A 284,294-nucleotide genomic window follows, 5' to 3' on the forward strand; every position below is an offset into this window, starting at 1 on the left:
ACTTGGGACCGCAGATATTGGTGCATGAAACATTCTTTTTTTCTTTTATGAATAGGGGTATGTTTGGAGAAATAACTTTGTCCACTGTGCCTCTTGTGTACTGTGGCTTGCCAGAATCATGTGACCCCTGAGGTAAACTTGGGGGAAACAAAGGTTTTGGGGAAGAGCCATTTTTATACAGCAGCTGGAACAAGGCAGGACAGGACCTTCAGGGTGAAATAGGGCTGCAGGGTCGAGATATGGCCCACAGGGTAGATCGAAGCATCATCCAGGGCTATAATTGGTTGTTGGGTTTGACTGTGTAACAATGACTGTGCTTTAAAAAGTAATTCACTGGAAGTTAAGGGCTTTTTGTCAAGTGACCCCAACCTCTGACTTTTTTGTGAAATGACTTCCTCCGCGGATTGTAGAAGCATCACAAAATGGTGTCCCGAAGGTTTGGAGCTTTATGGCAACTCTTGTGTTGAGATCAGGATTTGTTGGTGCTGGAGGAACAGACACCCAATACGCGAGGCAGCCATCGGCAACTGTAAACTAAAATAAAAGCAAAATACTGCCGATGCTGGAAATCTGAAACAACAATAGAAAATGCTGGCGAAACTTGACGGGTCTAGAAGCACCTGAGGAGAGAGAAGCAGAATTGATGTTGCAAATCTCGACGACTCTTCTTAAGAGCTGAAGAGAGGGAGAAATTTGATGGGTGTGAAGGATGCTACACAAGGAATGGGTGACCACTTTGCGGAACGCCTTCACTCAGTCCACAGTCACAACCCCGACCTTCCCGCCGCTTGCCATTTCAATGCAGCATCTTGCTCCCGCGCCCACATGTCCGTCCTTGGCCTACTGCAATGTTCCAGTGAAGTCCAACACAAATTGAAGGAACAGGACCAGCTCTTCTGACGAGGCACTTGACTGACATCTGGACGTAACATTGAGTTCAACAACTTCAGACCACGGCCTCTCCCTCTGAACGTTCGCAGAGCGCTGACCTCTGTTCTGCTATTAACACTTTCAGCTACCTCACCTTTTGCCACTATTAGCACCTTCTTTAGTCTTTAACACTACCATTAACACTCCCTTTGTGGTGGGCTGGTTTAGCTCAGTGGGCGAGACAGCTGGTTGTGATGCAGAACAAGGCCAGCAGCCCGGGTTCAATTCCCGTACCAGCGTATCGAACAGGCGCCGGAATGTGGCGACTAGGGGCTTTTCACAGTAACCGTACTTGTGACAATAATATATTATTATTGTGTCCATGCCATTTTAGTCAAATCTCTCCAGAGCTCCCACCTGTCCCTGACTTAGTTTCTTCCACCGGCTCCACCTCCTCTTAAGCAGCAAAAAATCCATCACATTCCTGCCTCTCTTCAGCTCGCAAGAGTCATACAGACTTGAAATGTTAACTCTGTTTCTCTCTCCACAGATGCTGGCAGACCGGCTGGGTTTTTCCAGCATTTCCTGTTTTCATAGCAACTGGAAGCATGCTGCATTCGCTATTGTCAGAAAGGGTTGTTTTTCTAGGTCGGCCCAGCACCAGCAAGTTTACTTGAAATTCGCTGCTTGCTGCAGAAAACCTGTACTCAGTACTGGTTGTCCTAGCAACCCGCTAAACCTAATATCAAAGCAGTGAACAGTTGGCAAGAAAGGCTGCTACTCTGGCTTGTAATCATTTGGATTCAGCAGAAAACCTAAAGAGAGAGGAGGAATTGGCTGTGAGGCAGTGGGTACTTTCTGGAGGAGTGGTGGCAGAGTTGGGGAAAGTGCTGGGTGGACATTGTCAGGGATTGACCTTGGGGACCCCAGCCTGCTTCGAACTTACACGACCGAGCACAGATTCAGAAGCTCAAATTCTCAGATGATGTTGATTGAATCGGAGGAGGCAGCCAGGGACTTGCAAAATGACAGTTGATAAGGAAAAATGTCAGAGGCAAGCAGAGGAAAGTTAACACAGACAGGTGTAATGGACTGCACATAGGGATGTTGAGTTCTACATTTTTCACTGTAGGAGAGGAGAATTCCAGATAGCCTTCCTGCCACCAGTCACCATCCAGTACACGAATGCCAATGCTGGGTGAGGACCAGTTTGGGCAGAGTTTGAAATGCCTCGCACAGTAGAAGAGCAGCAGCATTCAGTGTCTGGATCATATAACATAGAACAAAGAACATACAGTGCAGAAGGAGGCCATTCGGCCCATCGAGACTGCACCAACCCACTTAAGCCCTCACTTCCACCCTATCCCCGTAATCCCTACCTAACCTTTTTGGACACTAAGGGCAATTTAGAATGGCCAATCAACCTAACCTGCACGTCTTTAGACTGTGGGAGGAAACCGGAGCACCCAGAGGAAACCCACGCAGACACGGGGAGAGCGTGCAGACTCCGCACAGACAGTGACCCAAGCCGGGAATCGAACCTGGGACCCTGGCGCTGTGAAGCCACAGTGCTGACCACGTGTTTTACCGTGTGTGATGAACCACTGTAATAAGAAATGTAAGGTAGGACCTGCACTACAGGTTCGCCGGTAGCTCCTGCCGGCTGGCTCCGCCCACGGAGAACTGTATAAATATGCATGACCTCCAGTGCTCTGCCATTTTGCCAGCTGCAGCAGGAGGCCACGCATCTGACTGTAATAAAGCCACAGTTGTACCCAACTTTAGTCTTTGTGCAATTGATCGTGCATCAATTTATTAGTCAGATTTTCCACAGAATGGACAGCCGAATTTAGCCCGATCGCCTGCAGCTGGATCCGCACCCGCCCGACACCAGGAAAGACTTTACTCACTGGCTAGCATGTTTCGAGGCTTACATCAACGCGGCGGACCCTGCGCCAACGGAGGCTCAGAAGATAAACGTCCTGTACTCCAGACTGAGCTCCAGCGTGTTCCCGTTGATCCAAGACGCCACGACTTACACAAAAGCAATGGCACTCCTCAAAGAACACTACGCGCAGAAGGCGAACACGCTCTTCGCCAGGCATGTACTTGCCACCCGCTCGCAACTACCAGGTGAGTCCATCGAAGACTAATTCCACTCGTCCGGGACTGTGACTGTCAGGCCGTCACGGCCGCCGAACACGCGAATCTCCTCATCCGCGATGCCTTCGTGACGGGGATTGCGTCGGACCGCATCCGAGAACGATTGCTGGAAGGGGCCACACTCGAACTGGCGGAGACGAAAACCTTGGCGCTCTCCATGACGGTCGCTTCCCGTAACGTACAATCAGACCTCTCCCGCCGCGCTGCCCACCCTTCTGCCCCTTCGTACCCCTTCTGGACCCCGCCGCCGACCTCCTCAGCCAGGGCCCTGACTTCGCAATATGCCTGCGCCGCAAGCCGAACTGCGCACCCCGGGGGTCCCGCTGCTACTTCTGTGGTCAGCAGAAGCACCCCCGCCAACACTGCCCGGCCCGCACTGCCGTTTGTAAAGCCTGCAGTAAAAAGGGCCACTTCGCGGCTGTGTGCCAGGCCTGCGCAGTCGCTGCGATCGCACCCATTATCGCCCCCTCCCCCACGCCAGACGCACAATGGGTGCCGCCATCTTGTCCCCCTTCGGCCACGTGCGCCCCATGGGCGGCCGCCTTCTTGTCCCGTCCCCGCAATGGGCGCCGCCATCTTGTTCCCCACAGGGTCCCCGGACATCCCGACATCGGAACCGCACACGCTCGCAACCCGAAGCATCCGATGGCTACCCACAGCTCGCTTCGATGAGGCTGGACCAATCTCGCCCGCTCAACCTGGCCATCGCGTCGATGACCTCGTGCCTGCTGGACTCCGGGAGCACCGAAAGCTTCATTCACCCAGATACTGTAAGGCGCTGCTCCCTTGTGGTCCACCCTGCCAATCAAAGGATCTCCCGAGCATCCGGATCCCACTCCGTCCCGATCCGAGGCTTTTGTACAGTCACCCTCACGGTCCAGGTCGTAGAATTTAGTAACTTCCGCCTCTATGTCCTTCCTAATCTCTGCGCTGCACTCCTGTTGGCCCTGGACTTCCAGTGCAACCTCCAGAGCCTCACCCTCAAATTCGGCGGGCCCTTACCTCCCCTTACCGTTTGCAGCCTCGCGACCCTCAAGGTCGATCCCCCCTCCCTTTTTGCCAATCTAACTGCGGATTGCAAGCCCGTTGCCACTAGGAGCAGACGGTACAGCATCCAGGACAAGACCTTCATCAGGTCGGAAGTCCAGCGGCTGCTTAAGGAGGGTATTATCGAGGCCAGCAACAGCCCTGGAGAGCCCAAGTGGTAGTAGTTACAACTGGGGAGAAACACAGGATGGTCGTGGACTCCAGCCAGACCATCAATCGGTACACGCAGCTCGACGCGTACCCCGTCCCACGCATATCTGATATGGTCAATCAGATTGCGCCGTACCGGGTCTTCTCAACAATTGACCTGAAATCTGCCTACCACCAGTTCCCCATCTTGAAGTTCTACCGGCCATACATTGCATTCGAGGCGGTCGGTCGCCTCTACCACTTCCTTAGGGTCCCTTTCGGTGTCACAAATGGGGTCTCGGTCTTCCAAAGAGATGGACCGAATGGTCGACCTGTACGGTTTGCATACTTAGATAATGTCACCATCTGCGGCTATGACCAACAGGACCACAATTCCAACCTTGATAAATTCCTCTGCACTGCCACGCTTCTGAACCTGACCTACAACAAAGAGAAGTTGTGTTCAGCACGACCCGGTTAGCCATTCTTGGCTTTATAGTCCAAAATGGACTTCTCGGGCCTGACCCCGACCGCATGTGCCCCCTCATGGAACTTCCCCTCCCCCACTACCCCAAGGCCCTCAAACGCTGCCTGGGGTTCTTTTCCTACTACGCTCAGTGGGTCCCAAACTATGCGGTCAAGGCCCGCCCACTCATCCAGTCCACCCAATTCCCCCTTGCGGCTGAGGCACAACACGCTTTCGCCCGCATCAGAGCAGACATCGCCAAGGCCGGGATGCGCGCAGTGGACAAGTCACTGCCTTTCCAAGTAGAAAGCAACGCTTCAGACATCGCCCTTGCTGCCACTCTAAACCAGGCAGGCAGACCCGTGGCATTCTTTTCCCGCACCCTTCATGCCTCTGAAATTCGACACTCATCCGTCGAAAAGGAGGCCCAAGCTATCGTTGAAGCTGTGCGGCATTGGAGGCATTACCTGGCCGGTAAGAGATTCACTCTCCTTAGGGACCAACGGTCGGTAGCCATCATGTTCAATAGCACACAGCGGGGCAAGATCAAAAATGATAAAATCTTGCGGTGGAGAATCGAGTTCTCCACCTATAATTACGAGATCTTGTATCGCCCCGGTAAACTCAACGATCCCCCAGATGCCCTATCCCGAGGTACATGTGCCAGCGCACAAGTGGACCAACTCCGGGCCCTACACGACAGCCTTTGTCACCCAGGGGTCACTCGATTGTACCATCTGGCCAAAACCCGCAATCTGCCCTACTCCATTGAGGAAGTAAGGACAGTCACCAGGGACTGCCAGGTCTGTGCGGAGTGCAAGCCGCACTTCTACCGGCCAGACCGTGCATGCCTGATGAAGGCTTCCCGCCCCTTTGAACGCCTCAGCGTGGATTTCAAAGGGCCCCTACTCTCCACCGACCGTAACACATACATTCTCAGTGTGGTCGATGAGTACTCCAGATTCCCCTTCGCCATCCCATGCCCCGATATGACGTCTGCCACCGTCATCAAGGCCCTCAGCACCATCTTCGCTCTGTTCGGTTTCCCCGCCTACATCCACAGTGACAGGGGATCTTCATTCATGAGCGATGAGCTGCGTCGGTTCTTGCTCAGCAGGGGTATAGCCTCCAGGAGGACAACCAGCTACAACCCCCGGGGGAACGGGCAAGTAGAACAGGAGAATGGGACGGTTTGGAGGGCCGTCCAGCTGGCCCTACGGTCGAGGAACCTCTCAGCCTCTCGCTGGCAGGAAGTCCTCCCTGACGCTCTACACTCCACCCGGTCACTATTGTGCACCGCCACTAATAACACACCCCATGAACGTGTTTTTACCTCCCCAGGAAGTCCACATCCGGGATGTCGCTCCCAACTTGGCTCGCTGCTCCAGGACCGGTCCTTCTCCGTAGGCACGTCCGACTCCACAAGGCAGACCTCTTGGTGGACAGGGTTCACCTGCTCCACGCCAACCCTCAATATGCCTACGTTGAGTTCCCTGATGGCCGCCAAGATACTGTCTCACTCAGGGACCTGGCACCATCAGGTTCCACCCCAACACCCCCGCCCCCCCCCCCACCAATGCGCCCCCACCTCCCACCGCGCCGCCGATACTGACCCCACCAGAGCATCCCCCCCCCTTTTCCGCACAAGAGGACGAAGAGGACTTCTACACGCTCCCGGAGTTCTCCGATGACTGGCCAGCATCAGCACCGCCACCACTGCCATCAGTGCCACCTCCACCACCGCCAGCACCGACTTCGTCGCCACCGTTACGCCGCTCCCAACGAAGCACCAAAGCACTGGACCGGCTGACCTTTGACGGACTCCGGACCGTCAACATGGACTTTTCTTTCCCTACCACTGTACATAATTGCACTAATTGTATATAGTTTCACGTCACCCCGCCGAACTCATTTTTAATAGGGGGTGAATGTGGTGAACCACTGTAATAGGAGATGTAAGGTAGGACCTGCACTACAGGTTCGCCGGTAGCTCCTGCCGGCTGGCTCTGCCCACGGAGAACTGTATAAATATGCATGACCTCCAGTGCCCTGCCATTTCGCCAGCTGCAGCAGGAGGCCACGCATCTGACTGTAATAAAGCCACAGTTGTACCCAACTTTAGTCTTTGTGCAACCGTGCTGCCCTAGATGCTGTGTCATTGCAAAATGTTGAGTGTTTTGTTTTCCTTGTCGATTAGTAGCAGTTTAAATGAATGAAATGAAAAAATGAAATGAAAATCGCTTATTGTCACAAGTAGGCTTCAAATGAAGTTACTGTGAAAAGCCCCTAGTCGCCACATTCCGGCGCCTGTTCAGGGAGGCTGATATGGGAATTGAACCGTGCTGCTGGCCTGCTTTAAAAGCCAGCGATTTATCCCTGAGCTAAACCAGCCCCTAAAAATAATTGCTTATTATCACAAGTAGGTTTCAATGAAGTTACTGTGAAAAGCCCCTAGTCGCCACATCCCGGCGCCTGTTCGAGGAGGCCGGTACAGGAATTGATACCGCGCTGCTGCCTTGTTCTGCATTACAAGCCAGCTGTTTAGCCCAGTGTGCTAAACCAGCCCCTAAATGAAAATCGCTTATTGTCACAAGTAGGCTTCAAATGAAGTTACTGTGAAAAGCCCCTAGTCGCCACATTCCGCCGCCTGTTCGGGGAGGCTGTTACGGGAATGGAACCGTGCTGCTGGCCTGCCTTGGTCTGCTTTCAAAGCCAGCGATTTAGCCCTGTGCTAAACACCCGTGTACATCTTTCATATTCTGGCATATATTAGAAAAAATGACAGCGGCAGCAGCAGAGATTCCTATTGCTTTCGTTACAGATAAAGAACACTTTTAAATTCTCAAATCTTCTTACAATGTCAGCTGCCCCTGAAGAGGACGTGAACGTTGGGCTGAAGATTTGCTTGCGAGGGGGAATGCCGGGCTTTGCCTCAAGAGGGATTGGAGAAATACCTCTGTGGCCACTTTGTGAGTTTGGCCTGTTATCCTTACTCATCCAGGCCTCAGGCTCTGTCCTAGTAGGCCCTGCTGTTGCTCCTGGTCAGAATGGTGTAATCATTGTGCATTTACTGAATTTCTAATTGCCAGCTGTTTACCAGGAATATTGCATCATAACTATCAGAGTACATATTAAGCATTATAGATATCCATTATGTTGGAAAGAAAACGATTGGTTGCTAAGGGCTGTTGTCTAAACAAAGCTCTGAGCTGGTGTGTATCAAGATGACTCGGCAACAGGAACTTGACTGAAAAGAGGTTTGTGAATGTTTCCTATCACCACGTTGTGCAATGTCTGAATGTGCCCTGCCTCAATTTTATCATTAAAAAATTTGCTTCACACATTTCTTTTATCAATTTCATAGATTTCATAGAATTCACAGTGCAGAAGGAGGCCATTCAGCCCATCGAGTCCCTTCTGTGCCAAGTCTGATATTAAAGTCCATTGCACCCTGCCTAATTTCCAAGTGCAGATGTGACGTACTGGAGCCCCAAACCATGTAAAATCAGTTCCTACTAATGGCTCAAACCAAATTTAGTCTGGGCCAGGGAGCTGTTAGAAATTCCCATCTGACGGACAGCACGGTGGCGCAGTGGGTTAGCCCTGCAGACTCACGGCACCGAGGTCCCAGGTTTGATCCCGGCTCTGGGTCACTGTTCCGTGTGGAGTTTGCACATTCTCCCCGTGCCTGCGTGGGTTTCGCCCCCACAACCCAAAGATGTGCAGGCGAGGTGGATTGGCCACGCTAAATTGTCCCTTAATTGGAAAAAATGAATTGGGTACTGTAAATTTATATAAAAAAAAGAAATTCCCATCTGACGCAAGTGAGCATTTTGTGACTAAAGTCAAAAGATGGGGGGGCGGGATTCTCCATTGCCTGACACCTAAATCGTGTTCGGCGATCGGGCGGAGAATGGACTGCGACCCCAAAATCGGGGCTGGCGCCGGTTTGATGCCGGTCAGCAATGCTCCGCCCCCTCAGAAATGGCATCAGCGTGCCGCACGCCATTGGAACGGCGTTGGCGCGTCACCGGCCGGCCCACCCACGGTGCTCTGCCCCCTGATGGGCCGAGTTCCCGACGGTGTGGGACACGTGTGCTCTCAACTGTGCAAGAGCCCGGCATGACGGCTGCGGACTGTGTCCAGCACCGCCACACTCCGCAGGGATTCGTGCCGCTGCCCTGGGGGGCTCCTGCAAGGGCTGGGGGGATTGGTGGGGGGTGGCCAAGTTGTGTGCTGTAGCGTCACAGATGACGGGTTAGGTCCATGCAAGGCCAGCGCCATGTTGTACGGCGCTACCACTGCAGATCGTCGGCCGTGTGCATGCACGGCCCAGGACTCGGTCGTTTTCACCGCGGGAGGCTGAGGTTTCACTCGCCGCTGGTAAAAGCCCCTCACCGGTCCCAGAATTGGTGAGGGTTTCACGCCGATTTTGTGGGAAGAGTTGCATTCCATTTATGGTCTGCAGGATTTTTAAAAATCACCCAGGAAATAGCAGATACCTGAGAAGCGATGGTCCTGATTTTAAGCTGGGGTCTGAATTTGGGATTTGATATGACCTTTGTGGAGAGAGGCTGGGTAATTTTAACTCCAAAATCTCATGATCATGTAGGAGATACATCTGCGACAATCCCTGCGGAGACCAATATCTTTTAAAAAGATATTTGAATTGCTACTGACAGACATGGAAGAGGTCAGGTTTTAAGACATTTACTGCAACAAACTAACAAAATGCAAACATTAACTAAACACTCTTAGGAAAGTTATAAATTATACATTAAAGTACAGAAAAGATCTCCTGCGTGACCTTTAGACAAGCAAAAATCCCACGAAAGAGTGACCTTACACTGTCACTGAAGTAGATATTTATTCTCCCAGGACCAAAGTTATTCTGCACTCAAGATGACCAGCTTCTTTTTTCCTTTCACAGCCGGCTATCTTCCAATGCCAGAACTGACTTGCACTGTGAGAGCTTCATTGGAGATTCCTCTTGCTCGCCCAGGTAACTCTTCGAGCCTCCTTTCAGTCCTCAAAAACCTCTTCAAGCTGAGTATGTACTCCTACCTGTATTCTAAGGATCGGCAAGGATCATAAACCCTACTATACTCCTTATACACCTATGACTGTGTGGCCAAATTCCCCTCCAACACGATTTTCAAATTTGCTGATGACACCACAGTTGTGGGTCGGATTTCAAACAACGACGAGTCAGAATACAGGAGTGAGATAGGGCATCTGGTGAACTGGTGCAACGACAATAATCTCTCCCTCAATGTCAACAAAACGAAGGAGATTGTCATCGACTTCAGGAAGCATAGCGGAGAACATGCCCCTGTCTACATCAATGGGAACGAAGTAGAAAGGGTCGAGAGCTTCAAGTGTTTAGGTGTTCAGATCACCAACAACCTGTCCTGGTCCTCCCATGCCGACACTATAGTTAAGAAATCCCACCATCGACTCTACTTTCTCAGAAGACTAAGGAAATTTGGCATGTCACCTACGACTCTCACCAACATCTACAGATGCAGCATAGAAAGCATTCTTTCTGGTTGAATCACAGCTTGGTATGGATCCTGCTCTGCCCAAGATGGCAGGAAACTCCAAAAGGTCATGAATGTAGCCCAGTCCATCACGCAAACCAGCCTCCCATCCATTGACTCTGTCTACAATTCCCATTGCCTCAGAAAGGCAGCCGGCATAATTAAGGACCCCACCCACCCCGGACCTACTCTCTTCCACCTTCTTCCATCAGGAAAAAGATACCAAAGTTTGAGGTCACATACCAACCGACTCAAGAACAACTTCTTCCTTGCTGCCATCAGACTTTTGAATGGACCTACCTCGTATTAAGTTGATCTTTTCGCTACACCTTGCTATAACTGTAACATATTCTGCAGTCTCTCTTTCCTTCCCTATGTATGGTATGCATTGTTTGTACAGCATGCAAGAAACAATACTTTTCACTGTATACTAATACACTAATACATGTGACAATAATAAATCAAATCAAATCAAGCATTTCCTCTGCTTCAGGTGCAGGACTAGCTGCCTCTATCACTTGCTCTCTATCTTTCTCCCTCTATCTATCAGCTTCATGCAGACTCATTTGGGTCACTAAAGCCCCACTGATATCTCAAGAAACCTTGTAATCTGATACTTCAATGGCAATGAGAATCACATGAGCCTTGAATCCAGGTAGAAATGCTAATTTGCAATCCTGTAGACCTTCAGTTCCATTTAGTCTTGCAATTAGACAAACAGTTTGAAGTATAACCATTTATAAAACCTGACACTCCTAACACTTCCCGATAAGACATGGGCCAGAATTTTACATCAAAAGTGCAGGTACGCGCCTGACCCGGAAGCCCATGGGAAGATGTTGGGCATGCATCCTGGCATCATCTCACACCTGCGCGACATGTCGGTTGGCGAGAGCGGTCGGATGCGTGCCCGCCAACAATTAAGCAGCTAGTTAAAAGGATTAAAAGTCCTATTAACTTGAATTTTATGTTGCCTGTATGGTTTCAGGTCAGTGCACAGGCAAGATGGGCAGAGAGCCAATCCGGTTTTGCCGATTTGTCATCCAAGGGTGGGATAAAAGGAGGCAGGAACAAAGCAGCCTGAGTTGGCAGGTGAGAGTTTGATGTGGGGTTAAACTGGAGATTTGTGACTGTTTTCTGTGCTTTCTTGTGAAGTTTTTGCATATGCTCTGGACTTTTCAGGACATTTTAATCTGATAAGGTCTCTGAGACTTTTAGCCCATTGGCATATACAGTGCACAGGTCGGCTCCATTTGCATATCAGCAGACGGGTATTGTTTACTCAGCAGGGTGCACCTCCTCCTCTGACAAAGAGAGGGGCTGGGGAGAGAGGAGGCCAGGTGGATGCAGGAATTACTTCAGAGGAGAGCCGCAGGCACAGGGGACGGGATTCTCCACCCCCACGCCGAAGTGGCCGCGCCGTCGTGAACGCCGTCGAGGTTCACGCCGGCGCGGAACGGCCCCGGTCCCGACCGATTCAGGCCCTGACAATGGGCCAGTATCGGGGCGGCGTCATCTACCCGCGCGTGGCCTTGTCGCCCGCGTAAAAGCGGCGTCGCATAGATGACGCGGCCGGCGCCGCATAACGGACGTCATCTGCGCATGCGCGGGTTGGCCGGCGCCAACCCACGCATGCGTGGTTGCCGTCCTGTCCAAATCCGCCCCACAAGAAGATGGGGGACGGCTCTTGCGGGGCGGCGGAAGGAAGGAGGTCCTCCTTCAGAGAGGACGGCCCGACGATCGGTGGGTACCGATCGCGGGCCACCCCACATTTAAGGTACCCCCTGGTGCAGGATCCTCCCTCGCCCCCCCACAGGCCGCCCCCCCAGCGTTCACGCACCGCCCACGACTGTAGCGACCAGGTGTGGACGGCGCCGGGGGGAACCCGCCGTTTTGGCCTGGCCGCTCGGCCCATCCGGGCCTCAGAATCGCGGGGGTGCCAGATAATCGCCATTTTCGGTGTCTCCGGCCTGCGGCCCGCGAAACTCGACCGGGCCGTTCCTGCCGCTTGGGAGAATCGCGGGAGGGCGTCGGACCGGCGTCCCCTGAAATTTCGGCAGCCCAGGCGATTCTCCCAACCGGCGTGGGAGTGGAGAATCGCGCCCAGGGTGTCCAGAGCCAGCAGGAAGGGCCAGGAGAGTTGGCCAGCTGCAAAAGACGCAATTATCTATCTGCCAGGCAACAATTCAGCCACCTCGACATGGCAGAGGTCCAGTGCTGCAGGAAACTCCGCCTCTCAACATGTGATGATTGAGCCAGAGATAACTTCCAACTATGTGGGTGGACACCCAAAGCTTGTGGCTCTCAAGGTCACTGTAGCCCTTAAGTCTCAGTGATGATCTTTATGGAGTCTCCTAGTCAGATGTGTAAAGCTGCATCAAGCTGGTTACTGACTCTCTGTTCAGACGGGTAATGACCTTCATTAATTTCAGGATGGACTAAGCAAGCCAAGCTGATTGAATCAGGGGTCCCTCGCACCCAGCGTGTCATTGATTGCACCCAGGGTGGTACAGCGGCACAGTTATCAGCATTGCTGCCCCACAGCCCCAGCGACCCAGGTTCAATTCTGGCCTTAGGTGACTGACTATGGAGTTGGCATGCTCTCCCCGTGTGTCTGCGTGTGTTTCTTCCGGGTGCTCCGGTTTCCTCCCACAGTCCAACGATGTGCAGGTTAGGTGGATTGGCCATGCTAAATTGTCACTTAGTGTCCAACGGTTAGGTGGGGTTGGGGGATAGGGCGTGGTAGTGGGCCTGGGTTAGGCAGCACTATTGGAGGGTCAGTGCAGACTCAATGGGCTGAATGGCCTCTTTCAGCACTATAGGGATTCTATGTGGCCATGAAAGTGCCAGCTGACCATCCGGGCACCTTTGTCAATAGGAAGTGGTATTACTCCATGAATGTTCACTCAATGTGCGACTACAGGACCCAGATTCTGTACGTTTGTGCGACTTTCCCTGGCAGTTCCCACGATGCCTACATACTGCGCCACTCACAATTGCAAAGGCTGGTGGCAGTGCCAGCTCGCCTCGATGAACAGTTGCCGGGTGACAACGGGTATGCCTTGAAAAGGTGACTGATGATGCCACTCTGGCACCCAAGGTCAGAGATGGAGGAAAGATACAATCGCTGGCATGATTCTAAAGGCGCTGGTGGAGACCAGTTCTTGTAGCCTCTGGTAAAAGCAGGAGTCACCAGCATTCTTAAATGGGAAGGGTGGCATATAGGGATGGAATGGCTGGAGGTGATTATGATGATAGTGGGGCAGGAGAGGCCCATAGTTTCCATGTGGGAGCCAGAAATATATACTTCTTCCTCTCAGCGAAAGAAACTTGAAAGAAAATATTTTTAATGAAGTGGGCCTCTCTGACAAAGTTCTTGCCAACTGTTAGGTTTCACTGGCAGTCTGATACTGAGAATCACTGCTTGCAAACTGCAGGTAAAATTTATATTCATAAGGCCCCTGCCAGCCTGTACAATCCCACAGTTAAAATGGCAGAGGCCAGACTACCCCAGCAGGAGCCCAGAGCAGGTTTCTAGTCTCAAAAGACCCTGGGCGGGATTCTTTGACCCTGAGGCTAAGTGTTGACGCCGTCGTAAACGCCGTCGCGTTTTATGATGGCGTCAACAGGCCCCCAGGAGCAGCGATTCTGAGCGATTCGGGAGACCAGCACAGCATTGGAGCGACCCACGCCTCTCCAGCTGCCGATACCGGCGTCAAATGGGCGTTGCGGGTCTGGGCATGCACACCGCCACCAGCACGATTGCGCATGCACGGTGGCTTCGTTCTCCGCACCGGCCCTGACACAACATGGTGTAGGGCCGGCGCAGAGCAAAAGAGGCCCTCAGCCCAAGAGTCCAGCCCGCCGATTGGTAGGCCTCAATTGTGGGCCAGGCCACAGCGGAGACCCCCCTCCCCCCACACCAGGCTGCCCCCGAAAGGATGCACGGCCAGGTCCCGCCGGGTAAGACCACATGTGGACGGCGCCGGCGCACCTCGGATTTTTTTTCGGCCCCTCAGGCCATCCCGGGCAGATAATTGCCGGGTGGGGCCGCATAGAGCGGCCCCCAACTGATGCAGCGCCGGCGCCAATGGCGGCGATTCTCTGCTCACAAGAGAATCGGCGGACTGGCATTGGGGCGGTGTCGCGCGATTCGCGCCTGGCCCGGCGATTCTCGAACCCGGCATGGGCGGAGAGATTCCCGCCCCGGGCGGAGAGATTCCCGCCCCGGGCGGAGAGATTCCCACCCCATGAGCTGTAAATCACACTCAATTCAAAGCTACCCAAATGAGCAGCAGCCCATGAGAACCAGCCAATGAGTACTAGCCTGAGGGGCACCACTCATGGGTACAAGAGTGAGGAGCAGTGTTCAGTATGTTCAAATAGGTGGTTCACCAACACCTTCTCAAGAGCAATATGCCATGGCATGAGATGTCTCTCTCTCTCTTGGGCAGTCCCTCAGGATCGAGGATGATTTGCTTCCACTCCAGTAGGTGTGTTCTGCGGTGACTGAATAGTCCAGTCCTTGTTCCGCAGACTCTGCCACAAGTTTGGCAGGTGGTGCTTGAAGAGGTGGGTGGGTGGGATATTCTGGATTCTGCGCTCTCCTTCCGCTGTTTGTGCTTGGCCTCCACGTGCTCCACCCTGCAACGCTCGAGGTGATTGGCGCATTCGCGGATGCTTTTTCTCCAGTTTGTGTGTTCAAAGGCAAGCGATTCCCACGTGTCGGTAGGGATGTTGCATTTATTTAGGGAATCTTTCTGGGTGTCCTTGTAGCGTTTCAGAACATAGAACATACATAGAACATATAGTGCAAAAGGAGGCCATTCAACACATCGAGTCTGCACCGACCCAGTTAAGCCCTCACTTCCACCCTATCCCCGTAACCCAATAACCCCTCCTAACCCTTTTGGTCACGAAGGGCAATTTATCATGGCCAATCCACCTAACCTGCACGTCTTTGGACTGTGCGAGGAAACCGGAGCACCCGGAGGAAACTCACGCAGACACGGGGAGAACGTGCAGACTCCGCACCGACAGTGACCCAGCGGGGAATCGAACCTGGGACCCTGGCGCTTTGAAGCCACAGCTAGCCATTTGTGCTACCGTGCTGACCTTCTAGTGATCGCTTGCCATTTCTGAGCTCGGAGTTTTGGGAGTCTTGTGTTGGGCATGCGAGCAATGCGACCCGCCCATCACAGCTGTTTGAGCATGACCAGTGCCTCAGTACTGACGATATTGGCCTGGGAAAGGACACTCACATTGGTATGTCTATCCTGCCAGTGGATTTGCAGGATTTTACAGAGGCAGTATTGGTGATATCTCTCCAAGGGTTTGAGTTGTCTGCTGTACATTGTCCATGTTTCTGATGCATGCAGGAGGGCCGGGACCACGGCTGCTTTGTAGACCATGAGCTTGCTGCTGGGTTTGAGGTCTCGGTGTTCGAATACTCTATTCCTCAGGCATCCGAAGACTGCACTGGCGCATTGGAGCCGCTGTTCCCGCTTACGCCTGCTCACACCGAGAGGAGATTCCCGATAGAGGGGAAATTATCCACATTGTCCAAGGGTTCACCATAATCTTAATGGTTGGGGACAGTTTTGTGTGGCAGGAGCGGGCTGGTAGAGAACCTTTGTTTTCTGGATGTTTAGTCTGAGGGCCAATCTCTTATATGCCTCGGTGAATGTGTCGGCGATGGTTTGCAGCTCGGTCTCTGAGTGCACACACACAGGTGGGTTTGCTCGATGACAGAGTTTGGGTGGTCTTGGTTCTGGCCTGGAGGCATCGGAGGTTGAACAGTTTTCTCCTTGTCGGTAGGTTAGCTCCACTCCAGCTGGGAGCTTCAGGGTGACATAGAACATAGAACATTACAGCGCAGTACAGGCCCTTCGGCCCTCGATGTTGCGCCGACCTGTGAAACCACTCTAAAGCCCATCTACACTATTCCCTTATCGTTCATATGTCTATCCAATGACCATTTGAATGTCCTTCGTGTTGGCGAGCCAACTACTGTTGCAGGCAGGGCATTCCATGCCCTTACTATTCTCTGAGTAAAGAACCTACCTCTGACATCTGTCTTATATCTATCTCCCCTCAATTTAAAGCTATGTCCCCTCGTGCTAGACATCACCATCCGAGGAAAAAGGCTCTCACAACACGATGTGGAGTGTTGCTGCAAGGAAGATGGAAAACAGCATTGGTCCAATGGCACAGCCCTGTTTGACCCCAGTTTGCTCACGTACTGGGTCTGTGGTGGTTCCATTGGTGAGGATTACAACTTGCATGTCATCATGGAGCAGGCAGAGAATAGTGACAAATTTCTGCGGGCAGCTGAATTTAATAATAATAATCTTTATTATTGTCATAAGTAGGCTTACATTAACACTGCAATGAAGTTACTGTGAAAATCCCCTAGTCACCACACTGTAATCGCCTGTTCGGGTACACTGAGGCAGAATTCAGAATGTCCAATTCACCTCACAAGCACATCTTTTGGAACTTGTGGGAGGAAACCGGAGCACCCAGAGGAAGCCCACGCAGACACAGGGAGAACGTGCAGACTCTGCTCAGACAGTGACACAAGTGGGAATTGAACCTGGGACCCTGGCGCTGTGAAGCAACAGTGCTACCCACTGTGCTACCGTGTCGCCCATGACGTAAGGAGGATGCTCCACAATCCCTCACAGTTGACCGAGTCAAAGGCCTTTGGGAGATCGAAGAAGGCCATGAATAGAGATTGATGCTGCTCCCTGCACTTCTCCTGGAATTGTCATGCGCTGACGATCATGTCCATTGATCCTCTTGATGGGCAGAAGCCGCACTGAGACTCAGGGAGGAGCTCCTCAGCCACTGAGAGGATGGGGTTGAGGAGTATTCTCGCGATGACCTTTCCATTGGGGGCAAGTAGGAAATCCTTCTGCAATTCCACAGTTGGACCTGTCTCCTTTTTTGTAAATGGTTACAATTAAGGCATCTCTGAGATCATCCGCATGCCCTCTTCCTTCCAGACAGGGGTGATGAGGTTGTGGATTCTTGTCACGAGCGCATCTCCGCCACATTTTAGTTATTTTGCAAGGATTCCATCTGTCCCAGAGGCCTTGCTGTTCTTTAGCTGTCGGATGTTTTGTTCCACCTCATGGCGAGCTGGGGTTGTGCTGAGCTGGCGGCGGGTAGCGTGTTGCGGGATGATGTCGCGAATGCTTGTCTCGAAGGCTTTGTCTTGGTTGAGGAGGTCCTCAAAGTGCTCTTTGCAGTGGGCATTGACTGCCTCTCTGTTTTTGATGAGTGCCACTCGTTTCTGGCTCTCAATGGGGTGGGTCCCTGGGTACCAGGAATGGAGAGGGTTTTGATTGTGCTGAAGAAGCTGTGCATATTGTGGTTGTCGGCGAGTTGCTGACTCTCCTGCGCTCTTTCCACGCACCATCTGTTCTTTAAGTCGTGGATTCTTTGTGGCACTTTGGCCTTCAGTTGCCTCTAGGCTTGTTTCCTCTCATTCTAGTTTTGGTGGAGCTGCCAGTTCAGGAACGCTTTGCGCTTGTGGTGAAGAAGACTCTGGATCTCCTGATGATTCTTGTCGAACCAGTCTTGTTGTTTCCTAGTCGAGAGCCTGAGCGTCTCTCACAAGTGCTGACTATGGTGGCTTTTAAGGTGGATCAGGTGTTGTGGGCGTCCTATGGCTCTGGCTTGTTGGTCGTCGCCAGGTTAGCTGTGAGGCCCCGACTGACTTTCTTCTTGGGATCTTTGAGTCCAGCGATGTTGAGTCTCCTGCAGCAGAGTTTCTCTTGTCTGTGTCGGTTTGGGGCAGGGTGATGGAGATGGTGGAGAGGATTAGTCGGTGGTCGGTCTAGCAGTCGGCAACTCTGGTCATTGTGCGGGTGATGTTGACGGCTTTGCGGTCCCTTGCCCAGACGATGATATAGTCTATTAGTTGCCAGTGTTTGGAGCGGGGTTGTTGCCATGAGATCTTCTGCTTGTCTCTCTGGCAGAACAGAGCGTTTGTGATAACCAGGTCATGTTCTAAACATTTTGTCAGGAGGAAGACTCCGTTGCCATTTGTTTTCCCTACGTCTTTCCAAAGACTTGCATCCTTCCTGACTCCAGCATTGAAGTCGCTGAGGAGAATCAGCTTGTCTCCCTTTGGGATACAGGAGAGCAATTGATCAAGGCTGGGATACAATCATAGAATTACAGTGCAGAAGGAGGTCATTCAGACCATTGAGTCTTCACCAGCTCTTGGAAAGAGCACCCTACATAAGCCCACGCCTCCACCCTATCCCAGTAACACCAGCTAACCTTTTTGTTTTGGACACTATGGGCAATTTATCATGGCCAGTCCACCTAACCTGCACATCTTTGGACTGTGGGAGGAAACCGGAGCACCCGGAGGAAACCCACGTAGACACGGGGAGAACATGCAGACTCCTCACAGACAGTGACCCAGCGGGGAATCAAACCTGGGACCCTGGAGCTGTGAAGCAACTGTGCTAACCACTGTGCTGCCGTGCTGCCCGAATAGAATGCGTCTTTTGTCTCTCCATTTCATCTAAGATTGGGACGTAGACACTGCCGGCTGTGATGTGCTTTTTCTGGGTCAGGGTGAGCCGTAGGGTCATGAATCATTCACTCAACCCGCAGAGGGGTTCGTTGAGATGTCCGAACAGTTTGTTTTTTATGGCAAAGCCCATCCTGTAGAGACGGCGTTTTTCTTCTGGTTTGTCTTTCCAGAAGAAGGTATATCCACCACCTTGTTCTTTAAGCTGGCCGTCTCCTATCAGTCGTGTCATTCAGAGCAGTTATGTCAATGTTGTTGCGTCCGAGTTCCCGGGCTGTTGCTGTTGGGGTTGTCCATGAGAGTCCTGGCGTTCCAGGTCCTGAAATTAATTTGGGTGGGTGGGGTGGGGTTGGGGTAGCAGGAAAATCCGAGACAGCTGGAGACCAGGCTTTGCTGTAGGAGGGAGACTTACACACCCTCATCATCCTCCGCTCATCTGTGATCAGCAGTGATGTCACATCCTGTACGAATGGAGAAAAGGGAAACCTATTCAGAAAAGTACTATACGTTGAGCATTCGGACATCAAGAGATGTTCATTCAATCTTCAGTCTGTAAACTAATTCTTCAACTTTCTCACATGTGGGAAGTTGGTGTATGGTCTGTTTTCTTGGCAATTGATTAGTCTGTCTTGTCAGAATGTCATCAATATAGAGGTGAGCTGAAAAGGTGACTGTTCCTTAATGTAAAACAAAGGGGGTGTGAAGGGGGTAACAGGAATATTAATTCAGAGGGGCTTCTTGTCAGTTTTTGGGTGGGTTTATTGAGCAGGTCAACAAACGTGTTGAGACGTCAACTGCTTCCTGTCCTATCTGGGTAACAGACATTATACTGTGCTGCACCTCCTCCTTCTCACTCTCTCTCATCTTAACTCAATGCTTCCTTATTTGATGGCACATCTCTGTGCCTCCTGAACTCCAATCCTTATTGCAGAGCTGTGTATGTAGAACAAAGTATTCCATTATGATACTGCTGGAGCCTTCAATTCAAGATTCCAAAAGTATGTTCACTTATGTCCCTGGCGGTGCCATGGCTTGTAATGTACCAATTTTGCTCAAACCCTTTGCTTAGGTTTCTGAATAAAGAACTGAGAAATGCCACTATACCATCCCATTTATGCTCCTGCCGTTACCCTATTAATTTGGAATGATGATGCATTTTAGTGGCGGATGCTGATATCACAGCCTTATCTTTTATTCTGCTTTGCAGCATTCATAAATAATTATGACCTTGTTGAAAGCAAATGTTTTTTGTCAGCAGGAAGAGGGATTTTGAAACTCTACAAGCAGTCGAAGCCTCTAAGCACAGCTTGAACCTTGCCATACGCAAGATGATAAGAGCTCTTTAGTATTCATCAAGGCGAGAAGGTAGTTTTTTGTAATATTGCGTTCCTGGGTGAGCTAACCCCCATAGCCACTTGTGAATGGAGTTCCTCATTGCTGCAGCCTCTGCATAGCACATTAGCAGTTGCTGATAACTGAGACCTTCACTTAACCTCGAGCTTTGTGGACTGGGTTATCTGAGGTAGACTTGGTCAGCGAAGTGGAGGGGGGGTGGCATGGTTTTCTCATTTCAGGGACTGCACACCCGTATTTAAATGTTGAAAGAAAAACTGAATGTCTTTTGGGATTTAAATGGGGTTTCAACATTTCCTGGAATAATCAGGATGGCAGTAACCTTACAGCGTAACACAAGCGTTTTCTTTTTCTTAATTTACCCCTGCGTTTGTATTTCTTCCAACATCTGGCTTCCATCTTTGCAGTTCTTATTTTGCTTCTTCTGTTTGATTGAAATCCAACTCCACCTTATTATTCCTGAGCTGGTTACAAGAAATAGCCTTTTCCATATAAGCGGCCCCTGTCCTTACAGGTTGAGGTCATCATCGAGTTGGACCCTGGCCGTTCCTCTTGTAACTCATGCAAATGAGCCTCCATTATCAAGACAACAGGGCTCAAGGGCCTTTTCTGTGCTGTATCACTCTCTGACTCTATAACATCTACCCTTGGTGCTCACAGCCATGATCATGACTAAATAATGGATTTCTGGTTCAGACAAACATCTTGCATTAATATAGTAAATAAAAACGGAAAGTGCCGAAAAAACTCAGCAGGTTTGGCAGCATCTATGAAGACAGAAACAGAGTTAACACTTTGAGTCCAATATCTGTAGTATGACTAGTGTATGACATACAGAAGTAATGGATTCAGGCATTTTCTTTTTGTTCATTTATGGGATGTGGACGGTTCTGGCTGGGCCAGCATTTATTGTCTATCCCTAACGCTCTTGAATTGAGTGACTTGCAAGGTCATTTGAGAATGGCATTTAAGGGTCAACCACAATGCTGTGGATTTAGGTTCACATATAGGCTAGACCAGGCGAGGATGGCAGAGTCCTTCCCTTAATGAATGGGTTTTTATGGCAATCGACAATGGTCTTATAGTCATCATTAGGCTTTTAATTCCAGATGTTTAATGAATTCAAATTCCATCAGCCACAACGTTGGGATTTGAACATTACCCTGGGCCTCTAGATTACCAGCCCAGTGACAATATGATATGGGGCATCATGGTAGCACAATGGTTAGCACAGTTGCTTCACAGCTCCAGGGTCCCAGGTACGATTCCCGGCTTGGGTCACTGTCTGTGCAGAGTCTGCACGTTCTCCCCGTGTGTGCGTGGGTTTCCTCCGGGTGCTCCAGTTTCCCCCCACAGTCCAAAAATGTGCAGGTTAGGTGGATTGGCCCTGCTAAATTGCCTTTAGTATCAAAAAAGGTTAGGTGGGATTACTGGATTACGGGGATAGCGTGGAGGTGTGGGTTTAAGTAGGTTGCTCTTTTCAAGGGCCGGTGTAGACTCAATGGGCCGAATGGCCTCCTTCTGCACTGTAAATTCTATGATCTATGATCTATGATTGTGCCATCGCCTCCCCTAGTGACTAAATGCATGGCCTAAAACATGGGTCAACAGCAGGTTTATTGAGGCATTCAGAGAGTAGCAAAGACAAAGTGGTTTAATGAGAGAGTTCAGGAGGAGGTCTAATCTCAGAATGCTCTGCCAGTGAAAGAGTGAGTGGAGGGCTGGGGGTGTACAGGGCCAGGTGTTCCCTTGGGCATAAATCTGGAGAAGTTTACAAAGGCACGGGGAGGGGTTAGGCATTGGATGGGTTTGTAAACAAAGGTGAAGAATTTGAATACAGTCGATTAAGGAAAGGACAAGTTGATGACCGTGGGTGAGGATACCTATTACGGGATGTCGTTCAAGCAACAGAGTTCTGAATGAGTGTGAGTTTCTGTAAAGTGACATTTGGGAGGCTGACCAATGCAATGACAAATTGAAAGCAATGGCTTCCCTCCAGGAACATCAAATATTCTCAATCACGAATGGCCTCCTTCTGTACTGTAGGGATTCTATGATTCTATCTCCTTTCCTTACATTACAATTAAGTACTTTTAAAAGTACTTCATTGGCTACAAGGCAGCTTGCAACATCTTGAGGTCATGAAAGTGTTATGATCCCAATGGGGAAACCATAAACCATAGACCAAATATACCGAATGGCCTCCTGGTGAAGAAATTACTAACAGAAGATTTCACTTTTTGTAACTTTTACTTTAACACAAATCAGAGTCAATATAAATTAAATATAACTTAATAGACAAATGTTATTTCAAATAAAAAGGTAAATATCACTTTCTCTCCTTTGTGTCTGCCAGCCACAAGGCTTTCATATGTTAATTTCCTTCCATACAGAAGTGTTACGTTTTTCACAATCATAAGAATTCCCTTCAGCATGTATGGCATTACAGAGCTACACAATATACTGTTCCTTATTCATGCAGGATAGGTCTGGACTCCTATCCAGCAGCAGCTTTTACCTCTGAGTTTCATGGATGTGATTATCATCAGCAAGGTATACTCATACAAGCACTCTCTTCCTTGGGTCACAACAGTCCTGATGGTGTAACTCTCCAGAATTGCTTTTCAACTGTCCAATCAATTCGCACCCCTACGTGGTTTGGCTACCTCTGATAAAACACCCAGCTCTTTAGTATCTCCAAGCTATTTGTACAGCCTTCTACATTATAGGCCTTTTTAACCCACTGGCATAGTGCCTCAAAGAGCTTCCGCATCTGTGTGCTGATCACCTTCTGTCTTCATCTCTCCCAGTATAGGTACTGTATAGGTACTGTTTCCCAGTCAAGGGTCGCCAGGTAAATGAATCAGTATTTCTTATTAGCCAAGAAATCTACAATTTATCCCTTTACAATTGATGCAAAGTCAGTTTTGAAGTTACCCAGGTGTTAGACTAGGTTTTAATCTGTCCAACATTTCCTGGGTAACTATTCAAGTCAGTACATTGGAAATGTCCCAAGTGTCCAACTCTAACGCAGAGTCGGAGACATTTGAACAGGGTCCTGAGGAAAAGGGGATTGTTCGTTGGAATTTCAAACTTCCCGGGCCATCCCACGTAGGTCAGCATGCCAGAACTTCCATAGGGTCCTGACATGCATCTTTGGTCGTATGTCCAGCCTTTGATGATCTGGAGAGCGGGAGATTTGGCCCAATATTGGAAAAGAATGTATTCAGTTACGTGTGGCACTAAATTAAAATTAGGAGTGGTGTTAAGGGGTTCAAGTGGTCCTTTTAGTGCATCAGAGCTGCAAAAGAAAGTAGCAACTTTAAGAACAAGAGACAAATAGCCGGCTGTGAGAGGGGGTGAGGGGAGGGTTTGCATTGAGGCAGTAAATGTATGGGGTATTTTTTAAAAAGGAGTTTAATATGGAGGAGAAAGGTCAAAATTTAAAGTTGCTGAACTCAAAATTGAGTCCGGACGCCTATAATGTGTCCAACCGAAGGATGAGATGCTGCCCCTCCAGCTTGGGCTGGGCATCACTGGAACATTGAAGCAGGTCAAAGACAGATACGTGGGCATGAGAGCAACGCAAGTTAAAATGGCACGCAATACTCCCTCCACCACCGATGCATAGTAGTAGCAGTGTGTACCATTTTAAGATGCACTGCAGGGACCCACCTAAGCTTCTTTGGCAACACCTCCCAAACCCACAACTCCTACCATCTAGAAGGACAAGGACAGCAGCTACCTGGGATCCCCAACACCTGGAAGTTCCCCTTTCAAGTCACTCACCATCCTAACTTGGAAATAGATCACCGTTCCTTCAATGCCGCTGGGTTAAAATCCAGGAATTTCCTCCCTAACAGCACAGTGGGTGTGCCTGCACTACATGGACTGCAGCGGTTCAAGAAGGCGGCTCACCACCTTCTCAAGGGCAATTAGAGATGGGCAATAAATGTTGGCCGAGCCAGTGGTTTTCACACTTCTTGAATGAATAAAAAAGTTGGATTGAGATTCATTTTCTTCTCCTTTGTTCGATCTCCAGTTTTTAAAAAAGCAAGGTATTGTTAATGGGAGACAGATCTATTCCAAACCTTCATGCGGCAAGTGGATTAGCCGAATATAAAATAGAATTTTTAGCCCTATGGACTGCAGATTAGTAGCCCGGGATATAAAGTATTAGGGCTATTAGTTTTATTTTTCTGTAACCTTCTGCTTTGTTAAACTATTACCTGGATTGGGCAGGTTGTCTTATGAGGAAAGGTTGGACAGGTTAGGCTTTTATCCAGTAGGAGTTTAGAAGAGAAAAAGATGACTTGATTGAAACATATAAGATCCTGAGGGGTATTGACAGTCTGGATGAGGAGAGGATATTTGCAATTGTGGAAGAATCTAGATCTAGGGGGTCACTGTTTACAAATAAGGGGTCATCCATTTGGGACAGAGATGAGGAGAAGTGTTTTTCTCTCAGAGGGTTGAGAGTCTTTGCAACTCTCTTCCTCAGAATCTTTGACTATTTTTAGGGCAAAGCTAAATAAACTCTGGATAAGCAAAGAGGTGAAAATTTATCTGGGGTCAGTGAGAATGTGGAGTTGAAGTTACAATGAGATCAGCCAGAATCTTATTGGATGGGGGAGCAGGCTCGAAGGGCCGAGTTAACTACGTCTGGTCTTAATTTGTATATTTGTGAACTATTTGTAGTGGTTTGATTTGTGTGGATCCATACACACAGACTCATATTCCATCATTTCAGAGCGCAACCAGTTACTAGGGCCAGAACTATGAGAAGATGTTGGGTGCATTTCAGTTGGTAGTCGCGTGCAAGATTTGGAAGTCTAGGTGGGCAATGAGGCTCATGAAGGAGCCAATTGAACACAATTTCACGTTGCCATCTACTATCCTCGATCCAGGGTGGGACAAAATGTCAGGGCTGAAACAAAATTTTAAAAGGCTTCTGGAGACTGAGGTTTTCTGAGTTCTGCTGTCAGGTGTTTGAACGTGCTGCCTAGACACAGTTTGCTGGGTTTATTTCATCACATTTAACTTGTAAAGGTCTGCAGTTCCCCGGGACAGCGCCGCAGCAGCTGTCAGCTGTGAGGGAGCCCATTAGGAGCACTAGCCCGCCACCGCCCTTTTCTTGGCTCCCACCCTCTTCTCGCATTCCACCACCACCCCCCCCCCCCCCCCCCCACCTTCTCATTACGCATGTAATTGCGTCCCGGGGCCAACCGTGGGCGGAAGCTTTCGGGCCTGCAGAGGGCTCGCACCCGAGCGGGGTAAAATGCAGACCTTGAGTTCCAGGAAAGCAACTGGAGAATGCCTCTGTCTGATCTACAGTCTGATTCTGTGAGAACATGCATGGACTTAGATGGGTGGCTGCATGTAACAGGACAGCTGAAAATGGAAATTTGCAGAGGAAGGAAAGGGGCGGGGATGGGAGCTCAAAGGTATATTATTTATATTTTCAGCCATGAGTGATTATCTGATTTCCCATGGTATGTGGAAAGTACACTATTTTTGTACAAAGTTCCCCTGTTGTTGTCTCCAATGTGTTCGGCACCAAGCACCTCAACTTTTGAAATAAAACAGAAGCAGCTGCTGGAAAATAAATTCATCACTTACATGGAAACAGAAAACAGGAGCAGGAGGAGGCCATTCGGCCCTTCGGGCCTGCTCCGTCATTCATTATGATCATGGCTGATCATCCTACTCAATTGCCTAATCCCGCTTTCCCCCCATATCCTTTGATCCCCTTCACCCTAAATGCTACATCTAACTGCTTCTTGAAAACATGCAATGTTTTGGCCTCAACTATTTCCTGTGGCAACAAATGTCACAGGCCGACCATTCTCTGGGTGAGGAAATTTCTCCTCATCTCTGTCCTAAATGGTCTACCTTGTATACTCAGACTGTGACTCCCAATTCTGGACACACCCACTGTGGTAAACCACTGTGTTCTGATATTAGAGGTTGTATGGTAGAACCTGCACTACAGGTTCACCTGTGGCCCCTGCATGCTAGCTCCGCCCAGGAGGCGGGTTATAAATATGCATGGCCTCCAGCTCGCAGCCATTTCACCAGCTGCTGTGGGAGGCCACACATCTGATACTAATAAAGCCTCAGTTTGGATTCAACTTCGTCTCCAGTCAAATTGATCGTAGACTAAACACTTCCTTTCCAAGTAGAAAGCGACGCATCGGACGTCACCCTTGCAGCCACCCTCAACGCGGCAGCACGGTAGCATTGTGGATAGCACAATTGCTTCACAGCTCCAGGGTCCCAGGTTCGATTCCGGCTTGGGTCACTGTCTGTGCTGAGTCTGCACATCCTCCCCGTGTGTGCGTGGGTTTCCTCCGGGTGCTCCGGTTTCCTCCCACAGTCCAAAGATGTGCAGTTTAGGTGGATTGGCCATGATAAGTTGCCCTTAGTGTCCAAAAATTGCCCTTAGTGTTGGGTGGGGTTACTGGGTTATAGGGATAGGGTGTAGGTGTTGACCTTGGGTAGGGTGCTCTTTCCAAGAGCCGGTGCAGACTCGATGGGCCGAATGGCCTCCTTCTGCACTGTAAATTCTATGATAATCAACCAGGCAGGCAGGCCCATGGCATTCTTTTCCCACACCCTCCATGCCTCTGGCAAGAGGACCTCCCTGCTGTACTACATTCCATTCGCTCATTACTCTGCACTGCCACTAACAGTACACCACATGAACGTCTTTTTGCCTTCCCCAGGAAGTCCACATCTGGGGTATCGCTCCCAACGTAGCTTACAACTCCGGGAACCATGCTTCTCCGTAAACATGTGTGGCTCCACAAGGCTGATCCGTTGGTGGAGAGGATGCACCTGCTCCACGCAAACCCCCAGTACGCCTACGTGGCGTTCGTGGCACCAGCAGGTTCCACACCCGCACCACCCCCCGTTGCCCCCGGCGCCAACCTCTCCTCCCCCGCCGCCCCCATCACCCCCCCTAGGACTGTTCGTCCTCCCCCTGCCCACCCCCGTTGATGAAGAGGATTTTGGCACGCTCCCGGAGTCAACTTCAACCATGACAGCGCCAACATCGCCGTCACCGCCTCGTCGATCTCAAAGAACCATTAAAGCACCGGACCGGCTGAACATCTGACCGGCCCGCCGGATGACCAGAGACATTTTTTTACTGCTCTGTAAATATTAAAATTTCTAATTGTATATAGTTATCCACCACCCCCGCCGGACTCAATTTTAACAGGGGGTGAATGTGGTAAACCACTGTGTTCTGATATTAGAGGTTGTACGGTAGAACCTGCACTACAGGTTCACCTGTGGCCCCTGCATGCTAGCTCCGCCCAGGAGGTGGGTTATAAATATGCGTGGCCTCCAGCTCGCAGCCATTTCGCCAGCTGCTGTGGGAGGCCACACATCTGATACTAATAATGCCTCAGTTTGGATTCAACTTCGTTTCCAGTCAAATTGATCGTGCCTCACCCACCATCAGGAACATCCTTCCAAAATCTACCGTGTCTAGTCCTGTTAGAATTTTATAGATTTCTATGAGATCCGCCCTCATTCTTTTGGATGCCAGCGAATACAATCCTAACCGATTCAATCTCATAGGTCAGTCCCGCCATCCCAGGAATCAGTCTGGTAAACCTTCGCTGCACTCCCTCTACAGAAAGAACATCCTTCCTCAGATAAGGAGACCAAAACTGCTCACAATATTCCAGGTGTGGCCTCATCAAGGCCCTGCATAATTGCAGCAAGACATCCCTGCTCCTAGAGTCGAATCCTCTTGCTATGAAGGCCAACATAGCATTTGCCTTCTTTACCACATGCTGCATCTGCCTGCTTACCTTCAGTGACTGTTGTACAAGGTCACCCAGGTCTTGTTGCACATTCCCCTCCCCTAATTTATGGCCATTCAGATAATAGGCTGCCTTCTAATTTGCTGCTACCAAAGTGGATAACCTCGCATTTCTCCATATTATACTGCATCTGCCATTTATTTGCCACTCAACTTGTCCAAATCACACTGAAGGATCTCTGCATCCTCCTCACAGCTCACCCTCCCACCCAACTTGGTGTCATCTGCAAATTTGGAAATATTACATTTTGTTCCCTCATCTAAATCATTAATATATATTGTGAATAGCTGGGATCCTAGTACCGATTCCTGCAGTACCCCAATAGCCACTGCATGCCAATCTGAAAAAGACCCATTCATTGTATGTTCACTGTTTGTTTCCTGTCTGCCAACCAGTTTTCTTTCTATCTCAATACACTATCCCCAATTCCATGAGCTTTCATTTTACACAGCAATCTCTTATGCGGGACTTTGTCAAAAGCCTTCTGAATGTCCAAATATACCATATCCACTGGCTCCCCCTTGTCAACTCTACTAGTTACATCCTCGAAGAATTCCAGTAGATTTGTCAAGCATGATTTCCCCTTCATAAATCCATGCTGACTCTGTCCAGTACTGCTACTATTTCCTAAGTGCTCTGCTATCAAATCTTTGATAATGAATTCTAGAATTTTCCCCACTGCTGACGTCAGGCTATAAATCCCTGTTTTCTCTTGATCTCCCTTTTTAAATAGTAGAGTTACGTTATCTACCCTCCAATCTGCAGGAACTGTTCCTGAGTCTATTTTATCCTGGAAGAAGACCACTAATGTGTCTACTATTTATAGAGCCACTTCCTTAAGTATTCTTAGATGTAGATTATCAGGCCCTGAGGATTTATCAGCCTTCAGTCCCGTCAATTTCCCCATCACCATTTCATTACTAATATAGATCTCCTTCAGTTCTTCCCTCACACTAAACCCTGGATCCCCAACATTTCTGGTATCTGATTTGTGTCCTCATTTGTGAAGACAGAACCAAAGTGTGTGTTTAGTTGCTCAGAAATGTCTTTGTCCCCTATTATACATTCATCTGTTTCTGACTGTAAGGGACCTACATTTGTCTTCACCAATCTTTTTCTCTTCACGTACCTATAGAAACTTTTACAGTCAGTTTTTATGTTCCCTGCAAGCTTACTCCTGTACTCTATTTTCTCTTTCTTAATCAATCCCTTGGTTCTTTGCTGAATTCCAAACTGCTCCGAATCCTCAGATCTATGAGGTGGGATTCACCATTCCCTGACGCTGATATCATAATCGGCGATCGGGCAGAGAACCCCTTTTGACGCCCAAATCGGGGGCGGTGCCGGTTTGATGCCAGTTTTCTATTCTCTGCCCCCTTCGAAATGGCGTCATCGTGTCGTGTGGCGCATGCTGTTGGAACGGCGTTGGTGCGTCACCTGAAGTCCCTCCCCTGATGCTCCACGCCCGATGGGCCGAGTTCCCGACCGTGCAGGGGACATGTGGTCTCAGCGGCCAGGAACCCGGCATGGCGACAGCGCACTGTGTCCAGCGCCGCCACATTCGGCCGGGATCCTTGCTGCTGGCCAGGGGGTGGCTTCCGCGAGGCATGGGGGGAACTATTTGATAGGTCGGGTCATCGCACGGCCGGCGCCATGTTCTAAGGTGCGACCGCTGCAGTCATTTATATCGTGGGAGCTGGGAGTTTTATTCGGCATGGTGCCGATTTTGGCGTCATAAAACACCACAGTTACCACGCCGGCGGTGAATCCCATTGTTTTTCTTAGCGAATTTGTATGCTTCTTCCTTGGATCAAGTACTATCTCTAATTTCCCCTGTAAGCCAGGGATTGACCACCTTTTCCATTTTATTTTTGTTCCAGGCAGGATTAAAGAATTGTTGCAGTTCGCCATTGCGCTCTTTGAATGTTTGCTATTGCCTATCCCATTAAGTAACGTTCCCCAATCGATCAAAGCCAACTTACGCCTCATACCATTGTAGTTTCCTCTATTAAGGGGCGTCATTCTCCGACCCCCCAGCGGGGGCGGGAATTGGGCCGCGCCGGTTGGCGGGCCCCCCCCCGCTGGATTCTCCGGCCCGGATGGGCCGAAGTCCCGCTGATAAATTGGCTGTCCCACCGGCGTGGATTAAACCACCTTTTCAACGGCGGGACAAGGCGGCGTGGGCGGGCTCCGGGGTCGTGGGGGGGGTGCGCGGGGCGATCTGGCCCCGTGGGGTGCCCCCACGGTGGCCTGGCCCGCGATCGGGGCCCACCGATCCGCGGGCGGGCCTGTACCGTGGGGGCACTCTTTCCCTTCCGCCTCCGCCACGGTCTCCACCATGGCGGAGGCGGAAGAGACTCCCTCCACTGCGCATGCGCGGGAAACTGTCAGCGGCCGCTGACGCTCCCGCGCATGCACCGCCCCGAGATGTCATTTCCGCGCCAGCTGGCGGGGCAACAAAGGCCGTTTCCGCCAGCTGGCGGGGCGGAAATTCCTCCGGCGTCGGCCTAGCCTCTCAATGTTGGGGCTCGGCCCCCAAAGATGCGGAGCATTCCGCACCTTTGGGGCGGCGCGATGCCCGTCTGATTGGCACCGTTTTGGGCGCCAGTCGGGGGACATCGAGCCGTTTCGGGAGAATTTCGCCCAAGATTCAGGAACCTAGGGCAGGATTCTCCAACCCCCCGCCGGCTGCCGAATTCTCCGGCGCCGGGGTTTTGGCGGGGGCAGGAATCGCGCCGTGCCAGTAGGCGGTCGCTGGCGATTCTCTGGCCCGCGGGGCCGCCCGTTTTCGGCGGGACCGGCTGGCGTGAATCACAACAGGTCCTTACTGGCAGGACCTGGCTCCACGGGCAGCCTGCAGAGTCCTCGGGGAGGGGTATCTGGCCCTGGGGGGTGCCCCCACGGTGGCCTGGCCCGCGATCGGGGCCCACCGATCCGCGGGCGGGCCTGTGCCGTGGGGGCACTCTTTCCCTCCGCACCAGCCACTGTGAACCTCCGCCATGACCGGTGCGGAGAAGAACCCCCCTGCGCATGCTGCCAGCACACGCTGGTGCTCCTGCACATGCGCCAACTCGCGCCGGCCGGCGGAGGCCCTTCGGCGCTGGTTGGCGTGGCGTCAAGCCCTTCCGTGCCGGCCTAGTCCCAGAAGGTGGGAAGGATTCCGCACCTTCGGGGTGGCCCTATGCCGGAGTGGTTCACGCCACGTCTCGGCGCCGGAGGGGCCCCCCCCGCCGGTTCGCGGAGAATCCCGCCCCTAGTCTCAGAATCAACCACTTCCCTCGCCACCTTGATAAAAAATTCTTATCATATTTTGGTCGATCATCCTCAAGGGGTTTTGCGCAACTAGATTGCCAATAATTCCATTCTCATTGCACAGTACCCAGTCTAGAATGTCCCGCTCTTTAGTTGATTTCTCAATGTATTGATCCTGAAAACCATCCCGTATACACTCCAGGAATTCTTCCTCTACGGTATTGTGGCTAATTTGATTTACCCAATCTATATGCAGAATAAAATCACCCATAATTGCAGATGTTCCTTTATCGCATGTGTCTCTAATGTCCTCTTTAATGCCATTACCAACATCACCACTGCAGTTTGGGGGTCTATATACGACGTCCACTAATGTTTTTGCCCCACTATTGGGGCTCTACCCATACAGATTCCATATTGTCATAGCCAAAATCCTTCCTCACTATTGCGTTCATTTCCTCTTTAACCAGCAATGTCACTCCACCGCCTTTTCCTTTTTGTCTGACCTTCCTAATATTGAATACCCCTGGATGTTCAATTCCCATCCCCAGTCACCCTGCAGCCACGTCTCTGTAGTCCCAATTGTATCATACCCGTTTCTGTCTATTTGCGCGATTAGTTCATCCGCTTTATTGCGAATGCTCCACACATTAAGGCACACATCCTTTAATCTTGTCTTTTTAACGTTACTAGTCTTGCTCCCAATATTTTTCTGTGCCCTTGTTTGAATCTGGTTCTTGGTTTACCTGCCTGTCACTTTTCTTATTCCCCTTTCTGTCTTTTCTTTTTGTCCTTGTTCCTCCTCCTCTGACTCCTTGCATAGGCCCCCATCTCCCTGCCATTTTAGTTTCAACCCTCCCACCCACTCTAGCAAATACACCCCTGGGACATCAGTCCTGGTCCTGCCCAGGTGTAACCCGTCCAGCTAATACCTCCCCCAGAACCGGTCACAATGCCCCGGAATCTGAAACCCTCCCCCTCACACCATCTCTTCAGCCACGTATTTATCTGACTATTTCTGCTCTGACTAGAACATGGCACTGGTAGTAATTCTGAGATAACTACCTTTGAGGTCTGACTTCTCAACTTTCTCCCTAACTCCCTATATTCTGCTTTTAGGACCTCATCCCTTTTTTCACCTCTGTCGTTGGTACCAATGCCTACCACGACCACTGGGTGTTCACCCTCCCCCGCCAAAATGTCCTGTAACCGCTCCAAGACATCCTGGACCCTAGCACCAGGGAGACAACATACCATCCTGGAGTCTTGTTTGCTGCCACAGAAACGCCTATCAATTCCCCTTGCAATTGAACCCCCTATAGCTATTGCATTCGCATATGTTTTGCTCCACCCCTCTGCAGCAGAAACAACGGCGATGCAATGAATTTGGCTTTTGCTGCTTTCCCTGAGAGGTCATTCCTCTCAATAGTATCCAAAGCGGTACATCTGTTTTGCAGGGGAATGGCCACTACCTGCCTAGCCCTCGTGCTCTGCCTGGTGGTCACCCATTCCCTTCCTGCCTGTGGAGTTTGAGCCTGTGGTGTGACCACCTCTCTGTATGTGCTAACCACGACATTCTCCACTTTGTGGATACTCCACAGTGTCCCCAGCCGCTGCTCCAGCTCTGAAACCTGGGCTTCCAGGAGATTGTAGCTGGAGACATTTCCTGCACACATGCTGATCCTGGACATTGAGAATATTCCCGGCATCCCACATGGAGCAAGAGGAGCAAACCAGGGCTTTGAGCATGATTTGCCCCTTTGAATTAAACCTTTGAAAGATGCTTGCTATTAGATTAAATGCAATTCTCTATGGCTCTTCTTTTCTTGTCACTACCAATTATAGCCCTTACAGATTATTAACCACAAAACGATAAAAGTTGTAAAGACTTACTGACCTTACCCATTACTTACTACTGAGCTCTCCCCCTTATAGCCTCAGCTGCAGCAAGGGGCTGCTGGCAAGGAGTTGGCACAATATTGTCAAGTTGAATATTGGAATCAGTTATACTCTTTACATTCCAGAGCAGGGTTTCTGAGGAGAGTGTCACTGGAGATGATCACTACAGGGATTTTGGAAATAACTCTTGTTGAAAGCAAACTGAAAAATATGTCAGGACCAGTCAACCATGGTTACGCCTGCAAATAGCACCAGCTTCATTTTGGCTGCAGGTGAACACTTATAGACAAAGGTGGATAGTAAACCATAGGTTTAGCATGTCCTCTCAATCCACTCGACTCAGCTATAGAAAGCCTCACACTGTTTGGACATGGTAAGGTAGATTTATGCTCATTTATATTACACCCAACTGCTGAAAGAGGAGTAACACACTCACCCACGAACTGTTTGTCTTTGTATTTCCATATTAATTTCATTAGGTTTAGGTACAAATCTTGCAAATATTCTGGGAGCACACCAGGCAGAGAGAACTGGTGAAATTTAAAGGAACACGGGGTATTATAGGAAAGTATCATAGAATCAGAAGGACCAGTGAGTCTGCACCTACGTTCTGAAAGAGCACTCAAACCAAGCCCACTTCCCCGCCCCATCTCAATAAACCCAGAACCTAAGCTGCCAAATGCAGCAAGACCTGGACAATATCGAGGCTTGGGCTGACAAGTGGCAAGTTAAATTCGCACCACACAAGTGCCAGGCAATGACCATCTCCAACAAGAGAGAATCTAACCATCGCCCCAAGACATTCAATGGCATTACCAACGCTGAATCCCCCACAATCAACATCCTAGGCTTTACCATTGATCAGAAACTCTGGACTAGACTGGACTAGACATATTAATACTGTGGCTACCAGGGCGGTCAAAGACTAGGAAACCTCCAGCGAGTAACTCACCTCCTGACCCCCCTCAAAGCCAGTCCACCATCTACCAGGCACAAGTCAGGAGTGTAATGGAATACTCTCCACTTGCCTGGATGAGTGCAGTTCCAACAATACTCAAGAAGCTCGACACCATCCAGGACAAAGCAGCCCGCTTGATTGTTCCTTCTTCCACAAACATTCAAACCCTCCACCACCAACGAACAGTGGCAGCCGTGTGTACCATCTACAAGATGCACTGCAGTAACTCACCAAGGTTCCTTAGCCAGCACCTCCCAAACCCACAACGACGACCATCTAGAAGGATAAGAGTGGCAGATATCTGGGAACCCCACCATCTGGAGGTTCCCCTCTGATGTACCGTCAAATACCACGAGGCGAGAATGGTGAAACAATTGAAGCTTTATTGCACAAGATGTTGTGCCTCCTGCAGCTGGAACCAGAATGGGAGCAGCGCAGGAGAGCATACACTTTTATACGCCGCCTGCTGGGAGGAGCCAGCAGGCTGGGATTTACTGTGGTACCTGTAATACAGTGGCAGTACCGTAATACATGCAATGTGTTACCAGTGGTGTTTACCACATTCACCCCCTGTTTAAAAAAAGTCCGGCGGGGTTGAAGAAAACATTACAGATTAACTCTGTCCGGGACTCTGACCCTCCGCTGCGATCGCCTCAGTCCTGGTGGTGGTGTGGGCGCCGATGTGGTCACCTGCGACTCCGGGAGCGCGTTGTCCTCTCCTTCGTCACCCCTTAGTGGATCCAGCGGGGGGACGGATCTGCTGGGGTGGGGGGTGCGGTGAGGTTCGCTGGTGGGAGGGTGGGTGGCGCAGGGGTGAACGAGGCAACCGGGGGGGGGGGGAGCGGTATCAGGTCGGGGGATTGTGGGTGGGGACCCAGCGGGTGCCAGGTCCCGGAGGGAGACTGTGTCCTGTCGCCCGTCGGGGTGTGCCATGTAGGCGTACTGCGGGTTTGCATGGAGGAGGTGGACTTTTTCAACCAAGGGATCCGATTTATGGCTCCACACATGCTTCCGGAGGAGGATGGGTCCAGGAACAGTCAGCCATGTTGGGAGCGACATCCCGGAGGTGGACTCCCTCGGGAAGACAAACACACGTTCGTGAGGGGTCTCATTAGTAGCGGTGCATAGGAGCGACCGGATGGAGTGGAGCCCGTCAGGGAGGACCTCCTGCCAGCGGGAGACCAGGAGATTTCTAGACCAAAGGGCCAGCAGGACAGCCTTTCAGACCGTCCCATTCTCCCTCTCCACCTGCCCGTTTCCCCGGGGATTGTAGCTGGTCGTCCTGCTTGAGGCGATGCCCTTGCTGAGCAGGAACTGACGCAGCTCATCGCTCATGAAGGAGGATCCCCGATCGCTGTGGATGTAGGTGGGGAAACCGAACAGGGTGAAGATGCTGTGTAGGGCTTTGATGACCGTGGCAGAAGTCATGTCGGGGCATGGGATGGCGAATGGGAACCGGGCGTACTCATCAATTACGTTGAGGAAGTACACATTGCGGTCGGTGGAGGGGAGGGGCCCTTTGAAGTCCATGCTGAGGCGCACAAAGGGGCGGGAGGCCTTCACCAGGTGCGCTCTATCTGGCCGGTAGAAGTGCAGCTTGCACTCCACGCAGACCTGGCAGTCTCTGGTTACGGTCCTGACCTCCTCAATGGAGTAGGGCAGGTTGCAGGCCTTGACAAAATGGAAGAACCGGGTGACCCCCGGTGGCAGAGGTCATTGTGGAGAGCCCGGAGTCGGTCCACTTGTGCGCTGGCACGTGTACCGTGGGATAGGGCATCTGGGGGCTCATTGAGCTTCCCCAGGTGATACAAGATCTCATAGTTATAGGTGGAAAGCTCGATCCTCCACCTCAAGATCTTGTTGTTTTTGATCTTGCCGCGCTGTGTATTGTTAAACATGAAAGCAACCGACCGTTGGTCAGTGAGGAAAGTGAATCTCCTGCCGGCCAGGTAATGCCGCCAATGTCGCACAGCTTCCACAATGGCTTGGGCCTCCTTTCGATGGAGGAGTGCCGAATTTAGGAGGCATGGAGGGTGCGGGAAAAGAAAGCCACGGGTCTGCCCGCCTGATTGAGGGTGGTGACCAGAGCTACGTCTGATGCATCGCTCTCCACCTGAAAGGGGAGGGTCTCGCCGACTGCCTGCATCGTGGCCTTGGCGATGTCTGCTTTGATGTGGTTGAAGGCCTGGAGGGCCTCAGCCATCAGGGGAAAAACTGTGGACTGAATGAGTGGGCGGGCCTTGTCCACATAATTAGGGACCCACTGGGCGTAATGTGAGAAACACCCCAGGCATTGTTTCAGGGCCTTGGGGCAGTGGGGGAGAGTGTGTACCAGGAACATGCGGTCGGGGTCGGGCCCTAGGACTCCATTTTCCACTATGTAGCCAAGGATGGCTAAGCGGTAGGTGCGGAACACGCATTTCTCCTTATTGTAGGTGAGGTTAAGGAGTTTGGCGTTATGGAGGAATTTGCGTCGTGGTCCTGCTGGTCGTGGCCGCAGATGGTAACATTATCCAGGTACGGGAAGGTGGCCGCAGCCCGTACTGGTCAACCATTCGGTCCATCTCGCGCTGGAAGACCGAGACCCCATTGGTGACGCCGAAGGGAACTCTAAGGAAATGATAGAGGCGGCCATCTGCTTCGAACGCAGTGCCTTGGCAGTCCCCCGGGCGGTTGGGGAGCTGGTGGTAGGCGGACTTCATGTCTACTGTGGAGAAGACACAATACTGTACCAGTTGATGGTCTGACTGTAGTCAATGACCATCCTGTGCTTCTCCCCAGTCTTCACTACCACCACTTGAGCTCTCCAGGGGCTGTTGCTGGCCTCAATGACCCCCTCCCGCAGAAGCCGTTGGACCTCCGACCTGATGAAGATCCTGTCCTGGGCACTGTACCGTCTGCTCCTAGTGGCAACAGGCTTACAGTCCGGGGTGAGGTTTGCAAAAAGTGAAGGTGGATCGACCTTAAGAGGCATGAGGCCAAAGACGGTGAGGGGGGCAGGGGTCCTCCGAATTTCAAAGTAAGGCTTTGGAGGTGGCATTGGAAATCAAGGCCTAGTAACAGGGCCGCGCAGAGATGGGGGAGGACGTAGAGCCTGAAGTTGCTGTACCCTACGCCCCTGAACGGTGAAGGTCGCGACGCAGAACCCCTGGATTTGCACGGAATGGGATCCGGAGGCCAGGGAGATTTTCTTGGTGATGGGGAGTACCAGGAGGGAACAGCGCCTTATCTTAGCAGGGTGGATGAAACTCTCTGTGCTCCCGGAGTCAAAGAGGCAGGTCGTCTCGTGCCCGTTGATCTTTACCGTCGTCGTAGCGGTCGCAAGGTTGCGGGGCCGAGACTGATCCAGGGTGATGGAGGCGAGCTGCGGAAGATGTTGGGAGGTCCTGGGCTGATCAGCGGTGGCGGAGGTATCAGCGGGCAGTGAACGGCCAGACGAGCAGGGGTCCTGAGGCGCGGTCCAAAATGGCGCCGAAGTTGGCGCCCACGGGCCACACATGGCCTGTGGTGGAGAAGATGGTGGTGCCCCTGGATCACACGTGGGGGGTGGAGCAATGCCGGGCCTGGAAACAGCGGCGACCGACCGAGCCTGGCAAACGAAAATGAAGTGGCCCTTCTTCCCACACCCGTTGCAGGTCGCGCTCCGCGCCGGGCAGCGCTGTCTGGGATGTTTGCTCTGGCCACAAAAATAACATTTGGGCCCTCTGGAGTTGGCTGGCTGCCGCACGGCGCAGGCTTGCGGTGTACTTGAGTCGGCAGCAGGTGGGGCCCATGATGCCCACGAGGGTGCCGCGCAGTCGGGGGTGTAGGCCTCCAGATTACGGGAGGCCACTTTGAGGGAATTAGCAAGCTGCACAGTCCCTGCAAGATCGAGCGTCCCCCCTTCCAATAGTCGCTGGCAAACGTACGTAGACTTCATGCCCGTGACATGAGCGTCTCTGATTAGTAGTTCGGTGTGTTGGACTGCCGAAACTGCCTGGCAGTCACAGTTCCTACCAAGAATCTGTAGAGCCTGCAAGAAATTGTCCAGAGTCGCCCCCGGGAGTTGTCGTCTCGTGGCCAGGAGGTGCCTGGCGTACACTTGATTCACCGACTTAATGTAATGTCCCTTTAGTAGCGTCATCGCTTCTGTGTAGGTGGGCGCATCCCGGATGAGGGGAAAAACTTGAGGGCTCACCCGTGAGTAGAGGACTTGGAGCTTCTGTGGGTCTGAGAGTTCTTCAGTGGCTGCTCTGAGGTAGCCTTCAAAGCAGGCTAGCCAGTGGTCGAAGGTGGACGTGGCGTTGGCTGCGTGAGGGCTCAGCTCCAGGCGATCAGACTTGATTAAGACGTTCATCTTTTAAAATCTTGTGCAATAAATTGATGTACCGTCAATTACCACGAAACGAGAATGGTGAAACAATCGAGGCTTTATTGCACAAGATGTTGTGCCTCCTGTAGCTGGAACCAGAATGGGAGCAGCACAGGAGAGCATACACTTTTATAGGCCACCTGCTGGGACGAGCCAGCAGGCTGGGATTCACTGTGGTACCTGTAATACACGGGCAGTGCCGTAATACATACAATGTGTTACCAGTGGTGTTTACCGCACCCTCCAAATCACTCACCATCCTGACTTGGAAATATATCGTCGTTCCTTCACTTTCGCTGGGGCAAAATCCTGGAACTCCCCTTATAACAGCAGAGTGGGTGTACCTACACCTCAAGGACTGCAGCCTTTCAAGAAGGCAACTCACCACCACCTTCTGAAGGACAACTAGGGATCAGCAATAAATGCTGGCCGAACCAGCAGCGCCCACATCCTAGAACTTTTTTTTTTTAAACACATCTTCGGACACTAATGGGAATTTTAGCATGGCCAATCCACCTAATCTGAACATTTATGGACTTTGGGAGGGAACTGGAGCACCCGGAGGAAGCCCATGCAGACACGGGGAGAATGTACAAACTCCACACAGTGACCCAAGGCTGGAATTGAACCCCGGTCCCTGGCGTTGTGAGGCAGCAGCGCTAGCTATTGTGCCACCGTGCCACCATTTGTCAACCCGTGTCATGGCGGAAGGCAAAAAAGTTGAGAAGATGTGCTCACAAATAAAATGAAAGGAAATCTAATGTGTTGACATGTCCACATGTAAGTGGCACAGCAGCTAATCCTCACCATTTGTTGACTTGAAGACAGTGCTGCAAAAGACAGTGATGAAGAAGGTGACCATCACTTTTGCTCGATGTTAGCATTGTTTTGTTGGAGTGCTCCTGCGGGAAGGTGATGCTAGGTTTTAGGCAGCAATTGATGGACATTGTCAGTCAGGCACTAGGTCATTCCAGGTATCCTATCAGCAGATGGCACTGTTCTGCATTTGCTCGAGTGATGATCCAGACCCGGTGAAGTGATTGCCAGGTAGTTGTGACAATGCCGACACACACAGTCAGTGGCATTCGATGATTGCACACAATCGCAATGTGCTAGCCATTGATTACATTGGCATGTCTTTCCTCAAATACCACTGAATGCATTGCACTTCTCAATTCCTTATCCAGAACATCGCTTGCTCGACTGCATCACTGAGTCCAATAATCACCTGCGTTACATCAAGTGGCTCTGCCGCTAAATCACCGTGCTGTTCAAACTCCAAGATTACTGCACGACCTGGTCCCCACTGAACTGACCCATTTTTTTAACTTACCCCCTAACTTACATCATCCAGCCCCCTTGACACATTCGTTTTTTGAAAAATGCAAACCACAGAGGACACACTCAAACAAAATAATTATGTTTCCCATTTGTTATAAAAATCATCAAATGCTGAGTGCCTTTCATTTTAATCCATCACACAATTGCTCGATATCCCTGGGCTGATGTGCAAATTTCATGCATACATGCACAGTGCTTTTGTTCTGCCTGCTAATAATGCTTGAGGGTGCTTCATGGGGATTTTGCCGGCTGGCTGGTTAACAGGAATATTCGCTATGGATTAAGGAATAGAAGGTTGTTTACATGTCCCCAGCCAATGGCACTTCTCCATTACTCTTGTCCTGACTCAGCTATATCTCAGTCGCTACCACCACCCATAGGACACTAGAACTGTACATTTGTCAGTTGCCACATTGAATTAGTCACGTATTGAATATAAAATACCTCACCACATTTGAATGTTGCTGCAAGCTATTGCAGATATTCAAACCTAGCTATTTCCTCACTGAAGCAGTTTGAAACAGTCACGTTACCTGGATTTAAAGTTAAAATGCCCAGTAACAAAAAAATGAGAATACTCTCAGTGATATTTCTCACCCTTTCTCTCTTGGTCTTCCTGAACATCAAATATTCTATTCCACAGATGTTCCTCCAACAGCCTTGTTCAGTCGAAATTAAGATTAATTGCGCAGTTCTCTTCTCCCAACTCATGCTCGAAGATTTAGCTCCTTCGACCTTCCCTTGTTTCTACAATCCGCAGGCTTTTAAAACACAAGCTTGACCTCCGCTAACCACTGCTTTTAGAAACATCGGAACAAACCTGTTGGACTTTAACCTGGTGTTGTAAAACTTCTTACTGTGCTCACCCCAGTCCAACGCCGGCATCTCCACATCACTGCTTTTAGATTCACTTCACCCTCATTGCTTCGTTTTCAAGTTGGTCTTAGTCTTCATACGAAAGAGAAAATGCTGGAAAATCTCAGCAAGACTGACAACATCTGTAGGGAGAGAAAAGACCTAACGTTTTGAGTCTGATAACTCTTTGTCAAAGCTAGCAGACAGAGAAAGTGGGAAATATTTATACTGTGGAGTGAGAATGAAAGATGAGTCATAGCCACAGAAACCCAGGAAATGGGGTGTTAATGGCCACAGAAACCAAGGGGAAAGAGTGCGAATGGCAGTCCCCAGAGAGGACAAAAGATGTGAAAGGTCAAACAGCAGGGAAACTAACATCAAAGGATGAACTGTAGATGTGGGGGGAAGGGAAGGGGGAAGCAAAGAGGAGAAAGGTGAAGGAAAGGTGGATAAGATTGGGGGAGGGGAAATTAAATATATATTAAGAAAGAAAGCAATAGTAAAAGACAGTTAAAATGAAATGAAAACAAATGGGTCGAGGTGGGGTAGAGCTATTCATCTGAAGTTGTTGAATTCGATGTTGAGACCGGAAGGCTTTAGCGTGCCTAACCGGAAGATGAGATGTTGTTCCTCCAGTTTGCGTTGCGCAAACACGCTACAGCCTTCCGGCCTGAACATCGCATTCAACAACTTCGGATGATCAGCTCTACCCCACCTCGACCCATTTGTTTTCATTTCATTTTCACTGTCTTTTACCATTTCTTTCTTTCTCAATACACATTTAAATTCCCCCCTCCCCCAATCTTATCCACCATGGTTGCGTCTGGCGGGGTCCAGGGCGCTGGCGGGGACCAGGACGCTGTTTACGTATCTGGGGTTGCGTCTGGCAGGGTCCCGGGCGCTGGTTGAGGTAGAGGGATTGCTAGTGGGGCATGTTTGCGATCCGGATGGGTCCCGGCATTCTGCGGGAGCGGGAATACCTTGCAGCGCGTTCGGGTCCTCGCACGGGGTCTCTGCCATTTTGAGGGTCCTGGATCGTGGGCAGGGGCTTCTTGAGGCAGGTTGGGCTGGGTCCCGTGGTCTGTTCCCTACCTGGGCGCTCAGGGGGTCAGATCTTGAAGTAGGCCCAGTCGGGCCTCCACGTGGATTTTCCTTTCTTCCATCTCCAGGTAGGTCGGGTTGTTGGGTGGGCAAACAGGAAATAAAACAATTCTCAACTAGAGGCAGCGAGGATATGCCTCCCAAAGTGTATAAAATATTAAATGGTACAGATACGATAAACCTATATTCATATTTTAAAGTAACCTATGAAAGTAGGAACATATATTTAACAAATACAGGAAACAAATTGAATCCAACTTAGTTCACACATCTGGTGAGATCCTAATGTCTCCCTAACCTTTATATTCTTCTTCAGTTCAATGTCTGAAGGCAGAACCTCGGTGATTATTTGCCAATTGACAGTTAAGTGCTGAAATGATAATTCTACAGGTAAGGCAAGGAAGAGGGCGGTCTTGTGGTGCAGTGGTACTGACCCTATCTCTTGGAAAGAAACTCTGGGTTCAGTTCCCACTTCAGCATTTGATGGCCAAGGAAGGTAAGCTCGTATCGTGGCCAAATATGTTGATTATCAGTTTGTAAATCCTTTTAATATACCTGGTGGCAGGTGGTACGAGCAGGAAAGTTTCCTGGTCAGCCATACTGCAGAAGGCAATGGCAAATGCCTTGGACCAAGCCAATGGAAGCCCATGGTCACCAATGCCCTCTTAAGGCATGGCATCTGAAGGAGGAGGTCATGGAGCCAGGCCCAAAGTTTATCTCAGCCAGACTGGGGATCGGCAGGTTATTGGTGTTCATCTGATCCACCACATGCTGGCCAAACAGCCAAGTGAACTAACTAGCCCCCCCGCCACCATATTGTGGCACTAATTATTTCTCAAACGATTCTGGGTTTAAACCTCATGCTTCTGTCTGAGAAGTTTATTCCCCATGTTGATCACTTTTGGTTTGGAAAACAATTTCCTAATATCAATCCTAAATATCAATCCTAAATCTTTTTACTAGTTTAAAGCCATGGCAAGTGACTCAACCTGCAGTGTTCCACTTAACTTAATCGTCCTGATTACACAATGTTCAACACCATTCACAATTCCTCAGTTACTGCATCAGTCTATGCCCATATGCAGCAAGACATTGACAATATCCAGGCTTGAGCTGATAAGTGGCAAGTAACCTTCACACCGCACAAGTGCCAGGCAATAACATCTCCAAAAAGAGAGAATCTAACCATTCCCTCTTGACATTCAATGGCATTAATCACTGAATCCCCCACTACCCCCATCTTGGGGTTTGCATTGACAGAAGATTAACAGGATAACCATATAAATATTATGGCTACAAGAGCAGATCAGAAGTAACTCAGCATCTGATTCCCCAAAGCCTGTCCACCATCTACAAGGCATGAGTCATGAGTGTGATGGAATACTATCCACTTGCCTGGTTGAGTACAGCTCCAACAACATAAAGCTTGACACCATCCAGTACAAAGCTGCCCATTTGATCAGCACCCCATCCAGCACTTTCAGCACTAATTTCCTCCACCATCAACGCACAGTGGCAGCAATGTGTATCATCTACAAGATACACTGCAGCAACTCACCAAGGCTCCTTCTACAGCACCTTCCAAACCCCTACCACCTAGAAAGACAAGGGCAGGAGATGCATGGGAACACCACCACTTGCAAGTTCCTCTCCAAACCACACACCACCTACTCAAGGGCAATTAGGGATGGGCGACAAATGCTGGCCTCGCCAGTGACGATATTGCGGATGAACCTTTTTACACAAATCTTCTATAAGATCACTTCACAATATATGTTAAGTACGTAGAGTGGGATTTCAATTTATGAGTGGGAAGCCTGGGGGTGGGGCCAACAATTTTGCTGTATCCATGAGAGGGAGGCCTGAACCAGTTCTAAAGACTGAGGGCTGGAGTCTCCATCGGCGGGATCCTCCGCTTCGCCTGCAGTGGATTTCCCGGCGGCCTAGGGGTGCGCACAATGGAAAACCCCATTGGACGGCTGTCGGGAGAAAACAGGCGCAGCAGGATGGAGAATCCTGCCCAGAATCTCATTTACAGGTAGAAGCAGCTGCCTGACTTTGGGCAGGTCAAACTCACAGAGCCAAGAGGCTGTTCAGCAGCGCCAAGCTAAATTTCGAGTGAGGAATGTGCAGAACCTAGGGTCTCTTTCAAGATGGAAATGGTGGGTAGTGAGGAGGGGTGCACTGTTGGACAGTGAGCTAGTCCTCCTCCACAAAGCGGGTGGCGATGAGGGCAACACCAGCCCCCTTGCCTTTGTGCACCCTTGCCTCTGCTTGCTCACGCTCGTCACACTAATTGGCCGTCAAGAGTTAACTCTTACCAGATAAAAGCAAATTACTGCGGATGCTGGAATCTGAAATGATTCTCACTCCACAGTATAAATATTTCCCACTTTGTCTGTTAGCTTTGACAAAGAGTCATCGGACTCAAAACGTTAGCTCTTTTCTCTCCCTACAGATGCTGCCAGAGCTGCTGAGATTTCCCAGCATTATCTCAACTCTTACCAGAGTCAGCTACCCAGTCTCAAAGTCAAGGAATGGGAAGAATCCTCATGGTTCAGGATTTAAAGCTTGGTTGCATTGGATCAAGAGGAACTGGGATCTCTTCTCTGCCAGGACCCCAAAGCCTGCCAGTCAGGATCCATTAGCCCCAAGGTGGACATAACTGTCCAGTTGACCCAGGCCATTTGGGATGAGCGAGCATATAACCCTCCTGTCAGAACCCCCAGAGTATAAAGGAGGGAAGAACCAGGTGGGTGAGTCATGGCAAGTCTAAGTGGGTGAGGGCATAGGCCTGGGCCAGTTCTGTTCTGAGATGTGTGTGAGTGGTCACTATCGACTAAGGTCTGGGACTGGCTGCTTCCAGGTCACTAAAAACTGAGGTCTGGATCGCGTCACCAGGGTTTTGCCAAAATTGATACTTTGCCAGTTTTTGGGGAAAACCTGCCCCATGTTTTCTTTCTCCACTGGCTTCAGTTCCATTCCTTGTTGGGTGGTTATGAGCATTACATTAAACCTGCTCATATGAGTAACATTGCATTTGTCGAAGTTGAATATAATTTGCTAAAGGACTTAACTTGGGGTGGGGGGGGGGGGGGGGACTTCTTCATCCCCACTCTTTTCTGAGTGGGGCGCCCACAGCAGTTGCACATTCAGTAAACTGTTAAATGCCATCAGGATCCTCTGGACATCAGAGGACCCCTTCAATTATCATGAATGAATAAGGTTGCTGCCTGAATCAGCTCTGAAGAAGAATCAGCCGGACTCGAAACGTTAACTGTTTCTCTCTCCTCGGATGCTGTTGAACCTGCTGAGTTTTTCCAGAGTTTCCTGTTTTTATTTCGGATTTCCGGCCTCCACAGTATTTTGTGTTTATCGTTACGCTGCCTGAATAATTTAGGCCAGCGGAGCAGAACTGAGACGGAAAAGGGTGATAAATTGGTGTGCAGCTATTTCAACTGTGCACCAATCCTGGCCTGAATGTGTTAAAAGCCCATTCAATATTACCGTGCCTTTTTTCACAACAGAGATCCCTGCCACTGAGGGTTAGAATTGAGTCTCTCCTCAGCTTGAATGCAGGAAACCAAATTCAGAAAATCATTATGGAACTGCTTTTGTGAAACAAAACCTGTGAGAGGCATTTTCCCCAAAGCGTTTGGTTTTACGGTCCATACACGGCGTGCAGCCAATGGTTTATAATTATCCCTCCATTCATCACCCACCACCTCTACCAGCCCGCACTCCCCACTTGGCCTTTGCAAAAATTAATCCTTTCAGTCTTCATAAAAACGTGTCACCTCAGGGGTCACAAGACCCAGTGGAAAGGTGAGAATAAATAAAAAAGAACAATCAGCAAATGCGGGGACTCTAAAGAACCGAAAGTGCAGATTAATGTTTTTAGGAGGTCCCTTCATCAGAACTAAAAGTTAAAGATAATCAAGCACAGAATCAAAAAATAAACTAATACAGATCACAGCGAGGAGTTTGGGGTAAAATGACCTGCACGATGGGAAGCAGGAAACTAAGATGTGAGACAATGGAAAGATATTTTACAGACATGCAAATAGGCAAGGGGCTGGAAGGCCCACCTAGGGAATAGGATGCGAAAATTGGAGAAATTGTCATGAAATAGAGAAGGTTTGCAGATGCAGATTTTAATTTAAGGCCAGGATTTTACCAGCCCTCGGGAGACATGATAGGAGATGGGAGAGCTGTCAAAATGGCGGCAGAAGGCACCAGGAAGGATGCCCCGATGACTTCACTCTGTCACAAGATATTCCCAAAGGCGGGACGAGCAGCAGATGTCAGTGGCCAATTAATCCAGTTCACAGGCTACTCAATATTCATTTTATGAGCCTGTCAGCATTTTACAGTGTTGGGTCAGGAGACTGCCAGGAAAATGGAGGTGGCCTCCAAGGGGCTTCCCGAGGAGATTTTCATTTCTGGCCACTCCATGTCCCAGAGAGGGATGCACTGGCAGCAATGGCCGCCCTCTGTTGTAACATGCCTCACAAATGTATCAGCACGGCATCGTGAGAAGGGGAGTGTGTTTATAATCTGGTCTTAGTTTTACTTTCGTTTTGTGTAGAGCACACATGCACAGCTCTGAGGTCTTCAAGTTTTATGCCTAGGTGTAACTTTTCTAATGAGCATAGTCTTAATAGGTGAGTGAACAATGTGTTGACCAATCCCTTACGAGCGATTGGTGTCTATACCATTATAATAACACCGTTCCCCCAATGTTGCCACCATTGAAGTAGGGACCCCTCCAATTCCGGGGCCTGCCTGTGTGGTCCTGACACAGAAGTAGGAGTGTTAACGTACCTGCAAAGGTGCTGATTGGGCCAACAGTTTTGAGGGGAAAGGCTGCTGTCCAACCCTAAGTGGCAGTCCTGGTGATGGCCTCTTAATTGGCTGCCATTGATAAAACAGCTCCTGTGGTTCCACTAACGCCAGCATTTTCCGTGACGTATCTGGCTCCGATGATGAGGTCCACAATGTGCCAGCAAAATTCTGACCTTAAGTATTGGAAACATCCGGTGGATGTGACAGTCCCATAAACTATCCTACTGCTCCTACAAAGTGCAAAGTGTCTCCACAGTGCCTCCAACCTAAGAGGCCAAAGGTTACTGAACTTTCATTGAGGATACTTCAGGTGGCCATGGAGCAGTGGGTGACCACAAATGACTGAGTTTTGGATTGGGTTGGATTTGTTTATTGTCACGTGTACCGGCGTACAGTGAAAAGTATTGTTCTCCGTACAGTCCAGACCGATCCTTCCATATATGAAAAAAAATTGTGTAAATACAGAGACACAGGCATTGGGTGACGCATACAGGAGTGTAGTACTACCCAGTAGAGAAGGTGTGTGAAGAGATCAGTCCATAAGAGGGTCGTTTAGGAGTCTGGTAACAGCAGGGAAGAAGCTGTTTTTGAAACTGTTAGAGCATGTTCTCAGACTTTTGTATCTCTTGCCCGATGGAAGAAATGATGCAGCCAGATAGGATGCTTTCTATGGTGCATCTGTAAAAGTTGGTAAGAGTCAATTTGGGCAGCACGGTAGCACAAGTGGCTAACACTGTGGCTTCACAGCGCCAGGGTCCCAGGTTCGATTCCCCGCTGGGTCACTGTCTGTGCGGAGTTCTCCTCGTGTCTGCGTGGGTTTCCTCTGGGTGCTCCGGTTTCCTCCCACAGTCCAAAGACATGCAGGTTAGGTGGTTTGGCCATGCTAAATTGCCCTTAGTGTCCAAAAAGGTTAGGAGGGGTTATTGGGTTATGGGGATAGGGTGGAAGTGAGGGCTTAAGTGGGTCGGTGCAGACTTGATAGGCCGAATGGCCTCCTTCTGCACTGTATGTTCTATGTATGTTCTATGGACATGCCAAATTCCCTTAGTTTCCTGAGGAAGTCTCGGTGCTGTTGTGCTTTCTTGGTCGTAGCATCAACATGGGTGGACCAGGACAGATTGTTGGTGATGTGCAGACCTAGGAATTTGAAGCTGTTAACCATCTCCACCTCGGCTCCATTGATGCAGACAGGGGGTGTGCGATACTTTGCTTCCTGAAGTCAATGACCAGCTCTTTAGTTTTGCTGGCATTGACGGAGAGATTGTTGTCGTTACACCACTCCACTAGGTTCTCTATCTCTCTCCTGTATTCTGACTCATCGTTGTTCAAGATCCGACCCACTACGGTCGTGTCACCAGCAAACTTGGAGATGGAGTTGGAGCCAAATTTTGCCACATAGTCATGTGTGTACAGGGAGTCTAGTAGGGGGCTAAGTGAGCCTAGCTACTGGCTGCAACACCTCACCATGGGCCAGATTAATCTTGCTAAGGTAGTGTTGTAGTACTAATAAAGGCATTGCAGATTTCAGTAGGAGGCACAAAAATCAGTTTTATGGTGGCATAAATGTGCCATGGAATCCCGACATTGCAGAAGGAAGACATTCCACCCATCGAGTCTGCACCGACCGTCTGAAATACCTTGGCCCAATCCCCTGCCCTATCCCTGTAACCCCACCTAACCTGCGCATCTTTGGACTGCGGGGGGAACCAGAACATCTGGAGGAAACCCACACAGACCTGGGAAGAATGTGCAAACTCCACAGTCAGTCCCGGTCGGAATCAAACCCATGTCCCTGGTGCTTTGAGACAGCAGTGCTAACCACTGTGCCACCCTGCTGCCCCGTGAGATCTTTGGCTGGTGCCACCGTGGCGGATTGGGATAACCTGCTGGAGTCCGGTAAGAAACTCATCACATCCCGCTAATGGAATGCCGTGCCCGATTCTCGGCGGCAGCAGTGGGCGAAACACTTCTGGTAAGCGCGGCCTGCAGAATGTTCCTGGAGATTTCCCTTAATTCTCAGGAGGTCCATCTTCCAGCCTCAGAGTTCTCCCAGAGATCCATCTTCATTTTCAGGTTATCCACCTACTTTCTTCAATAGTGGGGCAGAGATAGAACATAGAAAATACAGCACAGAACAGGCCCTTCGGCCTACGATGTTGTGCCGAACTTTTGTCCCAGATTAAGAACAAATTAATCTACACCCCATCATTCTACCATAATCCATGTACCTATCCAATAGCCGCTTGAAGGTCCCTAATGTTTCCCACTCAACTACTTCCATAGGCAGTGCATTCCATGCCCCCGCTACTTTCTGGGTAAAGAACCTACATCTGACATCCCCTTATATCTTCCACCATCCACCTTAAATTTATGTCCCCTTGTAATGGTTTGTTCTACCCAGGGAAAAAGGCTCTGACTGTTTACTCTATCTATTCCCCCTGATCATCTCATAAACCTCTATTAAGTCTCCCCTCATCCTTCGCCGTTCTAATGAGAAAAGGCCTAGCACCCTCAACCTTTCCTCGTAAGACCTACTCTCCATTCCAGGCAACATCCTGGTAAATCTCCTTTGCACCTTTTCCAAAGCTTCCACATCCTTCCTAAAATGAGGCAACCAGAACTGCACACAGTAGTCCAAATGTGGCCTTACCAAGGTTTTGTACAGCTGCATCATCACCTCACGGCTCTTAAATTCAATCCCTCTGCTAATGAACGCTCGCACACCATAGGCCTTCTACACAGCTCTATCCACTTGAGTGGCAACTTTCAAAGATCTATGAACATAGAACCCAAGATCTCTCTGCTCCTCCACATTGCCAAGAACCCTACTGTTAACCCTGTATTCCGCATTCATATTTGTCCTTCCAAAATGGACAACCTCACACTTTTCAGGGTTAAACTCCATCTGCCACTTTTCAGCCCAGCTCTGCATCCTATCTATGTCTCTTTGCAGCCAACAACAGCCCTCCTTACTATCCACAACTCCACCAATCTTCGTATTGTCTGCAGATTTACTGACCCACCCTTCAACTCCCTCATCCAAGTCATTAATGAAAATCACAAACAGCAGAGGACCCAGAACTGATCCCTGCGGTACCCCACTGGTGACTGGGATCCAGGCTGAATATTTGCCATCCACCACCACTCTCTGACTTCTAGCGGTTAGCCAGTTCATTATCCAACTGGCCAAATTTCCCAGTTAAGGATGCAGTTAAGGATACTTGATCATGAAAGGATCATAAAAGATTCTTATGATATGAACTCCTGTGACTAAAAACCTGCCTGAGTTAAAAATACGTCATGTATTGACAGGGAATATTTTACCAAATGATACTGCCTTTGTCAGTCCAGTTTCTGTTACAGCGCTGTCTCTTTCATAATAAACAAGTGCATGCGTTCAGAGGCTCAGGACACCATCTTGGAGACAGAGTTGTTTCTTGCGTTTAGTTTGCATGCGTTGTCAAAGGTGTGCACAGCCATTTTGTTTCCAGAAAGTGAAAATTGATACTGAAAAAAAAATAGTTTTGCATTTCAAAGCTTAACCAGCATAGAAAAATACAAACCAAAAGGAAATAAAGGACAAATGCAAACGGCTTCATGTCCTGAGACTCCAGGGGCGAGATTCTCCACTCCCGCGCCGGTTGGGAGAATCGCCTGGGCCGCCAAAATTTCCCGGGACGCCGGTCCGACGCCCTCCCGCATTTCTCCCAAGCAGCGGGAATGGCCCGTCGAGTTCCGCGGGCCGCAGGCCGGAGAATCGCTGGAGACACCCAAAATGACGATTCTCCGGCACCCCCGTTATTCTCAGGCCCGGATGTGCCGAGCGGCCAGGCCAAAACGGCGGCTTCCCCCCGGTGCCGTCCACACCTGGTCGCTGCCGTCGGGAACAGCGCGGGAACGCTGGGGGGGCGGCCTGCGGGGGGGGAGGGGGGATCCTGCACCGGGGGGTACCTCAAATGTGGCATGGCCCGCGATCGGTGCCCTCCGATCATCGGGCCATCCTCTCTGAAGGAGGACCTCCTTCCTTCCGCAGCCCCGCAAGATCCGTCCGCCATCTTCTTGCGGGGCGGACTCAGAGAGGACGGCAACCACGTATGTTATGCGGCGCCGGCCGCGTCATCTATGTGGCGCCTCCTTTACGCGGCGACAAGGCCTGGCACGTGTAGATGACACGGCGACAAGGCCTGGCGCGTGTAGATGATACGGCGACAAGGCTTGGCGCGTGTAGATGACGCGGCCCCGATCCTAGCCCATTGTCGGGACCTGAATCGGTCGGGATAGGGGCCTCGACGGTGTTCACGACGGCGTGGGCACTTCGGCGCGGGAGTGGAGAATCCCGCCCCAGGTTTAAAATGGTCTGGCTTGTAGGGAGCACTTGCTGTGTCCTCTTCGCTGGGTTTGTGGCGATATATTTGCTGAGGGATCGCTCTCTGGAGTGGCAGCTGGAACGCGGGTGAATCCATTGGGTCAGTACTGGGGGGGTGACTGCGAGGTCCCTGGGTAGGGGGACCACGAGAGGTCAGGCTGCCTGGGCAGAGTGGGGGACACTGACAAGTGGTGTTTTGCAGCTTCAGGCAGCATTGCGAAGCCAGAGGACATGAGATGTATGGAAGTTCAAGGCCTCTGGTTATGGAAGCCAGGCTGTCAGGAATTAGTGCCTGGGTGGCTGGCTGTTCGTTTCTTCTGCAGCCCATGTGAGCTGGGGGAATGAGGGTGCCCTCTGAGGATGAAGTTCACATGCTAATTGCAGTCTTCACACAAATCAGATGTGCCATGTCTGCCACAAGGGGAAACCAGTTACCTAATTAGCTCCCTGACCCTTCCTTGTTGAGTCAATTGTGCCAATTAAGTCAGCATTGCAATGCATGAGTGTGCCAATGTTTGGCAACCAAATTTGTATCCCTTTGGAAGCATGGCACCAAGCATTGACCTCCAAGGCTCATAACAGAGAGGTGACACAGATGTGGCCCCCAATATATTATGGTGACGTCTCATATCAGTCACACCATGCAAGGGATGACGGGAACAGTGTCTTGTTCCCCCTTGAGGTTAGAACATGTAATGCTCTAACTTTCCTCATCCTCACCCTTGGGGAAGCACACGGACCACTGAGACTCCCAAGGGTGGAAGCTCTTCAATCATATGGAGTTGAGAGGGACAACTGTGGTTATTGTGTGACACAGTGAGGTTCAGTGGAAAGGCGCTCACAGAGGGGAGTGCACATGGGCGGGTGTCCCAGATCCTGAGAGGGCTGAGGTTTAGAGCACTGTCAGGACTCCTCAATGCTCACTTTGATGTTCTCTTCCTTTCAGTTTATGATTCTGGAGAATCACGGAGCCAGTCAACATGGCAATTCTTTTGATTGCAATCGACCACACGGCCAGGAACAGCGGCCTGCAGAGGAGGGCGAGATGGACCCCATTGCTCTTCCAGGAACAAGGCCACAGATGGTGGAGACACTACCAATCATGGGTATTCCGACATCAAACTACCTCCAGATGTCAGAGGTCCAGTGTGGGACAGTGGACCACCTGTGCCAGGCGATGCAAGAGTTGGCACCAAATGGACTGGGAGGTCATCCATTGCCTGTGGCCCTGAAAGTTTGAACTTCAATGCCAGTGGCTCATTTCAGGGCTGCACGGATGACTGTGACATATCCCAGTTTGGGGCACACAAGTGCACAAGGGAGATCGTATTGCACTATTTCTGAGGGTCCACATGTGCATCAACTTGGACCGGGACTAGGCGAGCCAGGACACCAGGGCCATGGGCTTTGCCTCACAGCAGGTATGCCCCAGGTGCAGGGTGTCATAGAATCATAGAATACCTACAGTACAGAAGGAGGCCATTTGGCCCATCAAGTCTGCACCGACTCTCTGAAAAAGCACCTTATCTAGCCACATGCCCCACCCTATCTCGTAACCCAGTAACCCCACCTAATCTTTTGGACACTAAGGGCAATTTAGCATGGGCAATCCACCAAACCTGTACATCTTTGAACTGTGGGAGGAAACTGGAACACCCGGAGGAAACCAATGCAGACACAGGGAGAATGTACAAACTCCACACAGACAGTCATCTAAGGTCGGAATTGGACCCGGGTCCCTGGCGCTGTGAGGCAGCCGTGCTAACTACTGTGCCACCGTGCCGGCCCAACCTGCACCCACATGGCTCTGCATTCCCCGTGGTTCCATGGGGCATCAATTGTGAGCCGCAAGGGGATATCACTTCCTCTATGTCCAGGTCGTCTGTGACCATGAGATGCGCATCATGTAGGTGTGTGCCTATTTTCCGGGGGTGCGTCTACGTGAATTACATCTTGGGCAATCAGCACTCCCAGCTGATTTTGAGGGGGAGCAGCACCCCGCTGATTACAGAGATTAACATCGGTATTTACCGAGTGACCCACTGCGTTTTTCGTGGCAGCGAGGGGTGGCCAGCCATTGGCCAGAGGCGGGACTTTCTGGTTCCGCTGTTGTCATGGGGTTTCCCTTTGAATGCATCCCTCATGCCGGAATGCACTGCTGGGGTCTGCAGTCGGCAGGAGCGGAAGATCCCACCGGCTGAATGGCCGGAAAATCTCAGCCTAAGCTTTCCTGGGGTGAGCGAATCAGAGGCAAGCCACGAGCACAACATTCTTTAGGTGGGGGAAACAACTGTTAAGGAGGCTCAATATTCAGTGAGTTTTCCTGCCGTTGGTGTCGGTGGGATTCTCACCGGTTTCCTTACTGGAACCAACACTTTGAAAAAGGATAGTAAGAAAATGTGTACATCATGTTAATAAAGTCATTTTGAAGTAACCTACTGGAGTCTGATCAGAAGTTAGTCATGGGGAGAGGGAAACCCTGTTAATAGATTAGGCATGAGACAAAATACATAACATGGTGGCAGCATGGGGCTGGTTTTAGCACACTGGGCTAAATCACTGGCTTTTAAAGCAGACCAAGCAGGCCAGCAGCACGGTTCAATTCCCGTACCAGCCTCCCCGAACAGGCGCCGGAATGTGGCGACTAGGGGCTTTTCACAGTAACTTCATTGAAGCCTACTTGTGACAATAAGCGATTTTCATTTTTCGTTTTCATTTTCATTTCAAAGGGATCTGAACCTACGCCCCCGAAGAGACTGGACAAATCATAAAGTAAATACTTCACACCAGGCCACACAAGACGTTTTTAGGGCAAATGGCCAAAAGCTGAATCAAAAAGGTAACTTTTAAGGAACAAATTAAAGGAGGAAAAAATGCAAAGGTTTTGCAATGGGAATTCCAAGCTTTGGGGCCTTGAAGCTAAAGGTACAGCCACCTATATGCAGCTATTAAAATCAGCGAGGGTTAAGAGGTCAAAGTTGGAGGAGAGCAGATTTCCTGGACGGTTGTGGGGCTGAAGGAGATGACAAAAATCAGGAGGAGCAAGCTCATTGGTGGGTTTGGAAACAAGGGTAGGAAATCTGTAATCCAGGCATTATTCAGCTGGAGGCCAACAAGTGCAGGAGTGATGTGTGAATAGGACTTGGTGTGAGTAAGAATATGGACAAAATAGTTCAAATATAGACACGGCAGAGCTTGAGCTGACCAGAGTAAGTAAAGGGAAGGGGAGGAATTTTCCCAGAATTTTCAGGCTCGGACTGAAAACCCAGGTGTTTCTCTCCAGAAACACAGCTGAGTTTTCAGATCAGATTTTCTGGCACTTAGTGAAGCCGCCAGGGACAAAGGCACCATCGTGGGATGGCGTTACAGCATCAGCCAGTTCAGTATATTAAATTTATTCAAATTATTGGAAATCAGGTACACACCGTTTTTGGGTGTGAACTTGATCACATCACTGGTGGGGGGGGGGGGGGGGGGGGAGGGGGGTGGGTTGAAGGGAAGATCTCAAACTAAGATCTTGCTGGTGCAAGTCCCGCTTTGGCCATTATGGGATTTGTGCCCGCAGCGATAAGGGCCGCTAGATCGCACCCAAGGTATATTCGCCACCCCTGCCTACCTCCAACCCACCCTCACTGACAAGAATGGAGGTGGGAGCATGGTGGGGTACTGAAAATATTGGCATCAGCTGACATGTTAGTCTCAAGACATAGGGGGCGATTCTGAGCGGGATTGGCGGCGCATGCGGAAAACCCCGCGAGAATTGGGAAATGCAGTTCTCGCCAGAGAGATTGCGTTTCCCGATTTTCTCCGTCCCTCGCTGGCTATGTCACACGGTTCATGCCCTCAAAGCACGTTGTAGTGATATGCCTATGGGCTGTATCATAGTTGAAAGGTGTACGACCTCCAGCCAGCAGGTGGCGGTACAGACACCCCATGCGGCCTCTAGATTAAGGTCATGAGACCTGTGACTCCAATATTCAGGGAGTCACATCCGGCCATCTTCAGAAGAAGTTTGAGAGGGTACTAAGACATACATGTAAATGGTCAGTGTTAGGTGCAAGTTCCAGAGGAGTATTTAGCAGACTCCATGATAATGTGCTTTGTATTAAATTGCTATCTTACAACACAAGACCCAATAAAAGATTCTGGTTTGGACAAGTCAAAGTGTTTGGTGAGTTACTTCGTGAAGTACAAAGACCCTAACACAACACACATGAACCTCATTTTAATAGATTTCCATGTATTTCAATCTTAACAAGTGCCCCACCATATGATCCTCCCCCTCACTAAATATTTATACCTTGCCGAGGTTTACAACATGTTTGGCCAGTTGAGACGCAGTGGAGGGGATCACTCTGGGTCGCACAGGTTAAACATGAGGTGGTAGAGGGACATGCCCGGGCAGTGTCTTGGCACTACCCCTGGCATGGGTCGCAGTATTAAGTTGGTGCTGCCAGGCTGGTACTTCCATGTTTGCACTGTGCCAACCTGTGCCGGAGGCAGTACCAGAGCAGGCCCAAGTGGGAGCCAAATTGGGGCGGGCAGGTTGCATTTATATGTGGTGGGGGGAGAGCGGTCACTGAGGAGGGTCGGGGTAGTGCTGGCAAGGATTGTCGGGAGGGTGCGATGAAATGCCAGTGAGGATTGTCAGGGGACAGCCCCTGATACCTCCGTGATGGGGGTTAGGGGTCATTAGTCTGCAGTGCTGATCAGGGTGCCTTTTAAGGATGGCATCCCCATCTCTGTGGAGCCAGTTGCCAACTCGCGGAGGCCCTGCCCTGTCAAGAGTGACAGCGTAATCACGCCCACTCATTTGTTTTTCTCTAAGAGTCTCAATATTTGGTGAGAAAACGGGATGGATTCCTCGTTTCAACGGCTAAATGACGGCTCAAATGGAGAATTCGCGGGCGTTTTACAACGGCAAAATCGGCGCCGAACTCTCACCAATTCCGGACTGGTGAGGGGCTAGTAGCCGAGCCACGCCCTGGCTTTATCAGCCGATGCGTACGAAGAATGGCCGGGTCCGTTGTCGCGCATGCGCACAGCGGCGTCTTGCAGCTGTTGCGATGTACAATATGGCACCGGCTGCCCGCAGACTTGGCCTGGCAAAAACTGCCTCCCTGTAACCTCCCTTGTCACCGTCGGAGCACCCCCCACTAGCCCGCCCAGCTCCCGCGGAAGCCCCCCCATCAGCAGAAAGGCACTCCCCCCCCCCCCCCTCCACTGACTTTGGCGCCGCTGGACACCGTCCGCACCCGCCACGCCAGGTTTACGAAAAGAGAGAGGACGTGTGTCCCACCCAGTCGGGAAGTCTGCCCATCAGGGGTGGTGCATCGGGGGAGGGCCTCAGGTGACGTCCTGAGGCGCTCCCGACAGCTTGTGGCGTACTCCTCGAGTATGCTGTTTTTGTGGGGGCGGAGCAATGGAAAAACGACACCACCCCAGATTTTGACATAAAAATGGTTTCTCGCCAATCGCAATTTTGCCGTTGGAGATCGGTGAATCCCGCCCCTGGTCTGTTACACTCCAGCTTTCAGTCTGAGCCTGAAACTTTGCCAAATCCAACCACAGGGCACTATTCTCCGGAATCGTTGCGCTCTCGCTCAAGTGTAATGAGGTCGGTGAATAGTGGGAAAGGACAAAAAGGAGAACCACGCCAGGCGCTAAACCGTTTGCGATGCAACCAGCCCGCTCCTGTAGGCTTAATCAGGATCTCGCCGTAGCGTGGCGAGAAACCAATTATCACCACTTAAGCTCCATTTCCATACAATTAACGAGAATGATCCCGTATCCAGCTACGTCCCGTCATTCAGCGGCCTCCCCTGCGAGTGCTCTAGTTGGCGCCGATTAGTACTCCTTTTGGAAAAGGTGAACCTGGCGGAAGAGTTCGCGGCACCACCATGCCAACCCTGGATCATATGTTCCCATTCCAGGGGCAGCCCTTGTCCCTCCCTGTCATCCCAACAACCAGCTATAACCCCCACTGACTGCTGAGGCCTCTGGCTGTATGGCTGAAGGCTATTGCTGATAGGGAATTGGCAATCGTGGTTAAGTGAGCCCTTCACAGATGCCAAATGGATTACCATGGGTGGGCGGGCCATGTAGTCATTGCCTAGTATCCCAATCAAACTTTGATGCCTGGACACGATGCCTGAACACTGCGGGAGGTTGCACCACACACGCAATATCCAAACACCCAGGGGATGGGACACAGCTCCGGGGAGATGTCCATGGCCGGAGGGTGGGTGAGTGCCATGGGGAGGGGGGTGGAGGGGCCGCCTGGAGAGAAGGGCAAAGGGCCCAGATTCAGCCCACATTGTGGAAGAAAGTGATAGAGGCATCATAAGGGATGGGCAAATTGGAGTTTAATGTGCTGTACAATACGCCACTCCTGGTGGTGCCGCCCAACATCCCCCCCTCTCCCTTCCCCGGTGTCCTCAGTGATTCTCAATGTGCTTGGCCCTCCTAGTTCTATCTGTATTACGTCTAGGTGTGTCCCCAGGATGCACATCTGAGGTGGAGGCAGCCAGCTGCCTATCTCATCCCGTGGTCCTCGATGCCCCTGGCGGGTGTCCTCTGGGTGCTCTGGGGCCAGAGGGACCCAGCGCACTTGTCGGTGGCACATGTACAGCCTTGCTGGCCTATCCTGACCCTGAGAAATGGCCTCGTTGGAGGGGTGGAACTCGGAGGAGCTGGTGCCCACCCTCGCCACTCCATGGGACAGGTCCAGGTTGGCACTCAGCGCCCCCTCCTCCCGGTCGGTGCCCATACGGCCTTGGGGTCCACCTTGGGGTGGAGGGGCAGCTGGTTCGAGCTCCGGCTGCCCCAGCATCATCTTCCCCAGTGTCTGCACCATGGTGTTGACGCCCTCAGCGATGCTCCTCAGTGAGTGAGGCATGCTGTGCAGCACCTCGGCAATGCCTACCTGCGACTGGGACAAGCTCTGCAGCGCCTTGCCCATACCCATCTGAGAGCGGGATATGTCCTGCAGAACCTCACCAAGGTCAGCCTGGTACTGGGTTACAGCCCCCAGCGAGGCAGGCATACTGCCGAGACCCTCAGCTATGGCCTTGACCGCGTGAAGCCTTGGACACCTTCACTCATGGTGCCGACGTCGTGCCCCAGGCTCTCCACTGTGGTCGGCACCCTGGCACCCTTGCACTGGGGCCTCGGTGTCACTCATCTCCTGCGTCCGTAGCCTCTGAGATTCCTTTAGTCGGCTATGGATCTTCTGGAGTGATGCTGACATCTCCCTCTGAATGTCCCGGCTGCACCCTATTGTCTCCATCAGCCCTGAGTACCTCTATAGCACAGGTTCAGAATCAGGCTGGGACCCAGCTGGGTGCAGGGATCCAGCAGACCTCCAACTGTTGTCTCGCCTGGGCATTCCTGCCTCCACCTGATGTTCATCGTCAGCAGTGTGGTGCTCACCAGATTGTGCCCCGGAAGCCTCACCGCTAACATCTTCCACCGAGGTGTGTGTGTCTGCGCTGGTGGAGGGTGGGGATGACAGCTGTGACACGACTATAACAATTGCATCCTCGGAGCTCTCTTCTGAGGTGTTCTCCTTGGAGTGAGGAGAGAGTGCCGCCAGGGATGGGCCAGCTCCGTCGGCTGGAGGACCTGCGGGAGAGTGGACATGTGGTCAGTGGGAGGAATGGGTCAATAAGACAATCAGTACTCATATTTGACAGGGTGGAGCCTGGTGGTTCCTCACCTCTGCAGCATCCGCCAGCCTCCACGTCGGTGACAGTCCTGTCCTCGGCCAGAACAGTCACCTACAGGGCCCGCTCCTCAAAGGAGGTGAGGATTCTAATGTCCGGCACCCCGTTGCCAGTCTGGGCCCTCTCCCGCCGATTGTAGGAGAGCCTTTCCTGAGGAGACACTATCGTTAGCCAGGTTCACAGTGGTTGGGGGGGGGGGGGGGTGAAAGAGGGGTTCGGGGGGGTGGAAGGGGGAGAGGGGGTGGATGTGCCATGGTGGGAGCGGAGAGAGAGGTCTGGGTGGGGGGTGGGGGGGGGGGGGGAAACGTTGGTGTCTACTCACTCGTGCTGCCCGCTGTAGGTCATTGACCTTCTTCCTGCACTGGTCACACTCCCAGCATTCACAGCTGCCGCCATCTCATCCCAGTCAGCTCTGGCTGCCCTGTGGCTCACCCTTGGGGGGACAGGACATCCCTTTTGGCCTCCATAGCGCCCTGAAGCCTCCCCAGGTCAGCATCCCCGAATCTTGGGGCTGGTCTCCTCGGCGCCATTGTTGCGAGCTGGCTGGGGTTGGCTGAGCAAGTGCAACTTAAGTGCTGCTCGACCGGCAAATCAGCTGGCGAGCCTTCATTTGCCGCGAAATGCCCGTGAGGGCTCGTTGAGTGGACCAAATAATGTTGACTAGCTTTACCGGCCTCGCTAAGCCGAGCGCCAGGAGGCCTGTGGTAATTCCCGCTCGCTGCCACACTTCGAACGTTTTCCAGAGAATTGTGCCCAAAGTTTCTGATCCTGGAAATCTTAACCAAGTTGTGGAGAGTAATCTTGCTCTCCTCCCTGTTGAGGTCAATTAAAGAGCTATGTGGGGGAGGACGGTACGGCTTTATGCAGGCATGCAGGTTTTTTGAGGTGTTGGTTGCAGATCTGTTGAGGGAGGCAGGTACCCTGGAGACAGGGTAACCAGTGATGCCTGCCCCAGGAAATTAACCCAGCCCCAGAAGAGGGTCAGTGGGAAAAGGGTGCTCAGCACTTGGTAACGGGCAGCCCTTGGTGCTGTGTAAGTGGTGAGAGAGCAGGCACTCCACACGGGCATCAACCCTTGGCGTCATGGGGGCAGACGATCAAGGGCAAGGCCGGCAAACTCAATAAGGTGGTCACCTTGCCAAAAGAGAAGCTGCAGCTGGCAAAAGGGCGCAACTGCCAGATTTTGGGACCAGGGAACACTCGTCACAGAAAAGGCAGGATCCGGAGCACCAGGACGGTACAGGAGAGGAAAGTTAGACAAGGAGGCAATGAAGCCAAACCCTCAACACAGAATTGACCGCCAAATATGAAGCCAGCTGGTAATAACCAAGAACCAGTGTAACAGGAGACCATAGAAAGTCACAGACATCTGTGCCCTCATCACCAAAGACCTCACACTGGTCACCATGGCCTATCAGTGGCCATCAAAGTCAGTGTAGCCTGGAACCTCTTCGCTTCTGCATTCTTCCAAAGATCAATTGCGGACCTGAATAACGTCTCAGCAACAGTTGCAGAACCCTGCATCTCACCAGTCACTGATGCCCTCTTTGCCAGAGCTGGGCCAACAGGAAGGGCTTCCACTCCCTCAATGTCCAACTGGTCCGTAACCACAGCAAGAGCCTCCTCCTCCGACTCCACACTCGTTTTCCTGGAACTTGCCACATCTCCTTCATCCTCTGCCAGTCTAGGCTGCCTCAGATCTTCATCGTGAACCCCATAGTGTGGATGGATCCTAGGATATAAGTGAAATCCCCTGAAGAGCTGACTACAGACCCCTCTTCAGGAGCCCCAGACAGTGACAAAGGAGTGATGTCATCAATGCCACTTGCTTGGTATGGTAACCAGGGAGCAAACCATCAAGTTTTTGAAGATGTGAATCCTGTGCCGAGACAGGACAATTGCTGCTCTCCCATACATTTCTGCTATGGTCTTGGTTATTGTGGTTGTCTGTTGTGCTCTCTGGAGAGGTATGAACCTGGAGGACATGGAAGCCCAAACAGGAGACAGTGCATCGGGGTAGGAGCAGGAACTTAAGGTGGGAGAGGAGAAGGAATTGGAAGCAGAGGAAGATGAAGCTGAACAGTCCCCACAATGAGGTGGCCTCTTCCTCCCAGATGTGGACCTCCTCTCCCACACGGCCTCTATACTCAGATCCAGGTCGGTATTGATGCAGTGAAGATTTACGTTGCAGTAGGTGCCAGGCGCCTGACTCCCCTGTGACTTCCCTCGCTTCCCTCTGGTGCAATCAGCAGATCTCTCCCTGTGGACACTCGGCATCCTCAATGATGGAGAGTCTAAATCAGTCCTGCACCAGCTGATCCGTCTCCATTTCCATTGTCTCTAAGTGCACAGGAAATTCATCTCTGCACCAAATAAGGTACCTTGTTAAATTCTGAACGATCATCAGTTTCCCATTGGAGGCAGGTTTCTGACCCCCAAAACACGATTATTTCCCCCAACCCCACCCATGAGACAAATTCAGCTTAAGGGTTGTCTGTGTATACACACATAGACACATATTACACCCATGTGGACACATACAGACACAAGTAGATGTACACATGCAGACTCATACAGGTACAGAGAAAGAGTAGCATGTGCATCTCAAGGCACAAATACACAGTGTGCAACAGGTGCACACCACAGAGGAATATGCAAGAACAAAAATACAAAGACATGCCTAGATGCAGGAAAAAAGAAAACTCACATTCACAGATAAAAAAGTGGGAGATATCGCCTTATTAAATAAAAACAGAGATAAAAAATTTGATAATTCAACAAATTGTACATACATTTTCGAAAACCATTCAAATTGTTTTCCGATATTTTATGTCTGACATATTTGACATGATTTCAAACCCTTATTTAAAAAGATGGCTTGAATCGGAGAAACAGAGTTTTAAAAACAGATTGACCTCTCGAGTAGAGTGGTTTTGCCGAGTTTTATTTGGAAACTCTGAACGGCTGCAGGTTCAGAGTGACAGGTCAGACAGCACACAGGAACCTCCTTCTTTACAAAGCAGATGCTGCAGGAACCCTTGCCACTTTAAGAGTGTGCCTCCTGGAAAGGTAAAGAGTACTCTCAATCAAAATAACGTCAGTGCTACGTGTTTATTTTTCACGGCACGTTCCAAATTCGTCCCTGGTAAATAAACATCTAAGGCTGGCATTGGACAAACATGGAAAATGTCAATGTGATGTCACCACTGGCTCAGGGGACCCTTCCTGCTCACAACTTCTTCCATTTCTCCTGAAGTGACTCAAATAACAAACAAAGTTCATTCCCATAGCGCAATTCTCTTGAACATTTTCCAAGTTAATCTGTGGTGGGTTTTCAGGGAGTTTCCTGCCGGCTCTGCCGGCGACTTCCCCGCCGCTATTCAAAGACACTTAGTCGTTTTTTGGGACCCTGGGGAGTTTCTCACTGGTTTAGCCGACACTTGGAATTTCCTTTAACGCTGGGGACCTGAACTCAGAGAGCACGATTCTCCGGAAAGTATTCTCAGGGCGGGATCTTCCCAAAAGGGAACAAAGTCCCCGAGAGGGCGCCTTTAGCCGCATATTTCCCGGCACTCGCAGTGTCGATAAGCACACGGGGCTATTCAACACAACTCGTTTTGAACAAGGGGCCTGAAGGGAGAACATATACCGAGGCTGCACATAGCCCCGCTTTTCACAATGGGGAACTCCAATCACCGCAGCTTCCCGTTGTAGCGAGCGATCAGGACGCCATTTAAAAATGGTGTTCCAATCTCCGAGGCACCAAAAAGAATCCCTGACATCCCCCCCAGCCCAAACACAACATGGGAGGGTCCCCCAGCAGCCCCCCCAACATCCACACCAGGCAACTCCAGTCCGATCACACACATAAAATTACAGCTTGGCACCACCACCTTGGCAGTGCCAGGCTGGCACACAGGTAGCACTGTCATGACAGGATGGCACTAACTTAGATGGGACCAGCAGTGCCAGGGCACCACTGCACCCAAAGGGCATGCAGTTGGGGGCCTCCAATCCCATTGGAGACACCCACAAGTGCCATTCCGTCTTGTCCCCATTTGTAGGAACCAGTATCAAACAGCACTCACTCAAGGTCCATACTGCAAAGGTTTGAATCCCAAAGCCTCAGGTACCTCAGGAGTCTGCACATGAGAGTAAAGCTAGCTGCCTCGCTCTAATATGCAGATTTGCTAAAAGGTGATCCCACCCATTGTGGGCGGGATTCTCCTGCAACATCTCACGGGATTACGTTGAATCTCGTGAGGCATTGCAAGCCAGGTAGATCTCCCGGCTTTCACCGGCCACGTTGCGCTGCTGCCAGATACCTTTCTGCCGCCGTGTGGATCGCGCCCTAAATCTTGTACTAAGCGGGAATTGCCGCGAGCTTCCCAGTGCTCGGCCCAGCGAGGCCAGCAATGCTATTCAACGTTAATTGGTCCACTGACCGAGGCCTCACGGGCTTCACGCTGCAAATGAAGGCTTGTCAGCTGATTCACCGGCACCGCGCTCGCCAGCCCCCCGCTAACAGGGTCGAACAGCACTTAAGCTGCATTTGTTCAGGCAACCCCAGCCAGCTCGCACCCGTGACGCTGAGGAGACCAGCCCCAAGATGTGGGGACGCTGACCTGGGGAGGTTGCAAGATACTGTGGAGGCCAGGAGGGATGTCCTGTTCCCCCGAGGGTCCAGGAGGGCTAGCCATATGGCAGCCTGTGCTGCCTGGGCCGAGGTGGCGGCCACAGTGAGCTCAGGGATTGTGACCAGGAGGGCTGGCCTCCAGTGCAGAAAGAAAGTCAATAACCTACACCGGGCGGCACAAGTGAGTAGGCCCCACCCCCTCCCCCGAGACCTCTTTCCCCCACGGAAGCATCTACCCCCCTTCCCTTCAAGCCCCCAACCCTCTGATCCCTCTCTCTTCAACCCCACCCCCCCCCGCAATCCCTCCTTCATATCCCTCCCCTACCACTGTGAACCTCGCATGTGACTAATGATGCCCTCTCCGTGCCGCCTCAGGAAAAGCTCTCCCACAATCGCCAGGAGAGGGCCCAGCGGTGGTGTGCCAGACATCAGGATCTTCACCTCCTTTGAGCAGTGTACCCTGGAGGTGATGGGTGTGGCTGAGGACTGAGCGGTCACTGACGCGGAGGTTGGTGGAAGCCACAGAGGTCAGGAACCACCAGGCCCTACATGGAGGACCTGTCAAACGTGAGTTATTATTGTCATACTGACTGACCCATCCCTCCCACTCACCGCATGTCCATTCTCCCACAGGTCCTCCAACCGACAGCGCCAGCCCATTTCTGGCAGCACCCTCTCCAGTCTCCCAGGAGATCACCCCGGACGAGAGCTCCGAGGATTCCACCGTAATAGTCGCGCCATAGCTGTCATCCACACCCTCCGACAATGCAGATACACACTTTGGTGGAAAATGTTAGTGGACAGGCTTCTGAGGCACAATCTGGTAAGCACCACGCTGTTGCTGATGCACATCAGGTGGAGGCAGGAACTCCCAGGAGAGACAGCAGTCGGAACCCTTGGCCCAGCTCTCCAGGCATCTCTCTCTCCGTGACACTCAACCACCCTCCGGCCGTAGACATGTCCCCGGAGCTGTGTCCCATCCACTGCGTGTTTGGATGTTGGCGGTTGCGCGTGTGATGTTGCCTCCCACAGTGTTCACGCGCAGTGTACAGGCATCAAGGTTTGATGCTGGGCAAGTACTCCCATATGCTTCATGGCCCGCCCATCTACAGGAATCCATTTGGGTTGCGTGAAGTGCTGACTGTGGTAGTCTGTGTAGAGGTATTACAGTACCTAGTAATGCTGGAACACCATTGGTAGATATTGTATGTTTCCTATTGGTCAAGCTGTATGGTAGCTCTGCACTGCAAGGTGGGGTATAAGAGCCCGTGCCGCCCAAGCAGCCTTCTTTCTGTACCTGAGCTGCTGGGGGAAACATTTAGCTTATTAAAGCCTTCAGTTGGACTACAACCTCGCATTAGTGGTCAATGATCGTGCATCACTGACTTAACCATGATTGCCATTTCCCTATTAGCAATAGCCTTCAGCCATACGGCCAGTGGCCTCGGCAGTCATGGTGATTATGGATGGTCGGTAGGGCACACAGGCAGGGACAAGGGTTTCCCCAGGAACAGGTACACACAATCCAGGGGTTGGCATTGTGATGACGTGAGCGGTTGCCCCCGGTTGCTCCCCCCAGCGCACCTCCCACCCTCTCTTGGCGGCCCACCCCTGTGGAGGGTCCCCCACCCCCACCGAGCACTGGGGTGGCAAGCCCATTATCCCTAGGCTCTTTCCCTGTGAGCAAAGATGGCTTCTCACCTCCTCGGCTCCCACAGAAGCCCTTCCACCAGGTTCACGCTTTTCAAAAGGAGTACTAATCAGCACCAATGTGAGCGCTTGCTGGGGAGGCCGCTGAATGATGGGAGGGCATTGGATATGGGGTGGCTCTCGCTAATTGTATGGAAATGGGGCTTAAGTGGTGATAATTGGTTTCTCACCAGACTCTGGCGAGATCCCGATTTCGCCTATTGGAGTGGGCCAGTTGTAGCGTAACCTGTTGGGCACCTGGCACGGTTCTTGTTTTGGCTTCTCCTGCTATTCACCGGCCTCATTTTGCTTGAGTGAGGGCGCAAAGGGGCTGGGAATTGGGCCCAGGGAACAGGCTGCCATTTTGAAAGGGTATCCTGATCTCTAAGTGAGGTTGTAGGTCCCTCACCCCCCCACCCATGGCCAATGTCATCCCCCACACCCCCCAAGTGAGACCCCCCAAGCCCCCTTACAGCACCCCTTCCCTTCCAGGACTCCCTGCACTTACCCTGACCACCCAAGGTCTCCGTAAGCCTGGGAGACCCACCGGGTGCCATGGTGAATCGAAGGTGGACCCCGGGCAGGTAGGTCGTAAGTAGGTTTAAGACCTACTTCCACGAGCGTCGTTTGGATCCGCCCCTTTTGGGCAGAGTTCTGACTCCGACGTCTTGCGGGACTTGGGTGAATCCCGCGAGGCACGGAGGCTGTCGGGAGACCCGCTGGAGGGCTCTCCCAAGATTCTCCGGCCACTTTGTGCTCCCACTTGAAAATCGGGCCTCAGTGTTAGAATGATGATCTTTGGGGTTTTTTTATTCGTCATGAGACGTGGGCGTCGCAGGCTGGGCCAGCATTTATTGCACATCCCTAATTGCCCTTGAGAGGCAGTTACGAGTCAACCACATTGATGTGGGTCTGGAGTCACATGTACGCCAGGCCATGTAAGGATGTCAGGTTTCCTTCCCTAAAGGACATTAGTGAACCAAATGGGTTTTTACGACAATGGACAATGGACAATGGGCAGTGGTTAGACGTTTAATCCCTGATTTTTACTGAATTCAAATTTCACCAACTGCGGTGGTGGGATTTGAACCTGTGCCCCCAGAGTATTGCTCTGGGTCTCTGATTAACTATTCCAGTGACAATAGCACTACGCCACCGCCTCCTCAGAATAGCTTGATAAACTATTGTCTCTAGAGTTTATAAAAGGGATATCCTAACGAAGGCCTTAAGTGAGACATTAAACAGGGGAGATGAAGTAAACCCGCAGTCGTACTTTCAGAAACAAAACGGCAACAGGGTTGTGAGTGGGCAGTTTAGGACGGCGTCAGGAGGTAACCTTTTATCCAGAGTTTGGGAAATAGATGGAAGAGGTTGCCATGAAGGATGGCTGAGAATTAGACACTCAGCTAGATGCTGTCATGGAGAAATGGTGGGATTGATAATCTGGAGAGGGATGAGTTCAAATGGGCCTAAGGCCTTTCTTCTTGCTTGCAAAGAACAATACGAAACAAACTGAAAAAACCTTCACTAACAGTTTAATGTGGAGAATGCAGGAGATCCTAATTTAGTGGTTCCAAAACATTAGATTTGAAATACAAATGCTCGTCAGAAGGCTCAGTTGCTAAATGCGCTGCCCAGTGTAGAAAGGGACTGTATGGATCAGGACATTTCCAGGCTCAGTTCTTTATGGGGGCTGATCACAGATGATGAAACAGCAATGATTACAACTCAACGTTCTTGGTGATGAAGGCCTGAAATGCAGGAAGCGAATGTACTGTAGCCAAATTTGCAGACAAAAATATGTGGAAAGGCAAGTTGCAAGAGGGATACGGATAATCTGTAAAAAGTAAGTGGGCAAAAAGTTGGCAAACGGAGTATAATGTGGGAAAATGTGAAGTTGTTCATTTTGGAAGGGAGAAAGAAACAGCAGAGTATTATTTAAATAGAGGAAAACTGCAGAAAGCTACAACACAAAAGGGACTTGTGGGTACTTGTGTACGAAACACAGAAATCTAGCACACAGGTGTAGCAAGTAATCAGGAAGGCTGGAATGTTGTCCCTTATTTCAAGGGGGTTGGAGAATAAGAGTGGGAAAGTCTTGCTGCAAATGTACAAGGTACTGGTGAGACCACATCTGGAGTACTGTGTGTCTGGAGTACTGGGTGTCATGAAATGCAAACATGCAGCTAATGAACACATAGAATAGGACACGACCAATGAGCATTCAGGGCACTCAGGGGTGGTATCTCACTATAAAAGGGATGAGGCACTCACACCCCGCCTCTTTCCACAGACCAACATCTACAGAGTGAGACAGGGTGTATCCTCAGCATCACACCCCAGCACGTGACTTAGAGCAAGGCCGGTTCAGTTAAACTGAGTTACTACATTTAGATTAGCAGAGAGTCGAACTCATTGAGAACTGTGCTAAAAGTTCAATAAAACACATTGAACTCACTTCAAAGTCTGGAGCATCTTTTACTCAAAACTGCATCAAGTGGCAGCTTGCGTTATTCCAAATTACATAACACAACACTGTGAGCAGTTTTGGTCCCCTTATTTACGGAAAGTTTAATAAGGACATAGGGGAGTCCTTATCGGGTAAGATAAGAAACAAAGTTTATTTACAAGAACGATATGTACACTACCTGATAGATCCCTACAGGGTTCTTCTCTGGTCGGTGCCTTACTTGCGATCTTTTATACAGTAATAAACAAAATACCCTACCCCTAGAACGGGGAAGACAAGCATTCCCTCCCCGTAGATCCCATGCGGGATATTCTAGGGGCCCTGGCTCCAAGCTCACATGCGCCATCCCTGAAATGACTTTGAAAACCTCCCTCCAATACTTCTCCAGCTTCAGGCAGGACCAAAACATGTGAACGTGGTTTGTGGGGCTCCACGCACAACGCTCACATACATGCTCCACTCCCTCAAACAGTCGGCTTATCCTCGCCCTCGTAAGGTGCACCCTATACACGACATTTAGCTGTATCAGACCCAGCCTCGTGCACGAGGTTGAGGCATTCACCCTCCGGAGCACCTCACACCACATATAGGATTCTTAAGGGGCTTCACAGGGTAAATATTGAGCAGATGTTTCCCCTCATAGGAGAGTCTAGGGTATAGTGCAAAAATAAAGGGGTGGCAATTTAAGACTGTGATGAGGAGAAATTTCTTCTCTCAGTGTTGTGAGTCTTTGGAACTCCTTGCCACAGAGAGCTGTGGGCTAGAGTCCTTGTGTATATTTAAGGCTGAGATTGATAGATTCTTGCCCAGTAAAAGAATCGAGGGTTACGGGGAAAGGGCAGAAAGTGGATGTGAGGAATATCCTATTGAATGGCAGAGCAGGCTCGAGGAGCCTAACGGCCTACTCCTGTTCCTATTTCATATGTTGTCACGGTCACTGCCTGAGTGTGGAGAAGGAAGATTCAATTGTGAATTTCCAGAAGGAATTAAATCATTATCTAAAGAGTAAAATGTGCAACACGATGGAGAAAAGAGTGAGAACAGCTTCTCTCTTACAGAGAGCTAACATGGACGCAATGTGCTGCAACCACTCTTTGGTTGGAACTTAATGCCCACTCCTGAGGCACGTTTGGTGGGAACGGGAGGGCATTTAATCAGGTGGGCGGGTGCAAGTTTGGACCCCCATATCGATGTCCCGCCTCTGCTTCTCTGTGTATTGAATTCTTAGTCCTAAAACATGTTTTTGAGCCTGTAAGAGTATGATCCACCCTAATGACCAGAAAATGTGCATCTTGGTATCGATGAAGGTGCCCACAAAGGTGCCTGTCTGGATAGGGCTCTCAATGCTCTGCCGGTCTTTATCATTTGAAATTGGAACAAAGGCAGGAAAATGAAGTTGAAATACAAATCAGTGACTATGTGATCAAATGTCAGAGCATCCTCAAGGAGCTGGGATCTACAGCTGTTCTCAATGTGCCTAACTTGCTATAATCTATTTTGATGACGCTACACTCTTTTAATGGTATAATGAAAAGAATGCATTCCTCATCACAGGTGTTCCCTTTAAACCATTTTAATTATGTTCCAATTTTATTGGTTTCCAGAACGTGCCGTACTTAACACCCCACTGGAGAGGCATGATCACCAAAGTCAAAGAGCTGGGAATCAAAGTCCAGCATGTTAAAGTAGTCAAACAATACTTTTGTAAAGGCTCAGAGCAATTTCAGTCAACAGAAAAACAGACATGTATTCAAGATGTATTGAGTTAATTAGAATGCTGTAACTGCCCAGGTACTACAAAGATATCCACAAACAAGACCAAAATCATGAAGCAGTTCATGTATTATTCAAGGATTTTCTTTATGCTCTGCTTCAATCATAATAGCTGGGGACCAATTTTGGAAGATAATCTCAGAACCTTAATAAACTTTCTCTGCTTCTGAAGCTACCAACAACAATTGTGCCATTAATATAGTAAAATGTTCCAAGGTACTTCACAAGAGTAATATGAAACAAAATATAAACTATAAGGATAGACAAGTGTTGATAATCAAATGCATAGGGAGGTTCAGGGAGGGAGTTCCACACTTTCGGGCCTAAGCACCTGAAGGCAGAGCTGCCAATGTTGAAACTATTAAAATTGAGGATGCTCCAGAGGGCACGGTAGCACAGTGGCTAGCACTGTTGCTTCACAGAACCAGGGTCCCAAGTTCGATTCCTGGCCTGGGTTACATTCTATGCGGAGTCTGCACGTTCTCCACGTGTCTGCATGGGTTTCCTTTGGGTGCTCTGGTTTCCTCCCACTAGTCCCAAAAAACGTGCTGTTAGGTAGTTTGGACATTCTGATTTCTCCATCAGTGTACCCAAATAGGTGACGGAATGTGGCGACTAGGGGATTTTCACAGTAACTTCGTTGCAGTGTTAATGTAAGCCTACTTGTGACACTAATAAAGATTATTATTAGGTGAGCTCAGATATCTCGGAGGGATGCTGGAGGAAATTAAAGAGATATATAGATACACGGGGGCCACAGAGATTTGAACACAAGGATAAGACTTTTAAAATCAAGGTTTTGATTGACTGGCAGTCAATTCAAGTTGCCAACTCTGCTTGGGCGTGTTCCTGGAGCTTTTATCACCAGACGCCCTACCTCCAAGTGCCCTGACTCTCACTCTTCTGGAAGGGAGGGAAAGAGCAGAGGCAGGTCTCAATGCTCTTTGTAGTATATATAAATGATTTGGAGGAAAATGTAACTGGTCTGATTAGTAAGTTTGCAGACAACACAAAGGTTGGTGGAATTGCGGATAGCGATGAGGACTGTCTGAGGATACAGCAGGATTTAGATTGTCTGGAGACTTGGGCGGAGAGATGGCAGATGGAGTTTAATCCGGACAAATGTGAGGTAATGCATTTTGGAAGGTCTAATGCAGGTAGGGAATATACGGTGAATGGTAGAACCCTCAAGAGTATTGAAAGTCAAAGAGAACTAGGAGTACAGGTCCACAGGTCATTGAAAGGGGCAACACAGGTGGAGAAGGTAGTCAAGAAGGCATACGGCATGCTTGCCTTCATTGGCCGGGGCATTGAGTATAAGAATTGGCAAGTCATGTTGCAGCTGTATAGAACCTTAGTTAGGCCACACTTGGAGTATAGTGTTCAATTCTGGTCGCCACACTACCAGAAGGGTGTGGAGGCTTTAGAGAGGGTGCAGAAGAGATTTACCAGAATGTTGCCTGGTATGGAGGGCATTAGCTATGAGGAGAGGTTGAATAAACTCAGTTTGTTCTCACTGGAACGAAGGAGGTTGAGGGGCGACCTGATAGAGGTATACAAAATTATGAGGGGCATAGACAGAGTGGATAGTCAGAGGCTTTTCCCCAGGGTAGAGGGGTCAATTACTAGGGGGCATAGGTTTAAGGTGAGAGGGGCAAGGTTTAGAGTAGATGTACGAGGCAAGTTTTTTACGCAGAGGGTAGTGGGTGCCTGGAACTCACTACCGGAGGAGGTAGTGGAAGCAGGGACGATAGGGACATTTAAGGGGCATCTTGACAAATATATGAATAGGATGGGAATAGAGGGATACGGACCCAGGAAGTGTAGAAGATTGTAGTTTAGTCGGGCAGTATGGTCGGCACGGGCTTGGAGGGCCGAAGGGCCTGTTCCTGTGCTGTACATTTCTTTGTTCTTTGTTCTTTGTTCAATCTTCGTGACAAAGTGATCAGTGGGTTACTCACACTTATTGGTGAAGATAAAAGTGGCAGAGGTTGGGAAGAGGGCTTTAAGGATACAGTCTACAGTTTAGAAAAGAAGCAGGGGGTGGGGGTGGGCATGGGAGTGGTGTTATCCTTGCATTGCAGGAAGTGAGCAGATTTACAGATGAAAGCAAGGACCCAATAAAGTGGTCCAATCAGATCCGTTGGTGATGTTTAAGAAGGGCAGCAAGGATAATCCAAGGAACTACAGGCCGGTGAGCCTTACGTCAGTGGTAGGGAAATCACTGGAAAGAATTCTTCGCGACAGGATCTACTCCCATTTGGAAGCAAATGGACGTATGTTTTGTGAAGGGGAGATCGTGTCTCACTAACTTGATAAGAGTTTTTCGAGGAGGTCACATAGATGATTGATGCAGGTCAGGCAGTGGATGTTGTCTATATGGACTTCAGTAAGGCCTTTGACAAGGTCCCTCATGGCAGACTGGTACAAAAGGTGAAGTCACACGGGATCAGGGGTGAGCTGGCAAGATGGATACAGAACTGGCTAGGTCATAGAAGGCAGAGAGTAGCAATGGAAGGGTGCTTTTCTGATTGGAGGGCTATGACGAGTGGTGTTCCGCAGGGATCAGTACTGGGATCTTTGCTGTCGTAATGTATATAAATGATTTGGAGGAAAATGTAACTGGTCTGATTAGTAAGTTTGCAGACGACACAAAGGTTGGTGGAATTGCGGATAGCGATGAGGACTGTCAGAGGATACAGCATGATTTAGATCGTTTGGAGACTTGGGCGGAGAGATAGCAGATGGAGTTTAATCTGGACAAATGTGAGCTAATGCATTTTGGAAGGTCTAATGCAGGTAGGGAATATACAGTGAATGGTAGAACCCCCAAGAGTATTGACAGTCAGAGAGATCTAGGTGTACAGGTCCACAGGTCACTGAAAGGGGCAACACAGGTGGAGAAGGTAGTCAAGAAGCCATACGGCATGCTTGCCTTCATTGGCCGGGGTATTGAGTATAAGAATTGGCAAGTCATGTTGCAGCTGTATAGAACCTTAGTTAGGCCACACTTGGAGTATTGTGTTCAATTCTGGTCGCCACACTACCAGAAGGATGTGGAGGCTTTAGAGAGGGTGCAGAAGAGATTTACCAGGATGTTGCCTGGTATGGAGGGCATTAGCTATGAGGAGCGGTTGAATAAACTCGGTTTGTTCTCACTGGAACGACGGAGGTTGAGGCGCGACCTGATAGAGGTCTACAAAATTATGAGGGGCATAGACAGAGTGGATAGTCAGAGGCTTTTCCCCAGGGTAGAGGGGTCAATTACTAGGGGGCATAGGTTTAAGGTGAGAGGGGCAAGGTTTAGAGGAGATATACGAGGCAAGTTTTTTGCACAGAGGGTAGTGGGTGCCTGGAGGTCGCTGCCGGAGGAGGTGGTGGAAGCAGGGACGATAGTGACGTTTAAGGGGCACCTTGACAAATACATGAATGGGATGGGAATAGAGGGATACGGACCCCGGAAGTGCAGAAGATTTTAGTTTAGACGGGCAGCATGGTCGGCACAGACTTGGAGGGCCGAAGGGCCTGTTCCTGTGCTGTACTTTTCTTTTTTCTTTGTTCTTTATTAGATAGGGAGCTCTTTCAGAGAGTCGGTGCAGACCCGATGGACCAACTGGCCTGCTTCTGCACTGTAGAGATTCTATGGTTCTATGTAGAACTGGGCCTTACAAAACTCAGTCCCTAGCCTCCTATCTGACCTTACCTGAGGTTGATGCTATAGTTGACTTCAGCATTGGTGGGCTAGGAAAGGGGAAATTCAGCCAGGGTTTCTACCGCTGATCATTATGCAATGACTCCTCTGGGAAAGTACATACATATGTGAATGTTAGGTGAGAATAGATTTGTGCTTAACTCTAGGGGTAGAGGTGAGATGGGGGTGGGGTTGCAAACCCTGCACTTATGTACATTTCTGCTCCTGGTCACCATTGGAAAGGTCATGTGTTTAGGACAATTAAGGTCAGTTGTTATGCTCCAGAGCATCAAAGGATTTTCAATGATCACTTACACACAAACAATAGCAAGAACAGATTCTGGTAAATGGTGGTGAGGACACATTAGTGCTTTCAGGAGAATAGGCAGGACTTTGTATCAGCAGCATGTTCCATCCAGTCCTCACATGGTGCTCAAACTCATGTACTTCTCAGTATAGATTATGAAATAACAATAACTCTGATTTCCACGGATATTGAAGGAAGTGAGAGGGGAAATTGCAGGGGTACTGGCCATAATATTTAAGTCTTCCCTAGTCTTAGGGAGGTGCCAGGACTCTGGAGAATTGCAAACACTATACCCTTGTTCAAAAAAGGTTGTACAGATAGCCCAGCAATTAGAGACCAGTCAGTCTAACCTCAGCGGTGGTAAAGCCTCCAGAAACAATTATTCACATTAGAATTAGTAGTCACATAGCAAAGTGTGGGTTGATCAGGAAGAATTAGGATTTCTAAAGGGTAAATCATGTTTAACAAACTTGTTTCGGTTTTTTGGAGAGGTAACAAAACGGGTTGATGAGGGTAATGTTGTTGACGTGGCATACATGGGGCGGGATTCTCCGGTCTCCGATGCCGAAACCGCATTCGGCGATCGGCAGGAGAATCCAGGGGCGGGATTCTCCTTTCCGGGGACTAACTCCCCATGGCAACGGGAGAACCGGCACCAACCACTCCGGCGTCAACAGCCCCCGAAAGTGCACTTCCGGGGGCTAGGTGGACGCCGGAGGGGTTGGCACCGCTCCAACGGCGTCGAAGGGACTGTGCAAGTTTGCACAGGAATCAGTTCTGGGTCCTCTGCTGTTTGTGATTTTCATTAATGACTTGGATGAGGGAGTTGAAGGGTGGGTCAGTAAATTTGCAGACGATACGAAGATTGGTGGAGTTGTGGATAGTAAAGAGGGCTGTTGTCGGCTGCAAAGAGACATAGATAGGATGCAGAGCTGGGCTGAGAAGTGGCAGATGGAGTTTAACCCTGAAAAGTGTGAGGTTGTCCATTTTGGAAGGACAAATATGAATGCGGAATACAGGGTTAACGGTAGAGTTCTTGGCAATGTGGAGGAGCAGAGAGATCTTGGGGTCTATGTTCATACATCTTTGAAAGTTGCCACTCAAGTGGATAGAGCTGTGAAGAAGGCCTATGGTGTGCTCGCGTTCATTAACAGAGGGATTGAATTTAAGAGCCGTGATGTGATGATGCAGCTGTACAAAACTTTGGTAAGGCCACATTTGGAGTACTGTGTACAGTTCTGGTCGCCTCATTTTAGGAAGGATGTGGAAGCTTTGGAAAAGGTGCAAAGAAGATTTACCAGGATGTTGCCTGGAATGGAGAGTAGGTCTTACGAGGAAAGGTTGAGGGTGCTAGGCCTTTTCTCATTAGAACGGAGAAGGATGAGGGGCGACTTGATAGAGGTTTATAAGATGATCAGGGGAATAGATAGAGTAGACAGTCAGAGACTTTTTCCCCGGGTGGAACAAACCATTACAAGGGGACATAAATTTAAGGTGAAAGGTGGAAGATATAGGAGGGATATCAGAGGTAGGTTCTTTACCCAGAGAGTAGTGGGGGCATGGAATGCACTGCCTGTGGAAGTAGTTGAGTCGGAAACATTAGGGACCTTCAAGCAGCTATTGGATAGGTACATGGATTACGGTAAAATGATATAGTGTAGATTTATTTGTTCTTAAGGGCAGCACGGTAGCATTGTGGATAGCACAATTGCTTCACAGCTCCAGGGTCCCAGGTTCGATTCCGGCTTGGGTCACTGTCTGTGCGGAGTCTGCACGTCCTCCCCGTGTGTGCGTGGGTTTCCTCCGGGTGCTCCGGTTTCCTCCCACAGTACAAAGATGTGCGGGTTAGGTGAATTGGCCAATGATGAATTGCCCTTAATGTCCAAATTGCCCTTGGTGTTGGGTGGAGTTGTTGAGTTTGGGTAGGGTGCTCTTTCCAAGAGCCGGTGCAGACTCAAAGGGCCGAATAGCCTCCTTCTGCACTGTAAATTCAATGATAATCTATGATTAATCTAGGACAAAGGTTCGGCACAACATCGTGGGCTGAAGGTCCTGTTCTGTGCTGTATTTTCTATGTTCTATGCGCCGAAGGACTGGCGTGATCTCACGCATGCGCGGAACCGCCGGCGTGGTTCCACGCATGCGCAGACGGGCCGACGTATTCTGGCGCATTCGCAGGGGGTTGTCTTATCCGCGCCGGCCATAGCGGAGCCCTACAGAGACCGGCGTGGAAGGAGTGCCCCCACTTACCTGCCAGGCCCCACCGTGTGGACCATACCAACACATGCCAGCGGTACTGGCCAAAAACGGACAGCTGCTCGGCCCATCGGGGCCCGGAGAATTGCCGGGGGGACGCTACCAACGGCCCCCAACCAGCGTGGCGTGAACCCCGCCCCCACCCAAAAACCGGCGACGGAGAATACGGCAGCCGGCGTCGGGGCGGGACGGCGGGGTTCGCGCCACCCCCCGGGATTCTCCGACCCGGTGTGGGGGGTCGGAGAATCCTGCTGCATGTTGGTGCCAAAATCGCCTCTGCGATGCTCCGCCCCATCCAATACAGCGTACTCCTCACGCCGTTTAGACGGCCTCAGGGCGTTACCTGAGGCCCTCCCCCTAATGCTCCGCCCCTATGGGCCGGGTTCCCGACGGTGTCGGTCACGTGTGGTATTTCTTTTCGGGAACTCGGCGTGGCGGCTGCGGACTGAGTCCAGCGCCCCCACAGACGTGGGAGCTGATCCGCGGGCAGGGGAGGGCTTTGACGGGGGCTGTGGGCACTGGTGTGTGTGGTCCGGGGGTGGCGAGTCTGGCCAAGGGGGTCACTATTTGGCAGGCCGGGTCAGCGTGCGGCCGACGCCCTGTTGCACGACACGGCCGCTGCAGGCTGCCACGGTGCACATGCGGGCCACGGACCCGGCAATTCTCCAGCCGTATCCGCAGCTAGAGCCGGGTGCTCTATGCTGCGTGCCTGCTAGCCCCCCACCAGACGGAGAATCGGTGGCCGTTTTGCACCGTTTTTTCGGTCATAAAAGGCCACTGTTCCCACGCCGGCGTCAGCACAGTCTTAAAATCGGAGAATCCAGCTCATGGACTTTGAAAAGGCTTTCGATACTGTACCACGCTATAGACTTGTGAGAAAAGTTATAGCCAATGGAATAAAAGGGATAGTGTAACATGGATACAAAATTGGCTGAATAATAGGAAGCAGAGAATAATGGACAATGGATATTTTTTGGATTGGAGGAAGGTTTGTAATGGAGTTCCCCAGGGTCTGGTATTGGCACCCTTGTTTTTCCTGATCTATTTTAATGATTTAGATCTTGGAAGTATTGTGAACTGTGAGGAAAGTGTGGAGCTTCAAAAGGAAGGAGACAAGTTGGTGGAGTGGGCAGATAAGTTGCAGATGAAGTTCAATGCAGATGAGTGTGAGGTGATGTATTTTGATTGGAAGGACGTGGAGAGACAAGTCTACATGTAGATTAAAATCTCCCATGATTATCACCATGCCTTTCAAACAAGCTCCCATAATTTATTCCATTATGCTCCACCCTACCAAGTGATGACCGTTAGGGGGCCTGAACACGATGCCCACATGTGACTTCTTTCATTTACTATTTACCATCTCGACCCAAAAGTTTCCACATCCTGGTTTCCTGAACTTAGATCATCCATCTCTATTTTGCGAATACTATCATTACCTAACAGAGCCACCCCTCCACATTTTCCTAATTTCCTGTCCTTCCTAAAAACCCTGTACCCTTCAATATTCAGATCCCAATCCATGTCCTCCTGCAGCCATATCGCTGTAAAGGCTCTCAGATCATTCACATTTATTTCTATGTGCCCTCTCAGTTCTTCTATTATGCTTTGAATATTCCATGTATTCAGTGACAGAGCTTTTAGTTTTATCCTTTATTCTTTTTATACCTTCTAGATCTCGATTTAACAGAAATCAAACAAAGAGTAGGATTTAGGGCAGCACGGTAGTGATTAGCACTGTGGCTTCACAGCGCCAGGGTCCCAGGTTCGATTCCCGGCTTGGTCACTGTCTGCGCGGAGTTTGCACGTTCTCCCCGTGTCCGCGTGGGTTTCCTCCGGGTGCTCCGGTTTCCTCCCACAGTCCAAAGACATGCAGGTTAGGTGGATCGGCCATGCTAAATTGCCCTTAGTGACCAAAAAAGGTTAGGAGGGATTATTGGGTTACGGGGATAGGGTTGAAGTGAGGGCTTAAGTGGGTCGGTGCAGACTTGGTGGGCCAAATGGCCTCATTCTGCACTGTATGTTCTATATCTATATAACCCGCCACGTGATTTTCGGTGGCGGAAACAGCCCGCCAGCGGGATTTACCAGCCCCGCTGTGGTCAACGGGATTTCCCGGTGAATGTCCCCCTCATCACCGGGAAACCTATGAGTCGGCATGGAACTGGAATGTCCCGCTGGTGTGCTCAGCCGCTAGATCATGCCCAAAGACTCGTGTTGAACGCATTTAGCTAGATGTTTCCCGACGATGGCAGAGCCGAGAAAGACCCCTCTATTAAACGGGACTCAGTTTCATTGCTGGACCTCAGCGAGGAACGCGCCCCGCCGAGGCCGTACGGAGTCCCGCTTCCTGCACTAACAAGCTCCGTACGCCAAGTTGGCATCCAAGAACTTCCACATGCTGCAGCTGTAACACTTCACCTGTCCTGCCAATCTTAATGTGTTCGAATTAACTATTTAATTATTTTATTCATTTATATATTTTCCTTTTGTTTTGATATATTTTATTAATCTTATCACTTATTGCTAGACTATTTTGAACCTTAGGAGTAGAATAAACCTTAGTCACTTACCAAATAACTAGTTTATTCCCCTGTAGCAGAGCAAGATGACTTCCTGAAGGCTAAGAGAGCTAGACAGCAAAAAAGTACCTAATTTCCTAACTCTCTTAATGACCCATCTCCCAGTATTCTATCCTAAGTCGCACTCAAGTGCTAAGTCGCACTAAGTTGGCTTTAGATGCTGCATAGACAAAGGCTACCAATTTGAGCTACCCTTAATTAGCCAAGCCCAATTGCTCTTCCAGTGCAGCCTTGTTAAAACCCTGCTTCAGGTTGCGAACATTAGAATTTGCAGCTGCAGCTCCTGTTAGACCGCTTGACGGCTCTGGAGCTGCGGATGGACTCACTTTGGAGCATCCGCGATGCTGAGGAAGTTGTGGAAAGCACATTCAGTGAGTTGGTCACACCGCAGATTAAAATTACTGAGGCAGATAGGGAAAGGGTGACCAACAGACAGAGGAAGAGTAGGAAGGCAGTGCAGGGATCCCCTGCGGTCATCTCCCTCCAAAACAGATTTACCGTTTTGGAAACTGTTGGGGGAGATGGCTCACCAGGGGAAGGTGGCAGCAGCCAGGTTCATGGCACCGTGGCTGGCTCTGCTGCACAGAAGGGCGGGAAAAAGAGTGGCAGAGCTATAGTGATAGGGGATTCAATCGTAAGGGGAATAGACAGGCGTTTCTGCGGACGCAAACGAGAATCCAGGTTGGTATATTGCCTCCCTGGTGCAAGGGTCAAGGATGTCTCGGAGCGGCTGCAGGGCATTCTGGAGGGGGAGGGTGAACAGCCAGCTGTCGTGGTGCATATAGGCACCAACGATATAGGTAAAAAACGGGATGAGGTCCTACAAGCTGAATTTAGGGAGTTAGGAGTTAAACTAAAAAGTAGGACCTCAAAGGTAGTAATCTCAGGATTGCTACCAGTGCCACGTGATAGTCAGAGTAGGAATGACAGGATAGCTAGGATGAATACGTGGCTTGAGAGATGGTGCAAGAGGGAGGGTTTCAAATTCCTGGGACATTGGGACCGGTTCTGGGGGAGGTGGGACCTGTACAAATCGGACGGTCTGCATCTGGGTGGGACCGGAACCAATGTTCTCGGGGGGGTGTTTGCTAGTGCAGTTGGGGAGGGTTTAAACTAATGTGCCAGGGGGATGGGAACCGATGTAGGAAGTCAGTGGGGACAGAAACAAAAGGCAGGAAGGGAGAGTGTGTAAAGCATGACCAGAGAAAGCAGGGCAGAGAGCAAGGAAGGTCTACATTAAACTGCATTTATTTCAATGCAAGGGGCCTGACGGGCAAAGCGGATGAACTCAGGGCATGGACGGGCACGTGGGACTGGGATATTATAGCTATGACTGAAACATGGCTAAGGGAGGGGCAGGACTGGCAGCTCAATGTTCCGGGCTACAGATGCTATAGAAAGGATAGAACAGGAGGTAAGAGAGGAGGAGGAGTGGCGTTTTTGATTAGGGAGAACATCACGGCAGTACTTAGAGGGGATATATCCGAGGGTTCACCCACTGAGTCTATATGGGTGGAACTGAAAAATAAGAAGGGAGAGATCACCTTGGTAGGACTGTACTACAGGCCCCCAAATAGTCAGCGGGAAATTGAGGAGCAAATATGTAAGGAGATTACAGATAGCTGCAAGAATAATAGGGTGGTAGTAGTAGGGGACTTTAACTTTCCCAACATTGACTGGGACAGTCATAGCATTAGGGGCTTGGATGGAGGGAAATTTGTTGAGTGTATTCAGGAGGAATTTCTCATTCAGTATGTGGATGGACCGACTAGAGAGGGGGCAAAACTTGACCTCGTCTTGGGAAATAAGGAAGGGCAAGTGATAGAAGTGCTAGTGAGGGATCACTTTGGGACAAGTGACCATAATTCCATTAGTTTTAAGATAGCTATGGAGAATGATAGGTCTGGCCCAAGAGTTAAAATTCTTAATTGGGCAAGGCCAATTTTGATGGTATCAGACAGGAACTTGCAGAGGTAGATTGGGGGAGACTATTGGCAGACAAAGGGACGGCTGGTAAATGGGAGGCTTTTAAAAATGTGTTAACCAGGGTGCAGGGTAAGCACATTCCCTTTAGAGTGAAGGGCAAGGCTGGTAGAAGTAGGGAACCCTGGATGACTCGAGATATTGAGACTCTGGTCAAAAAGAAGAAGGAGGCATATGACGTACATAAGCAACTGGGATCAAGTAGATCCCTTGAAGAGTATAGAGATTGTCGAAATAGAGTTAAGAGGGAAATCAGGAGGGCAAAAAGGGGACATGAAATTGCTTTGGCAAATAATGCAAGGGAGAATCCAAAGAGATTCTACAGATACATAAAGGGGAAAAGAGTAACTAGGGACAGAGTAGGGCCTCTTAAGGATCAACAAGGGCATTTATGTGCAGAGCCACAAGAGTTGGGTGAGATCCTGAATGAATATTTCTCATCGGTATTCACGGTGGAGAAAGGCATGGATGTTAGGAAACTAAGGGAAATAAATAGTGATGTCTTGAGAAGTGTGCATATTACAGAGGAGGAGGTGCTGGAAGTCTTAAAGCGCATCAAGGTAGATAAATCCCCGGGACCTGATGAAATGTATCCCAGGATGTTGTGGGAGGCTAGGGAGGAAATTGCGGGTCCCCTAACCGAGATATTTGAATCATCGGCAGCCACAGGTGAGGTGCCTGAAGATTGGAGAGTGGCGAATGTTGTGCCCTTGTTTAAGAAGGGCAGCAGGGAAAAGCCTGGGAACTACAGACCGGTGAGCCTAACGTCTGTAGTAGGTAAGTTGCTAGAAGGTATTCTGAGAGACAGGATCTACAAGCATTTAGAGAGGCAAGGACTGATTCGGGGCAGTCAGCATGGCTTTGTGCGTGGAAAATCATGTCTCACAAATTTGATTGAGTTTTTTGAGGGAGTGACCAAGAAGGTAGATGAGGGTAGTGCAGTAGACGTTGTCTACATGGACTTTAGCAAAGCCTTTGACAAGGTACCGCATGGTAGGTTGTTGCAGAAGGTTAAAGCTCACGGGATCCAGGGTGAGGTTGCCAATTGGATTCAAAATTGGCTGGACGACAGAAGGCAGAGGGTGGTTGTAGAGGGTTGTTTTTCAAACTGGAGGCCTGTGACCAGTGGTGTGCCTCAGGGATCGGTGCTGGGTCCACTGTTATTTGTGATTTATATTAATGATTTGGATGAGAATTTAGGAGGCATGGTTAGTAAGTTTGCAGATGACACCAAGATTGGTGGCATAGTGGATAGTGAAGAAGGTTATCTAGGATTGCAACGGGATCTTGATCAATTAGGCCAGTGGGCCGACGAATGGCAGATGGAGTTTAATTTAGATAAATGTGAGGTGATGCATTTTGGCAGATCGAATCAGGCCAGGACCTACTCAGTTAATGGTATGGCGTTGGGGAGAGTTATAGAACAAAGAGATCTAGGAGTACAGGTTCATAGCTCCTTGAAGGTGGAGTCGCAGGTGGACAGGGTGGTGAAGAAGGCATTCGGCATGCTTGGTTTCATTGGTCAGAACATTGAATATAGGAGTTGGGACGTCTTGTTGAAGTTGTACAGGACATTGGTACGGCCACACTTGGAATACTGTGTGCAGTTCTGGTCACCCTATTATAGAAAGGATATTATTAAACTAGAAAGAGTGCAGAAAAGATTTACTAGGATGTTGCCGGGACTTGATGGTTTGAGTTATAAGGAGAGGCTGGATAGACTGGGACTTTTTTCCCTGGAGCGTAGGAGGCTTAGGGGTGATCTTATAGAGGTCTATAAAATAATGAGGGGCATAGATAAGGTAGATAGTCAACATCTTTTCCCAAAGGTAGGGGAGTCTAAAACTAGAGGGCATAGGTTTAAGGTGAGAGGGGAGAGATTCAGAAGGGCCCAGAGGGGCAATTTCTTCACTCAGAGGGTAGTGAGTGTCTGGAATGGGCTGCCAGAGGTAGTAGTAGAAGCGGGTACAATTGTGTCTTTCAAAAAGCATTTAGATGGCTACATGGGTAAGATGGGTATAGAGGGTTATGGGCCAAATGCGGGCAACTGGGACTAGCTTAATGGTAAAAAACTGGGCGGCATGGACTGGTTGGGCCGAAGGGCCTGTTTCCATGCTGTAAACTTCTATGATTCTATGATTCTAATTTAGATTTCAATTGACTGCTAACTACAAACAAAATTTGATTTTTGAAAAGAATTTAAGAAGTTAAGACTCCTTACTCACCACCCACCAGCACCCAGTCCTAATTACTCCTGGAAATTTGTAGACATTGTACATTATAAGTTACTCAGCACCTTTTGTCAACAATGATTTTAGCAATGGTGTTAATGCAGCCAATTGAAGAATGGGGAATATAAACAATGAGACAAAAAGAAGAGCGAAGCAAATAGAAAGAAACAAGGGGGCAGACGCACACACGGGAAGGATGACAGGCAAGGGAAAGAGATAGATTGAAGCAGAGAGAAGAGAATGAGAAAAAGACACGCAAACATTTCACAAATCGGGTAAGGTAAAAAGGAAGGTGAAGTGTTGGGTACTCTGCTACACAGGCGAACCAACATGGTTGCGAATGGTACAACGCAGTTTTATTTCAAACATCTATTTACACTGGTAAACTGTTTACTGAGGTTCGATCATGACCCTTAATTCTGTGGACCTATTCCTAATTCTATCTTGTAGTGGCACTCAGCACATGGTGGATGTCTGAGTGGCTTGTAATGAGCTCTGTGCCCTGAGCCGTCTCCTGCTCGAGTGCCCAGGAAGTGTTGTGTTCCCTGTTTTGTACTGTGTATGCTCTTGCCTGTGATTGGCTGTCGTGTTGTGTGTGTTGATTGGTCCGTTGATCTGTCCATCAGTATGTATGTATGTATGTGCTATGATGTTTACCTGAATATCATGACAGCCCCCTTTTTTACAAGAACATGTGCCTACGTGGTCATAAATAGAGATGTGTACTGAGTGTAGCTAAATGTGTGTGTGTGCAATATTTACAGCATGTACATGGGGCTAAACTATATACAAGGGGCGATGTTGGGTGCGACATAACAACAAGGTTGTACCATAAACAAAGAACGGGGAAATGTTGAACGACAAAATGAATTCCTGTAACGATAAGAACAGAAACATATTAACACAGTGGTAGTATGAGTTCAATGTACAAACAGTCTCATAAGTCCAGTCTAGTAGGTGGGCGACAAATTCGGGTTGACCGCCTCAAGTGTGGGTCTGGAACCACCGGCTGAGGAACGGGCCTCGCCACGGGCGACGACGGAAGGGGCATGGTGGCAGGCAGCTCCACAAAGTCGATATCAGGAAAAACAGGAGGGCGCGGTGTCGGTGTAAGTTCCCGTAGCGAGCGTGGAAGTAGGCGAAGAGCCCGGCGATTGCGCCTACGAATGGATCCATCAGGCATGTGAACCAGGAACGAGCGGGGAGCCCCGCGTCGGAGAACTTCGGCAGGTGCTGACCAGTCCCCTTCTGGTAGGTGGATGCGGACTTCGTCTCCAGGAACCAGGGCGGGAAGATCAGTTGCCCGTGTGTCATATGCCCTCTTCTGGTGACCGCACTGCAGTTGCATTCTGTGTAGTACCGGAGCATGGTCGATTGTGGGTGCCAGAATGGAAGGCACAGTGGTCCTGAGGGCGCGACCCATCAACAGGTGGGCTGGTGAGAGGCCAGTGGCTAGTGGGGCCGAGCGATAGGCCAGCAGGGCCAGGCAGAAATCCGATCCGGCAGCAGCAGCCTTGCAGAGGAGCCGCTTGACGATGTGAACGCCCTTCACCGCCTTTACATTGGACTGAGGATGCAGAGGGCTGGACGTCACGTTTGTGAAACCATACGAGGCACCAAAAGATGACCATTCCTGGCTGGCGAAACAGGGCCCATTGTCCGACATGACAGTCATTGGAATGCCGTGGTGAGCGAAGGTGTCTTTGCAGGCCCTTATGACAGCGGACGATGTCAAATCGTGCAGGCGTATGACCTCTGGATAGTTGGAAAAGTAATCAATGATGATTACATAGTCCCTGCCGAGCGCGTGAAAAAGGTCCACACCCACCTTCGCCCAGGGGGACGTCACCAGCTCATGGGGCTGAAGCGTCTCAGGAGGTTGCGCCGGTTGAAACCTTTGGCAGGTGGGGCAGTTGAGCACCATATTGGCAATGTCATCACTGATGCCCGGCCAGTATACCGACTCTTGGGCCCTCCGTCTGCACTTCTCGACCCCCAGGTGGCCTTTGTGTAGTTGGTCGAGGACCAGCTTGTGCATGCTGTGCGGAATCACAATCCGGTCCAGCTTTAGAAGGACACCATCAATGACGCCCAAGTCGTCTCGGACATTGTAGAACTCCGGGCACTGCCCTTTGAGCCACTCTCCCATCATGTGGCACATCACACATTGTAGAAGTGGGTCAGCCGCAGTCTCTCGGCGAATACGGGCAGACTGGAGTCGTCAGCTGGCAGATTTGCTGATGTGAAAGCCACCTGCGCTTCGACCTGACAGGCGAACCCCTCCGAATCTGGCGGTGTGCTCACTGCTCTAGACAGGGCATCCGCAATGATAAGGTCCTTTCCCGGGGTGTAGACCAGTTGGAAGTCATACCTCCTAAGTTTAAGTAGGATGCGCTGGAGGCGAGGGGTCATCTCATTCAGGTCCTTATTTATGATGCTGACCAGGGGGCGGTGGTCAGTCTCAACGGTAAACCGGGGGAGACCATACACATAGTCATGGAACTTGTCTATCCCGGTTAGCAAGCCCAGGCACTCCTTTTCGATCTGCGCGTAGCGCTGTTCTGTGGGGGTCATGGCCCGCGAGGCATAGGTGACCGGGGCCCATGACGCAGTGTCATCCCGCTGTAGGAGCACCGCCCCAATGCCGGACTGGCTGGCATCAGTCGAGATTTTAGTGTCACGAGATGTGTTGAAAAACGCCAATACTGGTGCTGTGGTGAGCTTAAGTTTGAGCTCCTCCCATTCCTGCTGGTGTGTGTGCTGCCACTGGAATGCCGTGGACTTCTTGACAAGGTGGCGCAGAGCTGTCGTGTGGGAGGCAAGGTTGGGAATGAACTTCCCCAGGAAGTTGACCATGCCTAGGAAGCGTGGCACTGCTTTCTTGTCGGCTGGCTGTAATGGCGCTCACCTAGTCTGCATCCGGACGGACCCCTGACCGGGAAATGTGGTCCCCCAGGAACTTCAGCTCGGTTTGGTCGAAAGAACGCTTGGCTCGGTTGAGGCGCAGGCCGTTTTCCCGTATGCGCGCAAAGACGCGCTGGAGACGATAGATGTGCTCCTGTGGTGTGGTGGACCAGATGTGACGTCGTCCACGTATACGCGCACCCCTTCGATACCTTCCATCATCTGCTCCATGATCCTATGAAAGACCTCAGATGCAGAGATGATGCCAAATGGCATTCGGTTGTAGCAGAACCTGCCGAAATGGGTGTTGAAGGTGCACAGCTTTCGGCTGGACGGATCCAGTTGGATCTGCCAAAAACCCTTTGAGGCATCCAGTTTCGTGAAGATTTTAGCCCGGGCCATTTCGCTCGTGATCTCTTCCCTTTTGGGTATTGGGTAGTGGGGTTCCCTCATTATGTTGTTGTTGAGGACTTTTGGATCAATGCAGATCCGGAGCTCGCCGGAGGGCTTCTTAACACACACCATGGATCTGACCCATGGCATGGGCTCCATGACCCAGGATAGGACCCCTTGGTCCTGGAGATCCTGCAGCTACTGCTTGAGGCGGTCTTTGAGTGGCGCTGGGACCCTGCGAGGTGCGTAAATGACCGGGGTGGTGTCCGGTTTGAGGCAAATTCTGTAGGTGTAGGGCAGTGTTCCCATGCCCTCGAATGCCTCCTGGTTGTGGGCGAGGAGCGATTGGAGCCGTGCGCTGAACTCTGCATCCGGGAAGTCAGATGTGCCGTCTGGGGAGAGAGAGTGGACTCGTTGCACGAGGTGGAGAGCCTTGCATGCCTGTGCGCCTTGCAGCGAGTTCTTCGATGATCCGACTATCTCGAATGAGAGTGAGGCCGTGTGTGTGTTGTATGTCACCTGGAGCTGGCAGGACCCCATAGCCGGGATAACGTTCCCGTTGTAGTCGACCATCCTGCAACGGGACGGCCAAATTGATGGTCTGACCTTCATGGCGTAGAAGGCTGACCATGCTATGAGGTTGGCGGAGGCGCCAGTGTCCAGACGGAATGTTATCGGTGATTGGTTGACCGTTAGGGTGGCACACCATTCATCACCCGGATTGATCGTGTTAACTTGCACCGGCTGGTGGGTCCTGGCTGGAGACATTCGGTTCCCATCAATGACCGCAACACGGAAGGCGTCCCGGTCGTCTGTGTCACTGGTCTGGATATCGTCTGGGCACGACTCGTAATAAGGAGGCTGAATGGTCCGCACGTCCCTGCGAGGTTGTCGGAGTTGGGGAACATTGACAGGTTGAGCTGCTCGACAGTGAGCAGCGTAGTGGCCCATCTTGCCACAGCGAGGCATGGTCAGGTTCTTGCAGGACATTGCCGCTTTAAATGTGCGGCTCCACAGTTGCCACATGTCGTGATGTCATGGCATTCGTTGCGCCACTGCGCATGCGCAGTTCGGTCTTGCGTCGAGCGCTGCGCATCACATCCCTCAGTGTTGCCGTAGTTTTTGGCACGCACAAGCGCGGGAGGCCTCGAAAAGCGCGCGAAATGTCCGCCCTCGTCCGGGCCACGGGCCGGGAGGAACTTGATCGCCTGGACCCGTTCGGCCTCGTACGGCGCCTGCCTCGCCGATCCGGCTGCGTGGGACCCCTGCCGCGCCGATTCGGCCGCCTAAAATTGGGTATAGCGGCTAGTCACGTTTCCATGCAGGACACAGGCTTCGATTGCGGAGGCTAAGATGAGGCCTTTTATTTTTAAGGGCTGCTGGCATAGGGTGCCCGAGGTGACCCCAAAAACGCTCTGGTCCCGAATCATGGAATCGGAGGTGGTGTCGTAACCGCAGGACTGCGCGAGGATACGGAGATGCGTAAGGAATGACTGAAAGGGCTCATCCTTACCTTGCAGGCGCTGCCGGAAGAGATACCTCTCAAAGCTCTTGTTGACCTCGACGTTGAAGTGTTGGTCGAACTTGAGAAGGACCGTCTTGTATTTGGTCTTGTCCTCGCCTTCCGCGAACACCAGGGAGTTATAGACATGGATGGCGTGTTGACCTGCCGTGGTGAGGAGGAGGGCGATCTTTCTGGTGTCCGAGGCGCTTTCCTTTTCGTTGGCTTCCAGAAAGAGCTGGAAGCGCTGTTTGAACAGCTTCCAATTAACGCCGAGGTTTCCAGCGACTTGCAGCGGCTGCGGTGTGTTGACGGTGTCCATGGCGCAGGATGGCAGATTCCGGAGGATTTCTAGGTAGATACCACAGTTACACCTGGCACTATGAAGTGCTGGGTACTCTGCTACACAGGCGAACCAACACGGTCGCGAATGGTACAACGCAGTGTTATTTCAAACATCTATTTACACTGGTAAACTGTTTACTGAGGTTCGATCATGACCCTTGAATCTGTGGACCTATTCCTAATTCTATCTTGTAGTGGCACTCAGCACATGGTGGATGTCTGAGTGGCTTGTAATGAGCTCTGTGCCCTGAGCCATCTCCTGCTCGAGTGCCCAGGAAGTGTTGTGTTCCCTGTTTTGTACTGTGTATGCTCTTGCCTGTGATTGGCTGTCGAGTTGTGTGTGTTGATTGGTCCGTTGATCTGTCCATCAGTATGTATGTATGTACGTGCTATGATGTTTACCTGAATATCATGACAGAAGAGAGAGAAACACACATAAAAAGAGAGGAGAGGAACATAAACAGAAGAGAATAAAGATGCATTTAGTGCCCATTTACACCCCAAAGTGCTTTACAGCACTTGTTTAAATGTAGAGAAACACAGTAGCCAATTTATGCTCAGTGAGTTTTCATAAAAAGTAATGAAAAAAATGACCAGATTATGTTTTTTAATGTTAATGGAGCGAGAAATATTGGCTATACAGAGAAAAACTCTCGGGAGAACTCTGCTGTTTGTCTTTTCCTTCCACCAAAGAGGATGGGGCGTGAATTGATTTTATCTGAAAATAGCACCTCTGTCAGTGCAACATTCCCTCAGTATTGCACTAAAATGGCTGTGAAGACTGTGTGCTCTGGTCTGTGGAACAGGCCCTGAACCCACAGCTGCCAGACTCTGAGGCAAAAGTGCTACACCGAGCCAACCCTGAAATCTAGGAAGAATAGGATAAAGGGATCCAAGAACAGTCAGAGAACAAAGAGAAATAAAGAGGTGCGAGGACTTGCAAAGGGAGAAAGACAAAGAAAGCACAAGGATAAAGATTACATGAGCATTTTAAGTGCCTGATTCCAGAAGCCTTCAGAGCACCATGTATTATATCAGTAAAGAAAACACTGCCAAACTCAGACAACTTTGAGAAAGCTAAAGCATATTATGATTTATTGAGGACAAGTTTATTCTTTATTCTGGAGTAGGATGTTTGTGTGATGAGAGCCTATTTCAGTGCTGCCATGTGACCTTACTTGGGACTTTGGCAGAGGTACAAGCAGTACAGCTGGTAATCTGGATACAGAACTGCCACCCTATTAGCACTGCATCATTTAATTCATATAAGATTTCATCTTCACAGCTACAAATGATCTCTTGGTGAGAAATAACTGCAGGGATAGACTTACACATGCACCCTGCTTCTCCACAGTTATTTCCTGTTAAGTGCAGGAACTAAGCTGCAATTGCAGTCGCCTGGAGTGCTACAGGAATGACAGGTGACAGCTTGATCTTAAAGTCATGCAGGCTGAATGTGGAGTCTGCATTGAGCTGCTTCCCTCAATCGTGTGACAATTTGATCACAAACCTGACCCAAATGTCAGGGGCCAGGAATAATTCACTGGAGCGAAAGGGGTTAGGAAGCTTGATTTATTTTTGAGTGGCAAGAAAAGGAATTTAATTTGTGATTTTGATCAGGGCAGCTTCGATGTTTCAGCAGTGTTGGAAGCCTGACCGGATAGGTCGCACCCCATGTTCAGGGAAAACATGCATGGATTTGGGTGGCGGCAAGATCTTTGGAGGTCGAAAAGAGAGTGATAGTTTGCAAGGACAGAAGGGTCAAGTGTTTTTATTTCCAGAAGGGAGGTGATGGTAGCAGTTATGAGAGGAAGTAGCTGATGGAAGGGAACCATTTTAACACGGTCCAGGAAGGGAAGCATGCTTAATAGGGAAAGGGTCACGAGGGTTCAGGGACAGATGGGGTCAGACAATGGGAGATGGGAGAGAAACCAGAGAAGGATGAGGGTTCAAGGTCAAGGCGGGGAAATTCTGAAGAACTTCAGGCAGCTAGTAAGGAAGTCTTAGCTGCGAGAGGGTAAGTTTTGGGTTGCACTTCAGAAAGGAGTCACACCTTTTCCATTCCTCCTGTTCCCAAAATGGGATGTTTTCCACTTTGATAACTGTCAACCTTCTTTCATCTTGTGGGAACGTCACGGTGACTCGAACATCAATGGAGTGAGAGAAACAGTTTAAAGCTTGTTTTATTCATGTGAAAAAGCCTGCACGCTTTCAACTGGGAATCATTCCTGTAATTCAGTAGAATTGCGCATACTGTGTGGTGATTTATAGCACTATTGGCAGGTCAGTCCATCAAGCCTATCAAAATGAGATCAGCGAGTTTAAATTGTCTACAGTCTCAATCGAAATGTGCCATGGAGGTTTGGCATCACCCCTCACACCCCAGCCAATTACCCCTCGGTACACAAACTGACTTAAAATTGAGGAGTGGATAGCAACCGATGCGATTAGCAATGTGATTGCCAATTGTGTTGCACACTCCTCTGTACAAGAGCAGATCAAAGCACCTTCCAAATGACAACCCCAGCTCCCTCAAGGAGTTGGTGCAGACACCAGAAAAATAATAAATGCTATACTCCAGTGTGACAATGGATACAAATGATCTCCTGACCTCCAGTCACTCCTGCGCAAACCCTGCATTACAAATAAGGCTTTTGATTGACAGCTGGTTACCATACAGAAGAGAGCATGTAGATCTTACGCCAAAATCTGTCTTTTTCAGTGATAATTCAATTCAGCAGAGCACATGAATAAACACTAAAAAATTGGAGCATAGATGTTAACATCCATACTTAACTTCTGGAGATAATTCATTTATACTGGTATTTTACAAAGAAATAGATGCATAACCTCCTTTGTATAATGGTTACACGCACTGATATGTCAAGGACATTTTTCAGATTTGCCTGTTGAAACAATTCACAATCTCTGGCCGGAATTCTCCAGTCATCGGGATTCTCTTTTCTCGCTGGCAGCGCATCCCGCCCGCCAGCGAATTTCCCGGTGGGGTGGGGTGGTTACAATGGGAAATCCCATTGACAAGCGGTGGAAAGAGAGATTCCCGCCGCCAGAAAATGGCAGGCTGCCAAGAAACACGCAGCTGGGATACTGGAGAATACAGCCCTATTTCTTTTTAATTTATGCATGGGATGTGGGCGTCACGGGCTTGGCCAGCATTTATTCCCCTTCCTTAATTATCCTTGAGAGGAGTAGGCCATACAATAGATTTCCTTCCGTAAAGGGCATTAGTGAACCACCAACAGTCATCCATTCCAGAATTGTATTCAATATTGACCATCTGTCGTGATGTGATTTGAACCCATGTCCCCTGAGCAGGGTCACTGGATTACTAGTGGATTACACTGGATTACCTCCTCCCCTGGCTTGTGGAAAGAGTGATCCAATTATTTCCACTTACCTGCCTTCCCAATAGTTCCCCCAGAAGGAAAAAACGGTAAAGCAGGGAAATAAGAATACTGATCCGAACTGTTTTTTCCTTCTGGAATTCTCTTTTAGAGAAAGTGAATCTGCTTCCATCGCCTTTCGTTCAGGCAGTGCATTCCAGATCACAATTGCTGCACAAAAAAAAAAATCTATTCATACATCCTTGGTTCTTTTATCAAATCTTAAATCTACTCCTTTGCAAGTAAAGTTTCTCCTTATTCACTATCGAAACCCATCATAATTTTGAACATTTCTATTAAATCATATCTTATTTGAAAGATGGTCCCTCTGATAATGCTTCCCTCAGTTCTACACTGATGTGTCAGCCCAGATTTTGTGATTGAGACACTGGATTGGGACTTGAATGCTGAGACGAGAATGTAATTACCACCACTTGAGTCACAACTTTAAAGATTTAGCACAGCTTCCTTGTTGTTGTACTCTAATATTTTTACCTACTTTCTCTTGCGGCACTTCAGGTAACTGTGCAAAAGAGTTTGTTTCATCCACCATTTTGTTCAACTCGGGAACTATTTTCTTCAGCTTGGCAGCTATTTTGTTCATGTGCCCATGATGCTTGCATCAAGCTTTTTATTTAAGCATGCAACCTCAGTTAATAACACACTCAGGAAACCATGGCAACAAAAATTACATGTATTTGAAGCTGAGCAAAATCTGAAGGGGGTTGAGATATTAAGTGATTTACGTGTTTAATTGGTAATAGTACAGACTGGAAGCAGCTCTGGTTCGTCTGATAGGGTCATAGGCTCCTGGTCCTGGGGTTTTCTGTTAATACATAAAGAATAAATTAACCACTGATAGATGAAATCTTTCCTGCATCATCATTTCATAATTTATTTGAAAAAAAAAAGCCCTTTAAATAGATCTAATTCTTAAATGTTGTTCTTCAAATTTTCACCCCCCTCCTCTCCTAAAAGCTAATGGTATGATTTTATGGGTAGTGAAGGTCCTCTAGTACTACTTAAAAGTAAATGTTGGGCAGTTAAACCAATCATGAAAATATCACAGCCAAGCCTTATTCTTTGCTCATCTAATCATTACATTGCACGTTCCAACAAAGATCAGTGGCTGCTGATCCCTGCCGGAGCACAACTCTTAGATGATATTCCTCTCCTTATCATAGGGCCGCTGGTGGCAACTGAGAGAACAAATTAATGAGCTTCTGCTGTACAGGGCTCAGGAGCTCATCGTATATTGGACCAAATTCATTTTGTCATAGTTCATGTAACAGGGCAAAGCATTTATCCGTGAAAGAAACCAACAGTTTATAAGACAGAGGAGTTGAGCCAAATCTTACAGTCTCCAGAGTGTCAGAGACTGGATGTATCAGTGTCAGGAGCCTGCTGAAATTCTACATGGGGATTTCCCCAGAATTGCGATGGGCAATTTTCCTGTTCCCTGGGATCCTTCACAAGTGTCGGGGTGCGATCTTCCGGCCACACTGCGCCGAAAAAGCAGTTCAGGCAGCGCATCGTTGCTGGTGAAAGCAGGGAGATTCAACGCAATCTCGTGAGACATTGCAAGGTGAATCTTGCCCACAATGGGCGGAATCATATTTTGGCAAATCTGCATATTAGAGCGAGGCAGTAATCTAATGTGTAGATTCCCAAGGTACCTGAGACTTTGGGATTCAATCGCTTCACCGAGGGGACTTCGGGCGAGTGCCATTTGGTACTGGTCCCCACAAATGGGAACCAGATGGAAAGGCACTCAATGGGGTCTCCTTTGGGCAGGGTGGTGCCCTGGCACTGCTGGTGCAACTTGAGCACCCTGTCAGCGCCAGTCTGGCACCCTGTCAGTGTCACTTAGGTACCAGCCTGGCTCTGCCCAGGCGGCATTGCCAGCTTGCAGGGGCAGTGCCAGGTTGGCACTGTCACGGTCCTGAGCTGACATTTTTTGAGCACGTGGAAACTGGCTGGGATTGCCCAGCCTGAGTGCGGGGAGGGGGGGCCGGGGGACCCTCCCATGTTGCGTTCGGGTTGGGGGTTCTTTTGTGGGCCTCGGAGATCGGGATGCCATTTAAATATGGTGTTCCGATCTCTTGCTACACGGGGAGTTCCAGCGAGCGGAGCTACCCGTTGTACAAAATGGGGCTTTGTGAGGCCTTGGCCGCACCTTCCCCATTTAGGCCCCTTACACAAAGCAAGTCGCTTTGAATAGTCATGTGTTCTCGGCACTGCAAGTGCCAGGAAACACATGGCTAAACGTGCTCGCTCGGGAACTTTGCTCCCTTTTGGGATGATTGTGCCCACGGATGCTGAACTAGAGTCGAAGACTTTGGAAAGTAGCGACTTACTTACTTGGGTAGTTACCCAGGAAATGTTAGATGGAATAAAACATAATCTAACACCTGGGTAAGCCAACAGCTGATCCCCCCATCATCCCCCCTGACCCCATCTGCATCCCATTTCTCCTATCTCGTCGGCCACCTGACATACTCCTGACCTGACTATACTCCCCTCCTAACCAGACTAAACTTACCCCCCTGATCTTATGGGACTACCCCGTCGACCCTACTACCCTGCCGATCACCTGACTAATTCCCAACCTGACCCGGCTAATCTCCTTTACCCAATGTGACGACTAACCTCCCTGACCCAGCCCAACTACCTCCCCCGATAAAACTACCAACTTACATACTGATATACCTTCAATTCACCGAGAGGCAGAGAGAGCGAGTGAACATTAGGCTTTATTAGTCATGAACTTGCCTAGCCAGAGTCAGTAGTACAGATGAATGCCACCCACAGGTGGCCGGTTTATATATGGCCCCGGTGAGGGCAGAGCCAGAGGCGGAACCCTACCGGGGTCACAGTACAGTACCTGGAAGCAGCTCGTATCACCACTTCCAGGTCTCAGGTCATAGGTTACAGTATCATACAGGCATTAGGTGAATACATTCACCACACATACCTCATCCACCTACCCCTACCCACTTACCCATTTCACATTTGTACCTACCTACCTACCACCTCACACACTTACCTACTGATCCACTTACCATCTACCTCCTACCCATTTACCCACTCACCCACCTATCAATTTATCCAGTATCCACTTACCATCCCATCCACTTACCCATCTACCCACACCCACTTACCCACCTCACCTACGTCTTAAACCTTATCCACCTACTCATTAACTCACTTACTCAGCCATTCATTCACCCACACATTTACTAACATTCAGCCTGACCTTTAAACTTCCCATACGGCTGACAGTGCTGTACAAAATGGGGTGTGTCCTGATTCCTTCCTGATGCTACTCACTTCAACAGAATTCCCTGATAGACGCTGCACTGTGCATTTCTCTGAAAGCTGGGCTTGGAAAAACCTGGAAGAAATGTGCAGCAGCGTCGAGTTGGGGGAATTCTCGAGTGAGGCAGCAATCCGAGTTTCATTGTCGCTGCTCAGGAGATCCCGACCATTGTCTGATCGCAATAAGCAAGCAAATCAAACTTTTATTGCAGGTTAAGTCAGATCAGATAAATGTATGGCGCCAGAGTCAACAGGACATGTGGTTCAACCTCAGAAATCTGTAAAAATGATCCAGACAGGCAGCAGCCGAGCACTTCTCAAATGTTTGAATGTCTTATCTATGATGAGCACTTAGAAGGTGAAAAGCACTAGGTGGTAGAGTAGGCAAGAACACTGGCCATTTAGCCCTGGGAACATGATCTGGCAGAATGAAAATCTCCTTCTCTATTGACGGAAAGGGTTCTATATATGATGTGGTTGAGAACCTGAGTTCAGTTCCTAGTCAGAGAGATGGACCATGCTCTAACCCATCTCTAACCCATGCCCCACCCTATCTGGGAGTGGCCAATACAGACTGGTGACCTAAATGAGAAAGTGTTCATTTTCCTATCAATAATGCTTACTTCAAAGGGCCCAAAATTCACTGAAAAATTGGGAATAGTATGAGTGCTCAGATACCTGACTCAGATTGGAACAATTTAAAAGGTTAGTCTTCAGTTAAACACCTTTGATGATGAAACTCTGCTTTAGAACCATACAAAGATTTCATTTACATTCGGACCATAGTGTTTCTTTAATACTCTAAAATGGGCAATGATGAATGATTTTGCTACTTCCAATTAAGGAATTTCCCTCATCACCCAGGGCTTTAATAATTGACAGCACAAAGCTATTAATTTTGTCAACAGTTGGATGAATAGCTTGGTTAATTCACATGCTGTTTGAGACCTAACAACAGTAAATGATTGCTACAAACCAGCACACTCTATGCAGGAAAAGTTAGTTTCTGACTGTATTTTCAGCTGTCAGTGTTGGAGTAAGGGCGGCGCGGTAGCACAGTGGTTAGCACTGTTGCTCATAGCACCAGGGTCCCAGGTTTGATTCCCGGCTTGGGTCACTGTCTGTGCGGAGTCTGCACGTTCTCCCCGTGTTTGCGTGGGTTTCCTCCGGGTGCTCCGGTTTCCATCCACAAGTCTCGAAAAACATACTTGTTAGGTGAATTGGACATTCTGAATTCTCCCTCAGTGTACCCGAACAGGCGCTGAAGTGTGGCGACTAGGGGATTTTCAGAGCAGCAGAATTCCTCCCCCCCCCCCCTCCCCCACCACCACCCCCCCCCATCCCCGCCCTCCCGTCTGGAAGTAGTGTGAGCGATTGTGAAGTCAAGTCTTGCCCCTCTCCAGTTGAACACGTCTCTCTTAGACGGCATCTTGGAACTCTATAGTTTGCACGAGGCAGTTTCAAATTGACACTTTACCATCCAATGGCGAGGTTTTTGTATAGTTTCATTATTAGAGGAGTTTAATCTGAAGACTCACTTGTTATGTATTGTTCACCACCAATGATAATGTCAATACAATTGGAGGCGATATCTTAAAATATCAGCAGCCTTAAGAAAGTCTGTACAAATTTTGACAAGGTAGCGCATTAAGTGGCTACATCCCTTTGGCTGTTCCTACCAGCCCTTGAAAAACTGCCACCAAACCGCGAGCAAGCACCCAGCTCTTCAGCTGAATACTTAACTAAAGCTGAAATATCATTTCAGGTCAGTCCAGGGCCAGATGGGCAAGCATTTGCTGCTCCATTATAGCTCTTCCCTTCCCTTCATATTGCGAAATATGACTCAAAGTGTTGATATTTTGTAAATGCATCATTGCTCTTGGGATTACACATTGGATGGTATTTTATCATAATCTGTCAGAGTGTCAAGCTCTGACTGAAAACCGGCATGTATCTCTCCGGATGCACAGCCTGGTTTTTAGACCAGGTTTTCTGGCAGTTAGTGCAAAGGAAATCTGGGGATGTGGCTTACGCCGCCACTCCAGCGGGGCAGGGCCTGATAGAGCCGGCAAGGCCTGCTCCACAGAGATCGGGGTGCCATCTTTAAAGGGTGCCCCGATCTACGCTAAAAATAAATTTCAACCACCCTCCCATGGGCTTGAGGATCTCCCCACAAGCATCAGGGCGCAGGGCTCACTCATCAGCCCCTCCAACATCACATGGAGGTGTTGGGGCTCTCTTCCCACCCCATCCCCACATAACCACGCAAGTATTGGGGGCTCTCTTCCCCACCCCACCCCATAACCACACAGCTATCAGAGGATGTCTTCCCTTAACCCTCCGCAGCTGTCTCGTGGGCACTCTCCACCCCCTCACAGATGTCGCCCCCCCCCCCCCTTCACAGGCATTGGTTCTCCTCCCCCCCCCAACTGCACCTAAGGGTAATCCCCCCTCCCCCACTGGGACTTCCCAGAGGTCGGCACTGCCAGGTTGGCGCCACTAGGTTAGTGCACTGCGTATCCGTCTCCCCACCCCCAGGGGCTAAATGTAGCTGGCAGGATCCCCTTGACTGAATCCCATTCTTAGAAAGCTGTTGTAAACCTCCCCGACGTGAGGTATGAATATTCAGTGAGGGGGATAATGTGGCAGGGAAGCCCGTTACTCATATTTAAATGTAGTAAAATTAATTTAAATGAGGTTCCTGCTCGTTGCATCACCGGAGCGGGGGAGGGAAAATTGGCAAATCTTAGGCAAGAATCCCTGGCTGGATTCTCCGCCGGCTGATGCTCCATTTTGCCGGCAGCCCGGGGGTTTCCAGACGGCATGGGGCTGCCCCACAATACCACAATGGGAAACCCCATTGACCAGCTGGCGTAATGGAGTGTCCCGCCGGCGGGGTGAGACAGAAATGTGGCGCGGCGGGGCGGAGCATGCAGCTCCCCTTTTATGACTCTCACTGGATTTCGCATCCGCATCGCCAGTTACACTCGTGGCGGACACTGGCTCATAGTTCGGCCTATTGAAAAATCACATACCCTTTGGGCAAGCATCTACATGCTTCAAAAAGATTACTGCTTCTGAAGTTGTGTTGGTGAATTAGTGCTCACCATTCAAATGTCTAAAAAGAACAATATTTTATTTATGGAAGTGCTGGGCCTTCTATCTCTTCATACTCACATTGGGATGAGTTAAGAACCGAGGCACTTTTGATTGGAAGGAGGATGTTATCATCTGAGAAAAGGTTTCATGCTTCACATTGTATTGCCCCGGTGCTGGTCCTTCTTTCTGTGGGAGTAATGAAAACTCAGGAGCTATACCAGCCAAATCATCAACAAATACTTGCAAAATAATTATATTCTCTTCATGTCTCATGAAGATGTTGATCCCTGCTGGGATACAGTCCCATGGTTGTTAGCGAATCCACATTGTCACACTGGAGTGACCATTCTTCTATGGGCCTAGAATGCCAATTATTGGCAGCCTGTACCCACTGCTGTATTAACCAGATGCTCAAGCTAGCACGTTACCAGTGGAACTTAACACAGCAGTGAGTACAATTGGCTCCAGAAATCCAAAAATTAGGTTGGTGGTAACACATTCATGGATTCATTCAAACTATGTGAGGAGTGGACATGGAGAAGGTTTTTCACTATGAAGAGAGACTAGAACCCGAGGACACAGCCTCAGACTGAAGGGACGATCCTTTAAAACTGAGATGAGCAGGAATTTTGTCAGCCAGGCGGTGATGAATCATTACCGTAGAAGGCTGTGGAGGCCAAGTCACTGAGTGTCTTTAAGACAGAGATAGATACGTTATTGAATAATAAGGGGGTCAGGCGTTATGGGCAGAAGACAGGAGAATGTGGATAAGAAACATGTCAGCCATGATTGAATGGCAGAGCAGACTTAATGGGCCATATGGCCTAATTCTGCTCCTAAATCCTATGGTCTGATGATCAGATAGAGGAAAATGACCACCCATTGTTAATTATCCTGTGTTGCTCGCAGAAGCCTTTATTTTATGCTTAGAATTGTGTATCTAAAACAGTGAGCTGAAGAAACACGAAGGACCAGTATATAAACAAGGAAACAGAAATTCAGACTGATCACGATTTCATTGAGAGAAGATGCATTGAAGTGTCAATATTTAGTCAACGTACTTGCAGATCTCCAGACTCCGAACTTGATAAATAACCATTATATGCATAAAGATACCTGTTTTCAAAATTTTGGCAGGACGTTCCAGTCCCGCCAAATTTTCCTGTCCTGCCTGCGGAAAATACGGACCTTTATTTTGAAATGTAAATTTTGGCCAATCTACAAAGGCGCCTGGTGATGCCTTTTTGTTGGCAGCTTTTTTGTCAGTGGTGTTTTGCTATTGCCTTTCACTCTCAGGAACAGAGGAAGGAGACAAGTCTCAATTCGATTTCAGCCGGAATTGGAATTGAACCCCTACCGTTAGTACCATGTGCTAACCAACTAGCCAACTGTTACTCTCCCAATCAGAAATCCAAAATTAATGTGAGAGACTGAACATATACACACATGTCATTAAAGACAGTTAAGTAGGGCAGCACAGTGGCACAGTGGTTAGCATTGCTGCCTCACGGTGCCGAGGTCTCAGGTTCGATCCCGGCTCTGGGTCACTATCCGTGTGGAGTTTGCACATTCTCCCCATGTTTGCATAGGTTTCACCCTCACATCCTAAAGATGTGCAGGGTGGGTGGATTGGCCACATTAAATTGACCCTTAATTGGAAAAAATGAATTGGGCACTCTAAATTTTTTTTTAAAGATAGTAACAGCACTTAACTGGCTTTGATGTGGTCTAAGAGCTGTCAATCATCGCAAGCTGTTTATAAACATTGCGGTTAGTTTCCTTCCCATGTACTTAATGATCTGTTGAGCTGCTCGCAGAAAAATACTTTTCACTGTACCTCGGTACAAGTGACAATAAACAAATCCAATCCAATCCTAGTTTCACAGCTAAATACTTGAAATCTACTCAAGCATGAAGGGAGATGAATTTAAAAATCCAAACAGCTGGGTGTGGTGTGTGGAAGCTGTCAATCACCGCCTAGTAAAATCTATTTCACATGGATATAAATTAAAAGCTTTCAGAATATAGATCTGAGGGGGTTTAAACCAAGCCTACATGATTTTCTCTTTCTAGGAATCTACAGGTGCTGCTTCCTGTGTCTAAGCCAGCAGGTGAATTGCGCATGTGAGTTTTAAAGCAGTGATTTTTTAAAAAATCATTGCCTCTATCTGGACTGCTCTCTAGCTTCCAGGCAGGGATCTTTCTTATACGGTCTCCCAGGCAGGGAAGGTAACCAGGAGGTCTCTAGTGGGGCCTCTGCAATTGGGCAGTCTCTGGTGGGAGTCCCTAGTATTTGTGTGTCTCTGGTAGCGGGGTGGTGGGAGGTTCTGGTGGGGGTGGGTTGGCAGGATTTGCATTGTAGGGGGAGGGTGGCCCTCCGAGGGACTTTGGGCAAACCCCCTGAAAGAGTTACCCCCTTGGCCCATCGTGAGGTCCACCGCGTCAGGTCCACGCTGGTAAATACCTGCACCAATTCTCGTCCACGTGAATCCCGGCCCGGAGAAGTGGAGGTTCACACAGGCTTGGAGAATATGCTGCCCTGCTTGTTAATAAGATGCAAATCGATCAAATTGAACCATTTGCTTCCTCCTGCTGACGATGGGTGTGAACTTCGATGCCACAGCCAGCGAGAGACCCGGAGCATCGGGTACCAATCCCGTTTTTTGCCCAATGCTGTTTTGTCCACCACATCAGGAACTCTGCTATCGGTGGTGGGTGGCAGAGATTCCTGCCTGTTTTTTCCTCATGTTGCCATCGCTAGTTTTGCCAATTAACTTAAAGCTGTGCCATCTTGTTCTCAACCCTTCCACCATGGGAGCAGTTTGTCCCTATCTACTCTGTCCAGATCCGTCATGATTTTTAGTACCTCTGTCAAACCTCTATTCAACCTTCACTTCTCAAGGAAAACACTCTCCAATTTAGCTACGTAACTGAAGTTGCTCATCCCTCAGACCAGTCTTTTCTGCACATTCTCTAATGCCCTCACATCTTTTCTGAAGTATGGTGCCCAGAACTGGATGCAATCCTTCAGTTGAGGCCAAACCAGTGCTCTACACAAGTTTAATGCACATTGCAGAGCAAGGTTAGATGCCACCCCTTCCTCCCCCAGCGTCCTGGACAATACGTATACCTTAACCAACATCATTTTCTCATTATCATATTGTTGTTTGTGGGAGCTTGAAAATTGGCTGCTTGTTTACTATACAACAGTGACTGGTCTTGTGTACGGAGCCCAGTACTGAACAGCACTCGCCCGAGGTCTCCGAGACGAAGGGGACACATACCAATACCTTGGTACCTCAGGAAAATGCATATTAAAGTGAGACTAACTGTCACGCTTTAATATATAGATTTGCTAAAAAGTGATCCTGACAACAGTGGGCGGGATTTACGTCGCAACGTCTCGCGAGATTGCTTTTTGGGAGCAGTGTGACCAATCGATCAGGCCCATTGTCTCTCTATCTAATAGAGAAAGGTGTCCATGGAATTTGGTGGACTATGGCTAATTCTCTATTGAGTTCATTTTGCAATCTATACATTTTCTCCCTACTTTTCATCCAAAAATAACATTTATATCCACCTCCTTCCGCCCACCCTACCCCCCCCAACCCAACCAATTTTCATCTGTATTTGAGAAGTGCTGAAAAGTTGCTTACTTTTTGTGATTCAGTGAAAAAACGTTAAAGTCCACTTTTGGGCACATGTGGCAGAGCGCCGCCGAGATTCACCCTGTTATTCACCGACCAGTGGGGCGAGATTCTCCGACCCCCCGCCGAGTCGGAGAATCGCCGGGGGCTGGCGTGAATCCCGCCCCCGCCAGTTGCCGAATTCTCCGGCACCGGAGATTCGGTGGGGGCGGGAATCGCGCCACGCCGGTTGGCGCACCCCCCCGCGATTCTCTGGCCCAGATGGGCCGAAGTCCCGCTGCTAGGATGCCTGTCCCGCCAGAGCGTGGATTAAACCACCTCTCTTACCGGCGGGACAAGGCGGCGCGGGCAGGCTCCGGGGTCTTGGGGGGGGCGCGGGGCGATCTGGCCCCGGGGGGTGCCCCCACGGTGGCCTGGCCCGCGATCGGGGCCCACCGATCCGCGGGCCGGCCTGTGCCGTGGGGGCACTCTTTTCCTTCCGCCTTCGCCACGGTCTCCACCATGGCGGAGGCGGAAGAGACTCCCTCCACTGCGCATGCGCGGGAATGCCGTAAGCGGCCGCTAACGCTCCCGCACATGCGCCGCCCGGAGATGTCATTTCCACGCCAGCTGGCGGGGCACCAAATGCCTTTTCCGCCAGCTGGCAGGGCGGAAATTAGTCTGGCGCCGTCCTAGCCCCTCAATGTTAGGGCTGGGCCCCCCAAGATGCGGAGGATTCCGCTCCTTTGGGGCGGCGCGATGCCCGACTGATTTGCGCCGTTTTTGCCGCTGGTCGGCGGACATCGCGCCGATACCGGAGCATTTCGCCCCAGATCTTTGGGCCCCAGGGAGTTTCTCCCCGCCGAGACCACACTTTAGTTGATTTAAGCTCTCCAGCAGGAATGGCTCCTTGCTAATCGGGCGTTATTTTGAACAGCAGCTCTGATCTCTATAGACTCCCCCTTTCAGTCCCTTGCCAACTTTATTGACCACCCGTTCAACCCCCAAACTTCTCTGGACCCTTGGAAACCGCCCTTAACCTCACCCTCCTTTTGGATAGGCCCCCGCAGGCCATAACCCTGGCACCTGGGCACCCTGGCAATTCCAGCCTGGCAACTTGGCAGTACCCCTGGACACCCTGACTGTGCGAGATGGCCTGCGAGACCCCCCTCCCCCCACTGAGATGCTGTCATGCCTGGTCCACGTTTGTGGAAACCAGTGCTAAACGGCGCCCGGTTGAGATCTTGCAGGCGTGGCTGTTGACTCCCGGGCGCCGGGTGCATATGGTGTCCCGGTATTTAAATGAGCCTAATGGCGAGGGTATGACCCAGATCGCGCTGGATGGAGCGAGTCGGGTGACTTGTGATTGGCCCAGCGCAGATCCCGATTTGCGGCTCTCGCGCAATCCAACCGCTGCGCCTGGATCTGCGCCATGCGCAGCGCAGTTGCTGAATCGCACCCAAGACTAAAAATGAAGAATTTGAGTCCTAGAACAGTCACCGTTTTGTGACTGAACTAATTCCCAAGGACTTTTAGTTCTTATCTAGCTACACCGCAAATCAATGGGTAATTCATCTGCTCAAGTGTCAGGAGTAAAGTTCCTTGAAGGAATATTGCTGAAATGATATGTCATGCTCCTCTGTCTTGAACATCCACTGTAGCCCATCTGAAATAGTCCATCATCCACTACACCAAGGCTGACCCCTCTTTCTGCTGTCCTCCACTTTGCCCTCCAGCAGAGATCTCTGTAGCTGTTCTGCTCTGATCAATTAGCTGGAATACTAACATTTTCTTTTCTGAATGCCACTTTTTAAGAGTTATTTTTGTTCTTGCAATTTCATCTACCTCTTTATTGATCTTATGGCATGTTCATGGAATTTTAAGCAGTGTCCATTTTTCATAGGCCTCCACTTTCTTCCACAGATCCTTATTTATTGTCCAGGTTTCTGAGACAGACAGGAAAATAGATAGAATGTTTTTTTCCATGGTACAAGCTTGAGTTTTCTTGTTGTTAACACATCCTTCTTCTTCTCAAAATTACTTCTAACTACCTCTCTCCTTAGTTTCAGAATCACAGCTACCGTCATCTGATATCATTTGTCCTAAAAAAACAAACTCATCTATTTTTCCTAGCCAATGAAAACCATTCATCATGTTTATCACCAAAAGCGAATGAATGTGTTTCTGAAACCATCCACTTCAATCTTCACTCTTGTTCTTTCTAAGGTATTCCATCTGGTGACCATCATTTTTGTCTTTTTGGTGTTCATACTCAATCGTATTCTAAATTTATAGATTTTACTTGATCTATGATATTTTGTAGGACCTCTATGGAACCTGTAAGTAGCACTGTGTTGTCAGCATACTGCAAGTTTGTTATTTTCTTACCTCTGATTTTTAGCCCTAGAAAGACATCTCCAAACATTTGTTCTGTGTAGAGATTGAATAATTTTGGCCACAGTACACAGCTTTGTTGTATTCCTCTCTTCACTTAAAACCTATCTGATTGTCCATCTTCTAGCCTGATGCTCATTATTAGGGCCCAATATAGGCTCTGGATGAATGTAACATCTTTACTGTCAATTTCACATTTCAAAAACACATTTATTCGATTTTGGTGATAAACATGATGAATGGCTTTTCATTGGCTAGGAAGCAGATGTGAATGTTTGTGTTTACTCCTAGATTTTTTTTTAGATTGTTCTTAGGTTAAATATTAACTCTCTTATTCATAGAGACAGCACGGTGGTGCAGTGGTTAGCACTGCTGCCTCATGGCACCGAAAACCTGGGTTCGATCCCACCCCTAAGTCACTGTACATGTGGAGTTTGCACATTCTCCCTGTGTCTACATGGGCCTTACTCCTACAACCCAAAGATGTACAGGTTAGGTGGATTGGCCAAGCTAAATTGCTCCTTAATTGGAAAAAAAGAATTGGGTGCTCTAAATCTATTTTAAAAACTCTCTTATTCATATTCCAGATCTAAATCTAAACTTTATTCCACCAATTTCTGCTTCAAATGCATTATTATTTCTTTGTATTATGATTTTCAAGATCAATGTAATTAAATGACTCATTAAGCTTACAGATCTAAATTGAATGCCCTCCATCGCTTTAGGTTTCTTCGGTTACTTAACGAGTAACTAATGTCTCAAGTCACTTGGAATGTATCCTTTGCTACATATTTAATCACAAATGTCTGTAATCACTTCTAATTCAAGGGATTTTCGATTTTCTGTTGTTACTTTATCAATGCCTGGAGCTTTTCCTGTACTCATCAATTTTGAAGCATTCTTTACCTCTGATCTTAATTCATTTGCCTCTATATCTTGAGGACTCCCTTGATTAACACTTCAAACATTCACAGTTTAAATAATGCAGTAAAAGATTACAACCCTGAACTTCCACAGTCTGGATTTAGACTTGGAGGCAAACTGCTGGCAAAGACAGAAGAGGAATACTGGAACTCCTCGATTACAATTCATCTATAGCTTCGCTGGAAGACCAACGGGAACCCAAGGTAAACCGAGCAATTAAGACTCCGTGGATCTTTTGCTGAAATTGCTCAGAGCAACTGATGGGGAGGACCCCATCCGAATTGCACGTCAGAGGGTGCAGAGGAGATTTACACGGATATTTGCCAGGACTGGAAAAATATGCAGCTATGGGAAAAGATTGGTTCGGCTGGGGATAGTCTCCTTGGAACAGGGGAGGCTAAGGAGAGATTGAATTGAGATGTACAACATTGTGAGGGGCCTGGACAGAGTGGATGGGCAGGGCCTATTTACCTTCGGTCAGTGACTCTGGGGCATAGATTTGAAGTGATTAGTACAGGGGAGATGAGGAAAACATTCTCACTCAGAAGGCTGTGAGTGTCTGGAACTCACTATCTGAAAGGGTAGTGGAAGCAGAAACCCTCAACTCACATAAAAGATGCCTAGATAGGCAGCTCGAGCGCCGTAACCTGCAGGGCAATTTCCAAAAGATGTAAATTGGGATTAGGCTGGTTGGCTAAATTTTGGGCTGGCACAGACATGATGGGCCAGTGACCTCTTTCTGTGCCGTAAATGTTCTCTGTGCTACGATTCTAACCCTCATTGAAATTTTCAACATTTCAAAAATTTTGCTCTTGAGATTTGACAATACAGGCAGTATTTATTACCAATCTACAGTCACACTGAGAGCACCAAGGGTGAACCGCATAGGCTAGAAGTGGAACTACCGTAATGCACAATTTAATAGACACAGGCGTAAAATTTCCAGCCTCACCCACCACGGGGACGGAATATTTGACGTACCAGCAAAAGGTCCATTGACTTTGGGTGGGGGTTTCTGGTCCTGCAGTGAGTTGGACTTGAAAAGCCCACCCACAGAACCATAATTTGAATAAATTATTCTGCATTTAAAATGCTCCTGATGTTCCTGCATCTAACTTCCGAAATATTGCTCTTCCTCCCTACCGTATTGGGCGCACAGCAGGCAGTTTCTGGCCGCAATTTGTTCAGTATCATTATAAGCAGTCGGCTACCGCACCCAAATCTCTGTCCTGAAGATAAAATGGTGCAATTATCTCAGGGTGAAGGTAGGTCGTAATTGTGTCCACTTTCTAGATGCTTCATCTACTAAAAAGCAATGGGACCATTGGGATGGAGTCATCTGCTGGAATTCGACTTGTTTTATCACATGAGCCCCCGACATACTGTATGGTGGCACAATGCAGTTTTGTAGTATACTTGCATGGCTGAGGTGAGGCCCTCTAAATTGGCTTATTGGTCTGGAACATGGCAAGAAAAAGGTTCTGGACATTGTAAATCCATCTCTCTTACAAAGGGCCAATTTAATCTGTGTAGTTTTCTTTTACTGGGAACCTGCACAATGTAGATGCCCTGCATTTTGCTGCCCCCTCCCCTGAATGAATACTCAAATCTGTCAATATTAATGTGGTGGTCTGGGACTTCTATTGGAGTCAAACACTTAGAACACCAGTGGGTGTAACACATCCGGTCATAACCTCAGTATGACTGTGTTCTTCCAAATCCAATAGAATTTAAACACTTTCTGCCTTTCGTAGAAACATACAAAATAGAAGCAGGAGGAAGCCATTCGGCCCTTCGAGCCTGCTCCGCCATCCATTATGATCATGGCTGATCATCAAGTTCAATACCCTTATCCCACCTTCCCCATCATATCCCTTCATCCCTTTAGCCACAAGAACTATATCTAATTCCATTAGATTTCCTTCATTCTCTTCTCTTTTCCATTTTCTCTCAGCTTTTTTGAAAGATTTTTTAAATCATTATCGTTACCTTATTATCAATCAATCTATCCTAGCATTTCTGTAATCCTGGAAGTATCTTCAACAACTTTTATTTATTCTCTTCTCCTTCACCTCCTGGCTCAAGCCAACCATTTTGGTGGCGGGAGCTGCTTTCACCAATTGGATTTTTACTGGCTGAAGAATATCTTTGTTTAAGCCAACTGATAATAATAATCTTTATTAGTGTCACAAGTAGGCTTACATTAATAACGCTGTACTGAAATTACTGTGAAAATTCCCTACTCGCCACACTCCAGCGCCTGTTCGGGTACACTGAGGGAGAATTCAGAATTCACCTAAAAAGCACGTCTTTTGGGACTTGTGGGAGGAAACCAGAGCACCCGGAGGAAGCCCACGCAGATACGGGTGAGAACATGGAGACTCCGCATAGTCAGTGACCCAAGCCAGGAATTGAACCCGGATCCCTGGCGCTATGAAACAACAGTGCTAATCACTGTGCTACCATACCGCCCTAGGTCATGGGATTGATAGGCCATGGAACTGATTAGTTCACATCACAAAGACAGTGACCTTGAAAATCTTCAGTGATTCCAGCAGACTCCCACTGTATTGACTAGAAAATAGACCACGATATATTTAAGAGAGGGTGATGGCCTAAAGAACAAAGAACAAAGAAAAAGTACAGCACAGGAACAGGCCCTTCGGCCCTCCAGGCCAGCGCCGACCATGCTGCCCGTCTAAACTAAAATCTTCTACATTTCCGGGCTCCGTATCCCTCTATTCCCATCCTATTCACGTATTTGTCAAGATGCCCCTTAAATGTCACAATCGTCCCTGCTTCCACCACCTCCTCCGGCAGCGAGTTCCAGGCACCCACTACCCTCTGTGTAAAAAACTTGCCTTGTACATCTCCTTTAAAACTTGCCCTCCCCGCACCTTAAACCTATGCCCCCTAGTATTTGACCGCTCTAACCTGGGAAAAAGTCTCTGTCTATCCACTCTGTCTGTACCCCCTCATAATTTTGTAGACCTCTATCAGGTCGCCCCTCATCCTCCGTTGTTCCAGTGAGAACAAACCGAGTTTATTCAACCTCTCCTCATAGCCTAGTGACAAAGTGTTCAGGGGGTCTCATGGGGTTGAAACCCCCAACCACATACTTATACCCTCACAAGGTGATTGAAGTGAGAGGGACCAAATACTAGAGTTCTGTCCCAAGCCTTCTTTGATGTTCTGGCAAACACATTGACAGATGTCAGAGCCACTTGGAAATCCAGGCCGCGTTCAAGGCCTAAAATTATCCCAACTCTTTTTTTAAACATTTTTTAAAGCAATCCCCTTTAATAAAGGAGCTTTATGGCCACCTCCCAAAGGGACCAGCACCCCTCAGGCCCAATCCTCCGGCAGACCTTCCGGCAGTCTCTTTGGAGTGTTGAGGGCTATTCCACTATCCTGCCAAAGATGGCTTGATGACTTACAAAATGTGGCAGAGATCAAGTAGATGTAAAATGCACAGGTGAACTAGTTGGTAAATTTTGTGACTGTTCGCCTTAATCCATGTTCATTAAAAAAATCAAAGAAAATCATGTCATCCAAATAAACTCATCAGCTGTCCCAAAAACCCATACACGTAAACTCACAAGGGGTTCCCTGCTCTCCCTGCTCTACTATCTGTGGCTGCTCATCCACCCACCTTAGTCTCAGCCTTTGGGAATTCCTCCCTCAGCATCTCTACCTTGATATCTCATTCAGAAACCTCCTTAACATTCTTCTCATTTAAAGAATATTTATCCTCGCCTGGCCCTTATCCTCTTCCTCCCCTTGGCTCACTGTCCATTTGCTTTACATTTTGCAAATAAATGATTTAAATTTTAGAAGTTGCGAAGATTAATCAGTGTGATGGATTACTGCTCCTGTCCCAAGGCTCAGAGATATCTTCCAGTTTTTTTAAAGAATCTCAGTAACAGACAGTTCACAGTAGGAAGTTGCTCCCGGTTCAACTCACCTTTGCCTATTTATTCATGACTGACTTATCCCCTTAGCTCTAACAATGGTTACTGCACCTTACGACAAGTCTTAAATCTTGCTGCAGTGGAACTCTTCCCATACCACCATCACTACACCAGTATGAACTGCACCCAGGAACTGATAAATATGTAGAGCAGTTTCATGTGCAATTGTTGGCATTAAATGGACAGAAATCTAGCATGGTCAATCTCACAACCTGGTTTGATGGTTTTTTTGAGCTACTATGATGGCAGGGGTATGTGCTAACTGTGTGTACATGCAAAGCTCCTAGGACTGAAGATAGTCCTCGCCTCTCAATAGCCCAGTCCTGAAATGGACTTTCTGCAGATAGTGACACTTGCACTGATATATAGATCCTCTGGCGAGTGTGTTTTCTGACACCTGTACTGGCACGAGCAGGAGTTGGCAAGAGAGTCAACACCAGTGCATATTTCAGTAATACTCCTGGGCACTGCTCATTACTGTCAATAATAGCTGAGACAGCAGTCCTTCTGACACCACTGAAATCAGTAAAGCCTTACCTCTGGTTTTCTCCGACTAATTCCCAAGTCTTTCAATGCTGGAATGGAAAACCCATCGCATTCTCGAACTCTGGACCTCTATTGCTACAGTTTGAGCATCTGTGGGAGAGAAGCCCTAACTGCCTGTCTGGTATCACATCTGCAGATGTCCTGGAATTGCCATAAAGTTCATGTTTTATTTGCCGTAAAAAGCACCAAGTGGGGCTGCTTATATGCAACTAGTGGATCCGTCCAGCTGAGCCATCATCAGTAACACACGACTGGACAAGGTCTCCAATGCCTGCACCAACACTTGATACTCAGCTAGCCTCTATTTTTTTGTGTGGTCCAGGTTTTCAGAATTATCAGGAGGCCGACACAGCCGGTAGCAGGCTCCACCTCCTCCTCTGCCAACACCACCCATTCCTGTGTACTCATGACTTGTGCTTCATCTAATGTACTCCCCTCTAGCTGAATTATTACATTCCCAAGGATGAATATCTGATTAATGTTTTGGAGGGAAAGTGTGAGTGATGGCATGTCCTAGAACAGTCAAAGTTAATGGGGTCTTGCCTGACTTCCTCTGGCATAGCTAAAGAAAAAGGGGAAGAGAGATTGAATGGTGTCTGATGAACAATGTATACATTTCAGTAATTCGGTCGGAGTAGCATGATAAAGAGCTTAAGATGATGCTTTGCTGGCTGTTAGCAAATAAGAAAATAAGATGAGAGTGAAAGGCAGTAGACTTTTATAACACATCATAAGCTGGAGCCATCTTTTATTTCTCTATCACTTTACAGGGTTTTCCTCATATAGCGTTAAATAGCTAAAGTTAGACGGTTTCCCAACAAGTGATTGCTGAGAATTCTTCTGGGCTGTTTCCTGCAAACAGAATAAAAGTGAGATGTTCCAATTTGTAATATCCAAGTATCAACATGCTGCCCACATTTGGGTGCAAAGACAAGTACATGAAATGATAGAATTCTTGAGGACAATGCAGATGTAAAGATGTAAACAAAGGAACAAGTAAGAATGAAAGCTGAGGGGACTTTGTTGTCACTTTGGCATTTGTAATAAGGCAGTAAAGAATGTGAGGGAGACCTGCCATAGTACCTAGTGCATAGAGTATTGGAATGTCAGGACAGTTCCTGCACCACGGTTGACCTGGTAGTATCATTGAACTTTTTCCTGCAGTTTCTAGGTGCACAATGTTGTCGAAGAAGCACTTCCACTCATAGGACAATGAGTTTCCATTCAGGCTAAACCAGCAAGGGAGTGGAAATGGGCACAAAAAAGGCCTAAGAGGAGGCAGGACTACTCCATCGTCCCCCAAAAGGGAAGTTTAGGCCTCCAGGTTCTCTCCCATCTTGTGGATTGTGGGATACCATTCAGCACGGTAGCCTTGTGGATAGCACAATTGCTTCACAGCTCCAGGGTCCCAGGTTCGATTCCAGCTTGGGTCACTGTCTGTGCGGAGTCTGCACATCCTCCCCGTGTGTGCGTGGGTTTCCTCCGGGTGCTCCGGTTTCCTCCCACAGTCCAAAGATGTGCAGGTTAGGTGGATTGGCCATGATAGATTGCCCTTAGTGTCCAAAATTGCCCTTAGTGTTGGGTGGGGTTGCTGGGTTATGGGGATAGGGTGGCGGTGTTGACCTTGGGTAGGGTGCTCTTTCCAAGAGCCAGTGCAGACTCGATGGGCCGAATGGCCTCCTTCTGCACTGTAAATTCTAAATTCTATGAAATCACAGGGTGGCCCTGGGCTGCGATATTTTACGTAACTTCCTGAAGATGTCCTACCTGGAACAAGTGGGGAAGTTGTTCAGCTGGATTAACGTGAGGCCTAGCTGTTAAAATTGCTCTCATCGTACCACGGGTACTTGTGAAATGAAGCCGTCAACCCAGTTTTCCACAGGAAATCCACTGGTTATTAAAACCAGAGCCACAGAAACATTCCGACATTCAAATTCTTGAAATCACAATGAGTCTCTGATGTTTCTGCAGATCAGTAAATTGTGTCGCAGTGTGAGACTTCCCACCCAGTATTGAGCTCTTCCCAATTACAGGTGTTTCCTAGGCCTGGAGCTAATACATTAAAATCAAAATCAAATTGACTGTGAAGATTCATATGGGGTTGGATGGGCATGTTTCATGCATCACTCCACATCAAGATGAGCTTTAACATTAAGTATAATTCTACAAAATCTACGATTTGAAATCTCTGACCAATACTGTCATATTTTGCCTTTTTAAAATGTTATTCTCCTACTTTTAGATATTTAGTGCCCCTTACCAATCTTTGGGTGCCTGAGGGAGGGAAGGTGTTATAACCCTACAGGAGGCCAGGGATCTGCAATCTCAGTGGCCTCACCTGAGTACGATCTACAGCGCATCCCTTAAACCAGGGATTGCTGGGACATAAATACCCCGGCTCAAGTGTAGGTCGGGTGGAGGAGACCCTTCGGGGAGTAGGAGGTGTAAATACGTAAGGAAATAAATCTAACTTTTTTTCTACAGTTGTCGCTTCCGAGTGGCCGCTTGCCTGAGACTTTACAGAAAGGTAAAAGAAGAGGAAAATGGGGCGACTCTCTCGTACCCAGGACCTGTGTCCTGCAGTTTAATATCGTTCCCAGTTGAGTCTGAGGAAGTCCAATTGCCAACAGGCATCCTGCCGCACTGAAGGTTGCCAATTTGCCGCACCATTTCATATCAATTCAGCAACAGAACTAAGTTCTTCAATAAAGTAAAAGCACTGAAATAAAAGCTCTGAAGAAGAGACATACTGACTCGAAATGTAAATTCTGTTCCGCTCTCCGCAGGTGTTGCCAGACCTGCTGAGTTTTTCCAGCATTTTCCGTTTTTGAGTTCTCAAGTATTTGTTTCTGCGAGCCAGGGGCCTGAACTGTGAGATGTTTTAATGGATTGATGGGTATTTTGGGCTTTCGGTGGTGGTATTATCACTGCCTTTATGTAAATGGCTTCTAACAAACCATGTGCAATTGAGGCTGCATTTGTGTTATCCCGGCCCTTTAATAGAGCAGCACTTCTGTGTACAAAGCAAATTAATTACAAGAGGCTGCAGACATGGTGACCTCCTGAGTCTTAGCTTCAGCAGAAGACGCAATTAGTTTACTTCATGATTACCTCACATGCATTTAGGCCAGAGGATTATGGGATTCATCGGGAGTAGTTAAGTTATTTTTGTGGTGTTGGGCGTTCTGACACACAGATGAGCCAACACGGTTGTATATGGTACAACGCTATTTTATTTAAACTTTCTATGTACAGTTTTGTCTTGATACTCTGCACGTGGGGATTCCCTGTTTGTGATCTTGTAACAGGTCTTGTCCGTGTCTTTGTCCCCAGACCTACTGTCCACTAGGTGTCGTGCTCGTGCTTTTATGTGGTTGGTGTCCTTGTGTGTGATTGGTTGTGGTGTTGTGTGCTCTAATTTGTCTGTTGGTGTGTCCATCATGATGTGTGTGTTTGAATATCATGACATCCCCCCTTTTTACAAAGATATGTGCCTACGTGGTAATAAATATGATCGCGTCGTGAGTGCATCTAAGAGTGTGTGTGTGTTGTGTACAGCATGTGCATATGACGTAACTATTTACATGGGGCGACGTCGGGTGCGTCACATGAACAAGGTTGTACCATAACAGAACATGAATGCGAACGAGAAAAAAAACTTGAACAGTGGTCCAGTCAGACGATATCTGGAACGATAAACAACAACAGGTTATCATATAAAATTGTGTAACTTGTTAGACATATGAACGGTGTTATAAGTCCAGTCTAATGGGCTTGTGACGAGTTCGGGTTGACCGCCTCAAGGGTGGATCAAGAACCACCGGCTGATGTGCAAGCATGGCCATGGGTGGCGATGGAGAGGGCGTGATCTGCGGCAGCTCCACAAAGTCATCCTCGGAAGCCTGTTGAGGATCTGGCGTGTGCGTACTGTGTGGCTGCGAGCGTGGAAGTCGGCGAAGGGCGCGCCGAGTGCGGCGACGCACTGAACCATCTGGCATGCGAACCAGGAACGAGCGGGGAGCCACATGTCGGAGGACTTCGGCCGGTGCTGACCAGCCACCATACGGTTGATGGACGCGTACTTTGTCCCCAGAGGACAGGGGGGGCAGGTCCATCGCTCGTGTGTCGTACTGACTTTTCTGGCGATCACGCTGCATTTGCATGTTCCGAAGAACCGTCTCATGGTCTGTTGTTGGTGCCAGGATGGACGGTACCGTCGTCCTGAGGGAGCGACCCATTAGTAGTTGCGCTGGCGAGAGACCCGTGGATAGCGGGGTCGATCGATAGGCCAGCAAGGCGAGGTTAAAGTCCAATCCGGCAGCAGCCGCCTTGCACAGGAGCCGCTTGGCAATGTGGACGCCCTTTTCAGCCTTCCCGTTCGACTGTGGATGTAGAGGGCTGGATGTCACATGAGTGAAACCATATGCTGCGGCAAAGGACGACCATTCACGGCTGGCGAAGCAGGGTCCATTGTCTGACATGACAGTCCTTGGAATGCCATGGCGAGCAAATGTTTCCTTGCAGGCCCCAATGACTGCGGACGACGTCAGATCATGGAGAGGCATGACTTCCGGGTAGTTTGAGAACTAGTCTATAATAACGATGTGATCTCTGCCGAGCGCGTGAAATAGGTCAACACCCACCTTCGCCCAGGGGGACGTCACCAACTCGTGTGGTAGAAGCGTCTCCGGAGGTTGCGCCGGCTGAAACCTCTGACAGGTTGTGCCATTGAGCACCATGTTGGCTATGTCTTCATTAATACCCGGCCAATATACCGCCTCCCGGGCCCTTCGTCTGCATTTTTCGACGCCCAAGTGGCCTTCGTGTAGTTGATTAAGAATCATCTGGCGCATGCTGTGCGGAATAACGATCCTGTCTAATTTCATAAGGACCCCGTCTATGTTGGTGAGGTCATCTCGCACATTATAAAACTGGGGGCACTGCCCTTTGAGCCACCCTTCCGTCATGTGGCGCATCACTCGCTGCAGAAGGGGGTCAGTCGCCGTCTCTGCGCGTATGTGGGCCAGACTTAGATCATCAGCTGGCAGATTTGCTGCTGTCAGAGTCACGTGTGCCTCAATTTGACGCACGAACCCCTCCGCATCTGGTGGTGTGCTCACTGCTCGGGAGAGCGTGTCCGCCACGATGAGATCCTTCCCCGGAGTGTAGATCAGTTCGAAATCATACTTCCAGAGTTTAAGTAAGATGCGCTGAAGGCGAGGGGTCATGTCGTTCAGGTCTTTGTTAATGATGTTGACCAGGGGGCGGTGGTCAGTTTCAACCGTAAATCGTGGCAGGCCATACACATAGTCGTGGAACTTGTCCAGTCCAGTTAACAAGCCCAGGCATTCTTTTTCTATTTGCGCGTAGCGCTGTTCGGTAGGGGTCATGGCTCGTGAGGCATATGCAACCGGGGCCCATGACGACGTGCTGTCTTTTTGCAGGAGTACCGCTCCAATACCAGATTGGCTGGCGTCTGTTGAGATCTTTGTAGGGCGAGTCGTGTCAAAGAACGCCAGCACTGGTGCCGTGACCAGTTTGTGCTTGAGCTCCTCCCATTCCAGCTGATGCGATTGCTGCCAGTGGAATTCTGTTGATTTTTTTACGAGATGGCGCATATTCGTTGTATGAGAAGCCAGGTTGGGAATGAACTTCCCAAGGAAGTTGACCATGCCCAGGAATCTGAGGACAGCCTTCTTGTCAGCCGGCCGTGGCATGGCTGTGATGGCGCTAACTTTGTCTGCATCGGGACGGACCCCTGATCGTGAGATGTGGTCCCTGAGGAATTTCAGCTCCATCTGGCCGAAGGCACACTTGGCGCGGTTGAGACGCAGGCCATTTTGTCGTATGCGGGTGAAGACACGTCGTAGACGATGCATGTGTTCCTGCGGAGTGGTGGACCAAATGATGATATCGTCCACATATACACGTACCCCTTCGATGCCTTCCATCATCTGCTCCATAATGCGGTGGAAAACTTCAGATGCTGAAATGATGCCGAATGGCATCCGGTTGTAGCAGAATCTGCCAAAAGGGGTGTTGAATGTGCATAGTCTTCGGCTGGCCGGGTCCAGTTGGATCTGCCAAAATCCTTTGGACGCATCCAATTTGGTAAATATTTTGGCTTGCGCCATCTCGCTGGTGAGGTCCTCTCGTTTCGGGATGGGATAGTGTTCCCGCATGATGTTGTTATTCAGATCTTTAGGATCTATACATATGCGGAGCTCGCCAGAGGGCTTCTTTACACAGACCATGGAGCTGACCCATGACGTGGGCTCCGTGACCCTGGATAGGACCCCTTGGTCCTGAAGATCCTGCAGCTGCAACTTGAGGCGGTCTTTGAGTGGCGCAGGAACCCTGCGAGGTGCGTGAACGACAGGGATGGCGTCCGGTTTGAGTCGAATCTTGTACGTGTATGGCAATGTCCCCATATGCCTTCAAAAACCTCCTGGTTGTGAGCAAGGAGGGAATGGAGATTTGCGTGGAACTCAGCATCCGGGAAGTCGGATATCTCATCTGGAGAGAGAGACATAATGCGCTGTACCAGGTGAAGGACCTTGCACGCCTGTGCGCCCAGTAACAAGTCTTTTGATGAGCCGACAACTTCGAAGGGGAGTGTGGCCGTGTGCATCTTGTGAGTTATCTATAGCTGGCAAGATCCTATGGACGGGATGACGTTCCCGTTATAATCAACCATCTTGAGCCGGGATGGCGTTGTGGGTGGTTTGACCTTCATGGCCTGGAATGCAGAATATGCAATCAGGTTGGCGGATGCGCCGGTGTCCAGACGGAAGGTGACGCGCGATCGGTTGACCGTCAGGGTGGCACACCCCTCATCGGCTGGATTGATGGCATTGACCTTGTTGACATCGATGACGGAAACGCAGAAGGCATCCTGGTCATCTGCATCACTTAACTGGAAGTCTTGATGCGTGGGCTGGACGGTCCTGACTTGTCTGCGAGATTGTCAGGGATGTGCAGGATCCTGGGTTGAGCCGAACGACAGTGGGCAGCATAGTGGCTCTCTTGCCACATCTGAGGCACTGTCGGTTTTTAGCAGGACATTGCCCTTTTAAGTGTACATCTCCACAATTGCCGCACGTCATGACGTCACGGAGTTCGTTGCGCCACTGCGCATGCGCAGTGCGATCTTGCGGTGGGCGCGCCTGCGCAGTGCGTCCCTCGATGTGGCCGTTATTTTTGGCGCGCACCAGCGCGGGAGACCGCGAAAAGCGCGGGAAGCGGCCGCTGTCGTCCGGGCCGTGGGTCGGGAAGTAATCGACGGCCTGGATGCGTTCGGCGTCGTGGGCGGCCTGGCTTGCCGATTCGACGGCTGGGGACCCCCTCCGTGCCAACTCGGACGCCTGAAATCGGGCAAAACGGCAGGTTGCATTCTCGTGGAGGACACAGGCTTCCACAGCAGACGCTAAGGTGAGGCTTTTTATTTTAAGAAGCTGCTGGCGTAGGCCACTAGAGGCAACGCCAAAAACAATCTGGTCCCTGATCATGGACTCTGTGGTGCTGCCGTAACCGCAGGACTGCGCTAGAATTCGGAGGTGCGTCAAAAAGGGTTGAAAAAGCTCCTCCTTACCTTGCAGGCGTTGCTGAAAGAGGTATCTTTCAAAACTTTCATTCACTTCAACCTTAAAGTGCTGGTCCAGTTTGAGGATGACCGTGTCATATTTGGATTGGTTTTCGCCTTCTTTGAACACCAGTGAGTTGAAGACGTCGAGGGCGTGCTGACCTGCGTAGAAGAGGAGCATTGCAATCTTCGTTTCATCCGAGGCACTCTGTTTTTTGTTGGCTCGGATGTACAGGTCAAATCGCTGCCTGAAGAGCTTCCAATTGGTACCTAGGTTCCCCGCGACTTGCAACGGCTGCGGTTTGTCGGTGCGGTCCATGTCCAGAATGGCAGGTTAGTTGGCAGGTATCGATCCACTCCTGTACCATGTGGTGTTGGGCGTTCTGACACACAGATGAGCCAACACGGTTGTATATGGTACAACGCTATTTTATTTAAACTTTCTATGTACGGTTTTGTCTTGATACTCTGCATGTGGGGATTCCCTGTTTGTGATCTTGTAACAGGTCTTGTCTGTGTCTTTGTCCCCAGACCTACTGTCCACTAGGTGTCGTGCTCGTGCTTTTATGTGGTTGGTGTCCTTGTGTGTGATTGGTTGTGGTGCTTTGTGTGCTCTGATTTGTCTGTTGGTGTGTCCATCATGATGTGTGTGTTTGAATATCATGACAATTTTTACTTGATTTTATTTCAAATGTTCCCTCTGGGACTTACCCTCAGTGGCTCAGATGATAAATACAATACAATTCCATGGGGTAAAACTGAGCTTTACAGACAAGAAAGTCCCACAGCAAACCTGCGTGAAGGAGTGGTGGAGGCAGATTCGACAGCAAGTTTCGAAAGTGAACTGTGTATGTACGTGAAAGGAAAAAAATTGTAAGGTAATTGGCAGGGGAGAGGGGCTAACTACATAGCTCTCTATATCGGAGAGACCAAACGCAGACTGGGTGATCGCTTTGTTGAGCACCTTCGGTCTGTACGCATTCAGGACCCTGACCTTCCCGTTGCTTGCCATTTTAACACAAGACCCTGCTCCCATGCCCACATGTCTGTCCTTGGCCTGCTGCAATGTTCCAGTGAAGCTCGACGCAAACTGGAGGAACAACATCTCATCTTCCGGTTAGGCACGCTACAGCCTTCCGGTCTCAACATCAAATTCAACAACTTCAGATGATTAGCTCTACCCCATCTTGACCCATTTGTTTTCATCCCATTTCCTTTTAACTGTCTTTTACCATTTCTTTCTTTGTTGTCTTTCTGTATATATATTTACCCTCCCATTTTGTCCCCCTTTCCTTACCTTTTCTCCCCTTTGCTTCCCCTTCCCCTCCCCCACATCAACCTCTGTCACAGTTTACCCTCTGATGTTAGTTTCTCCGCAGTTTGGCCTTTCACACCTTTTGCTCTCTCTGGGGACTGCCATTAGCACTCTTTCCCCTTGGTTTCTGTGGCTATTAGCACCCTGTTCCCTTGGTTTCTGTGGCTATGACTCATCTTTCATTCTTTCACTCCACAGTATAAATATTTCCAACTTTCTCTGTCTTTTAGCTTTGACAAAGGGTCATCTGGCCTCAAACGTTAGCTCTTTTCTCTCCCTACAGATGCTGCCAGACCTGCTGGGTTTTTCCAGCATTTTCTCTTTGGTTGCTCTTTTAAAAGGGCCAGAAGAGGGGCCGAATGGGCCTCCTCATGTGCTGTAAAATCTACAACAAATAGTTTGTGGTGAGATAGTTAATCTCTGAAGTGGTGCTACGATTGACTTTGGTTCATGTGAGGTAGTGAGGTGCAAATCATGTCATGCTTATAATCACGCTTGAAGAAAAGATATGGGTAAGGAGATCAGATCCCAATGTATACCTCGAATGGTGAAATAACCTGCCAACATTCATTATCCATGATCTCTCATGAAAAATAGCCACTTTGTTAAGATACTGGAAAGCTTTCGCCACCTGTGGAACTGTATCCCAGCAAGAATAACGAGCAAGTGTTCTCTGGAGAGAAACGGAAAGGAAACTAGGGTAAACATTTTTTTTCATAGTCTGTACAGCTGCAAAATGTTTTGTTTGGTATGTGAGAAGGGAGGCATTTAGACATTGACGTTCATTTCCATTCTCTACACATTTCTTTCTCGGGTGACATAGAGAGAAAGCCTGACCAACAGTGAAATGATTCTTCGTGTGTGGCTAGACAGCAAATGTCAGCAGGTTCTTCAACCATGATTCACAATTGAGGCTCATCTTCTCTTCACATGACCCCCAGTTTGCACCAGGGACCAGTGCCTAGTGATCACGAGTGGGGAACTCAGCCCCAAGGGCACTGAAGCCAATTATAGCACTTCAGCTGCAGGCTTGGCTAAAACAGCAAGCTCAGCGGCTAGGAGGAATTGAACCCAAGATCGTCTGATCTATAATGTTAGCACTGCATTAGTGAGCCATCAGGGAGGTTAGGGATTAAAGTTACAATTGTAGGCATGTACAATGAATAAAATGATGGAGTTTATCTCGGCAGAGACTGGAAAGTCTTTTGTTCACTGTGTCATGTGTTTTCAGTGATTATATCATTTTTATAAAATATAGAAGCTTGTGGAGATGCTATCACCATCCCTCCCGTCCCTGCCTCCATAGGACTGGACTGCTTACCTCATCCATATCAGGCCCCCCCCCCCCACCATTACAATGTCCAACTGGCCAACATCACTCAATAACTTTATTCAACAATATAAATTAATCACTCCTTTGCATCCCCTTAGTCCTGTCTTATGAATCCCCTTGTCTGACCCAGAGCTCTTATGCAGTGCTGTCCCATTGGCTGTGATCCCGCCCTCTGAGATGTTTGCATATGAGCTAATCCAGTGTTTCTCAAACTTTTTTTCCGGGGTCCTATTTTTACCAACCGGCCAACCTTCAGGACCCAAACCAGCTGACCTTCGCAACCCACGGCGGCCGACCTTCGCGACACACGCCGGCCAAACTTTGCGACCCACGCCGGCCGACCTTTGCGGCCCACGACGGCCGACCTGCGCGACCCACCATTTTCTCTTACCTTGTTTGTTGCTGACAAAAATGGAGGAAATAGTTTTGGGTCCCTTTGGCCCCAATGGTCCCTTTGGCCCCCCGAACTTGTAAAAAAAAAGGCAGCGACCATATAAAACAAAATGCGGCCGCACTGCGCATGCGTGGCCAATCATCGGCGCATATGTGCATAGTTTTGCGCATGCGCACTGATGATCGGGGACGCATGCGCAGTGTGGCCGAATTTTTTAAATCTGTTCCTGGCTATTTTGAAGGCCGCTCGCAGCTGTCATTATTAAAAGCCGGCTGCTGCGGCTGTTGCGCGTGGATTTGCGCGATCGGGAGCACCGCGACGGACGGCTCCGCGACCCTCCCAACACCCGCCCGCGACCCATCCGTGGGTCACGCCCCCGAGTTTGACAATACCTGAGCTAACCTATCCTCCAATCACAGCCGCAGCCACTTGTGCACAACGTCTCATTACGTATAGATCCTGATCCTAAATTAGCCTCTAACATTTGTGCAGTATCAGAACTGGGGTCTGTGAATGTAAGGTCAAATGATAGTGCCTCTCCGAGGCATATTTCTCCTATCACTCTTCCATGTGAGGCTGCAGTGGCTGTGCAGTTGGCAGTTCTTCACCATCTGAAAGTGTTAAAGTGTAGTGGAGAGTAAGGGCGAGGAAAGGAGGTAGAGCTTAAAGCAGGAGGTTCGTACACTCTAATGGCAGATTGCACTTCATGGGGTTTTCAGGATGTGGGGAGATGTGAGTGAATATGATGCATAAGGCATCAATTTGTAGTCACCCAGGATGGCCTTTGCAGTGCTCGGTGCCACCGAGGCATTGTTGCCTATTATCCTGTGAGACAACTCCGTGAGAGCTTTTCGTCCACTGTCCTTTGCAGGTTCCTTCTGATGTGGGTGACCTTTCCTGCAAGGGAGAGGGCAGAATGTCAGTGACGATGGGCAGAGTTTTTCATCTGGAGACTAAGTCCAGTGGTGGGAAGGAAATTTGACGTGATTCCCGCTGGGAGGCATGGTGGCTGAACACTCCAGTGTTCAGCTCATTGATTATGCATCCACAAGGAGTTCGGCAAATCTCATGGCAGGGTGGGGCAGGAAGTTAGCTACTCTGCCGTTACCTCAGCAGGTCGAAGGTCCTGTCGCCATACTTAAACAGCACCCCGGACAGCCATTCACTCTTGCAGGTCGGGAGCTCTGCACTACCAGTCCTTGCAGCTCCAGTTCATACTGGACAAGCTGGCAGATATGAGCAACTGCAACCCGGAACATATGAAGGTATCTCCAGCATTACCTTCCTCTCATCTCTGGATAAGAACAGCACCTGTGCTACACCCACGGTCAGATCAATGCTCTCCATTACAGTGGACCCTATTCACCAACATAGTCATAGAAGTTTTAAAGCATGGAAACAGGCCCTTCAGCCCAATTTGTTCATGCTGTCCAGTTTTTACCACTAAGCGAGTCCCAATTGCCCACATTTGGCTTATATCCCTCTTTACCCATCTTATCCATATAACTATCTAAATGCTTTTTATTTTTTTTAATTTTATTTTTAAAAAATATATTTATGAAAATGTTTTACACAATTTTTCTCCCTTACAAACAATAACCCCCCCGTAACAAAAAAAACTGAGAAATCGCGCAGAGCAAGATATATACATGGCAAAATGATATATTTACACAGCTTTGTACACTGGCCCTCACGCATACGTGCCAGTTTCCCCAACCCTTCATGTTATCTCTTGCTCATCCACCCTCCCAGGCAGTCCCCCCTTCCCCCCCCCCCCCTCCTCCCAGGACGTCCCCTCCACCGCACCCCCCCCCCCCCCCCAAGGTTGCTGCTGCTGACTGACCTTCCCCTCTAACGCTCCGCGAGATAGTCTAGGAATGGATGCCACCGCCTGTAGAACCCCTGCGCAGACCCTCTCAAGGCGAACTTAATCCTCTCCAACTTTATGAACCCAGCCATATCATTTATCCAGGCCTCCAGGCTGGGGGGCTTCGCCTCCTTCCACATCAGCAAGATTCTTCACCAGGCTACTAGGGACGCAAAGGCCAGAATGCCGGCCTCTTTCGCCTCCTGCACTCCCGGTTCGTCCACTACTCCAAATATTGCTAGCCCCCAGCTTGGCTTGACCCGGACTTTCACCACCTGAGATATTGCTCCCGCCACTCCTCTCCAGAACCCCTCCAGTGCCGGGCATGACCAAAACATATGGACATGGTTCGCCGGGCTCCCTGAGCACCTTCCACATCTGTCCTCTACCCCAAAGAACCTACTCAACCTCGCCCCCGTCAAGTGAGCTCTGTGAACCACCTTAAATTGTATCAGGCTGAGCCTGGCACACGAGGAGGAGGAATTAACCCTACCTAGGGCATCAGCCCACAGACCTTCCTCGATCTCCTCCCCCAGCTCCTCCTCCCATTTACCCTTCAACTCTTCTACCAGCGCTTCCCCCTCTTCTTTCAACTCCTGGTGTATTTCCGACACCTTGCCCTCCCCGGCCCATACACCCGAGATCACCCTATCTTGAACTTCTTGTGCCGGGAGCAACGGGAATTCCCTCACCTGTCGCCTCACAAAAGCCCTCACCTGCATATATCTAAAGGCATTTCCCGGGGGTAACTCGAACTTCTCCTCCAGTGCCCCTAGGCTCGCAAACGTCCCGTCGATGAACAGGTCCCCCATTCTTCCAATCCCCGCCCGATGCCAGCTCTGGAACCCCCCGTCCATCTTCCCCGGGACAAACCGGTGGTTACCCCTGATAGGGGACCACACCGATGCTCCCATTGCACCCCGGTGCTGTCTCCACTGGCCCCAGATCCTTAGCGTTGTCGCCACCACCGGGCTCGTGGTATACTTTGTCGGCGAGAGCGGCAGCGGTGCCGTCACCAACGCCCCCAGGCTCGTTCCTTTACAGGACGCCATCTCCATCCTCTTCCATGCCGCCCCCTCTCCCTCCATAACCCACTTGCGGATCATCACCACATTTGCTGCCGAGTAGTAGCTCCCCAGGTTTGGCAGCGCCAACCCTCCTCGGTCCCGACTGCGTTCCAGGAACCCTCTCCTTACTCTCGGGGTCTTATTCGCCCACACAAACCCCATAATACTCCTGCCTACTCTCTTTAAAAAGGCCTCAGTGATCACAATGGGAAGGCACTGAAACAGAAACAGAAACCTCGGAAGGACCACCATTTTGACCTACTGCACTCTACCCGCCAGCGAGAGCGGTAACATGTCCCATCTTTTGAAATCCTCCTCCATTTGCTCCACCAACCTCGTCAGGTTCAGTTTATGTAGGGTCCCCCAACTCCTGGCTATCTGGATCCCCAGATACCGAAAGCTCCCCTCCGCCCTCCTCAGCGGTAGGTCCCCTATCCCTCTTTCTTGGTCCCCCGCCTGTAATACAATCTAAATGTTTTTTAAAAGACAAAATTGTACCCGCCTCTACTACTGCCTCTGGCAGCTCATTCCAGACACTCACCACCCTCTGTGTGAAAAAATTGCCCCTCTGGACCCTTTTGTATCTCTCCCCTCTCACCTTAAACCTACTTTTCCCTCTAGTTTAGACTCTCCTAACTTTGGGAGAAGATGTTGACTATCTACCTTATCTGTGCCCCTCATTATTTTATAGACCTCTATACGTTCACCGCTAAGCCTCCTAAACTCCAGGGGAAAAAGTCCCAGTCTATCCAGCCTCTCCTTATAACTTAAACCGTCAAGACCTGGTAGTATCCTAGTAAATCCTTTCTGCATTCTTTCTAGTTTAATAACATCCTTTCTATAATAGGGTGACCAGAACTGAACACAGTATTCCAAGTGTGGCTTTACTAATGTCTTGTACAACTTCAACAAGACGTCCCACTCCTGTATTCAATGTTTTGACCAATGACATCAAGCATGCCGAATGCCTTCTTCACCATCCTTTCCACCTGTGATTCCGCTTTCAAGGAGCTATGAACCTGTACTCCTTGATCTCTTTGATCTAAAACTGTCCCCAACACCCTACCATTAACTAACTGAGGTGAACCACTGTAATAGGAGATGTAAGGTAGGACCTGCACTACAGGTTCGCCGGTAGCTCCTGCCGGCTGGCTCCGCCCACGGAGAACTGTATAAATATGCATGACCTCCAGTGCCCTGCCATTTTGCCAGCTGCAGCAGGAGGCCTCGCATCTGACTGTAATAAAGCCACAGTTGTACCCAACTTTAGTCTTTGTGCAATTGATCGTGCATCAATTTGTAACAGTCAGATTTTCCACAGAATGGATATCCGAATTAAGCCCGATCGCCTGCAGCTGGATCCGCACTCGCCCGACACCAGGAAAGACTTTGCTCACTGGCTAGCATGTTTTGAGGCCTACATCAACGCGGCGGACCCCGCGCCAGCGGAGGCTCAGAAGATAAACGTCCTGTACTCCAGACTGAGCTCCAGCGTGTTCCCGTTGATCCAAGATGCCACGAATTACACAAAAGCAATGGAACTTAAGGAACACTACGCGCAGAAGGCGAACACGCTCTTCGCCAGGCATGTACTCGCCACCCTCTCGCAACTACCTGGTGAGTCCATCGAAGACTTCTGGCGGGCCCTAATTCCACTCGTCCGGGACTGTGACTGTCAGGCCGTTACGGCCGCCGAACACGCGAATCTCCTCATGCGCGATGCCTTCGTGACGGGGATTGCGTCGGACCGCATCGAAGAACGATTACTGGAAGGGGCCACGCTCGAACTGGCGGAGACGAAAACCTTGGCGCTCTCCATGACGGTCGCATCCCGTAACATACAATCGTACCACTCCCGCCGTGCTGCCCACCCTTCTACTCCTTCCTACCCCTCCTGGACCCGCCAACGACCTCCTCAGCAGGGGCCCTGCCTTCCCAATACGCCTGCGCTGCACACCGATCCCAGGGGTCCCGCTGCTACTTCTGCGGTCAGTAGAAGCACCCCCGCCAACACTGCCCGGCCCGCACTGCAGTTTGTAAGGCCTGCTGTAAAAAGGGCCACTTCGCGGCTGTGTGCCAGGCCCGCGCTGTCGCTGCGATCGCGCCCGCTATCGCCCCCTTCCCCACGCCAGACGCACAATGTGAGCCGCCATCCTGTCCCCCTTCGGCCATGTGCGCCCCATGGGCGCCGCCATCTTGTCCTGACCCCGCAATGTGCGCACCATGGGTGCCGCTATCTTGTCCTGACCCCGCAATGTGCGCACCATGGGCGCCGCCATCTTGTACCCCAAAGGGTCTCCGGACTTCCCGACATCGGAAACGCACACGCTCGCCACCAGAGGCATCCGATGGCTACTCGCAGCTCGCTTCGATGACGCTGGACCAATCTCGCCCGCACAACCTGGCCACCTCGTCGACGATGTTAACATCAACGGCCACGCGACCTCGTGCCTGCTGGACTCCGGGAGCACCAAAAGCTTCGTTCACCCAGATACGGTAAGGCGCTGCTCCCTCGCGGTCCACCCTGCCAATCAAAGGATCTCCCTAGCTTCCGGATCCCACTCCGTCCCGATCAGAGGCTTTTGGACAGTCACCCTCACGGTCCAGGGCGTAGAATTTAGTAACTTCCACCTCTATGTCCTTCCTAATCTCTGCGCTGCACTCCTGTTGGGCCTGGACTTCCAGTGCAACCTCCAGAGCCTCACCCTCAAATTCGGTGGGCCATTACCCCCCCTTACCGTTTGCGGCCTCGCGACCCTCAGGGTCGATCCCCCCTCCCTTTTTGCCAATCATATCTGATATGGTCAATCAGATTGCGCAGTACCGGGTCTCCTCAACAATTGACCTGAAATCCGCCTACCACCAGCTCCCCATCCGGAAGTCGGACCGGTCATACACTGCCTTCGAGGCGGACGGTCGCCTCTACCACTTCCTTAGGGTCCCTTTTGGTGTCACAAATGGGGTCTCGGTCTTCCAAAGAGAGATGGACCGAATGGTCGACCAGTACGGTTTGCGGGCCACCTTTCCGTACTTAGATAATGTCACCATCTGCGGCCATGACCAGCAGGACCACGATGTCAACCTCGAATAATTCCTCTGCACTGCCACTCTTCTCAACCTGACCTACAGCAAAGAGAAGTGTGTGGTCAGCACGAGAGGCCCGGTTAGCGATTCTCGGCTATATAGCCCAAAATGGACTTCTCGAGCCCGACCCCATGCGCCCCCTCATGGAACTTCCCCTCCCCCACTGCCCCAAGGCCTCAAACGCTGCCTGGGGTTCTTTTCCTACTACGCTCAGTGGGTCCCAAACTATGCGGACAAGGCCAGCCCACTCATTCAGTCCGCCCAATTCCCCCTCGCGGCCGAGGCACAACACGCTTTCGCACGCATCAGAGCAGACATCGCCAAGGCCGGGATGTGCACAGTGGACAAGTCACTGCCTTTCCAAGTAGAAAGCGACGCTTCAGACGTCGCCCTTGCCACCACTCTAAACCAGGCAGGCAGACCCGTGGCATTCTTTTCCTGCACCCTTCATGCCTCTGAAATTCGACACACATCCGTCGAAAAGGAGGCCCACCCTATCGTTGAAGCTGTGCGACATTGGAGGCATTATCTGGACGGTAAGAGATTCATTCTCCTTATGGACCAACGGTCAGTAGCCTTCATGTTCAATAACACACAGCGGGGCAAGATCAAAATTGATAAAATCTTGCGGTGGAGAATCGAGCTTTCCACCTATAATTACGAGATCTTGTATCGCCCCGGTAAACTCAACGAGCCCCCAGACGCCCTCTCCCGAGGTACATGTGCCAGCGCACAAGTGGACCAACTCCGGGCCCTACACGACAGCCTTTGTCACCCGGGGGTCACTCGATTGTACCATCTGGTCAAAGCTCGCAATCTGCCCTACTCCGTCGAGGAAGTAAGGACAGTTACCAGGGACTGCCAGGTTTGTGCGGAGTGCAAGCCGCACTTCTACCGGCCAGACCGTGCGCGCCTGGTGAAGGCTTCCTGCCCCTTTGAACGCCTCAGCGTGGATCTCAAAGGGCCCCTCCCCTCCACCGACCATAACACGTACATTCTCAGTGTAGTCGATGAGTACCTCAGATTTCCCTTCGCCATCCCACGCCCCGATATGACGTCTGCCACCGTCATCAAGGCCCTCAGCACCATCTTCGCCCTGTTCGGTTTCCCCGCCTACATCCACAGTGACAGGGGATCCTCATTCATGAGCGATGAGCTTCGTCAGTTCCTGCTCAGCAGGGGTATAGCCTCCAGCAGGACGACCAGCTACAACCCCCCGGGGAAACGGGCAAGTAGAACGGGAGAATGGGACGGTTTGGAGGGTCGTCCAGCTGGCCCTACGGTCCAGGAACCTCCCAGCCTTTCGCTGGCAGGAGGTCCTCCCTGACGCTCTAAACTCCATCCAGTCACTATTGTGCACCGCCACTAATAACACACCCCATGAACGTGTTTTTATCTTCCCCAGGAAGTCCACATCCGGGGTGTCGCTCCCGACTTGGCTCGCTGCTCCAGGACCGGTCCTTCTCCGTAGGCACGTCCGACTCCACAAGGCAGACCCCTTGGTGGACAGGGTTCACCTGCTCCACGCCAACCCTCAATATGCCTACGTTGAGTTCCCTGATAGCCGCCAAGATACTGTCTCACTCAGGGACCTGGCACGGTCAGGTTCCACCCCAACACACACCCCCACCAATGCGCTCCCCACCCCCACCTCCCACCGCACCACCAATATTGACCCCACCAGACCACCCCCCCCTCCCCTTTTCCACACAAGAGGACGAAGAGGACTTCAGCACGCTCCCGGAGTTTCCCGATGACTGGCCAGCATCAGCACCGCCACCACCGCCATCGGTGCCACCTCCACCACCGCCAGCACCGACTTCGCCACCACCGTTACGCCGCACCCAACGAAGCACCAAAGCACCGGACCGGCTGAACCTTTGACGGACTCCGGACCGTCAACATGGACTTTTCTTTCCCTACCACTGTACATAATTGCACTAATTGTATATAGTTTCACGGCACCCCCGCCGGACTCATTTTTAACAGGGGGTGAATGTGGTGAACCACTGTAATAGGAGATGTAAGGTAGGCCCTGCACTACAGGTTCACCGGTAGCTCCTGCCGGCTGGCTCCGCCCACGGAGACCTGTATAAATATGTATGACCTCCAGTACCCTGCCATTTCACCAAAAGCAGCAGGAGGCCACGCATCTGACTGTAATAAAGCCACAGTTGTACCCAACTTTAGTCTTTATGCAATTGATCGTGCATCACTAACTGAGTAGGTCCTGCCCCGATTTGATCTACCAAAATGCATCACCTCACACTTATTTTGACCTTCTTGAGGCCCCGGTGCCTCATGCCGCTCAGGTCCTTGCTCCTCTTGACCCAGTGCCAACCTGTGATGGGCACTCCTTCTCCTCATCTGGATGAGTCATTCGCAAGGCTGGGTTTCCTGCAACCTGCATCATTAATGCCTCAGTGGATCTGTGAATGTATTGCAGTGAAAAATTTAGTGAGCATGTCTTTAACCAGTTTCACCATCTCGAAGATAGAGGGCATGTGCTACGCCCTTCGCCTGGCCTCACTACCCCATCCCCTGTAGGTGAAGGACATCCCGGAGGACCAGCGGTGGGTGTTACTCCTGTTCATGCATGACTGTGCATGGAGACATTGCTTTGACCAGGCTGATGTGAACCATGTGCAAGAAGCTTCCCCCTGACACTATTCTGCCTACCTCCATTACTCTTGAATCTCTATAGAGAGACCACTGCCTTGGCAGCATAGAAAGACTAACCACATGAGCCCTTGTCAGCCATGAACATTCACCAGGGAGGGTGGAGGTTTGGAGTCGCGTGTTGGCGGATCCACCCTCCCTCTATCCCGGCCTCTGACTGTGGCTGGTAACAAATGGCACAGAACGAATGGCAACTCCACACCTGTTGGGATCTCAATGTTATGAGACCTATGGGTTCACCATAGAGGGCAGCACGGTAGCACAAGTGGATAGCACTGCGGCTTCACAGAGCCAGGGTCCCAGGTTCAATTCTCCGCTGGGTCACTGCCTGTGCGGAGTCTGCACGTTCTCCCCGTGTCTGCGTGGGTTTCCTCCGGGTGCTCCGGTTTCCTCCCACAGTGCAAAGACATGCAGATTAGGTGGATTGGCCATGATAAATTGCCCTTAGTAACCAAAATAAAGGTTAGCAGGGGTTATTGGGTTACGGGGATAGGGTGGAAGTGAGGGCTTGTGGGGTTGGTGCAGACTCGATGGGCCGAATGGTCTCCTTCTGCACTGTAAGTTCAATGTTCTAATGTTCATAGAGAGGAGAACATAACTGAGCATGGCTGACTTGCAGTTGCCTGATAATTATTAGGGTGTTCCTTTAGTTGGTCACTTGTGCTGACCTAGTCTCGATTATTCCACTGGACTCCTGGCTCGTCTCCTACATGCTGTCCCATGTAAACTTGAAATCATCCAAAACTCTGCTGTTGTTGTCATAACGCACACAGCAAACCTCGCTGACCTAGAATGGCCCCTGGCCAAGTAATATCTTGATTTTAAAATTCTTATCCTGTTTTCAAATCGTTCCACGGCCTCTATATCTATCACTACCTCTGTAATCCCCTCCATCCACATAACCTTCTGAGATATCTGTGCCTCGCTAATTCTGGCCTCTTGAGCAACACCAATTTTAATCACTCCACCATTGATGGCTGAGCCTTCAGCTGACTAGGCCACAAGCTCTGGCGTACCCTCCCTACTTCTCCATCGTCACACCTCGCTTTTCTTCTTTCAGACATTCTTTAAAAACCTACCTATTTGACCAGGCTTTTGGTGTATTTTTGGTGTCATACTTTGTTTCTAATGCTCCAGAAGCATCTTGGGACATATCATTTGTTACAGGCGCTAAATAAACACAAGTTGTTGTTGTGGCCATCTTAGTCACCTCATTTTCACTGAGGATGGGTAGCTCTTGTATCACTCGCACCCAAAAATTGGGATGAATGCATTTCACGCCCATAGGGTACAACATGCTCCTCATCTATTAAAGCAAATATCTTTCATTGGCTTCAATAGTAAAAAAACGAAACCATTTTTCCATTTAAATATATAGATTGTAAATATTTCCATTCTGCAATCTGAGCTTCCTGCTACCTTCTCAGCCAACAGTTTTCCTCATCACCCTTTTCATTGGCTCAGTAACACAAGAACGTTGGACTGAAATTTCATACTGTCGTGGTCTGGGCCCCAAATCTTTCTACCCTTCTCTTCAACCCAACTTCCAGCACGATAGCCACTGCCAGCCCCTCCCTACCTGCAGCATGTAACTGCTGGCAAGCAGGAAAGACTTGGCAAGCCACCAAGTTTTTTATAAATGGAATCTTACAGATATTACCAGTCATAAGATGTGCAGGATAGGTGGATTGGTCATGCAGAATAGCCACCAGAATAGTCCAATAGATTAGGTGATGTTACAGGGATAGGGTGGGGGTGGGGACATAGGCTTAGGTAGGATGCCCCTTCAGAGGGTCGGTGCAGACTCAATGGGCCGAATAGACCCTTCTGCATTGTAAGGATTCTATGAATTTGGCAAAGTGTCAGACTCAGAAAACTGTTGTGAAACTCTCCAGTTGCACAGCCCAGGGGCGAAATTCTCCGGAAATGGCGCGATGTCTGCCGACTGGCGCCCAAAACGGCGCAAATCAGTCAGGCATCGCGCCACCCCAAAGGTGCGGAATGCTCCGCATCTTTGGGGGCCGAGCCCCAACCTTGAGGGGCTAGGCCGGCGCCGGACGAATTTCCGCCCCGCCAGCTGGCGGAAAAGGCCTTTGGTGCCCCGCCAGCTGGCGCGGAAATGACATCTCCGGGCGGCGCATGCGCGGGAGCGTCAGCGGCCGGAGACCGTGGTGGAGGCGGAAGGAAAAGAGTGCCCCCACGGCACAGGCCCGCCCGCGGATCGGTGGGCCCCGATCGCGGGCCAGGCCACTGTGGGGGCATCCCCCGGGGCCACATCGCCCCGCGCGCCCCCCCCCAGGACCCCGGAGCCCGCCCGCGCCACCTTGTCCCGCCGGTAAGGTAGGTGGTTTAATCTACGCCGGCAGGACAGGCATTTTAGCGGCGGGACTTCGGCCCATCCGGGCCGGAGAATCGCGCGGGGGGACCCGCCAACCGGCGCGGCGCGATTCCCGCCCCCGCCGAATTTCTGGTGTTGGAGACTTCGGCAACTGGCGGGGGCTGGATTCACGCCAGCCCCCGGCGATTCTCTGACCCGGCGGGGGGTCGGAGAATCTCGCCCCAGTTTCCTCTCCAAATATTGAGCCTCTTAGAGAGAAGAAAATTAGTAGGTGTGGTTTATGGAGTCACTCTGGCAGAGCGAGATCTCATATAGCCGACAACAGGTTCCACAGAGATTGGGGTGTCATCTTTAAAGGAGCCCTGATCAGCGCTGCCAATGGCTCCCAGGCCCCCTCACAGAGCTTTTGGGAGCCCTCCCCCCCATAAACCTCAACAGCATAAACTCCAGCCCACCAACATTCAGTGTCGGCACTCTAACACCCCTCCCTCCACAACGCCACAAAACTTATAGCCAGCACTCCGACACTTCCCCCCCCCCTCCCCTCCCCTCAGAATTCACTCGACCCCCCCTCCCACCACCACCACACAAACCACTAGGATCCACCCCTGGCAGTTCTCTTTGGCACAGGTTGGCATTGTTTTAACCTGGCAGTGCCAACCTGTGCCAGGGAATAGTGTCAGGGCACTGCCCAAGGATGTCTCTCCCCCCCCACCCAACCCGGGGCCATACTTACCTCTGTACCCCCGGAGGGATGCCCTCGATCACCTTATGTCTGGACAGACCAGTTGTGAACCACGCCAATGTGATGTCACGTTGGTGAGATATGAATATTCTGTGAGGGGGAATATGTGGCGGGAAGGCTGCTAATAATATTTAAATAAATTTAAATCTATTAAAATGAAGTTCATGCCGGCCGGACGAGAATCGTGTTTCCCGATTCTTGCGAGAATTTCATCCGTGCCACCAATCCCGCGGACGGCTAGTGTGGGCTCAAAATCGTTCCCTCTATCTCAGGTATTCACTTTTCAAGATGAGGTTGAATAAAAGCTAATGTCTAAAGAAGCACCAAATCCTTACTCTCACTTATTCATTTTGTTTCCATTCTAATATTTTTCTTGCATTTTACGCTGAGGTGCTCTGTAAGAGAGAGCTTGTTTTCTGATAATCAATCTTCTCTTATTGCTGTCCTTATCTTTATTTTATAGGTAGTGTTATGGTCATTGCTGCTCTGAACTTTCCTCTTTTGTTCTTTCTGAGCTGCACACTTATCTACACACCTTTCCTTCACCTTTTTTCCCCAGAGTGAAACCAAACGTATTGTGCTGTCTCCTCAATTAAATCCTTCAAAAACTCTGAAATTCCTTACCTCTCTCTGTTTCCTTCCTTTTTCAATGTCCCAGTTATTTAAAATTAAAGTTTTGAACTCCTCAGCACAGCTTTGTGATTTAGCTAGTGTCACAAACTCAAGGTAAATGTTAATTAAAAAAGGACTTTGAACTGGATTGTCATGTTTACTATTGAAATTTCGAACATGCTGTTGTACCATTGTTGATTGCCTCAAATTTAGTTATGGGGCGTGATTCCCCCATTCGGCGGCAGAGTGTCCACGCCGTCGGAAACTCCGTTCACGCCGCTCCAGCCTCCCATCCCGGCGTGAACTGTGCGTCGCGGGATCCCCGCATGCGCAGTGGCGCCGGTGTCAACGAGGACATGCGCAGTGGTGCCAGCGCCAACCCACACGTGCGTGGTCGCCTCCCTCAACGTGCCGGCCCTGACGCAACATGGCGCGGGCATTCAGGGGCCGGCGCATACGAAAATAGGCCTGGGGAGCGAGAGGCCGACCCGCTGATTAGTGGGCCCCGATCGCGGGCCAAGCCCCATCGGAGGCCCCCCCGGAGTCGGAGCCCCTCCTCCCCACCAACAGGCCACCCCCCGACCCTGCGCGCAGAGTTCCCATCGGCTGCGACCGGCCGTGGACGGCGCCAGTGGGACTATGCCTTTTTAGAGCGGCCGCTCGGCCCATCCGGGCCGGAGAATCGGCGGCCCTGCCGTGTAGAGCGGCCCGCAACCAGCGCTGCGCCAAACGCGCCGCGCCAATGGTGCCGATTCTCCACTCTGCGGAGAATAGCGTGCCGGCATCAGGGCGGCGTGGCCCGGTTGTGGGGATTCTCCGGCCTAGCGTCGGGCTAGGAGAATTCCGCCGAACAGCTTTGTTAATTATTACATGAAAATATTCAAAATGTGATTCTCCTTCCCATCGTTCAGCATCACTATTACCTTTATGTTTTAAAAACTACTCCACAATTACAAAGACTTGCTTTTATAAAGTGCTTTTCATGATTTCTCAACGTCATGAAGCACTTTATGTCAATTAAGTATTTTTGAAGTGTAGTCACTATATGAAACATGGCATCCACTTTGCGCACAGCAAGCTCTCAGAAGCAGCTATGTGGAGGGCAGCACGGTGACGCGATGGTTAGCATTGCTGTCTCACGGCGCCGAGGGCCCGGGTTCGACCCTGGCCCCGGGTCACTGCCCGTGTGGAGTTTGCAGATTCTCCCCGTGTCTGCGTGGGTCTCACCCCCACAACCCAAAGATGTGCAGAGTAGGCGGATTGGCCATGCTAAATTGCCCCTTAATTTGGAAAAAAAAGTATTGGTACTCTAAATTTATTTTTTTAAAAGAAAGAAACAGCAATATGAGATGGAACAGAATATCTGATGTTGGCTCAGGGATAAACACTGGCCAGGCCACTGAGAAGAACTCCACTGCTGTTCTCCAAAAGAAAAATGGCAGGGAATCTTTTATGTTGACTTGAGAGTGCAGACTGGGCCCTCAGTTTTCATTTCTCAACTGGAAGACTTGGGGTTAAACTTTCTGGCCCTGCCTCTGCAGGAATCATCAATGGCAGGGTGGAAAATTCAGCGGACCATTTAAAGGTCCGTTGATCTCGGGCGGGAAATTCCAGTCTCTAACACTGCAGCACTCACTCAGTATCATTGAAGCATCAGCCTAGATTAAGTGGTCTGATCTCTGGGTGAAACTTGAACACGCAACTTCCTGACTCCAAGATAAGAGTGCCACCATCACAGAGTCTCGGCTGAAACTTTCAATTCATTTACTTTCGCTGTGCATGTGAAGATTGAAGAAGGCACATGGGGAGTTTTGTTCATATTGGCAGGGAATTGACACAAGACAGGCGATAATCAACCAGCAGCTTGATTTACTCTTTACTCCATTTTCTCTTCCTTGGCGATAATAGCAAAATGGAATAGTGATTCAGTGATCCCCATTTGGCAATACTTCCCAAAACAAATTTCAGTGCCAAAGAATGTGTTGGTGGAGAATCATGACCTGGTAGATCTTACTGAACTCTGGAAGAGGCTAGCTTCCAAATATTCAAAAAGCTCCATTTGATGCATTGTCCATGGTCCATGGAAAAGAAAGTGGAAGGGAGTGTAAAGCTATTGCCTATCGTTCGGTAGCACCCAAGATAAATATAACTCCCCACATGCTTTCTTTGACACATATGCAGCGAAAATTAATTAATTGATGGTCCACGTCTCAAACCTACAAATTCAGAGAATCATAGCAATTACAGCACAGAAAGGTGCTGTTGGCCTTAGTTCAATTGGAGCTGAGTCTTGGAGTGTGAATAAAGGAATAAAGCAAATCAGCCCAGATGACACTTAGTTTTATCACTGAGGGAGTGTTACACCATCGGAGGTTCCAACTTTCAGGTGAAACGTTAAACTGAGGTCCAGTCTTTTCTCGCAGGTGGATGTAAAAGACACCAGAGCACTCGTGGAAGAACAGCCAGGCTGTTTATGCAGTGTCCTGACCATTATTTATCCCTCAACTAACACAACTTAAACAAATGATCTGGTCACCTATCTCATTTGCGGTTTGCGATACCTAAATTAGCTGCTGTGTTTTGTTATATTACATCGGTGATTGTATTTCAACACATGTTTGGCTGAGCGTCACTTTGAGCCATTCTATGGTTGTAAAGATCCCGATATAAATTCAACTTCTTTCTTTCATCATCACACTTGCGCGGAAGCTAATTGTTTTTTTAAATAAATTTAGAGTACCCAATTCATTTTTTCTAATTAGGGGGCAATTTAGCGTGGCCAATCTATCTACCCTGCACATCTTTGGGTTGTGGGGGTGAAACCCACGCAAACACAGGGAGAATGTGCAAACTCCACAGTGACCCAGAGCTGGGATCAAACCTGGGACCTCGGCGACGTGAGGCAACAGTGCTAACCACTGCACCACCGAGCTGCCCCAGGAAGCCAATTGTTCAACTGGATCTATCTACTCTTGGGCTATAAAATTATTTAAATAATTAGTTGCGATTAATCTTTTGGCTTTATCACAAATTAATTGATACAGTTACTGGAGGCAGTGCAGAGGCCGGGGTGCAGTCAGGGGATTCTCTAAAAATGGGGCTATGTCCCCACACCGGCGGGAAAACCGGCGTCAATGGCCCCCCAAAGTGAGGACTTCTCACCTTTCTCGGGGGTTAGGTTGCCGCCGGAGTCATCCCAGCAGCTCCAGCCGGCGCGGGTTCGCACATACGCAGTATGGCTGGCGTGATCACGCGCATGCGCGGATCTGTGGCATATTTGCGCGCATGCGCTGGGGTTCCCTTCCCCGCGCCGGCCCCCGGGCAATATGGCGGAGACCTACAGGGGCCCGGCGCGGAGGAAGGAAAGCCCCACGGAACCAGCCTGCCTGCAGATCGGTCGGCCCCGATTGTGGGCCAGGCCACTGTGGGGGCCCCCTCCAGGGTCGGATCCCCCCCCCCCAGTACGGCACCCGCACACTTACCTGCCAGGTCCTGCCGTGTCTGAGGTGAGTAATTCACGCCGGCGGGACTGGGCAAAACTTGACGGCCACTCGGCCCATCGGGGTCCGGAGAATCGCCGGAGGGACTGCTGTCAACGGATCCTGACCGGCGTGTTGGGAATCCCGCCGGCGCCCGAAGAACGGCGCCGGAGAGTAGGGAAGCTGACTTCGGGGCGGGATTTGCGCCTCCCCCTGGGGATTCTCCAACCCGGCGCAGGGTCGGAGTGGGAGGACCAAAGTTTTTGTGATAAGATCGGGAGGGTATAATTGAGGAATATGTGGGTTTTATCTGCACAGGGGAGGTATCGCAGATGGCCGTGTGGGAGCCTCTGAAGGCGGTGTTGAGGGGGGAGGTGATATCGTTTAAGACCAAGGTGTTTAAAGAGGCAGGGTGGAGCGGAAAAGGTTGATAATGATAATAATCTTTTATTGTCACAAGTATGAAGTTACTGTGAAAAGGAGGGGAATACTGCGGGGGGGTGGAACATAGGAGGCGGGATTCTCCGACCCTCCCCCAGGTCGTAGACCCGCCGGGGGGACGGCGTGAATCCTGCCCCACCGCTCCGATGCCGGTTGCCGAATTCTCCGGCGCCGGTTTTTGGTTGGGGCGGAGATCGCACCGCGCCGGTTGGGGGCCGTTGGCAGTGTCCCCCCCGGCGATTCTCCGGGACCCGATGGGCCGCGTGGCCGTCAAATTTTGCCCAGTCCCGCCGGTGTGAATTACTCACCTCACAGTTTTCGGCTGGTCCCACCGGCGTGAAATGGACAAGGTCCATATCGGCGGGAGCTGGCTTTGAGGGCGGCCTGCGGAGACCTCAGGGGGCCGCAGGGGGATCCGGCCCCGGTGGGGGCCCCCACAGTGGCCTGGCCCGCGATTGGGGCACTCTTTCCCTCCGCGCCGGCCTGTGTAAGGCTCCGCGATGGCCGGCGCGGAGAAGAAAGCCCCTGCGCATGCGCAGGAATCACGACAGCAGTTCTGCGCATGCGCCAGAACACACTGGCGCTCCTGTGCATGCGCCAACTCGCGCCGGCCAGCGGAGGCATTTCGGCGCCGGTTGGCGGGGCGTCAACCACTCCAGCGCAGCCCTAGCCCCCGGAAGAGCGGAGGATTCCGCACCTTTCGGGCGGCCCGACGCCGGATGGTTCACGCCACTCTTTGGCGTGGGTACGGCCCGCCCCGCCGGTTGGGGGAGAATCCCGGCCAGGGTGGCTGTATACATGGATGATTTATTACTGTTTGTGTCAGAGCTGGGTGTGTTGATGGGGGGTATATTGGAGCTTCTCTAAAGGTTCGGGTCCTTTTCGGGGTATAAATTAAACCTGGAAAAAAGTGAATACTTTGTGGTGTCCCAGCCGGGGGTGGGAGCAGGGTTGGGGGTGCTGTTATTCCGCAGGGTGGTGACCCACTTTAAATATCTGGGGGTGCAGGAGGCACAGGACGTACGCAGAGGTGGGAAGGCTCAATAGGTTTAATCTCACTAGCTTTGTGGGGAGGGTGAAGGTAGATGTGGCGCTGCACAGGCTGGGTGCAGGCGATTAAAATTAATGCCCTGACGCATTTTTTGTTTGTATTTCAGTGCCTGACGATCTTTTTGCCGAAGGCATTTTTCAAGGAGGTGGATAAGTTGATCACCTCGTTGATTTGTGGTGGGGGTGGGGTTGGGGGGGGGGGGGGGGTGGGGGGGGGGGTGGAGGTAGCCAGGGTTAGGAAGGTAGTTTTGCAGAGCAGGCTTCCCAAATTTATTGTACTAATATTGGGCGGCGAATGCCTAAAAGGCAAGGAGTTGTGTTGGACGGGGGAGTCCCAGTGGGTCAGAATGGAGGAGAGTCTGTGCAGGGGGTCGGGGGCTGAGGACGTTGCCAACAACGTCCTCTGGATGGTCCCCGGGAAATATTCTGGGAGTCCGGTGGTGGTGGCAACGCTGAAGATTTGGAAGCAGTTGAGACAGCACTTTAGGTTGTGGGCGGGGTCAAGAGAGATGCCGACTTGTGGGGATCATAGGTTTAAGCCAGGAAAGTTAGGAGGTGGGAGAAGAGGGGAGTCAAGGCATTAAAAGACCTGCTACTGAGAGGTCGTTTTGCAAGGCTTGAGGAGTTGTGGGAGAAAAATGGACTGGGGCAGGGGGAAGAATTTAGGTACCTGCAGCTCCAGTGTAGCCATCTGGGATGGCCACGTCCCAATTACAAAATGGACACTTTGCAAAGAATGCAGGGAAAATGGACAATACTGAGAATGCAAGAGGGTGCAGGGTTTGTCTGTTGATTGGAGCCGCAGCTCCCAGACAAGACCAAAACTGCAAAACCATTACCATACTAATGAGCCATCCCCGGGGACAAAAGAGTAACATTTAAGTAAACCATACCAAGGCAGACACCCCGGCGCCAGAGGAGACCAGAACAAAGCAGGCCAACGGCCACCTAGGACATGCCCAGCCATCAGGGCACCCACCCCTTTATTGGAGGAAATCGATAGGAACGATTGGGAAACTTCCCAATTAATTATGGCCAAGTTCAAGGCCCGCCCAAGCACGCAAAGCCCCTTTTGGGTATAAGAAGGATCCCCCAAGAGAGAATCGCTCTCTTGGCTCCGGTTCTCATCAAGGAGAGACCTGCCAAAGCTGCATCAGAACAAGTAAGTCCAAGGTCAACGCACGCTACCAGACAGACGCTCTTAGCTGTTATTCCATACCAGTTCAACCCCAGCAGCCTCAGAACCGAACAACCATTGTTCCTCTGACTGAGTGGGCGTCTAAAGCTAAGTATAGGCTTTAGCAGTAGTGATAGTTTAGTCTGTAGAGTTTTGTGCATGAGTATATTCGACTGTGTGTGTAAATAAATGAGCATTGAGTTTGAACTTACTAACTGGTGTATCGAGTCTTTGATCAGTATTCGGTTTTGAACCTTGTGGCGGTATCGAGAGATACCTGGCGACTCTAGAGCAAAACGTAGTTAGAATTAAGGAAAGCGACCATATTGGCCACCATCTTCAGAGCCAAATTAAGAGAAACACAATTAGCAACATCAGGACTTTGTCTGGAAGGAGGTTCAGAGCTTCCCAGAGGTGCCGGCGTTATTGACGACAGGGGGAATGGAGAAGGCGGTGGTGTCGGCGTCCTATGGAAGGTTTTTGAGAGAGGATAAGATTTCCTTGGAGGGGATTAATGCCAAATGGGAGGAAGAGTAGGGGGAGGTTATGGAGGACAGTTTGTGGTGTGAAGTGCTCGGGAAGGTAAACGCCTCAATCTCGTGAGCGAGGTTGGGGCTGATACAGCTGAAGGTGGTGTACAGAGTGAGCCTCGCGGGGGCGAGGATGAGCTGACTCTTTGAGGAGTCGAGGATGCTCTGTGGGAGGAGTCTCGCAAACCATGTCACATGTTTTGTCCTGCATGAAGCTGGAGGGGTATTGTAGGGAGGTTTTCATGGTCATCTCGAGGGTGGTACATGTGAGATTGGAACCAAGGCCCCGAGAAGCCTTATCCGCGGTGTTGGACCGGCCCGGGCTGCAAGCGGGTGCGGGGTCAGATGTCTTAGCCTTCACCTCACTGATTGCCCGGGGGAGGGTCCTGTTGGGGTGGAGGTCAGCTTCTCCATCCTGTGCCTCGGCTTGGCAGGGGGACCTGTTGGAATTTTTGATGCTTGAGAAGGTGAAGTTTGAGATGAGGGGAAGGATGGAAGGGTTCTACAATTCATGGGAATTCATAGAATTTCATAGAATTTACAGTTCAGAAGGAGGCCATTCGGCCCGTCGAGTCTGCACTGGCTCTTGGAAAGAGCAGCCAAGGTCGACACCTCCACCCTATCCCCATAACCCAGCAACCCCACCCAACCCTAAGGGCAATTTTGGACACTAAGGGCAATTTATCATGGCCAATCTACCTAACCTGCACATCTTTGGACTGTGGGAGGAAACCGGAGCACCCGGAGGAAACCCACGCACACACGGGGAGGATGTGCAGACTCCGCACAGACAGTGACCCAAGCCAGAATCGAACCTGGGACCCTGGAACTGTGAAGCAATTGTGCTATCCACAATGCTACCGTGCTGCCCATTTATCATGCACGTTCAAGAATTGGATGCCATCGGACATTAGTGGAGGGCACTAATGGGGGGGTTGAGCACATTGTTTATGGGATGACCGTTGATTCTCTTTTGGTCTTTTTATTTTGTTGTATTTGTAATGTAGGGGCGATGTTTGGGTTTGTAATTTGAAGGGGTTGTTGGTGGGGGGATTGATACTATATTTATTATTGTTGGCTATCTTTCGTTGTGTATTTGATGAAAATGTGGAAAATGAGGAGAATAAAAAATGCAAGAAAAAACATTGATACAGTTACTGGATCTATCCTCTTCAAGTTAATTTCATTACCGATGATAGAATATCATTATCATTGCAAAGAAATGTACAGAGAAACTCATGAACTGAACTGTTCATGGTGAAGAGCACTTCCGTGATCCTGGAACCAGGTTTGAAAATGGATATAAGTGACCATCGTTCTATCCGATGAACTATCAGAAAGTTTTTCAAAGATAAACTTCCCATTCACAAATCTATCAGTTTTAGTGCTTCGTACCATGATGTTTTGGTTTATCTTTTTTTGTTTTTTTCTATTTTATTTCTGTTGCATATTGGATCCATTTTAACCACAATTGTATTCTCATTCACTTGATACCCCTATTTGCTGTGAGCTCTCTACCCGATTTAGCTCAGTTGGCTGATGCAGTATGAGGCCAACAGTGCAGGTTCAATTCCCATACTGTCTGAGGTTATTCTCAACCTTGCCCCTTGCCAGAAGTGTGGTGATCCTCAGGTTAAAAGGGGAAAGCAGCCTATGGTCATTTGGGACAGTGGTGGCTTTACTTACCCAATTTTAAAGTTGGCTCTCTGCTCTATCTGGGATTTATAGATTTTCAACAATTGAGCACTGCAACTACTGCTGTCCACGAGAGTTTTACCATCAATGAAGTCAGGTGAATGGTTGCTGTTCATGGCTCATGTGGCTTCTACAGTTATGAGCGGATAAGTGTTTGCAATTGCTGTGGGCCGAGATTCTCCGATCTCGATCGCCCCGCTACCCCTGCCAGCAAACCGGGGAATTTGGCGCTCAGCCAAAATTCCATTCGCAGCAGCGGGACTGGAGAATCCCAGCCATGGGCATGGTTTTCGGCTAATTGATTATTGAATAAGTCTTAAGGACACTTTTGATCACAGAGTTTAACACCCAGGTAGGTACAAGTTAACACTATTCCACGCTGAACTCTGTCAAAGTTTTTGGGTAGCGATATCCATTGTGTTTTTATTGTTTTTAAATCCATCCACTCATCAGCCTAAGGCTTTAAAACTGTTTCCCAATTATATCCTCCAATATGTACATTAGAGACTTTGAACCACAAAGCAGGTAATTGGGGACAAGGAGAACTGTATCGCTTGTCGCTTCAGATAAAGATCCTTCTCTAGATCTCCTCAATTATTGCATTCGGTGCTATGTGTGAGAGCTTGTGTGCCCTCTCACTCGATCACTGAGCCATCCTGAAACCTCCTCTGTCAGCCAGCATTATAGGCGGCCGGGGACTAGATCCGCGCAGTTTGATGCTCAGGCACGCGGCCGATCAGGGTGGGGAGGGGGTGTCTCATTTTTCCGTCTGGCTCCGCGGTCCAAGTCCGCCATGGAGCTCGGCGCGGCCGCTGGAGGCCGCCGCCATGCGCAAGCGCAGACTCCAAACCGGAAGTGCGGGGGGCCGTATTCGCAGCTAAAGCTGCGAGATTTACTCCGGGCCCCTGCTAGCCCCCTGCAGGGCTGAGAATTCGTTCATCTTTTAAATGGGAATTTTGGGAGTAAAACTCCATTTTGGGAGAATCGAGCCCATTGTGTCTAATCAGTGCTTCAGCACTAAATCTGCATGTTTGAGTTAGTGCCACGACAAATTCAAATTATGGCTCTTAGGGACAAAGTCATGTAAATTAAGATCAGAGTTGTGTGCAAGAGCTGACTTTCAAAATAGGCAGGTCTTATTAGACCACCTCAGTGCTGGTTCACCAAAATAACCATAATTTTATAGTCTGTTGGCATTTCCTTTACCCTTCCTTACATACGGGGTGTAATACCTGCTACTCTCCAAACTTTTGGCAGACTTTTATTTTCCCCTCACTAAGATCTTCGGAAAATTATGATTTGTGTCTCAGGTATATCCTCCCCCAACCGCATTCCATATTCTGGGCTGGATACAATCTGGCTCTGCTGGATATTCCTGCCCTACTTACATTTTTAGTACAATCGCCTCCTGAATATTTATCTTCAGAATGTATCCCGAGTCCCATGAACTAAACCCCTGTAATCTGTAGAAAGGATATTTGTGCTTGATGTTTGTATTTTGTTTATGGTTAATCTGAATTATTTTCACTCACTTAAAGTTATATTTTTTAGTTAGAAAATATTTTATTGAGGCATTTATAATTTTAACACTTTTCAACAATAACATCCAACAGAACCCACAACGAAATAGCCATTATTCCCCCCAAACACAAACCACAACCAACATGGGTTATAAAAGCACACCGCCAGCCCTTACCGGCCCGCCCGCCATTGGTTTTTCCTACCCTTCCATGCCTCCCCGTTTCCACGCCACCCCCCCAACCCCCGCTGACATTTCTAATTTTTCTCTAAGAAGTCGATGAACGTCTGCCATCTGCAAGCGAACCCCTGTAACGAACCCCTAAAGGCAAATTTAATTTTCTCAGGCCTGAGAAACACCGCCATGTCGCTAACCTAAATCCCCGGCTTTGGGGGCTACATGCCCCTCCATCCCAGTAAAATTCATCTCCGGGCCACCAGGGAAGCAAAGGCCAAAATGTCGGCCTCTCTCCCCCACTCTGCTCCCGGGTCTTCTGACACTCCAAAGATCGGCACCTCTGCATTTGGAGCCACCCTCCCTTGCAGGACCTCTGACATGACATCTGAATTTCCCTGCCAAAAGCCCCTCAGCCTCAGACACGCCCAGAACATGTGTACATGAATTGCAGGACTTCCCCCATATCGCCCACACATGTCCTCCACCTCCTCAAAGAAGCTCCTTATATGGGCCACAGTCATATGAGCCCTGTGGACCACCTAAGCCTGGCACACGACAAAGACGCGTTAACTTTCTGCAGGGCCTACTCCCATAACCCAGCCTCCAACTTCCCCCTCCAACTCTTGTTCCCACTTTCTCTTCACCTCCCCTATTGGGGCTCCCCTATTGGGGCTCTCTCCCACTATATCAGCTCGTTATAGATTTCCAAGACCTTCCCCTCCCCAACTCCTGTTCTCAACATCCTGTAACCCCCTTTGCAGGAGGCATGGAAAGCTCAAGACCTGCCTCTGTACAAAATCCCTCACTTGCAGGTACCGGAAGCCATTTCACCATGGCAACTCAAACTCCTCCTCCAGCTCCTCCAAACTCAGAAAACCCTCATCAAGAAAGAGATCCCCAAATCTCTCGATTCCTGCCCGCCGCCACCTCCGAAACCCCCCTCCAGCGAACCGATTGTTATCGCATATCGTTGCCAAACCGATCCCCCTCCAAACACTTGTGCTGCTGCCACTATCCCCACACCCTCAGAGCTGCCACTACTACCGGGCTTGTGGAGTACCGAGAACGGCAGAGGTGCTGTTAACAATGCCCTCAACCTCGTGCGCTTGCAGGATGCCGCCTCCACCTGCTCCCACACCGACCCCTCCCCCACTCCCCACTTCCTGACCATCGATATATTCACCGCCCAGTTATAGTTAATAAAGTTCGGAAGAGCCAGCCCCCGCTCCCAACACCCCCCCCCCCCCCCCAGCAGCACTTTCCTCACCCGCGGGGTTTTACTGGCCCAAATAAATTCCGAAATTACCGCATTCATCTTCCTAAAAAACGCCTTGGGGATAAAAATTGGGAGACACTGAAAAACAAACTGCAAGATTGGGAGCACTGTCATTTTCACAATATGTACCGTCCCCGCCAGAGACAGCTGGAGCGTGTCCCACCTCCGGAAGTCCCCCTTCATCTGCTCTACTAGCCTATCCAGATTCAATTTGTGGATCTGTCCCCATTCCTGTGTCACCTGGATACCTAAGTACCTAAAGCTCCCTCCCACCACCTTGAATGGCATCTCCCCCAATCAGCTCTCCTGCCCCCTTGCCTGGATCGCAAAATACTCACTTTTGATTCAATTTTTATACCCCGAGAACCGGCCGAATTCCTCTAGTATCCCCATTATCCCTCCAATCCCCCCCAACGGGTCTGATATATATAAGAGCAAATTGTCCGCATAGAGCGAGACCCTCTCCTGACAGACCTTTGAAGCTCGCAGCACCATTGCCAAAGGTTCTATGGCCAGGACAAACAGCAGTGGGGAGAGTGGACATCCTTGCCTCGTCCCCCGGTACAGCCTAAAATATTCCGACCTCATCCCAATTTGTGTGCACGTTTACCACCGGTGCCTGATAAAGCAACAGGACCCAGTGCACAAATCCCTGCCCAAAACCGAACCGTCCCAGGATCTCCCATAAGTACCCTCACTCCACCTGATCAAAGGCCTTCTCTGCATCCATAGCCGCCACCACCTCAACCTCGCGTCCTTTGAAGGCATCATGATAACATTCAAGAGCCTCCTAATATTGGTCGCCAGGTGCCGCCCCTTAACAAACTCCATCTGATCTTCCTCTATTATGGCACAGTAGAATAGTGGTTAGCACAGTGGCTTCACAGCTCCAGGGTCCCAGGTTCGATTCCCGGCTTAGGTCACTGTCTGTGCGGAGTCTGCACGTTCTCCCCGTGTCTGCTTGGGTTTCCTCCGGGTGCTCTGGTTTCCTCCCACAGTCCAAAGATGTGCAGGTTAGGTGGATTGGCCATGCTAAATTGCCCTTAGTGTCCAAAAAGGTTAGATGGGGTTACTGGGTTACGGGAATAGGAGTGGAGGTTTGGGCTTAGGTAGGGTGATCTTTCCACGGGCCGGTGCAGACTCGAAGGGCCGAATGGCCTTCTTCTGCACTGTAAATTCTATGATCTATTCTATGATTACCCCTGGAGCACGATCCTCGATCCGTGTGGCCAGGATCTTTGCCGGCTGTTTGGCATCCACATTGAATAAGGAGATTGGTCGATAAGGGCTGTTTAGCACAGGGCTAAATCGCTGGCTTTTAAAGCAGACCAAAGCAGGCCAGCAGCACGGTTCGATTCCCGTAACAGCCTCCCTGAACAGGCGCCGGAATGTGGCGACTTGGGGCTTTTCACAGTAACTTCATTTGAAGCCTACTTGTGACAATAAGCGATTTTCATTTTCAAGACCCACAGTTTTCCGGGTCCTTGCCCCGCTTCAAAATGAGAGAGATTGACGCCTGTGACAACATCGGGGGGAGTACTCCCAACTCCTTTGATTCATTGAAGGCCCTTACCAACAGCACCCCCGAAAACCTCTTATAAAATTCCACCGGGTATCCGTCCGCTCCCGGGGCCTTACCCAATTGCATCGCCTCCAGCCCCTCTATTACCTCCCCAAGCCCAATTGATGCCCTCTACCAGCTCGCTGTCCACCTTCGGGAACTCCAGCCCTCCCAAAAATCACCTCAACCCCTCTTCTCCGGCTGGGGGTTCTGACTTATACAGCTTGCTATAGAACTCGCGAAACAATTGTAACAACCTGGTTTCTGTCCTAGTCAATTCAATTTTGTTGGTCTCCTGCATTGCATTCCTAAATTTATACAGAGGATAACGTGTGAAATCCTAATTCATAATCCTTTGTTGTGACTTTGATAAAAATGGGATTGTGGGCGGGTAAAATTAGGCATGCTAGCAGCGTGAAATGTGCTTGTAACGAATAGGTCGGCAATCTTTCACCACATCTGTATTGAGGGGTTTGTTCTGTTTTTAGCCAGGTTTGAACCAGCACTGACTAGCAGTAAGGGAGTCCATAGTCTCTCATAGGCACTCAGTATCATTGATGGGCGCAAACAATGTCATAATAATGATCTTTATTATTGTCACAAGTAGGCTTACATTAAAACTGCAATTAAGTTACTGTGAAAAGCCCTTAATCGCCACACTCCGGCGCCTGTTCGGGTACACAGATGGAGAATTCAGCATGTCAAATTCACCTAACAAGCACATCTTTCGGGACTTGTGGGAGGAAACAGGAGCATACAACAAGATTAACAACTGCAATGTCATAGTTTTATCAGGAAAAGAATCTAGGTGTGTTTTGTATCTCGCTGCGTCTTTTTGGGATTGTGACATCTCGTTTCTGTTCAAAATGAGCTGACAAACCTGTTTCTGTGTATGAATTGCATTCCATTTTCATTTTGGTGCTTGATACTAGTAGTTTGTTTGCATTTGCAGATTTGTTCCAGATGCTTCATGATGTATTTAGATTCTGGGAGCAGGGACACTATATTGTAATTAGTTTTTGAGCAAATGTGAAAGTATATTGGAGTGTTACGATCCCAGTTGATGTTACAACTGGACGGGAAGATCTCAGACTGGAAACCTGGCTCAACAACTTTTATTTCTTTTTATAAAATGTAGAAGAACTGAGTCACAAGACCATTAATTAGTTTTAACAACTGGTAAAAAACCATGAAAAAATTGAATTTTGATACAATACATCTTTACTCTCCCCTTAGCTGAACAATTACACTAGGGTTTTAGGATTAACACGGATTACAGAGTACATCTTAATCTACAATAGTCACATTAAGGCGGCTAGCATTGCTGCCTCACAGCGCAGGGACCCAGGTTTAATTCCCGCCGTGGGTGACGGTCTGTGTGGAGTTTGCACGTTCTCCCCGTGTTTGCATGGGTTTCTTCCGGGTGCTCCAGTTTCTCTCACAGTCCAAAAATGTGTAGGTTCAGTGGATTGGCCATGTTAAATTGCCCTTAGTGTCCGAAGGTTAAGTAGGGTTACGGGGATAGGGCAGGGGAGTAGATTTAGGCAGGGTGCTCTTTCAGAGGGTAGGTGCAGGCTTGATAGGTCGTATGATCTCCTTTTGCACTGTCGGGATTCTATGAATTATTAACACAATGTCCCTTTTAAGCACATCAGATGACTGTGGACAAATACAGTCTCCACACTGAACCCAAAGTGAATGTTTGTGAATGCCTCCTCAGAATCCCCCCAGATGGTTGTCACGTGAGAGTTTCCAAACTCCACTCCCAAACCACGCATTAAAATCTTCTCTCATAATTATGCTTTCCCTTAGCTGTTTGTATTTTGAAATCTTCCAAATGACACTTTAGAACAAAGCTCTGCTCCATTTTTAACAGCGAATCAAGTCCAGGATTTCACACCAACCACTTTTAGGATTTCTTATCTTGGCTGCTATGCAAATTGATCACAATTGCTTTAATTTTCAATTCCCAGACAGCATTAAAATGGCATCAGACATTTGGTTTACCTTTGAAGGCTGCTGCCGCATTTTAAATCTGGTTACTGCAATTGTCTCTGTGACTTGGAACACTTTTTTGAATTCTTCTTAACAATACATTGGTCTCTGTTCACTTAACTCCAGTTGCCTAAACATTCTACTTATCCCAATTCCCTGGTTACCTGGACTGTAACTTGTACTTTAGTAAATCTGCCTCTTTGCAAATCCCATCCTATTCTGTCTTTCTTCTAGCAGAGTTGAGGGACGTCTACTCCACGAGGTACTGTCTTCAACTGCCAAAGAATTTAGCTAAAACTAAAAGTTTAAACCTTTTTTATCCTTACAAGGGTCTCCAGTTGCTAAGCAACCCCTGCTAGTTCTATTTATTCTTCATGCCATAGCCCTCTCTAAGCACAATAGAATCACAGTTGGAATTGAAACCAACCCTCAACATACAAACATTTCTGACCAGCATGAGTCTAACTATAGGCTTTACCCTTCCAGGCACAGAAACATCAAATTAAACCCACTTAAAACTATACCTTATTTCTAATGTTTACCAATATAAATGCAAATCCCTGAAACCTACCTTTGTTTTCCTAAGAGGAATATAATCAATACGGGCAGGCAACTGAAGTACTTTTCCCTTGCTTTTGAAAATTGAACATGCTTAAACCCAACATACACTTACTACACCTATTTCTCAGCCAGTGGAATGGGACAGTCTGTACTATGAATTGCTGCACTTCCCATATATATCCAACACCAGGTTGATCGACAGTCTCGGTGTTCAGAATCTTATCAGCTCTGCAAAGGAGGGATCGGAGGAGGAACTGGGAGCAAGATTTGCAAATAAAGGGTGAGGTCAGATCCGCAACCATTCCCACCACATTTTAAGCTTCCTGGAGGTCAGGGTCAATGCAGGATAATAGGCCAATTAAGGAACCAATTGGGGGAAAGTTGCTAATGCAACTTTTGGGATCTTCCCAATATTGGGGGCCAGAAGGGGGAATGGGTGAATGTGGGTGTGGTTGCCCCCCCCCCCCACATTGTGGCAGTAAGATTTGTCTTATCTCTCCTTCATAGATAAGTCAGTCCAGTTGAATAAATGCAAGCAAATTTTTATTTCTTAAAACACATTTTGGTACATTCACACGAAATTAACTCAAAAATGCTTTCTCCATGTTTCTCGAAGTGTCCTTGAATAAGTAGAAGCAAAAGCTTCAAGATAAAAGCGACCTCAGATTTTAAAAGTCATTTCAAAAGAGGCCTTCGATCCCATTCTTAAGGGAATCCTTATCTGGATTTAGCCCCTTACTTAGTTTCATTGGTTCTAATTCTCAGCTGAGACCCCCTTGATTCGTTCAGAAAAGTGTCAGTCACTTAACAGATGATTGGTTAATTAGACATTAATCAATTATCCCAAATTAATTAAGTGTCCCATGACATTTGTCCCATGTTCAAACTCCCTACGTCTGGTCTCAGCTAAGATATTGTTTCAATCTTGTTGAATGTACCTTCATATCAGAACATGTAATATATTATTTGTAACATTTGAGACAGCCATGGACAGTATTCATACAATTGTAATTTACTCATATTATTCTACAAATTCAGTAATTTTCAGGAATCATGTTAGCTAATATTTTAAAGGAATATAATTGCTGAATCTAACAGAGGCCAAAGCCCAGCAGGTACCTGGAGGCCCCAGTGTTGAATATATTTCAGAATAAGGCTGGCAGATCTTTTCTCTCTTGGGCAGTAGTCAAGGGATTTTGGGGGTTTGCTGGAAAGTGGAGTTCTGGCCAGGATTAGCTGTGGTTGTATTGAATCACAGAGCAGGCTGGACGGGCTGAATGGTCTATTTTTGTTCATGTTCCAATGTTTTTCCAGCAGCAGGCTGGAGGGTCATCAGTCCCTACTCAATCTGCCCCCATTATAAAGCCACTGTAGGCAAAGCTATTCTGTGCAGCTGTTCTCCCTGCATAATGGTGGCTTGTCAACTATGACCATTCTTTATTTTAAAATTCTCAAACTTGAGAGACGCTTCCATTCTGTGGCATCTTCATGGTCCCCTAAATACCTCAGCACGGTCTACCTCTCCCAATGGGGCTATCAGCCATCCAGAGCTATTGGTTCTCTGATTTGGGCGTCCCACCTCATGAGCCTACCCATCATCCTTAATTGGGATGCCGATTGCGGAGGCCGCCTTTTCAATGGCTGCCTCCTGTAAGATCAAGACACCAGTCTGGTTATGATCTACTTATGGTCCTGACAGCAGAAACATTTTAATGCTGTTAAGATTCCACCCGAAGAAAGTAATAAATGCCCCTGCGATCATTGTCATGTTAAGTGCATTTCAACCATTCATGCCTAATATAGAAGACCAGTGCCACATAACAATGCAAGAAATAAGAGCAGGAGTAGGCCCTTCAGCCCAGCGACCCTGCTCCTCCATCAATAAGATCATGGCTAATCTACCTGACCCATAACCCTTGATTCCATTGTCTATCAAACGTTGAACTCGCCCTTGAAGGTATTCAATGACCCAGCCTCCACTGCATTCTGAGAAAGAGAATTCTAAATTACAAATTACAACCAGACAAATCGACTCGAGGGAACAACAGACTGTTAGCCCAGCTTACAACCCATCTGTGGTAGTCACCACTGTTGTATTGTATATACTGCATACGAGGGTATTACGGTAAGGCCCCTGTACTACAGGTACGGGGGTAGATCCCTGCCTGCTGGCTCCGCCCAGTAGGCGGAGTATAAATGTGTGGGCTCTCCGACGTGCAGCCATTTCGGCAGCAGCTGCAGGAGGCTCCACATCTCTGCGTAACAAAGCCTCAATTACTCTCCACTCTCGTCTCATCGTAATTGATAGTGCATCGCCATCATTCTTACAATTTGCAGATAATGACTACTCGGTACTTACAGGCACAAAGTAAATGGTTGGAAACCTCTTCACAGAAGACCGAAAATTACCCTGGCTAAACGGTGAAAGAAAATCGACTTTACCAAGCCTGCAAGAAATGGACAGAATAATGAATAAACTGGAGGATGTTACACGGATATAATTTAGATCGGGAAGTTCGGGGGTATGGAAAGGGATAGTGCGGCGGAGGGGGCGGGGGGAGGGATGGAGCATAGGGTGTCCTTATATGCTGATGACTTGTTATTATACGTGTCGGGGGAGTGTGTCAATAGGGGGAATACAGGAGCTGCTTCGGGTGTTTGGGTCTTTCTCAGGATACAAATTAAATCTAGACAAGCATGAATATTTTGTGGTGTCTCGGCCAGGGGTTGGGCAGGGGTGAGGGGGCTGCCATTCCGTAAGGCAGGGACTCACTTTAGATACCTGGGGGTGCAGGTTGCTTGAGATTGGGGGGGCTCCGTAGGTACAACATTTCTAGTTTGGTAGGGAGGGTGAAAGCTGATCTGGCAAGGTGGGATGGTCTCCGTCTGTCACTGGCGGGTCAGGTACAGGCGGTTAAAATGAATGTGCTGCTGCGATTCCTGTTTATTTTTCAATGCCTGCTGATTTTCCTGCTGTAGCGCACAAAGACTCCGTGAGACGAATAGAGTGAAGTCGATGAGGCTTTATTAAGCGTGTCTGTTCCCCAGCAGCCCGATAGTAAACTGGCCTGCGGGGGAAGGCACCGGCTTCTTATACTTCGCCTTCAGGGCGGAGCTTGAGGTCAACGGCCAACCAGGACCCGGGATCTGTCAGCCAATGACATTAGGGCTTCCAGTCCCACATGACCCCCAATACATACTACCACATTCACCCCTTGTCAAAAATGAACCCGGCGGGGTGATGCTTCGTATGGTGGTAAGGGTTTACAGGGCTGGTCCTGGGAGGATAGAACAGTTACATGGTAGTACAGTATTGGACAGTATCGTCCTGTTACAACTATTTACAGAGGGTATAGGAAAAACAAAATGTTCATTGGACAGTCCATCTTTGTTTTACATCGACGCCACGAGTCGGTCGGGCGGTCTGGTCGTCCGTGTCGATCGCCTCGGCCCCGGCGGTGGTGGTGGTGCTTGTACCAGTGTTGTCGCCTCCGGGAGCCGCACGGTTTCAGCTGTCGGTGCAAAGGGGAGGGGGACTGATCCTCCTGGGAAGGGGGCGGTCGCGGGGTGCGGCGGTGGCAGGAAGGGGGGCGGTTGGGTTGATGGTGTCGGGGGGGTGTGCGTGGTGCCGGCGGGCGCCAGATCCCGCAGGGAGACCGTGTCCTGTCGGCCGTCGGGGTACTCCACGTAGGCGTACTGGGGGTTTGCGTGGAGGAGGTGAACCCTTTCGACCAACGGGTCCGCCTTATGTGCCCGCATGTGCTTTCGGAGCAGGATGGGTCCTGGAGCCGCCAGCCAGGTCGGCAGCGACGTTCCAGAGGAGGACCTCCTAGGGAAGACAAGGAGACGCTCGTGAGGCGTTTGATTAGTGCTTGTACATAATAACGACCGGATGGAATGGAGAGCGTCCGGGAGGACCTCCTGCCACCGTGAAACTGGGAGATCCCTGGACCGTAGGGCCAGTAGGACGGCCTTCCAGACCGTGCCGTTCTCCCTTTCTACTTGCCCGTTCCCCCGGGGGTTGTAGCTGGTCGTCCTGCTTGAGGCGATGCCCTTGCTGAGCAGGAACTGGCGCAGCTCGTCACTCATGAAAGAGGACCCCCTGTCGCTGTGGACGTATGCGGGGTAACCGAACAGCGTGAAGATGCTGTTCAGGGCTTTAATGACTGTGGCCGCGGTCATGTCGGAGCAGGGAATGGCAAAAGGGAAGCGGGAGTATTCGTCCACTACATTAAGGAAATACGCGTTGCGGTCGGTGGAGGGGAGGGGCCCTTTGAAATCGAGACTGAGGCGTTCAAAGGGGCGGGAAGCCTTAATCAGGTGCGCTCCATCTGGCCTGAAAAAATGCGGTTTGCATTCTGCGCAGATGTGGCAGTCCCTTGTGACTGTACGGACCTCCTCTAAAGAGTATGGGAGATTGCGGGACTTGATGAAGTGGTAAAACCGAGTGACCCCCGGGTGGCAGAGGTCCTCGTGGAGGGTTTGGAGGTGGTCAATTTGTGCGTTGGCACATGTGCCACGGGATAGGGCATCGGACGGCTCGTTCAGCTTTCCGGGCCGGTACAAGATCTCATAGTTGAAGGTGGAGAGCTCGATCCTCCACCTTAAGATCTTGTCATTTTTAATCTTGCCCCGCTGTGCATTATCGAACATGAAGGCTACCGACCGTTGGTCAGTGAGGAGAGTGAATCTCCTGCCGGCCAGGTAATGCCTCCAATGTCGCACAGCTTCCACTATGGCTTGGGCTTCCTTTTCCACTGAGGAGTGGCGGATTTCTGAGGCGTGGAGGGTTCGGGAGAAGAAGGCCACGGGTCTGCCCGCTTGGTTAAGGGTAGCCGCTAGAGCTACGTCGGAGGCGTCGCTCTCGACCTGGAAGGGGAGGGACTCGTCGATGGCGCGCATCGTGGCCTTTGCGATGTCCGCTTTGATGCGGCTGAAGGCCTGGCAAGCCTCTGTCGACAGAGGGAAGGTCGTGGTCTGTATTAGGGGGCGGGCCTTGTCTGCGTACTGGGGGACCCACTGGGCGTAGTACGAAAAGAACCCCAGGCAGCGTTTCAGGGCTTTTGGGCAGTGCGGGAGGGGAAATTCCATGAGTGCACGCATACGTTCGGGGTCGGGGCCTATTATCCTATTGCGCACTATGTAGCCCAGAATGGCTAGCCGATCGGTGCTAAAAACGCACTTATCCTCGTTGTACGTGAGGTTCAAGGCTTTGGCAGTCTGGAGGAATTTTTGGAGGTTGGCGTCGTGGTCCTGCTGATCGTGGCCGCAGATGGTTACATTGACGAGGTACGGGAACGTGGCCCGTAACCCATGTTGATCAACCATTCGGTCCATCTCCCGTTGGAAGACCGAGACCCCGTTTGTGACGCCAAAAGGGACCCGTAGGAAATGGTATAATCGCCCTTCTGCCTCGAAGGCTGTGTACTTGCGGTCACTTGGGCGGATGGGGAGCTGATGGTAGGCGGACTTGAGGTCCACGGTGGAGAAGACTTTATACTGGGCAATCCGATTGACCATGTCGGATATGCGGGGGAGAGGGTACGCGTCTAGTTGTGTGTACCTGTTGATGGTCTGGCTATAGTCAATGACCATCCTTTGTTTCTCCCCTGTCTTCACTACTACCACCTGCGCTCTCCAGGGACTATTGCTGGCCTGGATTATGCCCTCCTTTAGTAGCCGCTGGACTTCGGACCGAATGAAGGTCCGGTCCTGGGCGCTGTACCGTCTGCTCCTAGTGGCGACGGGTTTGCAATCCGGGGTGAGGTTCGCAAACAAGGACGGGGGTTGCACCTTGAGGGTGGCGAGGCCGCAGATAGTGAGTGGGGGTATGGGGCCGCCGAATTTAAACGTAAGGCTCTGTAGGTTACATTGGAAATCTAAGCCCAGCAAGGTGGGGGCACAGAGTTGGGGAAGGACGTTAAGTTTGTAGTTTTTGAATTCCCTCTCCTGTACCGTTAGGGTAACTATGCAGAATCCCTGGATCTGTACGGAGTGGGATCCTGCAGCTAGGCAAATCTTTTGTGCGCTGGGGTAGGTAGTTAAGGAACAGCGTCTTACCATGTCGGGATGTATAAAACTTTCCGTGCTCCCGGAGTCGACTAGGCATGGCGTCTCGTGGCCGTTAATTAGGACCGTTGTCGTCGTCGTCTGGAGAGTCCGGGGCCGAGCCTGATCGAGCGTAACCGAAGCGAGCCGTGGTTGTAGTAGTGGGGTGGGGTCCGTTGTTGCCGTCCAAGATGGCGTCGGGGATGGACAAAATGGCCGCCCCCATACATCGCACGTGGCTGAGGGGTCACAAGATGGCGTCGGGGGTGGACAAAATGGCCGCCCCCATGCGTCGTACAGGTCGGGGGCGGTCCAAGATGGCGGCGCCCCTCCTCCCCTCGTGGTGGTCGGGACCCAAAATGGCGGCATCTGCGGGTCGCACAACGGCGCCCCTCCTCCCCTCGTGGTGGTCGGGACCCAAAATGGCGGCGTCTGCGGGTCGCACATGGTGTGCTGGAGGGTCTGGGGAGCGCTAGGACCGCGCGGAGTTCCTTCACTGCGAGCGCCAGGGCCGCGGGCGCTAGGTCCGCGCGGAGTTCCTTCACTGCGAGCGCCAGGGCCGCGGGCGCTAGGACCGCGCGGAGCTCCCTCGCCGGGGACAGCGGTGGTCGGGGCCCAAGTCGGCGGCGCCGGCGGGTCAGGCGTGGGGCCGCGAGCGCAAGGAGCGCGAGGAGCTCCCTCACCGGGGACAACGGTGGTCGGGGTCCAGGTAGGTGGTGCCGGCGGGTCAGGCGTGGGGCGCGGGACGGGGGTGAGGGTGGCGTTCGGGACGCGAAAAACCCCTTCCTCTCCGTGGAGAGTGTTGGCCAGCACCCAAATCGGGAGCGCCGGCGGCGGGTCGTACATGGACTGCGGGGAGGGGGGTTGGGGAGCGTAGGCGGCGTGCAGGGCTCCCAGTTCTCCCGGGGCCGCGGTGGTCGGGACCCAGAGCGGCTGCGCCTGCGGGTCGCACATGGCGTGCTGGGGGGGTTGGGAGGCATAGGCTGCTTGTAGGGCTCCCTGTGGCCCCGGGACGGCGGCGACCTCGCGGGATCGGCACACCACCGCATAATGGCCCTTTTTCCCGCAGCTTTTTCAGATGGCTGCGCGGGCCGGACAGCGTTGTCGGGGGTGCTTCGCCTGGCCGCAGAAATAACAGCGGGCGCCCCCGGTGCGACTCGGCGTTTGGACTGCGCAAGCCTGTGGGGTGTTCGGGGGGGGGGGGGTAGGGGGTTTGCCGCGACGGGTACATACGGGGCCCAATGGCCTGCCGTGCGGTCAGGGCCGTAGGCGCGGGTATTACGCGCGGCGACGTCTAGGGAGGCTGCTACGGCCCGTGCCTCTGAGAGTCCTAGCGACTCTTTTTCTAGAAGTCTTTGGTGGATTTGGGAGGATTGCATACCTGCCACAAAAGCGTCGCACATTAACATGTCCGTATGTTCGTTTGCATTCACCGACGGGCAGCTGCAGGCTCGTCCCAAAATCAGCAGCGCGGCGTAGAACTCGTCCATCGATTCTCCGGGAGCTTGCCGTCTTGTCGCGAGCTGGTAGCGAGCGTAGATTTGGTTAACTGGGCGAACGTAGAGATTTCTCAGTGCTGTGAACGCCGTCTGGAAATCGTCGGTGTCTTCAATGAGGGTGAAAATCTCCGTGCTCACCCTCGAGTGCAGAACCTGCAGTTTTTGTTCGTCTGAGACTCGGCCTGTGGTCGATCTGATGTAGGCCTCAAAGCAAGTCTGCCATAGGGCTTCCAGTCCCACATGACCCCCAATACATACTACCACACCTGCCAAAGGCATTTTTTAGCGAGATTGAAGGGATGATTACCTCGTTCATATGGGGAGGTAAGGTGGCCAGAATTAAAAAGGTGCTACCACAGAGAGGAAGGCAGGCAGGGGGTTTGGGTCCACTGAACCTCATGTATTATTACTGGGCGTCAAATGTGGAGAAGGTACAGAGCTGGGTCAGAGGGGTTGACTCCCAATGGGTCAGAATGGAGGAGAGTTTGGGTAGGGGGTCGGGATTGAAGGCGCTAGCTACAGCGCCACTCCCGACAGCCCCGGGGAGATATTCAGGGAGTCCGGTAATAATAGCTTCGTTGAGAATTTGGAGGCAGTTTCGACAACACTTCGGGTTGGGGGCAGGGTCAAGGGAAATGCCGATTCGGGGGAACCATAGATTTGAGCCAGGGAAGTGGGATGGAAATTTTCAGAGATGGGCGGAGAAAGGAATTAGGCCACTAAAAGATTTGTTTCTTGGGGGTCGTTTTGCAGGATTGAAGGAGCTGGGAGCGAAGTATGGGCTGGAACAGGGGGAAATATTTAGATACATGCAGGTTCGAGACTTTGCCAGAAAGGAGATACAGAGCTTCCCAGTGGAGCCGGCTTCCACATTGCTGGAGGAGGTGCTGACGACAGGGGGACTGGAGAAGGAGGTAGTATCGGTGGTTTACGGAGCTATTTAGGAGGAGAAGGCGCCGTTAGAAGGGAATAAGGCAAAGTGGGAGGAAGAGTTGGGAGAGGGTATGGAGGAGGGGATCTGGTGTGAGGTACTGCGGAGAGTGAACGCCTCCACCTTGTGTGTGAGGTTGGGGCTGATACAGCTGAAGGTGGTGTATAGAGCGCACCTTACAAGGGCGAGGATGAGCCGGCTCTTTGAGGGGGTAGAAGATGTGTGTGAACATTGCGGGGGGGGGGGGGGGGCGCAAACCACGTTGATATGTTTTGGTCCTGTCCAAAGATGGAGGATTACTGGAAGGAGGTGTTGAGGGTAATCTCGAAAGTGGTGCACGTGAAACTGGACCCGAGCCCCCGGGAGGCCATATTCGGGGGGGGAGGGGGGGGGGGGGGGGGGGGGTGGAGACCAGCCAGGGTTGGAAACGGGCACGGAGGCAGATGTTGTTGCCTTTGCCTCGTTGATCGCCCAAAGGCGGATCCTGTTAGGGTGGAGATCAACCTCTCCACCCTGTGCCCCGGCGTGGCGGGGGGGACCTGCTGGAATTCTTGACGCTTGAAAAGGTCAAATCTGAACTGAGGGGAAGGATGGAGAGGTTCTACAATTCATGGCATTATTCATTATGCACTTTCGAGAATTGGATCACATCGAACATTAGAGGGGGGGGCGAGGGCTGGGAGGGTTGGGGGGAGGGGGACTGTATGTGATAATGGTGACTATGGGTGATTCCTGAATCCTTTTTGTCATTTGTTTATGTTAACATGCGGGATGCTGTTTGGGGTTTGGTGGGAGGATGGGATCGTTGTTATCGATATGGGGATTGACATTACATTCGTCACTGATTATTGTTTATTGTTGGGTGTAAATTTGGGAGAAAATGTGAAAAAGGAGAATAAAAAATATTTTTTTAAAAAATAATTCAGATCGGGAATCCTGATGACCCAGGCCGCAATGGTGGAGGACAAATTCTTTTTTTTTAATGAAGTATATTTATTAAGGTTTTGCAGAATTTTTCATAATAAAATAGTAGTAACAATAATAACAAAACAAACTAGAGAGAACATTAACGTGGTGCAAAAAGAGAATATACAATAACAATTAAATAGACATTACCCCACGTGACTCAGTCTTCCCACACCATCCCAATGAAGCACTCACCACCCCCCCCCCCCCCCCCCCACCCCCCCCCCCCTACGGATTGCTGCTGACATTTTAATTTTCTCCAAGAAAGTCGACGAACGGCTGCCACCTCCGAGAGAATCCTAGCGTAGAACCTGTGGTGAGCCACGTATGGCTACGTAAGGCTGTTGTATATATATTCACTGTTGTTCTACTGTTCTATTAGTATTGTTATCTCCACTATTGTATATACTTACTGTTATTACTGTTCTGTTATTGGTTGTTGCTGTTGTACTGTTGGAATGTTGTTATTGGTGCTGCTGTTGGCTCCGCCCCTTTGAGGAGATATAAAGCCCGTCGATCTGGGGCAGTCTTGCAGTGCGGGAGGAGCTACAGGTTGGCACACTTCTAGTCTATTAAAGCATCGGTTCACTACTACTCAGCGTCTCGACTGAATTGATGTCCATCAGACCCTCTTAAGGCAAACTTTATTTTCTCAAGGCTGAGAAACCCAGCCATGTCGTTAACCCAGGTCTCTACACTCGGGGCTTCGAGTCCCTCCACATTAATAAAATCCGTCTCCGGGCTACTAGGGAGGCAAAGGCCAAGACGTCAGCCTCTTTCGCCCCCTGAACGCCCAGGTCTTCTGACACTCCAAAGATCGCTATCTCTGGACTCGGCACCACCCGTGTGTTTAGCACCTTGGACAATGCCCTTGCGAACCCTTGCCAGAACTCTCTAAGCTCCAGACATACCCAAAACATGTGGACATGGTTTGCAGGGCTGCCCTTGCACCTCATACAACTGTCTTCTACCCTAAAAAACTTGCTCATTCTCGCTGCCGTCATGTGTGCCCGGTGGACCACCTTAAATTGAATTAGACTGAGCCTGGCACATGATGAGGAGAAATTAACCCTGCCCAGGACCTCTGCCCACAGACCCGCTTCCAACTCCTCACCTAGCTCCTCCTCCCACTTGCCCTTGAGCTCCTCCACCGGGGTTTCCTCCGCCTCCTGTAGTTCCCCCACCCAGGTGCCGGAGACCACCCTGTCCTGTATCCTCAGTGGCAGCAGCGTCGGAAAGGCCACTACCTGTTTTTTCAGGAAGGCTCGTACTTGCAGATATTTAAAGGCGGCAGATTAAATTTGTCCTCTAGCGCCTTCAAACTGGGAAAGCTTCCATCTATGAACAAATCTCCCATCCTTCTGATGCCTGCCCTCTGCCAGCTCTGGAACCCACCATCCATCCTACCTGGGACAAACCTGTGGTTGTTACATATCGGGGTCCAGACCGACGCTCCCTCCACCTTCTTGTACCTTCTCCACTGTCCCCGGGTCCGCAGTGTCGCCACCACCACTGGACCTGTGGAGTAATGGGGCGGCGAGAACGGCAAAGGAGCAGTTATCAAAGCTCCCAGACTAGTACCTTTACATGATGCCACCTCCAGCTGCTCCCACGCCGCTGCCCCCCCCCCCCCCCCCCCATTCGCCCACTTCCTAATCATAGCTATATTGGCCGTCCAGTAGTAGTTGCGAAAGTTCGGCAGCGCCAACCCCCCAACCCGATTGCGTTCCAACAGCAATCTCCTTACTCGCGGGGTCTTATTCCCCCACACAAAGCCCAAAATGATCCTACTCACCCGCTTAAAAAAGGCCTTCGGGATGAAGATGGGGAGGCACTGAAAGACAAACAGAAATCTGGGGAGGACCGTCATTTTCACGGTCTGCACCCTCCCTGCCAGTGACAGTGGGAGCATGTCCCACCTTTTAAAGTCCCCTTCCATTTGCTCCACCGACCGGGTCAGGTTGAGCCTGTGCAGGGCATCCCATTTCCTAGCCACCTGTATACCCAGGAAAAACTTTTCTCTACCATCCTGAGCTGCAGCTCTTTCAGTCTCTGCTCCTGCCCCTTGGCCTGGATCACAAACAACTCATTCTTTCCCATGTTCAGTTTGTACCCTGATAAACTACCAAAATCCCTCCGATCCGCAGAACCTCCCCCATCCCCTCCACAGGGCCCGAAATGTACAGGAGCAAATCATCCGCGTATAGCGAGACCCGATGTTCCACCCCCCGAACCAGTCCCCGCCAGTTCCTCGAGGCTCTCAGCGCCATAGCTAGCGGTTCTATAGCTAGGGCAAATAGTAACGGGGAGAGGGGACACCCCTGCCTCATTCCCCGGTGAAGCTCTAAGTACCTCAGCCGGTTTGTACATACACTTGCTACAGGCGCCTGGTGCAGCAATTTCACTCAGCCAATAAAGCCCTCACCAAACCCAAACCTCCCCAGCGTTTCCCACAGGTACTCCCACTCCACCCGGTCAAAGGTTTTCTCTGCGTCCATCGCTGTTACCACCTCCGTCTCCCCTCCCTCTGAGGGCATCATAATAATATTCAAAAGTCTCCGAACATTGGTATTGAGTTGTCTGCCTTTAACAAACCCAGTCTGGTCTTCCTCTGTCACCCCTGGGACGCAATCCTCAATTCTTGTGGCCAGAATCTTAGCTGGCAATTTGGCATCCACGTTTAAAAGCAAAATCGGCCTGTACGACCGGCAATGTTCCGGGTCCTTCCCTCGTTTAAGAATGAGTGAGATCAAGGCCTGTGACATTGTTGGGGGAGGGTTCCTTTCTCTCTAGCCACATTGAAGGTCCTCATCAGGAGTGGGCTCAGTATTTCCGAAAATTTCTTATAGAACTCTACCTGGTAAACGTCCGGCTCCGGGGCTTTACCCGATTGCATGCCCTCTATACCCTTGACAATCTCCTCCAATTAAATCGGGGCCCCCAGCCCCTCCACCAGGTCCTCTTCCACCTTTGGAAACCTCAACTGGTCCAAAAATTGCCTCATCCCTTCCACTCCCTCCGGGGACTCCGACTCGTATAGTTCACTATAGAACTCCTTAAAGACTCCGTTCACCCCCCCTGGATCCAAGACCATGTTACCCTCCTTAGTCTTTACTCCCCCGATTTCCCTGGCCGCCTCCCTCTTTCGCAGTTGGTGGTGCCAGCATTCTACTCGCTTTCTCCCCGTACTCATAGACTGCCCCCCTTGCCTTCCTCAGCTGTGCTACCGCTTTCCCTGTGGTCAGCAGTTAAAACTCCACCTGCAGACTCCACTGCTCCCTCAGTAGCTCCACCTCGGGGGCCGCCGCGTATCTCCTGTCCACTTGGAGTATCTCCTCCACCAGTCTCTCCCTCTCCGCTCTTTCTCTCTTTTCCCTATGGGATCGAATTGAGATGAGCTCCCCTCTGACAACTGCCTTCAGAGCCTCCCAGACCGTTGCCGCTGCTACCTCACCCGTATCGTTTGTTTCCAGGTAATCCTGGATGTTCCTGCTAATCCGCCCGCAAACCTCTTCGTCCGCCAGCAGCCCCACATCCAGTCTCCAGAGTGGGCGCTGCCCTCTCTCCTCACTAAGCCGCAGGTCCACCCAGTGCAGGGCATGGTCCGAGACTGTGATTGCTGAGTATTCTGTCCCCGCCACCTTTGGGATTAACGCCCTGCTCAAGACAAAGAAGTCTATGCGGGAATAAACCTTAGAAACATAGAAGAAAAAAGAGAACTCCTTTGCACTCGGCCGCGCGAACCTCCAGGGATCCACACCCCCCATCTTCTCCATAAAACCCTTCAGTTCCTTAGCCACTGCCGGTCGCTTCCCTGTCCTGGACTTCGACTGGTCCAGCTCGGGGTCAATGACTGTGTTAAAGTCTCCCCCCATGATCAGGTTGTGTGACTCTAAGTCTGGGATTTTGCCGAGCATGTGTCTCATAAATTCCACATCATCCCAATTCGGAGCGTAGACGTTCACAAACACCACACGGACCCCCTCCCACTTTCCACTCACCATTATATACCTGCCCCCCTTATCTGCCAAAATCCAGTCCTGAATGAAATACCTGGCCTACCCATCCCTTTCTCAATCTCATATGATCTGCGAGCTTTAAATGTGTCTCATGAAGCATTGCTACGTCTGCCTTTAACCCCTTTAGAAGCACGAACAAGTGCGCTCTTTTGACCGGCCCATTCAAATCCCTCAAATTCCACGTGATCAGCCTGGACGGGGGCCTACCCCGCCCCGCCGATTAGCCATCGCCCTTTTTTGGCCAACCTCGAGCCAACCCCTTCACTTCCTCGAGCGCCCCCACAGGGAGCCATCACCCCCGACCCTCAATTGGTACCCCAAAATTGATACCTCCTCTGTCAGCAAAGCAGCATTCCCCCCCTCCCCTCCCCCCCCAACAGCCCCATGACACCCAAACCCCCGCCAAGCACCAGCTGAGCACTTACTCACCCCCCACTACGCTCCCGAGAGTCAGCTGACCCATGCTGACCCCGGCAGCTCCCACCCCTGGCGCCGATCAGACTGTCGCCTCATTGTCCGGACCCCTCTCCCCACATGAATAAACCAATGTAGCTACCTCTCCAGCCCCAGTGAGTAAATAGTAATACGAAACGAAAAATAAACAGAAGACACAAACATAGCCCCGAGAGGAGACACTTGTTGAACCAAGGCTCTAACGTCCCGAAAAATCGCACTAAGTACAGGGCCCCCTCCCCCCTCTGTATCTCAACTTTGCCGAAAACACTGCACCCTCCAGCCACCACCTCAGCCCTTACACGCACCCAACATTGTACACAATCTTATATTGAAACGGTGCCGTGTTACCCAGCCCCACCACCGCATTCCACCAAAGCTTAACTGTCCTTTAATTCGAGCTTTTCTGTGTGACAAATGTCCACGCCTTGTCCGGCGTCTCAAAACAGTGATGCCGTTCCTTGTGCGTGACCCATAGCCTCACTGGGTGTAGCATCTCAAATTTCACCCCCTTGCTGAAGAGGGTCGCCTTCACCCTGTTGAATCCAGCGCGTCTCTTGGCCAGCTCCGCACCCAGGTCCTGGTCGATGCGTATCACGCTGTTCTCCCACCTGCTGCTCCGTTCTTTTTTTGCCCACTGCAAGACAAGTTCCTTGACCGAGAAGCGATGAAATCTCACCACCATGGCCCTCGGCGGTTCATTTGCCTTGGGCTTCCTTGCGAGGGCTCGGTGCGCCGCGTCCAGCTCCAGGGGTCGAGGGAATATCCCCGTCCCTATCAGCATCTCCAGCACCTTGGACACAAATGCTCCCACATCCGACCGACCCCCACACCTTCGGGGAGGCCCACAATTCTCAAGTTCTGTCTCCTGGACCTGTTTTCTAGGTCCTCCAGCCTCTTCTGCCACTTCTTGTGGAGGTCATCCTGAGCCTCCACCTTAAGTGCCAATACTACCAACTCATCCTCATGGTCGGATAGCTTTTTCTCCATCTCCTTAATCGCTTTTCCTTGTGTCGCCTGAGTTGCAATCATTTGGTCTATTGATGCCTTCATCTGGGCCAGCATGTCCTTTTTAAGATCAGCAAAGCAGCCCCTAAGGAACTCCTGTTGCTCCTGTGACCACTGCGCCCATGCATCTTGGCTATACCGGCCACCATGCCGTGCCTCGGCGCCCGCTCCACACGCTTCTGTCTGTTGGGACTGAAACGCTTCACCCGGCCACTCCTGTTCCAGCTATCCATACACAGAGAGGGAATCCTTTTGGCAGTGTTGTGGAGGACAAATTCTTCCACTATTCCACATCAGCATAATTCTATAACTGAATACAACAACATACATCCCAAATACATCTGAGGTTCTTTGTTAAAATAGTACGGTCTACAGTAAAGGAGACAGGAATATAGGGAATAGGGGCAGGAACAGGCCATTTGGCCCGTTGAGCCTGCTCCGCTTTTCAACTAAATCAAGTCTGATCTTCAACACCATTTTCCCGCCCTATCCCCATATCCCTTGATATTTTTAATATCTAGAAAATCATTGATCACTCTCTTGAATAGGGCAGCACGCTGGCGCAGTGGTTAGCACTGCGGCCTCACGGCGCTGAGGTCCCAGGTTCGATCCCAGCTCTGGGTCACTGTCCGTGTGGAGTTTGCACATTCTCCCCGTGCTTGCGTGGGTTTCGCCCTCACAAGCCAAAGATGTGCAGGGTAGGTGGATTGGCCACGCTGAATTGCCACTTAATTGGAAAAAAATGAATTGATTATTCTAAATTTTAAAAAGATCACTGACTTGAATGTACTCAACGGCTGGGATCTTCCGGTCCTGCCCCCACTGTGGGGTTGGCTCCCCATTGGCCGCCATTGAATCTTCCAGTCTCGCCATTTGCATTGTTCACTGGCCATGCTGTTGGGGAACCCACCACGAGAGACTGACTTCGGTGGGACCAGAAGATCCTGCCAGCAGGACCTGAAGAACCCAGCCAATGACCGAGCTTCCACAGTCCACTGGGTAGAGAATTCCAAAGATTCACCAGACTGTGGGTGAAGAAATTCCTCCTCATCTCAGTCCTAAATGGCCTACCTCTTATTATGAGATTGTGTACCCTGGGTCTAAATCCATGGCCACCTGCACCCACCCAGTTGAAACCTGTAAGGATTTTGTATGTTTGAGATCAGCTCACAACCTCCTAAACGGTAGAAAACAAAGGCCCAGCCTCCTTAATCTCTCCTCATTGGATAATCGCACCATTCCAAAAATCAATCTGGTGAACCCTTGTTGCAGTGACAGAGACAGAATGTTAGTGACAGGTTCAATAACCTCCACCAAAGAGTTGATAATATCCCATTATTTCCATTATTTGGTGATCTCCAATTTAGGGGCTGCATTTTAAGTGCCCCTGGCTGTGTTGTTGGCAGGTGGGCACATAAATTAGTGAGTGTGCCCACCCTGCCAACTTTCCCACCCACCCTCAAGCTCACTCCCATAATGTGGGAAGGGGGTGAGTGTGGATGGGCACTGAAATCAGCAGCCCGCCGACCATATTTAAATTGTTACCAAGCCATTTGACTCTGATAATACACTGCCGACACCATAGAATATTGAGCATGGACATACAGGCGGGAATGGGAAGCCTTCTTCAAAGGGCAAGAAGGAAGTGGGGGATTCGATCTCAAGGGTGCCCATCCAAATCAAGGAGTGGTCCACCTCAGATAAATCTCTCTTTGTCCTAACCTTCCCCTTAGCCTTAAAAACCAACCCCCCGCCCGTTCCCCTCCCTGACCATCTGTAACCCTCCCTGCCCAAGAACCCGGACTTACTTACATTGGGTTCCAAGGACTTTCTTACTCAGTTTCTTGCAGACCCAGCAGCAGCCACTAACACGCTCTTGGCACTGTTGGGACTGATGAAGGCAGAATCGGGGGCGGGATTCTCTGTTGGCTGGTGTCGAAATTGCAAAACGCGATTGGACGGAGAATAGGTTCCGATGCCAAAATCGCGGCGGCCGCCGATTTGAAGCCAAATTGCAATTCTCTGTCACCTCAACAGCACATCAATGTGGTCCGCGTAAAATAAACACTTTGCATATCATTAGCGGGCCTGACCCGGTATTCTCCGGGGCCTCCGTGATTCTCCACCTCCGATGGGCCGAGTTCCCGACGGCGTGGTTCACTTGTGCTTTTAAAATTCATGAAACCGGCGTCGTGGCTGCTGAGGGAGAGAGAGGGGGTACGGAAAGTGTCCAACATCGTCATAGTGTGCTGATAGTAGCGGAGGGTGGGGGGCAGGAAGTGGGTTGTGGGGTCGGGATGGGCGGGCGTGGAGCGTCATTGCCACAGGTTGCAAGGCAGCCATGCAGCTGCGCACGCCGCTGACAACTCATGGCGAATTTAGGGTCACGGGTCGTATAGGTGATCCCCCCCCCCATGGCACCCCCCTGGGTGCCCTGTTGCCCCAGCTGACCCATCAGCTGTATGGGCGTGCTCCAGCACAACCAGTGCTAATTTGTTGGCTGGGATGAGTGTGTGTGGGGAGTGAAGTGTGTATATGCAGCTGCAGCTTGTCAGCCTCCCGAGTGTCAATCACGGACCCGGCGAATCCCCCATCGTTTTCATTGGAATCGATTGTACTCCACGTGGCGCAGGTGCTAGTCCCTCAACAGTCGCTGAATCGGTCCAGGTCTGGTGCCAGTTTTGCTGTTGTGAAAGTCCACGAATCCAGCGCCAGTGTTAACACTTAGTCTCAGGAATAGAGAATCCCATCCCGGGACTTCCTCCCCATGAGAGGTGGATGTCTTAATCTGGCTTTATTAGGCCTGCCCGTAATGGACTTCAGGGCAGGCCAGAGTGGAGCGAGTTGGCTCCATGTTAATTTTGCTTCCAGGGAGGTGAGTCGTCAGCCCCCTGTAAAATCCCTCCCTATATTTTTTGATTTGGTATATCTATCAGTGAGTTTGCTTCGAAAATACAACTGGTGATGTTAACCCACTCTATACTGTCCATAACACAAAATTTCTGAAACAATTAGCAAGTACAACAGACAATATGGGTGGCATGGTTGCACATTGGTTAGCACTGTTGCTTCACAGTGCCAGGGACCCGGGGTCGATTCCCGCTTGGGTCACTGACCGTGCAGAGTCTGCATGTTCTCCCTGTGTTTGCGTGGGCTTCCTCCCGGTGCTCCGGTTTCCTCCCACAAGTCCCGGAAGACTGTTTGTTAGGTGAATTGGATATTCTGAATTCTCCCTCAGTGTACCCAAACAGGCTCCGGAATGTGGCAACTAGGGGATTTTCCAGATTTTTATTGAATTCAAATTTCACCATCTGCCATGGTGGGATTTGAACCCAGGACCTCAGGGCATTTCCCTGAGTCTCTGGATTATTAGTCAATTGCACTATACCGGTGCACCAAGGTCTGTGAGTTTTCCCCACGGCACCTGGAAGGACCCGGTGGGGTAAAGGTTCAGGATGACCATCACCTTGACAGCCACCGGAAATTTGTGTCCTTTCCCATACCCCTGCGATGCCAGGTGCACCATGGGCAGCATGGTCGCACAAGTGGAGGGCAGCACGGTAGCACAAGTGGATAGTGCTGTGGCTTCACAGCGCCAGGGTCCCCGGTTCGATTTCCTGCTGGGTCACTGACTGTGTGGAGTCTGCACATTCTCCCCGTGTCTGCATGGGTTTCCTCCGGGTGCTCCGGTTTCCTTCCACAGTCCAAAGACATGCAGGTTAGGTGGATTGGCCATGATAAATTGCCCCTTAGTGACCAAAAAGGTTAGTAGGGGTTATTGGGTTATGGGGATAGGATGGAAGTGCGAGCTTAAGTGGGTTGGTGCAGACTCGTTGGGCCGAATGGCCTCCTTCTGCACTGTATGTTCTATGTTCTCTGATCCAGCAGATATGTTGCACAGTCCCCCTGCTCTTCGACAGCACGCCCGGTACGGCTGGTACTCATAAGGCCTAATGCGGCGTCTCCTACCCACCTCCTCCTTGGCCTGTTGGCTCTCCATCCTCACTGGCTGCCTCCTATTCCGCTGTTGCTGCAGGGTTCTCCCCAAGCATATCCTGCTCGTAACGCCTCAGTGCATTCTTCAGGGCTGCAGCAGCCAGTATAAAGACCACCATTCCAGGTTGGATTCCGAAGTACATTGTCTGAAGGGGGTGAAAGGGAGGCATGTTAGCATGGTGCATACCCCTGTGCTCAATCAGGTCCAATGGGCTACATAGTGGGCCTGGCCTGCACTGCAGTCCCTGTTCCCGCATGACCCCCTTCCTCCCCCGGCTGTTCCCCCAGCACTCTGCCTTCCTCACCGCACCACTGGTCCCTTTGGTGTCCAGCACAGCAGAGATCTCTGACCCTGGCACCCGTCCCTGCTGGCAAGGTACCAGTGGCTAGCCTTACCCATGCCAGGGGTACGCTCTGCAGCCCCCACCCAGTGTCCTCCTGTAGATACTACTGTGGGTGACCCCCTTGGGTTAGCTGTGTGATGTCCCGCCGGCGGGTGTGCCCAGTTGTTTTGGGGGGGGGGGGGTTGTTGGTGGGGTGGGGGGGAGGATAGAGTGTGGGGGTAGTGGGGTGGGATACCATAAGGCTGGCTTCACTTTGCGTAACCATGAGACACGGTGGCCGGTCAGTGGGGAGTGCAGCAAGGCGGCGGCCTTACAGGCTGCGGTAATGGCGATCCATGATTGGACACACCGGTCCCGGGGTGGGGGGTTCACCCCAACCTCCCACTACCGCCCTCACCACTCCCTCTCCCCCCACCCCACCGCGGCCCTGGCAGACACCCCTCAGCCAGCCCTGCCAGCAGCAGGACCGGTAGCCCACGGTCACGCCTCTGGGAACATGTCCTACCTCCTCTCTCTCCCTCAGCGGCCACAGCGTCTGGTTCCCGATTTCTAAAACCACACGTGAACCTCGCCGTCGGTGGAGCATTGCGGGAGCCCCGGAGAATACCGGGTCGTGCCTGTTACAGATATGCCAACGCCGTTTACTGTACCGTGCGGAGTAGAATGCCTTCATGCCACTATCGAGGCACCAGAGCATGGTATTCCGTTAGGCACCCGGAGCTGACCACGAGTTTTGGCTCCTGTGTGATTCTCTGTCCAATCGTGTTTCGCGATTCCGGTGCCGCTGGACAGAGAATACCGCCCATTGATTTCTGAGATAGCTCTCGTGAGAAGCCAAGTTATAATTAGAATATACAATTATGTTTGAATTATTGGCAGTTGGAGAGAAATCACACACCAGTCCAAGGCCTTTGTCTAGTTGAAGCAAGTTATTCTGGGCAGAATTGGGCTATAAGCTGAACTAATTGGAACTTCTGCCTCTCTCTCTCTGTCCACTCATTTTGGATTCTGCCAACTAATTTGACTTTTATCTCCATTCTGCAGCTGATAAAGATTTTAAATAAAGAACTCAATACCACAGCTGTGTGCAACAGAACACCCAACATCTTTACATCTTTAAATTGGAAACATCAAGACCCTCAAATTCAACCTACAGCCAGTAGAGATTCCATGCTACAAACCGTTCACTTTTTTTATTTCTTAGGGACTCTAATTTGGTCAATCTATCCCTCCTGTAATTGCGTCAACAACCTGTATATGAGCTGTGATTTCATGAGCCTTCTATTTACTTCTGGCAAAGTCATCCTTCAAATCTCCTCCAACTATCCTATGGTTACAAACTCCCATTGAACGGAGGCACCTTTGGCATCTTAAGCATAAATACCTCAAGTCAGAACACTCCTATATCTAATATTCTTCCACTATGGAGTTTTATATCGAAAGCTCTCACTAATTCTCTCTCTCTCCTCAGCTTGTCTACACCAGAAATTCAACTCACTCTTACTTAGTCCTTCTGTTAACAGGGGAATTTGCTTTTTTCGCCAATGACCAGGATTTAAACAGAATTCTGCTGAAAGTGATGTTTCCTTCACTCCAAAACTCTCAAACTAAACTGCTTGAACAGGGAACCACCCCGAGGAACTTCCACACCTCTAATTAACAGGGTGATACTTTTTTTTCCCCATTGTTCACCTCCCAGGAAACCTGGTCATAGGATCATTTCCTGAAACCAAGTTTTTTTTAAACAGAAATCAAATCCTAGTTCTTAAAGGACCCATCACCCCAAGATAAGATGTAGGTTTCTTCGCCTAAAAGCACATGGACCACCAGAACAGCAACTTCTGCTATTCACATGCGCAGAGTTAAAAATGGAAACGTTGATTCAATGCCTCAATGACTACCATCCGGTGGCCTTGACTTCAGTGTAATGAAGTGCTTTGAGAGATTGGTCATGAAGCCCATCACCTCCGTACTCCCAGAACACCATGATCCACTGCAATCTGTACCGCCGCAACCAGTCTGCAGCAGATGCCATTTCCCTGGCCCTACACTCATCCCTAGAGCATCTCGACAACAAGAACTCCTACATCAGACTCCTATTCATTGACTACAGCTCTGCCTTCAATACCATAATCCTAGCCAAACTCATATCAAAGCTCCAAAACCTAGGACCAGGCTCCTCACTATGCAACTGGATCCTAGACTGCCTGACCCACAGACCACAATCAGTAAGAATAAACAACAACACCTCCTCCACAATAGTCCTTAATACCAGGGCCCCACAAGGCTGCATACTTAGCCCCCTACTCTACTCCCTATACACACATGACTGCGTGGCAAAATTTGGTTCCAACTCCATGTACAGGTTTGCTGACAATACGACCATAGTGGGCCGGATCTCGAATAATGACGAGTCAGAATACAGGAGGGAGATAGAGAACCTAGTGGAGTGGTGCAGCGACAACAATCTCACCCTCAATGCCAGCAAAACTAAAGAGCTGGTCATTGACTTCAGGAAGCAAAGTACTGTACACACCCCTGTCAGTATCAATGGGGCCGAGATGGAGATGGTTAGCAGTTTCAAATTCCTAGGGGTGCACATCTCCAAAAATCTGTCCTGGTCCACCCACGTCGACGCTACCACCAAGAAAGCACAACAGCGCCTATACTTCCTCAGGAAACTAAGGAAATTCAGCATGTCCACATTACCTCTCACCAACATTTACAGGTGCACCATAGAAAGCATCCTATCTGGCTGCATCACAGCCTGGTATGGCAACTGCTCGGCCCAGGACCGCAAGAAACTTCAGAGAGTCATGAACACTGCCCAGTCCATCACACAAATCTACCTCCCGTCCATTGACTCCATCTACACCTCCCGCTGCCTGGGGAAAGCAGGCAGCATAATAAAAGACCCCTTCCACCCGGCTTGCTCACTCTTCCACTTCTTCCAACGGGCAGGAGATATAGAAGTCTGAGAACACGCACAAATAGACTCAAAAACAGCTTTTTCCCCACTGTTACCAGGCTCCTAAATGACACTCTTATGGACTGACCTCATTAACACTACACTCCTGTATGCTTCATCTGATGCCGGTGCTTAATTAGTTACATTGTATACCTTGTGTTGTGTAGCCAGCTGAGTTGGCCAACTCCCGATGTAAAATGGAGAACAACAAAGGCTGCAGGGAAATTCAGCCAACACAGGCAGAAACCAGCAGGTGCAAGTTACTGTGTATTAAACTCTGCAAAAGCCCAGACAGCATCAATACAAGCAGCTATCTGCATAATAATGTAGCAGCCATCTACATACTGATGAGCGATCCCCGGGAACAATCGCAACATTTGGGACAAACAAAGCCAAGCCAGACTCCCCGGCGCCAGCAGGAGCCAACACAAAAGAGGTTAACGAACACCTCAAGACCGCCCATCGATCAGGGAACCGCTCCAGTATTGGAGAAAATCAAACCAAGCGATTGGAACAAAGTCCAATCACTTGGATCCAGGTACAGGGTCCGCCCCGAAAGGCGGGAAGGCCCTGGCGACTATAAAGCTAAGCCCCCAAGTTCAAATCGTTCTTCTTGACCGGGTCACTCAGCAACGCGAACCAACCTTGACTGTGACCGGTTCAACTGCCGCCGAAATCCAGTAAGTCTTAAGTCAACACTCGCTACGAGATAGGCGCTCCTAGCTACCAATCCGTACCAACTTCGAATCCCGCAGACTCAGAAACCGAATGAAAGGCCATTTGTTCCCCTGACCTGGTGGGCCAGTCCGAAGCTAAGTATAGGCCTGTTAGTTGTAGATGTAGCTTAGACGTAGAATATTTCCATGAGTAGCGATTACTGTGTATAATAAATGTGCTTTGATTTGAATCTTACTAATCGGTGTATCGAGTTATTGATCATTACTTGGACTTGAACCTCGTGGCGGTATCATAAAGATACCTGGTGACTCGAGAGCAAAGGTTATAAAACAGAGCCAATTGAACCAACCAAAAGTTTTTCCCAGGGTAGAGGGGTCAATTACTAGGGCGCATAGGTTTAAGGTGAGAGGGGCAAGGTTTAGAGTAGATGTACGAGGCAAGTTTTTTACGCAGAGGGTAGTGGGTGCCTGGAACTCTCTACCGGAGGAGGTGGTGGAAGCAAGGACGATAATGACATTTAAGGGGCATCTTGACAAATACATGAATAGGATGGGAATAGAGGGATACGGACCCAGGAAGTGTAGAAGATTGTAGTTTAGTCGGGCAGCATGGTCGGCACGGGCTTGGAGGGCCGAAGGGCCTGTTCCTGTGCTGTACAGTTCTTTGTCTTTGTTCTTAGCAACATATTACTGCCGACATCCTGACGGGATCCGAACTAGAAGTGGCTTAACCACTCCGGGAGAACCCAAAAATTTGAATTAGAGATCCAATTGGGAACAGAAAACCACAAATGTTCAAGCAGTTCTGATCAATCCTCATAATTCAGAAGTGTGTGTATGCATGCATAACTAACAGGGCTATAAGGTAAACTGATAGATATTTTTGTTGCGACAAAACTGTCGGGAGTTTGTATTTCGGAAATTAGCGAAAGCCGTACCCGTAATTACAGCACCGCCTTAGCTCCCCTGTTCCAAATTTAAAAGAAGCATTCGGATAGGAAAGATGGCAATGCAGGCAATGCAGCGCCTCATGAACCCAGAAGAATTTGGGTTTCAGCGACCAGCAGCAGTAGAGTAGAACAGTGTCCCGTATGGGAAGAAGAAATCAGGAAGTACCTCAAAGGGAAAGGATGGCCCCTTTGGAGCGAATTCTGTAGCAATGAGGAAACAGGTCCCGGGAGTATAGGACATACTTGGTAGGAGAACCTGAGCGAGATTCGCCAGAAAAGCTTAGGAAAAGCTCGCAAGCCGATGGCAATCGTGTCCTGCTTGGCACAATTGCGAGGCACAGAGGAGGTTATTAGGATGCTCCGGAAAGAGATAGAAGGCATACATCGAATGAGTAAGGTCGATGTAAGTGAGGTAGAAAGAGAGAACGTAGAGCTAAGGAGGAAGTTGGCAGCAAAAGATGGAGAGGTGGATGATGCCAAGTGGGCACACCAGTCTTGTCTGGCGCACTTAAGCAGCTTCCAGTCCAAGTATGAAAAGGCCGATCAGGACACGCAATGTGTAATCCTGGTACGAGAGGAAACCGAGAAGCAGGTAGAAGCATTGCAGTGGCAGTGTAGTGACCTGAAGGCAGCGTTAAGAGCACTCCATGCTGCCACAATAGAGCAAAGACAAAGCTCGTTAGACCACGCAAAGTGCCGGAAGCAGATTGCAGAACTGCAATCTCTGCTTTCAGTCCAAAAAGGATCCCAGGAAACCTCTGGAGCAAAATTAGATGAGGAAGACGGCACTGGTTGGGAAGAATTAAATGAGACAGCGCAGAGATATGTTCAGGGAACATGTGCGCAGGGAAAGCCTCAGAAGAGGAAAGCGCCCCAACCCCCCACAGAGCAGATAGTTCAGGCTCCAATAAACCCTGTAACCACCCACCGCACAGCCACATCAGACGATACGGAATTTCTGTACACCACCCCCTTAACAGTGACCCAATTACGGGATGCGTGCAAGAAAATCACACCGTTCCTCCCCACGTCAGACCCCCACCATTTCTTTGCCAGAGTAAAGCAGCAGGCGACCATATATGGCCTGGATGAGCGAGAGCATGTAAAACTCACAGTTTTGAGTTTAGACCCTTCGGTCGTAGCAGCCCTTCCCGACCCACAGAATGTAGGAGGAGGCACCCTTGCAGAAATGCATACTGCGGTCCTAGATGCAATCGGGTATAACCGGGGTGATCCCGTAGATGGCCTCAATAAATGCAGGCAAAAGAAAACCGAGCACCCCACAGCGTTTGGTGGACGCCTGTGGATCCACTTTGCAGCAGTTTTTGTAGACTTAGACCGCGCCCATTTGTCCCCAGACAACATGGCCAAATGGACCCGCACCCTTATCTCCCATGCCACAGAAACAGGACAAAAAGCTTGTGCGAATTATGATCCCTCAGAGGAGGCTCATAATGAGAAATGGGTCGTAAAAAGATTGTCCCGCACCTGGGAGCAGTCTGTACAAAACAAACCCGCAGTTAAAAATCCCAAAGAAAAGCAGGCCAACGCAGATATACAGGCAGTTAAAACACACCAGAACCCCGTATGGGTAAATGAAGGAAAGAACAGCCTCCCACAAAAGTCACAGGAGTGTTACAACTGTGGACAGTTGGGACGCTTTGCAAGGGAATGCAATGCCCCACGAAAGCCACAGAGAGCCCAGCAGACGGGCACTCTAAGTAAGAATAAGACAGAGCCCATACATAGTGTGAGCACCCATTCAGATCAGACGGACCTGAACGGAACGGACTGATGATGTTCGGGCTCCCCCAATTGGGTCTGCGACACCCTTTGGGATAGGTCCGGACGACCGGTAGTCGCAGCAAACATACGGGGACAGCCCATTGAGTTTCTCTGGGACACAGGAGGGTCCCGCACCACAATAAATTCCTCCACCATGATCCAAAAGGACACGTGGCCCACTACAGCCACCATCACACTCAGCGGCTTTACAGGCCACTCACAGCAGGGACACATCACAGCCCCTGTACCCATTCAAATCGGCAACATCACCACCAAGCACCCCGTAGTTTTAGTTGACCTGCCCCACACAGCAGAACACATTCTGGGGATAGACTTCATGACCTCCCACCAGCTTTCATTTGATCCAGTCAACCAGTGTGTCTGGAGAATGGCAAAATCCGCAAGAGCCCCCACAACGCTCACAATAGGAGAATACGCCAACAAAATCAGCGCAGTAGGCGAATTTTGGTTTATCCCGACGACACTTAGCACGGACAAGCAGGTTAGGGCAGTTTTACAGAAGAACAGGACAGCATTCGCGACGCACAAGCACGACTGTGGCCGGATGACTGGTTCAGTACAAATCACAGGACCTGACCCTAGACCCCAAAAACAGTATGGATTCCCCAAGAGGCAGAGGGAGAAATCTCAAAGGTAATCAAAAGCTTATTAGAGCAGGGCATACTCAGATCAGTAGCCTCCAGTAATAATGCCCTGATTTGGCCAGTGAGAAAGCCCGATGGATCATGGCGACTGACCATCGATTCCGAGGAACTCACCCCCGCAGCAGCCCCCACAGTAGCCACAAGTCCCGACACCATGCTCAAGCAGGGACTTAATTCCCGACACTTTACGGTTTTGGACATCAGTAATGGATTCTGGTCCATTCCATTGGCAAAGGCGTGCCAGTACAAATTTGCCTTCACCTTTAAAAATCAACAGTACATGTGGACATGCCTTCCACAAGGATTCCACAACTCCCCCTCCATTTTCCACCGACAGCTGGCAAATGGTTTAGCCAAATTTTCCCTCCCCGAATATCTGGTCCAGTACGTAGACGACCTACTACTTCAGACAGACACCAAGGAAGAGCACACTGAGCTTCTGTCCGAACTCCTACAAGCAATTGGATGTAAAGTTAACCCCAAAAAGGCCCAGATTTTGGAAGACAAGGTGATTATATTTGGGTACAATTATCACATATGGTAAATGCAAGATTGAGCACAAAAGGATTGACGCAATTGCTAAATTGCCCCTTCCCCAGAACGTTTCAGCCCTCTGGTCGTTTTTAGGACTGGTTGGCTACTGCCGAAACCACATTGACGGTTTCGCCAGCAAGGCAGCACCCCTCTCAGACCTCCTAAAGAAAGGAGCTCCCTGGGAATGGCTTCCGCAGCATACGGATGCTGTGGACTCGTTGAAACAAGCACTCATAGCAGCCCCCGCACTACAAGTTCCAGAACCGTTTTCCCCCTATGCGATAGAGGTAGCAAGCACAGACCGCACCCTTTCAGCCGTGCTCCTTCAGGAACAGCACGAACAGTTAAGGCCCGTGGCTTACGCCTCCAGAGTTTTAGATGCTGTGGAGCAGGGATTTTCAGCCTGTCAAAGGCACCTGCTCGCAGTATTCTGTGCGGTACAGTATTTTTCGTACATTACCGGACTAAACCCCATCACAATCCTCACAGAACACACCCCCACCCAACCTTTACTGGATGGACGCCTCAAGGACTGTACAGTTAGTCAGATTAGAGCAGCTAGAGGGACCCTTCTTTTGCAGGGACGGGACATCACTGTTAAAAGGACAAAGACCCACACTTTTTTAGCTGACAACCTACAGTACCCCGGAACCCCCCATGAATGTGACATTATCTCTCCACACCACAACACAGGCCCCTTTATTGCTAAAACACCCCCCAGAAAGATAGGTAGTTCACCCAGAGCCCCAAGCACACAGACATGTGCGAACCCATAAGGACATGTGTGGATGGATCTTCCACAATATTAGAAGGGAAGCGCGTAACAGGATGCGGTATTTATGTCGAGGACGCGCAGGGACGCGCCCTAGAAGAAATAGCAATAAAACTTCCAGGACACTTAGGCGCGCAGGCAGCAGAACCTGCGGCCATCGCATATATAGTGGAACACCCAGATTCCTTCCCCAGCCCAGCAGACATATACTCGGACAGCCTCTAAGTCTGCAACAGCCTTACGGAATTCCTACCCCTGTGGAAAGCAAGAGGATTTGTTTCCGCAGACGGAAAACCCCTCCCTTCAGCCCCATTGCTGCGTCACATCTTAGAGAGAGCACAGAACAGGACTTTTAGGATAGTCAAAGTTCGTAGTCACCATCGTTCCTCCCCCCCTGGAAATGTAAAAGCCGACGCACTGGCTAAAGCAGGTTCCAGGCACGGATATTTTTGGACACCCCCCGAAAGCGCACCAGTGAATGCAGTTCAGGTCTCGCAGACTAAGATCGAGGATTTAGTGCAGGCCCAGAAGCAGGACAGCAATCTCAGGGAGATTTTGAGAGGAAACTATCCAGCACCCTACGAGAGGTTTAAAAATGCTCTGACCACTGATGCACAATCAATTAGACTTGAAGACGAGGTTGTATCATAACTGAAGGCTTTAATAGACTAGATCTGTTCCCCAGCAGCTTCGGTACAGAATGAGGGCTGCTGGGAAGGCACCTGTTCTTATACCCCACATGTCAGGGCGGAGCCACATACCAAACAGCCAATGGTAAGCTGCTAGGCTTACCCAATGGTCTACAGCCTCTCGGGTACCGCAATACCTGATACTACCCCAACCACACATGACACCCTTTATGTGGTTCTTGAACAGTACAGGAAGCAACTGATTTGTTTATTCCATGACGGTCATGGACATCAGGGAATCGATCCCACTACAGCCCACCTCAGGCAGCTCTGCTGGTGGCCGAGTTTAAAGGACGATTTAAATCACTACATTGAGAATTGTCTTATCTGTGCCCAGAACAACCCAGACAGATATGCCAAAAAGGCTCAGCTCAGTCACACCCGACCCGTTAATGGCCCCTGGACTAACCTCCAGACTGATTATATAGGACCATTGCCCCATTGCAGGAATGGTTATAAATATGTACTCGTGGTGATAGACACGTTTACAAAATGGGTGGAAGCATTCCCATCCAGAACGAACACTGCAAAGGCCACAGCCAAGATTTTAACCCACCACATCTTTACGAGATGGGGACTCCCCCGCAGCATTGACTCCGACCAAGGTTCCCATTTTACGGGACGTGTCATGAAGAACGTCCTCACGATATTTGGCATTACCCAAAAATTCCCCATTGCATACCACCCCCAATCGAGTGTTATCGTGGAGCGCATGAGTCGGACCCTAAAATCAACCCTCAGAAAAATGGTCCAGCAAAACAACACCACGTGGGACTCAGTCCTCCCTTTTGCGCTGATGTTTTTGCAAAACACGGTTTCCACATCCACAGGTTACACCCCACACACTCTCATGACCGGACGCCCCATGAAAGGCACAGAGTTTTTATTAGGCTTAGACTTGACCAGCCCCGAAGTGACAGCCCTCACACACGAGAACGCAGTCAAACAATTAGTAGAGAATGTTAAAGGGGCTCAGCTAGCAGCCGCAGTGAAATTGGGCACCAGAAAGAAATAGAGCAAGGCCTGTTTCGATAAGACAGTGCATGTGACAGAGTTCAGTGTAGGACAGCAAGTCATGCTCTCCGTACACAACCCCAGCACATTCCTGTCACCAAAGTATTCGAGTCCGTACTCCATTGCGGACAAAGTAAGCCCTTCCGTCTACAAAATAAAGTACCCCAATGGAAAGACTGCATGGTTCCATATCAACCAGCTTAAGGCATATGGATCACAGTCTAACGACACACACCACGTCATGCTCGACGCAGCAGACCCCACCCCGCCCACAGCCACCGTAACCCTACCCTCCCCCAACACGTCCAGCCCAGCCACGGACTCAACCTCGACTCCACCCCCGAAATATACACTCCGCCCCAGAACGCCCACAGCCAGCAGCAGCAGTGACAGCGACTGTGACTCAGACAATAGCCACTGCACGCTTCCCTACTATCCCCATGCAACAGGACCGACACCCAGCGAATCTGACCACGATTCGAGTGATCCCTCCACGATCACGTTCCTAAACAAACCCCACCACCGACCACCGACCTACAATGACGACCCAGATTCCGTCCCCACAGAACTAGACACCACCTATTGGCACAGAGATAATTCGTACAGACTCGTCCGGAATGACGAGAGCGACTCCACCTCACACCATGCAGTCCTATTAGCCCTGATACACTCGAGAGTTTTGCATCCGGGAGAAGATGACGACTTGGAGTCTGACTCCCAAAACAACAACCCCTTTGCGACCCTGTTCGCAACCGATAACTGAGGTGTCCAGATGATGTTTTAAAAGGAACCGCTTGGGAGAAAACGGGGTCCTTTCTGATGGAACCTGCAGCATGTTTGATGTTGTTTGTAGTGTTTTGTTAAATGTTGTATGTCAGACCGGAATTTTTTTTATCCACGGCCCCACGCCACCACCCTTCTGACGCCCACTGGCAGTCAGAGGAACTAGTTTGGCCAAATGCTAGTTCAGCGGAACTAGTTTGTCCACAGAGACTTGTTAATGTCCCAGACGCCAGTTCAGAGGAACTCGTCTGTCGACGGAAACACAGACCCCCGTTCGTAACAGCTCTTCTGGTTCGAGGAAGGAACCAATACGGCAACCCCCCACGATGACTACATCTCTTGCCCATTCTTGTCGGTTGCTCAGGCAGTGGAGAAACGGCATTGGGACCCGCCCTGCCTGGGAGCCCCTCTGGTCAACTACGCTCGGGTAGAGCACACACGGCATTGGTCGCCGTCCTACCTGGGGACTCCATCCAAATTGTACCCGTCGTGGCCCATACGCACCTCATTTCGGCAAAGTTTTGTTCAAAAAGTTTCCTTTTGTTTTCAGGTAACCCTTAGGTTGCTAACCCTCTGCTATTTACATCCTCAAACATTTGGATGGTAAACCGCACAGTCTGCGAGACGGCTCGCACTGGTTCATTATTTGTAAGTGTGTCTTGTCCTGAAATTCGGTTTTTGAAAAAAAAACGAGGGAGTCACACATAGTGACCAATTATAAAGGGAGTAATTGGCACTAAAGGACAGACAGGCTATCGTACGAGATATTAAACCAAGAGAGTAACAGACACTATGCTTGATCACACAGAACTCCAGAAGCTCCAGGAGAAGAGAAGAGAAGAAAAGAAAGAGAAGAAGAACCATGAGGACATCCTCCGCATTGCTCATAACCCTAATGGACATTTGGTTGCGCGCGAACGCAAACCCCCTGACCTCAACTCCCCCAGCCGTTAATGATTCACTTCCCCACAGTACCCAGAGCCCAGTCGCGAGCGACACCACACCATCTTGGTGTGACAGGTTTATAACCTGGTACTCCCTGTCCTATGTGATAGAATCCCTATTGGTATTGGAGATACTCTGCTGCATCGTGCAGATTATTCGTCTAAGAAAATGGAGAAGGAGAGCCCGGTATATAGAATAAGATCCCCTATTTTCGGATACGACCAGACCCCCGACCCCCGCGATCTATAATAAAGAGCATTCATTTGCGATTTGTTGTAAATAAAGAAATGTTCATGAGCAATTGTATAATCCTGAGTTTGACTGCCAAGCCAGAAAATGTGTATAATACTGCTATGATTTTGTTTGTATCGTTTAGGAAGGTAGTGTGATGAAATGTTTGAGTGAGTGTAGTTTATTAAGGATAGTTAGAGGTTCCGATTTTCTTGTTTTGTAATGCATGCCCTGTTTGACATAGCGCCCCTCAGAATTGTTAGTTAAAATTTTTTTGCATAGTTATGGTCAGTGTAGAGGCCATAGAAGAGTGCTCGCCAGGTCAGGGAATGAAAACCAACGCAGCTATGTGATCCTTCACGCTTCGCGTTAGGATCACAAGGAGGAAGTGTAGCCACCTGAGTTGGCCAACTCCCGATGTAAAATGGAGAACAGCAAAGGCTGCAGGGAAATTCAGCCAACACAGGCAGAAACCAGCAGGTGCAAGTTACTGTGTATTAAACTCTGCAAAAGCCCAGACAGCATCAATACAAGCAGCTATCTGCATAATAATGTAGCAGCCATCTACATACTGATGAGCGATCCCCGGGAACATCGATCAGGGAACCGCTCCAGTATTGGAGAAATCAAACCAAGCGATTGGAACAAAGTCCAATCACTTGGATCCAGGTACAGGGTCCGCCCCGAAAGGCGGGAAGGCCCTGGCGACTATAAAGTTAAGCCCCCAAGTTCAAATCGTTCTTCTTGACCGGGTCACTCAGCAACGCGAACCAACCTTGACTGTGACCGGTTCAACTGCCGCCGAAATCCAGTAAGTCGTAAGTAAACGCTCGCTACGAGATAGGCGCTCCTAGCTACCAATCCGTACCAACTTCGAATCCCGCAGACTCAGAACCCGAACGAAAGGCCATTTGTTCCCCTGGCCTGGTGGGCCAGTCCGAAGCAAAGTATAGGCCTGTTAGTTGTAGAAGTAGCTTAGACGTAGAATTTGTGCATGAGTAGCGATTACTGTGTATAATAAATGTGCTTTGATTTGAATCTTACTAATCGGTGTATCGAGTTATTGATCATTACTTGGACTTGAACCTCGTGGCGGTATCATAAAGATACCTGGCGACTCGAGAGCAAAGGTTATAAAACAGAGCCAATTGAACCAACCAAAAGTTAGCAACGGTTGCCCCATGTACTTAATGATCTGTTGAGCTGTTCGCAGAAAAATTTTCACTGTACCTCAGTACACGTGACAATAAACAAATCCAATCCAATCCAATGATGTTAATGATTCTATGCTTTCCATTGGGTGCACTGTTGTGTCCTAGACTTCAGTTAGAAATCGCTGAACTGTTGAAAACATGCCCTTTTAAGCTATTAGCCTTATTAAAAGCTCTTGAAAAAGCTACCTCTTATTGAAGAGATATACATTTAACAGTATAACTAAGTTCATAATTACTGTTGAATACCCTCACTATACTTGAAAAATAATTTATTTGCTGAATCACAAATTCCTCCAATATGAACAATTCACGTATCAATTTGTTATTGAGATTTCAATATCTACATTAATCCCATATTCCAATGACTTCTTAACTTGCCGTAAAAGTTTAATTAGAAGTGTATATTTCAGTTCTTTTTACTTCCTTGTTTGCTGTCTGTCAGAATCATTCAATATGATTGGCTGCTTGATGGCATCACTATTGCTGGATGGTAGGAGAACCCCTTGACATGGTGGCAGATTCAAAGTGACATCTTAAAGAAGAAACCTACATGACAGTAATCGCAAGATCTTTGCGGGAAATTGTCTTCAACGTCAGCAAGGAGTGCGAGCACTTTTCAGCTGACTGCAAAATCTGAACCATAAGGTCAAGGTCAAAAAACTAGGAAATTCAACTCATATGACTGGGGTGTTTAATTGTGGACACACTATTTGATTTTGCTTTATGTATTCATTCATTGGATGTATGGATGTAGGTGTCACTGTCTAGGCAGCATTTATTGCTATTGGATAAAAAATAACCAATAATCAATTTTTAAAATATAACGTACAATAATAATGACATAAAAATTAAATGAAAACTTTATTTCACAAAGTGCTTGACCTCTGCACAGAGCAGCAGTTATATTTTTGATGAAGCCAGGAAGATAGTACTTAATAGTTACTGCCAACTGTCTGCCATGCTTAGAAACACTAATATAAGGAAAATTGTCATGTACTTGCAAGCAGCCAAAAATATTTCTCGGAAGTAATACAAGCAGAGCAGGCATATAATCACTGTCAATCATTAAGCTTATGTAAAACAAAATTTTATCACTAATATTTTAAAGGCCACATGTCACTACAGGTCAATGACACATTCTTTAAAAAATGAGACTAAGAAATGAAAAGTTCAGATTGTCTGAAAGGATGATCAAATTGGACACTTTTTTATTATCTTTTTGATGGTTCAATGCCAAAAATGGATTTATTGTTCCCTTACTAAGTTGTCTCAGTCTTTCAGGGTTAAAATGACAAATATCTTTCACATTATTAGTCTCTTTCAGTTATTATTTTGTTGAATTGCTGGTCATAGGTTGTCTATTGTATTGAACTCTCTACGTGTGACAATATTAAAGGTTTGCCCCTGTGGCACTGTGAAAGTTTGCTCCAATGCGCTCATGATATTCTGTCCCTGTGACATTCTGAAGTTCCAGTAATATAGTAAAAGTTTGATCCAGCGACACTGGGAAGTTATACGCTGATACCGGCTGAAAATGATGGGCGGGATTCTCCGGACCGCCAGCCGCGTGTTTCTCGGCCGCGCCATTTGCTGGCGGAGGAATTCTATCTTCCCGCCAATTGTCAATATGATTTCCCATTGTAACCACCCATGCGCCACAAAACCCGCAGCCACAAAATGGCCTGGTCCGTGGCCACACATGCGCATGGCAAACGTCTACGACAGCCGCGTTGTACAACTTTGGCCTACCACAAAACTGCTCCCCTGTAACCCCTCTCACCACCCCCGGACCATCCCCCACCAGTTCCCACAGACCCCGCCAAAGCCACCCCTGCCAGCGGAACTGCTCCACCTAACTGTGGTGGTGCTGGACTCAGTCCGCAGCCGCCTTGCGAGGTCTACATTAATCCGGGGACTCGGCCCATTGGGGCGGAGCATAGGGGGAGGGCCTCAGGTGACCTCCTGAAGCCGTTATGGCGTGAGACCTACTCCTCGAGTACACCGTTTTTGAGGGAGCGGATCATCGGAAAAACACCGCCGCCCCCGATTCCAGCGTAAAAACACATTCTCCTGCCCAAGTTAATTACTTATTTTTCCACTAACAATTTGACAACACTTACTTCAATGATCATTTAAAAGATATCTTATAAACATTTTTTTCAAGGATTCTAAGCGGCTCCTCTTCAACCTCCAGACTACACCACACTACCCCTGCAAAAACACAATCTCTTATACAGGCATGAAATGCCATGAAAGATCCACCACAAAGAAGTATTTACAATGAACTGGACATAGCTTAAATATATGTCTTAGGTGGTTATGCACCAATTTCAGTAATAATCTTTATTATTGTCACACATAGGCTTACATTAACACTGCAATGACGTTAATGTGAAAATCCCCTAATCGCCACATTCCGACGCCTGTTCGGGTACACAGAGGGAGAATTCAGAATGCCCAATTCACCTAACAAGATACCATTTGTGAAAGTGAGCCACATTGGTCTTAGAAGAACAGCATTGGTGGAGAGGGTTTGGAATAGGATCCACCAACATGAGTGAGGATTACATCCTGACTGGTGGCAACCTCAAGGAAAGATGCAGAGAGCTGAATAAAATATAAGCACCTTCTGAAAGATAAGAGCATCGGAATGAGAACGTATTAGATTAAAACAAAGTTTGATCAAACTAAAATCAGACTGCTGCTGCATTTTGTTTGTTTAGATGTATCATAAGACTGCCCTCACACTTACTTGGCTGTCGACTTTCCGAACAGAGGAGTTTTGAGGTTGTGAGATGTTGCAGTTAAGGTGCCCTGGAAAAGGTTTTTGATACATTTAGTAACATAGAATTCCATATTCATTTCTCTCACCTGTACACTTTCTTTTTTATGTATAGCATCTGTTATCGCACACTCCTGTAAAATCTGTAATGTTTCTGTGCCATTCTTAATCGTAGGCAAATTTACTTTAATCTAGACAAATTAATGAGTTAAAAGTTATTCGTCCCTAGTGTCTGACTCCCAACACAATCCTGCTTTCTGTTTTCTCAAGAGCTGCAGCAGAAATCAAACCACAAAATAAAACAATTATATTGCTTCAAGATAGCTGCTAATGTAGGATAGGTTAAACTTTTTAAATAGAGCTACTTACAGCTTGAATAATTTACCTCCTATTCTCACAGACGCAAAGCAATCTTGGCATGCTGTGCTTTTCAGCTCCCTCTTAAAAAGGACGTACAAGGTCCAGTGTCTCCACTTGTTAATTGACATGTTAATCAAACAAACAAGGGGTTTTCATCTTCAACCTGACTTGTAAGTGACCTAAACATTCAGAATGCAGAGCAATTACACTTAAAGGGAAAAACACATAAATTCTATTTTATGTGGTGCAATGTTCTGCATGGTGGCACAGTGGTTAACACTGCTACCTCACAGCTCCAGGGTCCCGGGTTCAAATCCGGCCTCGGGTGACTGTGTGGAGTTTGCACGTTCTCCCCTTGTCTGCGTGGGTTTCCTCCGGGTGCTCCGGTTTCCTCCCACAGTCCAAAGATGCACAGGTTTGGTGGATTGGCAATGCTAAATTGCCCGTGGCCAGGATGCCCAGGGTTCAGGGGGTGATCGATGGGATGCACGGCGCCGTGCGGCCACCTGCGGATAACAGGGCCGTGTTCACGAATAGGAAGGGGATCTATTCCATGAACGTGCAGGTGGTCTGTGACCACCGCATGAGGATCCTGCACGTCTGCGCCCCGTACGCGGGCAGTGTACATGACTCATCCGTATTGGCGCAATCATTCATCCCCACCATGTTTGAGGGACACACCCCCCCCCCCCCACACACACCGCCCCCCCCCCCCCCCCCCTCCGGCTGAGGGGCTGGTTGCTGGGCGACAGGGGTTATCCGTTGCGGTATTGGCTGATGACGCCTGTACGGAGGCCATAGACTGACGCGGAGAACTGCTACGATGCCCATGCAGCGACCAGGGGTGTGATAGAGAGGTGCTTTGGGTTGCTGAAGGTGCGCTTCAGGTGCCTGGACCGCTCTGGGGGGGCCCTCCTGTACCCGTCAGATAGGGTTGGCCGCATCGTTGCAGTCTGCTGCGTCCTGCACAACATAGCCCAGCAGAGGGGCGATGTGTTGCAGGCAGAGAAGGGGGATGGGGAGGAGTAGCAAGACGAGGCGCAGACCTCCCCAGATGAGGAGGATGGGGCAATGGTCAGGATAGATGGGCTGGACATGGACGGGAGGCTGCCCACCGTTACCGGCTGGGCCAGCAGGCACGGGACAGGCTGATAGCCGCCCGGTTCACGGGCTATCATGGGAACCGCCAAGTATGGGAACAGACTGCACACTACGGCACCAGCCTACCACTCTCACCCCACCCACCCAACACCAACCACCCTCACCCCACCCGCAGGCACACCACCCCTCCATTGCACATCCACCTGCGGCACAACGGGCCGGGCTCACACGGTCGCCGGTGGAAGCGTGTCTATTGGAGGCCATGGAGGATGATGACAACCTGCTCTGCGATGAGCGCTGGGCTCTACATCGTTGGACAATATCTGACCCATGGCCACAGTACCACCCTCCACCCGGACCGTCCCTGCATGCGGCCGTGACACTGCTTCGCACGGTCCCGTCATCTGCCCGGGGGGATGGCGAGGGCGACCCGGGGGACACGCTCACCTGAGGCCGACGTTCTATCACCCCTCACACACACACTAGCGCTCACCTCACACCACACCCCCGCACGCATCGGACAGAGCACAAAGGCAGCTTCTGGAGGTGTGAAAGCGATTTCAATAACAAACAGTTCATACACGTGCCCTAGCCCCTATAACTAATCTGTGCCCTGCACCCGTGCCAACTTACTCAGTGTCTAATTGTTTGGCCTTGCGGGCCCTATGACTACGTCTAGGTGGCTCCCCATATGGTACAGCAGGACTGGAGGTGGACTCCTGTGATTCCTGCCCTGTGACTAGGGACCCCTTTGGCGGCCGTTTCCTGGGGCGGCCCGGCCTAGATGGGCCAGGCTGCGGCTCGGGCGACTGGGATGGCGAGCCTGTTGCCCACCAGATGCACCTGGGACGGAAGGGGGGGGGAGTCCGAGGTGTGGCGGTGTTCCGGGACCTTCCCTATAGGGGTACCCGGAACGGGCCCCAACACCTCCTCCTCCCTTGGGGTGCCCGATGGCCCCCGGGCCTCTACATGGGTCGGGGATGCGAACTGACCGAGCACCCGACACCCCTCCGACACCTGGCGCTGCCAGTCTTGGAGGCCCGCCCCAGTATCAACAAGGGTCAGCAAGTTTACAGCCATGGAGCTCAGGGAGTTGGCCATCCCTGTCTGTGTCTGGGCGACACCGGCCAGAACCTGGGCAATGGCACCGATGCCCTCATCGATGGCCTGCTGAGACTGGGCCATTGCCTGCTGAGACTGGGCCACGGCATTGAGCGCCTCTGCGATCTGGTGCTGGCTCATGGCTGCCTGTGAGAGGGCAGCCATATCCTGGGCCACGGATGCCGCCTGCACGGAAAGCCCCACACCTTGCATACTGCGACCCATGTCTGACACCGTCGCACCCATTGCCTCCACCACGGACGCCACCCGTGCGGTGTCAGCCTGGGTGACACGCATGACCGGCACCGCTACCTGCTCCTGTACGCGGGTGGCCTCCTCCACCTTCGTCTGCAGCTGCCGCAAGCCGGCCGTCACCCCCTTCGGTCATCCCTTGGTCCGTGACTGCATCGGGTCTATGGGTGGGTGTGGTAACTCCAGGAACCCAGGGCCCGTCTGGGCGGCAGATGGTTGCTTGCGCCGGGCTGCCCTCCGACCGCCCGGCCCCTCGGCTGCTCCTGCCTCCACCTGCTGTACCGGGACGGCTGTGTTGTGCGCACCAGGTTAGTGTCCCAGATGCCTCATTGCTAAAGTGCCCAACCGAGGTGAGTGTCTCTGCGATGGTGGAGGGTGTAGGAGATAGCAGGGGCGTAATGGCGTGCTCCTCATCCGACCCGAAGTCCGGGGTCCCCTGGAGTGGTGATTCCTGTCCCCCCGTCCCCTGTGTGTGGGTGTCGTGTGCGTCAGTGTCCTGGGCATCGGTGTCCTGTGTGTTAGGGTCCTGTATGTTAGGGTCCTGTGTGTTAGGGCCCTGTGTGTCAGTGTTCTGTGCGTCAGTTTCCTGGGTCGACTGCGACGGGGGCCTGTTCCTGTGGCTGCCCTCCTCGTCACTGGGTGTGGCCCGCCGGCGTCACCGCACTCGCACTAGATGTGGGCGCCGTCCGCCTGGTGCTCCGGGTCTGTCCCTGGTTCGTGGCCACCCTGGAACGTCCTGGGGGCATTGTATGCCTGATGGGCCGGGTCTGTCCCCCCTTCCCCCATATCCTCCATATCCCATTCCCCCATATCCCCCCTCCCCATATCCCCTTCCCTCATATCCCCCCTTCCCAAATATCCCCCATATCCCCTTCCCCCAGATCCCCTTCCCCCATATCCCCCCTTCCCAAATATCCCCCATATCCCCTCCCCCATATCCCCTTCCCCCATATCCCACTTCCCCTATATCCCCCATGGGGGGATATGGGGGAAGGGGTAAATGGGGGAAGGGGGATATGGGGGAAGGGGGGATATGGGGGAAGGGGAGATAGGGGGAGCTATGGGGAAGGGGGATATGGGGGATATGGGAAATGTGGGAAGGGGGGATATGGGGGGACAGGGAAGGGGGATATGGGGGAAGGGAGGATATGGAGGGGATACGGGGGAAGGGAGGAAATGGGGGAAGGAGGGATATGGGGGAACAGGGATATGGGGAAGGGGGGGATATGGGGGAAGGGGGATATGGTGGAAGAGGGGGGTATGGGGGATATAGGGGATATGGGGAAGGGGGATATGGGGGAAGGGGGGATATGGGGGATATGGGGGAATGGGGGATATGGGGAAGGGGGGATGGCGGAAGGGGGAAAGGGGGGCAGGCAGTGGGGGTCTCACTTGGCGCTGCGCAGCGGGTGGCCATTTTGCCGGGTCTCCTGAGGGGGTTGTGCAGTGACGCAGCGCGGCGTGAATGACACCGTCGTGAATGGCGTCACGCCACTACCAGTCCATTCCCGGCCGGAGAATTCACAACATTTCGGGGGGCCCGACGCCAGAGTGATTCGTGCCATTTTTGGCGCCGGGTTCAGGCCATCGCGCTGATTCACGGAGACTCCCGCCCAATACTTCTAAGTTTCATATCATCCGCAAATTTTGAAATTGTTGCTGTAAAAGCCAGACACAGACAAGCTGGATCAGGTTTCGGCTGCAAAACAAATTTCTCAAACTTTAAACCTCCCTCACCCCCACCAATTTTGTTTCAGGTTAAAATTCAGCTCTTCATCTCAGAAGAACACTAGTGAGTTGGAGTTAAAGAATCATGTAAACAGGTGTGGGAAAATACAGGTTATGTTTAGACTGACACAATCGGGGAGTACTTGCATGGAGTGAGAGCTCAAGGGGAAGGAAGAAATTAACTGTCAGTCAAAGCTTTTGAGAGGTGCTGAAGCCTTCAGGCTGCGAGTCTCATTGTTATTCAGATTTTCAATTTTAGCTGCTGTCAGGGCAGCATTTTCATTGGGTTGTGGACTTGATGTACTCAAGAAGTTAAGTGCCTTCCCACCCATCTCCTGATCCATGTGCCTACATAAGAAACTTCCATTATCAGCCACGTCCTACCCACCTTACCCCAAGGCTTCCAATCCCATCACAAATCTTCCAATCTCTCCTATCCCCACCACCAGGTCTCTGATTCACCCCACATCCCCCTACTCTGAACTCTAATCCACCACCACCAAACCCAACCACTTTGTTATACCCCAGAAAGCAATGTTGGGAAGTATACAAGTATAGAAGGTGGAGGAAAGGGGGAGAATCCACGTGGAGGCCCAACCAGGCCTAGTCCAAGGCCCGATTCCAGGAGCGCCCGACTACGCCACCAACGTTGGAACCGAACATGGGACCCGGCCCAACCTGACCCAGGAAGACCCTGCCAGCTACCCAAACCCGGATTAAAGACCCCCAAAATGGCGGAGACCCCACGCGAGGAACCCGTGGAACCCCAGGGCCCGATCAGATCACGAATATGTTCCCCCTGCACATCCAAAATCGAACCCAGCTCCCCGGACCCTGCCAGACACAACCACTTTCCTTCCACAAGGTCAGTTTTCTCCCATCGGATCCCAGGACGACCCAGAAGCAGCCGCCGACTGAGAAAGCGAGGGAAACACGGCGGCCTGCAGATGGGAGTAAAACAACGCAGTTTCAAGTCTCCTCACCCCAGCATACCCCTGGCAAATGTCCAAATGATCGAAAACAAGCTGGACGAGCTTAACACTAGACTTACCTCTCAGAGGGAGGTAAGAGACTGCTGTGTGCTCTGTTTCGCAGAGAAACCCCTGCCTCACCGGACTGTGCCATACACCCTGACGGCTTCTCAATACACCGGGTGGACCGCACAGCGTCATCAGGCAAAGCAAAGGTGAAGGACTTTGCCTCCTTATCAACTCCTCCTGGTGCTCGGACCCTACTGCTTCCCGGACCCGGAATACCTGATTGTGAGGTGCTGCCTATATTACAATCCATAGGAGTTCACTTCTGCCATTATCACAGTGGTCTACATCTCACCCCAGACGGAAGCGGAGAAGGCGCTTGATGAATTGTACAGTTATAAACAACAATGAAACAGAATACCCGGAGGCCTTGTTCATCGTGGCCGGGGACTTCAACTAGTCCAACCACAAGAGTGTCCTGCCAAATCTCCAACAACACATCTCCTGTCTCACCAGGGGCTCCAACATCCTCAACCACTGCTACACAAAAACCAAGGGCACCTACTGATCCATCCCCCGACTCAATTTTGGAAAATCGGACCGTAAGAAGTTGCTCCTTTTCCCTGCACACAAGCTGAAACTTAAGTGAGAGAATCCGGTTAAGAAGGTCGTGCAATGCTGGTCCAGGGCAACAGAAGAGCTGCTACACGACTGCTTGGAGTCAGTGGCCTGGTCCATCTTCAAGAACTCAGCGGCCAACCTAAACGGGTATGCCACCACCGTCACAGACTTCATCAGCATGTGTGTAGAAGACTGCGTGCCAAAGAAGGTAGCACGTATGTTCTCCAACCTGAAACCATGGTTAAACTGGGAGATTCACTCGCTACTAAAGGCCAGATCTAAGGCGTTCAAGTCAGGCGACCCTGACTTATACAGGAAATCCAGTTTTGACCTCCGCAAAGCCATCAGGGATGCCAAGAGACAATACCAGATGAAGCTAGAGTCACAGACTAACATCATAGACTGTCGTAGGTTGTGCAAGGCTTAAAACAACTTAATGGGCTACAAAGCAAAGCTGAGTAGAATCTCCGGCAGCTGCGCATCCCTCCCCAATGAACTCAATGCATTCTTTGCTTGGTTTGAGCAGGAAACCATCAAACCATTGTCAACTGCCCCGGCGTCCTCGGTCACACCCATCCCCACCATCACAGCTTCTTAAACGTGAGCCCTTGGAAAGCGACGGGTCCTGACGCGGTCCCTGGCTCTACGCTAAGATCTTGCATGGCCAACTGGCGGATGTGTTAGCTGACATCTTCAACCTCTCCCTACTCTGTTCTGAGGTTCCCACCTGCTTCAAGAAGTCCACCATCATACCAGTGCCAAAGAAGAACCAGGCAATGTGCTGCAACGACTACCATCCTTGACATCTATCACTATGAAGTGCTTTGAGAGGTTGGTCATGAGACATGTCAACTCCATACTCCCAGAATGCTGTGATCCACTGCAATTCGCATACCGCCACAACCGGTCCACAGCAGATGCATCTCGCTGGCCGTACACTCATCCCTGGAGTATCTCGACAACAAGGACTCCTATGTCAGACTCTTATTCATTGACTACAGCACCACCTTCAACATGATAATACCACACAAGCTCATACAAAGCTCCAAAACCTAGGACTGGGCTCCTCACTCTGCAACTGGATCTTCGACTTTCTGATCCACAAACCACAATCAGTAAGGATAAACAACAACACCTCCTCCAAGATAGTCCTCAATACCGGGGCCCAGCCAGGCTGTGTACGTAGGTCCCTACTATGCTCCCTATACACACACGATGACGTGGCAAATTTTGGCTCCAACTTCATTTACAAGTTTGCTAATGTGTTATGGGCCAGGGTTTAGAGAACCCCAAAGTGTATCATGGAGGTCACCTGACCCACGACTTTTACTAGATTGTGGTATGGGGAGCACACGGCCCACTCTACAGGTGTGGTACAGCAGAAATGGAAAAGTATTTTTTAAAAGCAAAACCATGCTTATTCTGTGAATTCAAGTTAACCTTTTTAAAACATACAGTGAACATCTTAGCAACCATCAATTCAAGTACAACCCCCAAAGAATACAACACTAAGTAATCTTTAATAACTTCCCAAATAACATCCAGAAGACAAAAGAAACACCTTTTAACAGAAGGTCATTAGGTTTACATTCACTATTGAGAACATTTATAATTCTGAATTCACCAAATGATCAAGAGATAGTCTTTTCATGGCAGAGAGATCAACAGTACACCTGCTCTGTCTGGCTTCAGCTCCAACACTGAAAACGAAACCAAAAACACACTCTGCAGCAAGCAGCCTAAAACGTAAGTAAAAGGCTGACAGACAGCCCAGCTCCACCCACACTCTGACATCACTGGTAAACACCCATTTCTTAAAGGTACATTTCTTAAACACCCATTTCTTAAAGGTACTCCACATGACAAATGACACAACCGTAGTGGGTCGGATCTTGAACAATGGTAGTCAGAATACAGGAGGGAGATGGAGAACCGAGTGGAGTGGGGTAACTGCAACAATCTCTCCCTCAACGTCAGCAAAACTAAAGAGCTGGTCATTGACTTGAGGAAGCAAATTATTGTACACACTCCTGCCTGCATCAATGGTGCCGAGGTGGAGGTGGTTGACAGCTTCAAATTCCTAGGTGTGCACATCACCAACAATCCCTCCTGGTCCACCCAAGTCGACGCTACGACCAAGAAAGCACAACAGCGCCTAAACGTCCACAGGGAACTAAGGAAATTTGGCATGTCCACATTGACTCTCACCAATTTTTACAGATGCACCATAGAAAGTGTCATATCTAGCTGCATCACAGCCTGGTATGGCAGCTGCTCAGCCCAAGACCGTAAGAAACTACAAGAGTCGTGAACACAGCCCAGTCCATCACGCGAACCCACCTCCCATCCACTGACTCTGTCTACACCTCCTGCTGCCTTGGGAAAGCGAGCAGCATAATCAAAGAGCCCTCTCACCCAGGTTATTCACTCTTCCAACTTCTTCCACAGGGCAGGAGGTAAAAAGTCTGAGAACACGCACGAACAGACTCGAAAACAGCTTGTTCCCCGCTGTTGCCAGACTCCTGAATGACCCTCTTATGGACTGAACTGATCTCTTCACACATCTTCCCTACTGAGTAGTACTGCCCTCCGGTATGCATCACCCGATGTCTGTGCCTATGTATTTACATTGTATATTTATGTATGTCCTATGGTTTTTTTCACGGAAGGAATGATCTGTCTGGACTGTATGCAGAACAATATTTTTCACTGTACCTCGGTACATGTGAAAAGAAAACAAATCCAATCCAAGTGGAGCTAATTTTTACACTTTTTTCCAAGCTGTTATATACGGAGATACACAGTACAAATATGCACAGCCAACCAACCACTGTTTCAATATTTTCTTATGTACAGGAGCACAAGTGAATCCTCTGCTAAAGTCCATTGTCTGCAAACAATGAAATACAAATAATATGCAATTCCTAGATTCCCTTCTCTCTCTTTAAATAAAAATGAGAATTAACATGTACAACCAAAATTCCAAAACAAATTAAATCAAAGACTCCCATATTCTGTGTAAAGTATTACCTTACCCTCCTCTACCAATTTCTTTGTGTGTGCATTTCTCTTTGAAAAACTATTTGACAATTGATGATGTGTATCCACCTATTTAATTTTAGAGATTTCCTTTCCCTCCAGCATTTGTTTCAACCGACAGGGTCAATATGTAGCTTTTCCACTCAGGTTTTTAGTAGAGTGTACATTATACCAAAAGGAACAATTATCTATGTAATATTAAATGAGTATATTATCTTCAGCATGCCAACTGTATAGAATCCCACTTAAAAAACATTCTTTGGCTGCACAAGAGCCAATGTCCGTTTATATTTGCCTCAACTTCCCATTATAAACGATAATATTACCCACTCTCACCTTTCAGAAACATTATGAAACCGCTGCAGAGAAAGATGAGCATGCGAAGCATCACTAAAACATAATAGTTTCATGTTCCTTTTGTCACCTAAGGATGGGAACTTAAATATGCATTTATCTAAGTTTAACTTCCTTAATATTTTAATTTCCCTTAAAACATTCTCTAATTTAGGATGTTTAATCATAGTACTTAACCCCAACATATCAAACCCAGCATTTGGTCTGAGTGTGCAACCAATTTAATTGTCCAGACAAGCTTCACAATTAAGATCATCTTTATCTGATGGCCTGGCATGATTATTTGGGATGCGAATAATACTCTCAAAATAGGATTGTTGATTTAAAGTTATTCCAGGTCTACTTTGCTTAATATCGAAATATATTTAAAAGCCCCACAAGCCTAAAAGCCAATTTTAAATTCTACTCCAATCTAATAATAATAATAATAAAAATCTTTATTGTCACAAGTAGGCTTGCATTGACACTGCAATGAAGTTAAATTAAATTCGCCTTGAGGGGTTCGTTGCAGGGGTTTGCTCGGAAGTGGCAGCCGTTCATCGATTTCTTTAAGAAAAATTAAGCTGTCAGCAGGGGGGGAAAGGGGAGGCATGGAGGGGACGAGTAAGGGCAGGAAAACAACCGGGGGGGGTGGGGGGTTGGAGAAGATGGCACTGTATGTGTAAGTCATGTTGGCTGGGGTTTGTTACTGCGGGGTTTGTTGGTTATATTGTTGTGTTTTTGGTCTTGTTGAAACTTGATGTTTAAAATTGTTAAAGTTATAAATGCCTCAACAAATTATTTTCTAAAATAAAACACCATGCCGCCCAATCTTACTAATAACACATTTCTCAAGCACTGCCGTAAGAAATAATAAAGATGCATGAAAATTTTCCTTTATGATCGCAGGATCGTCTTTTGGTTGATCACAACGTATTTTCAGCAAAATAGATCTCACCAATAAATCCCTGATCCTGGTAATGATTCAGGCCTGAGATACAATTGTTTAGTTTCCACAGATTTCTATTTGCACCTGCTACCTATCTCTTTGGATGATTTCAGATACATTTCTCTCTGAAAAGTATCACTCTGCAGAAATGTGCCTTTTGTGTCGATTGACCTTTACTCCTTTTAATATGTGGCCAAAAGCTTAAAAAAATTTTCAAGATTACATTTCCATCTGTGGGAAAGTCCACTCAAGCATTCATGTAACCAAATCACTTTTCAAAGCCACTCACAACTAGTCTCACTCCAACTTTATAGTTTATGTAGAGAGATCAACTAAAGGTGCTTTCATTCTTATTCTGCCTGTCTTTAATCTTGTTGAATTGATGTTTGATTCTAGTATCTGGACTATTTTGAAATCTGAAAATCATTGGGCTGGATTCTCCGATTTTGCGGCTAAGTGCCGACGCTGTCGTGGAAACTATGGCGTTTTACGACGCCAAAATCGACACCGAACCCTCACCGATTCCGGGACCAGTGAGGGGCTAGCAGCGGGGCCGAGTAAAACCCCCGACCCAAAAGCGGACAGAGAGTGGCCGGGTCTGTAGCCGCGCCGTGCGCAGACCCGACCTGCCAGAGAGTGGCCCCCTAGCCACTCCCGGACCACCCCTCACCAGTCCCCCCAGCCCTCACTGAAGCCTCCCCGGCCAGCGGCACAGCTCCCCCCCACCCCAACTGTGGTGGCGCTGGACAGTCCGCAGGTTGATGAAAACTGAGAGCACAAGTGATCCACGTCATCATGAACTCGGCCCATCATGGGCGGAGCATCGAGGGAGGGCCTTCAGGTGACGTCCTGAGGCCGTCCCAATGGTGTACTCCCGATGATGCGTTTTGGAGGGGGTGTAGCATCTGAAAACAGGCGCCGCCTACGATTCGGTCGTAAAAAGGGATTCTCCGCCCGATCGCCGATTACGATATCGCCATCGGGCAACAGAGAATCCCACCCATTGAGTCTTCTATTCTTTGTGTCTTAATGGAATGTTGCCTCATTTATTCCCTGAAGGCTGAACAAAATGATTACTCTCCAAGATTTTTTAAAAAGGCAGCACAATTAAACACAACAGTCACCTTCTCCAAAATGTTAATTATTTGAAAGACTGCTAGAGTAAGGGAGGTGGTGGTGATGGTAATGATATTGGCACCAGAGACACGGGATAATGCTAAGGGGGCCCAGGGTCAAATCCCAACATGGCAGATGATGAAATTTGAATTCAGTCAGAATCTGGAATTTAAATTCTAATGATTGTGAATCAATTGTTTTATCTGATTCACTGATGTCCTTACGTGGGTGTGTCTCCAGACCCAAAGCAATTTGATTGACTTTTAACTGCTCAATTAGGGATGAGCAATAAATGCTGGCCCAGCCAGTGATGCCCATGAAAGAATAAACAAACAAAATTCACACGTAAGCTATTAGGTGTTCAGAGTGTTGGAGCTAAGCTGAGCTGACAAGGATATACAGATGGACTGACAGAGAGACAATTCATCACCTGAATTTCTGTTGCTTATATTTTGTTTGCATATCCCAGTGTCCCACCCAAAAACAGTCAAACCGTGTCTGCGTGGGTTTCCTCCAGGTGCTCCTGTTTCTTCCTACAGTCCAAAGATGTGCTGGTTAGGTGGATTGGCCATGATCAATGCGCGGGGTTACGGGGATAAGGCGGGGAGTGGGCCTATGCAGGGGGCTCTTTCGGAGGGTCAGTGCAGACTTGATGGGCCGAATGGCCTCCTTCTGCATTGCAGGGATTCTATGGATTTTATGGAACTCATGTACTGAGCTCTGTCAAATCCTAGCAATACCACCAATCCATGCTGCTAAACCAAGGGATTCCCGTAAGTGTTGCCATAGTCCAGTGTCATCCCTTGGGTACTAGCAAGTACTAGTAAAAATCTCAGAATACCATGTTGTTAATAGGATCCAAGCTGTTTGGTGAAGCCAACACTAAGACCCAGAGCTTTTCTTCATTGTGTGTTTATTGACTTGTTCAGTCTCACAGCCCTCCTCCCACACACCCAGTGTCCCAGCTATCCCTTATTTATATGAGTTCAAAGACAATTAACGCTATTTCTCTTAAGCTTGACAAAAATTGACAAAATATTAACACACACATGTAACAGGAGCACAATCTGCCTTATTCAGACAACTAAACCAAAAGCCCAAATGATACAGTGTACATTAGATAGAGTAGCGAACCTGTTGTTACAACACAAAGTACTAACCCAGTATTCACTATAATTCCCGGGGAGGCCATTCGGGAAGGCCAGTTGGCCTTAGCCCACTTTCTGTTAAGAATTGGGGAAAATTAAGATTTAAAAATGTAATTGGGATAAAATAAATAAAATAAAAAGGGGAATTGATAAGGGCAGCTAGTTGAAGGGGCGTTTTAATATGTGAGTTTGCATACCAGTGAGAAAAGCAAGTGTTCACCTCTGTGGTTAGGGGAGAGCAATGGGATATACAAGAGGTGAGAGATAAGGGAATTTATATGCTAAAAGCCAGGTCCATAGGATGGATATATTTGGAAAACAAAGATAGTTTTAAGGGATTTATGTTTGTATTGGTAGACATTAGAAATGATTTAAGTGGGTCAAATTTAATAGGCGGTATTTTCTTCCCCCTCCGCAGTGTGTTCTGCAGCGATAGAGGGCAGCTGGCCAGTGGCCAACAACTGGATATTCTGGTCCTGCCATTGTCAATGGGGTTTCCCGTTGAACGGACCTCTTGCCACTGCGGAGTCCCCAGCAGGGTGCACCATTGGCAGGATCATACGATCCCGCCAGCATGAACGGCCAGAAACCCCGACCACTGTTTCTATGCCGGAAAACCGATAGTTAGATTCATGCTGGACAATGCTGTTTGTATGTGTGGGGTTTGGTTAAGTTCCAACTGTGTTAGAGGGGGCTATGGCACGAAAAGTAAATATAAGCATAATAATAATAATCTTTAATAGTGATCTTTATTATTGTCATAAGTTGGCTTACATTAACACTGCAATAAAGTTACTGTGCAAAGCCCCTAGTCGCCACACTCCGGCGCCTGTTCGGATACACTGAGGGAGAACTCAGAATGTCCAAATTACCTAACAGCATGTCTTTCAGGACTTGTGGGAGGAAACCGGAGCACCCGGAGGAAACCCACGCAGACACAGGGAGAACGTGCAGACTCTGCACAGACAGTGACCCAAGCCAGGAATCGAACCTGGGACCCTGGCACTGTGAAGCAACAGTGCTAACCACTGTGCTACCATGCGCCCATAAGCATGTGAGTGTTGCTTAACAACTGGGGCCTTGTACGGTTGAGATACTTTTAAGTTTAGCTAATTTGATTATCACTGGAGATAGGTGGTGAGAGAGAAGGCACCTCTCAGCTCTCACACCTTTGCTAAAAGCAGTTTGTTTAGAAGGCTAAAGAGGGAACATCTCTCTCAGCTTTGCTTGAAGAAAAGCCATACCATGGAGCGATAGTTAAGTAAACAAGTGCAGAGATCTGAAGAATAGTTAGTTAAGGAAACTTGAGAAATGAAGAGCAGCTTCCAAGAAGCCTGAAGTTAAATGTACTAGAACAGGGAACTATCTAGTAAGGACAGACCAAGCTGAGAAGAAAGCTGAGTTGCCAGAAAGATATCGGAAGTGATTTCCAGGTTTCTGAGATTTTGCTACAGTCTGTGGAACATGAGATAAAATAACAATGGAAATTGGTGGCTGGATCTCGGAGTTTGTGTAAAAGCAGTTAAGACACTGGAAACCTAAATAGAGCTGGTGTAAAATCCTGGACAGGATCTGCTCTTAAATGCGGAGCGGAAGCTTTGCTTAAAAGTGTCATTTGGAAACCCTGGTATGGAATTGGGAATGCAAACCGCTAAGGGAAAGCACAATTATGAGAGAAGATTTTGGGAGTAGAGTTTGGAAACTCTCAAGTGACAATCATCTGGGGGGATTCTGAGGATATAGCCACAAACATTCACTTGGAGTTCAGAGTGGAGAGTATTTCCCCACCTCCATCTTGTGTGCTTCAAAGAGACTTCTGTGTTCACGGTGGTAAATGACAGAGCACATTGTAGTTTGTCATCTGTGTAAATCCTAAAACCTGTGTGCAATTGTTAAACTAAGCGGGGAGTGAAGGTTCATTGCATCGTATCCAATTTTTTCATGTTTAATAATTGTCTTTTTTCTTGCTGTTGAAACTAATTAGTGGTCATGTGACTCTGTTCCTCTATGTTTTATTTTACAAAGTAAAAGTTACTGTCTTAACATCATCTGGGATCATAACAGGTAACATCAAAGGGAAATAATTATATTCCATGGCACAATAAGTGGCAAAAGGGGACAGTAGTAGCAAACTACCATCACAGCCACACCTAGCTGCAGAAAACAAAGTTAGCACTGAAAGGACAGCAGGTTAAAATCCAAAACTCAAATCTAGAAGATATTAGTTGAGAGGTGGTAGATTCAGAACTGAGATGAGGAGGAACTACTTCTCGCAGAGGGTGGTGAATTTGTGGAACTCGCTGCCCCATCGTGCAGTGGAGTCTGAATCCTTAAATTGTTTCAAGAAGGAGATAGATATATTTCTGATTTTAAAAACTGGTTAAAGGGATATGGGGAACAGGCAGGGAGGTGGATTTGAGACCAGGAAGAGATCAGCCATGATCTGATTGAATGGTGGAGCAGGCTCGAAGGGCTGAATTGCCTACTCCTAATTCATATGTTCCTATGACGCCTTCCCTGAAACTGAAGGCATTTTTCCCAAACATGGACAAATAACCTGGGCGAGGTAACTATCTGCTGGATTTAGCTGATAGTTATACAATATTGAATGTTGTTTGAGAAAAGGGGCAACTCAAGAGTTCAGAACACGTAGGTAATTGGGAAGAAAGGGGTAACTTCATGAGACAATGTGTGTGTACAGCCATCAGTGCAGTTAGATGTACTGTTATATTGTGATATAGTCCTTTTAGTTATATGTTTTTCTTTTAAGTTGATAAATATTCTTTATTAATTGATCACAAAACAACTGGACTATTACTCCCTGGTTTGCATATCTTTTCTCACAGTATACCAAATTAAAATTGAACACCACTAAGAACTGGTGTTCCATGTTACCTTTCCGGGATTTGGGATACCCTCACATTTAACATCAGCGGGGTTCTTAACATTTCTTGTGGTGTTCCCAAATACTATGAAGCCTCAATACCCCATAACAGTACTACCAAACTTTAAGGCCAAGTTTCATATCCATGAATCCTTCCTCCTCACTTCCCACAGGTGTTAGCAAATCCTTAGACTACCCACCAAATGCTGTTAAACTCCAGGCACCCTCTCCATGGTGTTAGTAAATACCTCACTCCTAGAACATCATGCTTAGCACCTGGGTTTTCTTCTTCACTCTTCCCGTTCCTGGTGGTACATGAGACAGACAAAGCACATGCTTTCCATAGCTAATTTTCACTGGAACTGATCACCAGAGTCTATTGCTGCAGGGACATCGCACTACATCAAGCATGGCTAATCAGGAGACTCCCACTCTTACCACCTTCCCTAGATGCACTGGAAGAATTTACAGGTTAATAACCAAACTGCTTGGACATATTGTGAATGCATCTTCTGTGAGCAGCAGGTTTTGTAGTGGGACTCAAATCTGGAGCGCCTGGCTCAGAGACAGGGGCGCTCCCCATTGCACCACAAGGGATCCTTTTAACTAAGATTTCAAAGTAATAATCAAGCCAACTGATTTTTTACCAAAAAATTGAAATAGCCGGGAACTCATTAGTGGGAATCTCAGCATACTTGAGTTAAAGAGGGGCAAAATTGGCAGCTCAACATCCTTGGATGTAAGGTGTTCAGACAGGACAGAGAGGGAGCTAAAAGAAAGGTGAGGGTGCAGGTTTACTAGTTAAAGAATCAATTACAGCGGTGAGGAAGGATAATATACTATATTAATCATCAAATAAGGCAATATGGGTTGAGCTCCGAAATAAAAAAGGGATAGCGACACTACTAGGGGTATGCTATAGACCCCAAATAGTGAGATGGAGATAGTAGAGAAAATGGGGGCGATTCTCCGCGGCACGGACCAAGTGCCCGCGCCATCGTGAACGCCGTTGCGTTTCACAACGGCGCGAACAGGGCCCAGGTACAACCTATTCTGGCCCCCACAGTGGGCCAGCACGGCGCTGGAGCGGTTCACGTCGCTCCAGCGTCCTTACGCAGCGCTAAATGGGTGCCGCGCCAACCCGCGCATGCACAGTTGGGGCAGCTCAACCTTGTGCACGCGCAGTTGGGCCGTGCCATCCTGCGCATGCGCGGGGAACTTCTTACGCGCGCCGGCCCCTCACCAACATGGCGCCGGTGTTCTGGGGCCGCTCGCAGAAGGAGATAGGCCCGGGGGGGAGAGGCCGGCACACCGATCGGTGGGCCCCGATCGCGGGCCAGACCCCATCGGAGGCCCTCCCCAGTGAAGGAGCCTCCTTCCCCCCCCCCCACCCCCCGCCACAGGCCGCCCCCCCCCCCCCCCCCAGCGTTCCCGCAGAGTTCCCCCCCAGCGTTCCCGCAGAGTTCCCACTGGCAGCAACCAGGGGTGGACGTCGCCGGCGGGAACCTGTCGTGTCGTAGCGGCCGGTCGGCCCATCCGGGCCGGAGAATCGGCACTTGCCGTTTGTCGCGATTCTCCAAGCAGCCCGGCATGAATTGTGCGGCGCTGGTTTCGGGGGGCGGGTGGGAGAATTGCGTGCGGGGGCGGGGTGGCGGGGCGCGATTCGCGCGGCGCCCCGGCGATTCTCCCACCCGGCGTGGGGGGGTGGGGGGAGTATCCTGCCCAATATGCAGCCAAATGTCTGAATGCAAAAGCACCAGGGTAGGTAGCAATAGTTGGGGACTTCAACTACTTAATATCAACTATGATATGAATAGGATAGTGTAGGGGGTACAGAGGGCATAAAATTCTTGAACTGCATTCAAGAGAACTTTTTAGCCAACAATTTCTCATGGCAGTTTTTTTTTCCAGCCAATTGAAAGCCAGGACTTTGTTGCTTGATTTGACTGTTATTAGAGGGTCTAGGCTAAATTTCTGATCTCTTTTGCTGTCTAACTTAAGCCACCTAATGACATGATCTAACAGACATACAAATAGTATCAAACACCTATTAACTGAGGGTCTGAGAGTTAATAGTTTGAGAACTAAACTGACCATAACTTATCTACCATGTTGTTAGAACATAAGAACATAAGAACTAGGAGCAGGAGTAGGCCCCCTCGAGCCTGCTCCGCCATTCAATAAGATCATGGCTGATATTTTTGTGGACTCAGCTCCACTTACCCACCCGCTCACCATAACCCTTAATTCCTGAACTGTTCAAATATCTATCTATCTTTGCTTTAAAAACTTCCAATGATAGTCTCAACTGCTTCACTGGGCAGGGAATTCCACAGATTTACAACCTTTTGGGCGAAGAAGTTCCTCCTAATCTCAGTCCTAAATCTGCTCCCCTTTATTTTGAGGCTGTGCCCCTTAGTTCTAGTTTAGTTGAGTTGATTCAGCTATTGCCCGTTTCCCTACTTGCCACTCAAACATTTGGCCATGCTGCCAATGCCACTTTTAATGAATCAGGGAAGATAGAATGATTTCTAAGTCATGGTATAACCCACTTGATGCCATTTTAAAATACAACCAATCTGAATTAAACATGTAAGCCCACATCTATATCTTTCCCTACTTAGCCTGAAAGAATAAATTATCTCCTATCTTTAGCCTCCTGAATGTATTTGTTTGTGATTAATCCTTCCATACCCAATTTGCCAGCTTGAGTTATTCTCTAGAGTTCAGTCCATTCTCTAACGTTTTGTGTTTCTCTTCAACATTTTTCCACAAATGTAACTTCAGTTGCAGAAAGACCATAGTTGGAACAATGTCAAACTCTGATTCAGGAACACCTGCAGGAAATTCATCAAATTTCTAGTTTCTGAATATTAAACCGAACATGTATCTGCCATTTAGGTTTCTCATTTTAATAAGCTGAACAAAATAGATGTTTGAATTAATTATGTAAACCAGTTCAATCTGAGGTCAGCAAAGAAGAGCTGGACCAGAACTAGGTTCAGTTCGCACCATGAAGGTTTAAGGTTTTCAAAGATCATTCCAAGATTTCATCCAAGACCAACATGACATTTTGTCTTGGTCGAGATGCCAGTGAAAGGTTTCCCTACACCGCAGTGCACCATTACTTTCTGCCCATGGTTGACTACATTTGACAGATGGTCACTGCAACTTAACACAGAGCAGACAGGTCCACTGTGGGACATCTGGCAGTGTTTCCAGAATTTTCTGAGCAACTGATGCTCAGCATCTCTCTAAGAAATGTGCTAAGCATATTTAGAGCAAACAATAGTATTATTAGGGATTAGCCCCAACCAGGCCATCCACTTTCCGGCAATGCATGTGTGTTGCAAACATCTATGAACAAAATGTAATTGACTAATATTTGTGAATAATATCTTAGTGGGGGTCCCTTTAGTTAGGGGGTCTGGAGGGGGTCCCTTTAGTTAGGGGGTCTCTGGAGGGCATCCCTTTAGTTAGGGGGTCTCTGGAGGGGGTTCCTTTAGTTAGGGGGTCTCTGGAGGGGGTTCCTTTAGTTAGGGGGTCTCTGGATGGCGTCCCTTTATTTAGGGGGTCTTGGGAGCGTATCTTTATTTCGGGGTCCCTGTGGGGGGGTCTCCTTATTTAGTTCTCTTTCGGCGGGCCTTTTAGTTAGAGGGTCACTGTGGGTGGGGGGGGTCTACCTATTTAGGGGGTCTGTGAGGGGGTTTCCTTTAGTTAGGGAGGAGGTTGGGGGGGTGGGAGAGGGGGTTGAGTGAGGTGGGGAGGAGCGTCAGGTAGTGGAGGGGTGGGCAGATAGCGGATTGTTGTGTGTGTGGGGGGGTGGGGGGGGGGGGGGTTGGTCCTCAGGTGCACTTTGGGATCAGCTCCCTTAAGTGGTTATCCCCTTGGCCCACCATGAGGTACACCAAATCAAGTTCACGTTTGATGATACTGGCCCAGAGGACCGGAGAATCATGAGGGCCCGGGACTCTGGTGTCGGGTCTGTAAGTGGATGGGCCATGAGCATGAGAACTCCAGTGGGGGCCAGAGCTTAGCAGTAGGTTCACCGCCAGGCATGGATCTCGATTCTCCACCTGATCACAATCCACATAGCCGGCGTCATGGGGTGGAAAAGATGCCCCAATCTCGTTATGGGTTTGAGTGTCCCCACACCCCGACCCACAGGCAATGTCACCTCCCATACATATAGGGATTACCCCACAGCCCTCCAGGTGAGGACACCCCACTATGAGGTCGCTGAGTGCACCCCCTTTTCAGGTTATCCCACCCCACTTTCTGGGCCCCCACCCTTAATCACCCCAACCTTTATGAGGTCCATTCATACCCACCCTTCAGCCCCCATCTTTCATGGCTCCCCTATCCACCCTCTCAAAGAAATGCCCCCCCCCCCCCCCCCCCCCTCAGGCCCCGACCCTTGGCAGTGTCACCCTGGCAACCGGATGCTGTCACCCCAGAAACCTAGGGGGGGCATGGTAGCACAGTTGCTTCACAGCTCCAAGGTTCAATTCCCAGCTTGGGTCACTGTCTGTGCGGAGTCTGCACGTTCTCCCAGTGTGTGCGTGGGTTTCCTCCGGGTGCTCCGGTTTCCTCCCACAGTCCAAAGATGTGCAGGTTAGGTGGATTGGCCATGCTAAATTGCCTTTAGATTAGATGGGGTTACTGGGTTACGGGGATAGGGTGGAGGTGTGGGTTTAAGTGGGGTGCTCTTTCCAAGAGCCAGTGCAGATTCACTGGACTGAATGGCGTCCTTCTGTACTGTAAATTCTATGAAACCTGGCAGTGCCCATGCCAGCCTGGCAGTGTCAGCTGGGTGTCAGTGCCAAGGTGTCAGGCTGGCAGTGCCAAGGTGTCCAGGTGTCAGAGGCAGAGCCAGGGGGCAACTCTGCCCTGTCCCTGACCACCCAGGGGTCTCCAATGGCCTGGGTCGCCCCCAGGTGCCATTATGCCTGTGCTAAACGGCGCCTGGTTTAGGCCTTGCTGGGGAGATGGGAAGCCGGGAGAATCCGGTGCAGAGATATTTAATTAAGCCACCTGGTTGTTGCAGACTGTTGCAAATATCACGAGCTGCAGTCCAGAAGGAGCCAGATGCAGAGAAGTTCATGACCATGGTCATCACAGCCACTACTAATGTCACCCTAACCCTACTCTGAGGCTGTAATTGTGACTGCAGCAGTTGGCAGATTTCAGTGAAGATGTCACTGATGTGGAAACATCTGACACTGTTGAGGTTCAGGTGGGAGAAGGTCTCCCTGAATATCCTGGCTGAATATAGCTTCCTGCTGACAGCCATTCTAGTCCTCCTCCACCTTCCTCCAACAGCTTGTCCTGCTCTGTGTCACCGTTGCTCATTTTTCTCATCAGGCTAGAGGAAAAGGGGAATGTTTGCAACTGCAGGCGTATCTGGAAGCAAGTGGTTTCAGGACAAGGCCCTACAAGATGTGCCACACCTCTCTCATGGTGACCACATAGGCCCCCACGTCCGGCCCCTCCGGGAGGCACAGAATCCGCAGATTCTTCCGCCTCGACCGATTCTCCATCTCCTCGAACCGCTCCTGCCATTTCTTGTGGAGTGCCTTGTGCGCCTCCACCTTTACCGCCAGGACTAAGATCTCGTCCTCATTGTCAGAGATCTTTTGTTGAGCCTCTCGGATCGCCACCCCCTGGGCCGTCTGTGTCTCCAGCAGCCTTCATCGGCTCTAGCAGGTCCGTTTTAATCTCTCTGAGGCAGCGCTGGATACCCTCCTGTTGCTCCTCCGCCCACTGCCTCCACGCTGCCTGGTCTCCGCCCGCCGCCATTTTGTCCTTCTTCCCTCCCTTCTTCTGGTCCACCACCACCTTTTTTGTCACCCCGCTCCTAGTTAAAGCCATATACTGATGGGGAGCTATTATTAACTCCTTCCCACACCGGGAAACGTCGAAAAAGTGCCCTTGGGGGCCCTGAAAAGAGTCCGTTCCAGATGGGAGCTGCCGAATGCGCGACCTACTCCTCCATGGCTGCCACCGGAAGCCTCGTCCCCGCTGCTTCAGTGGCCTTGGTGAGATCTTTTCACAGTTGTTCCCTCTGCTGTTAGAATTCACTTTTGATAAAGGCCCTCACAGGTCAGTTTGCAGCTTTAAGCTTGCCCTTCCCCCGCCTGCATGCTGGAAGAGGCCCTGTTTATCCTGTTGCAGCCAAATCTTTTACTGTTTCTGTCGGGTCTGGTAGCCAAACGACATAACATTCCTGGGGGACACTGTCAGGGGAGTGTTGCAGTCTTCTTGCCTCACCGGGAAATGTCAAACAAATGCCGTGGGGGCCCTGTAAAAGAGCCCAAAAGTCCGTTCCATGCGGGAGCTACCGAATATGCGACCTAGCTCTGCATAGCCGCACCCGGAAGTCGTGCCACACCTCTTTCTACAGACTTCAGCAACTTTAACCAATGTTGGAGACCACCAAACATTTCTACAATTGCAGCAAGAGTCACTAGAAATCAATCAGCAACTACGCTTAACGCACTTGATGATCCCTTTAAATAGCACTGGTGTGAGTTCCTTCCTGCAGCTGCATGTATGTTCATTTAAAGGGCTGCAGCATTGAACTCCAAAGTAGTACACCTCGTGTTAAGTCAGTTTGTAAGGTCACATCTGATGGATGTTCACTGCATCTGGACTAAGGCTATCACCAAAATTAGAGGGTTCCTGTTAATAGAATGTGACTTGCACAAGAAATGTGTGCACACACTGCGGATGCCATTTTGGAGGTAAAATGGCACTCACAACACTGTAAAATCAGGTGCTACCAAATTAAATTTCAATGCTATAGACAAAAAAATGCTTGTGAATAGGACACATGGCAGTAACAACATTGGCTAAGGGTGTTTGCTGTATAACTTCAGTGGTGAAGCAATATTTATAGGTTAAGGGATCCATTAACTACTATGTGGAAAGATACCAGTTAATAAACAAAAACATTAGCTCTCTTTTCTCTCCAAGGATGCTATCAGACCTGCTGAGATTGTCCAGTATTTTCTGTTTTTGTTTCCGATTCCTGCATCTGCAGTAATGTGCTTTTACCAGTTAATAAAGCCTGTTCTTCAAAGAGGTTACGAACAGTTAGGTCAGGGAGTCTTAATTGAAGGAAATAACTTTGGACTAAACAACCACATTTGTTTCCATGAACGGACTGTCTTCAAAAGGATTTGGGAATAGATACATCATGAGGTGATATCTGTGAGATGAACCTTTGACATAACAAAATATGGTGTACAGAAAACCTTGATGTTCAATGTAAATGCAAACAGAAGATGTTGGAAAAATTTAGCAGTTCGGTAACACCTGCAGGGAGAGACACGGTTAACGTTTCAGGTCATGACCTTTCATCAGAACACAATCTGAAAGGTTAACTCTATCTCTTTCCCCACAAATGCTACTGGACCTGCTTAGTACATCTGGCAAATTTTATTTTTGTGTCAGATTTCCAACATCTGCAGGATTTTGCTTTTGGATTATGGTTTTAAATAGTTCTTCCAAGACTTTGAAAGATGTGTAATATAAATAAATGCTGTTCCACCTACTGCACCATGAAGTGTCCCATGTATATTTGAAACATATTGCTGTGAACCAGAATAAGAAAGAAGTTGGCTGCGAACAGAAACCTCTTCAGTCGCTCTTCCGTAGGCACTCAAGAATATCATGTGTGAAACAGGAGTTATGACCCAATCTAAGGCAGAACACAGTGGGCAACTGTTGCAACATTTCTCCTCTCTGCTATCGTATTGTTTTCCCAGGACTTCAAAGCTATAGAACTCCTTTCCGCTTCAGCCTTCCCTTCATTTCACTTTAAAGTAATTCATGGCCACCTTTGTTCGGGACATTTTAAGAGGAGGACATATAGCTGATTGATTAATAAATTCATAAAGTGCGCATTTCATTAAAGTAAATGACATCACCTTTTGAGATGCCTTGTGTACACTTTTCTTTTTGGTAGGACTTTTGAGAACTTGCAGGGAGGACGATTTCTTCCCCACCTCAGTTAATGCCACTGGATTCTGACCATGTTTTACTAGCTGTTCACGTGAATGTGATTCTGACGAGGTAGTGCTGACCCTGCCTTGCGCTTTAAAATTATATGTCCGTTTCACTGGATTTAGAAGCCCCTCTTCGATAAAATCTTTTATGGGATATTTTCCAGGTGGTGGTGTATCCTGAAAGGAAATAACATTAGTCGTTTGGAAGTACAGAACTCGAGTATTGTTGAAATAAAGACATTAAGTTAAAGCGTTTGATTTCGCACTCAGCACACTTTGCAAGTATTTATTTTTATTCGTTCATGGGATGTGGGCCCTTGAGGGGCAGTTTAGATTCAACCACATTGCTGTGGGTCTGGAGTCACATATAGACCAGACCCAGTAAGGACGGTAGATTTCCTTTACAACAATCGACAATGGTCTCATGGTCATGACTAGACTTTCGTGCTCGATTTTTATTGAATTCAAATTTCCCCACCTGCACTGATGGGATTTGAACCTGGATCCCCAGAGTACTCTGGGTCACTGGATTACTAGTCCAGTGACAATACCACTACACTACCACCTCCCTGTACCAGTAGAATACCAATATAAGAGGGAAAACAACAATAATAATAATCTTTATTATTGTTACAAGTAGGCTTATATTAACACTGCAATGAATTTACGGTGGAAATCCCCTAGTCGCCATATTCCGGCGTCTGTTCAGGTAAACTGAGGGGAAATTCAGAATGTCCAATTCACCTAGCAAGCACGTCTTTCAAGACTTGTGGGAGGGAACCGGAGCACCCGGAGGAAACCCACGCAGACAGGGGGAGAATTGCAGACTCCACACAGACAGTGACCCAAGCGGGAATCAAACCCGGGCGTTGTGAAGCAACAGTGCTAACCACTGTGCTACCGTGCCACCTATATATTCTGTACGAGAAGAGAATGCTACTAAATTTTCCAAGCATGGGCTGGTTAGGGTATGGTCTGTACCTTGGCCATTGCAAACAAAGGAAGGGACATGCTGTTTGATATGATCGCCAGTCTTTGGGGTGTATGGCCTGCATAGCTAGCATAACATCGGCACTGAAATTAATTGACCGCATTACTCATTGGTGTGGTCCTGTTAGAGGCGAATACCACTTGTGTTGCAGCTGAATAGCAGCAGAGAGAAGGAGCTAACACCACCTGTTTGCTCAGGTTTCTGAGATACCTTATCCTTCCAGGGTAATCAGAGGCAGACTGGGCCTTTTCAGGGCCAAAAAGTGACACTTTTAGGCTCATTCATGAGTTTGCGTGAATTAGAGGAACACATTTATCTCGGAGGGTTGTGGGGCTGGAAGAGATCAGGGATGTGGAGGGGCACAGTTACAGAATGATGACATTCTAAAAATCAAATTGTTGCTCAACCAGAAGCCAATGTGATGGGTTTAATATACTTTGAGCAACTTAGGGCAGATGGAGCAGAGTCTTTGATGAACTAAAGTTTACAGAGGATAGAATGTGGGAGGCTGGGCAAGAGTGAATTGAAAATGTTAAGTGTAGAGGAGCGGATGAGGGTTTTAGCAGCAGATAAGCTAACGCAGGGAGTTACAGAGGTGGAAGCAGGTGGATTTAGTGATGGCGTGGATATATGATAAGGTCATCATCTGAGGGTCAAATATGATGCCAAGGTTGCAAATTGTCTGCATCAGCCTCAGACTGTTGTCAGGGTCCGGGATGGAGTTTGTGACTAGAGAACAGAGTTTGTGGCAGCAAAGTCAATGCATTCAGTCTTCCTAATATTTAGTTGGAACAGATTTCTGCTCATCTAGTACAGGATGGGCATCGTCAACATACATGTGGAAACTGACGCTGTGTTTTCAGCTGATGTTGTCGAGGGACAGCATCTAAATGAGAAATAGGATGGCGAGATTAGATCCTTTGGGAACATCAAAGGTAATGGTTTGGGAGCAGGAGGAGATGTCGCTGCAAGTGATTCTCTGGCTACAATTAGAGAACAGTACATAAGAATGGAACCAGGTGAGTGTGGTCACACCCAGCGGGACAACAATGGAGAGGGATCAGAAGGAAAATGGTCTGGACAATCATGTAAAAAGATGTAGTCGGGTCAGGAAGGGTGAGGAGGGATAGTTTACTTTTTTTCAGAGTCAAACAGGATGCCATTTGTGCCTTTGATAACCAATTCAGTACTGTGGCAAGGGTTCTGCTATGAATTTACTTTTGAGGCTGTATAAGGCACTGGTCAGACCCCGTTTGGAATATTGTGAGCAGTTTTGCGTCTCATATCTAAGGATAGATGTGCTGGTCTTGGAAAGGGTCCAGAGGAGGTTCACAAGAATGATTCCTGGAATGAAGAACTTGTCATATGAGGAATGGTTGAGGACTCTGGGTCTGTACTTGTTGGAGTTTAGAAGGATGAGGGGGGGATCTCATTGAAACTTACAGAATACTGCGAGGCCTGGATAGAGTGGACATGGTGAGGATGTTTCCACTTGTAGGAAAAACTAGAACCCGAGGGCAGAGGCTCAGACTGAAGGGATGATCCTTTAAAAAAGAGATGAGGAGGAATTTCTTAAGCCAGAGTGTGGTGAATTCATGGAACTCTTTGCAGCAGAAGGCTCTGGAGGCCAAATCACTGAGTGTCTTTAAGGCAGCGATAGATAGGTTCTTGATTAATAAGGGGATCAGGGGTTATGGGGAGAAGGCAGATTATATAGAATATAGAACATACAGTGCAGAAGGAGGCCATTCGGCCCATCAAGCCTGTACTGACCCATTTAAGCCCTTCACTTCCACCCTATCCCCGTAACCCAATAACTCCTCCTAACCTTTTTTGGTCACTAAGGGCAATTTATCATGGCCAATCCACCTAACCTGCACATCTTTGGACTGTGGGAGGAAACCCACATAGAAGAATGAGAGGCAACCTTATTGAAACATATAGGATTCTTAGAAGGCTTGACATGGTGGATGCTCAGAGGCGTTTTACTTTGTGGGAGACCACGGAGGGCTTGTAGAGGCTGGATTGTTAAGGATGTTCAAGGCTGAGATAGAAGGGCAGCATGTGGCGCAGTGGTTAGCACTGGGACTGCGGCGCTGAGGACCCAGGTTCGAATCCTGGCCCTGGGTCACTGTCCATGTGGAGTTTGCACATTCTCCCCATGTCTGCATGGGTTTCACCCCCACAACCCAAAGATGTGCTGGTTAGGTGGATTGGCCACGCTAAATTGCCCCTTAATGGGAAAAGAAAAATAATTGTCTACTATAAATTTATAAGAAAAAAAGGCTGAGATAGTCAGATTTTCTATCAGTAAGGGAATCAAGGGTTATGAGGATAAGGTGGGAAGTGGAGTTGTGGATTATCCTATCAGATCATCATGACCTCACTAAATAGCGGAGAAAACTCAATGGGCCGATGGCCTATTTCTACTACTATGTCTTATGGCCTTATCATCTATCACAATGGAAAACCTTGGTAAAAGGTTACCATGAAAATGTATTTGGCAGATCTTTTTTGCAAGAGCTTGCTGTAGAAAAAGCCATCATGGAAAGTTTTGAAATTACAGGAGTAACAGTGATAGTCTCCAGGCGTAGTTGAAGAATCGGAGAAGGAGGGAGAAAAGGAGACATCAGAGATACTGGGGGAATAACAGAAAAATGCTAGGACATATAGACACATGAAAAGAGTGAGAGAGAGGGAGACTTTCCTTTGCATTTGACATCCTAAAGAGATGGTATAAGGCAGTATCTCATCCAAATCTGGGCAAAGGGAAGTGGACCTTGGCTAAATGTACCAGGTACCTCCTGTGCCCTACAATAAAATCAAATCACTAACAATAAACAGTGACTGCACCAGGCAGATGCACCTAAATACAAATCAATTTTACTTTGCAGATTGACAAATGCCCTCGACTGCACTCTGCAGGGGCAAAAGGAGCGCACTCAGCAGGCCAACAAAGCAGCTTTTATAGATGGTTCCCAATTCTCAAGAGGCAACTCCAGCCATCTGTCATCCACAAGTAATGTGTTTTATTCTGACTTGCAATATCAAGTGCACGTGTTTGCAAACAAAGGCTTGTCAAATCTTTTTTGTGAGGCCGGTGTCACATTCAGCATTTACTGCATGAGGTTCAATAGGTTTTAATGGATGTCTTTTATAAGAGTATTGTTAGTTTTTCAGGGGTCCTATTCTAACTAACAATCTCACAAAATCATTTTGCAACAACTTATTTCTATTAGTTAACTTGCCAATCTCATGGCCAAGAAGAGACGTTATCTGTTTGTGCTCACTGCCAAGGCAAACCGGTGAACTTTAGCTATTCCTCGGTAGCAATAGTCTTTTCAAAACAGTTGGATAAATTTGCCTTTAGTTTCAATGGCATTTGTCACATTTTAAGTTTTAAATTTGAGGTGATGGAAATTTATGGAGACTGAGTGCCTAAATTCTCAGCAAGGACTTCTACTGGGCAAAACTGCCATTTGGTAATGCACCCCACCAATATTTCTCCTGCCTCACTGTGAAGAAAGAACCACTTTGCAATGACACAGATATGGCTGTACCTTGCATCCAATTTTGGACAAGTAAAAAAAAAGTGAGAACATCAATGCCTCCAGCTAGGTTAAAAATCAAGAGATCATCGATTTCAGATTTTTTAATAATGGTATAAACGACAATCTTATGAGCTGCTATATTTGCTGCCTATCCAATGTCCATTCTACACTTACTTTGATATTTTCTTGCCACCACCTTCCTCTACTCGATTCCTGCACTTCTGGTAGCGAATTTCTTTTTTGCTGGAATAGTCAGCGCAAAAATAAGTTAGGATGAACACTAATTTAAATATATATATAATATAGCAGTCGAAAAGCCAAAATGTCACGTCCCACTACCTTGCTATTACGACTAACTTTAGCGTTACTGGCTACCTTCACTTTGGATTTTATTTCTGATTGGTTGGTTAAAACGCGTTTTGTATTGGCTATTTTCACAGCAGAGGGGTTGGAAGCGGTTGCGGCCATATTAACACCATTACCGAGATCCTAATCGCAAGCACTGCCCTGATTTCTTAGATGTCCCCTTTTTTTCCAAAGACTTAACCGCTACTTCCAATTTCGGAACATTTTTTTCTCCCTTGATCGCCTTTCACTTTCAAATCAAAACTATCGTAAGGGATACTCCGATCTAAATTCTTAAAATTGCTCCCAGTGAGAACGGGAGCACAGCCCCCCTCTATAATCGCCGGTGTTTGAAGCGTCGCCTTCAATTTAGCTCAATAAAACCCCATTACGTTCAGGGATAAACCACTGTGACGTGCTCCTGCAGTTTTTTTTCGACACAATTACTTCTGGTCCCAGTCCCTTTCCCGGTGGTCCTTGTGGCGACGGAGACAGACAGCCGCCACTGGTATTTTCTCTTTTCGCTGAGGTTTGCTCACAAATATATATTTCTCAACCCCCTTCAATAGAATACTTTGGCCCAATAACTTTAGAACAGACTGAACAAGATATGGAAGGGCTTTAAGGTGCGACAACTTGCTCTTGAACTGTCGTTTCCTTGATGGAGCAGCCAAATTTGTCAGTTTCTAGAATTCGGGTCCAGAGATGACAGTCCAACCCTACTTCCAATGCATTCATTCCCTCGCTCAAGTGAATGGGGCGGAACCATGCATTCACTGAACGTATTCTTTAATCTCACCGTGAACAGTCTGGAATTTTTTTTTAAAAATCTGGTAGGCTTACATTAACACCACAATGAAGTTACTGTGAAAAGTCCATTGTCGCCACACTCCGGCACCTGTTCGGGTACACAGAGGAAGAATTCAGAATTTCCAAATTACCTAACAGCACGTCTTTTGGGACTTGTGGGAGGAAACCCACGCACTCAGGGCGAATGTGCAAACGCCACAAAGACAGTGATCCAAGCCGGGAATCGAACCTGGGACCCTGGAGCTGTGAAGCAACAGTGCTGTCTACCATGCTGCCACCAGAGCCTTTTTACCTAATAACTAACCCATATGGTAATAACTGGCCTCAGAACGGGTCAACTTGCAGATTAGGGGTGGGGCGAACGAAGGGCCGTGGATTTAGCTAAGATGAAACCATTTGTGACTAGACTGTTGTCATCACTTAGCTATAAAGCAAATCATACTTCCGATGTTAGAGCACGCCAAACAGTGGCCCTCACTCAGAAAAAGATATTGCAAAAACATTTCAAATAAAAGGCAGTGTATTGCAGTTTCATTTTCCTCACAGTTGTCCCAACAAAAAAAAGCATGCTGGTAGCTCAATTGAAAAGGGGTACTACTATCTGGAGTAGCTAGTTGTCACAAGTGGTACTCCAGACTTTGAAGCACATAATCTGAGACATTCAAGTGCGGTGCTGAGGGACTGCTACAATGACAGTCTTAGAGGAGATACTAAACAGAGGAATTAGTACATTCTCAGGTGGGGCTAATGTCTCCACACAGTACATCCCAGGTTTCCAGGCAATAATTCTACATCAGCCAATATTCAATGTTGATTGCCGATTGTTTCATTGCTATTTTTGGGATCGGTTTCCAACAGTGCCTACAAGTATGTCTTAAACTGCTTGGGAGCATCCTTAAAACCACCATTAGATCCAGATTTCAAGCAATTCAAAAGATCAGTTAAACAGAACTTGGTTAAAAGTGAAGAATTATTTCCTGCTAGCAAACTAAAAATCATTTAGAACTGTTCCACAAATGGGGTAATCGGCAATATAAACATGGTGACGATGGCTTTTAAAGAAATCGGAATCACATGGTTGCAGGACACAAGTTCACAAACAAGGATGCAAGTTCACAAACATCAGCTCCCACAAGCAAGCTTCAGCAGGATGCCAAATCATCTCAATCCAAGTTCACTTCCAAAATCGATCCCAGACTTCAGTGGCTGCAGGGTTGCATGTTCTCCACATGTCAGTGTGGGTTTCTTCTAGCTCTAGTTTCCTCCCACAGTCCCAAGGGTGTGCAGGTTGGGTGGATTTGCCATTCTAAATTGTCCCTCAATGTTCAAAAGTTAGGTGGGGTTACAGGGATAGGGTGGTGGAGTGTGCCTAGTTAAGATGCTCGCTCGGTGTAGAGTTAAGATTCTATGTAGGCATTGAAGCAGATATTTGAGGAGAGAAAATTAAAAACCAACTGTTGCAAGTGTCAGGTCAGATAGCACCTGTGATAAGGAAGGATATGGACTATTTGTAGCATTTTTCATTAACTTCAGATTTCCAGTATAAATAACTGAACATCTAGTACAAGCATGCCAGCAGACAAGGAATTCAAGCCAGCAGCTTGTCATTAATGCTTCAAATAATCTACCTTACATTGGGAGAAATTGTCAATAGTCAATACACAAATCTAATCAACTTTGATGCACGTTCGCCCATTTCCTATAGCAAACAATTCCTACACAAAGTACTTCCAGCACGTTCAATAATTTGGGCAATTGAATATAAACTAAACTGTATGGAGGGAAGAACCCGAACCCTAAAAAAGTCAGTCACCATGGTTAGATGTGCCAAGATAAAAGTTAATGGATATGTTTTCCAAAACTTGCATTCTCATTCAAGTCAGCAAAGAACTTGGTCATCAGGGAAATACATATATTTTTTAAAAACCTTGTGATCCTAGAGTGGCTATAATTAAGCTTCAAAACTAGCACACAAATGCAATTCCCAGCGATTGGCTCCTGGGAAATCAGGTCCTTTTATAAAGTAGCAAGATAACAATCAGAAGGATACTGACTTAACACCACACAATAAGGCAAATTCAACCAGTGAATTATGCAAGACCCACATATGTGCATAGTTTGCCTCTAACTTTTAGCTTGGGATATAAACATTATTGAATGCAAATCTTCATACGAAATCTACTCACCATCTTCAATTTTCAGTACAAAGCTAGTTACCGCAAACACATTAATTATATAGGTAGTGCAGAGAATGTTTAAAACTTTTACTGGTTTCACTGGGAGCCTGTATTAGCACTTACTGCTCATGCACATGGACATAATCTCAAAGTTGCAGAAAATAGTGAAGAGGCTTACAAGCCCAGTGTAATTGGAAAACACGTGGGAGATGAAGACAAGAGTTGTGATGCAATTTGGGAAGGGAAAATAAGGCAAAGACTAATGCAGGAACAAACTTGGCTTTATAAAAATGTCTTGAACATCAAAAAGTTATGAAAGCTTTTATGAAAGGTTAGCCCTCAGCTAGAATAGTGGCCACTTCTAGAAACTTGCATCAAGATCTTGACAGCAAGTGCAGAGATTTACCACAATCATGTGTGAGGAATGACTTGAGAGAATCTGGGTTGTTTTTTTTAAATACGGAGGAAAAAGTGGTGGTCAAAATGGAGGGGCTGTAATACAACAGGCAAAGGTGAAAACAAGTTTCCAGTGACAGGAGTCAGTAACCAGTACAGATAATTGTCAATAACATGGCAAGCTTCAATCTGAAATGCAATAGGGTAGTGGAGCAGGATTATACAATTTCCTTGGATGCTACTATGTACAGGAGAAATTTGTAGGGCTATGGGAACAAAAGGGAGAACCAATTCATTATTGAATGCAGATACAAAAAAGCTGCCACGTGATGGCACAAAAAGGGTTTCCTCCCAGTTCACAATGTGTAAGTTAGGTGGATTGGCCACGTTAAATTACCCCTTAGTGTCTAAAGTTTAGATGGGTGACAGGGATGGGATAGTGGGGTCTAGGTGTGGAGGGTCAGTGCACTCAATTGGAGCGAATGGTCTCCTTCTGCGCTGTAGGGATTCTATTAATTCATTGTGAGTATTCATTGTGAGTAAATACATTTCATAACTATTTACTTTTTGGAATGGGTTCTCCTAAGCTTTGATTTGGTGGTGTAATACTAGTTTTGATTCCTTGTGCCCACTTTCAAGCTGTTTGTCTTCAGGATAAGCAATTATGCATTTATAAAGAAATGAAATAAACAATGTAACATTTGAATGAATTAGCAAAATTTCCTATTTTCACTTGTGGTCTGTACATTAGAGGTTGTGTACTATAATCCATACACCCAAGAAGTGTCCAGCAGTAAAGAAACAGTTGACTTCATATTTACAAAATTAATTGAAAATTAAGGATATTTAATTTGTGGGCTTTAGTATTTACCTGGTGTGTGTAGAATTCTGCATGGATAATACTTGTAGACAACTGATGCTGTGTTTGAGAAGCAGGCAAATATGTTTTTCTGCCTCCTGGCCTGGAAACTTCCCTGGGGTAAAGGATTTTTGAATCCAGATGGTACTAGACATCAGCATCAATTATGCTGTACCGACAGCAAGAGGTTTGTGAGCCAGTTTTACGTCAGTTCTCTAAAAGCCAGACTAATTTGGGCACTCGGATTTGTAATTTAAATGCTATCTACCACGCCATGCAGTTCTCGATGTGAGAATTTACTCAAGCATTTCAGCATAACTCAAAAGCTTAAAAGTAATGTCAAAACATGGAGCAACTAGGTGGCAAAGATCAAAAAATGAAATAAATTTAGCTAGTGGATTTGTTGTTCACGTAGGCTAGCCTTTCCCAGAGGTTATAGCCACACTTAGCAGCCTGCATCAGAATCCACCTTATTCAGTTTCCCATTCAACCAAGATATACATTGAATGTTAGTACCACTGGAACAGAGTAGCATCACAGAGCTGAACCCCTTGGTGAAGGTATCAGTGTCTTTTGTGATTTTATATCTAGGAACAGAATCTTTTTGATGGAAGATTTAGCATAAATTCGTAGGACCAGTCTGACCTTTTTGGTCAAAATGGAGAACAAAGCATTATTTCATTAGTTTAATACAAGCGTAGATCAGGAGGAAAAGATTTTCCCAGTATCAAACATGTGCATCTGGAATTTAAATGGTTACACAATATGAAAGCCAACAGTCTTTTGCAAACTAGTATTTTTAGTCCAATAGGAACAAAAACTACTGAAGTTATTTGGGTAAATTGTAGTTTTATTGGAAAAAAATATACAACTTGGAATGGATTTCAGGCATGTCAGTGCCAAAGCAGATTTCAGAAAGAACTAAGTGGCTAAACAAAATTTTGAAAGAGCACAGTAAGAAAACAAGAATGCTTCCTTGTATGGAACAGCAAATACAAAAAGGTTTAGTGTACGAGTACCTGGATGATACACCCGTTTTGCTATAGTGCAATGCTGAGAAATTTTAGGCTTTCTGTCCTTACTCTATGCAGAGTGATAACTCTGCATTTAAACAGCAATGCAACACATGCTGATACCAGCCATTTCCTCACAGCAGCATACCCAGATGATCCCTCGTTAAACCACAAGTCCTTATGTAGCTTTGAATGTGTAGAAGAGCTTGGATGCACTTCAAGATAAAGCCACATGCAACTTTTGTTACACCAAAGTCTTGTCTCAAATGTGAAAGAAAACAATGACAAGAAGATATTGTTGAAGGGAAGGAAAACAACATGGACTTACTCTACCCACTATACATGCACATGTTATAGACAGTTGGGGCAGGAGAGAAACATTACAGAAATTACAAACAAACAAAGGAAAGGCAAATAAACAATGCTTATTTTTTTTACAAGAAAATTAAAAGGTTTTATGTACAAGATCTTCACTTTGCAGTCATCATTTGCACAAACTCTGTAAAAGAAGAAAAATATGTCACTCTAATTTCCAAAGCAAAGCATCAAGACTAATCTCAAATCACCGTGCACAAGTTAAGTTTCAACTCCCATTGATTGAACACATTTGGAACAATTGACTGATGCAGTGTTGGAATATCAAAACGATTATTCCCATTTGTTTTATCGACAATCTTTGAAAACGAATCAAGCCAACAGATTGATAGACAGAAACAAGGGGGGGGGGGGGGAAAGAGTGGAAGGAAGAGGAGAGAAACAATACATGGGTAATTGGGTTGAGCAGCAAATATTTGACAACCATGTTCAGGCAGCTGAACAAGTTCAGGATTTTGAGCACAACTGTTGGTAAACACCAGAGCAGCAATACTCATGGTCCACACCCCCATCCCTGCGACAACCAAAATCACTGCATATCTGAATTGGAGCACCTTTTAGACACAAGAAGCCATCCAGCTTTTATTAAAAGTTATAAACCAAATCAATTGGATAACCTCTTTTGATTAAGTCTGAATAGCAAGATCATTGCATAAAGATTTCCAATACAGTAAATCCAAGAGTTAAAATTAGTCAATTGCTTGTAATGAGTAACTATAAATGAAGCATGATGGTCAGTGTTGAGGTTCCTGAACAACCAGATGCTGATAGATGTCCTTAGTTCTGATGCAGGTAACCCAACATTTCGGATGTAATTTAGCAGTACTATCCATATTTACCCACTCAGAATCTCCAACTTCTAGAATTACCTCAGTGAATAAGAAATCTAGTGATAGTAAACAGGCTAATAGGTCACTCTATCAGCAGGCGTGTATGGCAGAATAATACTTTTTTTATTTGGTGAACTTTCCAGTCTTTAAAATTTATAACCTGTTAAAAGATTGTTTAAAAACACTTTTGAAATAAGGGATATTTTATATCCACATGTCTGGGGTGAGAAAGGCAATAGAATTATTGGATCACTACCATGGCACAAACTTGGGGTAGTCATAAATAAAATTCAAAGCTGAAATGATTTGTGAATTCTACAAATAAATTTGGATTCCAATTAATACTCAAGCAAAGAAAGAAGCACAATAGCATAATGGAAAGACTAGTTTCATAAAGCTTCTCTTCACTAATACATCTATAGTGATCAGCATTAGGTACCTTGCTATCACACCCAATGAGCAAGTAAACCTGAAGTTAGCATTTAATTGTATAGTTAACTTCCTTGGGTTGAAGCTATTGTTTGAATAATTACATTTTTCACTTCAAGTACTATACACAATTTCAAAATAATTGCATTTTGCAGATGTCCATTTAGCTCAGCAACAATATGCTGGTGGATGGGACAATCACAAGCAGCTTTTCGCAAAAAAATTAGCGGTCATCCACTCCAGGGAGATCCTGAAAATAACAATTTGGTAGCCTTTCCAGTCAAAGTTCAAGTGAGGACAAATAAATGTATTCTGTGCGGGGAATGGGGGATGCTGATCAAAAGTAGGTGAATGGAGAATTCCAATCATCAATGGAATATAGCACAATTCTTGCAGAATGAACCAATATGAAAGTACTCAGCAAATAAAATCTTTAACAGTACATTAAAATAAGCTACAATTATAAAATAGTGTACAGGTAGTGGGCAGCACAGTAGCATTGTGGATAGCACAATTGCTTCACAGCTCCAGGGTCCCAGGTTTGATTCCGGATTGGATCACTGTCTGTGCAGAGTCTGCACATCCTCCCCGTGTGCGTGTGGGTTTCCTCCGGGTGCTCCGGTTTCCTCCCACAGTCCAAAAATGTGCAGGTTAGGTGGATTGGCCATGATAAATTGCCCTCAAGTGTCCAAAATTGCGCTTAGTGTTGGGTGGAGATAGAGTGGGGGTGTGGGCTTGGGTAGGGTGCTCTTCCAAGAGCCGGTGCAGACTCGACGGGCCGAATGGCCTCCTACTGCACTGTATGGATTCCAGATAGCTTGGCAATTGCTTCAGGTTGATAAAATGATGGTTCTCGTTGCAGGAACAGAAATTCTCGTAACAAATTCTGGTTGGTAGAAGAGTGCCGGATAACACAATTTACCGTAATTGGACATGAAATCGAAATACTGAACCAATGTAGGTATTGGGGGGGGGGGGGGGGGGAGGGGGAGGATGCACAAGAGATAGCAACTTCCCTTACCTTCATAGTTCACTTGACCATCACCATCAATATCTGCTTCTCTGATCATTTCATCAACTTCTTCATCTGTCAATTTTTCTCCAAGGTTTGTCATTACATGACGAAGTTCTGCAGCACTAATGTAACCATTACCATCCTGGAAACAAAAAAAAATCCCAACAGTTTGAGATTATTATCAAGAAAGTTAAATGCTGGTATCAAAGGGTCATGCAAGCAAGTCATAGTATTCTTGCTCCAAAGTTAGGTTGTGAACTAAAAGGTCCAATCTGGGCGAATACATCATTTTGGCTGATAGTTATAAAAACAGCAACACACTTTTGAAGTGGCACTTCCAGACAAAACATCACCCCCCAAGCAGATGAAGGTCCTGTGTTGTGATTCAGAACAGGATCCACATTTGCAGTATCCTGGGCAATTATCCTCGACCAGTAATCTGGACGATATTATACTTCAACCAACATCAGAAACAGATGCTGTACTCTTTGTTGTCTATGAAGTCTTGCTGTGCACAAAATTGGGTGCTGCATTTGTTCAACATGCTTTGAATGCCAGTGTGAAAGTTACAATATAAAATGCAAGTTAGTCCCCTTAAATTAAAATGCAAACCATATTAAGAGAAGTCTCTATGTTCACTTGCTTCAAGGCTTTCTGAAAAACTGTAGTCTCAATCTAATTTAGTGGCCAAAAGCCCAGTGCCAAAACAAAATGTTCCAATTTGGGACAGCAAAAGTAATCTCGAATGAGGTTCAGAGTCACATTAAGGCAGTGGAATGCTAGCCTGGCCAAGTCCACCTAGGGGGGAAAAACTGCACTGAGCTTAACCTGGAAGCACATAGTAATTCACATAATGTAGCAGAAAACTCACTTTCTAGCAACTTGAATTGCCACAAGTACACTATACCTTATCAAACACTCTGAATGCTTCTCTGATTTCTTCCTCACTATCTGTATCTTTCATTTTTCTTGCCATCATTGTCAGGAATTCTGGAAAGTCAATTGTTCCATTTCCTGCCAAAAAAAGGGAGGTTTGTGAAAACAGCACACAGTAATAGGAAATGCATAATGAGGGATTTTTGCTCCTCCTGCTTACCATCAGCATCAACCTCATTGATCATATCCTGTAGTTCTGCCTCAGTTGGGTTCTGTCCTAGTGATCTCATAACTGTCCCAAGTTCTTTTGTTGTTATGGTACCATCTCCATCTTTGTCAAAGAGTGAAAAGGCCTCTTTGAATTCTACAAGGAGGGAAAAATTCACTATTGTAAAGAGACATACTAGCACAGTAGGCACCGAATGCATGCAATTTTACTATTTTAAAGCATAATGTAAATTACTCTTTAAAGTTGTGAAAGGCAACATACAGATCAAGTTTATTGCTAAACTGGTGAAGGTCCCAACTAACACAATCATGCCAATTGCAAAAATGGAGGTTTCACTATTAGGTTACTCTAAAGATAAAAGTTGCAGATTTCTCAGATATACTGTACGGCCAGAAGGTTGAAACTACTGATTTTAACTGGCCCAGCTAAATATAGGGTATTAATCCCAAGGTCGAAATCTAACTTTGGCAAAAACAGTACAGATGTTTATTGACTAGATATTGTTAATTCAAATAACCAGCTTGGTTTAACACATGGATTTACTACAGAAAGACCACAAAAATGCTTCCGTCAAAAAAAATGGCAACCCAATCATTTATCTTGTTCACTTCTCCCCAACCCACCCTAGATAAATTAGTTCTGGCAATGTTCAATGCCAACTGATGCATATGCACTCTCTATACAAAGCTCCAAGTACAACCAGGAAATGCAAAGCCATGCATAGAGGAATCACTTCACTGGTCTGTTGGTTGTACTTTGTGGACAATTTGCAAGCTCTTTAAATGGTAACAATGAACCAAAGTTCAAGGATGGTCAATTTAATTAACCTTACGTTAATGTTACATTACTTGGAGTTCAACCACAATAACTTATTCCCAGCTGTACCAATTGAGATTAAATTTACACCCGCCCCATCAGATTTCTTGCACCATAATTTACAGAACATAAATATTTATAAACGTTTTAGTACTAAAACAGAGCTTTGAATATCTTACCCACACCCCCACCCCCCTCCTCCAAAATAAGAGATTTTTACGCAAAAGCAAGCTGCAAACAATTAGGGCAGTTTTTGAATACTTGCCAGCAATTTGCTCCTCTGTTAGTTGATCAGCCTGAAAAGGAGAATTACAGATTATGAACTAATCATACATCAGGCTACATGACAGGGCAAGAAAATCACAAATTGGGCCAAATGACACAACTCATTCATTCGTTTGCAACAACAACAAAAAAATGACATGCCCAAGATAACATTGCTGAGGGTGCCCACAGGTTAAGATAATATGCAAGAATATATGTTTTAAAATAACGATACCTCGCCAGCAACATTGACTCTGGCTGAGACAAATTTCGAGACGACCAAGTGCAAGGATCCCCTACTTTTATCAAACAGCCAAAATATAAGTCTTCAGAAGTGAAACTTTTGAATTTAAAATTTGCACCCACAGTTCCAAAGAGAGATGTTTCATGATGTAATTAAATCAATGGCTACAGTAGGCAGGCTAATTTAACTAACCCAGCCTTAGTAAGTGAATAATACTGGACTCCATTTCATTTAAAAACCTAACTTTTTGGTAAATACAGACTTGTTCAACAGCACTTGAAAGCAGCTCATCGATTCACTCCATATAGGTCAAATACATTCAAAAGTCAAGTGCAAACTGCCAACAATGGGTGCGGTGGCAAGAAAAGCAGCGGTAGCCAGTGAGGGAGTGGCTCAAATTCCACAAGTCAGTCCCCGAGCCCCAGTGATCATCAAGCCCTGAAGAAAAAAAGCTAAACTTTAAGCAAGTCGCAGGGCGGCCCAGCCCCCGAGAAAGAGGGAGGGACAAGGCATCCTAAGGCTGAATGGAAGAGTCACTTTCCAACCCTGGCTCCCCTTGGTTGCGAGTCGAATGCTTCCCCCCCCCCCCCCCCCCACCCCCGGAATCGGCAGTGAGGGAGACGCTGCAGTCCGCTCCACTCCTTCTGCATTGCGCGCGGCTGCAGCCGGAAGTGCCGATAATCTTAAAACCAAGCCATCTCCCGAGGTCGACAACCCCCCCCCCGGGCAGACAACTCCCCTACCGTGAGCTGCACAACTCCAACCCCCCCCCCCCCCCCCCCCGGAAATAAATTCAAACCTTCGACGTCAACTCTTTTTAAACGCCGCTGGGAGCTGGAGGGGGCGGCGGGCCCCCCGGGACCGTTACCGCGTTCCTCGGGCGCCCCCTCCCCCGGGACAGCCGTTACCGCGCTCCCTCACCTCTCCAGCTGTCCCCGCTCGAGCTCTCCACCTCCCCCCCCCCCCCCCCCGCGGGGCCAGGCTCCAACGGTCAGAACCGCCGCTCTCGGGATGAGGTGAAAAGGCGGCGGCGGCAGCAGCGACAGCACCACCACCGCCCCCTCTAGCTCCCTCCCCGCAGCGGCAAGAGCACGGGGAGGATCGGGCTGAGTGCGAGGAGCGACATTCGGGTAAGGTCGCCGCCGCCACCGTACAAAGGGGAACGGGGCGGGAGGTGGAAACGACCCCTTCACCCACCGCAACCCATTGCCGACATCCACTCCCTCCTGCCCCGCTCGTCCTCTCCTACGCCGAACTCCACCACCACCCCTCCCAAAATAAAAAGGAAAGAGCGAAGAATAAAGACCAAGGTCGATAGCGGTTGACGGCGACTAATGGGCCGCGGTGGTGGCCCGGCGGCTCTCGCCCTCCATCTCCCAGCTCCACAGAGGCGTCGTCTCACGTTGCCGAGGGGAACGGGGCAAATGAAAATATACAGATTAAAGAAATGTCCGCTTGCAGTCCAACGGAAAATACACCACCGGGGAGGGGAATAAATCCAAATCTCTTCCACGGCAGGGGACGGGGACTGACAGCCGGGGCGGGACTCACCATTTCTGCACCGTTGTGAACTGGTTGCCGATTGCCCCGCTCGCGGCTGAACTCCTCTCCGCCCTCACCGCCACTGACTATAAACAGCCCGCTCACAGCCACTGCTTAACACCCCTCTGCCGCTGTGTCCCTCCGCACAGCCCCGCCCACCGCGCATTACCCTCCCCAAAGAGGGCCGTCGCACCCACCCCAGCCTCCGCTCAAAGAAAAACTAGCAACCCAGCTTCGAATTAATCCGCCATCTCCTTTCAAATAAAGCACCGCTTTGCTAACCGTCAACAAACCCCCCCCACACACACAACCCCGCAGCCGGAAGCCTCCAGCTGGGGATTATTTGTTTCGCCCCGCGGAGGCAGATGCAGCCCGACGTGGCGGCTCGGCTCCCTCTGCGGTCGCTGATTGGTTGGGTCGTACCTGCAATGCGTCAGTGCAAGGCAACGTCGCTGGTGCTGCTTGGCGTCTGCTGGCCTCTGCCCTGTCACTCAGAGCGCAGGGGGAGGGGCTGTCACTCAGAGCGCGCGGGGAGGGTGCTGTCACTCAAAGCGCGGAGGGAGGGGGCTGTCACTCCGAGCGCGGGGGGAGGGGTCAGTCACTCAGAGCGCGGGAGGGAAGGGAGGAGAGAAGGGCGTCTCAGAGCGGGAGTGGGGAGGGGTCTGTCTCAGAGCGGGAGTGGGGAGGGGACTGTCTCAGAGCCGGGGGGTGGGGAGGGGGCTGTCTCAGAGCCGGGGGGTGGGGAGGGGGCTGTCTCAGAGCCGGGGGGTGGGGTGGGGTGGGGAGGGGGCTGTCTCAGAGCCGGGGGGGTGGGGAGGGGGCTGTCTCAGAGCCGGGGGGGTGGGGAGGGGGCTGTCTCAGAGCCGGGGGGGGGGGGTGGGGGTGGGGAGGGGGCTGTCTCAGAGCCGGGGGGGTGGGGAGGGGGCTGTCTCAGAGCCGGGGGGTGGGGAGGGGGCTGTCTCAGAGCCGGGGGGGGGGGTGGGGAGGGGGCTGTCTCAGAGCCGGTGGGGAGGGGTCTATCTCAGTGCGGGGGTGAGGAGGGGGCTGTCACAGAGCGGGGGTGAGGAGGGGGCTGTCTTAGAGCGGGAGTGGGGAGGGGGCTGTCTTAGAGCGGGGGTGGGGAGGGGGCTGTCACAGAGCGGGGGTGGGGAGGGGGCTGTCACAGAGCGGGGGGGGGGCTGTCTCAGAGCCGGGGGGGGGGGGAGGGGGGTTGTCACAGAGCGGGGGTGGGGAGGGGACTGTCTCAGAGCGGGAGTGGGGAGGGAGCTGTCACAGAGCGGGGGTGGGGAGGGGGCTGTCACAGAGCAGGGGTGGGGAGGGGGCTGTCTCAGAGCAGGAGGGGGCTGTCACAGAGCGGGGTTGGGGAGGGGACTGTCTCAGAGCGGGAGTGGGGAGGGGGCTGTCACAGAGCGGGGGTGGGGAGGGGGCTGTCAGAGAGCGGGGGTGGGGAGGGGGCTGTCAGAACGGGGGGGGTGTCACAGAGTGGGGGTGGGGAGGGGGCTGTCTCAGAGCCGGGGGGAGGGGGTTGGGTTGTCACAGAGCGGGGGTGGGGAGGGGGCTGTTTCAGAGCGGGAGTGGGGAGGGGGCTGTCACAGAGCGGGGGTGGGGAGGGGGCTGTCACAGAGCGGGGGTGGGGAGGGGGCTGTCACAGAGCGGGGGGGGGGGCTGTCTCAGAGCCGGGGGGGGGGGGAGGGGGGTTGTCACAGAGCGGGGGTGGGGAGGGGACTGTCTCAGAGCGGGAGTGGGGAGGGAGCTGTCACAGAGCGGGGGTGGGGAGGGGGCTGTCACAGAGCAGGGGTGGGGAGGGGGCTGTCTCAGAGCAGGAGGGGGCTGTCACAGAGCGGGGTTGGGGAGGGGACTGTCTCAGAGCGGGAGTGGGGAGGGGGCTGTCACAGAGCGGGGGTGGGGAGGGGGCTGTCAGAGAGCGGGGGTGGGGAGGGGGCTGTCAGAACGGGGGGGGGTGTCACAGAGTGGGGGTGGGGAGGGGGCTGTCTCAGAGCCGGGGGGAGGGGGTTGGGTTGTCACAGAGCGGGGGTGGGGAGGGGGCTGTTTCAGAGCGGGAGTGGGGAGGGGGCTGTCACAGAGCGGGGGTGGGGAGGGGGCTGTCACAGAGCGGGGGTGGGGAGGGGGCTGTCACAGAGCAGGGATGGGGAGGGGGCTGTCTCAGAGCGGGGGTGGGGAGGGGGCTGTCACAGAGCGGGGGTGGGTAGGGGGCTGTCACAGAGCAGGGGGGTGAGGGGGCTGTCTCAGAGTCCGGGGGGGTGAGGGGGCTGTCTCAGAGCCCGGTGGGGGGGCTGTCTCAGAGCCGGGAGGGGGGGGGGGGTAGGGGGCTGTCTCAGACCCGGGGGCTGGGGCTGTCTCAGAACCTGGGGCGGGTCAGGGGGCCGTCTCAGAGGGGGGGTGAGGGGGCTGTCTCAGAGTCCGGGGGGGTGAGGGGGCTGTCTCAGAGCCTGGGGGGAGGGCTGTCTTAGAGCCTGCGGGGTGCTGTCTCAGAGCACGTGGGGAGGGGGCTGTCTCTCAGAGCGTGGGGGGAGGGAGCTCAGAGCCCGGGGGGAGTTGGGGCCCTGTCAGAGTGCAGGGGGGAGGGGGCCCTGTCAGAGCGCAGGGGAGGGGGGCAGTCACTCAGAGCCCTGGGAGAGGGCGCTCAGAGCCCGGGGGCAGAGGGGGCACTGTCAGAGTGCAGGGAGAGGGGGGCAGTCACTCAGAGCCCGGGGGGAGAGGGAGCCCTGTCGTGTTATGTACTCTGGGATAACACAGGCTGCAACTTGATGCAGCTTTAACCAAAAGATACTCAGACCTTGAAGTTAGTTCAATCTGATTTATTGAACCAGCAGCACAGTTTGCACAGTTCTCTATGAGTTCGACTCTCTGCTAACCTAAGTGTGGTTACTCTGTCTGACTGAACCAGACTAGCTCTTAGCCACGTGTTGGAGGTGTGATACTGCACATACACCCTGATTCACTCTGTAGATGTTCATCAGTGGAAAGAGGCAGAGTGTGAGTGCCTCATGTCTTTTCATCTCATCTCATGTCAGTGAGATACCACCCCTGAGTGTCCTGCCTGCTCATTGGTCATGTCCTGTTCTCTGTGTTCATTAGTTGCCTGTCTGTGCCTGTCTATATCATTATCTGCATGTCTGCATATCATGACATCTCCCCCTTTTAAAAAAATTGTTTTGTTGGCACATGGGAACATACTTACATGTGGTGGCATATATTAACATATTTACAAGCAGTGGCATATGTGAACATATTTACATGTGAAGACAGCTGTCTAATGTGAGAAAACAGAACATCGCAAACAAAACAAATGTTCATAAGTCCAGTCTCTGGGGCTTGCGTCTGAACCTTGTTGACCACCGGAGAGGTGGTGGTGGGGACGACAGCGCCTTGACCGGCGGGATGGAAGTCTGACTGGTGGCCTCATAGTTCGAGGTATCAGGAGGTGACAGAACAATGGACGGAAACGGAGAATAAAGCGGGCAGGCAACTTGCGCAGTGCCCGTCTGTTTCGTCGCACAACAGAACCATCAGCCATACGTACAACATACAAGCGGGGCGCAACCTGTCGAACAACGACAGCTGGAGCAGACCAGCCACCATCCGGTATCTTGATCCTGACAGTGTCTGCCGGGGATAACACGGGCAAATCGGTGGCATGAGCATCATAGCCCTGCTTTTGCTGGTTTCGGAGCTGCTGCACCTTCTGCAGCACCGGGAGGTGATCCAGGTTGGGCAAGTGTATGGCTGGAAGTGCCCGCAGGTCCCTGTTCATCAGGAGTTGAGCCGGCGACATGCCAGTGGACAGTGGGATCACCCTGTACGCAAGCAGCACGAGGTAGATATCAGAATCCGCAGCCTTGCAGATGAGCTGTTTCACAATGTGCACCCCTTTTTCAACGTTCCCATTGGACTGCGGATAATGTGGGCTGCAAGTGACATGTTTGAAATGGTATGACTTGGCAAACATAGACCACTCGTGGCTGTTGAAGCACGGGCCATTGTCATTCATGACAGTGAGTGGGATACCATGCCTGGAGAACGTCTCCTTACAGGCTTTGATGACGGTCCGAGATGTGAGGTCTGAGAGCTTCACGACTTCAGGATAATTGGAGAAATAGTTAATAATCAACACGTAGTCACGACCATTCACAAGAAAGGGGTCGATGCCAACCCTGGACCACGGGGAGGTCTCGATTTCATGCTGCTGGAGCGTCTCCTTGCTCTGCGCTGGCTGGAAGCGTTGACAGGTCGCACAGTTGAGGACCATGTTCGAGATGTCCTGGCTAATCCAGTAGACAGCCTTCCTGGCTCTGCGTCTGCACTTCTCGACGCCCAGGTGTCCCTCATGGATTTGGCGGAGCACCAAGCTCTGGAGACTGAGTGGAATGACAATCCAGTCCAGTTTGAGGAGGGATACCATCAATCATCGTCAGGTCGTCCTTTACATTGTAAAATTGAGGGCACTGCCCTTTCCACCAGCCATTGCGAGGTGGTGCATGACACACTGCAAGAGGGGGTCTTTGGCTGTCTCCTCGCGCATACGAACCACCTTCTCATCAGACGCCGGCAGGGTGTTAGCTCACAGCTGCACCTGTGATTCAATTTGCCGGATGATTTCCAGCGGTTCACTAGACAATGTGATGGAGCGGGACAATGCATCAGCAATGATGAGCTCCTTGCCAGGCATGAATACAAAGTCAAAGTCGTACCTTCTGAGTTTGAGGAGGATGCGCTGCAGCCGAGGCGTCATGTCGTTCAGGTCCTTGTGGATAATATGGACCAGAGGCCTATGATCCATCTCGACAGTGAATGTCGGCAGGCCGTAGACATAGTTGTGAAACTTGAAAATGCCAGTAAGAAGACCTAGGCATTCCTTCTCTATTTGCGCATACCTTGTTTTGGTGGGCATCATGGCCCTCGATGCATCGGCTACCGGTGCCCAGGATGAAGTGTCATTGCGTTGAAGCAGCACCGCATCGATGCCATCCTGGCTCGCATCTGTCGAGATCTTCGTCTCCCTGTCTGGGTCGAAAAATGCCAAGACGGGTGCAGTGGTGAGCTTGGCTTTCAGCTCCAAACACTCTGCCTGATGTGCTGCCTTCCACTCAAAGGCAGTGGCCTTTTTTATCAGATTTCGTAGGGCCGTGGTGTGTGAGGCCAGGTTTGGGATGAACTTGCCCAGAAAATTGACCATGCCCAGGAGGCGCAGCACCGCCTTCTTGCCTTCAGGGACTTTCAAGGCTTTGATGGCCTTGACCTTGTCTGTGTCCGGGCGCACACCCTGCTGAGATATCTGGTCACCTAGGAACCTGAGTGTCGACATGCCAAAACAACATTTGGACCTGTTCAGCTTCAGGCCATTGGCATGGACACGGCCGAATACCTGCTGGAGACGGCAAACATGCTCTTCAGGGGTCGTGGACCATATGATGATGTCGTCCACGTACACACGAACCCCTTCAATGCCCTCTATCATCTGCTCCATGATGCGATGGAAGATCTCTGATGACGAGGCAATGCCAAACGGCATGCGTTTATAGCAGTATTTGGCAAACGGTGTGTTGAAATTGCAGAGCCTTCTGCTGGACTCATACAGCTGGATTTGCCAAAATCCATGTGACGCATCTAACTTGGTGAAAAAATGTGAGTGTGCCATCTCACTGGTGAGTTCCTCCCGCTATGGGATTGAGTAGTGTTCACGCATTATATTCTTATTGAGATCCTTGGGGTCAATGCAGATGCACAGGTCTCCCGAAGGCTTTCTAACACATACCATCGAGCTGACCCAGTCAGTCGATTCGGTTACCTTGGAAATGATGCCCTGTTGCTGAAGATCCTTGAGCTGTGCCTTCAGGCTCTCCCTCAGCGAAGCCGGAACCCGGCGTGGTGCGTGGACCACTGGCTTGGCATCAGGTCATAGCAGAATCTTGTATCGCTATGGCAGCGTGCCCATCCCGTCAAACACATCCGGACACTGAGCGAGGATGTCGTCAATGCCGGCCTGAAATGAAAAATGAAAATCGCTTATTGTCACAAGTAGGCTTCAATGAAGTTACTGCGAAAAGCCCCTAGTCGCCACATTCCGGCGCCTGTTCGTGGAGGCTGTTACGGGAATTGAACCGTGCTGCTGGCCTGCCTTGGTCTGCTTTCAAAGCCAGCGAGAATGTCGTTGTGTAAACCCGCTGCACGAGGTTCAGCTGCTTGCAGGCATGTGTGCCAAGTAGGAATGCCCTGTTGGCTTGACAATTTCAAAACGTAACCGTGCATGGGTGCTCCGGTTGGAGACGAGTAGATGGCAGGATCCCAGTGCCGTGATGGCATTTCCGTTGTGGTCCAGGAGCCTACTGGAAGGATCTTGGGGGGGCTTCTTGATGTGTTTGCAATCTGCCTCTGAGAGGAGGTTGGCAGAAGCACCTGTGTCCAGCTTAAACTGGATGGGGCAGTGGTTGACCTGCATCACCGCACGTCATTCGTCCGCAGAATCCACAGCGAGGGTGGATTGAATTTGTGATGAGTTGGATGTGGCATATTCACATTTGGTAATGATGTCCACATAGTAGGCGGAGTCCAGGCATTCTTCCTCTGGATCCGATGTACTGCCAGGATCAGAATCCTGTAATCGTTGTTGCACACTCTGATCGCGCCGTCGTCGGAATTGGGAGTGCTGGTCCCTGACTGGTGGTGCAGACCTGCACAAGGCTGCATAGTGTCCAGGCTTCCCGCAGTTTAAACATCGCCTGCCTCTTGCAGGGCAGTGTTTCTTTAAGTGGGCGTTCGAGCACGTCATGGCGTCGGCGTATTGACGCTCCGCGCGTCGTCGCACATGCGCAGTGCGGGTGTCGGCCGCTTCGTTATCCCGTTCGCATCACGCATGCATGGGGCCCCAGGAAAGGCACGCAAAATGGCCGCTTTCATCAATGCTGAGGCGCTGCATCCAGAAGATGGCTCTTCCTCGTGGGAGGCAAGTTTCTAATTTTCAGCCGATTTGTACTGGGCATAGTGCTTTTTGGCGTGCTCATGCACTGTGCATGTTTCAATCGCGACTGGCAGGGTCATATGCTTGATTTTCAGTAGCTGCTCTCTCAGAGGATCAGAGTGAACTCCAAAAACGATTTGGTCTCTGATCATGGAGTCAGCAATATCACCAAAGTTGCAGGACAGCACTAGCAGGCGGAGGTTAGTTAAGAAGGAGTTGAAAGATTCATCTTTACCTTGTAGATGTTGTTTGAATATGTAGCGCTCGAAGATTTCATTGGTGTCCACTTCACAGTGACTGTCAAACTTGTCCAGGATGGTCTGAAACTTTGTTGTGTCCTCGCCTTCGATGAATTGAAAAGAGTTGAAGAGTTTGATGGCTTGATCACCCGCTGTTGAGAGGAGAAGCGCGATCTTCCTTGCATCGGACGCACCCACGGGGTCTGAAGCTTCGATGTACAGCAGAAACTTTTGCTTCAATGTCCGCCAGTTGGCACTGAGATTGCTGGAAGTCCTGAGCTGGTGAGGAGCCTGAATCTTCTCCATGGTGTCGGGATACATTCGCTGGTCGTCACGGAACGGACTGAGGTAAACCACCTAGATTAAGCAGTCTCCTGGTAGCATGTCGTGTTATGTACTCTGGGATAACACAGGCTGCATCTTGATGCAACTTTAACCAAAAGATACTCAGACCTTGAAGTTAGTTCAATCTGATTTATTGAACCAGTAGCACAGTTCTCCATGAGTTTGACTCTCTGCTAACCTAAGTGTCGTTACTCTGTCTGACTAAACTAGACTAGCTCTTAGCCACCTGCTGGAGGTATGATATTGTACATACATCCTGACTCACTCTGTAGATGTTCATCAGTGTAAAGAGACGGAGTGCCTTTTATAGTGAGATACCATCCCTGAGTGTCCTGCCTGCTCATTGGTCATGTCCTGTTCTCTGTGTTCATTAGCTGCCTATCTGTATATTATTATCTGCATGTCTGCATATCATGAAAGGCCCTGCCAGAGCGAGGGGGGACAGAGCCCGGGGGGAGAGGGAGCCCTGCCAGGGGGGAGGGGGCTGTCACTCAGGGCCCGGGGGGAGGGGGGGGCGCTGTCACTCATGGCCCGGGGGAGGAATGGCTGTCACAGAGCCCGGGGGGGAGAGGGGCTGTCAGTCAGAGCACGGGGGAGGGGGCAGTCACTCAGGGCCTGGGGGAAGGGGGGGCTGTCACTCAGAGCTCGGGGGGCTGTCACTCAGAGCCCGGGGGAGGGGGACTGTCACTCAGAGCCCGGGGGAGAAGGGCTGCCACTCAGAGCCCGGGGGGGGGGGGGGGGGGGCAGCCACTCAGAGCCCAGGGGGAAGGGCTGCCACTCAGAGCATGGGGGAGAGGGGCAGTTAGAGCCCGGGGGGGAGGGCTGCCACTCGGAGACCCCGGGGGGGGGCTGCCACTCAGAAACCGGGGGGAAGGGCTGCCACTCAGAGCCTGGGGGAGAGGGGCTGTTAGAGCCCGGGGGGGAGGGCTGCCACTCGGAGACCCGGTGGGGGCTGCCACTCAGAAACCAGGGGGGGGGGGGGGTGCTGCCACGCAGAGCCCGGGGGGCTAGGGCTGTCACTCAGAGCCCGGGGGTGGGGCTGCCACAGAGCCCGTGGGAAGGGGGGGGCTGTTACTCAGAGCCCAGGGGGAGGGGGAAGGAGGCAGTCACTCTGAGCGGGGGGTTAGAGCGGGGGGTGGGAGGGCTGCCACAGAGCCTGGGGGGTGGGGATGGGAGCTGCCACTGAGCCCAGGGTGGGCGGAGCTTCCACCCAGAATCTGGGGGGAGGGGTTGCCACTCAGAGCCTCGGGTAGGGGCCTGTCACGGAGCCCGGGGGACTGTTGCTGAGAGCCCAGGGGGAGGGGGACAGTCATTCAGAGCCCGGGGAGAGGCGGCAGTCACTCAGAACTCGGGGGGAGGGGGGGCAGTCACTCAGGGCCCAGGGAGAGGGGGACTGTTACTCAGAGCCCGGGGGAAGGGGGGCAGTCAGTCAGAGCCCAGGGGAAGGGGGGCAGTCAGTCACTCAGAGCTCCGGGGGGAGGGGGGCAGTCACTCAGAGCCCGGGGAGGGGGACTGTCACTCAGAGCCCGGGGGGAGTGGGGCAGTCACTCAGAGCCCGGGGGAAGGGGGGCAGTCACTCAGAGCACGGGGGGAGTGGGGCAGTCACTCAGAGCCCGGGGGAAGGGGGGCAGTCACTCAGAGCCCGGGGGGAGGGGGGCAGTCACTCAGAGCCCGGGGGAGGGGGGCAGTCACTCGGAGCCCAGGGGAAGGGGGGCAGTCACTCAGAGCCCGGGGAGAGGGGGGCAGTCACTCAGAGCCCGGGGGGAGGGGGGCAGTCTCTCAGAGCCCGGGGTGAGGGGGGGCAGTTACCCAGCGCCCGGGGGGAGTGGGGGCAGTCACTCATAGCCCGAGGGGAGTGGGGCAGTCACTCAGAGCCCAGGGGAGCCCGGGGGGAGGAGGGCAGTCACTCAGAACCCGTGGGGAAGGGGGCAGTCACTCAGAGCCCGGGGGGAGGGGGGCCAGTCACTCAGAGTCCGGGGGGAGGGGGCAGTCACTCAGAGTCCGCGGGGAGGGGGCAGTCACTCAGAGCCCGGGGGGGGAGGGGGGCAGTCACTCAGAGCCCAGGGGGAGGGGGGCAGACACTCAGAGCCCGGGGGAGGAGGGGCAGTCACTCAGAACCCGGGGGAAGGGGGCAGTCACTCAGAGCCCGGGGGAGGGGAAGCTGTCACTCAGAACCCGGGGAAGTGGGGCAGTCACTCAGAGCCCGGGGGAGGGGGGCAGTCACTCAGAGCCCGGGGGGAGGGGGGCAGTCACTCAGAGCCCGGGGGAGGGGAAGCTGTCACTCAGAACCCGGGGAAGTGGGGCAGTCACTCAGAGCCCGGGGGAGGGGGGCAGTCACTCTGAGCCCGGGGGGAGGGGGGCAGTCACTCAGAGCCCGGGGGGAGGGGGACTGTTACTCAGAGCCCAGGGGGAGTGGGGCAGACACTCAGAGCCCGGGGGGAGGGGGGCAGTCACTCGGAGCCCGGGGGGGGCAGTCACTCAGAACCCGGGGGGAGGGGTTCAGTCACTCAGAGCCCGGGGGGAGGGGGGGCAGTCACTCAGAGCCCAGGGGGAGGGGTGGCAGTCACTCAGAGCCCGGAGGGAGGGGGGGCAGTCAGTCAGAGCCCGGGTGAAGGGGGGGGGAGGCAGTCACTCAGAGCCCGGGGGAGGGGGGCAGTCACTCAGAGCCCGGGGGCAAGGGGGCAGTCACTCAGAGCCCGGGGGCAGGGGGGGCAGTCACTCAGAGCCCGGGGGGAGGGGTGCTGCTGCTTAACGCAGCGCTGACTGGGCGCTGTACAGCACCTAGGTGTCATAAAGGCGAAAAGGGAGGAAACGGGTGTCGGACAAGATAGCCGATAGTAAATGTGCACTGCAGTATTCCAACATTAAGCAGACACTCAACCCGCTGAAAGCAGCTTCCTGCTGCACCTTTCTCGCGGCTCATCGTAATTCACATGAAACTTTCTCATTTCTGATTATCTTTGCAGCACTTTGCAATGGGTATGATATTTGTGTGTCACACGCACGTGGCTTTGACTGTTGAACGCAGAATCTTGCTGTTGATTTTTCCCCCTCGTACCTGGGTTTCTGCTTTCTTGAGTTGCTTTCCATCTATGCGGCTGGTTGACTGTTCCTGCATAGGTGCTGCTTCCCTACCCCAATCAATCGGTCCATTTTTATAATCTGCTATAGTCAGATATTTTGTAGTATTTGTGATGATGGTATTGGATTGTGACTTTGTTTTGGCCATGTGTGTCTCTGAATTTGCTTCTCACAATTTATTGTCAAGCTCTGCTATTTTCTTACTCCCTCGCAAACTTAAATGCCCTATCTTTTTCAATAAAATTATTTTCTCATTGCTTTAAATGTTGTCTCATGTTTGGCTGACTACTCGATGGCCAAAAATTGTAAACTTCTCACTAAGTTTCTGAGCAATTTTCTAGTATATTTTTAAACGGCAGAACTATACTTGTACAATAATTGTGTTTAATAAACATTACAAAACTTCAAATTGCTCTGATTTAATGTTTATAGCATCTAAGGTCAGCACGGTACCATAGTGGTTAGCACAATTGCTTCACAGCTCCAGGGTCCCAGGCTCGATTCCTGGCTTGGGTCACTGTCTGTGCGGAGTCTGCACGTTCTCCCCGTGTGTGCGTGGGTTTCCTACGGGTGCTCCGGTTTCCTCCCACAGTCCAAAGATGTGCAGGTTAGGTGGATTGGCCATGCTAAATTGCCCTTGGTGTCCAAAATTGCCCTTAGTGTTGGGTGGGGTTATGGGTTGTGGGGGTGTGGGCTTGGTTAGGGTGCTCTTTCCAAGAGCTGGTGCAGACTCGATGGGCCGAATGGTCTCCTTATGCACTGTAAATTCTATGATTCTATGATAAGGTGCTATTTAATCTTGATGTGGAGATGCTGACATTAGACTGGGGTGGGCACAGTAAGAAGTCTTACAACACCAGGTTAAAGTCCAACAGGTTTGTTTTGAATCACTAGCTTTCGGAGCGCAGCTCCTTCATCGGGTGATTGAAGAGGTGGGTTCCACAAACGTGGACATGTACTTTATATTCTAGAACATAGTTCTATGTTGGGGAACCGTTCATGAGAAATGTGCAGCTCTGACCAACAAAAACTTTTTAAAAATTGATTTGAGGCCTTGGGTACAGTGTACAGAATTATTTCTGGGTTGCAGATGTGGTAACAAAATATTTTTGAGATAATTAAACTACATACCAGCACAATTTGCATAATTATTTCCTTTCTCTTTCCTCTGTATATTGTTATTTTATTACATTATTGTACAAAATCATCAACTTATTTAAAAGAGCCAGGGTAGAGGAAGGAGATGTTTTTGGGTATCATCTTGCTTTCCATACCTGCAATGCTGTATAAGGTTTAATTAGTTATTGATGCAAGTATAAGGAACATCACACTGAGACAATGGTATTTATTAGTGATACTCTTAATTTAATGATCAAATCATTCTCATTAACACCGGTAACAAACAAATAACCAGTAGGTAGTCCTATTATATAGTTCAAAATGCTCTCCACTCACAACACAAATTTAAAAGGATACAATCTACAACACATGCGTACTGCATGTGTTTGTCATAGTTGTCATGGATCCAAGTGCATGAAAACCAGCCAAGTAATTAAAACAGTCACATACTGGTAAACTATATGAAAATCTAGTGCCAGAAATAGACAGCATTTTACGTTGTAAAGAATAATTATTTTCAAATTAGACTGCAGTTATGGTGCAAATGCCAGTCTGGGATTGCTATCTATAAATGGCAGATTTGAGTTATATTGCCAACTGTGATTGTCTTATTCTAAGTAGGCATGCATCCGTAAAATGCATCCAAAGCACTACGTCCTCAGATGCCAATTTTTAATGGTCAAGAGATCCAATGGATCATTAGAATTTTTAAATGTAGTTTTTTACCGGCCATAATACTGAAGTTTGGAGACAGAGCAACATGAGCAATTGTATGTGATCTCTAATTTCCTGATTTAGTACGTTCGAAAGTCTGGTCACTGAACACGTTATGAAATGAAATGAAATGAAATTAAAATCGCTTATTGTCACAAGTAGGCTTCAATGAAGTTACTGTGAAAATGCTGCCATTTACAGATTAATCTCCAACCAATTCAAAAGGAAGCTTATTACACGGCATTGAACTTCAACATCAAGGTAATTATCATGCCTCAAGTTGTCCTCCATATGGAATGCCACATTGAAAGCCTCCTTTTCCTGACATGGAAGTCCAAAATGATAGTTGCTGGAATGAATATGAATATGTCCTGATTACATGAAAGCATTCATACATCTAAAGACTAGAGCCGACCTCAATTGGTTTGTAGAGTAGTGCGCAGTTTCTGCTGAAGTTCTGCTGAAGGGGCTGTTTAGCACAGGGCTAAATCGCTGGCTTTGAAAGCAGACCAAGGCAGGCCAGCAGCACGGTTCAATTCCTGTATCAGCCTCCCCGAACAGGTGCCGGAATGTGGCGAAAAGGGGCTTTTCACAGTAACTTCATTTGAAGCCTACTTGTGTGACAATAAGCGATTTTCATTTCATTTCAGTTCTTCATTACAAACGATTCAACCTTGTTCAATTACATATAATGTATTTTAATACTGTGGTTAGGAGAACAATAGCAATGCATTCACAAATTTCATGGTAATTTGTGCTTCATACCACTTGGGAAGATCTCCTCAAATGTATTGCCTGTCCCGCGAGGAGGTAAGCCTGCATTTTAAGTTGTCTGATGACTGATTCGTTCTTATTCACCCTCAGAGGTAGTAGACAGGGTCTCTTTGGAGTTGAACAGGCTGTAAGACAATGGGATGTATAATTGAAGATTGGTGATAGGTTAATCTTCCATTTGACAATCAATATCCAAGCTTGGCCAGAACAGCAGCACTCTAGAGTCCTATTGATGATAGACTAAACAGTCTGGTTTATTGACAGGATCTGAAGGCGTGCACCTGAACGTAGAGCTGGGATTGTTTCTGCTGATTTGCAAATAACTCAGTATTTTACTGATCGAGCAAACCTGAGGTCACAAGTTTTTGGTAAGTTCTGAAATTGAGGTCAATCTAGTAATTTGTGGCCAAGTACATGATCATGAAAGTTGCTACTTTTGTTGTAAAAATGCAACTAGTTTACGAATATCCTTCCAAGGAAGAGACTCCAATCTACTCTCTGTGGACAATGTGACAATAAATATGTTTTTGTCAGTGTTGCCCACAAGAGCAAACATTTTTTTTCAAATAGCTGAAATGTGTTCGATGTATTGTTACACAGGCCAAGTGTGAGACAATACCTTAAAATTAGTTTGTGTGCACAAAAATATTCAGGTTATGATTTCAGTTCCTGTCACACTTGAGCTAACTATAATTGATGGTTAAATTATAATTTGCTCCCAGCAGCATTTTTCCCTCTGCAAACATTTTTGTCCATTATAGGAGCTTAAGAAAATGAGAAGTGATTCAGACACTGAAATTTTAAAAATCTGGTCAGGAAATCTAGAACATGGGGGGGGGGGGCACAGTCTCAGGATAAGGGACGATCATTTAGGACTGAGATTAGGACAATTTTTTTCACTCAAGCAGTTGTGAAACTTTGGAATTCTCTCCCCAGAGGGCTGTGGCTGCCCTATCACTGAATGTATTTAGGCTGAAACACGCAGGTTTTTGGGGTCTCATGGAATCAAGGAATATGGAAGTAGACTAGAAAATGGAATGTAAGACAATAATCAGCCATGATCCCATTGAATGGAGGAGCAGGCTCAATTGGCCGTATGGTCTACTGTTCCTATTTCTTATGTTCTTCGATACCTTCTGTTTTTGCAGGATAATGCAGGAGGCACAGTGGTTCACACTGCTGCCTCATAGTGCCAAGGATCTGGGTTCAATTTCAATCTTAGTTGACTGTCTGCATTGAGTTTGCACATTCTCCCTGTGTCTGCGTGGGTTTCCTCCACAGATATGCAGATTAGGTAGATTGGCCGTTCTAAATTGTCTTTTAGTGTTCAAAGGTTAGGTGGGGTTACAGGGATAGGGTGGGGGAGCGGGCCTAGGTGGGGTGCTCTTTCAGAGGATCGGTGTAGACTTGGTGGGCTGAATGATCTCCTTTTGCACTGTAGGTATTCTATGATTCTAAGGAGCGGAAAGCATATGAAACCAGCAATATGTGAATTTTACCTGGTTAAGCTCCAGCAGTACCCCAAAGTACACATTGGAATTCATTGATGACTGCTGCTGAGCTACACCAACATTTTCTGATTTAAGTACAAGGATGAGTGTATATTTCATACGGACCAAGCAAAAACTCAGCTTATGTATATAATTTGGTATTTTGCCGATTTTTAAGCATGGCGATAGGTTTAATGGCCCATTAGACAAGCTAGCTACTCAAACAAAAAATGCTGTTTGTCTCAAGTTACTCCTTTCAGAGGCACAGGTTTATATGATCAGCTAATTTATTCTTCTTTTCAATAATCTGAAGTACAGTAATATGGATACATTTATGAATATTTACAATAAATGAGAACTGCACATTTGCCACAGGTCATTTGAAGTGACTTAGGCCATTCAAATTCATTTGTGACTGAATCTTGCAGAACAATTCTGACAGAACAATTCTGACTAGTCAAGTCCCCCCTCTCCCCTCCCGTTTGACAAAGGCAGATATGAAAAGTACTGTAATAATAACCACCTTTTATTGTCACAAGTATAAAGTTACCATGAAAAGCCCCAAGTTGCCACATTCCGGCACCTGTTGGGGTAAGCTGGTACAGGAATTGAACCTGTGCTGCTGGCCTTCTTCTATATTACAAACCAGTTGTCGAGCCCACTGAGCTATACTTCAAACACGTTTTATGAAATGACAATATTAGGTTACAGTTAATGTCACATCAAATTAATTCTGATGGCAAACATTTTATCTGTACCCTTCTGATTCACAAAGATTAAAGCTATTCACAAATATCATTAAGTTGTTATGAAGCAGACATTTATTTAAGTGGTAAAACTCTTTTTTTTTTGTAATTGCCTGCCTGGGGAGATTTCTAGTTTTGTTTTATTCTCCTAAATAGACATGCTGCTTTTCAATAAGGCTGCATGCAGGGAAGGAGTGGTTTTGAGTACTGCATGTGATTGGCAGAATTTGAGATGGATTGTTTGTATGAGTTTGCATTTTATTTAACTTTAAACATGTTTAAATGTTTACAAAAAGCAAACGATGCCGAATAATTCAGTGAAAAATCAGCTTAATGATATATGCTTACTACTCTGGTGAAAGTAAAGTGCTGACAGAATTTGTAAACTTTTCATATTCTAATAAAATGAACGCAAACCCGAGTTATTGAAATGCTTCCGGCAAGTGAACCCGGAAAAGGCCACCAAAATATGTTATTGAGCTATTTATTATTTATCTGCTTGCTTTACAATATGTTATTGAACTAGAGACGAACTTGCCCACATCTGTGTTCAGTTGCTTGGGGGGGGGGGGGGGGGGGGGCGTTTGTTACCGTGAGTCAGTGGTGCAATGCAGTAACTAGGGTGGAAACGTCACGCATGCGCAAGGGCAGTGGCAAGTGCCTGCCGTGTAAACAGTGGGGCAGTTTTGTGGATCAGGATTTCCTACAAGTAGAGAGCTGAGAGAGAACCATTAGCAGACAGGGAGCTGAAGATTCGTCTTTCTGTACCATGCACATCCAGGCAACTCAGGACATCCCCCAACACAGCACCTTCTAATTCTTCTGTACCGTACCAGGAAGAACGGACTCTCGAGATCGGTGTCCGCAACAGGAGGCGAAACTATCGTGCAAGGACCAAAAAGCAGGCGGCAGTCAGGACAGCATTTGTGCAAAAGACATTGCTACTGAGGCAAACCAATGTTGAAATCAGTAACCAAAGAAACGCAGAGTTCAAACAGGGATGCCAGTAAACAGCAAAATCCAAAAGGAACTGCCAGACATGATGGGACCAAACTAAAAGGCGGCAAACGGAAGAAACAGGACTAAAAGGGCAGCAGCTGTCAGAAGTAACATTTAAAATGGAGGCTACGAAGTGTGTTTATTGTGCAATGTTTACAAACGAGAAAATCAGAAACAGTGGGGGGGGAAAGTGAATAGTGCCGTATTTAGATTATAAATGAGTAGATGACTATATACACGGGGTTGGAATTATCAAAAAAGTGCCAGCAAGGCTCAGCGTGGACACATTCTCCCCCGAGTCAGAGGTTATGGGTTTATGTCTCACTTAAGATACTGGAGCACATGTCAAGTCATTTGTCTTACATCCTATTATGCAGACTAGCATATTGAAGTTCCATCCGTTCCATCTACCATTAGTTCATTAGTGTCATCCATTCCACCATAACTGCAGGATCTGGAGACTGCAGCAGCCAATTACCACTGTGCATTCTTCCTGCCGATTCAGGCAGCACACAATGAACAGACCAGTGGGGGAGTAAGTACTCTAATCTGACATTCAACACGTGAAGAGGAAGCAATGCAACAATTTGCTTCAATTCAGGCCAGGACACATTAAATAAGAAACGATAGACATTCTGAAAAATTCACCGAAGGCACAGTGACCCTCGCATCTCCACCCACAACTGCTCGTCCTCAGTTTTTCATTGAATAAAGAGTTACATTTTATGTGGCACATCACAGATTTCATGGAATTACAAACTTGAGTTACAACTAATCAGATTGTTCTGCAAATGAAATAACGAACAATTTTAAACCTAGATAGAAGTTAACATTTGTCACACTTGAGGTCTATTGACTCATGATATACACCATCAGTCTGACAAATTTCACATTGCCTTGGAGCATTCAAATTTCTGTTAGAGAACAATAGCCGTGAGTCCTCCAGGCTTGGGAAGGGAGGAGCTACCTTTCTGACTTCTTGTTGTTGCCCAGCCTCTTCAAGCTTTCTAAAGTGAAGGATTCCAATTGCAAAACCCACATTCCAATGAAAGGTCACAGATCTGAAATGTTGATTGATAATCTTTATTGTCACAAGTAGGCTTACATTAACACTGCAATGAAGTTACTGTGAAAAGCCCCTAGTCACCAATTCAGAATGTCCAATTCACCAAACAGCACATGTTTCGGGACTTGTGGAAGGAAAGCGGAGGAAACCCACACAGTCACAGGGAGAACGTGCAGATTCCGTGCAGACAGCAACCCAAGCCAGGAATCGAACCTGGAACACTGGTGCTGTGAAGCAACAGTGCTAACCAGTGATGCACGATCAATTGCACAAAGACTAAAGTTGGGTAAACTGTGGCTTTATTACAGTCAGATGCGAGGCCTCCTGCTGCAGCTGGCGAAATGGCAGGGCACTGGAGGTCATGCATATTTATACAGTTCTCCGTGGGCGGAGCCAGCCGGCAGGAGCTACCGGCGAACCTGTAGTGCAGGTCCTACCTTACATCTCCTATTACAGTGGTTCACCACATTCACCCCCTGTTAAAAATGAGTCCAGCGGGGGTGACGTGAAACTATATGCAATTAGTGCAATTATGTACAGTGGTAGGGAAAGAAAAGTCCATGTTGACGGTCCGGAGTCCGTCAAAGGTTCAGCCGGTCTGGTGCTTTGGTGTTTCGTTGGGAGCGGCGTAACGGTGGCGGCGAAGTCGGTGCTGGTGGTGGTGGAGGTGGCACCGATGGCAGTGGTGGCGGTGCTTATGCTGACCAATCATCGGGGAACTCCGGGGGGCGTGCCAAAGTCCTCTTCGTCCTCTTGTGCGGAAAAGGGGGGGGGGGGGTCTGGTGCGGTCAATATTTGTTGCGCGGTGGGAGGTGGGGTGGGGGGGCGCATTGGTGAGGGTGTGTGTTGGGGTGGAACCTGATGGTGCCAGGTCCCTGAGTGAGACAGTATCTTGGCGGCCTTCGGGGAACTCAACGTAGGCATATTGAGGATTGGCGAGCATAAGCACTGCCACCACCGCCATCGGGTCCACCAAGGGGTCCGCCTTGTGGAGTCAGACGTGCCGACGGAGAAGGACCGGTCCTGGAGCAGCGAGCAAGTCGGGAGCGACACCCCGGATGTGGACTTCCTGGGGAAGGTAAATACACATTCATGGGGTGTGTTATTAGTGGTGGTGCACAATAGTGACCGGATGGAGTGTAGAGCGTCAGGGAGGACCTCCTGCCAGCGAGAGGCTGGGAGGTTCCTGGACCGTAGGGCCAGCTGGACGGCCCTCCAAACCGTCCCATTTTCCCGTTCTACTTGCCCGTTTCCCCGGGGGTTGTAGCTGGTCGTCCTGCTGGAGGCTATACCCCTGCTGAGCAGGAACTGACGCAGCTCATTGCTTATGAATGAGGATCCCCTGTCACTGTGGATGTTGGCGGGGAAACCGAACAGAGCGAAGATGGTGCTGAGGGCCTTGATGATGGTGGCAGACGTCATATTGGGGTATGGGATGGCGAAGGGAATCTGGAGTACCCATCGACCACACTGAGAATATACGTGTTACGGTCGGTGGAAGGGAGGGGTCCTTTGAAATCCACGCTGAAGCGTTCAAAGGGGCAAGAAGCCTTCACCAGGCGCGCACGGTCTGGCCGGTAGAAGTGCGGCTTGCACTCCGCACAGACCTGGCAGTCCCTGGTAACTGTCCTTACTTCCTCGACGGAGTAGGGCAGATTGCGAGCTTTGACCAGATGGTACAATCGAGTGACCCCCGGGTGACAAAGGCTGTCGTGTAGGGCCCGGAGTTGGTCCACTTGTGCGCTGGCACATGTACCTCGGGAGAGGGTGTCTGGAGGCTCGTTGAGTTTACTGGGGCGATACAAGATCTCGCAATTATAAGTGGAGAGCTGGATTCTCCACCGCAAGATTTTATCGTTTTTGATCTTGCCCCGCTGTGTGTTATTGAACATGAAGGCTACCGACCGTTGGTCCGTAAGGAGAGTGAATCTCTTACCGGCCAGGTAATGCCTCCAATGCCGCACAGCTTCAACGATAGGGTGGGTCTCCTTTTCGACGGATGAGTGTCGAATTTCAGATGCATGAAGGATGCAGGAAAAGAATGCCACGGGTCTGCCTGCCTGGTTTAGAGTGGTGGCAAGGGTGACATCTGAAGTGTCGCTTTCTACTTGGAAAGGCAGTGACTCGTCTACTGCGCGCATCCCGGCCTTGGCGATGTCTGCTCTGATGCGGGCGAAAGCGTGTTGTGCCTCGGCCGCGAGGGGGAATTGGGTGGACTGAATGAGTGTGCTGGCCTTGTCCGCATAGTTTGGGACCCACTGAGCGTAGTAGGAAAAGAACCCCAGGCAGCATTCGGTCCATCTCTCTTTGGAAGACCGAGACCCCATTTGTGACACCAAAAGGGACCCTAAGGAAGTGGTAGAGGCGACTGTCCGCCTCAAAGGCAGTGTATGGCCAGTCCGACATCCGGATGGGGAGCTGGTGGGAGGCGGATTTCAGGTCAATTGTTGAGAAGACCTGGTACTGCGCAATCTGATTGACCATATCAGATATGCGTGGGAGGGGGTACGCATCGAGCTGCGTGTACCGGTTGATGGTCTGGCTGTAGTCCACGACCATCCTGTGTTTCTCCCCAGTTTTAACCACTACCACTTAGGCTCTCCAGGGGCTGTTGCTGGCCTCGGTAATACCCTCCTTAAGCAGCCGCTGGACTTTGGACCTGATGAAGGTCTTGTCCTGGGTGCTGTACCGTCTGCTCCTAGTGGCAACGGGCTTGCAATCCGCAGTTAGATTGGCAAAAAGGGAGGGGGGATAGACCTTGAGGGTCGCGAGGCTGCAAACGGTAAGGGGGGGTAAGGGCCCGCCAAATTTGAGGGTGAGGCTTTGGAGGTTGCACTGGAAGTCCAGGCCCAACAGGAGTGCAGCGCAGAGATTAGGAAGGACATAGAGGCGGAAGTTACTAAATTCTACGCCCTGGACCGTGAGGTTGACTGTACAAAAGCCTTGGATCGGGACAGAGGGGGATCCGGAGGCTAGGGAGATCCTTTGATTGGCAGGGTGGACCGCGAGGGAGCAGCGCCTTACCGTATCTGGGTGAACAAAGCTTTCGGTGCTCCCGGAGTCCAGCAGGCACGAGGTCGCGTGGCCGTTGATGTTAACATCGTTGACGAGGCGGCCAGGTTGTGCGGGCGAGATTGGTCCAGCATCATCAAAGCAAGCTGCGGGTAGCCATCGGATGCTTTGGGTGGCGAGTGTGTGCGGTTCCGATGTCGGGATGTCCAGAGACCCTGTGGGGGACAAGCTGGCGGCGCCCATGGTGCGCACATTGCGTGGTCGGGACAAGATGGCGGCGCCCATGGTGCGCACATTGCGGGGTCGGGACAAGATGGCGGCACCTATGGGGCGCATGTGGCCGAAGGGGGACAAGATGGCGGCTCCCATTGTGCGCCTGGCATGGGGAGGGGGCGATAGCGGGCACGATCGAAGCGACTGCGCGGGCCTGGCACACAGCCGCAAAGTGGCCCTTTTTACTGCAAGCTTTACAAACTGCAGTGCGGGCCGAGCAGTGTTGGCGGGGGTGCTTCTGCTGATCGCAGAAGTAGCAGCAGGGACCCCTGGGGTGCGCGGATCGGCGTGCAGCGCAGGCATATTGGGAAGGCAGGGCCCCGGCTGAGGAGGTCGTCGGGGGATCCAGGAGGGGTAGGAAGGAGTAGAAGGGTGGGTAGCGCGGCGGGAGGGGTATGATTGTACGTTACGGGATTCGACCGTCATGGAGAGCGCCAAGGTTTTCGTCTCCGCCAGTTTGAGCGTGGCCCCTTCCAGTAATCGTTCTCGGATGTGGTCCGATGCAATCCCCGTCACAAAGGCATCGCGCATGAGGAGATTTGAGCGTTCGCCGGCCGTAACGGCCTGACAGTCACAGTCCCGGACGAGTGGAATTAGGGCCCGCCAGAAGTCTTCGATGGACTCACCAGGTAGTTGCGAGCAGGTGGCGAGTACATGCCTGGCGAAGAGCGTGTTCGCCTTCTGCACGTAGTGTTCCTTAAGGAGTTCCATTGCTTTTGTGTAATGGCGTCTTGGATCAACGGGAACACGCTGGAGCTCAGTCTGGAGTACAGGACGTTTATCTTCTGAGCCTCCGCTGGCGCGGGGTCCGCCGCGTTGATGTAGGCCTCAAAACATGCTAGCCAGTGAGCAAAGTCTTTCCGGGCGTCGGGCGAGTGCGGATCCAGCTACAGGCGATCGGGCTTAATTCAGATATCCATTCTGTGGGAAATCTGACTGTAATAAATTGATGCACGATCAATTGCACAAAGACTAAAGTTGGGTACAACTGTGGCTTTATTACCGTCAGATGCGTGGCCTCCTGCTGCAGCTGGCGAAATGGCAGGGCACTGGAGGTCATACATATTTATACAGTTCTCCCTGGGCGGAGCCAGCCGGCAGGAGCTACCGGCGAACCTGTAGTACAGGTCCTACCTTACATCTCCTATGACAGTGGTTCACCACAACCATTTAATACTGTTTTCCCTCATACGAACATACAAATTAGGAGCGGAGTAGGCCACTTGGCCCTTCGAGCCTGCCCCTCCATTTAATAAGATCATGGCTGACCTGATTGTAACCTCAACTCCACATTCCTGCTTACCTTAATAACCTTTGACCCCCTTGCTTCTCAAGAAACCACCTATCTCTACCTTAAAAATACTCCAAAGACTCTGCTTCCACCAACTTTGAGGAAGAGAATTCCAAAGACTCATGACCCTCTTGAGAGAAATACAATTTCTTCGCCTCTGTTTAATGGGCGACCTGTTATTTTTAAACAGTGACCTTCTTGTTTTGGATTCTCCCACAAGAGAAAACATCCTCTCCACGGACCCTTCAGGATCTTACATGTTTCAATCAAGTTACCTCTAACTCATCTAAATTCCAGTGAACTCAATCTAAATTCCAGTGGATACCAGCCTAGCCTGTCCAACCTTTCCTCATAAGACAACCCAGCCATTCCAGGTCTTAGTTTAGTAAACCTTCTCTGAACTACATCCAACGTACTTACAGCCTTAAATAAAGTAAGAAGTCTTACAACACCAGATTAAAGTCCAACAGGTTTGTTTCAAACACTAGCTTTCGGAGCACTGCTCCTTCCTCAGGTGATTCACCTGAGGAAGGAGCAGTGCTCCGAAAGCTAGTGTTTGAAACAAACCTGTTGGACTTTAACCTGGTGTTGTAAGATTTCTTACTGTGCTCACCCCAGTCCAACGCCAGCATCTCCACATCATCCTTAAATAAAGAGACCATACTGTACACCGTACTCCAAATGTGGTCTCACCTATGCCCTGTATAACTGAAGCAAAACAATAATATATTAGCTTTCCTAATTATTTGCTGTACCTGTAGACTAGCCTTTTGCAATACATGCACCGGGACACCCAAATGCCTCTGCATCTCAGACCTCTGCAACCTTTCACCATTTAGATAATATGTTATTATTATTCCTGCCAATATAGCCAATTTCACATTTTCCCACATTATACTGTCACAATCTCAGACCAGACCCCAACAGTGGCTAGGATACCGGGCAGAAACACTAATATATTTTTTTAATTTTGTAAGACTGTGAGGAAACGATACCTCACTCCAGGAGTGATTTCACAAAGAAGTTAGGATATGGTATATTAACACAAACTTTGTTACTAACACAATATTAAAATATCTTTAACACCAGAAATAGCTTAAGTTACCCCTTAATGTCAACAAATACAGTGAATACAGTAATCCTTAAATACTATCTTTATTCTCACCAAACAACAGCAAAACAAATCTTAGTTCTCAATCCCCTGTTAAATACATTTAGCATTCAGGAATACCTGCTTCACAGATATGTTTGGATACTCAATTTTGAGAACAAGAGATCATTTGACACTGCCTTAAAGAAAAGACTTGACTCCTGTCAGAACCATGCAGGAGCTCTAGCTGTATTCCTTCAGAATATAGGGCGAGATTCTCCGACCCCCCGCCGGGTCGGAGAATCGCCGGGGGCTGGCGTGAATCCCGCCCCCGCCGGTTGCCGAAGTCTCCGGCACCAGAGATTCGGTGGGGGCGGGAATCGCGCCGGTTGGCGGGCCCCCCCGCTCGATTCTCCGGCCCGAATGGGCCGAAGTCCCGCCGCTAAAATGCCTGTCCCGCCGGCGTAAATTAAACCACCTACCTTACCGGCGGGACAAGGCGGTGCGGGCGGGCTCCGGGGTCCTGGGGGGGGCGCGGGGCGATCTGGCCCCGGGGGGTGCCCCCACGGTGGCCTGGCCCGTGATCGGAGCCCACCGATCCGCGGGCGGGCCTGTGCCGTGGGGGCACTCTCCCTTCCGCCTCCGCCACGGTCTCCACCATGGCGGAGGCAGAAGAGACTCCCTCCACTGCGCATGCGTGGGAAGCTGTCAGCGGCCGCTGACGCTCCCGCGCATGCACCGCCCAGAGATGTCCTTTCCGCGCCAGCTGGCAGGGCACCAAAGGCCTTTTCCGCCAGCTGGCAGGGCGGAAATCCGTCCGGCGCCAACCTAGCCCCTCAATGTTGGGGCTCGGCCCCCAAAGATGTGGAGCATTCCGCACCTTTGGGGCGGCGCGATGCCCGTCTGATTTGCGCCATTTTGGGCGCCAGTCGGCGGACATCGCGCCGTTTCCGGAGAATTTCGCCCATGGTTCTCAGCTTGTTTCAGATCATCTTCTAACCAGACAATTCTGAACTGCTTGGAAAGAAACTGCTAACATGCCTACAGACATATCTTTAACAAAACTACAATGATAGCAAAATGCTTGACTTCTGCTCACGGCTCCATCTAACTCTCAACTGAACTGCTTTTCTGCAAAATGCCTGATAGCTTAGCTCCATCCATAAACTACATCATCTTACGAAGCTGAAATCTAATTAACTCAACAGGAAACCCCCTTACTCCAAACAAAACTGTGTTCGTCCAAGCTTTCTACCATGCCTTAATTACACCCCTGGCTCCCAACCTTTCAAACCAGGATTTTTAAAAACATAACTGCAGCAGTCATATACGCATTAATCCAGGCTTTTAACTCTTATTGCAACAAGTACCTATAATACAATATATCTGATACTCCTTTTGCCAAATATTTGCCCACTCACTTAACCTTTCTATATCCCTTTGTAGCCTCCTTATGTCCTCCTCACAACTTACTTTCCTACCTATATTTACGACATCTGCAAATTTAGCAACCATACTTTCAGTCCCTTCATACAAGTCATTTATATAAATTGTAAAAAGTTGAGAGCCCAGCACTGATCCCTGTAGCAGGCCACTTGTTACATCTTTCCAACCAGAAATTGACCTATTTATATTTACTCTGCCTCCTGTTAGCTTTGATGTGGTACTTTATTATATGCCTCTGGACATCTAAGTACAGTACATCTACTGGTTCCCCTTCATCCAAAGCACATGTCATTTCTTCAAAGAATTCCAAAACATTGGTTAAATGTGATTTCCCTCTCATGTTGATTCTGTCTAATTACCTTGAATGTATCTGTGTGTTCTGCTATAATGTGTTTAATAATAGCTTCCAACATTTTCACTATGATAGATGTTAGGCTAACTGGCCATTAGTTTCCTGCTTTCTGTCTTCCTTTTTGAAAAAGTAGTTACATTTGTTACTTTCCAATCTAATGGAACCTTCCCTGAATCTAGGGAATTTTGGAAAATGAAAACCAACGCAGCAACTATCTTACTAACCACTTCTTTTCAGACTCTAGGATGATGTCCACCAGGATCCAGGGACCTGTCAGCCTGCAGCTCCAACAATTTGCTTAGTACCACTTCCCCGGTGACTAATTTTCTTGAGTCCTCCCTCCCTTCTATTTTCAACTCCATAGATGTTGCATGACCTTGCTGAATATACCTAGCATTTTCTGCATTTATTTCAAATTTTCAGCATCTGCAGCATTTTACTTTTGTACTTGGGTGTGTTGTGTTGTTCTATGAATTCAAGTTGATCAAAAACTCTGCTGCTTTTAATCTAACTTGCGGCAATTCCATTCTCCCTTTGCTCATTGACCTACTTCAACTTGAATTTAAAATTCTCATCCCTGTGTTTAAATGCGACTGTGTCTTTCCTTCACTGCCTCTGCAACCTCCTCCAGGTCTTCAATCCTCCAACAACTGTGCATTCCTCCAACCCCTACCTCTTGTCTGTGCTCACATCTTTCATACCACCGTTGCATTTGTGGCTCCTGTCTTTGAGGCCTTCTGTATCTGTCCATCTTTAAGACACTCTTTTTAAATAAAAACTGTGCATATGAAACTGGGATAGTTTGTGCCTGTTTTATGGTGTTCAGTGTGACTTCCAAAATGGCATCCACAGTTTCTGTGCACATTTTCCGGGTGAATTGTGTTGGAGGCAATATTGGTGAGGGCATTACCACAAATGCAGTGAATGGCCTCCAGACATTTGCAGAGTAGATAGATCATGATTTGTTGATTTTATGCCAGCAGTGCCAATTTTGAGCTGAATGTTTGGCTAATACCCTCTCTTAACCTTGTGCAGGTGAATCTGTTTCTCAGCAGGAAGAGCACTCCCCCGCTTTTTTTCCTTATTTTCCTGGTTATATGTTCAAGGTGATTAAACAATCAGAATCACCTCAAATTAGTGACCTCTTAGCATTGTTCAGAATTTTTTTTTAAATTAGTTGCATGACAATTGTATGTCTGTAATTAGAGACTTTCGCGCAATTTACAACAGGGGTTCCCAAACCATGTGTTGTGACCCCAATTGCGGTCGTGATCCCCAGTGGGATTATGGACTAAGCAACTGAGGTCACGAGCACCAAGGCAATAATGGTAGCTGCAAAGCGAAAATTCAGGCAGGATAGGCCTGTGATCGGATTCGGGTAGGACATTCACACCCGCTATTTTCATTTCCTAGCTGGTGTTCATGTGTTAAGAATACATGGTCTAAAGTCCTATCACTGTCTCCAACAGAGCCTTCAAAACGGTTGGTGAGAAAATGACTCCACCTCCACTTCCCAGACACTTTGACTCCACCACCCCTCACAACTCTCCTAACCCTCGTCTCACTCTGGGGTCACACCAAGTTCATGCATTAAAGTGGGATCACAGTGAGTGAACGTTTGGGAAGCACTGATTTGCCACAACCGGAATTTCATTAGCTATAATAAAAGACTGGTTTCAGGGTATCCTCATGCATGAATCTCAGAAAACTAATGTGAGGGTACAGCAGTTAATAAGGAAGTCAAATTGAATTTTGGCCTTTATTACTAAAGGAATAAAGTATAAAAGTAGGGACGTGTTGCTGCAACTGTAAGGCTGCACCTGGAGTACTGTGTACAATTTTGGTCCCCTTAGGTGAGGAGGGATGTAGTTGCACTCGAGGCAGTTCAGAAGAAGTTCACTGGATTGATTTCAGAGATGAGGGGTTTGCCTTATGTCGATAAATTGAGAAGTTTAGGCCTATATTCTCTTGAGTCTAAAAGAATGAGAGGAAATCAAACTGAGGTATATAAGATGATAAAAAGTATTGACAAAGTAGACGTAGATTGGATACTCCATCTTGTGGGGCAATCTAGAATGAGAGGCCATAGTTTTAGGATAAGGAGTAGCAGATTTAAAACAGATGAGAAGAAATTACTTCTATCAAACTTTTGTGGAATTCATTACCCCAGAGTGCGGCGGATGCCAGGACACTGAGTAAATTTGAGGAGATTGACAGATATCTAATTAGTAATGGATTAAAGGGTTATGGAGAAAGGGCAGGTGAGTGGAGTTGATGCCGAGAGGAGATCAGCCATGATCGTACTGAATGGCGGAGCGGGCTCGGGGGGCTGAATTGCCCACTCCTGCTCCTCGCTCTTGTGTTCTTATGACATGTGGGTAACATTTTTGAATGAACTCAACCATTACAAAGTTTGAGAATATAATATTGGGCTTACCAAGATGTCGCAATATATTCTTTTATAATTCATTACTTTAAACATCAGGGTAATGATAGATGCAGTTGCAACAATACAGAATCAAGTCTTTAATGAAACATCATTCTTCATAATCCAATATGTGCGCAGCTCGGAATATGTAATGCACCACTCCTGCAATGTGTGTTCAGGTACAGCACAATTCAGAATTCCAGTGTGTGTGGCATACAATGATTCACATATAACTCTTTGATCAATACATCCCATGCATGCTACCACTAAATTATAATTGATCAAAATGCATAAAGTGATGTCAGAATAACAACACTGAGCCAGAAAAATGCACTTAACTCTTGCCAATCTCCTCTAACCATTGTTACCATGATTATACTGAAACCATGCTTCTGCTGCCTGGATCACACTGTGGGAGCCTACAATACACTCCAAGGAGATGGTCAAGTTTTGATGGTGGCCTGCATACAACACAACCTTGCTATCATGAGAAGACAGCCCTTTCCAGCAGCTATAAGGTGAGTGGTTGAGGAGGAGGAAGAAGAAGTAAAGTGGCATTTTGGACAGTTTCTGAAGGACCATTAGTGAGAAAATCATTGAGTATGATACCAATAACCTCAACCCCAATACTTCGTTCACCAACAGTCCCCAACCTTACTTATCCTCCATTACTGACCATCACAGTGCCTGCTTGGCCACAATGCAAAAATAAAAACCACCACAAAATGAACATTCCAAGTCATATATTAAAATGAAATAATTCCGTATTGGATTAAAAGGCCACATAACCACTTTTGTACATTCCCTTAGTGCCTGTCTTCCATATGCTTTTGCTTTTCCTTGTACACTTATGTCATGCTATCCCAGTGATGCAGCATGGCTGATGAAAGGCTACTGATTTTCAGTGGAGGAAAATGCAGATGGTCCTGGAGGATGACCTTCGGACCTAGACAGCCTGGCTGCAGACAGTACCATCACAACATGACCATCAGCAGTCTTGGCTGGATATCAGGGAACTTCAAGGAATCATGGAATAGCAGGAGAGGGAGGATGAATGCTGAGTTGGTAGCAACTATCCTGGACTGCTCCACTTTTCTTGATTGATTTTGACTGCTGGCTTTTTGACAAGTTTCTCAATGCACCAAGCATTTACTTGTGCCTATCCATCAACATTCTTCAATAAACTGCCCCAAATGTTCATTTGAATCCTCTGCAGCATAACTATTGTGTTAACATGCCTTCTAGTGAGCTAACACCTGTGTTGTCCTTGTCCCCTGCTAGCTGCAGGTCATTCATGCTAAGTGTCCCACCACCTGCACACCTTGCCTTGATGTTATCCCCTAAATTATATACAGTGTCAATACCTGAGCTGTACTGTGACATCTAGTGAGGTGCTTCTCAAACATTCTTGTCCTTTGCTGTTCCTCCACAACTTGGCCTGCTTGCACTATTAAAGTCTCTGAAAAGAGAAAGGATCAAGGGTAAGATTGTGACAAGGAGAGGGGACTGAGGGTAAAAGTAAAATGTACTTGTAAATCAGAAGAGATTGGACTTTTGGCCTGATGGCGTGTGGTATGGTTATAGCTTTGAGGCTTTCTGTTGTGCTGTTCAGCTTGATTTTAAGTTGAACTTCAACTCCGTTCATTGAGTCCAATTCATCTTCAAACCAGCCTCCCCGTACCAGCCTCCCCGAACAGGCGCCGGAATATGGCGACTAGGGGCTTTTCACAGTAACTTCATTTGAAGCCTACTTGTGACAATAAGCGATTTTCATTTTTCATTTCATTTCAAACACCTTTGTATACTTCTCAAGAAGTTGTTGTTGATCATTCTTTGAATCCACTAATTGATACACTGCTCCCCAGTTCAGTTTAATTTTTCCCAATCATATTCTCCCAAATAAAGCAGGAAAATGTCCACAGACAACATGAAGAGGGGACTCCACTGTTTGAACATTTATTTCTACTTTTACCATAATGTATCCTTTTAATGGCATGACCGCTTCTGTACATGTCTTTAGGATAACATTTGATGATTTTAAAGGCAGTTGCTTCTTCTTTTAAAAAGTATTTTTATTCCAATTTTCAATATTTTACATTTGACAAAAATCACCAACATATAAAAACCCCCACCCAATAAGAACCCCTCCCCCCCCTTAACAGTCGATGGTAACCAGCCACCAAAATGCAGAATGAACAAACCCCAACTCTTATGGAACCCATCATTTGCCCCCCTTAGGGAAAATGTCACCTACTCCATGGCTAAGAACTCTAGTTGGTCCCCCCGCCACGCTGAGGTACGGGGTGGAGAAGCCGACCTGGACCCGTACAGGACCCCCTTGTGAGCAATCAGCGAGGCGAAGGCTAAGATATCTGCTCCCGCGCCCGTCTGCAATTCTGGCCGGTCCAACACCCCAAATATGGCCTCCAGTGGACCAGGCTCCATATCTACATACAAAACTGCCGAGATGGTGCTCCAGAACCTTTCCAACTTTGGGCAGGACCAGAACATATCCACTTGATTAGCAGGACCCCTCCCACACCTCTCACAGATATCATTTACCCTCTCAAACCGTCGGTCATCCTTGACTTTGTCAGGTGCGCCCCATACACCTCTTCAGCTGTATCAGCGCAGCCTTGCTCATGAGGTCGAGGCATTCACCCTCTGCAGCATCTTGTACCATAGTCCCTCCTCCAATGCTGCCCCAACTCCTCTTCCCACTAAGCCTTAATCCCCTCCATGGACACCTTATCTTCCTCCAAAATCCACCCCTAAATCGCCGAGGTGACTCCCCCTCTCCAACCCACCGACTGACAGCACCTCCTCCAACAACAAAGAGGCAGGCGCAATCAGGAAGGTTGGAAAGACCTGTCTCGCAAAGTCCCGCACATGCATGTACCAGAAACTTTCCTCCCGCACCAGTCCAAACTTCTCATTCAACTCCTCCAAGTTCATAAATCGCCCTCCCAGAAACAAATTCTCCATCTCTCTGATCCCTTCTCCTTCCATCCCCGGAACCTTGCATCCATCCTCCGCGGCTCCCAAGAAAAGTAATTTGTGGAATGTTTGAGAGATGATTTTCTGGAGCAGCTTGTGGTAGAGCCCACTAGGGAACAGGCAATTCTAGACTTGGTGATGTGCAATAAGGCAGACTTAATTAGAGATCTTAAGGTGAAGGAAGCCTTAGGGAACAGTGACCACAATATGATAGAATTTACCTTGCAGTTTGAGAGGGAGGAGCTGGAATCAGATGTAACGGTATTACAATTAAATAAGGATAACTACAAAGACATGAGGGAGGAACTGGCCAGTGTTCTGAGGCTGTATATGGCTCTGGTCCGACCCCGTTCGGAATATTGTGAGCAGTTTTGGGCCCCGTATCTAAGGAAAGATGTGCTGGCCTTGAAAAGGGACCAGAGGAGGTTCACAAGGATGATCCCTGAAATGAAGAGCTTGTCGTATGAGGAACGGGTTGAGGACTCTGGTTCTGTACTCGGAGTTTAGAAGGATGAGGGGGGATCTTATAGAAACTTACAGGATATGGCGAGGTCTGGGTAAAGTGGATGTGGAGAGGATGTTTCCACTTGTAGGAAAAACTAGAAGCAGAGGACACAATCTCAGACTAAAGAGACGATCCTTTAAAACAGAAATCAGGAGGAATTTCTTCAACTAGACGGTGGTGAATCTGTGGAACTCTGCCGCAGAAGGCTGTGGAGGCCAAATCACTGAGTGCCTTTAAGACAGAGATAGATAGGTTCTTGATTAATAAGCGGATCAGGGTTATGGGGAGAAGGCAGGAGAATGGGGATGAGAAGGAGAACAGATCCTTAATGGCATGATGGTAAAAGATAACAGCCTACACTCTATTGAACTGCCCTGACCCACATTACATTCAGAATGACTAGGCACCCCTGTGCCCTCGGAAAAGAATATCCTGCTGTACATTTTCAGACCAAATCTTTACTTAATACGGAATTATTTGAAACAAATCACGAGTTAGAAATACCTTTTTTAAAACGCTTTCATGGGATGTGGGCATCGCTGGCCATGATTGAATGGCGGAGTAGACCCGCTGGGCCGAGTGGCCTAATTCTGCTTCTATGTCTTATGGTCTTATGGCTCAGATCCGTGATTTTCCCCTGAACTGCATCACACTCAATCCTGCTCTCAACCTAAAATGCTGCCGGAACTGCCTCCAAATCTTAAAGGTGGCCACCACCACCGGACTTCCTGAATACTTCCCTGGAGCCAATGGAAGTGGCGCTGTTGCCAGGGCCCGCAACCCCGACCCCTTACACGAACCCATCTCCATCCTTACCCACAAAGCCCCCACCTCCCTATTCCATCCCTGTACCTTCTCTGCAGTTGCTGCCCAGTAATAGTGAATCAAATTCCACCCCTCCCCCCCTCAGCTGCCATCCCCTCTACAGTACTACCTTCCTTACCCTGGTCAATCTCAGCAGGTCTGACAACATCTGTGGAGATAAAAGGGAGCTAATGTTTCGAGTCTGGATGACTCTTTGTCTCAGCTTTAAGAAAGAATCATCCAGACTCGAAACATTGGCTCCCTTTTATCTCTACAGATGCTGTCAGAGCTGCTGAGATTGTCCAGTATTTTCTGTTTCTGTTTTAGATTCCAACATCCACAGTAATTTGCTTTCATTCTCTTTTGTTATATTCTCTAAGTGCCGCAGAGAGAAAAGGTATGGAGGTGCCACACTTGGATTTCTTACAAACACAATGTGAGGTTTATTAGGGGATGTTGCTCATATAATCTAAAATGGAGAATTGAAGCCTGCGCAAACACTCTAATATTGCCACGACAGTTCACGTGATGTTCCACCAGCAGGGATGTATTCTCTGACATATAGCAAGATCTGCCGGGTGGGAGAATCGCTGGGGCGTCGCGCGAACCCCGCCATGCCGCCCTGACACCCGCACGCGATTCTCCCCCCCCCCCCCAAACTAGCGCTGTGAGAATCACGCCTGGCCACTCGGAGAATCACCGCTCGCCATTTGCAAAAGGCGAGCGGCGATTCTCCGGCCCGGATGGGCCGAGCGGCCGCTCCGACATGACAGGTTCCAACCGGTGCTGTCCACACCTGGTCGCTGCCGGCGGGAACTGCGCGGGAACGCTGGGGGGGCATCCTGTGGGGGGGGGGGGGGGAGGGGGGTTCCTGCACCGGGGGTGGCCTCCAATGGGGTCTGGCCCGCGATCGGTGCCCACCGTTGGCGGGCCGGCCTCTCTAAAGGAGGACCTCCTTTCCTCCGCTGCCCCACAAGATCCATCCGCCATCTTCTTGTGGGGCAGCCCCGGGGAGGACGGCAACCGCGCATGCATGGGTTGGCGCCGGCCAACCCGCGCGTGCGTGGGTGACGTCATTTACGCGACGCCGGCCGCGTCAGTGACGCGGTGCCGTTTTTTACGTGGCGCCAAGGCCCAGCACGCAAAAAATACGCGACCCAGCTCCTAGCCCCCCGGGGGCGAGCGAATAGGGGGCTAGGAGCGGGCTCCGACGCCGGAGAGAAACACTCCGGTTTTCACTCCGGCATCGGGACTTTGTCTCCATTTCGGAGAATCGCGCCCATGTACCTAACCTCAGTGTCCTTTTCCTCTCCATATGCCTGGGAATGGAAGACTACATAGATGAATATAGTAGCTCATATTTGAGTGGATTCTAACAATGATTCTTGTATGGTTGAAAGCCAGTCACTCTGAAAAAATTAAGACCCCTTTCCTGTCAATGATCAGCGTCTTTAAGAAAAGTGTAAAAACCTTGGCTGTACAAAACAGTGCTTCAGTGACGAGATGTATGTCGTGTTAGATTGTTCTGACATATAATGGAGACAGTGATACAGAAGCTCAAGGTATTTGTGACTTTCAGTGCCATTAGCAGAGCCATCTGAGTCATAAAGAATGTTTGGCAGCCTGGTTGCAGATAATGACAAAGTTCCATGCTATTTTCCTGGTGAAGTGAAAGTTGCAAAGACATCTCTCCTCTGACGTACATGTAACTGTGTTGGTCTCTACACATATCACTTCTACTGAATGTTCCTCTAATGCAGGTGAAGGGCTTCTGCTGATGGTTGATGTGCTTCTCCAGTTCCTTGAGGGCAAGAGGATTTTTCAAAGTAGTGCCCGTCTTATGCAGATTGCAGGAATTGTCAACAAGTAAAGGTAAATAGAAATGTTAGAATAGGGAGAAAACAAAGATAAAAAAGAGAACTTTAAATGGAATGCAAAAAATTACACCTGACCATTTATTGCAACCCAAAACATGCAAAAAAAAGCTCTGAAAAGAATCTTGTGGAGTCAAACAGCACAATTAAAAAGCTTCTCTTGATGCTGTTCTTCTGCGGGGTGCTCACACTGCGGTGATATGCCTGTAGACAATATTGTATATAGTTGGTGGTGGGACCTCCAACCAGCAAATGGCGGTACAGATCCACCATGCGATCTGGAGACAGTGGTCATGTGACAAGAGACTCAGATATAAGTGAGGGCAGGTCCGGTGATCCTCAGAAGGTTGTAAGACGTACATGAGGACAGTCACCATGGGGATAGTTCCAGGGGAGTCTAAAGAAACTCCATGATAACTTGCTCTGTATCTGATTGTTACCTTACCACGTGGCTTTAATAAACATCCTGGTTTGTACAAGTCACCAGCAGTTCTGTGGATTCCTTGCTAGACAACAAACACCGAACACAACACACACTACTGATGGAAATGAGTGGGATTTGGAGGACAGGTTATATAACTTGCCACAAATACATAAAACAAAGTTACATAAAATAATGAAGATTGCACCTTGGACCAAAACTGTACATAATGCTGCAGGTGTGGTCTCACCATTGCACTAAAACTTCCTTGCTGTTATACTAGAATCTCCTCTCTATAATGGCTAACATATCATTTTTTTTCCAATTGCTTGCTGTACCAACACATTAACATTTTGTGATTTTTATACAAAGACACCTAAACCCCTCTGAAGACCAACATTTACTAATTGTGAAAAGCTCTTTTTTGTAATGTTATTGTTCGTCTAACTTTATTATGGCTGTCTTGTGCTTCATTTACAGTAACATATCGTATATTACTTACGAATCAGGTAGTTTATTTACAGACCTCTTGCCATTAGCAATCAGACAACATATAACAGACTGGCATTGAATTAAATTGGCAGTTCTTCTTCCTCAGTTGATGGAGATTTGATATATCAGGGAAATCTTTTATGAATCACTGATAGTGTGAGCATAATCACAGAACACCTCTTGTGTCAGTAGTTCTGTTGGCAGCAGTTTTTGTCGGATCAGTTTCCACATTGGTAAACCTAGTCTGAGGAAATTGACTTGCTTGAGAAACAGGTGCCATTTTTCACCATCAATCTAAATCCATGGTACAAAGAACTGTCAGAGCCTAACAAGTGCACTTTTTGAACCTCTTGGCAAACACTGATAAATAGTGATGTATTGAGAATATACTAAGAATATTTGCCAAGACAAACCTTTCAACACTCTCTTCACTAAACTCTCAAGTGTTGCTAATGCTTTCCAGAGTCTAAAAGGTACAATAGTAAAATTATAAAGGCCACTTATTGAAATGAAAGTCATTTCTGACAAAGCTCCTCAACAAATTTGATTTTCCCATATCCAGCAAATAAATTGATGTTGAAAAACCAGCAACTGGGTCCAAAATCATCGATCAATTTCAGAAAACAGTACCAAAGCAGCTCTTATCAACGTCACAAATGACATCCTCTGTGACTATGACAAAAGTAATTGTTCCCACCTTGTCCTGTGTACAACCATGTTATGGCCGACTACACCATTCTCCTCCAATGCCTCTCCACTGTCGTCCAGCTCGATGGGACTGTTCTCACATAGTTCCATCCTTCCATTCTTACCTATGTACTCCTGCATTGTTACTTCTGTTGTCCCCCAAGGATCTCCTTGACCCCCTCCATCTGCATGCTGCTCCTCGGTTCATCATCCAAAGGCACAGTCATAGTTTTCACTGCGACAGCTCATCTACTGCCCTCATTCATGCCTTGTTAGCTTTACACTCAACTATTCCAACACACTCCTGGCTGATCTTGCACATTCTATCCTCTGTAAACTTGATATTGTCCAAAACTTAGTTGCGAATGTCTTCAATTTATTCATGTGAGCTCTGCCCAAAGGCACGTCCTTGGTTCGTTGCCTGCTGATGATTCATCCTGAACTGCTTATTTGCCAGTTTTCCTTTTAGTGTTGGTTTGCCATGGCCTTCTATTCACAAGGGCAGGACAAGGAGGCAGATCACAAATATGTCCCAGCCAGAGCAGGAATCAAACCCATGCTGTTGGCTTTTTTTCTGAACCACACATTATCCATCCAGCCATCTGAGTTAACTTGCTGAACTCATGGCAGGTCCTGTTCCCCGAACAAAACTATGCTTGCTGATCTACGTTGGCTTTTGGTCAAGCAACCTATTGATTTTCATTTTCTCATCATTGTTTCCAAATCCCTCCCTGGCTTTTCTCTCCTCCCAACTCTGTAATTTCATACAGTCCCACAGCCCTCAGTGGTAAGTACACTCATCTAATTCTGGCCTTTTGACTAATCCAATTCTAATTGCTCTACTGTTGCTGGCTGTGCCTTCAGTTGCCTAGGACTCACAACCTGGAATACCTTCCCTACACCTCTCCATCTCTCTAGATCACTTTCCTCCTTTAAGGCACTCCTTTGAAGCTACTTCTCTGACCAAGCTTTCAGTCATCTGACTGATTGTTGATTGGGTGTACCCACCCAGGTTGGCAGGTTGGGAAGGGTGTGGTGGTGTGTATGTATAGTTGGGCGCTATAGCGGTAGCATCATGCCTGTTGCCTCCCCACCACCGTCTGGAGGAACCTTGGGCCAACTGAGGCTCTTTAGTGGTCAATTAATTGCTATGTAAGAGCTTTCATCTACCTCAGTGTGCCCAAGCAGAAAACAAAATTGACAGACTTATGATGAGAATTTCAGATGCTTTTTATACATCATCTGATCGCCTTTGTTGGATGGAAATCATATACTTTGTGGGCACTCATTATTGGCACTAGCTCACCAAATATTTAAGGACGTCATCTCACCTGCAATAGAAAGGGATAAGGAAAATACTCAGAATATGATTTGACAAAATATAGATCAATCAATAAGTATGAGACTTTATTCTTTGATTTGGTAAAGAGGATACGTTATCAAAAAAAATTATGTTGACTCTTTGAAAGGGTAAGAAATCAATTAATTGATGCCGAATCTGGGAACTTAATGTCTGAAGATAGACTATCTTCCATGCCCATATAAAGAATCATTAAGGGCAAGAACAGAAAACCATTGTGTTGGGGTTAAAATTGAGACAACTGATCACAAGATGATAACTTTCTGGATGAGTAAATATTTTCAATATGATTTAATAGAATAAGGAAGGCGCTGGAAAATACCCAACATGCAGTTTATTACTACAGTTCTGCTTTGTAAGGAAAAATGTAGGGGGCGGGATTCTCTGGTCCGCCAGCCGGCCCGCCTCATGTGGCAGCAAGATCCTCAGCCGACCAATGAGATTTCCAATTGTGGCCACTCCACGCCATTGGGAAACCCGCGAGCGTGGGTGCACTGCTGGCGGAGCGGACGATCCCGTTGATGGAGCATTTCATTGCGGGAAACTGGGCATTTCTTACCATCGAAGCAAGAATCAAATGGTAAACAGGAACAAGCAACAGACATCCATTGATATCATCCTTAGACCAGATAATATTATTTCTGGTTCCAAAAATGTCAAGCAGATGTTCCATATTGGCTTCTCTCTTATGACCCCGGCATCACAGATGCCAGTCTTCAGCTAATTTGATTCACTCCACATGTTATCAGGAAATGGCTGAGTGCATTGGATACAGAAAAGGCTATGGGCCCGGACAACATCTCAGCTGTAGTGCTGAAAACGTATGCTCCAGAATTAATCATGCTCCTAGCCAAACTGATGCAGTGCAGCTACAAGACTGGCATCTACCTGGCAATGTGGAAAATTGCCAGGAATGTGTTGCACACAAAACAAGTCAAATACAATCCAGCCTATTCCTGCTCTATCTGTCTATTCTCAGTTATTAGCAAAGTAATGAAAGGCTTCATTACTTGGCAGTTTGAGCTCCAGCCTGCCTCAGTTTCATACCCTGATGCTGCACATTGGCACTACACATCAGCAGTCAAACCTTCCCACCCCCTTTAATCGAACTATCTGGCAGGATATTAATTTTAGACCAGAGCTGTTGGATAAAATCAATCAGGATTGATAGCAAGCAAATGATTCAAAAGCATTTACACATTTCCCACCAATATAACTGGCTTTTGTAAAAATGTTATTAATATTTTGAATGCTATTACAATACAGCTATTCTGTGTGTTTTTTCTGTGATTAACTTCATTACATTTTTCAATCATTTAACTAGAAAACGGAGTTGGGGGCGGGATTCTCCGATCCTCCACGCTGGAATCGTGCCCGCCGTGGGGGTGGAGAATAGCCATTCACGCCGGAAATCCAGCGCGACGGCGCCTCCGTGGACCCGCCAGTCTCGCGCGCAGCGGTCGACGCGGCTCCGGTCGGGGGCCGTTGGAACAGGCCCCCACGGCGATTCTCTGCGGTCGACCGGCCAAACTCCCACCGGCGTGGTTTACATGTGCTACCACCCAGTGGGAGCTGGGACCCGCGGCCACGGTGGCGGTCCTGGTGGGGTACGGGGGGGAATCTGACTCCGGGGGGGCCTCAGCGGTGGCCAGGCCCGCAATCGGGGGCCACCGATCGGCGGGCCATCGTGATCTGGGAGGGACCTGCCTTGCTCCGCGCAAACCCGCTGTGTGGCTGTCGGCGGTGCCCGCACCGAGGTGGGCCGCCACGCACATGCTCGGCCGTGCAGTCTTGTTAGCAGGGCCCTGCCGGCAGCCAGAGCTGCGGGACGCAAGCTGATGCTCTGCTAGCCCCCTGGAAAACGGAGAATCACCTCGTACCTTCGAGGAAAAGGTCCGGGGTGATTCTCGCCGGTTTTCCGGCGGGTGTGGGGCTTAGTCCCCAGAAGGGAGAATCCCACCCAGGTTCTTTAAACAGCATGTGCATGCAGTGATTGGTAAATTGGTAATGCAATTGCTAAAATGAGTAAACAGACACTAACTAGGTTGAACTGAATCCATGATCGAGCAATGTACAAGACAGAGAACATTCCTGCGTTAAATTATTTTAAAAACTCATGTTCTATTGACAAGTGATGGTATCTCAAGTGCGTGTCATGATGGTTACAGGATTGTGAAAGGATTCAAACTGGTGTTGTTAAAATTTGCCAGCTGCAGTGGGTAAAAAATACACACAATTGAAAAATGTGAAAAAATTAAACTTGAAACAAAAACAGTGCACACTATATTGTTTGGATAATAGTCTTGTTGCAAGGCTATAGCATTCTGAGCCAACTTTTCATTCCACATTTTCTTCTCTTTTCCACTCTATCCCTAGAGCACTCATCAACCTGATATAGAAGACTAGAGCATTATTTCAAAGGCACATTATAGCTGTCACAGGAAGTTGATCAAGTGCTGTCCAGAATGTTTTTCAAATGTTATTCCCATGACCCACTTTTACCAACTGGCCGACCTTCGGGACCCATGCCGATCTTCACGCCTCATGCCGGCCGACCTTCGCGACCCACTCTGGCTGACCTTCGCGACACACCATTATTGCTTATCCTTATTGCGACAGGTGAGCCTGCTTGGTTCTCACGATTTCACTTGTTTCGTCATTCAATGTTACATTTCTGCAAGGATTTCAGCTGACGATTTAAGTTCTCACTATCCTTTGAAAAAAATCAAGAGGTTTGTCCTCAAACTCGTCATGCTTAGTCATCAAATGCCTTTGAAGATTTGAGGGTTTTAAACTTCCATTTGCCAGTACTTCCCTGCATATAACTCACATTGGTTTTGCATCCTGATTTGCATTGGTACAATTAATAAGCCATACCTCAATAAATCATCTTTTTCCTGCCTTGTTCCTGATTTTAGCTTCTCCTTAATGGGTTTTCACCAGAGGCCCTAGAGGTCACACTGTGGTAAACCACTGTGTTCTGATAGTAGAGGTTGTACGGTAGAACCTGCAGTTCGGTTCACCTGTGGCCCCTGCATGCTAGCTCCGCCCAGGAGGCAGGGTATAAATATGCGTGGCCTCCAGCTCGCAGCCATTTCACCAGCTGCTGTGGGAGGCCACACATCTGATACTAATAAAGCCTCAGTTTGGATTCAACTTCATCTCCAGTCAAATTGATCGTGCCTCACACACCACCACTGCTTTGTCCTGTTGTGGACTCTCATGAGCAGCTCACACCACCACTGCTTTGTACTGCCGTGGGCCCCCCTGTGCAGCTCCCTCCAGCAGATTTAGTTGTGAGATCCTGGCATGTTTGTGCCTCTGGCCCTCTCTTCCTTATTACAAAACGATCCATTTTCAAATCTTCAGTCCTGTTGCTTGCTTGCGGGCAGCTCAAAATGGAGGAATCTCTCTCTCGCCTAGAGCATGTGATTTCTGTGTACGGGGTGCGTGACCTGCAATCTGCTGCTTTTGGCAGCAAGACTCCATCGCACTTTTTAAAAGAATCTGCTCCTCGGTCAGCGCACTGATACCAGGAGGAGGCAGTCTGCCCCCTTGGGCTCCGGGCCTGCGCACTGCTGAGGGGGCAGGCATGTGTGGGCCGGCTGGCATTTTTAAAGTTGGCTGTGGCCGACATATTTAAAAGCTGGTCCTGGCCTTTGGGCACTTCTTGCTCGATCGGAAATGCCATGACCGATGGCCCCGCGACCCTCCCAACACCCACCAGCGACCCACCCGCAGGTCACGACCCTGAATTTGAAAATGACTGATTTAGAATGTAAAAATAATAGAACCCCAGAAGTCAGTGCAAGTGGCTTCTTCCTTATTTTGTTGGTTAGCAATTGGTCAACTTTAAACTGAATAACGTTTCCTTTCTTAGATAGCAGCCTCCATCTGTGCCTTCACATCATTATGGAATAATGGCCCTACCCATTATAGTAGATGTGTTAATGATAAAGCAATTTGCCCTCTATATGCATTGGACAGTTTACATGCACTCCAGTAACTCCCTTATGTGCAATAATACCATAAGAGCATCAGGCCATAAGACATAGGAGCAGAATTAGGCCACTCAGCCCATCAAGTCTGCTCTGCCATTCAATCATGGCTGATGCTTTTGTCATCCCTATTCTCCTGCCTTTTCCCCACGCTTATCATGACATGCCCAGAAAATTAAATTATTTTACCATTGGTTCTGCTAACTGCTCTACTCCCTGTCTGACACAATATTATCTTGCCTTGCAATGATTCCTCTTAAATATGATAGGAATGGGAGCAGCATGTGGCGCAGTGGTTAGCACTGGGACTGCGGCGCTGAGGACCTGGGTTCGAATCCCGGCCTGGGCACTCTCTGCGTGGAGTTTGCACATTCTCCCCATATCTGTGTGGGTTTACACCCCCACAACCCAAAGATGTGCAGGGTAGGTGAATTGGCCACGCTAAATTGCCCCTTAATTGGAAAAAAAATAATTGGGTACTCTAAATTTATTTTTAAAATTTTGGTAGGAACAAGAGTGGGCCTGTGCCATTCAATATGATCATGCCTGATCAGACACTTCAATGTCTTTCACACACACACATCCCCATAACTCTTTACTGTACTGTTAATCAGAAATCTATCAATCTCTAGCTTAAATATCTTCAATGACTGAACTTCCACATTTCTATGATTGTGGGGAATATTTAACATTCTTTTCATCTTGCTTCTTTGATGGTTTTTATGAATTTGATCTCAGCCAAGGCAGCAGGCAAAATTAATTTATTCAATAACTCACCCTCTTCGTGGTACACGTTTATGATAAAAATGAATGTAAAAGTGATCGACATTATTTGTGAGCATAGGAACACAATAAATTGCAAACTGTAACCCAACACTTTGGTGGGATAAAGTTTAAAAGTTCAGCGAGATACCTGTTCTGTCAGAAATAGCCTGTGCACTTAATCCGCTTTAAGTGGCGATGTAAATTGTATTAGTTTGCACTATTTACCTGATTTTTAAATGATGGGATGATACATTTAAATTTACTTCTCGTTTATGACCATTATCCATACATATTTAGCATTCCTCAGTACTAATAATTTTTGAACGTTTTAGCAGATATTACCTGAAGCTAACGCAGTAATTACAGATAATCTGTTGCAGGGAGAACTCTTTCCTTCCAGTTTTACTGAGGTTAAAATGTTTTTTTTTAATTGTTCTAAATTATGGTTTTACCAGAAGTGACAGCAGAAATGAAGGCAAATTGTATTAAGAAATGTCAAGTGGCTCATCTCCAGTTCGCTTGGTTGCTTAACTCCATTATTTATTATCAGTGGTAAATTATCTTGCATGAATACCGGAAATAGGATTTTTACTTTTCTGCAGTAGCTATTTATTCCTTATAACAAACTAATTTCTATTTTTATGATAACAACATTGCTTGATACATTTTGCTCATCATTTGTTACATGTCTGAGAGTTGAATGCTGTTATGGTACCTCAGAGCCACACATATTGTGCAATGCACTTGAAAAGCACAACTTTGCAAAAATAATTCTCTTTGTAACAAGTTCTTAATTCACAGGGCTAAATCGCTGGCTTTGAAAGCAGACCAAGGCAGGCCAGCAGCATGGTTCAATTCCCGTAACAGCCTCCCCGAACAGGCGCCGGAATGTGGCGACTAGGGGCTTTTCACAGTAACTTCATTTGAAGCCTACTTCTGACAGTAAGCGATTTTCATTTCATTTCATTTCTTCCATTGCCGGAAAGCAGATACTTTCAATTGTAAAAGAGAGAGAAGTTGAAAGACTGTTCATCCCAGATAGTTCTTATGCCCCTCCTAGTGGTCGGTTATAAAACAGCAATAATGGAAGCATGAAAGTCTGTTGCTTGCTCATCCTTTTAGTTGAAGGTGAAAAATGCAAGCTTTCAGGAGAAAGGGGAGAATATAAAGATTTTTTTAATTTTAAATGAAAGTGGCTATTTTTAGCTGCAATTCATTGGGAAATATTACAAAATTCTTCAAATGTTCATAAATTTTACTTCATACACTTCTCTCTTCAAGGCAATGTTTCCTTGTTGGAATGCTTTCAGACATTCAGTTGGCTGTTTGATGGCATTAGCTGTAAACTTCTCAAGGAACTAGTACACACAGATAGTCCAAGTACGAGTTATCAACTTGCAATAATAATCTTTATTGGTGTCACAAGTAGGCTTACATTAAATGTAGTTACTGTGAAAATCCCCTAGTCGCCACACTCCGGCGCCTGTTCGGGTACACAGAGGGCGAATTCAGAATGTCCAATTCACCTAACAAGCACGTCTTTCGGGACTTGTGGGAGGAAACCGGAGCACCCGGAGGAAACCCACGCAGACACGGGGGAACATGCAGATTCCGCACAGAGTGACCCAGGCCGGGAAGCAAATCCGGGTTCCTGCCGCTGTGATCTTCATGGCGGTTGTGAAGAACACAATCCAGAGAATGTCTCCTCAAATATCCACGGTCATTTTGCTCAAATGCCAAAAGTGTGGGCCACCAGAAATATCCAGTGCAGTTACAAAACAAAATATGTGTCATGCCAGTACCAGGAAAGCAGGTGACTGTTGACCGAGCTTAATGTCACTCAAGACTGTACAGCAACAGCTCTCATAGATTCACTGTTAGTACGATTGTGAGGAACCATTGAAAACCTGGATTAAAAAATTCCAGCAAGAAACCTGGAATTTGTTTCGCAGGTTTGGCTCCTCTTGACCTACTCCAAAAGGTACCAAAACTCAGTGCAGCCTGCCTCCTAACCAACTCAATGGTAACCACCATCACCAAACCAAAGAATGAAAAGTCTGCTAAAACTATCTCTGCAAAATTTGTGCACCATCATTTTGGTGGCGTTCGCCACTGAAAGAAGTGGGCAGATTGCTGACAACCACCAAGTCTGTGAAGTCTGCCAGAATCGGTGGCTTTTATCCAGAATTCTTCAAGAGCCAGGCCCCAAATAGATGGACGTTGTTTGGAAATCTCACCTTCAATGCCCGAAGGCATTGCCATCTTAAGGCCAGGAAGAGCAGGCAAAGATCCCAAAAGTTGCCATTACAATTCTCTTCTGCCCACAGTGTGGAAGAAGGTCAATGACCTTATCCAGATAAAACTCGGCTAGAAATCACTCTCACCAATGAGCATGAAGGCTTCAGGGAAGAAAAAAGCTGTGGTGACCAAGTCTTCGAAGCAAGGTTCCTGAGCAGTTGAAGATTGCAGCTGTCTTCACTGACTTGTCATTGGCTCAAGCACTTTGTTTATTTTGTTGGAAAATTGTACTCACAGTCCTCTAGCCACCAACCAAAGATCATGACCATGCTGCTAAACATTGCTGTGAGGATGGTATCAGAGATGTTTCTATCCATGCCAGTTGCTCCCAGTTCTGTCCCACATTTCCCTGCTTGCCATCAGCTGAAGTGCTATCAAGCTGCACGAGATGGAAGAGAAGTCATAAACTAAAACAAACCTTTCAATCATGAAGACTTGAAAAATTCACGATGAAAGTGTTTAAAATTATGTCAGCCATTATGGGAAAAAGCACTGATATTCATGAACCAGTATCAACCCATATCCAGATGGACAGAATTATGGGAAGTATGCAGCACAAGAAAAAACACCTCATCACTCACCCAATGGCAAAGGTCCCTGCTTCAGTCTTGAAAATTTTGGACAATGCTCAATCGAATATGCACAGGACATGGATCTGTTCTGAGGGCTGACCCGAAGTGCGATTTTGTTCATGAGAACCAGAACATGGAAATATCACATCAGTCTGCCAACTAAGAACTATTGTGGGAGGCACCTCATTTCTCCACTCGGTATCTCAAGGGGCCATCAAGTAGACAGCCAGACTAAATATTCCATTACAATGAATACAGAAAACGTTGGATATACTCATCCAGACTGGCAGAATCTGGGAGAGAGAAACATAATTCAACATTTCAAGTTGATAATCTTTCATCAGCTTGAAACATTAATCCTGCTTCTCACTCTGTGGAGGTTGCCAGTCCTGCTTAGTATTTCCACAATGTTCTGTTTTTATTTCAGATTTCCAGCATCTGTAGTATTTCGTTCCAGACATCCGGTGCTAAGCTTTTCCGTTCATATGAAAGCAGTTCTAGTTGCTGTGAACCCTCTGATACTTCATCCAAGTGACTATTTCTCGTGTTTGAGTCTAGACCAGTGTTTTTCAAACTTTTTTTCCGGGGACCCATTTTTACTAACAGGCCAATCTTCGGGACCCACGCCAGCCGTCCTTCGGGACGCACGCCGGCCGCCCTTCGCGACCTACGCTGGCCGATCTTCGCGATCCACCATTTTCTCTTACCTTGTTTGCTGCTGACAAAATGGAGGAATCGTAATTGTGCCCAACGCATGTGACGTCAACGTTCGGGGGGGGAGGGGGGGGGTGATCTGCTCTCTGCCTCCCTTTAGGCAGGAAAATTATATTGAATTTAAAACAAAATCTTCTCCTGCGCCTTTGATTGCACAAATTTGCGCGTAACAGCTGCAGCAGCCGACTGGCATGAGCAGCCAGAGGACCTCGCTCTTGAAGAGCATTACATGGGGTCTTACCTGAATCATTAACCTGTCTTTCCACTTTATAGAATTTGGCTGACCTGTTGTGTATTTCCAGCATTTACTCATTTCTTTGGAATTTGCAGTTTTTGAGAAAACTAATTCTAAAATATTAGTAATTTCTACAGCTTGCATAATTTAAAATAATCCTAATGATACAGTGAATCATCATATTAACCGATCTACCTCATTTGATTTCACCAACACATTCAGTCCTCAATAACATAATGACCTCCCCAGTCACAAAATGTACTTTTCCAGAATTATGATCAATATACTTAATGTAATAAAGATCTGCATTTTCAATTTCAGCGGATAAAAATGATCTATCTGGTAAACTGATGGGATGAATACATTTATTTAATTTCACATTAGATTTGTCAATCCCCAGAATCCTTTATACTCCATGAATTAGTCAAAATATATAAGAATACATTTCAAAGTGATCTGGGGGTATTAGTACACTCAACAGCAGAGTAATTAACAAAGGAAATAAAATACTGTATGATATTAAGATATGGAGACAGTTACTTGGGTGAAATTGGAATTCAAATGTGAGGTTATCCATTTTGGTAGGAATAACAGCAAAAGGGATTATTATTTAAATGATAAAATATTAAAACATGCTGCTGTGCAGAGGGACCTGGTGTCCTAGTTCATGAGTCGCAAAAAGTTGGTTTACAGGTGATCATAGAATTTACAGTGCAGAAGGAGGCCATTCGGCTCATCGAGTCCGCACCGGCTCCTGGAGAGAGCACCCTACCCAAGGTCAACACCTCCACCCTATCCCCACAACCCAGCAACCCCACCCAACACTAAGGGCAATTTTGGACACTAAGGGCAATTTATCACGGCCAATCCACCTAACCTGCACATCTTTGGACTGTGGGAGGAAACCGGAGCACCCGGAGGAAACCCACGCAGAGGACGTGCAGACTCCGCACAGACAGTGACTCAAGCCGGAATCGAACCTGCGACCCTGGAGCTGTGAAGCAATTGTGCTATCCACAATGCTACCGTGCTGCCCACGTGATTAAGAAGGCAAATGGAGTTTTGTCCTCCATTGCTAGAGGGATAGAGTTTAAGACTAGGGAGGTTATGCTGCAATTGTATAAGGTGCTAGTGAGGCCACACCTGGAGTATTGTGTTCAGTTTTGGTCTCCCTACCTGAGTAAGGATGTACTGGGGCTAGAGGGTGTGCAGAGGAGATTCACTAGGTTAATCCCAGAGCTGAAGGAGTTGGATTACGAGGAGAGGTTGAGTAGACTGAGACTGTACTCGTTGTAATTTAGAAGGATGTGGGGGGATATTAGAGAAACATATAAAATTAGTTTTTTTTAAATTTAATTTAATTTAATTTAAAAAAAATAAATTTAGAATATTCAATTCATATTTTCCAATTAAGGGACAATTTAGCATGGCCAATCCACCTAGCCTGCACATCTTTTGGGTTGTGGGGGCGAAATCCACACAAACACGGGGAGAATATGCAAACTCCACACAGACAGTGACCCAAAGCTGGGATCGAACCTGGGACCTCAGCGCTGTGAGGCAGCAGGGCTAACCCACTGTGTCACCGGGCTGCCCAGAAATATATAAAATTATGAAGGGAATAGATAGGATAGATGCGGGGAGGTTGTTTCCACTGGCGGGTGAAAGCAGAACTAGGGGGCATAGCCTCAAAATAAGGAGAAGTAGATTTATGACTAAACGTAGGAGGAACTTCTTCACCCAAAGGGTTGTGAATCTATGGAATTCCATGCCCAGTGAAGCAGTTGAGGCTCCTTCATTAAATGGTTTCAAGATAAAGATAGATAGTTTTTTGAAGAATAAAGGAATAAAGGGTTATGGTGTTCAGGCGGGAAAGTGGAGCTGAGTCCACAAAAGATCAGCAATAATCTCATCGAATGGCGCAGCAGGCTCCAAGGGCCAGATGGCCTATTCCTGCTCCTAGTTCTTATGTTCAAGAGACAAAGTTTCCATGGATAAGAATAATAGGAATACAGGTTTGATGGACTGAATGTCAGTTTCACGCCGGAATGAAATGACAGCCGGATCTTCCACCACTGATCCTCACAATCCCCGCCAGAGGTAGGCTTGAAACTGATTTATATCCCACCAATGGGATGCTATAAAGGTCCAACCGGTATCAGCCCCAACCTCACGTCCAATCGTAAGTGACACCTGCAGGGAATCATGCTGGCCCAGAACATGCCATAACACGCCTGGACCAAATGCACCAGCACTTATTACCCATCCCTAATTGCCCCTAGAATTAAATGGCTTCCTAGGCCATTTCAGAGGGCAGTTAAGAATCAACCACATTGCTGTGGGTCTGAAGTCACATGTAGACCAGACCAGGTAAGGATGACAGATTTCCTTCCCTAAAGAACAGTATTGCACCAGATGGATTTTTATGGCAAGGGTTTCATGGTCAGCATTTCACCATCTGCCGTGGTGGAATTTGAACACAGGACCCCAGAGCATTAACCTGGGTCCCTGGATTACTAGTCCAGCAACAATACCATTCCGCCTTACCTTAAGAAGACCTTGGGCAGCATGTGGAGATCAGAAAAGAAAATTGAGGCCTCCAGTGACCATACCCTGGAACATCACGTGCAACACTGGGTGGGTGGAATTTTAACCATGTGGATCTTGTCTGTGAAGAAGCATCCAATGGTATGGGGGATGCTGAGATGTGAAGAGACATGGAGGATGTTGAGGTGTGAAGGGACTGGGGAGGGGGTTGAAGTGTGGAGAGACATGGGAAGATGTTGAGGTGTGAAGTGGCATTGGGGGGTGTTGAGGTCTGAAGGGGCATTGGGGGGATGTTGAGGTGTGAAGGTACATGGGGTGATAGTGAGGTGTGAAGGGGCATTGGGGGTGTTGAGGTGTGAAGGGGCATTGGGGGATGTTGAGGTGTGAATGGGGCATTGGGGGTGTTGAGGTGTGAAGGGGCATTGGGGGTGTTGAGGTGTGAAGGTACATGGGGGATGTTGAGGTGTGAAGGGGCATTGGGGGATGTCGAGGTGTGAAGGGGCATTGGGGGTGTTGAGGTGTGAAGGGGCATTGGGGGGTGTTGAGGTGTGAAGGGGCATTGGGGGGTGTTGAGGTGTGAAGGGGCATTGGGGGGTGTTGAGGTGTGAAGGGGCATTGGGGGTGTTGAGGTGTGAAGGGGCATTGGGGGATGTTGAGGTGTGAAGGGGCATTGAGGGTGTTGAGGTGTGAAGGGGCATTGGGGGTGTTGAGGTGTGAAGGTACATGGGGGATGTTGAGGTGTGAAGGGGCATTGGGGGATGTCGAGGTGTGAAGAGGCATTGGGGGGTGTTGAGGTGTGAAGGGGCCTTGGGGGGGTGTTGAGGTGTGAAGGGGCATTGGGGGGTGTTGAGGTGTGAAGGGGCATTGGGGGGGTGTTGAGGTGTGAAGGGGCATTGGGAGTGTCGAGGTGTGAAGGGGAATGGGAGATGTTGAGGTGTGAAGGGGCATTGGGGGGTGTTGAGGTGTGAAGGGGCATTGGGGGTGTTGACGTGTGAAGGGGCATTGGGGTGTTGAGGTGTGAAGGGGCATTGGCGGTGTTGAGGTGTGATGGGGCATGGGATAATGGTAAGGTGTGAAAGGGCATGGGGGGATGTTGAGGTGTGAAGCGGCATTGGGGGGTGTTGAGGTGTGAAGCGGCATTGGCGGTGTTGAGGTGTGAAGGGACTGGGGAGGGGGTTGAAGTGTGGAGAGACATGGGAAGATGTTGAGGTGTGAAGGGGCATTGGGGGGTGTTGAGGTCTGAAGGGGCATTGGGGGGATGTTGAGGTGTGAAGGTACATGGGGTGATGGTGAGGTCTGAAGGGACATTGGGGGTGTTGAGGTGTGAAGGGTCATTGGGGGATGTTGAGGTGTGAAGGGGCATTGGGGGTGTTGAGGTGTGAAGGGGCATTGGGGGTGTTGAGGTGTGAAGGTACATGGGGGATGTTGAGGTGTGAAGGGGCATTGGGGGATGTCGAGGTGTGAAGGGGCACTGGGGGGTGTTGAGGTGTGAAGGGGCATTGGGGGGTGTTGAGGTGTGAAGGGGCATTGGGGGGTGTTGAGGTGTGAAGGGGCATTGGGGGTGTTGTGGTGTGAATGGGGCATTGGGGGATGTTGAGGTGTGAAGGGGCATTGGGGGTGTTGAGGTGTGAAGGGGCATTGGGGGTGTTGAGGTGTGAAGGTACATGGGGGATGTTGAGGTGTGAAGGGGCATTGGGGGATGTCGAGGTGTGAAGGGGCATTGGACGGTGTTGAGGTGTGAAGGGGCATTGAGGTGTGAAGGGGCATTGGGGGGTGTTGAGGTGTGAAGGGGCATTGGGGGGTGTTGAGGTGTGAAGGGGCAGTGGCGGTGTCGAGGTGTGAAGGGGAATGGGAGATGTTGAGGTGTGAAGGGGCATTGGGGGGTGTTGAGGTGTGAAGGGGCATTGGGGGTGTTGAGGTGTGAAGGGGCATTGGTGGTGTTGAGGTGTGATGGGGCATGGGGTAATGGTAAGGTGTGAAAGGGCATGGGGGGATGTTGAGGTGTGAAGCGGCATTGGGGGGTGTTGAGGTGTGAAGCGGCATTGGGGATGATGAGGTGTGAAGGGGCATTGGCGGTGTTGAGGTGTGAAGGGGCATTGGGGAGTTGGTGAGGTTAGATGGAGCATTGGGCTGTGTTGAGGTGTGAAGTGGCATTGGGTGATGGTGAGGTGTGATGGGGCATTTGGGTGTGCTGAGGTGTGAAGGGGTGTGGGGTGTTGGTGAGGTGTGAAGCGGCATGGGGTGATGGTGAGGTGTGATGGAGCATTGGGGGGTGTTGAGGTGTGAAGGGGCATTGGGTGATGGTGAATGTGTGATGGGGCATTTGGGGGTGTTGAGGTGTGAAGGCGCATTGGCGGTGTTGAGGTGTGAAGGGGCATTGGCGGTGTTGAGGTATGAAGGGGCATTGGTGGTGTTGAGGTGTGAAGGGGCATTGGCGGTGTTGAGGTATGAAGGGGCATTGGGGGCATTGAGGTGTGAAGGGGAATGGGAGATGTTGAGGTGTGAAGGGGCATTGGCGGTGTTGAGGTATGAAGGGGCATTGGGGGCATTGAGGTGTGAAGGGGCATTGGGGGGTGTTGAGGTGTGAAGGGGCATTGGGGGTGTTGAGGTGTGAAGGGGAATGAGAGATGTTGAGGTGTGAAGGGGCATTGGGGGGTGTTGAGGTGTGAAGGGGCATTGAGGCTGTTGAGGCGTGAAGGGGAATGGGAGATGTTGAGGTGTGAAGGGGCATTGGGGGGTGTTGAGGAGTGAAGGGGCATTGGGGGTGTTGAGGTGTGAAGGGGAATGGGAGATGTTGAGGTGTGAAGGGGCATTGGGGGGGTGTTGAGGTGTGAAAGGGCATTGAGGGATGTTGAGGTGTGAAGGGGCATTGAGGGGTGTTGAGGAGTGAAGGGGCATGGGATGATGGTGAGGTGTTAAGGGACTTTGGGGGATGTTGAGGTATGAAGGCACATGGGGGGATGTCGAGGTGTGGAGGGGCATTGAGGGGTGTTGAGGTGTGATGGGGCATGGGGTGATGGTGAGGTGTGAAGGGGCATGGGATGATGGTGAGGTGCGAAGGGGCTTTGGGGGATGTTGAGGTGTGAATGTACATGGGGTGATGGTGAGGTTTGAAGAGGCATGGGGGAATGTTGAGGTGTGAAGCGGCATTGGCGGTGTTGAGGTGTGATGGGGCATGGGATAATGGTAAGGTGTGAAAGGGCATGGGGGATGTCGAGGTGTGAAGTGGCATTGGGGGGGGGTGTTGAGGTGTGATGGGGCATTTGGGTGTGCTGAGGTGTGAAGGGGTGTGGGGTGTTGGTGAGGTGTGATGGAGCATTGGGGGGGCGAGTTGAGGTGTGAAGGGCATTGGGTGATGGTGAATGTGTGATGGGGCATTTGGGGGTGTTGAGGTGTGAAGGGGCATTGGCGGTGTTGAGGTATGAAGGGGCATTGGCGGTGTTGAGGTGTGAAGGGGTGTGGGGTGATGGTGAGGTATGAAGCGGCATGGGGGGATGGTGAGGTGTGATGGGGCATTGTCGGTGTTGAGTTGTGAAGGTGCATGGAGATGTTAAGGTATGAAGGAACATTGTGGGGGGATGGTTGTTGAGGTGCGAGGCACCATGGAGGAGATGTTGAGGTGTGCATGGCCAAGGAGGTGTTGTTGAAGTGTGAAGAGACATTGGGAATGTTGAGGTGTCAAGGGGACTGGGGAATGTTGAGGTGTTAAGAGGCATGGAGGGTGTTGAGGAGTGAAGGGGCTTTTGGGGGTTGTTGAGGTGTGAAAAGTCATGGGTGATGTTGAGGTGTGAAGGTGCATTGGGGGGTGGTGAGGTGTGAAGAGATATTGGGGGTGTTGAGGCATGAAGGGGCATTGGGGGTGTTGAGGTGTGAAGGGGCATTGGGGGTGTTGAGGTGTGAAGGGGCATTGAGGGTGTTGAGGTGTGAAGGGCAATGGGAGATGTTCAGATGTGAAGGGGTATTGGGAGGTGTTGAGGTGTGAAGAGGCATTGGGGGATGTTGAGGTGTGAGGGGGAATTGGGGGTGTTGAGGTGTGAAGGGGCATTGGGGGATGTTGAGGCGTGAGGGGGAATGGGAGACGTTGAGGTGTGAAGGGGCATTGGGGGGGGGTGTTGAGGTGTGAAGGGGAATGGAAGATGTTGAGGTGTGAAGGGGCATTGGGGGGGGTGTTGAGGTGTGAAGAGGCATTGGGGGATGTTGAGGTGTGAAGGGGCATTGGGGGTGTTGAGGTGTGAAGGGGCATTGGGGGGGTGTTGAGGTGTGAAGGGGCATTGGGGGGTGTTGAGGTGTGACGGGGCATGGGATGATGGTGATGTGTGAAGGGGCATGGGGGATGTTGAGGTGTGAACGGGCATTGGGGGTGTTGAGGTGTGAAGGGGAATGGGAGATGTTGAGGTGTGAAGGGGCATTGGGGGGGTGTTGAGGTGTGAAGAGGCATTGGGGGATGTCGAGGTGTGAAGGGGCATGGGGGTGCTGAGGTGTGAAGGGGCATGTGGTGTGTTGAGGTGTGCAGGGGCATTGGGGGGTGTTGAGGTCTGAAGGGGCATTGGGGGGTGGTGATGTATGAAGAGGCATGGGAGACATTGTGGTGTGAAGGGGCATGTGGTGTGTTGAGGTGTGAAGGGGAATGGGAGTTGTTGAGGTGTGAAGGGGCATTGGGGGATGTTGAGGTGTGAAGGGGCATGGGAGATGTTGAGGTGTGAAGGGGCATTGGGGGATGTTGAGGTGTGAAGGGGCATGGGTGATGTCAAGGTGTGAAGGGGCATTGGGGGGTGTTGAGGTGTGAAGGGGCATGGGATGATGGTGAGGTGTGAAGGGGCATGGGGGATGGTGAGGTGTGAAGGGGCATTGGGGGATGGTGAGGTGTGAAGGGGCATGGGTGATGTCAAGGTGTGAAGGGGCATTGGGGGGTGTTGAGGTGTGAAGGGGCATGGGATGATGGTGAGGTGTGAAGGGGCATGGGTGATGTTGAGGTGTGAAGGGGCATGGGGGATGTTGAGGTGTGAAGGGGCATTGGGGGGTGGTGAGGTGTGAAGAGGCATGGGAGACATTGTGGTGTGAAGGGGCATGTGGTATGTTGAGGTGTGCAGGGGCATTGGGGGGTGTTGAGCTGTGAAGGGGTATTGGGGGTGTTGAGGTGTGAAGGGGAATGGGAGATGTTGAGGTGTGAAGGGGCATTGGGGGGTGGTGAGGTATGAAGAGGCATGGGAGACATTGTGGTGTGAAGGGGCATGTGGTGTGTTGAGTTGTGAAGGGGCATTGGGGTGTGTTGAGATGTGAAGGGGCATTGGGGGTGTTGAGGTGTGAAGGGGAATGGGAGATGTTGAGGCGTGAAGGGGCATTGGGGGTGTTGAGGTGTGAATGGGCATTGGGGGGTGTTGAGGTGTGAAGGGGCATTGGGGGATGTTGAGGTGTGAAGGTACATGGGGTGATGGTGAGGTTTGAAGGGGCATTGGGGGATGTCGAGGTGTGAAGGGGCATTGAGGGGTGTTGAGGTGTGAAGGGGCATGGGATGATGGTGAGGTGTGAAGGGGCTTTGGGGGATGTTGAGGTGTGAAGGTACATGGGGTGATGGTGAGGTTTGAAGGGGCATTGGGGGATGTTGAGGTGTGAAGGGGCATTGAGGGGTGTTGAGGTGTGAAGGTACATGGGATGATGGTGAGGTGTGAAGGGGCTTTGGGAGATGTTGAGATGTGAAGCGGCATTGGGGGTGTTGAGGTGTGAAGGGGCATTGGCGGTGTTGAGGTGTGATGGGGCATGGGATAATGGTAAGGCGTGAAAGGGCATGGGGGGATGTTGAGGTTTGAAGCGGCATTGGGGGGGTGTTGAGGTGTGAAGCAGCATTGGGGGGTGTTGAGGTGTGAAGGGGCATTGGCAGTGTTGAGGTGTGAAGGGGCATGGGGGGTTGGTGAGGTTAGATGGAGCATTGGGGTGTGTTGAGGTGTGAACGGGCATTGGGGGTGTTGAGGTGTGAAGGGGAATGGGAGATGTTGAGGCGTGAAGGGGCATTGGGGGATGTCGAGGTGTGAAGGGGCATTGAGGGGTGTTGAGGTGTGAAGGGGCATTGGGGGTGTTGAGGTGTGAAGGGGCATGGGATGATGGTGAGGTGTGAAGGGGCTTTGGGGGATGTTGAGGTGTGAAGGTACATGGGGTGATGGTGAAGTTTGAAGGGGCATTGGGGGATGTCGAGGTGTGAAGGGGCATTGAGGGCTGTTGAGGTGTGAAGGTACATGGGATGATGGTGAGGTGTGAAGGGGCTTTGGGGGATGTTGAGGTGTGAAGCGGCATTGGGGGTGTTGAGGCGTGAAGGGGCATTGGCGGTGTTGGGGTGTGATGGGGCATGGGATAATGGTAAGGCGTGAAAGGGCATGGGGGGATGTTGAGGTTTGAAGCAGCATTGGGGGGGTGTTGAGGTGTGAAGCAGCATTGGGGGGTGATGAGGTGTGAAGAGGCATTGGGGGTGTTGAGGTGTGAAGGGGAATGGGAGATGTTGAGGTGTGAAGGGGCATTGGGGGTGTTGATGTGTGAAGGGGAATGGGAGATGTTGAGACGTGAAGGGGCATTGGGGGTGTTGAGGTGTGAAGGGGCATTGGGGGTGTTGAGGTGTGAAGGGGCATTGGGGGTGTTGAGGTTTGAAGGGGAATGGGAGATGTTGAGGCGTGAGGGGCATTGGGGGTGTTGAGGTGTGAAGGGGCATTGGGGGTGTTGAGGTGTGAAGAGGCATTGGAGGTGTTGAGGTGTGAAGGGGAATGGGAGATGTTGAGGCGTGAAGGGGCATTGGGGGTGTTGAGGTGTGAAGGGGCATTGGGGGTGTTGAGGTTTGAAGGGGAATGGGAGATGTTGAGGCGTGAGGGGCATTGGGGGTGTTGAGGTGTGAAGGGGCATTGGGAGGTGTTGAGGTGTGAAGGGGCATTGGGGGGTGTTGAGGTGTGAAGATGCATTGGGGGTGTTGAGGTGTGAAGGGGCATTGGGGGGTGTTGAGGCGTGAAGGGGCATTGGGGGATGTTGAAGCCTGAAGGGGCATTGGGGGATGTTGAGGTGTGAAGAGGCATTGGGGGTGTTGAGGTGTGAAGAGGCATTGGGGGTGTTGAGGTGTGAATGGGAATGGGAGATGTGGAGGTGAGAAGGGGCATTGGGGGTGTTGAGGTGTGAAGAGGCATTGGGGGGTGTTGAGGTGTGAAGGGGCATTGGGGGGTGTTGAGGTGTGAAGGGGCATTGGGGGTGTTGAGGTGTGAAGGGGAATGGGAGATGTTGAGGCGTGAAGGGGCATTGGGGGTGTTGAGGTGTGAATGGGCATTGGGGGTGTTGAGGTGTGAAGGGGCATTGGGGGATGTTGAGGTGTGAAGGTACATGGGGTGATGGTGAGGTTTGAAGGGGCATTGGGGGATGTCGAGCTGTGAAGGGGCATTGAGGGGTGTTGAGGTGCGAAGGGGAAGGGATGATGGTGTGGTGTGAAGGGGCTTTGGGGGATGTTGAGGTGTGAAGGTACATGGGGTGATGGTGAGGTTTGAAGGGGCATTGGGGGATGTCGAGGTGAGAAGGGGCATTGAGGGGTGTTGAGGTATGAAGGTACATGGGATGATGGTGAGGTGTGAAGGGGCTTTGGGGGATGTTGAGGTGTGAAGCGGCATTGGGGGTGTTGAGGTGTGAAGGGGCATTGGCAGTGTTGAGGTGTGATGGGGCATGGGATAATGGTAAGGTGTGAAAGGGCATTGGGGGATGTTGAGGTTTGAAGCGGCATTGGGAGGGGGTTGAGGTGTGAAGAAGCATTTGGGGGTGTTGAGGTGTGAAGGGGCATTGGCGGTGTTGAGGTGTGAAGGGGCATGGGGGGTTGGTGAGGTTAGATGGAGCATTGGGGTGTGTTGAGGTGTGAAGCGGCATTGGTTGATGGTGGGGTGTGATGGGGCATTTGGGTGTGCTGAGGTGTGAATGGGTGTGGGGTGTTGGTGAGGTGTGAAGCGGCATGGGGTGATGGTGAGGTGTGATGGAGCATTGGGGGGCGTGTTGGGGTGTGAAGGGGCATTGAGTGATGGTGAATGTGTGATGGGGCATTTTGGGTTGTTGAGGTGTGAAGGGGCATTGGCGGTGTTGCGGTGTGAAGGGGCATTGGGGGTGTTGAGGTGTGAAGGGGCTTTGGCGGTGTTGAGGTATGAAGGGGCATTTGCGGTGTTGAGGTGTGAAGGGGTGTGGTGTGATGGTGAGGTATGAAGCGGCATGGGGGGATGGTGAGGTGTGAAGCGGCATGGGGGAATGGTGAGGTGTGATGGGGCATTGGCGGTGTTGAGGTGTGAAGGGGTGTGGTATGATGGTGAGGTATGAAGCGGCATGGGGGGATGGTGAGGTGTGAAGCGGCATGGGGGGATGGTGAGGTATGATGGGGCATTGGGGGTGTTGAGGCGTGAAGGGGCATTGAGGGTGTTGAGGTGTGAAGGGGCATTGGGAGGTGTTGAGGTGTGAAGGGGCATTGGGGGGTGTTGAGGTGTGAAGATGCATTGGGGGTGTTGAGGTGTGAAGGGGCATTGGGGGGTGTTGAGGCGTGAAGGGGCATTGGGGGATGTTGAAGCCTGAAGGGGCATTGGGGGATGTTGAGGTGTGAAGGGGCATGGGAGATGTTGAGGTGTGAAGGGGCATTGGGGGATGTTGAGGTGTGAAGGGGCATGGGTGATGTCAAGGTGTGAAGGGGCATTGGGGGTGTTGAGGTGTGAAGAGGCATTGGGGGGTGTTGAGGTGTGAATGAGCATTGGGGGTGTTGAGGTGTGAATGGGAATGGGAGATGTGGAGGTGAGAAGGGGCATTGGGGGGTGTTGAGGTGTGAAGAGGCATTGGGGGGTGTTGAGGTGTGAAGGGGCATTGGGGGGTGTTGACGTGTGAGGGGGCATGTGTTGTGTTGAGGTGTGAAGGGGAATGGGAGATGTTGAGGTGTGAAGGGGCATTGGGGGGTGTTGACGTGTGAAGGGGCACTGGGGGATGTTGAGGTGTGAAGGGGAATGGGAGATGTTGAGGTGTGAAGGGGCATTGGGGAGTGATGAGGTGTGAAGAGGCATTGAGGGTGTTGAGGTGTGAAGGGGCATTGGGGGTGTTGAGGTGTGAAGAGGCATTGGGGGTGTTGAGGTGTGAAGGGGAATGGGAGATGTTGAGGTGTGAAGGGGCATTGGGGGTGTTGAGGTGTGAAGGGGCATTGGGGGTGCTGAGGTGTGAAGGGGAATGGGAGATGTTGAGGGGTGAAGTGGCATTGGGGGGTGTTGAGGTGTGAAGGGGCATTGGGGGTGTTGAGGTGTGAAGAGGCATTGGGGGGTGTTGAGGTGTGAAGGGGAATGGGAGATGTTGAGGTGTGAAGGGGCATTGGGGGTGTTGAGGTGTGAAGGGGCATTGGGGGTGTTGAGGTGTGAAGGGGCATTGGGGGATGTTGCGGTATGAAGGTTTTCACAGGTAGAGTCGGTTGAGTTAATGGTGAACTCCTGGGTAAGAACTGAGGGTTGGCATTGTGGGGGTGAGTCATGAGGGTTATAGGGGCAGAGGGAGCTGAGAGTGTGAGGAGCGATCTGTGAAGTGTGTGCTAATGGTCGTTAATGGGGACACAGAGATGGGTACGGATCTGGGGTGGGGAGAATGAGGGTGCTCATGTCAATGTAATTGACACCCCAATGTAATTGTGGTGGGATTCTCAGGGAGGTAGGGACTTTGACATTATTCTGGAAATTGGTGATGTGATATGGGCAGGTTGGAAGAAGGTTAAAAGTTTTACCAGCGTGTAGGTGATCAGGGAAAGGGAAAGAAAGTTTGAGCGTATGAAAAACGTTACTGCCACCATTGCTAGCTGGTTGCAACTATGCAGAGCTTCGAAGTGGAAATTTGAGATGCTGCATTGAACTTGGGTCATTGGGCTGGGCAGAGATGCAGGTCTTCTCTATTGGACAACTGACAGGGAACCCTAGCATGTGGTATTTACAATGATGGGGCCCTGGGTCACATAACAGTTTGAAGGATAAAGGCTCAGAGTGCATGGTAGGGTGCTTGCACACGGCTTGCAAGTGTCTTAGTACATACCTTTGCACCCTGCAGATGCCTTATCCTGGGGGATGGTGTCTGCAGGTTGATGAAGCGGGGGGGGGGGGGGGGGGGGGGGGGGCTGTGATGGGGAGGGGGTTGGGGTGGAACACTAAGACTTAAGGATTGCAGCTAAAACCAGACAGGGGACATTATTAAAGTGATTATATTTACAAATGTTATCTGACTGTGACATTCAATTATTCACCCGCACAACCAGTTGTGATTTCAATATTTCTTGATTTTCCTTTTATTCCTTCTTCCTCTAGGTGCTCCTGCAACATCCACAGCATTGGTGGAGGCAGCCTGCTGTCAATTGCCCTTGTCATCTTGGATGACATTAGCGGCTGTCCTCTGGTCGGCCTGGAGGGCTCCAGCTTCCTTTAGTTATCCTGCTGTGGGTCAGCTGCTGCCCCTACAGAGACAAAGAATGATGCTGAAGGGGTCACAGACAATGGGGATTCGGAAAGACTAGACAATCTCAGAACTTCTTGAGCGGATGTTCCAGGGGTGTCCTGCTGATGCTCCTCCTCCCTTTGGGTACCTGAAAGCCCCTGACGGACTTCTTGAGGGGAAAAGTATCCGGAGGGAGGCTGTGGTGCCCCATTCCACTCTTGTGTAGCCACTGCAGACCTGCATTCTAACCTCATGGGGGAACGGCCACTATCACTTGTCATCTCCTGAACAGGGTGACTGATTCGCGCTTTCACCATAACGCCTTGCATTGGGGGCCACATCTGTGTAACCTCTCTGTCATGGGGATGTGAGCATTAGCCTTGAAGGTCAATGCTTGGGGGCTATGCTTCCAATTATTTTGATGAACACAAATAACCTCCCACAAGTCCCAAAAGACGTGCTGTTCGGTATTTTGCACATTCTGAATTCTCCCTCAATGTACCCGAACAGGCACGGAATGTGGCGACTAGGGGTTTTTCACAGTAACTTCATTGCAGTGTTAATGTAAACCTACTTGTGACAATAAAGATTATTGTTATTATTATAACCAAACAAATTAAATCAAATAAACCTGAGGGACAAATTAAAGGGACAGTCCCTTAAAGGGAACTTGCCTTAAACAAAAAGCAAATCACCCATGAAGCTTAAACACATCAAACCAAAATGTCATTAAAGGGGTGATGTACCATCAATTCACTACAAGATGATGAGAACGAGTGAACATTGGCTTTATTATCCAAGAACTTGCCTGCCTGTGACTGCTGTAACAATGAGCGCCGCCGACAGGCGGCAGGTCTGTATACCGCCCCGGGGAAGGCGGAGCCAGAGACGGAGCCCACCAGGGTTCCTGTACAATGGAAGGAGATCATATTACCATTCCCTGACCATAGGCCACAGTACTATACAGCCAACTTATATTATGGTGAATACATTCACCACATTCACACCATTAAAAATGAAGTCCAGCGGGGGTGAAGTGGGGTCATCATACGTTCAGTCTGTCTGGAGCCGGATTGTTCGTTTGGACCTCCTCAGCTCTAGCAGAGCGGCGGGTACGGGCGTTGTAGTTGTTGACTCCGAGAGCGTGTTGTCTGGAGCTTTGGTCCGGCGTGTCGGCGACGGTTGAGGGGTGGGGGTAAGCAGGGGGGTGGTGGATGGCGACTGTGTTGGCGCGGGACAGTACAGGAGCCCCAGGGGGGCATTAGGGATTCAGGGGGTGGCGGTAGGCGGTGGGGAGGGGGGCGCGTTGACATGGGAACCAGCGGGCGCCAGGTCCTGGAGGGAGACCGTATCTTGCCGTCCGTCTTGGTGCGCGACATAGGCATATTGGTTGTTGGCATGCAGCAGCTGGACCCTCTCGAACAGGGGGGTCAGTCTTATGGCTCCTCGTATGCTTCCGGAGAAGGGCAGGTCCCGGAGATGTCAACCAGGATGGAAGCGAGACCCCGGAGATGGACTTCCTAGGGAAGACAAACAAACGGTCGTGAGGGGTCTCGTTCGTGGCTGTGCAGAGGAGTGATCTAAGGAGTGGAGCGTGTCAGGGAGGACCTCCTTCCAGTGGGGAATCTGGAGACTTCTAGACTGAAGGATAAGAAGAACGGCCTTCCATACCGTTGTGTTCTCCCTCTCCACCTGCCCATTTCCCTGCGGGTTGTAGCTCGTAGTCCTGCTCGAGGCGATGCCCTTACTGAGCAGGTGCTGATGCAGCTCATTGCTCATCACTGTGGACGTATGCAGGGAAACCAAACAGGGTGAAAATGCTGTGCAGTGCCTTTATAACGGTGGCCGAGGTCATGTCGGGACATGGGATAGCGAAGGGGAAGCGGGAGTACTCGTCAATGACGGTCAGGAAGTATATGTTGCGGTTGGTGGAAGGGAGGGGTCCTTTGAAGTCGATACTGAGGCGCTCAAAGGGCCGGGAGGCCTTTACCAGGTGGGCCTTGTCTGGCCGGTAGAAGTGCGGTTTGCACTCTGCGCAGACTTGGCAATCCGTGGTCATGGCCCTGACTTCCTCGGTGGAGTGGGGCAGATTGCGGGTCTTAATAAATTGGATATGCCGATTGACCCCCGGGTGACAGAGGTCATTGTGGATAGCCCGAAGTCGGTCACCTTGCGCGCTGGCGCATGTGCCGCGGGACAGGGCATCTGAGGACTCGTTGAGCTCCCCAGGACGATACTTGATATCGTAAGTATAGGTGGAGAGTTCGATCCTCCACCTCAAGATTTTGTCGTTTTTAATTTTGCCCCGTTGTGCGTTGTCGAACATAAAGGTCAGTGACGGGGGTGAACCTCCTACCGACTAGGTAGTGCCTCTATTGCCGTACAGCTTCCACAATGGCTTGCACTTCCTTCTCGACAGAGGAGCGTCGAATCTCGGAGGCGTGGAGGGTTCTAGAAAAGAAGGCTACTGGCCTGCCCGCCTGGTTGAGGGAGGCTGCCAGGGCGACGTCTGACGCATCGCTCTCTACCTGGAAGGGACAGACTCGTCCACCGCATGCATCGCGGCCTTAGTGATATCGGCCTTGATGCGGCTGAAGGCCGAGCGGGCCTCAGCCGTCAGGGGGAATATAGTGGCTTTGATAAGTGAGCGGGCTTTGTCCGCATAGTTGGGGACCCACTGGGCGTAATAGGAGAATAGCCCCAGGCAGCGTTTGAGGGCCTTGAGGCTGTGGGAAAGGGGAAGTTCCATGAGGGGGCGCATGCAGTCGGGGTCGGGCCCTAGGACCCCGTTTTCCACGACTTAGCCGAGGGTGGCTAGCCGGGTTGTGCAGAAAACGCATTTCTCCTTGTTGTAGGTGAGGTTGAGGGATTGGGCGGTCTGGAGGAACCTCTGAAGGTTGACGTCGTGGTCCTGCTGATCATGGCCGCATATGGTAACATTGTCCAAGTACGGGTATGTAGCCCGCAGCCCGTACTGGTCTACCATTTGGTCCATCGTTCTCTGGAAGACCGAGACCCCATTAGTGACGCCGAAAGGGACCCTAAGGAAGTGGAAGAGTCGGCCGGCTGCTTCAAAAGCAGTGCAGTGGCGATCTTCCGGGCAGATCGGGAGCTGGTGGTAGGCAGACTTCAGATCTACCGTGGAGAACACCGGGTAGTGTGCGATCTGGTTGACCATCTCTGCTATGCGGGGGAGGGCGTAAGCATCAAGTTGCGTGAACCGGTTAATGGTCTGGCTGTAGTCCACAACCATCCGATTCTTTTCCCCGGTCCTGACAACCACCACTTGTGCTCTCCGAGGGCTGTTGCTGGCCTCGAT

General features: G+C 49.4%; 2 protein-coding genes across 6 annotated transcripts; both read right to left on the bottom strand.

Annotated features, from left to right (window-relative positions):
* Positions 1-91,489: 91,489 nt before the first annotated feature.
* Positions 91,490-211,578, bottom strand: LOC140408125 (protein STPG4-like). Of its 5 annotated transcripts, none has more exons than XM_072495148.1 (7): positions 210,939-211,565; positions 210,774-210,842; positions 205,980-206,234; positions 182,410-182,471; positions 149,526-149,613; positions 97,307-97,414; positions 91,490-91,637 (listed from the first exon to the last, which is right to left on the bottom strand). In XM_072495148.1, the coding sequence occupies exons 1-7, from the start codon at positions 211,065-211,067 to the stop codon at positions 91,554-91,556; spliced, it is 795 nt and encodes a 264-aa protein (XP_072351249.1). In that variant the 5' UTR covers positions 211,068-211,565; the 3' UTR covers positions 91,490-91,553. The 5 variants fall into 5 exon arrangements, 4 of the variants coding, with proteins under 4 accessions (XP_072351249.1, XP_072351282.1, XP_072351499.1 ...); XR_011940081.1 differs by lacking the exon at positions 91,490-91,637 and adding an exon at positions 102,700-102,800 and having other exon boundaries at positions 97,349-97,414; positions 210,939-211,577; XM_072495181.1 differs by lacking the exon at positions 97,307-97,414 and having other exon boundaries at positions 210,939-211,577.
* A 4,437-nt stretch (positions 211,579-216,015) lies between these two features.
* LOC140426387 (calmodulin-1) lies at positions 216,016-222,956 on the bottom strand. The gene is made up of 6 exons (XM_072511086.1): positions 222,829-222,956; positions 221,035-221,065; positions 219,945-220,088; positions 219,756-219,862; positions 218,855-218,990; positions 216,016-216,698 (listed from the first exon to the last, which is right to left on the bottom strand). The coding sequence occupies exons 1-6, from the start codon at positions 222,829-222,831 to the stop codon at positions 216,670-216,672; spliced, it is 450 nt and encodes a 149-aa protein (XP_072367187.1). The 5' UTR covers positions 222,832-222,956; the 3' UTR covers positions 216,016-216,669.
* Positions 222,957-284,294: the final 61,338 nt, after the last annotated feature.

This window comes from Scyliorhinus torazame, chromosome 1, assembly GCF_047496885.1.
Source record: "Scyliorhinus torazame isolate Kashiwa2021f chromosome 1, sScyTor2.1, whole genome shotgun sequence".
Taxonomy (NCBI): Eukaryota; Metazoa; Chordata; class Chondrichthyes; order Carcharhiniformes; family Scyliorhinidae; genus Scyliorhinus; species Scyliorhinus torazame.

What these genes read in the sequence shown, in the direction of transcription:
- LOC140408125 (XM_072495148.1), bottom strand. Translation starts at nt 211,067, where the DNA reads ATGGCCGCAACCGCTTCCAACCCCTCTGCTGTGAAAATAGCCAATACA. An exon ending in GGTGGCAAGAAAATATCAAA is followed by an intron (nt 206,235 to 210,773) that starts GTAAGTGTAGAA and finishes ATTTCCTTTCAG; the next exon opens with GATACACCACCACCTGGAAA. An exon ending in TTCGGAAAGTCGACAGCCAA is followed by an intron (nt 149,614 to 182,409) that starts GTAAGTGTGAGG and finishes CATTTCTTGCAG; the next exon opens with GCTTGGTAAAGTCGATTTTC.
- LOC140426387 (XM_072511086.1), bottom strand. An exon ending in AACAGAGGAGCAAATTGCTG is followed by an intron (nt 220,089 to 221,034) that starts GCAAGTATTCAA and finishes CCCTCCTTGTAG; the next exon opens with AATTCAAAGAGGCCTTTTCA. An exon ending in CAATGAGGTTGATGCTGATG is followed by an intron (nt 219,863 to 219,944) that starts GTAAGCAGGAGG and finishes TTTTTTTGGCAG; the next exon opens with GAAATGGAACAATTGACTTT.